General features: G+C 36.0%; 37 protein-coding genes, 4 long non-coding RNA genes and 1 pseudogene across 61 annotated transcripts; 23 read left to right on the top strand and 19 right to left on the bottom strand.

The window, feature by feature from the left end:
* The first annotated feature begins 1924 nt into the window (after positions 1-1924).
* Positions 1925-4469, top strand: LOC106400080 (probable lipid desaturase ADS3.2, chloroplastic). The gene is made up of 5 exons (XM_013840491.3): positions 1925-3020; positions 3116-3256; positions 3599-3739; positions 4039-4145; positions 4240-4469. The coding sequence occupies exons 1-5, from the start codon at positions 2682-2684 to the stop codon at positions 4433-4435; spliced, it is 924 nt and encodes a 307-aa protein (XP_013695945.1). The 5' UTR covers positions 1925-2681; the 3' UTR covers positions 4436-4469.
* A 213-nt stretch (positions 4470-4682) lies between these two features.
* BNAC05G37440D lies at positions 4683-5361 on the bottom strand. The gene has a single exon (XM_013839467.3). The coding sequence runs from the start codon at positions 5263-5265 to the stop codon at positions 4720-4722; it is 546 nt and encodes a 181-aa protein (XP_013694921.2). The 5' UTR covers positions 5266-5361; the 3' UTR covers positions 4683-4719.
* Positions 5362-5761: 400 nt separating this feature from the next.
* On the top strand, positions 5762-10176 carry LOC106400093 (delta-9 acyl-lipid desaturase 1-like). Of its 5 annotated transcripts, XM_048756992.1 has the most exons (9): positions 6150-6443; positions 6585-6712; positions 6815-6964; positions 7111-7187; positions 7305-8990; positions 9094-9234; positions 9321-9461; positions 9545-9651; positions 9751-10176. In XM_048756992.1, the coding sequence occupies exons 5-9, from the start codon at positions 8478-8480 to the stop codon at positions 9947-9949; spliced, it is 1101 nt and encodes a 366-aa protein (XP_048612949.1). In that variant the 5' UTR covers positions 6150-6443; positions 6585-6712; positions 6815-6964; positions 7111-7187; positions 7305-8477; the 3' UTR covers positions 9950-10176. The 5 variants fall into 5 exon arrangements, with proteins under 5 accessions (XP_048612947.1, XP_048612946.1, XP_013695957.1 ...); XM_048756990.1 differs by lacking the exon at positions 7111-7187 and having other exon boundaries at positions 5762-6443; XM_048756989.1 differs by having other exon boundaries at positions 5762-6443; positions 6815-7187.
* Positions 10177-10498: 322 nt separating this feature from the next.
* Positions 10499-13672, bottom strand: LOC106402029. 2 transcript variants are annotated; one of them, XM_022703396.2, is made up of 6 exons: positions 13489-13672; positions 13258-13332; positions 12023-12988; positions 11080-11909; positions 10931-10987; positions 10499-10850 (listed from the first exon to the last, which is right to left on the bottom strand). In XM_022703396.2, exons 3-6 carry the CDS (start codon positions 12951-12953, stop codon positions 10608-10610), a joined length of 2061 nt encoding a protein of 686 aa, XP_022559117.1. In that variant the 5' UTR covers positions 12954-12988; positions 13258-13332; positions 13489-13672; the 3' UTR covers positions 10499-10607. The 2 variants fall into 2 exon arrangements, with proteins under 2 accessions (XP_022559117.1, XP_013698115.1); XM_013842661.3 differs by having other exon boundaries at positions 13237-13332; positions 13489-13671.
* A 6539-nt stretch (positions 13673-20211) lies between these two features.
* Positions 20212-22197, bottom strand: LOC106401853 (nuclear transcription factor Y subunit B-3). 2 transcript variants are annotated; one of them, XM_013842459.3, is made up of 3 exons: positions 21337-22197; positions 20723-20781; positions 20212-20587 (listed from the first exon to the last, which is right to left on the bottom strand). In XM_013842459.3, the coding sequence occupies exon 1, from the start codon at positions 21920-21922 to the stop codon at positions 21425-21427; it is 498 nt and encodes a 165-aa protein (XP_013697913.1). In that variant the 5' UTR covers positions 21923-22197; the 3' UTR covers positions 20212-20587; positions 20723-20781; positions 21337-21424. The 2 variants fall into 2 exon arrangements, with proteins under 2 accessions (XP_013697913.1, XP_013697911.1); XM_013842457.3 differs by having other exon boundaries at positions 20212-20777.
* A 2097-nt stretch (positions 22198-24294) lies between these two features.
* Positions 24295-26385, top strand: LOC106400004. Of its 2 annotated transcripts, XR_001280218.3 has the most exons (6): positions 24295-25195; positions 25285-25347; positions 25437-25473; positions 25577-25712; positions 25852-25977; positions 26097-26385. It is a non-coding gene; the product is annotated as an uncharacterized LOC106400004 (long non-coding RNA). The 2 variants fall into 2 exon arrangements; XR_001280217.3 differs by having other exon boundaries at positions 24299-25347.
* A 6551-nt stretch (positions 26386-32936) lies between these two features.
* LOC106399793 (TSA1-like protein) lies at positions 32937-37798 on the bottom strand. 9 transcript variants are annotated; one of them, XM_013840245.3, is made up of 27 exons: positions 37642-37798; positions 37475-37526; positions 37249-37388; positions 37090-37159; positions 36892-36969; positions 36766-36813; positions 36600-36665; positions 36451-36498; positions 36289-36354; positions 36151-36198; positions 36015-36077; positions 35884-35931; positions 35732-35800; positions 35593-35640; positions 35454-35516; positions 35327-35374; positions 35170-35235; positions 35049-35096; positions 34877-34945; positions 34752-34799; positions 34600-34644; positions 34465-34515; positions 34326-34361; positions 34194-34238; positions 34079-34108; positions 33890-33993; positions 32937-33813 (listed from the first exon to the last, which is right to left on the bottom strand). In XM_013840245.3, the coding sequence occupies exons 1-27, from the start codon at positions 37714-37716 to the stop codon at positions 33112-33114; spliced, it is 2274 nt and encodes a 757-aa protein (XP_013695699.1). In that variant the 5' UTR covers positions 37717-37798; the 3' UTR covers positions 32937-33111. The 9 variants fall into 9 exon arrangements, with proteins under 9 accessions (XP_013695699.1, XP_022558718.1, XP_022558717.1 ...); XM_022702997.2 differs by having other exon boundaries at positions 34194-34235; XM_022702996.2 differs by having other exon boundaries at positions 34326-34358.
* A 17172-nt stretch (positions 37799-54970) lies between these two features.
* On the top strand, positions 54971-60036 carry LOC106400814 (probable sulfate transporter 3.4). Its single transcript, XM_013841209.3, has 13 exons — positions 54971-55447; positions 55874-55922; positions 56008-56215; positions 56616-56787; positions 56898-56963; positions 57598-57711; positions 57785-57901; positions 57991-58117; positions 58210-58496; positions 58570-58760; positions 59352-59437; positions 59522-59598; positions 59681-60036. The coding sequence occupies exons 1-13, from the start codon at positions 55121-55123 to the stop codon at positions 59828-59830; spliced, it is 1971 nt and encodes a 656-aa protein (XP_013696663.1). The 5' UTR covers positions 54971-55120; the 3' UTR covers positions 59831-60036.
* Positions 59963-62931, bottom strand: LOC106400813 (MAR-binding filament-like protein 1). The gene is made up of 4 exons (XM_013841208.3): positions 62444-62931; positions 62318-62367; positions 62070-62213; positions 59963-61866 (listed from the first exon to the last, which is right to left on the bottom strand). The coding sequence occupies exons 1-4, from the start codon at positions 62709-62711 to the stop codon at positions 60166-60168; spliced, it is 2163 nt and encodes a 720-aa protein (XP_013696662.1). The 5' UTR covers positions 62712-62931; the 3' UTR covers positions 59963-60165.
* Positions 62932-63097: 166 nt separating this feature from the next.
* LOC106397740 lies at positions 63098-68688 on the top strand (annotated as a pseudogene).
* Positions 68689-71456: 2768 nt separating this feature from the next.
* On the top strand, positions 71457-75426 carry LOC106401292 (kinesin-like protein KIN-13B). 2 transcript variants are annotated; one of them, XM_022703383.2, is made up of 12 exons: positions 71457-71782; positions 71944-72147; positions 72301-72480; positions 72620-72721; positions 72817-72894; positions 72997-73078; positions 73366-73525; positions 73615-73917; positions 74022-74240; positions 74333-74678; positions 74761-74826; positions 74904-75426. In XM_022703383.2, exons 1-12 carry the CDS (start codon positions 71639-71641, stop codon positions 75081-75083), a joined length of 2064 nt encoding a protein of 687 aa, XP_022559104.1. In that variant the 5' UTR covers positions 71457-71638; the 3' UTR covers positions 75084-75426. The 2 variants fall into 2 exon arrangements, with proteins under 2 accessions (XP_022559104.1, XP_013697233.1); XM_013841779.3 differs by having other exon boundaries at positions 71458-71782; positions 72304-72480.
* A 6743-nt stretch (positions 75427-82169) lies between these two features.
* Positions 82170-83098, bottom strand: BNAC05G37300D. The gene has a single exon (XM_013840384.3). It carries the CDS (start codon positions 82776-82778, stop codon positions 82320-82322), a length of 459 nt encoding a protein of 152 aa, XP_013695838.1. The 5' UTR covers positions 82779-83098; the 3' UTR covers positions 82170-82319.
* Positions 83099-84041: 943 nt separating this feature from the next.
* LOC106397266 (60S ribosomal protein L37-2-like) lies at positions 84042-85192 on the top strand. Its single transcript, XM_013837848.3, has 4 exons — positions 84042-84182; positions 84287-84422; positions 84783-84884; positions 84968-85192. Exons 1-4 carry the CDS (start codon positions 84180-84182, stop codon positions 85015-85017), a joined length of 291 nt encoding a protein of 96 aa, XP_013693302.1. The 5' UTR covers positions 84042-84179; the 3' UTR covers positions 85018-85192.
* Positions 85193-88612: 3420 nt separating this feature from the next.
* LOC106399806 lies at positions 88613-90140 on the bottom strand. 2 transcript variants are annotated; one of them, XM_013840259.3, is made up of 3 exons: positions 89506-90140; positions 89205-89390; positions 88613-89015 (listed from the first exon to the last, which is right to left on the bottom strand). In XM_013840259.3, the coding sequence occupies exons 1-3, from the start codon at positions 89926-89928 to the stop codon at positions 88737-88739; spliced, it is 888 nt and encodes a 295-aa protein (XP_013695713.1). In that variant the 5' UTR covers positions 89929-90140; the 3' UTR covers positions 88613-88736. The 2 variants fall into 2 exon arrangements, with proteins under 2 accessions (XP_013695713.1, XP_022558710.1); XM_022702989.2 differs by having other exon boundaries at positions 88613-88994.
* A 1350-nt stretch (positions 90141-91490) lies between these two features.
* LOC106401522 (dynein light chain 1, cytoplasmic) lies at positions 91491-92705 on the top strand. Its single transcript, XM_013842057.3, has 3 exons — positions 91491-91979; positions 92080-92223; positions 92323-92705. Exons 2-3 carry the CDS (start codon positions 92086-92088, stop codon positions 92464-92466), a joined length of 282 nt encoding a protein of 93 aa, XP_013697511.1. The 5' UTR covers positions 91491-91979; positions 92080-92085; the 3' UTR covers positions 92467-92705.
* A 480-nt stretch (positions 92706-93185) lies between these two features.
* On the top strand, positions 93186-95463 carry LOC106401520 (rop guanine nucleotide exchange factor 13-like). The gene is made up of 6 exons (XM_022703713.2): positions 93186-93444; positions 93571-93842; positions 93926-94000; positions 94074-94346; positions 94650-94979; positions 95068-95463. Exons 1-6 carry the CDS (start codon positions 93186-93188, stop codon positions 95461-95463), a joined length of 1605 nt encoding a protein of 534 aa, XP_022559434.1.
* A 37-nt stretch (positions 95464-95500) lies between these two features.
* Positions 95501-96663, bottom strand: LOC106401521 (photosystem I reaction center subunit VI-1, chloroplastic). The gene is made up of 3 exons (XM_013842056.3): positions 96418-96663; positions 95882-96008; positions 95501-95795 (listed from the first exon to the last, which is right to left on the bottom strand). Exons 1-3 carry the CDS (start codon positions 96546-96548, stop codon positions 95616-95618), a joined length of 438 nt encoding a protein of 145 aa, XP_013697510.1. The 5' UTR covers positions 96549-96663; the 3' UTR covers positions 95501-95615.
* A 2743-nt stretch (positions 96664-99406) lies between these two features.
* LOC106398976 (glutathione S-transferase T3-like) lies at positions 99407-100276 on the bottom strand. Its single transcript, XM_013839465.1, has 2 exons — positions 99949-100276; positions 99407-99834 (listed from the first exon to the last, which is right to left on the bottom strand). Exons 1-2 carry the CDS (start codon positions 100274-100276, stop codon positions 99407-99409), a joined length of 756 nt encoding a protein of 251 aa, XP_013694919.1.
* Positions 100277-102158: 1882 nt separating this feature from the next.
* Positions 102159-105513, bottom strand: LOC111206343. Its single transcript, XR_002658554.2, has 3 exons — positions 103028-105513; positions 102816-102942; positions 102159-102693 (listed from the first exon to the last, which is right to left on the bottom strand). It is a non-coding gene; the product is annotated as an uncharacterized LOC111206343 (long non-coding RNA).
* A 3677-nt stretch (positions 105514-109190) lies between these two features.
* LOC106397932 (probable isoaspartyl peptidase/L-asparaginase 2) lies at positions 109191-110685 on the top strand. Its single transcript, XM_013838562.3, has 4 exons — positions 109191-109449; positions 109519-109752; positions 109842-109928; positions 110041-110685. Exons 1-4 carry the CDS (start codon positions 109288-109290, stop codon positions 110530-110532), a joined length of 975 nt encoding a protein of 324 aa, XP_013694016.1. The 5' UTR covers positions 109191-109287; the 3' UTR covers positions 110533-110685.
* A 1475-nt stretch (positions 110686-112160) lies between these two features.
* LOC106397262 (malonate--CoA ligase) lies at positions 112161-116270 on the top strand. Its single transcript, XM_048756986.1, has 15 exons — positions 112161-112452; positions 112683-112852; positions 112939-113121; positions 113481-113652; positions 113734-113819; positions 113956-114078; positions 114168-114275; positions 114594-114692; positions 114825-114917; positions 115044-115121; positions 115197-115383; positions 115478-115551; positions 115662-115841; positions 115922-115975; positions 116053-116270. Exons 1-15 carry the CDS (start codon positions 112296-112298, stop codon positions 116095-116097), a joined length of 1809 nt encoding a protein of 602 aa, XP_048612943.1. The 5' UTR covers positions 112161-112295; the 3' UTR covers positions 116098-116270.
* A 295-nt stretch (positions 116271-116565) lies between these two features.
* Positions 116566-120745, bottom strand: LOC106401752 (protein NRT1/ PTR FAMILY 1.1). The gene is made up of 4 exons (XM_013842330.2): positions 120486-120745; positions 120162-120379; positions 118027-118589; positions 116566-117686 (listed from the first exon to the last, which is right to left on the bottom strand). Exons 1-4 carry the CDS (start codon positions 120583-120585, stop codon positions 116786-116788), a joined length of 1782 nt encoding a protein of 593 aa, XP_013697784.1. The 5' UTR covers positions 120586-120745; the 3' UTR covers positions 116566-116785.
* A 7291-nt stretch (positions 120746-128036) lies between these two features.
* Positions 128037-129707, bottom strand: LOC106401313 (probable inactive nicotinamidase At3g16190). The gene is made up of 5 exons (XM_013841809.3): positions 129480-129707; positions 129286-129399; positions 128730-128967; positions 128536-128652; positions 128037-128310 (listed from the first exon to the last, which is right to left on the bottom strand). The coding sequence occupies exons 1-5, from the start codon at positions 129540-129542 to the stop codon at positions 128237-128239; spliced, it is 606 nt and encodes a 201-aa protein (XP_013697263.1). The 5' UTR covers positions 129543-129707; the 3' UTR covers positions 128037-128236.
* Positions 129626-132095, bottom strand: LOC106401312. Its single transcript, XM_048756987.1, has 4 exons — positions 131670-132095; positions 130548-130992; positions 130340-130455; positions 129626-130250 (listed from the first exon to the last, which is right to left on the bottom strand). Exons 1-4 carry the CDS (start codon positions 132076-132078, stop codon positions 129829-129831), a joined length of 1392 nt encoding a protein of 463 aa, XP_048612944.1. The 5' UTR covers positions 132079-132095; the 3' UTR covers positions 129626-129828.
* An 11273-nt stretch (positions 132096-143368) lies between these two features.
* Positions 143369-145587, bottom strand: LOC106399889 (putative F-box protein At3g16210). The gene has a single exon (XM_013840329.3). The coding sequence runs from the start codon at positions 144464-144466 to the stop codon at positions 143375-143377; it is 1092 nt and encodes a 363-aa protein (XP_013695783.1). The 5' UTR covers positions 144467-145587; the 3' UTR covers positions 143369-143374.
* Positions 145588-160272: 14685 nt separating this feature from the next.
* Positions 160273-162005, top strand: LOC106401010 (aquaporin TIP2-1). The gene is made up of 3 exons (XM_013841429.3): positions 160273-160576; positions 160667-160917; positions 161500-162005. The coding sequence occupies exons 1-3, from the start codon at positions 160450-160452 to the stop codon at positions 161866-161868; spliced, it is 747 nt and encodes a 248-aa protein (XP_013696883.1). The 5' UTR covers positions 160273-160449; the 3' UTR covers positions 161869-162005.
* On the bottom strand, positions 161989-172538 carry LOC106401011 (photosynthetic NDH subunit of subcomplex B 3, chloroplastic). Of its 2 annotated transcripts, XM_048758782.1 has the most exons (7): positions 172114-172352; positions 171809-171919; positions 171662-171718; positions 169867-169932; positions 162462-162524; positions 162315-162377; positions 161989-162224 (listed from the first exon to the last, which is right to left on the bottom strand). In XM_048758782.1, the coding sequence occupies exons 1-7, from the start codon at positions 172342-172344 to the stop codon at positions 162132-162134; spliced, it is 684 nt and encodes a 227-aa protein (XP_048614739.1). In that variant the 5' UTR covers positions 172345-172352; the 3' UTR covers positions 161989-162131. The 2 variants fall into 2 exon arrangements, with proteins under 2 accessions (XP_048614739.1, XP_013696884.1); XM_013841430.3 differs by lacking the exon at positions 169867-169932 and having other exon boundaries at positions 172114-172538.
* A 4592-nt stretch (positions 172539-177130) lies between these two features.
* Positions 177131-181590, top strand: LOC106401888 (tRNAse Z TRZ4, mitochondrial-like). The gene is made up of 10 exons (XM_013842497.3): positions 177131-177569; positions 177663-177752; positions 177829-177873; positions 177939-177993; positions 178079-178122; positions 178199-178836; positions 178927-179071; positions 179537-179587; positions 179692-180687; positions 181092-181590. Exons 1-10 carry the CDS (start codon positions 177210-177212, stop codon positions 181446-181448), a joined length of 2781 nt encoding a protein of 926 aa, XP_013697951.1. The 5' UTR covers positions 177131-177209; the 3' UTR covers positions 181449-181590.
* Positions 181591-182869: 1279 nt separating this feature from the next.
* LOC106391229 (protein MODIFIED TRANSPORT TO THE VACUOLE 1) lies at positions 182870-186581 on the top strand. The gene is made up of 6 exons (XM_013831837.3): positions 182870-183074; positions 183173-183477; positions 184028-184768; positions 184866-185021; positions 185107-186042; positions 186153-186581. Exons 2-6 carry the CDS (start codon positions 183271-183273, stop codon positions 186192-186194), a joined length of 2082 nt encoding a protein of 693 aa, XP_013687291.1. The 5' UTR covers positions 182870-183074; positions 183173-183270; the 3' UTR covers positions 186195-186581.
* A 1920-nt stretch (positions 186582-188501) lies between these two features.
* On the top strand, positions 188502-189519 carry LOC106394643 (ethylene-responsive transcription factor ERF036). Its single transcript, XM_013835213.3, has one exon. The coding sequence runs from the start codon at positions 188558-188560 to the stop codon at positions 189296-189298; it is 741 nt and encodes a 246-aa protein (XP_013690667.1). The 5' UTR covers positions 188502-188557; the 3' UTR covers positions 189299-189519.
* Positions 189520-191233: 1714 nt separating this feature from the next.
* LOC106401326 (probable inactive ATP-dependent zinc metalloprotease FTSHI 2, chloroplastic) lies at positions 191234-195268 on the bottom strand. The gene is made up of 11 exons (XM_013841824.3): positions 193839-195268; positions 193384-193556; positions 193146-193247; positions 192890-193054; positions 192657-192797; positions 192285-192443; positions 192126-192211; positions 191955-192033; positions 191744-191866; positions 191616-191672; positions 191234-191531 (listed from the first exon to the last, which is right to left on the bottom strand). The coding sequence occupies exons 1-11, from the start codon at positions 195142-195144 to the stop codon at positions 191319-191321; spliced, it is 2604 nt and encodes an 867-aa protein (XP_013697278.1). The 5' UTR covers positions 195145-195268; the 3' UTR covers positions 191234-191318.
* A 135-nt stretch (positions 195269-195403) lies between these two features.
* On the top strand, positions 195404-201772 carry LOC125587978. Its single transcript, XR_007324369.1, has 2 exons — positions 195404-197218; positions 197304-201772. It is a non-coding gene; the product is annotated as an uncharacterized LOC125587978 (long non-coding RNA).
* An 8107-nt stretch (positions 201773-209879) lies between these two features.
* Positions 209880-210848, bottom strand: LOC106400132 (CASP-like protein 3A1). Its single transcript, XM_013840540.3, has 2 exons — positions 210486-210848; positions 209880-210387 (listed from the first exon to the last, which is right to left on the bottom strand). Exons 1-2 carry the CDS (start codon positions 210761-210763, stop codon positions 210036-210038), a joined length of 630 nt encoding a protein of 209 aa, XP_013695994.1. The 5' UTR covers positions 210764-210848; the 3' UTR covers positions 209880-210035.
* A 137-nt stretch (positions 210849-210985) lies between these two features.
* On the bottom strand, positions 210986-213467 carry LOC106452137 (nuclear pore complex protein NUP35). Its single transcript, XM_013894162.3, has 4 exons — positions 213292-213467; positions 212393-213008; positions 211584-211695; positions 210986-211484 (listed from the first exon to the last, which is right to left on the bottom strand). Exons 2-4 carry the CDS (start codon positions 212968-212970, stop codon positions 211170-211172), a joined length of 1005 nt encoding a protein of 334 aa, XP_013749616.1. The 5' UTR covers positions 212971-213008; positions 213292-213467; the 3' UTR covers positions 210986-211169.
* A 1538-nt stretch (positions 213468-215005) lies between these two features.
* On the top strand, positions 215006-219738 carry LOC106345344 (cell division cycle protein 27 homolog A-like). The gene is made up of 16 exons (XM_013784555.3): positions 215006-215456; positions 215652-215724; positions 215821-215930; positions 216032-216078; positions 216296-216393; positions 216489-216790; positions 216950-217069; positions 217235-217412; positions 217483-217661; positions 217778-217843; positions 217998-218117; positions 218301-218377; positions 218573-218692; positions 218780-218999; positions 219079-219360; positions 219461-219738. Exons 1-16 carry the CDS (start codon positions 215352-215354, stop codon positions 219515-219517), a joined length of 2154 nt encoding a protein of 717 aa, XP_013640009.1. The 5' UTR covers positions 215006-215351; the 3' UTR covers positions 219518-219738.
* Positions 219739-219946: 208 nt separating this feature from the next.
* LOC106394765 lies at positions 219947-221126 on the top strand. The gene has a single exon (XM_013835321.3). It carries the CDS (start codon positions 220299-220301, stop codon positions 220920-220922), a length of 624 nt encoding a protein of 207 aa, XP_013690775.1. The 5' UTR covers positions 219947-220298; the 3' UTR covers positions 220923-221126.
* Positions 221127-228803: 7677 nt separating this feature from the next.
* Positions 228804-229606, top strand: LOC111211783 (putative defensin-like protein 233). The gene is made up of 2 exons (XM_022713057.2): positions 228804-228959; positions 229136-229606. The coding sequence occupies exons 1-2, from the start codon at positions 228893-228895 to the stop codon at positions 229342-229344; spliced, it is 276 nt and encodes a 91-aa protein (XP_022568778.1). The 5' UTR covers positions 228804-228892; the 3' UTR covers positions 229345-229606.
* Positions 229607-229639: 33 nt separating this feature from the next.
* Positions 229640-232267, bottom strand: LOC111211782. Its single transcript, XM_022713056.2, has 4 exons — positions 230830-232267; positions 230223-230496; positions 230060-230150; positions 229640-229975 (listed from the first exon to the last, which is right to left on the bottom strand). Exons 1-4 carry the CDS (start codon positions 230977-230979, stop codon positions 229810-229812), a joined length of 681 nt encoding a protein of 226 aa, XP_022568777.1. The 5' UTR covers positions 230980-232267; the 3' UTR covers positions 229640-229809.
* A 15076-nt stretch (positions 232268-247343) lies between these two features.
* LOC125587321 lies at positions 247344-247811 on the top strand. Its single transcript, XM_048757572.1, has one exon. The coding sequence runs from the start codon at positions 247344-247346 to the stop codon at positions 247809-247811; it is 468 nt and encodes a 155-aa protein (XP_048613529.1).
* Positions 247812-254143: 6332 nt separating this feature from the next.
* LOC106452136 (ABC transporter G family member 29) lies at positions 254144-263229 on the top strand. Its single transcript, XM_013894160.3, has 19 exons — positions 254144-254805; positions 255275-255484; positions 255570-255654; positions 255724-255883; positions 255990-256120; positions 256677-256767; positions 256856-257157; positions 258636-259234; positions 259690-259850; positions 259950-260059; positions 260141-260294; positions 260479-260645; positions 260745-261077; positions 261327-261701; positions 261774-261907; positions 261979-262206; positions 262278-262449; positions 262528-262782; positions 262871-263229. The coding sequence occupies exons 1-19, from the start codon at positions 254504-254506 to the stop codon at positions 263141-263143; spliced, it is 4242 nt and encodes a 1413-aa protein (XP_013749614.1). The 5' UTR covers positions 254144-254503; the 3' UTR covers positions 263144-263229.
* A 688-nt stretch (positions 263230-263917) lies between these two features.
* LOC106452135 (transcription factor MYBS3-like) lies at positions 263918-266155 on the top strand. Its single transcript, XM_013894159.3, has 3 exons — positions 263918-264522; positions 265148-265359; positions 265436-266155. The coding sequence occupies exons 1-3, from the start codon at positions 264153-264155 to the stop codon at positions 265958-265960; spliced, it is 1107 nt and encodes a 368-aa protein (XP_013749613.1). The 5' UTR covers positions 263918-264152; the 3' UTR covers positions 265961-266155.
* Positions 266156-273019: 6864 nt separating this feature from the next.
* Positions 273020-275387, top strand: LOC106345340. 3 transcript variants are annotated; one of them, XR_007323988.1, is made up of 9 exons: positions 273020-273312; positions 273432-273541; positions 273636-273746; positions 273837-273968; positions 274105-274210; positions 274341-274437; positions 274518-274620; positions 274707-274843; positions 274924-275387. It is a non-coding gene; the product is annotated as an uncharacterized LOC106345340 (long non-coding RNA). The 3 variants fall into 3 exon arrangements; XR_007323987.1 differs by having other exon boundaries at positions 273020-273541; positions 273843-273968; XR_007323986.1 differs by having other exon boundaries at positions 273020-273541.
* Positions 275388-278150: the final 2763 nt, after the last annotated feature.

Here is a 278150-nt window from a genome sequence, read left to right as displayed (position 1 = left end):
TGTCTGACCTATTCAAGATGACTCACGCCACATCCGACGGAGTTTTTGTGGATCCTGCATCTGAGAAACTCTTCCGAACAGTGGCTGGTCGGATTGAAGAACGGGAGACGCAACTAACCCAGGAGTCTCCCGATGGATTACCAGTCACATTGTCCACCCAAGAGGTCGACAGAATCTTCGAAGAGGTAACTTAAAATTTTAGTTTACATTATTTTAAATATTTTAACATAATTAACTATATTAATATATGTTTTGATTTTATAGGTGGCTCCTAAAAAGAAGGGACGGATAGTCGGTATAGGCTCTGTTAACGAAGTTGCAAGGGCAACTTCGTCATACACTTCGAGACGGGATGAAGAGACTGCTCAGATGAAGGCTCAAATGGATAGCCAGAAGGCTCAAATGGATAGCCAGCAGGTTCGTTTAGACTCTCTTGAGGATTTGCTAGACGTGATGGCCGTGGGAAACCCGGTTATGCAGAGAATGTTGAGTGAGAGACGAGCCGCTCTTGGAATGCCACCACGAGATCCCCAAGAGTCCGATCCAACCCGTCAACAGCCGAGCAACCCCACCAACTACTTCGACAATATGTAGTTTTTTTTTCTGTTTGTATTATGAATTTAAATATTATTGTATGACTTTTTAAAAATATGTTTTCCAATTTCATATTTTGTTTTAAAATTTAAATTATTTTAAATTCTGAATATTAAATATAAATTAAAATCTATTATATACTAATTAATAATAATATAATAAGAAACGATGTAAACTCCTCGTAAACATTACATGGAGTTTACATCGAATGTTTACGAGTGATTAACATCGAAATATTTACGAGGATTTTACATCGAAATGTTTACGAGTGATTTACAACGAAAGTATTTACGTGTGCTTTACATCGAAACAATTACGTGGGCTTTACGACGAAGTCTTACGTGGCATTTACGACGAATACTTTCCCTGCGCTTTACGAGGAATATATTTCGTCGTAAATGTAACGAGTCGTTTACGACGAAACCTCCGTTACGACGGACGTTTAACAACGAAACGTCTTTCGACGTTAATTCGTCGTAACATCCCGTTTACGACGAATTTACAACGAATACTGCCCTAGTAAAAAATATGTTTTCTTGTAGTGGAAATCTCAACAACTTAACAAATGTAAATCTTATAAAATAGACTGATATCGTGTAACATAAGAATGTACATAAAAATCTCAAATAAACTAATTCATAAATTTATATAATTCTAATAGTACATAAAATCATTTACTTCTTTAATATAATATGACTATGTATCATACTCCTAATAATGTACAGCAAAACCAAAATACTATTTTATATCAAACATTATTTATAATTAAAAATTCGGGATTTAAGAGCGCAGATCAAAATCTAGTTCATAATTTCTTTTAAAACTAATTAAGGCTGATTGATCCAGCTATGTAGAATTAGATGAGATCACTATTTACAAACATACTATTTTCAAACACTATCATCTAAACAAAGTTGACCAGTTTTTTAACATGCACAAGTTTAGCGGTCAAATATATAGAATCCAAATCTAAAATAAAATAATTTAAGAAATTTCAAAACAAATATAAAAACTAAAACCTGAAACTTCAAATATTTAGATATACTTCCAAACTTAATTCTTATAGTTAAAAGAAAAGTTAGATGTATTAAAATTTTAAACTGCATCACTAATTTATTAAGTATCCAGTTAATATATTTTTGACAGAACCTAAAAATGTTTTGAGACTGACACTGTATCTAAGCAACAGTCTTTGTTGAATCGACTAACTACGATGTGGAGGTAACTAAATGAGTGAGTCACAAGTATCATTCTCATCATTGAATTCACGCTATGTTGTTCATAGGTAAGGGTCTTGCATGCACTTCAATATATCCATTACGTGTAGTTCTCTAACCCATTTAAACGGCTAGATGGTTAATTGTTTATCATGGTCACTGGCTTCTATTATGTTAAGTGTAAATCAGACCTAATTCGAGAGTTTAGAATGCATAGGTACCTTAATGTGCAAAAGAAAATATTTACCAAAAAGTTAAAACTGATACGTAAAATCTAGACCCACGCAGGTAGTCATAGTCTCATACCGCAATTGGACCGCCCAAAGTACCAGCGCTCTCTCCTCCATTATATGCCGAGTCCCGAGTACCTCTTACGATCGTGTCGATCTTATAGTTGGTTCGTACTGTTTTGATTATTTGAGCGGCAAGGAACACGTGGCAGTGATCAATTGTACCTTTTTGTTCGTTGAATGTATATACTCATATAACTCATCAACCGACAACCATTACTACGTGAGTGAGACGTGCCATCAGCACAACCGTTCTTTTTTTTTTTTACTGCAAATAATTAACTGGAGATGAATGATATATCATATATGTTCAAACTAATGTGGCATTTACTGGTAAAATTTAAGTCACTTCCAGAGTATATATAGACTATAGTAGCACATGAGTATGCATGTACATGCATCAAATTTGACAACCAAAACCCATGGCGTATCTATCTACAACTCTGAAAGCGGTTTCTCCCTTTTCACCATTTGTAAAAAAACATAACCCCAATAGTAATAATAATAATGCCCTGCTCGCTTAGCACACACCCAACTCTTCTACATCCAAACGAGGAGATCAGTGATTCACAAGGAACAGATGTTCGTGGCTGTTCACGGTGTACCAGTTCCGGTTGAGAGTTCCTGGAGACTTCCCTTGTCGGATGTTGTGGTGGTGAGAAAGAAGAGTGCATTTTTGGAAAGGAGTTGGAATTCTAGGGACGTGAGAAAGCTAGTCAGAGTCGTTGGGGTTCATTTGCTAAGCCTCTTGGCTCCATTTCACTTCAACTGGTCAGCCTTTAAGCTTTGCCTTTGGCTCAGTGTGATCATTGGAATCTGCATCACCTTGTCTTATCATAGGAATCTTTCTCACCGAAGTTTCAATCTACCGAAATGGCTTGAGTATCTATTTGCTTATGGCGGCGTTCTGGCTTTTCAGGTTTCACTTTTATATATTATAAAGATGAATAGATGATTATTTGATATTAACACTATAACTTATTTGTAGTCGTCACTTGTAAATTGTGTGTGCAGGGAGCCCCAATAGAGTGGGTGAGCAACCATCGGTACCATCATAAACATTGTGATACACAACGTGACCCACACAGCCCTACACAAGGGTTTTGGTTTAGCCACATAACGTGGATATTTGATACTGGTTCTATCTTCAATCTGGTACTTTAAAAAATCATACTACCTCCGTTCCCGAAAGTAATATGTTTTAGATTTTTTTTTTGTTCTACAAAGATAGATTTTCGATATTGTTAAGGTACTTTTTATACTTTTGAGGAACATTAATTGAGAATATTTGAATTGATTAAATTTTATTGGTCAGAAGTTATTGGAAAGTGTATAAAAAAATAAAAAATAAATTAAATTATAAACATTTATTAAATTTTTAATAAGCGTGCATACTATAGAAAATCTTACTTTCAGGAACAAAGAGAGTATTTGTTAAATAGGAATGGCCTTATATGGGGGAGACAAACCTAACCCGGACTAAATCATTGGATGCAGTGTGGTGGATATGAGAATGCAAATGACCTTGTGAGAGAGCCCTTTTACAGGTTTCTTCACCGAACCTTCGTTTTGCATTTAATGGCATATGCGCTTCTGCTCTATTTATGTGGAGGCGTGCCCTTCCTCGTTTGGGGAATTGTAAGGACAATTACTCCTCTTCTAAGCCCTTTCTCAAAATAAAAAAATTACTCCTCTTCTTAATTTCACTTATAATACTATATTACTATTATCGTTATATATTTTTATAGTGATATAATAATTTAAGCAAATTGACATATAGAATACCTAAGAGTCTGAGACGGTCTAACAGGATGGGACAAGAACTTAGTTTGCGGGCCACAATATATTTTCAAATCAAAACACATTATTATCTTTTAAAATTCTACTAACAAAAAAAGAGGAAGAAATTAAAATTATGAGAGAATTGGCAATGGCAGGGTGTGGCAACTGTGGCTCGACTCCACGCGACTTTTCTGGTGAACTCAGTTTGCCATATATGGGGAACACGAGCTTGGAACACACCTGACTTCTCCAAAAACAATTGGTACTAATGTCTATACATAAACATATGTGGGAATATTTTCACAAAATAATACTAATCAAATGAATATTAATAAACTGTCGATAAATTAAATCAGGTGGGTAGCGATTTTAACACTTGGCGATGGTTGGCATAACAATCATCATGCGTTCCAGTTCTCGGCTAGGCATGGACTCGAGTGGTGGCAGCTCGACGTTAATTGGTGTCTCATTAGGTTTCTTGAGGCTATTGGTTTGGCCACTAACGTAAAGTTACCTACTGAAGCTCAAAAGAAGAGAATGGCTTTGATCTGATCCTTAATATATAGTTAATTCCCTGCATAAATTATCTTCTAGAAGTTGAATAATTCTCTCAAACTCTGCTCCTCCTACATCTCCTACTGCGAATAAACCTATAGTTCTTCTCAATAAATCGAGCTTTGGTGGGTCTCTATAAACACTATTAACAGAACAAAAAGAAACAGTTTCTCCAACGCATAAATGTAGCATGGTATGGACAAACTTCTTATGATAATGAATTTTGAACTTCTATAATTAGAATGAATACAAAAGGAAAGAAAAAAAATATGATGAAAAATTCATATTCTGTTTGGCCAAGGTGTCCACGGCAATTCTAGATACTCAACTGGTTTGAGCTTTGGAAACACGGTTTTGAAATCCCATTCAAGGCCTCTAAACAAGATCCCTTTCGGTGTCGCTTCATGAGCACATGAAGATTTAGGACACATCTCGGCGTCGAGATAAGTGTTTTCTATCACGAGTGTGGCGGTTCCTAAAGCGGACCGGAAACGGCAGATGTGAATCGCCGGTATCTTGCTTTCGCCTTTAATGAGAATGATTGGAAATGAAAACTGAGTTCCTGGTTTTGTAGATCGATGCCAACCATAATCTTTGCGTCTGGACTGGCACCGATAGACGACTTCCGGGCGGAGCAGCCCGGTCATTGCATTACGTATTGTTATGTTCATGTTTACGTAGTCTGGTTCCTTGAGAGCCACGGTGTTGGAAGATACCATGATGGCTTGCAGAACAAGACACCACCGAGCTAGGGCTTTGATGATGTTTTTGTTATCATCCATCTTCTTGTTTTTGTGTTCTTGATTTTTCGTTAGTCCCTTTCTCATAAATAAAATACCATGATTTACCTGAAACCGAAGCTGTTGAACTTTTGTTCTTATTGTTTTTTTTTTGGAAAGAAACAAACAAACAAACGTTTTTTTTCCTGTCACATACAAACAAATGGTTACATATGCTAAAAATGAAGATTTAGTTTTGGATCATCAATCATAACAAGACTGCCAATGGTCTCATGTTAGCTTTTATTTGTCGGTTCGATATTGTTTGGGGCTACTTTTAAGCAATCTCAGCTCTTGAGCGTCAACTCGGGTTTAAACCATCTTTGATAAGAAAGAGTCTAACCGAATGGGGCTGATAAAATGATGAGAGTTTATGGATTGGAAGAATATATTAGTCATTCTCATTATTTAAATCTTTGGGCGGCCAACAAACAGAGAAAAAACTACCAAATTCAATCATCTTATCGGAATGTCTGTATTGGAACTGACCTACTACGTACGAGGGCGGATGTTAGACCACCTCCATCGGGAGGCTTTAACAAAGGTCTCTTAAAAAAAAAACTAAAATAAATAAATAAAAAAATACATAAGAGGATAGAACAGCTGCTAAACAAAGCACTTTAAGAAATGGTAAGCACCCCATACGTGTCTATTTCGTATTGGGTAATGCTTTTTAAGCGAAAAGGAAAAAAAAAATTGGTCTCTCTTCGTTGATGTTTCCAAAAGTTCTTTTGAATCGTCGTCTGTGGAGACAGAGAGAATAGACAATTGGATCAAAGTGAAAAGAAAAAGATGAGTTCTGATTTTTATCCGAAGGGGGTTTGCAAGACAAATCGAATCGTCTTTTGGAGAGAGAGAGAAGAGACGATTGGATTCAAACTGAAAAGAAAAAGATGAGTTCTGATTATAGTCGCCAAAGCTGTGGCGAGCAAGTACGGTTGGCGGAGACCAACGCAAACTCACACATGATGTTCTGGTTAACCGCGTCGGCGCTCGAGCTCCCGAGGTTCCCGACGCTGATCGTGCCGCGTAGGACGAGGATGGTGACGAATCCGCAGAGGATCGTGATCTTGATGAGGCGAGAGCAGAGAGCAGAGATTAACTGAGGCATCGTTTGCGTTTCAATCGTGAACTGAAATTGGGATTTGGTTTTGGATGCAGAGAGCAGAGAGCAATCTTTGGTTTTAAAAGAAATGGTATCATTGCTTCTTGATGGAAAAATAATGGTATAATCTCTCCTCTCATGCTAACTCTTTGAACTTTATAAGATCATAGCATGAGTATTTGATACATTGTTTGTTTATCAGTTTCTGCGTTTGGTTTTAAAAGAGATGTCTATTTGATTGTTTCTTATTGTTTCTTATCAGTATCCGAAGGTGCGCGAGCAAGTACGGTCGGCGGAGACCGTTTATAGTCGCCGGAGGTGCGGCGATCGCGGTGTCTGTTTTGTTGATTGGACCGTGCGCCAGGACTTTGTGGCTCTTTCTTCTCCAAAGTAAAATCCGATTCTTTATTTTCTCTGTGTAACATTTAAATGTTTATTATGACATTACAAGCTGAGGATTAAATTGTATATTCTGTTCTTTCTCTCATGTAGTATACTCCCGCCATTGATATATGGAGCATAGGATGTATATTTGCAGAAATGCTCACGGGGAAGCCGCTGTTTCTTGGGAAGAATGTGGTGCACCAATTGGATATTATGACTGATTTGCTTGGTACTCCTTCACCCGAAGCTATCTCAAGGGTTAGTTGCTATTAATCAGTTCTAAAGTTCATCGTTTTTTATTTGTTTCCTACAATGTCTAAGCGTGGTGGAGTTTCTTTCAACTCTTACGAATTATGTGTTAAATATTTATAAGATATGAATATTTGTTTACTTGTGTTCTCCAGCCATGGTTTTATGGCTGGTAGTCTAGGCCTAGTTCCTGTCAGATTCATATAAATTGGTAGGAGACCTCAGGTCACAGGTATGTCAGTATGTGATCCGCCACATATGAGAATAAAAGTGTTATCACATTGTAGAAGGAGACTTTGTAGCTCTTTTGTGTGGTACGTATACTTTATTAAGTTTTTGGGTTTTGTAGGAACTCCATGGACAGAGGAAGAACATCATCAAAGCATCTCTCTTTCATTTCAATTGGCAAGTGATTAGTATACTTTTCTTTTAATGCTTGTTAGAAATTGTTTAGGTTGGGACTTAAATGGAATTTAGTGTCATCTAGTTGTTCGTTGAGTAGAAGTGCTTTGTCAGGTTAGATGTTAATGCTTCTGCTTATGCTTGATAACCTGTAATGAAAAGAACACTTCCACCTCAACACCAAGTTAATGCTTCTGTTTATGCTACCTATTGATGTATTGTTGGTCACTTCATAAGTTAAAAATATGTATGGTGTAATGAAAATCACATTGTGCTTACTCTCTTCTCTTCTTTTTCTTTTTGTTTCTCTTCACCAATTTCACTAAGATTTCATATTATGTTATATTTGTTTAAATTTTATAAAAACTAATCATTCAACTTAGAAAAAATAAAAATTAAGAACCTCAAAGAGGTTCTCCCATTAGACCATGCTAAATTAAATTACATTACTAGAGGTTCTAAACTTCACAAATTACACAATTAATTATTAAACTAATCATTTATAATGAAACTTCTTAAGCGATAATGTGTTTGAAGAAAAGTCACTAGTTTTAGTCAAAAAAAAAAGAAAGAAAAGTGACTAGTTTATCTTCCATCAGTTGATTCCTAGTTTTTCCACGCATTAACTGTTGAGTATTACTGGTCAACAGTCAAGGTCTTCCGCTTTATCATTCTACATTCTTCTACTTCCAACGTGAAGCGCTTTGATGTCCCCTTCCAACATTTGTCCATGTCGTATTGTTCCACGGGCTAAATGTCACCTCTCAATTTGTTAATATCAACTCTTTGGACGACCGGCATTGAGAAGAAGCTACTAATTTTCCAACACTATCATCTTATCAAATAGTTTGTGTTGACATTGACTTACTACGAGTGGGTAGGTAAATACTAACTTCTTTTTTTTTGAACAATTTTTTTTTTTTTGAACAAATGTAAATATTAACTTAGAACGAAAATTTTGATCTCGAGAATATTAAGTGTTTGAAGAAAAGTCACTAGTATCTTTCATCATTTTAATATCTTGTTTCTCACGCAATGTTGAATACTACTATTCCACCTCAAAAAGCCTATTTAACGGATACGACCGGTTGATTACTCAGTACTCACATGCACTAACACAATGGTTTCTCTATCGACTTCACTCAAATCACTATCTCCCTTTTCTTCAGCGATACTTTCCAAAAGATCACCATCAAAACACAACCCTAACAATCTCATCTTCTCTTCTTATAACAAACCTAACTCAAAACTCCATTTTACCAAGAGATTAGTTGTTGCTTGCAAGAAACCAACCTTCACTGCCGAGGATGCACTGAGAGAGACAACCCTAACGGAGGAAAGCCACCGGAAAGTACCATTTTCAGAGGTTGTGAGAAAGAAGCGAGTATTTTGGGAAAGGAGATGGGATTATTGGGATGTGAGTAGAGCAATAGGGATACTTGGTGTTCATCTTCTCAGCCTATATGCACCTTTTCACTTCAACTGGTCGGCTTTTCGTGTAGCGGTTGGTCTCAGTGTCATTGCTGGAACCGGGATCACGTTGTCTTATCACCGGAATCTATCACACCGGAGTTTTGTTCTGCCTAAATGGCTAGAATATCTCTTTGCTTGGTGTGGCACACTTGCTTTTCAGGTTTGAAAAAATAAAACAATAAATTAAACTCACTACACGAATATGTTATGTGAGCATAGCTTAATGTTACATTGGTTATATATATACATATATATATGTACAGGGAGATCCAATAGAGTGGGTGAGCAATCATCGTTACCATCACCAATACAGTGATACAGATCGTGATCCTCATACTCCTCTCCATGGTTTTTGGTTTAGTTATTTCCTATGGATCTTTGACACTGGTTCTATTCTCCAAAATGTAATTAATCAGTAATCCACATGTTCTAATTCTATCATCAGTTGAAATAATAAGTAGGTCTAAATCATGAGTTGTAATATAAACAGTGTGGAGGGGAACAAAACGCAGCCGATTTAGTGGGACAACCTTTTTATAGGTTTCTACAAAGAACATGGATTTTGAACAACCTTGCACTTTCCCTTCTCCTTTACATCTTCGGTGGCTTTCCTTTCCTCGTATGGGGAGTGGTAACTTTGTTGATTTTCTCCTCTTTTTAATCTTATATAAATAATAGTTACTCCTAAATCTCAATAGAAATTATCTGTGACAGGGAGTTAGAACTGTATTTGTGCTACATTCCACATTTCTGATGACCGCAGCTTCGCATACATGGGGAACGCAGCCATGGAAAACTGGAGATCTCTCCAAGAACACTTGGTAAGAAGTAATTCATAAACACGACTATAGTCTAGATATTATGTTTTTTTTTTAATACTTTTGAGCTGTTAATAATGAATGTCGCGAAAATAATTGGAGGTGGCTGGCGATAGTAACACTAGGGGAGAGCTGGCACAATAACCATCATGCATTTGAGTTCTCGGCTAGGCATGGACTTGAGTGGTGGCAGATTGACATTACTTGGTACTTTATTCGTCTTCTCCAAGCTCTTGGACTGGCCACAAATGTTAAGTTAGTTACCGAAGCTCACAAGCAGAGATTCACTTGTGATGGATGAATATTATATTTGCATGGTCAAGTCTTCTCGTATAAGTTAAGGGAAGAGGTGTGTTTGAAGGAATACGATACCATGTACTATATCTATATGGGGTGCGTTTGAGGAAATACAATACCATGTATGTACTGTACTATACTTATAGTTATATGAGAAGTTGAGCATGCACTGTTTTATATTTATCAATATGTTATATAATATACAAGTTGAGCATGCAACTTTAACTATCATTAGGTCTTCGCATTGATCACTTTTGATTAACCTTTCCACTTCATTGTCTTTGACTTCGTATAGTTTTCTAACCTATTCAAACGAGTACGATCGGTTGATTGCTCCCGCGCTACTTCAACTCACGACATTCTTTTCTGACTATTTTACTCAAACCAATCACCCTTTTCTCTTCACCTCCGTACACTTGTTCAAGAGCGACGATCAAAGCACAGTAACATAGAGATTTGTTATTTGTTATTTAAAAGATTTAAGGTTTCGTTCTTATCTTCCCTTCCGTAAGATACAAAATCATGTGTGTCAATGGTAACAAACAAAAGAATATACAGAAACTTACATAACTAAAGAATATCAGCGAATTTGATAAGAATTGGGTTTTGTTTATCCTGGATCATGAACAACTAAAGCAAAATAAACGAGGGCAAGTACACACTTAGGGTCTCATGCATTTGACTAGAACATCTACAAATCTCTTGTACATGTGTTGCTTCATGTACATCTTCTCAACCTTCTTACGTCCTTCGCTTCCTAGCTGTAGCCTTGTAGATGGGTTTCTAAGCAGAAACAAGAGATTCTGAGCTAACACTTTGTTACCTAGCCTCCCCACAGGGTGTAGCAGCCCTGTCACATTGTGCTCCACTATCTCCTTTGTTCCTCCTGCGTCTGTTCCAAGCACCTGGTCCCATGAAAAAGAAAAAAACAATGATTAGGATGAACAACATTTCATTTTCGTCTATCAAAATCATTTGTTCTCACCGGAAGACCATAAGCCATTGCTTCGATAGTCACTCTCCCAAATGTTTCACCAATTCCCTGTTTCACAGATTGAACAAAAGCAAAAACGAGACTTGAACAACGCTCTGTTTTATGTAAAGCCATAAAAGGATCAAGATAAGAAACGTTACCTGGGAGTTTGTTACGTAGACATCTGCTGCAGAGTATAGTGAGGCAACACGAGTGGTCGCTAAAGTCCACACAACCGAGTTCGATAAGTTTCCGTTCTTTGACAAGAAGTTCAACATTTCCTTAACGTATGCAACTTTGTTGCTCTTGGACCCAACTGATCCAAGAAGAAGCTTAAGGTCTTGTTTCTGTGTTACGTTGGCAGAGAACAGCAGCTTCCTTTTACCGGTGGCAGACAGAACAGACGGATTATCAACAACACGAGACTTGATTTTCATCTTTCTTGCTGAACCTCTTAACCGATGTCTGACTGAAAGACTAATCTTTTCTTTCTTGATGCCATTGAGGTTCTTGATTTTGGACTGAGTACCTTTAGCAACTTGTTCTGGTTCATTTGCTCTTTCTAGTGCCAAGGCGGCAGATTCAAGGAGAAGAAGTTGTCCTTTCGTCGGATTAATGCTGCTAAGAGACATCACAAGCATATCTTTATCTGTCAAACCAAATTCCTTTCTGACTGATTCACGTAGTGCTTGTCTTTTCGCCTTCATCATCTCTGTGGTCAGTGTTGGAGTATTCAGCGAACTGGAAATCCCGGCTACGAAAGCCAACTCATCATTAACAGAGAGCGAAACGATAACTGGCTGAGACCTAAGCTTTATGTGCTCCTCTTCGCACCATGTTAACCACTGTTTGCTCTGTACTTCAGATAGAAAAATAAGCAGCTTCACCCGGTCAAGTACAGGCTTTGCCCGATCAAAGTACTCTCTCCGGTTCTCCATTACCCACCAAGCTATTTGACTTCCACCAGCTGGAAAGTGATCCATGTATTGATCTGCGAGAAAAGAAGATTCAAGAAAACATGTATTGAATGAGCTAGTACACATTTATAAACATGAAAAATTAAAATAAGTTCGTGTAAGTAGTGATGTCAAAGAATCAGCATACCAATCCATGTAGCACAAACAGCTGATCCTGCAACGACAAGATCTGCTTTCATGGCGGTTTTGAAGCTGAGTTCTCCTTTATCTTCAACCACTTTGATCCTTCTCCTTATGAGCTCTTGCAACAAACCACCCCTTCTGCTCAGAACCACCGCATAGACCGTTGCGCCACAGCTCATAAGCTCGGAAGCCAGCTCCATCATCGAGATTGGAGCACCGGTCATTGAAAGCTCATGGAAAAGCAGGACGAATCTCCTCGACCAAACAAGGCGTTTAAAGTCTGACTTCCTGTCACACGTCCCTGATCGCTTCTGCGGACTCCACTCAAGAATCTTATCCTCTAGTGACCCAAAAGGACCAAAAAGCTTACCGTAGGTAACATTCGTCTTTGGAAGCTCTGGATCTTGCTCATCCAAGTCCTCCACAACTTTTCTCACCTTCTGAGTCTTACTACGTGAGCTACGACCAGCCTTTCTCCTCCTCCTCCTCCTGGCACTCAAGCTTCGCCTAGGTGTGCCATCCTCTTTCTTGGCCAGAGACACATGCATCCTCTTATTAACATCCACATGTACTACATTAGTACCATCCACTACCAAATGAGTAGTCTTATCAGCAACCGAATCCACTCGTTTATTCTGCTCCACATGCAAAACATCTTCCCTAAGTTTGCCCCCAAAGCGCAAGAACTCAACTTTGTTATCATCAACATGCGCCCATCTAGACTGAACATAGAATCCAAGATAGGTCCAAAGAGTAATCAAAAGCAGCCAATAGAGCAGCCGGTTACTTCTGAACCACTGAAGAGCTCCGCCATTAGCTTTGACCTCTCTACGTGGAGTCCTGCCAGAATGTACTCTCCTGAATGTAGGTGAACCCCTTGGAGGTGACGACTTGAAGCTGCCTAGTCGCAGTGGTGATAGCCGAAGATCCTCCATAGTTTCTTGATTACAACAATAGCATCATGAATATCCTAACACGGCAAGAATTAGAAATCAATCATCAGCATGCTATCAAATAAGTATAATTCAGATATTTATATGTAGTTTCGCTTGTTGTGATCGAAGTTCGTCAAAGTGCTTTTGTTTCCTAAATCTGGAGAAACTAACTAACTGCTACGTTCTCGAATTCGAATTTGATCAATGAGATCGCGTTTATTCGTTCGTTCGAGAGAAATCAATTCCAGTTTCAAGATCGAGATCTTAGCAGCGAGTAACTTACTATCGGCGAAGCTAAGCGAACCTTCGATGATCCGAATGATGGAGCTGCTTGCTCTGAAGTAGAGAGAAACTAAGATTGAGGCGAATCTTGAGAAATCTACGATCGAAAAAGTAAAACGTAAAGTCAATGTTCAATCAACGAAGCTAGACGAAAGTCATACGGTGCAAAGAGAGGAGAAACAACGCAAAAGCTTGAAGAAGAAGCAGAGACGAAGACGAAGGAGAAAGATAATACAATGCAGAGAGTATTCACCTGCGAGTCTAAAGCTTGGGCCGTTCCGATTCCAAGAGCTGAACAGAATCGCCGGGAGAGAGAGAGAGAGAGAGAGGTCGGAGTTAAACTGAGTCAGAGCTGCGCAAGTGGCTAATTTTTTCCGTTTCTTTTTTTTTTTGAGCAACAATTTTTTTCCGTTTCTTATTAATTGATTTTCCCCAGTTGTTTGTTGTTGGTTCTTCTCAATTAATCATTGTTAGCTGACGTCGTCAAGTCAATAATTAATCAATGGTTCACACGTGCTAGCAACTCGTGTGGATTGCAAATGCTCTGTTTCATTATTTCCTGGGGTACTGTACTGTATGAACTTCAAAGAAAAATTGTAGAATTAAAGGACTAAACTGAAAAAAAAGAATTAACTTTTGAGGTAAATCATGAAAAGGAATCGATCTATTATAAATCAATAGTTGGATGTCCATAACCGGTCCGATCCATTACCGGCCCATACAATTAGAGAGAGACGGCTACAATTTGACTATTTCCTAATTCGTTTATGTTTATAATTTGTAATTTTTTTTATTATTGTATTTCCATTTATCTCTCTTGTAACTCCTATATAAATGGAACACTTATTCATTAATAATATACAAAAACTTACAAATATAAATCCTTAAGTTTACAACACGTTATCAGCACGATAGCCTCTAACACCCTGAGCCTAAAACCAAATCGCTAAAACCCTAAAATCCTAAATGAAAAGAAATCTGCCTCGGAACTTCGAAGATGCCGTTCTCCCAAACCGCGAGGACCCAGAAAACGATACAGATATCAAATCGAAGCCCTGGCCGAGACGAATCAGTCAGTGCAAACCGCTTGTCGATCTGACCACCGATGCGCCGATTTGCTTTGGAACCCTAATCTGAACCCGACAATACCGACGAACCCTAATCTGTTCGCGACTCCGTTCCAGCTCGTGTCCACCTAATCAGCTCCAGCCCCAAGGTGTTCCTGATCCTAGATGAACTCAGCTCCATCCTACATCAAGGACAGCTCGCGATCCGACAGCAATAGCTCCCGTTCGCATCAGAGCCGCTCGCGATCCGATAGAAGCAGCTCGCGTCCCAGCCAGCTCGAGGTTCATTCTTGGTGGTCCGGTTTCTACAAACAACTAAACTAAAGGTATTTCGAATTCTAAGAACATAATGAATCGAATTTGGTTGATTGTAAAGAATGAAACCCTAAAATATAATCTCTAAGATGAAAGCCATAGGATAATAGATCAATCCCTAAGCGAGTAAATTGAAGCTCTATAAGTTCGATCCCCAAACCCTAAAAATCGAGATTGATCCATTGATCAATTAAAATCAGAACCTTAAAAGTTTTGAATCTCAAATCAAATCCCTTTGATCTAAGATCAAATTTTCGAAATCCCTAAACCCTAATTCGAAAACTACGGATTAATTAAAACTGATTGATTGATTGATTGAGATTGAATTTGATCATCCTGAAATTGAAATTGCTTGTTAGTAAAATCGAAACACTAAAACCCTAATTCCGAAAATCGATTTTGATTGTTTGAAATTGAACATTGATTGATCACCTAGAACTGTTGTTAGGATTGTTCAAACTCGAATCTGATTGTTTGGCTTGTTTAAACTAAAACCCTAATGACCTAGTTTAGATTATTTTAAAATCGAAATCTGAAACTACATATTAGGTTAAACTGTTCTAGACTTGATCATACTCGTGGCCGTGTGGCCTTGTTGCATTCATACCATAACTTAATCACATTGATTGATTGCAATTACACTTAGAACTTATTCTAGGAATGGTGTTGAATTGAATCAAATATCCGTGTGGCTTGATCTTTGCTTGGCCGATAGGTTTGCTTGTTTTGATTACATCATGAACTGATAGAAACAAACCGTGTTAGGATTGCAATTACACGACAAACTAAATGCATAAAAACGAACTAGTTTGCATCCATGGCCGTGCGGCTTGCTCATTGGCCGTGAGGCATAGATCTTGGCTGTGAAGGGTTGTTTGATTGTTTGAACATAAAACCCTAATCGTTTAAACATTAAAAACTATTCCTAAAAGATCTAAAAATATTAATCTATAACTTCAGATGTCGAAAATCAACAACCTTGATTTCACTGCCCTAAATATATCTGGAGACAATTACCTTCAGTGGGCGCTCGATGCTAAGATCATCCTGAAATCCAAGGGACTCGGTGAGTGTATCACCGAGAACAATAATGCCAATGAAAAGGATCGTTACAGAGCCATCTTGATCATTCGTCATCATCTAGCTGAGAGTCTCAAGGATCAATACCTAACCATTGAGAATCCACTAGATCTTTGGAATGAATTGAAATCGAGATATGATCACCAGAGAACGGTGATCTTACCAAAAGCTCGGTTTGATTGGATGAATCTGAGGATCCAAGACTATAAGTCTGTGGACGAATATAACTCTGCACTGTTTAAGATTGTTTCTAAAATGAAACTGTGTGGTGAAAGTATTACAAAACAGGATATGCTTGAGAAAACCTTTTCCACTTTCCATGCAAGCAATGTGCTGTTACAACAACAGTACCGAGAGAAAGGTTTCAAAACCTATGCTAATCTTATTTCTTGTCTCTTGATCGCTGAGCAGAACAATGAATTACTAATGAGAAACAGTCAGATGAGACCACTTGGATCAGCTCCACTACCTGATGCACACGCTACAGAGGACAGTAAAGAGTCCAACCACGTCCAAGGAAACGGCCAGCATGGCCGTGGTCGAGACAAATCGAACGGGCGTGGCCGCGGTCAAAGATCCTTTGGCCGCGGACGAGGAAATGGTAGAGACCATGGACGGGACCGTGGCTCATTTGGACGAGGCCATGGTCGTGGCCGTGGATCTTCTTTCAAACCCCAACACTCGACTAAATCAGAGAAATATGTGTGCCATAGATGTGAAATGAGCAATCATTGGGCTAAGACTTGTAGGACTCCCAAGCATCTAGTTGACCTCTATCAAGAGAGCTTGAAAGGGAAGAATCCTGAAGCCCATATGACTTACCAAGATGATGAAAACGACTTCAATCATAAGAAGGACGATCTTATGGATTATGAAACTTCAGATTGTCTAAAAAAAAAAACTGAAGATTGATTTCGACATTTGTAATCTAAATTCTATGTTCTTTGTTTTGATGTTTTTCATTTCTATGTTTTTCATTTCTATGAACTTGTTTTATTAAAACTTAATAAAAGGAATGAATGATTTTTGAAAACGCCAATATGATTTGCGGGTATGGTACACATTAAGGGCTATGGCCAGATATGTATAAGGCCAAGCATTTAGATGCTTTATATTCACCCAGAAAAACCCATTGAGATTATATAGAGATATAAGAATGAATGGTTTCCATATTGAAACAATGGGCGAAGGAAACAAAGAGTTCCTTCAGATATATGTATAAAATCTCTCAAGACCATAATGAGTCCTAAAAAAAAAAAACTATACATGCATTCTCTATTGATCTAGACTATGCCAAGATCAGTATGATAGAGGCAATAGTCATGGTAACCAGAATGGTTTACCCACGAAATTATACACTTTATGGTATGACTGGATTGGTCATCCTGGTCCAAAACATGATGCGAAATTGATATTGGAAAGGGCACAAAGAGTTATCCCATAGAATCTCACGTGTGTAGCATGAACACAAGAGAAACTCATTATGCCATGATGTCCCAAAGCACTTAAAGCTTATAGTATGTCCATGAGGGGCAGTGAGGACAAATCCACACATGTCCATACTATATATAGCTTGGCTGAATCCTTTTATAAATCTGTATTGGCCATTACCCATAGGTCTAAACTCTCAGTCCAAGGCTTGGGGACACACGAATTTACATGCATCTTAACTAATAAGCATCAGACCATTAAGTGAACATAAATATTCCCATCTCAAATTTATTACGGGTCATGAGCCAGACATATAACATCTTGAGATATTTGGATAAGCCACCACAAATATATGTGCCTTCTAAGATGGATCCTTAGAAGAGAATGAGGATGAGGATATATGTTGGATATGAATCTCCCACAAATAATGAAGTATCTTGAGCCAAATATGGGTGATCTATTTAGTGGCCAAGAACACGGATTGCAAAGTTTAATGGATCTGACTATCCAACATTAGGGGGAGAAAATAATAAGCTGGTAAGAGAAACATAATGACATCGACCATCATTGTCTTGGCAAGATCCTCGGACTAAAGAATGTGAAATATACGTCCAACGATTATACATTTACAAAGGTAGCTAATCAAATGCCAGACACATTTGCTGACCCGAAAAAAATGACTAAGTCATATATAAACCAGCTTGTCAAGCACCAACTAAATTGATGTCCAAGAGAGACACAATCAAGTTGCTACAGAGTCTATACAAGATAGACCAATAAGTTCCAAAAGATAAGAATCCTCGGAAACAAAAGAGAAAGGTGCATAGAATGATAAAACAAATCCAAGGTCAAGAAAACCATCCCAGACATAGAGATAAGGCCGGCCGGCTCTAAGGTACAGGTACCAAACAATGTAGCTTGGGACGCCAAGCTGCAAATTATTAAAGGTCCTGATAATAATGAATCTCAATCGATTATATCATGTCTGGAACATAATGGAACACAATAAGGAATGTCGACATAAGATGATACAAGGTAGCACTTGAATTTATGAATATAAGCGAGGATCATGAACCCACGTCAATATAAGAGTGCACACTCGTATAACAGATTGAATGGAAACGTGGGGTTAAATTATTTAAAGAAGAAATGCGTATTTGGCCATATGATTAAAACGCCATATGATGTTAAAATCAGTGGATATAAATGGGTCTCGTGAGGAATATAAATCGTGAGATATAAAGCTAATGTTGCACAAGGATTCTCACAAAGACTAGTAATAGATTATGAGGAGATATACTCCCATATGGTGGTTGCAACTACTTTTAAGATTTCTCATAAGTCTGGCTATATAAGAGAGAAAATTAGACTTGCAGCAAACTGATTGATGTAGTGACTGCATATTTATATGGTCCACTGGATAATGAAAGTAATAGAGGGTATTGAGCTGAATGTACAACAAGTTCTCGAGAACAATATTGATAATCATCGAAATATATGATCTGAATATCCTAGGAACCTCTGGATACAATTTCCCAAACGGTTGAATACCTTAAGAAAGAATTCGAGATGAAAGATCTCGGGAAAACAAAATTCTGTTTGGGATTACAACTTGAGTACATAAATGATGGGATCCTTGTGCATCAGATGACATACACTGAAAAGGTACTCAAGAGATTCAATATGGCCGATTGCCATTCTCTGACCAGTCTCATGGTCTTGAGGTCTCTCGGCCTGGACACTGACCCATTCCATCCCAAGATGGATGATGAAGATGACCTAGGTCCCGAAATACCATATCTCAGTGCCATAGGAGCTTTAATGTACTTGGCAACTCACACACGGCCTGATGTCGTGAACCTACTATCTAGGTTTAGCTCATGTCCGACCCAGAGGCATTGGAATGGGATCAAACATGTTCTTCGTTACCTGCAAGGAACGAAAGACTTGGGTCTATATTATACTAACCATAACAAAGATGGTTTAGTTGGCTTTGCTGATGCTGGTTATTTATCAGATCTACATCAAGCTCGATCACAGACAGGATATGTCTTTACACATGGAGGTACGGTCATATCATGGCGTTCCATGAAACAAACCATCGCGGCCACTTCATCTAATCACTCGGAAATCTTGGCCATACATGAGGCCAGCCACGAGTGTGTTTGGTTGAGGTCGATGACCCAACACGTCCGAGCTGATTGCGGGATGGCCGAGTGCAAAAAGCCAACTGTGATGTATGAGGACAATGCTGCGTGCATTGCTCAGCTCAAGGACGGTTACATAAAAGGTGATAGGACGAAACACATATTGCCTAAGTTCTTCTTTACTCACGAGCTTCAGAAAGCCGGTGAGGTCCATGTCGTCCAAGTACGATCCAGTGACAATTCAGCTGACCTATTCACCAAGGCACTTCCTACCTGCACGTTCAGGAAGTTCACGCATCAGATTGGGATGTGTAGGGTGAAGGACCTCCACTGAGGTTCACATCAGGGGGAGTAGTACGTGTTGTACTTTTTTTTCTTCATCATGGTTTTGTCCCACTGGGTTTTCCTGATAAGGTTTTAATGAGGTTGTATGGTTATGGCATCCAAGGGGAGTGTTATAAATCAATTGGTGGATGTCCATAACCGGTACGGTCCATAACCGGTCCATACACTTAGAGAGAGAGACGGCCCAACCCTAGAGAGAGAGGCGGCCGCGAGACTTTGAGAGCAGAGAGAGGCGGCTACAACTTGCCTATTTCCTAATTCGTTTATGTTTATGATTTGTAATCTTTCCTATTATTGTTTTTCCATATATCTCTCTTGTAACTTCTATATAAAGGAAACACTTATTCATTAATAATATACATTAATAATATACAGAAACTTATAGTTCTAAATCCTTAAGTTTACAACACGATCTAAGTATTAAAAATAATATTTTCTCACTCAAATTTTAGTTAGTTAATTACTTAAAACCACGGCCCTTAAACCACATAATCTGCTGAATTTTAATGATAAATGTAGCCGACACCAAAAAAAATACATATACTGAAGTGGTTAACTTTTTGGCCGTCGTTTCATTGAATTATCAGAAAATGGTGAACTAATAATCTCTATATAATAATGTGATTTGTTTAATAAACTTAAGTTAAAAGAAAAAAGGGAGGAAAAAACTGAAAATTTGATTTTGACCCCTCAACTTTTATTTCTTTCCAATTGTGACCCCTACCATTATTATTGGCATCTACTGCTGCTAGCCACATCATACTCCTTGTAAGCCTGAGAAGAAGTCGTACCAGATCGTCTCCGACTACTTCAAATTCAAAAGTTTCTTGACGTAAGAGATTCTGATACATGTTAGCAAAAAAAAAAAAAAAAAATTCTGATACACAACGCATCTCCTCGTTGAGCCAGAGTCTTAGCGAACGCAAACTCAGCGTCCAGGCCTCTCTGCTTCTCCATTACAGATTCTCTGAGAAAGTTGGCACGGAGAGTGAGATGACACTAATCTTTGAGTGACTCTTTTTGTATTTGGCTAGCAAGGAGATACGACCAATATAATCTAAGCTGGGAACCTAGCAACGGGTACAGTGTGCTATAATCTCACCGAAATTATAATAGTTTATGAGTACACGGGCTCTTAAATGGCGTATAACACCCATCTATCTGCAAGAAACATAAACAAAAAGAAGACAATTCGAAATTAGCTCTCTTGCCAAGTTTCTTTGGTTATAACATTCACAAGTATTGAGCTTCAAAGCGAACCAGCAGGCTTTTGAAGACCTACACCAGCTATACAAGAAAGAACATAGATAGAAACATGGAGATTTAATCTTACTTTTAATAGACCAAAAATATATAACTACCCTCCTTTGCAGCAGCAGTGATAAAACATGACACAGAAACGACATAAACAGAGAGACGGAAAAAGAGAGTTCTTACAGTACTTTGTAGCAGCCTTTTGCACTTGTAGAATAGACCAAAATGTTACACTACACTCCTTGTTTCAACACGAATTATTAAGGCTTTGAGAGTAACAAAAGGATCAGGTTTCTACAAAGGCCTCTTTTCATGCAACACATTAATTTATATACAAAATGATATAGAATCCTCATCTAAGCACAAACACTTGTTGGACCATGAATGGCTCTGATCAAAAACATAAGAAGAAATAGCAAGCAGAAATAGATTAAAAAAAAAAAAAGAAGATAAGACATTTACATTGCATATAGTATTCTCCTGTGAGATCCATTTCGAGTTAACCAAGTCAGAGCTGCCGCAAGGAGAGAGCAGAGACGTTTCTCATTCTCTAATTTATCCCACTTCCACCGTACACGTGTCCTTGATGATGATGCCCCATCGTCACAATCCCACCGTACATCCCTCCTCCTCCGGATCCCCCGGAGCTTCCATTTCCTCCGCCGCCGCCACCTTCCTTATCCCCCTGTCTCCCCGTCGTCATCCTCTCCCCTTCCAACTCCCTGTACTTCTGCAGGTAGACCTTCAACGGCTCCACGTAATCCTCGAACCCTAGCGTCGTCATCGCCCAGAGAAGATCGTCGCCGTTGATCGTCTTCCTCTTCTCTCTCTGACACTTGTCGGACGCCTCGCCGGTGACGAAGCTGATGAACTCCGATACGCACTCCTGCACGGTCTCCTTCGCGTCCTTGGAGATCTTCGCGTTTCCCGGCAATGCTTTCTTCATGATCCGGCTCACGTTCGCGATCGGCAGAAACCTATCCTGCTCACGCGACGACGCGCCGCCTCCGTCCTTGTGGCCGCCTGAATCGTTGTCGGAATCCGCCATCTCAGATCTAACGGAAATCGGAGGTCGCCGCTAGAGAGAGAGGAAGAGAGAGTGTATTGGGTCCGTTGGATCGAGAGGATAATAATCGGATCGTGGTGACACGTGAGTAGTTATTGGTCGTTCCTCTGTCGATAAGATTTGTTACACGTGGCTTTGATCATATCCGTTAGATCGAAAGAGAGACTTGAGCCCTTGGCTTCGATCCTTACCTTATCTTCTCCGCAACATTAATTCCAGTGAGTGGCATTTGATTTCAATAAACAAGAAAATGGTGGACTAACTCTTCTTCGATGAATTTTTTTTTTTTTTTTTTGATGAAATTTTAAATTTATTCATCCAGTGGGCATCTTTTACAAAAGAATCATGAAGCTTCTATGACTACTCTAATTCTATGTGTGACTGAAAAAAGAAATAAAGAATGGCCATCTACATCATTTGAATGAACCATCTTTGAAACAGACCTGCATACTTATGATCTGCTCGATACTTGAGAGACGAAATGCGGTTCCTCATTGCCTTATCTATCACAGCACACATGGCCTCAGCTGTCCTCCAGCTTGTGTGGTGACGCCTTGCATTACGTTCTCGCCATATGTGATAGACGGTCGTCTGGAAGAGCATTTTGAGAAGGATAGTATCCATACCAACTCGCAATGTCTGCAGATGATCCAACGTCAGCTGCCAATCTGGATCTATATGAGAGCCAAGGAGTCTATTTGCCAAGTTGTGTCATACTGTGAAAGAGTACGGACACGCGAAGAACAAATGAATTTCTATAGAGTCAGTCACTTTTAAGAGTTGATTGATCTAAAAAATGAAAATTTATATAAAAACTTATGAAATTTGATCATAACTTTTTTATATTGGAATAGATTTTCATGTATTTGTATTACTTTTTTTCTATCGTTATTTTTGTAAAATAAATATATAATTTATTTATTTTAAATCATGTAGCATGATTTTTTTATTTTTTATTTCAAATTAAAAAATAATAATAATAGTGACACATACATAATTAGCCAATTTTCTTAAATAGTTTCTTTTTGTTACAAAAAAATCTCAGAGAGGAAAAAAATCAAAATAGGTTTCATTAAAAAGGCAAAAGACGATTTATAGATATATAAATAATAAATAATAAAAATAAAAATAAAAATAAAGTTTTTTTGATTTCGAATTATATGTATAAATTCGAATTTTTTATAATTTTTTTAAAAAAAATTGAACTTTTTTCAAATTTTTTTGTCAGTTTAGAATTATATGTTTTCAAATTCGAACTTTTTTAACAAAATGAGTTTTAGAAAATGTATTTTTGAAATTCAAAAATGCTTTTTGAAACTATTTTTAAAATTTTAATATTTCTAAATATAATTATATATTCAAAAATGATAAAACAATATAAATATAATTATATATTAAAATGTAAAAGTATATAAAATTGTAATGAATTATAGTTTTTGACATATAATTTGGATTTAAAATGTAAAAGATATTTGGCAAGAATAACTATTTTGTTTCTAGTTTTTTTATCACATGAATTTTGAAAATCACATGAATACATATGATATTTTGAAAGTTGAATCTTATGAGTAAAAATGAACAAAATTCATCTTCCAATAACACTAGATTTAGTTAGAATTAGAGAATTAATAATAACTAATTTTTTTAAATAACTAGGATTTTGAATGGATTTTGAAAATTCTTAAACCAATAACAATGGATTCTATTAAGACTTTTGAAATCTAAGAACTAATAATAATAATGAAATCTCAAAGTTTCCAAAATTCATGAGAATTCACTAACCAATAACCCCTTCCCCCCTTACATGTTTCCCTTGAATTTTTAGAATCGTTACATTATTTTATTTTCGTACATTGTCACAATATACAAAATTCACTACAACTTTTTCTAAATTTAACAAATCTCTCCACTTTGAAAATCAACACTCTATAGAAATCTATGTCTCACTAACACCCCCTTAGCGTAAGAGACCATTTAATACAGATGCTACATCAGACCATTTAATCCAGATACTACATCAGGAAAATCAACAACACTAAGTTCATTTTTACACTCTAGAAAGCAATAAACTTTGTTCTTTTATAGGAACATGAACTGAACGAGAACAAGGGAGAAGGAGAAACCAATTGTGATGCAACTCACACCTCCAGTCAGAATTGGACCAAGCGCAGCAGGAGGTCCCAGAGGTGGAGTCCATCCAAACCTAAGAAAAAAGAGATTTATTGTCAAAAAGTGAATAAATTTAAAAACAGAAAAACTGATATAAAACTGATTTGTAAACATACGAAGGAGAAGGATCCATGCAAACAGCTACAAAAAAAAAGACAGAGGAAATCATAAGCTTTTACTATATGAAATTTTTTGGTTTTTCTTGAGAGAGAGAGGAATTACTTGGAGGAGAGGTCGAACTTGCACTTATATAGAAAATCGATATAATGATTTCATATCTATCTATAATAATAAAACATACTTGTCTCTCTCCTCCTGCGTCCACGTCAGCAGGAAAGGAGGGGGGCAATTGAGGACACGTGTCTTCCTTTTAGAACATTTACTCTCGATTTGTTTCAAGTTTAGACATCTTTTTCACTTTCAGTTTGGGCTCATTTAGTTGTTTTGGCCCAAATTATAATTAATTTAGAGAAACCCTACCTTTCCTCCTTTCGCCAGAGAAAAAAAAAGCAACTTTGGCGACTCCCTTTCATCTTCTCAGATGACGTTACACCTTCGAAAATGACAATTAATCAACTACTCCCACTATGTACTCTTCAATCCTAATTCGACCTTCGTTACATATAAAAATGAGGATGAAGCGTATGAGCGATAAAGCGAAATCCTTTTGCTTTTCGAATTCTAGAATTCGAGTCCATTATCACTAAAACACCTCTCCACATTGTGACTTCTCAAGTTCACTTATCAGAGCTAAAGGTTGGCCGCTGCAGAGAAACTGTTCAGATTAGACTAATTCGATTTGGGAGGCCCTCAATGTGAAAAAGGAGCTGATGGTGATCGACATGCTGCTTATTAATGCGAAGGTTAGCCGTAACCTCATTTCAATTTTTAATTTGCGATTTAAAGTTTTCTAACTTTTCCTGTACGTGGTTCATTACGATCTGTTGATTTGAGTGCTTTTGATGTTGCAAGAAGCAAACCAAAATTACGGTTTGGTGACGCTCCTGTCACGATTAGATTTCAGAGTAGTTCCCATTACGTTCTCAGTAACTTACCGAAGTGTGTGCCCAAACCGGAAGTTATAGCGTAATCATCTTCCTACAGCAAAAAAAAAACGTGTACTTCAGGTCAATGCTTTGGTAATCTAATTATGAATTTCCAAACTTTCTGTGAAGTGGTTGAGGATGATAATAGTAGTGCACAATCCACGGAGTTCCTTCTTGCTAGGCAGAGTAAATGTAAGCTTTGACAATGAGTGTAATCAACTTTACTTAACGTTTCATGTTTTTTTTCTGAGTATTCTTGGATTTGATTTTGTTTGCTTTAGGAAAGATCATTGTGCAAGCAGAAATAGGAGAAGAAAGGTTGTTTGCTTTTTAAGTTGGAACTTTAAAGTTGACTTTAAACTTATTCTTTTTGCTAACTCTTTCAAACAATGATGATCTGTGTTTTCCTTTTGCATTACAGTTGCTGCTTCTCAAGTTGTTTGGATGGCTGGTGTGGTGAATTCAACGAGGTCAAATAGGTTCGCCAATGGATTAAATATCACTCATGTTGCTGCTCTTTTTTATTCTTCTACAGCTTTTGCGATCAAGAACCATGGGTGAGTACTACAGCAGTAACATGTTATGTGATCTCGAACTCAATATACTAAGATGATGTTATGCATGGCGATATAAAACCCTTGAAATACCTTTGGTCAATGCTTCCACGTTCCAACTAACACCATTGTAATTTTGCAGGCAGGGATGTCTATATATGCTTAAGTGTGTTCGATGGCATAGCCTACAAATTTCATATAAAATTTCAAGCCTTTGGCTCAAAACCTAAGGTTTTGTTTTGGTATAAATCCAGAAAAAATGTTAGAGGTGATATACTACGTGTCTTTTTAATCTCCTGCATCTGGAACATAATAGCGATGTTTTAGTTATTCAAATGCGTCAATTAACTCATCTCCGTGTTAACCTTAAGCTAACTTTCTGTTCAGGTCAGTTATTCCTCAACGCCACTTCGAGCACTCATTTATTATTTGACTCGGAAACTTCAGGTCAAAAGGTTGTTGACTGCTTAGTGGGTAAGGTTGAAGATGAAGCCTGGAGCTTGAGAATACAGAGGTCGAGCCGCTCGCTGCACCATACTTATACAAATTGAAGCTGAGGGATATCTTTTCCTTGGATTTTCTTGATGATTCTAGAGATTTAACTTCTTTGAGCCGTGTAACTGAACCACCTTCTAATAGGAAGTATGTTGCTCTCTAGGATGGAATTTTCGTCGTTGCTGATAATCTCAAAGTATTAACCGCGTTTAAACCAGAAAACTTTACGTCGTATGCTTATGATGCTCTTCTTCTTCCGGGGCTGAGCAAATCAGATAAATCTAAGCATGACAATCTATCTTGTAGTGTAGTTTATTCTCATAATTTTCTATAATATATAAAGATATATTGAAATCCCCTATATATTAATAGAGAAGCATTTGAAAAATTAGAACCTTAATTTTGTATTAATTAAAAAAAACCCCAAATCCTAGGTGACATTCTAAATGCCTTCTAAATTTCATTTGAAAGAATTCTAGAGCATCTAATATAAAGTATAATTTAATCTAATGGTGTCACATTATTCCATAATTATATAACGCTAGAGAACATTATATTAACCTAAAATATAGGAAATGTGTATTCTTTCCTTAAATAAAAGCTATGAATTACCTAATATGATTTACATATATATGGCAATTAATGATTATGAATAATTAAGATTTGATAACAATTTTTTCATCCTTCTTCATTTTTGTTTAAATTTATATTATTAAAAAAAATTAAACAATCACATTAACTATATAATAAAAAAATTAGATTTTTTCTTATATGTTATATTTTGAATTTTTTAAAATGACTTTAAAATTACAAAAATGAGGAAACCTTATATGTTATATAATTTTTTTAAAACGACTTTAAAATACAAAAATGAGGACATCGTATATGGTATATTTTTCTTATACATTAGAATTTTCTTATATGTTATATTTTGAATTTTTTAAAACGACTTTAAATTACAAAAATGTAAGTTTTCCTTAAGTATACGACTAAAAACACTAAAATGACATGTATCAATTCGATGGTTGATTTGAAAGCATTCAAAACCATATGGAAGATAAAAGTCAAAATAATTTAACTGTGGAAACAATATTGTTCACTTTTTTCAAGAATGTGTTCGATGGAAAAAATAAGGTTTTTATGTCATAATTTGTTTAATGTCCACTAGAGAACATTATATTAACCTAAAATGTAAGAAGTGTGTATTCTTTCCTTAAATAAAATCTACAAAATTACCTAATATGATTTACATATATATGACAATTAATGATTATGAATAATAAAGATTTGATAACAATTTTTGCATCCTTCTTCATTTTTGTTTAATTTTATATTATTAAAAAAATAAACAATCACATTAACCATATAATAAAAAATTAGATTTTTTCTTATATGTTATATTTTGAATTTTTTAAAATGACTTTAAATTACAAAAATGAAGAAACCTTATATGTTATATTTTTTTAAAAACGACTTTAAAATACAAAAATGAGAACACCTTATATGTTATTTTTTTCTTATATGTTATATTTTGAATTTTTTAAAACGACTTTAAATTATAAAAATGTAAGTTTTTCTTAAGTATACGACTAAAAACATTAAAATGACATGTAACAGTTTGATGGTTGATTTGAAAGCTTTCAAAACCATATGTAAGATAAAAGTCAAAATAATTTAACTGTGAAAACAATACTGTTCACTTTTTCAAAAATGTGTTCGAGGGAAAAAATAAGGTTTTTATGTCATAATTTGTTTAATGTACACTAGAAAACTTTATATTAACCTAAAATATAAGAAGTGTGTATTCTTTCCCTAAATAAAAGCTACGAAATTACCTAATATGATTTACATATATATGACAATTAATGATTATAAATAATAAAGATTTGATAACAATTTTTGCATCCTTCTTCATTTTGTTTAATTTTATATTATTAAAAAAAATAAACAATCACATTAACCATATAATAAAAAAATTAGATTTTTTCTTATATGTTATATTTTGAATTTTTTAAAATGACTTTAAATTACAAAAAATGAGGAAACTTTCTATGTTATATTTTTTTTAAAACGACTTTAAAATACAAAAATGAGGACACCTTATATGTTAGATTTTTCTTATATGTTAGATTTTTTCTTATATGTTATATTTTGAATTTTTTAAAACGACTTTAAATCACAAAAATGTAAGTTTTCCTTAAGTATACGACTAAAAACATTAAAATGACATATATCAATTCGATGGTTGATTTGAAAGCTTTCAAAACCATATGGAAGATAAAAGTCAAAATAATTCAACTGTGAAAACAATACTGTTCAGTTTTTTCAAGAATGTGTTCGTTGGAAAAAATAAGGTTTTTATGTCATAATTTGTTTAATGTCCAATCCGATCAACCCATGATGTATTAATTATAGTTTTGTTCCATTATTTTTAATAAAAAATAATCTGATCCATCGGAAAGAAATTATATAATAACAACAAAAAATATTTTATATATATAAATAAAATGATCAAATATATAAAAGAAACTATCGATAATATATACAAATAAATTCACTCTGCGCAAGGCGCAGGTCTTATCCTAGTCTTTTGTTATTTTGCAATACTAAATTGATCTCCACAAACGGTTGTTCGCATTCTTTATAGGAGCCACCTCTATGTTTTGACATGTAGTTTCTGTGAAGGAAATTTTCTAAACACATTCTTACAACACCAATGGCAACAGATCAAACAAGTTCGTGTGCTTAAAACTGTCGGCTGAATACTGTGCCCACATTTAAAATACTACTCAAATCACACCTATACAACCAACTAACGAAAACCAGTTACATTCTGGGCACATGTGGTAAAAGACCCATGAAAAATAAAATATATATTCCTTCACACCAACGTACGAAATACTGTATTTATTTCAATTATAAAATACTAAAACAGTTATAATTTTATTTAGTTTTACCTAGTATAATATTACATTAATTAAGTTATGAAAATCAATCAAATGAGTTTATTATATTTTTCAAAATCAATTATTTTATTCCAAACAAAACTTAATATATTGTTTCTTTTGACTGAAGGCATAAACTTAATATATTTATTATAGAAGTAAACAATCGGTTTATAAATATATTTTTTAATATATATCTTTATCATTATTAAATAATAATAAATTAAAATAACCTCACGATTTTAAAACAAGAATTATTTTTACATTTTAATTAGCCAAACTCGAAAATATATAAAGTGATGTATAGACTGAATGAGACAAGTGAAAATGGAAGTAGATGAAACAAAAGAGAAAAAATAAAAGAAAAAATAGAAAATTCAGATTTAAGTTGCATTTTTTTGTATTTTATTGTGGTCCTGTTCGTTTACCGTTGTCTCATACGGATCAAAATTAGAAAGAAAGAGAGAGATACACAAAAATCGCATGTTGTTTGGACTAAATATCTAATCCTGAATTAATTTCTCTGTGTAACTTTCTGCCACAAATGGCATAATCATAGAAAGAGAGAGGGAGGGAGGGAGGGAGGGAGAGAGAGAGAGAGAGAGAGAGAGAGAGAGAGAGAGAGAGAGAGAGAGAGAGAGAGAGAGAGAGAGAGAGAGAGAGAGAGAGAGAGAGAGAGAGAGAAACATTTAGTCCCAACGAAGCGGAAGATCAAGTTGGTGAGCCGAGTGATGGGAAACCTTCCCGCACGGTTCCCTTATCATCCAATTGAAAGCATGGAATACATGTTAACATACCATGACATTCACAACACTCACAACAACAAAAGCATGGAATACATGTTAACCAACATACCATGACATTCACCACCCCAATTCAACATACCTTATTGAAGAAACCACCCAAAACGTGATGAATGAAGTAAGAGACGACATCAATATCTTAGCTAATCAAAGTTACTCTAACTATGAAAAACTATAACCAAAACGCAACATCAAGACTAGACGTTGATCTTATCATCACCGATCTAGAGGGTACTAATAGGCCTCCAACTACGGAAGATGAAAACGATATATGCATTGTATGCTACGAAAATTACAACGATGGAAACAATCTTTGCTCTCTTACTTGCGGACATAATTTCCATTTTCCTTTCATTGATCAGTGGCTTCGTACAAAAATAAGTTGTCCGGTATGTAGAGAATGTAATCTATGATGCCAGCTTAATAAATAAATAAATAAAAAGGTTTACTGGGTGCTAATCTCCAATATCATGTCACTTTCCTCCTCATTTCGATATTTTCTTTTTAATATTTTTCTTTTTTCTTTCACACCATTTATATATTTCCTTTTCTCACCATTACAAATGTCTATATTTATTAAACCACACTGTTTCCAAATCAGAAACTCATTTACATACCGCAAATATAAAATCACCAATGCAATAAAATATATCCATAATCGTGTATTGAAAAGTACCAAATCGCAAGTTAAGCTCCCGAAAAATGACATTGTTTCCTTATGAAAACGGACCGATGCTACAAAATTGTAGATTTATGTTGATCTTTACTTTGTACCTCTATGCTTTGTTTGCTGCTCCTTTTTATTTTTTTTTAAAAACCCTCCCTTTTAATATATTATATTTATTAACCCTACTCTTTCTGTTCTCATGCAATCTCCTCTAATCCCACTTCCTTATACAACAATAACTTTCAACCCAAGCTCCAACAAATTCAATCTTAATGATAGGTAAAAGGTTGACACCGAAATTCTATTTAAAATTTTTATCGTATACATATAAACTCTACTATTCATGTTCCCATGCATTCTCCTCTAATCCCGCATCCTTTTACAAGAATAGCTTGCAGCCCAAGCTCCGGCAAATCCACAGCACTCACTTCCACACAAACGCCTATGAGTGGTATTGTTAAAGTTATATTTAAATAAAATCAAATTAAATCACGAAAGAACACAGCTTGAATATGTGTTGGTTGAGAAATATATCTCTAAGAAGTATGTGTCGATTAGAGGTGTCCTTGATTCAGTATATTAAAGCCTTCACTTGATATATGTAAAGATACAAACTCATTTTATTATCCAAATTATATTTAATTTGGTGCAACTGTCACCTATTTATTATATTATCCAAATTATATTTAATTCTTACTTCATTCAAATATGAGATACAACTTACGATAGCCTGGACAATTACAAAACAGACAAATATATTACTATCACTAACCAATACCAAATAGATCAACAAATCCTTAACAACTTATTAGACAATAAAACATACGAATCCGGCGCTACGCGCCGGAATACCCCTAGTTCATATAAAAACATAGCTGTATCTATAATACTAACTAATCTCTTATAATGTCCATATATGCTTTATAAATAATTAGGCTTTGAAGATTGGAAGGATTATATTTAACGAAACATACTAGAATTTCGATTTAAAAAATGTTTTTCATTTAAGCCAATTAATATAGTGAATAAGGTACTGTTATGATTGAAAAGAATAATGTTATGATGATTGAATAGAGTTTTAAGATGAATTATTGTTTATTGATTGTATATTTTGTATTACTATTTAGAAAAAGAAATAAATATTTGACAAAAAATATGTAAAAATTTAGGAAAATATTAGCAAAAAATTAATAAAAAGAACGAAATGATAATGAAAAAAATAAGAAGAGGCGAAGAAGATGCATAATATATGTTGGTGAAGTTAATGTGATAATTACTTATATAATTTTACAAGCATTTGTTATTACTAAATATTCATAAGTTATTACATCAAATTTATAGAAATTTTATGACTGATTTTCAAGCTATTTAAAGTTGAAAATTATATATTTTAATGTTTCAAACTATATAATATTGTATACATAATATATTTTCATACAATATTTATATCCGCGAATTCGCGGGCAACCATCTAGTATAGATAACACAGTAATATGAAAATGGTTACACTCATCACTTATGAATACACAAAAAGCATTGGTTTCCGATCTTAATTTGTAGATTTGTTTTATTAAGTTAAGTTTTTTTTAAACAATATTAAGTTAAGTTTAGGAGACAAGTTTTGGCAAACAATAAAAAAGAGAATAGGCGTAATAAGGCTCTAAGTATTCATTATCTTAAGGTATTTCCATTGATTAAGGCCCATGAAAGCCTAGTTACTAGTAACTGATCATATTAGTGTGATTACTAGTAATAAATTTCAGTTACAAGATAAAGAATCTGAATTTGTGATTATGGCCACCGAACTCTTCTTTCTTAACAATTGTGGCCTATACAATTGTTATGGGTATTTCGGTTTTAGTTTGGGTTTTTTTCGGTTTTGTTTTGATTTTAGAGATTATAGGATATTTTCGGATATTTATTAAATTCAGTGTGGTTATTTCAATTTTCGATACAGTTTGGGTAATGTTAGGACTCGGGTGATACATGATAAAAGTTTGGAATTTGGTTTCGGTTTTTCGAATAATTTTAGTTAATTTGGGTTACTTTTTCCTGGTAATTCCAGTTTGTAGAAGAATTTTTTTTGGATAATTTAGGTATTTTAGGTAAAACATCGGGTAGTTCGAATAATTCAAAATATTTTTAATAAAAAGCATTCAAATAATTTGGTTTATAAATTGTAATTTTAAAATATCTAATTATTTTAAAAATAAATATAATTAATATTGCTAGCTATATAATTTATATTTTAAAATTTTGGATATTCTTTCCGTTCCATATTGATTTTTTGGTTCTAAAAATCTAGGATACCTTCGGATATTTATGAAAATGGTTTTTTTTTTGAATCTATACGGTTCAGTTCTTTGGACTAATACATGATTTGTGTTCAACCTCTTTCTCCTGATATAACCAACAAACAAAGTCTGTAACAAAACAACACCAATAAAAGAACCACAACTATGCTTTAAGCAAGCAAGAATCTCATTAGTTCATCAGTTAAGTGAACTAAGAAACTCAACCCAAATATGTTCTGCTCTCTTAGTCGTCTCAAGAGCGAACTCCTCAGCAGCTTGCTCGTCCTTTGCCTTACGCACAGCCGCATGATACTCTTCATAAGCCTGAGAAGCCTCCTTAAGAAGTCGCCCAAGATTAGTCTCCGTCGACTTAAATTTCAGATCAACGCTCACTTTCTCCGCTTCAAGCTTAACCAACAGTTTCTTGATGGCGAAGATTTTGATGGACAGCGCGTCTCCTTCCTGAGCAAGACTCTTAGCGAGCGCGAACTCCGCGTCCACGGCTCTCTGCTTCTCCACGGCGGTTTCTTTGAGAAGTTTGGCGCGGGTTCGAGCGAGGTGGACTCTCTGAGAAGCCTCGAGTCCTTCTTTGATGACGGTTTTGTATTTGGCTAGTAAAGAGATGTAACCAATGGAAGCTGAGCTGAGTACCTCGTAACGTGTACCGGCTTCTATAATCTCGTCGAAGTTCGGGTGGTGCACTAGGTCACGTGCGGTTAGACCGCGTAGCTTCTTTAGGGTTTGCTTTAAGCTCTCTAGGGTTTCTGATGTAGCGGATGATTCGCTTGTTGTGGAAGTAACTGATGAGCCAAGGACTGTGCTTACCTTTGAGGTTGTTTCTTTTCTATGGGTGTGGACAAGATTGGTCAGTGATGTGGTGAGGCTAGAGGTCTCTGAGTCCTACCAAAATCAAAAGATGTAACAAAGTCAAGAAACTGATTTTAGATGTTTTGAAAGTAAAATCTAGTTAACAAACCTGGGATTTTGATTTTTCAGCGAGTATCTCTGCTAGGTTAATGGAAGAATCTGTGTCTGCCTTAAGACCCTCTTTGTCTTTGTTGAAACAACCACAGACACCATCTGCAAGAAACACATACAGAGAGAAAAGACAGTTAAGAGTAGCTCTGTTGTGAGTTTCTTTGGTTTAGAAAGCTTCAAAGCTAACCTGCAGGCTTTAGAAGACTGTCAAACCCACCTGTTGAATAAAGAACATTATAAATATTGAGACATAATTTCATTTTAGAGAAATATGTTTGTGAGAATCTGAAGGTGTTACTTACCAGTTTTCTGCACTATACTTATGGTTGGTGGATTCTTTGCAGCTGCTGTGACAATAAATGTAAGTGCAGTGTCAGAAACAAAAAAAAAATCAAAGATATAGACATGACATAAACAGAGAAAGAGTTTCTTACAGTCTTTTTCAGCAGCCTTTGCACTTGCCGCAGCTGCTGCACATTAGAAGTGAACAAGAAGACCAAACCAAACTCTTAGATTATATAGAGTAATCTCCTTGTTTCATTATGGACTATTGTATTTGATTCTCGAGACTACCTTCAAATTCCCGTTCTATTTCTTCCAACATACTGTTTCTCTGAGTTTCAGCTGTTAACAAAAAGGGACAACAAGTTTTACGTTTGATCTCAGAAGGCTTTGAGAGGAACAATGGTAGCAGATCATTATTATTACCTTGTTCTTCATGATTCTTGATCTCGGCAAGGCCTCTTGTGGCAGCTGAAACATTGAATAGGAAATAAGATATGTAAGCACACTCTTTTTGTAATTTATGTGGATTCATCAACTTAACAAGACTTATTGCGCCAAAAACGGTTCAAAGGTACCTTCAAACTCGCGTTCAATAGCATCAAGCATACTCTTTCTCCTTGCAGCTGTAACAAAAGTTTAAAAACATTCAGGATACATTAGAAACAAAAATATAAAAAGATACAAGGGGAATGATTTTTACAGTGTTCATCATCATCAGTGCCTTGGGTTGAATCACTAGCCTTTAGCTCTTCAAGACCTTTTGTAGCAGCTGCAAGTAAGAACATTAAAAGAAAAAAAAAACTTATCTTCTTGATATATTTTAATGGGTTTACATTTTCAGGCTAAGAAGTTCAATGTTATTTGAAAGTAACCTTCAAACTCGCGTTCGATAGCTTCAAGCATGCTATTTCTCCTTGCATCTATAACAAAACATTAAACCATTATTCATAATACAAACTGATCAGAAACAAAGAAGTTAAGAAAAGTTATTACTATGTGCACTGTCATCTCCTTCAATGAAATCATCAAGGTTTAGTTTCTTAAGACTACTTGTAGCAGCTGCATAGTAGTTTTGATCAAAACAGAGGAAAATGATTCAATATTTGCTATTGTAACCACAAGATCTCATTAACTAATATGTTGAAAGTACCTTCGAATTCACGCTCAATCTCATCCAACATACTTTGCCTCATTGCAGCTGATAACAAAGACAAAAAAGACATGTCTGAGACTAACACTACAACGAAGGTAAAGGAACCTACAAAAGGTTATCTTACATTCGTCTCCCTCATCTTTGTTATCAGCAAGATCATCAATCTGCTTAAAACTTTCTGTAACGGCTGCAAGAGAAGGAAACAAAACTCTCAGAACTTCTTGAACCAAGAAAAGAGTTAAAGATCCTCTCTGCATATATACCTTCGAACTCACGCTCAATTGCATCTAGCATACTTTGTCTCCTGGTAGCTGTAAACAAGACATAACATTATATCGATCTAACAAAACTGAATGAGTGAGAAAAATTATCAAAGTAGAGATAGAGATAATAGTTTCATACCTTGTTCTTTGTCATCATCTTCGACAGTGTAAGCATTAATCTTAAGCCGTTTAAGACCACTTGTAGCAGCTGCAAGAAGAAGAAGATGTAACAAAAGCTTTGATCTAATTTTGAACCAATTAGAACAGACATTGAGTATAATGTTAAGATACCTTCAAAGTCACGTTCGATCTCATCTAGCATACTTTGTCTCCTTGCAGCTATAATAAGACAATGAAATATTATGAGTTCTTTAGTTGATATTAAAGGTAACATGAAAGTAGAGGGAAAACAAAAATGTTACAGCGAGATTCATCATCTGTGCTTGAGGTTGAATGCCTTAGTTCTTCAAGACCTTTTGTAGCTTCTACAAGCAGAGTAAAAAGCAGGCCTAAGATGGTATTGTAAAAGATACCTAACTAAAAACAGTATACTTTTACCTTCAAACTCTCTTTCAATCTCTTCCAACATCTTCTGTCTCCTTGCAGCTATAACAACACACACAAAATCTGAGTCAAGAATACTGTAAACAAGAACAAGACATCAAAAAATGTAACAATGGGATATTGTTTTGTTACCGTGTTCTGCGTCGTTGACTCCGTTTAGATCATCAGCCTTTAGTTGTTCAAGACCTTTTGTAGCAGCTTCAAGAAGGAAGACACAAACAAAATGTTAGCTAACATTTTTAGAGTATCATGTACTTAAGCTAAGTAGATCTTATATTGAGTGTGTCAAGATACCTTCAAAATCGCGTTCAATCTCTTCTAGCATGCTCTTTCTCATTGCAGCTGCAACACAAGAACATAACACAGAGTTTGGACTTAGAATATCTGAGGAAGAAGCAAATGTGATGGCAAAAAGTACTAGAGGAAGAGTGTATGGTTTTTACATTGTTCATCGTCTTCTCCTTGAGTGGAATCATCAATCTTGAATTGTTCAAATCCAGCTGCAGCAGCTGCAAGTAATTATGAGACAATGAAGGAATAGTAAGAATCTACCAACAACAGTGGCTTCAAGAACTATATGTGGAGCTTGGCATAAACATGGAAAGGTACCTTCAAATTCGCGTTCAATCTCTTCCAACATTTTCTTCCTCTGAGCAGCTGAAACAACAAAGGCATCTTAAGAAACACACTTTTAGCAAGAGGGTTATAGATGAGAAAGCTTAGTATTTTCTTAACCTAGTTCTTGATCATCCTTAGATTCATCATTTTTGTTGATACCATCAGATCCAGCTTGTTTAAGTTCATTGATTTGTGCTGTGATCAAGTAACATCAAAGAAAACCAACTGTTCATGTCAACATTTTGATTCAAGCTTCTTCCAGAAACATAATCATCTTTTAAAAAGAAAACAGATCAAAACAGAGTCTTGACTTGCCTTGGAACTCAAGTTCGATATGATCCAACATACTCGAAGGTTTATTGACTTCATCAGTAACAGCTCCTAACTATACATCCAGAGATTAACTAAGAGTTCATTACTTTGCAAGAATCAGCAGCAGAGTCCAAGGAAGATAAATAATAAACAGTAATTGACCTGAGACGAGGTATCAGCAGAATCTTTAGTAGTTTCCACAGATTCTTTTGATAGAGACAGAGATATTGTGTTGTTATCAGTCACTGTACTGTTTTTCTGACCACTGATCTGGTCTCCTCCTTCGTTGCCTTGGAGAGAAGCTGCAACCAAAATTCATTTGTTTGTTCTTTTTAAGATTTTGTGTTCATAACAGATTAAATTAGCTTAAATAATATATTAATATTACCTTGATATTCACGCTCAATCAGATCTAAATTCAAACCTGTAGTTCCTTCATCCTAAAATCCAAAAGCAAAAATCAATACGTTTATTAAACCAATTGATATCATCATATATTTGGTTTGATAAAGTTAGTATATGGTTAAAGAAAAGGTGTTTATGAGAGTTACGTACCTGGCAAGAAACTTTATAAAAGCTTGAGAGGATGAGACACAGAGACAAACACAGAGCTAAGAACTTGGTTCCCATGGCGTAGAATGTTATCACAAGATGCCAAATGACAGTGTCTCTGAAGCTTGAGGAAACACATAAGAGGACTTCAATTAAAACACTCAGAACTCAACGTGGTTTTTTTGTTTAATAATAGAAATTCACGTGGCTTTCTTTTTATATATTTTCTACGTTCCTGCTACAAAAATATGATTAGGCTAACATATTTTTTTCTTCAAATATAAATAGAGTATCCACGCTAGCTAATTAGAATAATATGTACTAAGACCATTTCTGATAGAACACTATTTTTTTTAAATACTTTATACTAAAATATAATAACTCTATAATATAGTTGAATTTAATCTAATATTTTATTTTATAATATTTTATAATATAGTGAAATATAGCGGAATGTTGTTTTTTTTTCTCTATATTATCTATATTAGAAGAAAAAATAGTGTTCCGTTAAAATGCCCTAACGTTTCGTCGGCTGAACAAACTGCAATAACATGAAAATAAATCATTAGCGTCTAATCTTGTCTACGTTTTTTTTTTTGTTCAAATCTTGTCTACGTTTATCTTTTAAAAAAAAGCTTGTCCACTTATTGCGAACCTTCTTTGCTGATCCAAATCAATAATGTGATGGACATAACTACCAACTCGTATCTTTCAGATATATTATCCCTGCCAATGAGTGTCATTGGCGGAGAAATCTGTATTGGAATAAGATAATATTAGCGTGGAACATGAGACATCTAAAAACATATTATGGAGTATATGATCGTGTACATGAGTGACAACATATGTGTCGTTTTCAACTCATTTATCGATTATTTATATATTTCATAACGAGAACATTAAATTCAAAATCAGACTTTCAGATCTCAAGGACGTCGACTATAATTTATATTGTACTTTTTACCAATCCACATTTGTTAGTTCTCTTTTTTTGGGTCAAATCCACATTTGTTAGTTCATATGAAACTACTTAACAAATCTGCAAGTCCAATAAGCACTCTCTCTCCATCTACCATATTAATTTAACCCTACAAAGCCAATAATTAACAATTTTCTTTTCTTACTTCAACACACGTTTTCGTTAAATAAATCAAACACTTCTCTTTTGGGATCTAGTCGTTTAGTTTAAGTATGAAAAAAAAGTTTAGATGTATAATGTATGGTGAAAACTGATAAAGGCAGCCGGTGCTTAAATAATTTTAGCTTTCACTTCATTTTTTCGTTTTATATTAACTTTTTTTATCAACTCGTCATTAATTAGTATTCTTTTCCACGAATAGGACTCGGTTGTAGAATAAATAAATCACAACAACATGTCTTAAAAGTATTATAAATTAATAAGCCAAGTTACAAAAAAAAAGTGTTATAAATTAATATAGGGTATGAAAAAATTAGTATAACAGCTTGACGGTGAGAATCAAATAAGAGATTAAGAGGAGCATCAATCACATTACTTCCCCGGAAAATGCGCCACCGAGCTTGCCTCCCATGTATCGCCAATGTCTTCATTTCGTTACTCTAGCATTTATTATGTTACTTCTAACAATAGTTCCCGAAAACGTGCTAACGTAGAGTGATAAAACAAATTAAACTGATTCTTAACTGTTGTAGTCACGTAAGCATCAGTTTTAAATTTTGAATATCCTATACAAGTAGTGATGTTGACTGAGAAATGGTCTTCTTCTAAACTATATGTTTCAACACTACACTTGTAAGACTCCTGTGAATGCGGTTTTGCTACTTGATTGCTCGTGGAATGAGCTCAAGTCTCTACTATCTCCATTCTTATATCTGTCTTCCTTTCCATCAGTTTTCTTTCTTTCTCAGTCTGATCACCAACCCAGTGCCTGCTTACACCATGGGGCAGGGGGCGTGGGTCCCGGGGCCCAAATGTTTTTTTCATAAATAATGCTAAAAGGGTGCTAATTTGTTTTAAAAAAAATTAGATATAAGGGCCCAAAATTTTTAAATTTACTTATAAATATATGCAAAAAATATATTAAAATTATTTTGTCTAAAGGCCCATAGATTCATTGAGCCGGCCCTGTAACCACCTGAAACTTTGACAACACAGCAAGCCCCCGTATCAGTGTTGTTGTTGTTCTTGTCGTAACCTTTAGCTTTTTCAGTATCTTGCTCAGCAGCATCTTTGATTTCAGATGTTTAGATCATGATTAACCCGGGATTCTTAGAATGAGGTTCTTAGCGGAAGTTAAGAAACGATTTCTTAAATTTTAACTAAAAAAGCTAAGAACCGGTTCTTAAAGTCTTTATTTAAGAACCGGTTCTTAGTTCTTTTAGTTAAAAGTTAAGAAACAGTTTCTTAACTTCCGATAAGAACTCCTTCCTAATAACCCCGGTTTAATCATGCTCTTACGTTTCATATTTACTTCTGTTTCCAGCTTGCAAAGTAGGCCAATACAAACAAAAACCTATTTGTTAGCCCAAAGCTACAGACTATTAATCGAACACTTTAGGCCCGATCTTTAAGAAGCCTGCTAAAAAAGCTTTCACTTTATTAATGATAAATTAACAGTTATATGTATCGGTGCCATATGATACATATAAAATCGCTTATTCTAAAGTGTTCATGAAGATGTCTACCACGTTTTCATTTTTTTTTTTGAAACGTAACTTTTATTATTTCTTCAAACATAAAAAATAAATGTAAATAGATTTCTAAAATAAATAAAAACAGTGAATTAAGAGAAAAAATCGAATACATCGAAACAAGGTTCACAACAATGCCAAAAATTTGAGATTTGGTTATTTTGAAGTATGATGTTAAACACCCAATTCACACCTCAAAATATTGTCAAAACGGAATTCGTTAATACTAATAGGCATCGAATAGGCCGTTCCACAAAATAACAAATCAGTTATGAAAATAGATAGACTCCTTCACAGTAGATCGGAATGAAAAATGCTCTTCATAGAGGAGGCATTTGGTGATACGATTCGCTATTCAGAAGAGATGAATGGTGATGATGGTAGTATGAGACCATCGTGTTTTCATATACTGCAAAAAGAACACTAAATTTGCTGATAAATCACTAATTATAACTAAGTTACAAAATAATAACGATGTAAAATATGACCAATATATATACATGAAATATCCCTTACTAACTAGGATATACCGGAATCAATCGATATTCAACAAAAATATTGAAAACTAATATTGCACCAAAAAAATATACCGGAATCAATCAATATTCAACAAAAATACAAGTTAGATTGGACATATTGAAAACTAATATATAAAAATACAAATGAACTTTAACTTTGTGCAAATTTAGTAATTAAATAAGTACCACTCATTCACTCTTACAAGTTAAACAAAAGAAACCGATAGAAATAGGCGCTTTCTGCCGGTTATATCGTTTTCGTGTTTATACCATCATTACTCTATCGATTCCTTAACCTTTTCATACTCTTTGTAGCTATCTTTTTTTTATGATAATTTATTATTGAAATGGAATTATAATGGGCATATTACCCTAATTTAATCATAGATAATCAAGTCTAAGACCAAACGAAGTGAGACAAAGATGTCATTAGAAGCTTTAAGAAAACGAAAAGGCGTGTTCTAACTTCTAAGTGAGAATAAACCTTCGTGATCCCTACCAAGTTCTTTTAGACAATGTAGAAGGACATACAAATTGACGGAAAAGATGACAGAATGTCATTAGAAGCTTTAAAATATTTTGAAACTGGTTGTTGGAAATGAGAATAAACCTTCATGATTCCTACCAAGATTTAGAAACAACAAGTTCACTTGGTTTAAGATAACCCATCATATATATTTCTGTAATTAACCTAATACTTGACCAAAAAAAAAATTAACCTAATACATGAACTTGCAAATATATCATCGGAAGTTAGCATATCTATCAAACAGATATCAATTGACAATGGTTATATCTGGCATTTCAGAAGAAATATTTGTATATATTATATATTGTAATATGGTCATTCTATTGGAAATTGTTTTGAACTGGCATCCCATAAAATGTTTTTGGTAATATATTATTATAGACCTAATGCTAGAACTAGTGGTTAAAAATTTGGCAAACAAATAGCGCAAATTTTGAATTTATGTTGAATCTTAGAAATACCTATCAACAGGATTAACCCATTTGAATTATCTGAAATTGTAATTTATAAAATTACTTGTGTCGAAGAATATATCATGATTAGACTTGATGAATACATACTTGCATTACTTGTTGCACATCAATTTTTTCTTTTCACTTCTACTTGTTGTATACATAAACTCGACGTGTCACACATCAACTGCCAAAAGAGATTAGTTGTTTAGATGCTTGTTGTCCCATTCTAGCTCGTCATATTAATGCAGATTTGCTAAACAAAACCCATCGAGATTATATTTTTTTATTAGAAAAGTCTGACAATAATGATGTCTAATGTATGTTTTCTTTTAGTGGGACATTACATTGGCCGTCGAAAGGGGAGAAAGTAAACCAGGTCAAAACTAGTGAACTAAAAAAATTAAGTCAAAGTTAAGATCGAAATGATTAAGGGAAGAAAGGTCGAAAGGGAATGAAACTGGTATATTCCAAAGAATGTACCTTTCCACTTACAAATTTTTGAAAATAAAAATGATAATAACCAATCAAAACTAAAAACTTGGACATTCCATATTTTTACAAAAGAGCTATCTACCGTTGGATATATCAACGGACTATTGAAGTTCAAGTTATCTTCGCATTTGTTCATGATCTTGCTTTTCAGTTTAAAGTCTACCAAAAGTGGGATGTGCAAAGGGTGGACGCCAACTAGCTGACGAATCTAATGCGTTCGGTGTGGTTGGAGTAGTTGTGTAGACTGTGTAGTACAGTCGCAGCAAATGTATCTCGTCACCTTTTAATATTTGTTGTCAGCTGTTGATCTATAAAGAACGTGGTTATAAAATAATGTAAAATATGTGTGGCATGCGGGTTATCTCATTTTCTGTCGTGGAATGCTTGTCATATACTAGTAGTTATTCAGAATCTTCATTCAATATATGTATATATGTTATTGTTTCATAGATTCTAGTTTTTTGTTATAGTGGGAAGATTCCGTACCGTATATAACCAAATAGTTTGGTTAGTCACTGAAGTTAATAATCAAATAGTGTTATCATTTAATACGTCTATTATAAGTACATAACTGAAATCATGGTAGAGAAACTCACATTATCATATCCACAGAGTAACATTATCACGTATAAAGATACACTTTTGTATAGGTTTCCGTATTTAACGTATAGTATATAAACACCTTTGTACATATTTGTACGGTTAATGAGAAATTATCAGAGTTTGTTACACTATCTTTCCTCTATGTTTCTCTATCATTCAAGATCAGCTCCGTAGCTGTGATATGGTATCAGAGATCAACATCACTTGATTCTTCATGAGCATCTCTCGTTCTCAGATCGTTCGCCATCTCTTCTTTTCCCTGCTTCAATTTCTCGTTCAATCGATCGAAACCATCTTGTTCGTCGTTTTCGCCTTTTTCCGTTTTTGATTTCGATCGTTTGCGATGTCGACTCATTCTGCCGCTCCTCGTTCCCACTCTTCTCTGGATCTGTATAAGAATCCATTCTATCTTCATCACAACGATCACGCTGGACTCGTTCTTGCTTCCGATCGGCTCACCAGTGGTGCTGATTTTCACTCCTGGAAGCGCTCGGTTCGTCTCGCTCTCAACGTTCGCAATAAGCTGGGATTCATCAATGGTACAATCTCAAAACCTCTTGAATCTGATCCTACTTATGGATCTTGGTCTCGTTGCAATGATATGGTCGCGACTTGGTTGCTTAACTCGGTTAGCAAAACGATTAGTGCTAGCTTGCTTTACATGTCTACTGCGGCTGACATCTGAAATAGTTTGATGAATCGTTTCAAACATGATGATCTTGCTAGAATCTTTGAAATTGAGCAGAGTCTATGCTTGGTGAATCAAGGTGCTCGTGATGTCAGTACCTATTACACTGAGTTGGTTACTCTCTGGGAAACTTATGTGAATTTTGTGGAGCTTCCCGTTTGCACTTGTGGAAAGTGTGAGTGTGATGCTGCTAAGAATTGGAAGACTATGATGGATCGTAGTCGTGTTATGAAGTTTCTGATGGGGCTTAATGAGGCGTATGAAGCTACTAAGCGTTAGGTTCTGATGCTCAAACCTCTTCCCTCTATTGAAGAAGTGTTTAGCATGGTGTGTCAAGATGAGCGTCAACGTGTTCTGAAGCCGGTCACTAACGCATTTCAAGCTTCAGGATCATCTCAAGCTCCTGTGAATGACCACTTTGCTGCCTATGGTAACTACAAGCCTCGTCCTCACCCAGTTTGCACTCATTGTGGCATGGTGGGACATGTTGTTAACAAATGTTTCAAACTACATGGCTACCCTCCTGGCTATGAAGGATATAAGGGTAATCAATTAGGCTCCAAAGGTTCCTATGTTCCTAAACCCAACAATATTGCTCAACGCTCTACAGGTCAACAATCGAAGACCTCTCCTCACAATTACAACAAGGAGAATGCTATTGCTCATGTTGCTAATGACGCTCTTGTGAGTCCAAATATGCATATGGGATCTCACACAACGTATTCTGCTCTTCCTCGTTCGAGTCTTGATCTCAGTTCGTTCTCTGTTGAGCAAGTTCATAGCCTGACCTCTTAGTTACATGTCCATGCCAATGTCCAATAGGCTTCGACTTCTCATTCCTCTCCTTCCATCACTGAACACGGTGTAATGGCTTGCAATGCGACTGCAGGTACCATCTCATTTCCATCATCAAACCTTCGTTTCACCAACCAAAATCTCACTTGCAAAGACCATTGTCTTTCATCTCTTTCAACTTTGATTCCTTCTGATGCTTGGATAGTAGATAGCGGTGCCACAAGTCATGTGTGCTCTAGTTTGTCTTTGTTTACTAAGTTTAAAGCAGTTGAAAACTTGACAGTTACCTTACCCAATGGTACCACAGTTCCTATAATGCATATAGGCATTGTGAAACTTACACCTAAGATGTCTTTGCATCACGTTTTACATATTTCCTCATTCAAATTTAGTTTGAGTAGTGTTAGTTCTATGCTTGCATCTAGTCTTTGTTCTGCTCATTTTTTTCCTGGCTATTGCATTATTCAAGACCATTCTCTGGGCTTGACGATTGGGAAGTGTAGCGTCTTTCACAACCTGTATGTTTTCACACAAGATGATATGTGTTCTTCTTCATCTATGTCTTTCCGTGGATCCGTGGTTGCTGATGGAGACCTTTGGCATCACCGTCTTGGACATCCGTCTTTAGCCAAGTTACAAAACATGTCTTCATCTATTTCTTTACCTAAAATTGGTTCTTCATCACATTGTCTTGTTTGTCCACTTGCTTAACAAAGACGTTTACCATATATTTCTAATAACAATCTTTGTTCCAATGCTTTTGATCTTGTTCATTTGGATGTTTGGGGTTCATTTTCTACTGAAACTATTGAAGGATTTTGTTATTTTCTCACTATAGTAGATGATGCAACTCGTGTTACTTGGATTTACTTATTAAAAACAAAGAGTTCTGTTCAAGTGGTGTTTCCTTCAATCATACAACTCGTTAAAACTCAGTATAATTCACATATCAAAGCCATACGATCTGATAACGCTCCTGAACTGAAATTTCCAGATATTGTTTCTAAAACTGGTATGCTTCACTATTTTTCTTATGTTGATACTCCTCAACAAAACTCTGTCGTGGAACGCAAGCATCAACATCTCTTGAACATTACTCAAGCTTTATTTTTCCAATCAAATGTTCATGTTTCTTTTTGGGGTGATTGAGTGCAAACCGCAATTCATCTGATTAATCGTTTACCTTCTCCCTTATTAAGCAATGTTTCCCCTTATGAAAAATTGTTAAAGAAACCTCGTGACTATAATTCGTTGTGTGTATTTGGCTGCTTATGCTATGTGTCCACATATCCAAAATTTGTAACTAAGTTCTCTCTTCGTGCTAAACCATCTGTCTTTCTTGGTTATCCATGGATATAAGGGATATAAGGTCTTAGATCTTGAAACAATTGTCATCTCTGTCACCAGAAACTTGATATTTCCTAAACTGTTTTCCCTTTCAAAGATCCTTCTATGTTTCCTGCTTCTAGTGATGATTTGTTTTCAAATACTATTCTTCCTTTACCCATCTCTGAGTTGTCTGTTGATGTTGATTCTTCCTTGCATTCTAGTTCCTCATTACCATCTTTAACATCTACTATACCTACATCTTCTTCCTCACTTCCACATACAACTGTCAATGTTTCAACTGGTTTAGATTTGGTAAACTTGGATAGGCCTAGGCATCAGACTAAAGTTCCTAGCTACTTATATGAGTATCATTGTTCTTTTATTCACCAAATACCACAACCTCTTCGTTCTTCAAATTTTTATCCTCTTTCTTCTGTTCTTTCTTACATTGGTTTCAGTGCTTCTTATCAAAATTTCACTCTATCCATTACCACTGAGATGGAACCAAGATCTTTTGCACAAGCCATTAATTCCGATGTTTGGAAACCTTCCATGAATGAGGAGTTTGTTGCTCATGAGGACAAAAGGTACTTGGTCTTTAACTTCTTTGCCTCCCGGGAAACATGCCATTGGTTGTAAATTAGTGTATAAATTGAAGTATAATGCGGATGGCACGCTTGATAGACGGAAATCTCGTATTGTAGGCAAGGGTTATACTCAGTAAGAGGGAATTGACTACATAAATACTTTCTCACCAGTTGCTAAAATGCCTTCGGTCAAACTTATGCTTGCTCTTGCTGCTCGTCAAGGCTGGATTCTATCTCAACTTGATGTCTCAAATGCTTTTCTTCATGGTGATCTTGATGAGGAGATCTATATGGCTCTTCCTCTTGGCTACACTCCCCCTCCTCGTATTGTCTTAACAGAGAATCCGGTGCTTTGTTTACATAAGTCCCTCTATGGTTTGAAACAGGGTTCACGACAATGGTATTACCGTTTATCTTCTGTTCTTCTTGCTGATGGTTTCACTCAGTCTGATTCTAATAATACTCTCTTTGTCAAGATGGTGGGACAATCTTTCATTGCTTTACTCGTTTATGTGGACGACATTGCGATCACGAGTACATAAAGAATTCACCATTAAAGACCTTGGTCCTTTCAAATATTTCCTTGGTCTTGAGATTGTTCGGAGCAAGACATGAATCTTTGTTTGTCAACGCAAGTATGCTATTGGAATTTTGGAAGACACGAGAGCTTGCAAACCTAGTGCTGTTCCAATGATCCCACAGTGACTTTGAGTTCTGAAACGGGAGTTCCTTATCCTTCAGCTACGCCTTACAGAGAGCTTATTGGTCGGTTACTTTATCTCACTATCACTCGTCGTGATATTACTTTCGCCGTCCACAAGCTGAGTCAGTTTCTTGCCAACCCAACTGATCTTCATCTCCAGGATGCGCATCGCATAGTCCGTTACTTGAAGTCCAATCCTGGTCAGGGCCTCTTTTACTCTGTCTCTACAGATCTTTGCCTCAACGCTTTTTCAGATGCTGACTGGTTTGTCCTGACTCTCGTCATTCTGTTTCGGATACTGCGTTTATTTGGATACCAGCTTGATCCACTGGAAGTCCAAGAAACAACGTGTGGTTAGTAGAAGTAGTGCTGAGGCTGAATATCGTTTGATGGCTGATACAACGTGTGAGCTGTTGTGGTTGGATCAGCTGCTTTGTGCCTTCCTTATCACGCCTACTGCTCCTGCTAAGCTCTATTACGACAGCAAATCCGCTCTTCACATTGCTTCTAATCCCATCTTCCATGAACGAACAAAACATGTAGAAAATGATTGTCATGTCGTTCGTGATCAGTTGAAGAGTGGTTTTCTGAAAACCTTTCATGTTGATACTCAGAATCAACACGCTGACATTTTCACACTAAACCTTTGGCTTCTGCTCTGTTTCACTATCTCTTGTCGAAGATGTCTATCTCAAGCCTCTATCTTTCTCCTACGTCTTTGAAGACCTCCAATGGTGTTTTTCTCCACTTTTAGATCCAGATTGAGGCTTGAGGGGGTGTATTACGTATAAAGATACACTTTTGTATAGGTTTCCGTATTTAACGTATAATATATAAACACTTTTGTAGATACTTTTACGATTAATGAGAAATTATCAGAATTTGTTACACTCTTTTTCCTCTCTGTTTCTCTCTCATTCAAGATCAGCTCCATAGTTGTGATAAACATCAATTCTAATTGTTCCAAAACTAATTATAATCTTTCTGCTCATTCCACGATGTTATTTATTATCTTGTGCATCCTTGTTTCACCATGCGCGGGCCAATAGTCCAAAGATGTATATATTTTTCTGTATTAATAATGAATATAATTTAATATGTATAACGTCTGTAAGATAATCGTGTATATATAGAAAGCATAATTTTAGGCATGCATGTTTATTTATGTATTATGGGGACTTTGTCTCCGTTGCCATCATTTTATAAGTCAACATCGGCCAACCGTATGATGAAAATTTTCATATGCTACGTAGTATACCGCATTTAGTCATATCTGAAAGCACTGTTTGGATAAATATATTCAAATCATCTCCTAAAATAAAATTCATCACCCATGATGCTATAAAACTTGTGCAGTTAAATTTGATTCAACATCGTTTTTTTTTTTTTTGAAAAATGTCAATTACGTAAAGAAAATAATTTAACGCTGGAGGCGATACTCTAAAAAATAGTGATATAGTAGTATGTGTTATATTCAATTTACTTTAGAAAAAAATAACTTATTTAATCGATAACCTATAGAGTAAGTGACTTGAGCTTTTACCAAAAAGAAACTTTCATTTCAACTACTCTTGCTTTTAGAATGTCTACATTGGAAAAATGGAGGTATTTGCAGAGTAATTTCCTACCCACTATCAATGAATTTTGAATTAATAAATGTAATTCAGTTAGTAGGTTAAGCAATATCAACAATTTTTGTAGTGCACGTAGTTTCGAGATAGGATCAACACCATAGATTTGCTCCAGGACAGGAAGCACACATAAACTGTATATGCATTGCCATTTGCCAACGCAGAGGGCAATTATGTTTTTTTCTCATAATTTGTTTTCTTTGAGAAGTACGCATTGTAACAGTTACTTGATATATTCGAAATCAGTGGCGGAACCAGCCGCATCTTTCACCGGGGTCAATTTGATTCCGACTATAAATTGTACTGGACAAATTGATCTAATTATATAGCACTTCACCAGATTTATTCAAGTAATTTTTATTTTTTTTGTAAACTCATGGAGGTCAAATGACCCCCCCCCCCCCCCTATAAAGCTAGCTCCGCCAGACGCCAGTGATTCGAATGTCTATTATTTTGATATATGAAGAAAAAAACAGTTACAAAAAAAAGATACTGATGATTTTCTTCATATGATATTTTTGAGCATGATGGAGAATAAATGTACCTGTTTCAACCTGAAAAAGATTAAAGCCACTAAACAATTAGGAAACGCAATGTGTTAAACTGTAACCAAATTGTGAATTTTATATTGTCTGCATATCTCCACAACCATGAGTCTAATCGAAGGTGAAGTAACAACTAACAACTGATTTAATCTTAATGGAGAATCAGAGTTCTCTACATTAGGACGTACAAATTGGAAGTTTCTCAACTAAATTTTTTTAGTATAAATAGTAACACTATAATTCAAAGAATAGGAGACAAAAGCTATGAGGATGGTTTGGGGTTCTGGTTCATCACAAGAAATATCAACACAACGTAGATATTAGGATAATCTTTTATTCTTTTACACTGCAAAATAAGTTGATTGATGTAAACAAAAAAGCTTTGAATCTAAGAAATTTAACATTCAATTCAAGGAAAAATAGTAATACTGTGACGAGAGTTCAAATTTTTGATATAGATGACTTTAGTAACTGTTTATTTTAACAGAGAATACGTAAAATTTAGCGAAATTTTTCTTGTTTGAAAGTTCTTCTAACAAAAAGAAATTACATAAAAATAAATAAATTCACCAAGCTATAAAAGAAAATAAAAATTAACAGTTGATTTTACAGTCAATCATAGGGCTGGACATTTTATGCGTTAAATTTGATTCGATTTTTTATTAGTTTCGATTCGATTCAAAAATTATGGATATCCATAAGTCTTCGAGCAAAACAAACACTAAAAATCAATATCCGTTAAAAACGAAGCAAAACACAATACAAAAAAATTTAGAGACAAATATCCGGTCCGCTTTGACTTTAATACATATTAGCTTTTGATCCGCGCGCTCGCGCGGCTATTTGTTCTTCCTAATCATTTTTAACTTCTGAAAATTCGATAGATTTAGTTGTTTCTACTTATAATGTTATGGATTCATATGTTTTTCACCTTGGTATGTATTTTTCAATGTGATTAGTTTTCATTTATAAACTATATGAGATTGTGTGTTTAATTTATTGTGCTTTTATTTAGTTTTTGGTCAATTAAACATTATAGTATTAGAGATTTAAATGTGCGTTTTATTAAATTATATTAAAAATATTTTATTACTTTTATATGCATATATGTATATCTATAATTGAATAATTATTTTTATTTATTAAATTACTTATAATATATAAAATTAGGAAAATTCTATATAATGTTTATAGAAAACAACAACTTTTCTTATAAAAATAATTTCTTAATAAAAATAATTAATCTTTAAAATTTATGAAAATAAAGTTCTATAATTTTTATGTTTGTTCTATATTATGTAAAAGATATTAAAAAAAACAAATTTGTATATTTTTTTTAGATTTACTTGTATTGAATAAAGTATGCGAGATATTCGTAAATATTCATAGATATTCTTAAATATTTGTAAAGTTTTGATATTTGAAACTGGATATTCATATTTTCCAAATAAAAATAAATCAAAAAATTAAATATTTGTGAAGTACGAAGTAAATAAAAAAATTACTCAAAAACAAATATGAGACGACACAATAACCAAAAGAAACACATGGGGAGAAAGAAATACGAATTTAACTCTTTGCCAATAATTTCCAAAAGAAGAAATAAATAATTAGAAAAAAGCAAGAAGAATCTAATTAACAAGAAAAATGGGATATAATGGCGCCTCTATTTCTCGCCGCGTGCGAGAGAAGTCGCGACCTCGTGCTCTCTTTTAGATATTCTTCTTGGCCTTCTTCTTTCTTCCACCTTGTCCCTTTGCATTATATATATGTAGTTTATTTTTGTTACTTAGGATTAAGATCGATCTTTTAGTAGTTTTTCGAGATTTAATTTTTCAAATATGACAAACCCTAAATTATTTATCTCTCACTAGTTGATCAGAGCTAAGACATATATATATATATATATATATATATCAATAGTGCAAATACATTTACTAGTTGATCATTTACTTTTTTTTTTTTTTTTTTTTGCTAAAATGTGAATATCAAATTAATGAAAAGTTTAGGTTTACAAACCTATAAATTGTGCTTCCTTGGCAAAAAGGAATAAAAACAAGGAGAACACATTGGAAGATTAGTGTGTTTGGTCACCTAATCCATAATGACATAAGTGAACTGAAAGTTTTCTTATGCCTTCGAGCTGAGATTGAGTTACGGACTTCTCTGTCTATGGTCTTGAAAGTGGCTTCAGTGTTGGTGAAGCCGTTGAGGTGAAGGGCAGAGTTGCGCTGTCTCCAAATGTTGTAGATCGTAACTTGCGTGACAAGAATCCTAAATGTTATAAAGCATTTACTATTCTTTATAAGAAAAGCTTGTATCCTAATGGGTTTTTTTCCCAGACGATTTCCAAATGTCACAGATTTGATTCTTTGCTATGAAACTGTAATTTGAGATATTGTATTTCAGCCTTAAGATATTCTTTTGATCAAATATTGATATCTTGTGGAATCTTTTGTTTTTATTTAGAAATTTGAGGAATGATTAGTTAGTTGTGGGATGGAGGTTTAAAGCAACATTTTGCGACACAAGAATATATGCATTTAGTCTTTTTTGTTTGTCGTCTATACTAATTTCTAAGTCTCATTTTGTTCACTACTAATTTAGTTGACATGCTTTTAAAATTGTAACGTGTCGAGTGACTCGTGCCTTTGTTAGATGTAGTGGATTCCCTATTTTAGCTTATCGTCAACTATAATATGATCCAAACAGTTAGCAAAATTAATTAGCACATGTTAGATATGTGACTAAAACCAAATAGTGAATCAGTATTAGTTACCGTCACCAGCCCATTTATTTTGCAAACGAGCGCACTATAAAGATGAAATAACTACACGACGAATATTGCACAATAATGGGATAGATAATACCCAGAGTTCCTGTGATGTTACGTATATTGCCTAAGTTCATATCGATGGATAATGATCAATATAGTTTAAAATTAACTGAATCGAATCTCGAGTAATAAATTACTCTTAACCAAAAAAGAAGTAAGAACTCTCATGATAGAGAACCGGGCCTCGTGGTCTGGTGGTATAGGAACCTCGGCTGAGGTGCTCGCCATCACGAGTTCGAGCCCCGGCCACAGCGGATTTAACATCCCTTCCGTTGGGGCGCTGGACCCCCTACGGAGAGGATAGTTGGAAATGTGGCTGTCCAGATACCAGAGTTATCAAAAAAAAAAAAAAACTCTCATGATAGAGCGAGAGAGATTGGAAGTGTAGATACTGATGATAATTAAAGTGTATATTTGCTTTAGCAAAATATAATAGAGAGAAAGAATCTTACAAATCGAGATGGAGCTCTCCCAGTGGCTCAATTTTTTGTATCTATGCCACTCACTATTTATTTATGGTGCTATATGTAAAGACTAAGACAAACAAATCATACCAGTCAAATTCTATTTAGAAGATACGTTTTCTTGGATTACAAATATCTATTATAATCTTCTATATATGCATATGGATGTCGGTTCTGAATTGGATTTGCTTTGATTTTCCCAATCCTTTCTGATAAAGTTATATTTCTGGACCTATATTTCTTACATGATTAACTTTAAACTACATTTGTTGTTGAAATAGCCCAGTGTATTAAGAAGACAAAACATGAACGGACGTTACCAACCAATGTTTAGTTAAGGCCTAATTCATTACTCATATTTATTAATCATATTTATATACGAAGAAATTTTGATCAATGTTGAGTAGAAAGCAGTATTGGTAAAAAGAACACCCGGCCATTACTTTATTGGCTCAACATTTTCAGACTGATATTTTTTTGTGAAACTCGATAAATTAAATTCTCAAAACATCAACCAAAAGTAAGAAAGACTACAAATTACTGAAAGGATGATTTTAATAACATTTTTTATACAAACGGTCCACGAAAGACATTAATAATTTTGTAATTTTTAAAATTAGGAAAAGTAAGAAATCAGTATAAAAATTTATATACAGGAAATCAACAATGGGGGACTGTAAACTATCTATGATTTTTCAAGTTCTAATCATGTGTTCTGCTGTCTATTTGCACCACCTTTAACCTTTTTGTTTCAACTACAAGTCAGAGTGTTAAACGAGGAAGCAGGTTTACCAATTAAGACCGTGTCATTAGGGGATAAATTAACTGTATCTATCGTTAATGCTTTGTTCAATGACTGCTTAGTAACATGATAGTTAGAAAGTCTCAGGTAGTGATCAATTCAACAATTGCTAACACCAAAAACATTTGACATTTTCATGTCAATACTAAGATCCCATATATATTCAACATTAGCAGGGATCTGAATGTATGCATGTATATTTAAAGATATAAGAGCCATTATGCTCTAGATAAAACTAGAAGATAAGAATGAACTAGGTGCGTTTAATTTTCTTATAGTATTGGAACACATATATACTTTCAATCGGTGCAAAAGTAATTTTAAATATCAACTTCGAATCTTTGTAACCAATATCTCTTCTTCTTCTTCTTTTTAAGAGCTCTATGATATTTAACGTTCGATATCATTAACTACGCAAGAAAAATATTTTTTTTCTTCTTAAAAGTTAAATTGAAGCCATTATAAGTGGAGGCTCCACCAGTCTTCCCAAATTCAACTGTCCTCGTCACCCCCCCCCCCCCCCCCCCCCCCCCCCAGAAAAATCAACGTTCAGATTTGATCCACGCAAACACTATTGTCCATAAATCTTTTGGAAAAAAAAAATTGATACTGAATTCTGTAAAGACAAATCGAGACATTTTTCTCTTTAAAACATTTCCTTTCCTCATACAATGTAGAACATATATTAACACACAAAAAAACAATAGAGGACATCAGGACAATATAAAAGAATGACCCTTTGATTTTTTGTATATTTTCTATTCCTTTTCTCATAAGAAATCTAATCTAGAATGCTGAAAACCACGAGTTGCTTAACAAAAAAAAAAGTTGACCAAAATACGCATACATTACTACCATAAATTACTAGTATGTGTTAGTATCAGACATGCATACATACACTTGCCAGAAAGTCCTTCCAAAAATTAACACCATACACATGTATATACATTAACTACCATAAATGCGCTTGAATTACTTTGACTTACACAAATACAAAATTGTTTGAATGATGAAAAATCAAGAAATATGATTGATTTGGAAATATGCAATATTCAAATATGCTACATACGGAATGTTTGTATATATTTTCAATAGTCCGGAGACTGAACAATATGTATATTTTTATTAGTCTTACTAGTATATATATTAACAATATGTATAATACACATCAAAATCTTATCTGTGATTTTTTTTTGCAAATGCTAAACTCTTTCTGAATCACAGAGTGGAAGATTTGTTTTTTTTTTCTGTCATCGATCTCTCTTGATAAACTCCAGGTCAGACGAAAACTATCCCGTGATATCAAGTTTCATTATGTAACTAATTTATTCCTAGTGATTCCACTTTGCTTCGATCTTCAATATGCCATGCATGACTGTACAGAAAATATGGTTTGCTTTGAGATCTGCTGAGATTTAAAGGTTGATTGTTTGTAGATTCTAGAGTAGTTTTTAGTTTTAATTTGTTTTTCCAAAATTTAGTTTCCACTCAAGCAAGATTTAAATAAAGTAAATTTCCTATTTTTTAACGAAATGATGCATTTACCCCTGAATCTCAAACATTGAGCAAAAACCGCTTTACAATCTTTTTTGGTGAGACAAAAATGTCATTACCCCACCCCCACCCCCACCCCCACCCCCACTTACTCAGCCAAGTGTCTATAAATACAGAGCATAATTATAACATCTTCCCTCACAAAAAATCCTTACAACAACGCAATCCCAAAACATTAATCACACCAAAACTGTTTTCTGCGTCTCTATAATTCAAGAACCCTTCGTATAAAAAATTCAGTCAAAAAAAATCCTTCATATAAAATCTATCATTATTAACCAATGGGTCATGGCACGAACAGAATAGAAGACATGTCATCTCCCAACAACGAAACCGCTGCAAACGCGAGAGAAACTGTCGTGGAGATACACAGCGTATGTCTACCGCCTAAGAAAACAACGTTTCAGAAACTGAAAAAGCGTTTTGGTGATGTTTTCTTCCCTGATGATCCTTTAGAGAGGTTTAGAAACCAGACATGGAGAAACAAAGTCATTCTTGGTCTACAAAGCTTGTTTCCTATATTCACATGGGGTTCTCAGTACGATCTCAAGCTTTTTAGGTCTGATGTTATCTCTGGACTCACCATTGCCAGTCTCGCTATCCCTCAGGTTTACAACTCGAACATCTTTTTTTCTATTAGGAATATGATTTGTTTGCTGGTTTTGATGTGAATATTTTATTTCCTTTTTTTTTCTACCAATTTATAAAGTTTGACTAAAGAAAAAAAATAAAGAATAGGATTTTTCTGTATGTTGATAAGATAATAAAAAGGCGTAAATTAAAAATATTTTGTCATATAATCGTTGACTACTTGACTAGTGTGGGGATGACTGGATGGACTCGGAGAGTAACGCAAAAGAAAAATAGTTTTTTGTTTGTTTGTAATGTTTTATTCAATGTTTTAATAAGTTTAAATAAACAGTCCTTCGATCTAGTTAATTTCATAATGGGTTCTCTTAGAATCTTCCAAATATTATTTTAATTTATTGTTTCTACAAAAAAAGTTGTGTTGATTTTTGAAATTTATATTGCAGGGAATCAGTTATGCCAAGCTAGCAAACTTACCACCCATTGTTGGTCTTTGTAAGTATCGATCATCTAATTACAGACTAATCAGTGTGATTAACTAAATCAAGTTTTAATTAATCATTCTTGTGGCTGCATGCAGATTCAAGCTTCGTGCCGCCACTTATATACTCAGTTCTTGGGAGTTCTAAGCATTTAGCAGTTGGTCCTGTCTCTATAGCATCACTTGTCATGGGCTCAATGCTAAGTGAAAGTGTTTCTCCAACACAAGACTCAATACTATATCTCAAACTGGCTTTCACATCAACTTTCTTTGCTGGCCTCTTCCAAGCCTCCCTTGGCCTTCTCAGGTACGAATCTTACCCCCAAACATTTCACATTCTTTTAACCGAAAACGCAAAACTAATCTTTGGAATATGTAACCGCCATGTGAAAGAATATGTAGTTTTAGCCTCTTGTTGGAGTTTAGTATTCTTAGTGTAGAATATATTCACAGTTTTGCTTGAGCCTCTTTTGCTGAATTATTACTGAAAACGAAAGGGGAATTTGTCATGATGCATATAGTTGTTAACATTTTATATGTAAAAAGACCAAGATTCTATATATTTTTGATTTGATAGTGACAAGTGACATGTACTAATGTCCTACTCCCCAAGATGCTTCCTTCTACGTAGTGGTTTCACACTGTTAATTTTTTCCTGGTCAGCAAATTTGATTAATATTTTATATTTCTTAATTTTTTTTTTTCAGGCTGGGATTTGTGATTGACTTTTTGTCAAAGGCAACATTGGTTGGTTTCACTGCTGGTGCTGCAGTGATTGTGTCACTTCAACAGCTTAAGGGTCTTCTTGGAATCGTTCACTTCACTGGCAAAATGCAATTTGTTCCTGTCATGTCCTCTGTTATCAACACTAGATCCGAAGTAAGTCAACCATTACTTTCCTCTCTCTAAATATTATTAACTACTAAAAGTAAAAACACCATCTAGAATTCAAGATCCTTATCTAATAAAGCTACTTACTACAATTACAGTGGTCATGGGAAACTATTGTGATGGGCCTTGGCTTCTTGATCATTCTCTTAACCACAAGACACATTGTAAGTACTTGAAAAGTTTTCACGCATTTTGCAATATGGAATATTTAATAATTACAGTAAAAGTTCTATAAATTAATATTCGATAAATTAATAAATACTAGAAATTAATAAAAAAAAATCTGGTTCCGAATTGGACCGGTTTAAAATATGACACAAATCTTTAAAATAATAAGATAATAATATTTTAAAAAATCTTATGTAAGTATATGGTTCCGTTGAAATCATAAATTAATAAAATTTGTATATATATGTTTATATAAGTACAAACAACCAATTTTACTATTTGCTTTATTTTACAATATAATTATCTCTGTATTTTCTTAACATTTCAATATATTTTGCTTATATTTAGTAAAATTATATTTAAACGACATTTAAATTTTATAAAACATATTTTATATACACTAAATAATACAATAAAATTAACGTGAAAGTAAAATTTCAAAAATTTAATTAGTGTATACGGTAAAATCAATTCTTTTGTTTATTTTATAAAAATATATTCCAAAATAAAAAATCAGAAAAGGAAACTTTTTGTAAATTAATAACTCTATAAATTAATAAAATATCATAGTTCCAACATTATTAATTTACAGAGTTTTTACTGTATTGTTGTTTTTATGTGATTATACAGAGCATGAGGAAGCCAAAACTTTTCTGGATATCAGCTGCATCACCATTGGCATCAGTTGTTATCTCAACTCTTATTGTATACGTCATCAGAGACAAAACTCATGCCATCTCTTTTGTAAGTACATTTTTAACCAGACTTGTTGAGATTGAGAAGACTAAGGCTCACAGAGATTCAATCTTTGATGCAGATTGGCCATCTGCCAAAGGGTTTGAATCCTCCTTCAGCAAACATGTTGTACTTTAGTGCTGCTCATCTTGCTCTTGCCATCAAGACTGGTATCATCACAGGGATTCTCTCCCTTACAGTAAGCTTTTCAAAAATCTTTGACCCCTTTGTAAATTGCAGAGTTAAGTGCTTGAGTGCTAAGCTTTTGGCCTTGATTGATTTTTTCAGGAAGGGATTGCTGTAGGGAGAACCTTTGCATCTCTAAAGAACTATCAAGTTAATGGGAACAAAGAAATGATGGCTATAGGTTTTATGAACATGGCTGGTTCTTGCACCTCTTGCTATGTTACAACAGGTTAAAAACCTAACTTGAAAACCAAGCTCATTCACCTTGTGGCTCAAGTAACAATGTTTGTTTACCACTCCTATTTTTTTTGTTTTCTTCAGGGTCTTTCTCAAGATCTGCAGTAAACGTCAATGCTGGAGCGAAAACAGCAGTTTCAAACATTGTGATGGCATCAGCAGTTCTTGTGACCCTTTTGTTTCTGATGCCACTCTTCTACTACACTCCTAATCTGATCCTAGCCGCCATCATTTTAACCGCTGTGATAGGCCTCATTGATTACCAAGCGGCTTACAAGCTCTGGAAAGTTGACAAATTCGATTTCTTCACTTGCATGTGTTCATTCTTTGGCGTTCTCTTTGTCTCTGTGCCTCTTGGCTTAGCAATAGCAGTGAGTACACACCTATTCTTCATGGTATTACTCAGGTTGTTTGTTATCTAAGTTTAATACCTTCTTGTTGCAGGTGGGAGTTTCAGTTATCAAGATCTTGTTGCATGTCACAAGACCAAACACTTTAGAGTTCGGAAACATCCCTGGGACTCAGATATATCAGAGTCTTAAAAGATACAGAGAAGCCTCTAGAATCCCTGGTTTCTTGATTCTTGCAGTTGAATCTCCAATATACTTTGCCAACTGCACTTACCTACAAGAAAGGTTAGTCAAAATAACTAAATACATTAGAAACTCTATAAATTAATACTTGATAAATCAATAAACACTATAAATTAATAAATCGATAAAATAATAATATATTTTAGATAATTCTATGTAAATATATGGTCCCGTTGAAATCATAAATTACTACTTTTGTATATATACATTTTATATAAGTACAAACAAACAATTGTATTATTTGCTTTATTTTACAGTATAAATATCTCTATATTTTTTTAACATTTCAATATATTTTGCTTATATTTAGTAAAATTATATTTAAACCACATTTAAATTTTATAAAACATATTTTATACACACCAAATAATACAGTAAAAATAACATGAAAGTAAAATCTTAAAAATTTAATTAGTGTATATACGGTAAAATCAATTATTTTGTTTATCTTATAAAAAATATATTCTAAACTAAAATAAAAAATCCAAAAATGAAATATTTTGTAAACTAATAACTCTATAAATTAATAAAATATCATAGTCCAAACATTAATTTACAGAGTTTTTACTGTAACTTATTCTTAGTTATGGTTTTGTGTTTTGTTCTTATGGAAATGAGTTTATGGTTCTGTAGGATCTTGAGATGGACCAGGGAAGAGGAAAATCGGATCAAGGAAAACAATGAGAGAAACTTAAAGTGCATTATTCTTGACATGACAGGTAAGTTCTGTTCTCATCTGGGGTAATGATCATAAGTTTTTGACTTACCTTCTTTAACTTATGCCTTTTTTGGAATTGTTTCAGCTGTGTCTTCCATAGACACCAGTGGGATTGAATCGGTGTTTGAACTTAGGAGGAGGCTGGAGAAGCAATCACTTCAGGTTAGATCTTTAACTCTAAACAAAGATCATACATATGAGAGTAAAACACTCTTAACATTATGCTTTCACTTGTTTAAAACAGCTTGTGCTGGTGAATCCTGTGGGGAGTGTTATGGAAAAGCTACACAAGTCCAAGATCATTGAGTCATTGGGGCTGAGTGGGCTTTATCTAACAGTTGGTGAAGCTGTTTCTGATCTCTCATCAACATGGAAAGCTCATGGCCAGCCATGAATTAAACTTCTAAAGGAGAATCTGTGAACTTGTCCTGGATAGTTGTTTCTGAAGACAAGGCCTGCCTCTTTAGAAACAATTTTTGGTGCTAGCTGTTACCTCCTTGAAGAGGTTTGGGTTTTAATTATACAATAAAATGTAATTTTCATCTTTAAAACATTTGTATGAAATCATAATTTAGACAATGAATACTCTGATACAAAGCATTGATCTTCTCACTCTATATCTCGAATCACCATTAATAAATCAATGATGAAACTCTGGAGCCACTTGCCTCTTGTCAAAATTTACACAAAAGATATAATACAAGCTCTGGTCATTATAACCTTGTCTCTTCAAGAACTGGTACTGCTCTTTCTCCTCCTGACAGCTTTCTTCACAGTAACCTTATCATCACTCTTCTCTTCATCATCTGTACTATTCACAGCTTTTACAGAACTCTGTTGGCTCCTCATACGCAGTATCTCTCCCTTTGCAGAGCCCAAGTCCTCCTCGAGCTTCTTCACTTTCTTTTCTAGCGCTTCCCTCTCTTTCCCTAGACTTATCACGAGGTTATGTGCGTCTTCCACGTTTTCCTTAGCTTCTTTTGATGCCTTCTTCGCCGCTTCTAGTGATCTTTGAAGCACTTCTTTCTCGTCCTCCAAACTCGAGACATGGCTATTCACCTTCTCAAGCTCCTTTGACAGTGTCGATGTGTTTCTGTTCATCTCATCTAAGGACTTGACTGCTTCTTCGAGTTCTGCTTCAAGGGACTTCCTCGCCTCCTTCTCCATCAACATCTGCTTCTCCATTGCTTTCACCTCTTTGTCCAATGCCAAAACCTTCCTCTTCTCCTCTTCCAGTTCCTTCTTAGTGGTTTCGGCTTTCTTGTAAACCTCCACTAGTTCTTTCTGGAGGCTCTGGTTCTTGACAGAAGATTCTTCCACTTCACGGGCCAGTTCTTCAAGCTCTTCTCCAGCTTTCTTCAGATGATCTTTCTCCACTGCAAGTTTGCTAGCGAAACTCTCACTGTTTCGTCTTTCCTCAGCAAGATTCTCTTCATATCTTTCCTTAGCTTTCTCAAACTCTGCGTGAACAACAGCAACCTCTGATTCAAACTTTGAACACAAAGCTCTCGACTCATCCAGCAGCGTCTCCAGGTCAGAGACACGTTCTCTCGACGCCCGGAGTGCTTTCCTGGTTCCTTCAAGCTCATGTTTCAAGTTTTCTACACTAGTCATTTCTATATCCAGCATTCTCTTCGAGTCTTCGTACTTCTCAGTAAGGTCAGCAACTTCGTCTTTACTCTCATTTAGATCCTTAAGCGCATGATCCAGCTTTTCCTTTAGGTCCTGAATCTCCTTCTCTTTCCTGCTAATGAGTTCTGCATCAGCAGCTGCTCGCGTTTCAGAAGTCAATTTCAAAGCATTGTACTCTTTTGAGACATCATCAAGCTTTTGGATGTAACTCTCCTTCTCAGCCTCTAAAGTGCTTATCCTGGTGTTGAGCTCCTCAATGGTAGAGTTCTTTAACTCCAACTCAGTTTGACTTCTTGTGACTTCTTCCTTTAGCTGTTTGGTTTCTGATTTTGCTCCAGCAAGATCTCGGTTAGCTTGAGTGTAAGCAGAATTGAGTTTTTCCAGTTCTGCTTCCTTTGCAGCCAGTAATGTGCTAATGCGTTGAGTTTCTTCTTCCTTATCTTTCAACTCCAAACTAAGTGAGTTGATCCGATCTTGTAGCTCCTCAATCAAACCAAGCTTTTCTTTGAGCTTTGTATCAAGTGCCGTTTTGTCTTCACTAGCCTTTGATAGATTACTTTGCAGACCTTCGATTTGAACTCTAAGCTCCTCGCATAGTTTCTTTTCGCTGCTTATCTCCCGGCCTAATCCTGTCACCACGTCCTTTGCAGAATTCAACTGGCTGATTAATGAAAACTGATCCTCTTGTGCCTTTTTACGCTCCTTGTTCCGCTCTTCCTGCTCATGCTGCAGTCTTGCTTCAGAGTCTTTCTCCTTGGTAGTCAACGCTCTTTCTCTGTCTTTCAACTGGTTCTTTAGCTGTATTTCACGGTCATTGGTAGCTTAAGTAAGAAAAAGATTATAAACAAAAGGAGAAGCTCAAAACTAAATGAAAATTATTTGAAACTTCTCCATGGGACTAAACAATAGCTTATTATCTCTGATAGAACTGTTATGAGTAATCAAAAGGCCGACAAGAACACTTCACAACAATTGTTAAGAGTATTAGCAGAGGAGCTTACAGATTCGATGGCTTCTTCAGCAGCTTGTGCGTCTTGCCGAGCCAGGGCATAGAGTGCACCAAGAACACCAGCACTGAAGATTCCAAGACCATTTAAGAGAGAGAGAAACGGATTTGGGGATGTTCCTTCTTCACTTACTGCAACCTAATAAATCGAAACAGAAGGATCAAAGTTTGGTTTGTGGGTGGCAAAGGAGGTATCTTGATTGAATGGAAGGTCTAATAGAGTTAGTTGATAAAAACAAAAACCTCTGTTTGTTGATTAAGCTTCGATGATGTCTTTATCTCATTGCCTCCTCCTAAAAAGAATGATCACAAGAATGAATAACAACAAGCAAAAGGGTAAAACCCTAGACTTTGGGGCTGATAACTCACTTTCATCAGCCATAGCTGGTGATCGGAACTGCAAAAACGGAAGAACGGAGACACCCACAAGGACAAAATCTCTTCTTTTGACGGAAACATCGCCGTCGTTTGCATCTTGGCGGCGTAGAGAAGCCGATGGTGGTGGTCGGCGACGCTTGGAGATAGCGACATTGTTGGAGCGGAGAAGCAGGAACTGCGACGTAGAAGAAGAAGAAGAAGAATGGAGAGGAAGAGGAGGAGACGGAGCGAAGCAAGTAGCTCCGACGAGGAAGCCCATCTTCTCCGGCAAAGTATCTTTGAGAGATTGCAAATGTGTGGCTAATCGCAACTTCTAAAAATCACTGTCTACTCCAACACGTGAGGCTCACGTGCAATTTTCGAGTAGTTAAATAAGTTCGGTTGCTATGTGAAAATATTTACTAACCAGTGAGAAGTCGCCAGCTAGGACTTTACCGCCTTTGTTATCCTAAGAAAACACGTGAGCCTCACGTGACATTATTCTCTCTCTGACACCGGCAACGCTTTTTAGACGTCGGAGTTCTCGGGAAAGGTGAAATATTAATGGCAGTTCTTAGGATAAAGTTTTTATTAGGTTCTTAGTTGTTTTTAGTCAAAAGTTAACATACCGTTTATAAGAACTCCGCCTAAAAACACTCATTGATCATTATTCATGCTGTCACTTGTCTATAAAGATGGCGTGCTTATCGTCTCGATCCAATTTTACGAAGCGAGGCGACTCAACGCTACCTCATCTCTCTCGGACATTTAAACAAACATGTAGTCTGCACGTTATGTTATCTCACGCATTGATGGTTTTAGGAGAGATTGGATTTGAAATAAGTCCAATTTAGACTCTCATTTGGAGAAAATGGTTTCACTTTCACGGTTTCTTTCAATTCTGGAGATATACGTTGAAGGTGATGTCAAGATTTAGTTTTTTTTTTCCTTCAAGTGGGCTGGTAAAAGAAGAAACGTTCAACACGATTCATACACTGCCTTGAAGTAGCTACGCTTTGTGGCAGCTTACTCGGGTTACTTTGACTATTTTTTTCGGTGCAATTTTGCACGAAAGAGTCAACTCTAATGGGTCATTATCACTTCTCACCGTCACTTTATAATATAAGCTATTTTGTCATGTAACAACATCTGTAGTTAGAATATGTCAATGGACTACGACTTTGGAAACTGCCTCCCACCGGCGTGGACTTGGACTTCTGTGTTAAGACTTGACCTGAACCTATGAGAAGGTACTAACTACCTCCTCAGAACATCTTCTAAGTGCCTAATTCCTCAAGCTATGTTGTGGCCAATCACTCTTTTAACTTTATCTCTCTTGTTAGGACAATCATGTTGTGCAACCGACACGCTGCTGCAGGGACAGTACTTGAAACATGGGCAAGAGCTCGTTTCAGCTTTCAACATCTTCAAGCTCAAGTTTTTCAGCTTCGAGAACTCAAGCAACCTGTATCTTGGAATCTGGTACAACGATTTGTATCTCAATGGTAACAAGCAGTATGCTCATATCCAGGACAGAGCTGTCTGGATTGCTAACCGCAACAATCCAATCCCAGGACGTTCTGGAAGCCTCACTGTTGACTCACTCGGCAGATTGAAGATCTTAAGAGGAGCTTCAAAAAGCCTGCTTGAGATAACTTCCACGGAAACCACTGGAAACACGACCCTTAAGCTGTTGGATACAGGAAATCTTCAGCTTCAGGAGATGGACTCTGATGGATCGGTGAGGAGGGTTTTGTGGCAAAGTTTTGATTATCCGACGGATACCTTTCTCCCTGGAATGAAGCTTGGTTTCAATGTCAAGACTGGAAAGAGATGGGAGCTGACGTCATGGCTAGGTGATACTTTACCTGCTTCTGGATCTTTTGTCTTTGGAATGGATGCGAATATTACAAACCGGTTAATCATATTGTGGCGTGGAAACATGTATTGGGCAAGTGGGCTTTGGTTTAAGGATCGGTTCTCCTTGGAGGAATTTAACAGTGAGTTCGTCTTCTCTTATGTTTCAACCGAGAGTGAACACTATTTTATGTTTTCGGTTGATCGCCACTATGGGGATACAGTATTCCCCACGATAACGATAGACCAAAAGGGCATTTTGCATATAAACAGGCTTGATAGAGAGGTCACTCATGTCCGCTGCTCTCCTTTCACCATCGGTGACGAGGTTTATAATGAATGTTATGGGAAGGATCCGAGGATGTGTTTGAACGCAGGTTGCATAGTCCCGGATATGCCATCTGGGTTCAGGAACTGTTCGCCCTATGGGTATACCTATTTCCGGGAGACAGTATCAGCTTTTTCAGGCAATGGGTTTGTACTTGATGAGACTGGTGGAAGGCTCAGTTCAGCTGATTGCCGTGTTATGTGTCTGCAAAACTGTTCTTGTCTTGCATATGCTTCAACCAATGGGGATGGTACGGGTTGCGAGATCTGGAATATTGACCCTTCCAACAAAAGGTCGGCTTCTCACCGTCCCAGAACAATATATATTCTCGTAAAAGGTACTATACCAGTATACCTTCTTTGTTTTATTGAAGTGTACTGCAGAATTTATATTTTGGCACTAAGTTTTATACTCCCTCCGTTTCATATTGTAAGTAGTTTTAGGGAAATTTTTTTGTTTCAAAATATAAATAATTTTCGTATTTCTAAGTAACTTTTACATTTATTGAATACAGTGTGACCAATCAAATTAAATAGACTTATTTTTTATTGGTTAAATTATATCTAACCTATTTATTATAAAATACTTTTTAAAAACATAATAATTTTCTTAATCTTGGCGCTTTTAGCCAAAACTACTTATATTATGAAACGGAGGGAGTATAATACAGGATATGGGGTACATCTAAGGATGTTAACTACAGGGTTAGGGCTCAGCCCTCTTTTGTTTATTATAAGCCCAGCCCTATTTTAACCCAACCCTATTTTGACCCTATTATAATCAAGGGTTAGGGCTGGTACCAGGGTTAACTCATTTAATTGAAAAAAATATTTCATTTATTTTTGTTCTTAAATTTTAAAGATAAAACTAGAAAAATTAAGATATCATATGATTCTTTCCTCCAATTTGATGAGCATCAAAATCAAAAGTTTTCCTCCCAAAATCGCAAAATCGAGTTTTTGCTCCACAACTAAGAATAAAATTTTTCCGTCAAAAAAAAATTGTGTTTTTTTCCGCCAAAACCTAATTTGAGTTTTTCCACCAAAACCACAAAATCAAGTTTTCCCGCCAAAACCGCAAAAACGAGTTTTCCCGCAAAAACCGCAAAAACCGCAAAAACCGCAAAAACCGCAAAATCGAGTTTTCCTGTCAAAACCGGCAAATCAAGTTTTCCCGCCAAAAATGTAAAATCGCGTTTTCCCGCCAAAACAGCAAAATCAAGTTTTCCGCCGAAACCGGCAAATCGGGTTTTCCCGCAGAAACCGTAAAATCTAGTTTTTCCGCCAAAACCGCAAAATCGAGTTTTCCCGCCAAAACCGCAAAATCGAGTTTTCCCGCCAAAACCACAAAAACGAGTTTTTCCGCCGAAACCGGCAAATCGAGTTTTTCCGCCGAAACCGGCAAATCGAGTTTTTTCGCCGAAACCGGCAAATCGAGTTTTCCCGCCGAAAACTACAAAATCGTGTTTTCCCGCCGAAACAGCAAAAACGAGTTTTCCGCCGAAACCGACAAATCAGGTTTTCCCGCCAAAACTGCAAAATCGAGTTTTTTCCGCTGAAACCGCAAAATCGAGTTTTTCCGCCAAAACTAATACCGCAATATCGAGTTTTCCCTACAAAACCGGCAAATCGAGTTTTCCCGCCAAAACCGTGAAATTGAGTTTTATGGGTTTTCCAAAAAAACTTAATTTAATTTTACGTTTTCACAGGAAAATTCGATTTTGAGGTTTTGGCGAAAAACTCGATTTTGATTTTTTGGCGGGAAAACTCGATTTCGAAGTTTTGACGAAAAACTCGATTTTGTTGTTTTAGTTGAAAACTCGATTTTGCGGTTTCGACGGAAAATTTCGTTGTTCAGTTTTTGGCGAGAAAACTCTACTTTAAGTTTTTTTTGATGAAAAACATTATTAAATATTGTATAATAGTTGTGTGAATCAAAATAAAAGGGTTAGAATTTAAACCCTGTCCTATTAGGGCCAACCCTATTTAAACCCTGTTTAAAAAATGAGGGTTAGGGTTACAAATGGGTTTGCAGGGTTAGGGCTAACCGTGTCAAGTTGAGCCCATATTAACATCCCTAGGTACATCAACCGAACGAAAAGGCGGCGACTTGGCTAGTTGTTGTGGCATCACTGTTCCTAATGATACCTGTAACTTGGTTCATCATCTATCTTATTTTGAGGAAATTTAAAGTAAAAGGTAAAAGATTGTATCATACTCACGCGTACACTTTCTTAGCAACCGTCTTCTTTCTAACAACAAGTTCACCACTTTTGTTTCTGTGTTTGATCCAGTAAGTGTCATATTTCGTGGAATGTTCTACTTCTTATGGGGGGAAGTCATTCCGCAAAGTAAGGCCTCAGCTTATTTACTTCCGTATAAGCATGTTTGAAAACTGTCCTTGTCGAAATTGAGCATTGTGTGTGCGATTATTTAGTGATTGGTTGCATAAGGAGGAGGGTTCAAACACCGAGGGTTGGTTCAACAATAGATCAAGAAATGCTACTACGTGAACTGGGAATTGATAGGAGAGGCCGCCGGCACAGGAGAAGTGCAAGGAAGAGTAATCATAATGATCTTCAGATTTTTAGTTTTGAAACTGTAGCCTTGGCAACAGATTACTTCTCCGATGCAAACAAGCTCGGTGAAGGTGGTTTTGGTCCTGTATATAAGGTACGGCAGATTCTTCAGATTCTGATATGCATTTAAAGAGATGATTTTGATGTTTCCTTTACTTTCTTGAAGGGGAGGTTATTAGATGGGGAAGAAGTTGCTATCAAGAGACTATCAATAGCATTAGGGCAAGGATTAGTTGAGTTCAAGAACGAAGCTATGCTTATTGCCAAACTTCAACACACAAATCTTGTTCAGCTGATAGGATGCTGCATCGAGAAGGACGAGAAAATGTTGATTTACGAATACATGCCCAACAAGAGCCTTGACTACTTCCTCTTCGGTGAGCTTTTTTTTGTTTAAGAAGCTAAGATTCTGTAGAAACCTATCTGAAACTGTGTCTCCGACTCTGTTGTGCAGACCCATTGAGGAAAAACGTTCTTGATTGAACTCTGCGGTTCATGATCATGGAAGGGATAGTTCAAGGTCTTTTGTACCTTCACAAGTACTCAAGATTGAAAGTCATACACAGAGACATCAAAGCCAGCAACATATTACTAGACGAGGATATGAATCCCAAAATATCTGATTTTGGTATGGCTCGGATATTTGGAGCACAAGAATCCAGAGCCAACAACACCAAAAGAGTTGCTGGCACATTGTAAGTAAAGAAGTGACCAGAAACAAGGAGAAGATTGTCTGATCAGATTTTAATTGAGTTTACTTGTGTTGTATGTAGTGGCTATATGTCTCCAGAGTACTTCAGAGAAGGACTATTCTCGGCTAAATCAGATGTGTTCAGTTTCGGTGTTCTGATGCTCTAAATCATTTGTGGAAGGAAGAACAACAGTTTCCACCATGACTCAGAAGGGCCTCTGAATCTCATAGTTCATGTAAAATGCTAAACTTTTTCTTCTTGTTTTATAGTTAGCATCTTTGGACCTTTTTGAAACTCTGTTTTTTTTTCAGGCGTGGAATCTGTTTAAAGAGAACCGAATTAGAGAGGTGATAGATCAGTCTTTGGGAGATTCTGCACTTGACAGCCCTCAAGTGTTGAGATGCGTTCAAGTTGCTCTCTTGTGTGTACAGCAAAACGCAGAGGATAGACCAAGTATGTTAGATGTTGTGTCCATGATTTATGGAGAAGGCAATAATGCTCTTACTTCGCCTAAAGAGCCAGCTTTCTATGATGGTCCCCGGAGAAGCTCGCCGGAAATTGATATTGAGACACCGGAGCCAGAAAATGTATCGGCAAATAGGGTTACTATCACAGTGATGGACCCAAGGTGAGATGCTTGTGACTGGTGAGGTTAAGATAAAACTGAACTTCCATGATATAGTTTTACTTCTGTATGTGGGGTTAACATGTAACTTAGCCCTTATATTGTCATGTAAGGATGCAACACAAGTATACACATTGTCTTTTTATATTCAGACTCAAATTTACAGACCATTCAGTATATTGTGTGGGCCGGAATTCGCATTATTTAGTCTTTTTAATGGCCGGTGACAAACATCCAACACGCTCAACTTGGAATGCGACGCAATAGCATCACCTTGGAATTCAACACGCATCATTATCTGCTTGTGAGTTGAAAATAAACTGAACTTCCATGAAACAGTATATTTTACTGCTTTGACTCTCCCTGTTTCTTTGTTATCTTGGAATCAATGCAATAGCATAATCCTTGGTGCTTTTACATCGTTTTCTTGTTTTGTAATTTGCTAATGATATTCGTTAGCTCTCTCGCTATATATAACTTGGCTATTTTTATCGAGAAGAAGAAGCCATTTTTCATATATATATATATATATGACGGCAGAACATGAACCAAATCATCTAAAACTCGAAGGAACAGAGATATTTGTTGTGTTTTGGGGGATTAGGGAAAACTTTATATATCTTTTCTCTCCTCGAGTTTCAGGTCTAACCCTAACCGTAGAACTCAGCCATGTCTTCCAAGCAAGGTAATCATTGTCCTTCTTTCTCTCAACTCTGCTAATATCCTCTAAGACAGGTTATCCTCTAAGACAGGTTTTTGATATAGATTCTGCTTCAAATGTTTTGTTAAGATTTGTTTGCTTTCAAATTTGATCTCATGAGTTCATTCATCATCAACCTGCTGGTATATTGATCTTTTGTGCTAGCTATTAACGCAATGAATTCAAAAATTTGTTTCATTTGATTTGGCATGGTTCTTTGTAAAACCCCAACCTTTTCTATTGGATTTGTAATATGGATCTTTGGTTGATCTGTTTCTATGTTTGGTTGGTGTTTCAGGAGGGAAATTGAAACCCTTGAAGCAGCCCAAGTCTGGTAAGAAGGAATACGATGAGGTATGTATGATCTTCCTTACAACTTACCCTTTTTATCTTTAAATTTTTGGTTGGCTTATATGTATCTTGTGCATGAGTTTTGCCTGAAAATTTGAGCTATGATGATCATAAACATCAGCTCCAAGTATAATATTCCAATCTTTAGGACAATCGTTTTAACTGCTTTAACACAATGTGTCCGAATGCAGCACGATAAGGAGTTAATTCAGAAAAAGAAGGATGAAGAGAAGGTGAGATTTGTTTATTTTCTTTTTCTAATTTTATAGTTTTGATTGATTGAACAATCTTAAGATGGAATGATTGTCTTGTTCTGTTGTGTTGTGTTGATGGAAACAGGCGCTTAAAGAACTCAGGAGCAAGGCATCACAAAAGGGATCGTTCGGTGGTGCAGGTCTTAAGAAAAGTGGCAAGAAATAATAATTCTCTTCTAATCTCCTCCTCAAATGTAAAAAAAAATAGCTCAAATCTATTTCTTGTTGGGAAACTCATATTTGAAAAAAAAAATATTCTATATATACATATGCTTTGTTCTATAACAATTAACATCGTGTTGCAAAGTTAACAAACACACATAAAAGTTACTCTCCATGTTTTATTTTAATTGATGTTTTAAGATTTTTTTGTTTTAATTTAAATGGTGTTGTCAAATTTCTATGCAAAAATGGCGACCAAAAGGCGGTGCGGAATTCAGAACTTTTTCAAACACGCTTTAGTTACACCAATCACAAAACTTTTATTTGTATTTGCGTTTTTGATAAAAACCGCAACAAGAAAAGTGAAACATGTGCACAAACTTGGATGCCTCGCATAAAAACGCATGTACAGTAAAACCGTGAATACATGAAAACATGTGTGGTTTTGAGAAATAACGCGATTTATGTAACTCTTTTTTTAAAATAAAATTAAGACAACTTTTATTTTACCAATACAAACAAATGATATAAACTAGTTATATGTATTTTGGACCAAATTCTTTGGTGCACGTTTTATAAGACAACGTGTATAAGAATTAAGCTTTTGATCTTTTTTTTTTCTTTAGCTTTTGATCTTTTCAAAACATTTTTTTTGCATTTAAATTTTATTTACGTTTCCTTTTTTGATGTTTTAGTATAATACACAGAGATTAAGTTGCAAATTTAATAAAGTAGCATTAGATCAAATTATAGTAACAATACATATTTTAATCTTATGGTTATGGTTACTCGATATTTTTTTTGAATTGTACTTTATGTCTTTTCTTTTACCACTAAATAATTTTATTTCAAATTATTAACTAAACTTTACTTCATTAATTTATTAGGATTATATATTCAAATGAATAATTCAAATGAAAAATATTAAAAGCTACAAATAGAAAATTTTGGAGTATGGCATCTGAAAAAAACTTACAACACATTTTATTACGATTATATATTCAAATGAATAATTTTATAGTAAAAACATCTTAAATAAATATTTTTACATTATTTTTTCTATCAAAATCGCACTACCTTTTTGTTAAAACCGCACTTATCCTACAAACCGCACGAACCACAGTTGTACCGTACCGCACTGTAATTCCGTCCCGCTAATATTATCAAATCCGCGGTCACCATTAGAACATCTCCTCCTCAATTTAAAAATAGCTCAAATCTCCCTTCTTGTTGGGAACTCATATTTGAAAGGAAAAAAAATATGTATGCATATATGCTTTGGTCTATAACAATTAACATCATGTTGCAAAGTTAACACAAAGAAAGACAAAAGTTATATTTGAGAGAAACATACTAATTAGTAACAAGAACATTAATAATGTTAAGTAACCATATTTAATTGGTCCACAAATCTAATTTATTAATATATTATATGAGCCAAAACGACATTTAAGGGAGCGTTTCAAAGAGAGAGAAAGAAAGATACAGCGACCAATGCTTCTCTGCGCTTTAATTTGAACTTAACTTTGTGTGGAGAGAGAGAGAGAGAGAGAGATAGATAGATAGCGAGAAGGAGACGACGGAGAGCAATTAAAGTATCCGTTTGGAGCTCCGATTCGAGCTAATAAGAGAGAAGAACTGCGATTCGATTCACTCGGCGATGAACGGGAGACAGAGATCTGGCGCAGCAGCGGCGGTGCACCACCAGAGGCAGCTCTCCGATAACCTTCTCGACATGTCTTCCTCAAATGGCAACAGATGGCTCCAATCCTCTGGTCTCCCCAACTTCCAGCCACCCGCCAATGTAAATCCCACCATCTGATCCCTTTTCGTCTATTATATCGGGATTTGAAAAAAAAAATGCGATTTTTAAATTTTTTATAGAAAAGATCTATTCGTCCACGATCTGGTGTCTTTGGATTCAATTTTTAAATCTAATGGTGTGTGAGTGACTTACACACACAGGATTACGGATACTATGGTGGTGGACAAGCAGCAACTAGAGGGTATCATCAGAATGCTCCGAGAGGGAACGACTTCTTTGGTGAACCAACTACTCCTCAGTACAGTTCTCGTCCTTCGAGCCAAAGAAAGAACACTACTGATGAATCTGAGTTCAGTCCCGGCCTCTTAGATCTGCATTCTTTTGATACTGAGCTTCTCCCCGAGGTTGGTAAACCGGAAGGCTTCTGGTTAAATGCTTGCGCTGCACTTACGTGGCTATCTATAAGCTTTATTGCTTACTGATAGAGTGGACTCCTTGCACTGCTCTTTTAGTTCATCAGACTTTTTTTTTTTTTTTCTAACTTATTATCTCATCAGCAGATTCCGGTCTCTAGCCTATTAGATGGCCCCTCAATGTTCAATCCTAGTCGAAGCCAAAGCTTTGAGGACTTTGAGGCTTACAACAAGCAGCAGCCTAACCGTAGTAGTCGCGTGTTGGCTGATAACTTGGCTGCTGAGAAGGAAAGGATGAATGCTGTCGCAAAGATCAAAGTTGTTGTACGTTTTTCTTCCTTCACTTCTGCCACCATCACGAATCACTTGTTTTTAACCCCTGAATTGAGAAATTTTGATGACTTTTGCATTGCGAATACTAATGCCTTCCTCAACATGATGTTCCCTGATTGTTTGAGAACAGGTGCGTAAGAGACCACTTAACAAAAAGGAGTCGGCAAAAAACGAGGAAGACATTGTTGACACTCATTCCAATTGCTTAACAGTTCATGAAACCAAACTTAAGGTCAGTCTCCGATGGTTTGTGTTTGTGCAACCTCAGTTGTCTGAGTCATCACTCCAGCAATACACTAAGACTCATTTATAACTCAATTATTGCAGGTTGACTTAACAGCCTATGTTGAAAAGCATGAGTTTGTGTTTGATGCCGTGCTAGATGAGGAAGTATCAAATGATGAGGTGACTGCTATTTAAAAGTGCTTAGGATCAACGTTTACTTGCAAATAACCAGTTATACCGTTGTGGCGCTTATTTCTCAAGTTATTATGCCACTTTTTGTAGGTTTATCGTGAGACTGTGGAGCCTGTTGTCCCCTTAATTTTTCAGCGCATCAAAGCCACTTGCTTTGCATATGGGCAGACAGGTAAATACTCCCCATAGGAATCATAGTTCACGAGGTCACTTTCCGAAAAATATGACAAGCTAATAGCAAGACCTTAGATCCTAACGTCTAAAGTATTTGGCATATCTTTTAACGCATTATCAACCCGGGCATGAATATAGCCTCTTCAATTTTATGAATCCGGTAGGTGATAGTCAACATCCACAAATCAGAAACAAATAATACTCTGCTTTAACTATGCATTTTCTCATTTTCTAGGATTGTATATTCTCAATCTAAACCATTGTTGGTTTATGTTTGCCTCTCAGGAAGTGGTAAAACCTATACTATGAAGCCTTTGCCTCTTAAGGCTTCAAGGGATATCTTAAGGTTGATGCACCACACATACAGGAACCAAGGGTTTCAGTTGTTTGTCAGCTTCTTTGAAATCTATGGAGGAAAGCTTTATGATCTCCTCAGTGAGAGGAAGTAAGTTGAGAAGCATCTCATGTTGTTGCCTTTTCTTGACTGCAATGCCTATTTAGTAAGCTGAAAAACAAACCTTTTTACCGTCATAGGAAGCTGTGTATGAGAGAGGATGGTAAGCAGCAAGTGTGCATCGTTGGTTTGCAAGAATACAGAGTATCTGATACAGATGCGATTATGGAGCTTATCGAGAGAGGAAGTGCAACAAGAAGTACTGGAACCACTGGTGCAAACGAAGAATCCTCCCGTTCACATGCTATACTTCAGCTCGCTATCAAAAAATCAGCAGAGGGAAATCAGTCAAAGCCCCCTCGCCTTGTTGGGAAACTTTCTTTCATCGATCTTGCTGGAAGTGAACGTGGTGCAGACACAACTGACAATGACAAACAGACAAGGTAACATCTCTGTTCTGAGCCCTGATTACTCTTTAAATTGTTTAGTGTGAATATTGTTTCTGGCTATTTGCTTCGATATTTATTGGTATTATCATATAATACAGATTGGAAGGAGCAGAAATCAATAAGAGCTTACTGGCCTTGAAGGAGTGTATTAGAGCTCTGGATAATGATCAAGGCCACATCCCTTTTAGAGGCAGTAAGTTGACAGAAGTTCTCAGAGACTCCTTCATGGGAAATTCTCGCACTGTAATGATATCTTGCATATCTCCAAGCTCTGGATCATGTGAGCACACCCTTAACACCTTAAGATACGCGGACAGGTTCGTTTTACTCGCTCGCTGTTATATCTTTCTCTCTTTTTTTGTTCATGTGTGCATGACTAAACTTTTTCTGTAAATTATGAGAACTGTAGGGTTAAGAGTCTCTCGAAGGGAAACGGTTCTAAGAAAGATGTATCATCTTCAACCATGAACCTAAGGGAGTCAACAAAAATTCCTTTGTCTTCCGCACTCCCTACTCCATCTAACTATGATGATGACTTGAATGAGATGTGGACTGAAGAAAACGATGACTTTGATGCTTCGGATTACGAGCAAGAGAAACAAATGTGGAAGAAAAACGTGAAGCCAGAGCCATCCTATAACGTTATGGCACAGGAGAGAATCCCGAAACCAAGTATTCCGATGAAGTCAAGAGACATGCCAAGGCCCGATATGAAGAAGTCAAACTCCGATGACAATCTAAATGCACTTCTGCAGGTAACATTCAGCTAAACGCTTAGGTCATGCATGTTTGTCAGCCTTAACGCAAGAATCATTTATCATTCATTTTTTTTTACAGGAAGAAGAAGACCTTGTGAATGCTCACCGTAAACAAGTTGAGGATACCATGAACATCGTGAAAGAGGTATGAATTTTCTCAGTTTTACCAAACCTCTTGTTTCGATTCTACCTCTTAATCCCTTTCTGGAATCACATGTGCAGGAGATGAATCTGCTGGTTGAAGCTGACCAGCCAGGAAACCAGCTAGATGGTTACATTTCAAGACTGAACACGATTCTCTCTCAGAAGGCTGCAGGTATACTCCAATTGCAGAACCGTCTTGCTCATTTCCAAAAACGCCTTAGGGAGCACAATGTATTGGTATCTTCCACTGGGTACTGACCCCTCACTTTGAGTAAATACTGGTCCTTCTTTTATCGACCTCATCTCTGGGTATTGCACTTGTGCCACCCTACTGGCTTGGACTGGAGGTGAGAAGTTTATCCATTTACCGCCTTCTGAGAGCTTTGCAGGGAAGAGCTATGGATGATCACAGAGCTTTACTTCTGTTCTTGCTGCCGCTTTTTGCATTCTATCATATTATTGTACTGGATTTGTTGCAGAAGATGACATACTATGTAATAATATTTACTGTTGTGCTATTAACGAGCTTGCCTTGTACTATATAATACAACTAGTGGTTTTCCCGCGGGTTGTTGTTTATTAGATTGTTGGTTTGTGCATATTTATGGATTGTTATTAGGTCGTTGAGTTTGGTTATTGATTCAGTTTTGGTTCTTTTTTTATTTATTTATGGTCTCTCGGTTGTAAAGATATAGAATCCATTTGGATATCGATGAAATTTTGTTAGGAATTGGTTTAGTTATTTCAACTGCATATTTCATAGTTTGAGTTTTCGTTTGTGTTTTATTTGTAGTTAAATTTGGTGGAAGTGTATTTTTCTTTACGTATTTGTGGACTATTGCGTCCGAGGTTTTAATGTATTGGCATGTGGTTGTGTTTAATATCGCATTTTTCATAAAGTTTGTTAGCCATGGTTGGTAATTTGGCAATGATATTGATGTGATCAGCATTATCGCATTGATTTTTTAAGCTGTGTTCTTATATATATTTTCTGATGGGCTTGTGTTAAATGGTGGGTTGTTTGTTTTGGTTGACAATATAATTTTATTGTGTTTTTTGTAGGCACTGAATGGACTGTGAATTATAATAATTAGTAGTTTGGATTGAACTACACAAGACATAAATGGTTTAATATTTTTGGCAGTTTTTCTAATTGTATGGTTTGTGAAAGTTTTATTTTGGAACACTTGAAAGAGCCAACTCTGAGATTTTTTACTTATCTAGACAAATGTTTGTGATATATCTTATTGTCCACATAGATTATGTCTCCACATGATATAGATTATGTCTCCACATGATCTCTGCGTATCTTGGCTGTAGGAAGGGTACGTCGTGGCTTCTGTGGTGCTTTGACATGCATGGGTGACGTGTAGCTGCTGGTTGTATGTTTGGTTGTTTGTATACTTAGATTGACGTTTATTTTAGAGGTGAATGTGGTGTGTCAAGCGTGATATATATATATTTAAATTTTCGTATTTAGCTAGTGTTGGAGGAGTGGGATATTGGCATATGAGATGAAAAGAGTGCGGAGAACATGTAGGAGTTGGTCCGATTTTTTTTTTTTTTTTTTTTTTTTTTTTTGTCACTGGAGTTGGTCCGATTTGTATTGTCTTTTTGGAGGAGTGGAATTTTGGAATATGAGAGATGAAAAGAGTGAGGATGGACATGTAGGAGTTGATCCGATTTGTATTGTCTTTTATTTGAGCTATTGGAATTATGTTTTTTCTTCCTTTCTTTTTTTATCTTTTCATAAAGATATACTTAAGAAAGAAAAATAAAGAAAAAGACATGAATTTAGATAAAATTCATCTATTGTTGCCTCGAAACTAATGGTTCAGTTCTTTAAGAACATGCCAATCGTTAAAATTTCCCAAATTCATCTATTGTTGCTCAAAAAAAAAAAGCAAAGGGTTAGTTTTGGTATTTTGACAAAGAGAGAGAGGCGGAGAAACCTATTATTGGTTTATATATTTTGATTGATTTAGAAATCCATATAGTATTTATAAATCCAAGTAAAATATGCAAATCCGGAGTTTTTCCCTCGGATTTGAGTCTTTGTATTTTTAACTAAAAAATCTAAACAAATCCATTCAAATCCATTATAAAATCAAATATATTAGTAAATCCGTGCGATTGAATAACACTTGATTTGATATATAATTTATGAATCATTAAACCAATAACACATGATTTTAATACAGATTTGAAAATCATAAAACCAATAACACTAGATTTAGTTCGGATTTTCAAATCCATTAAAATACAACAACCAATAACCCCTACTAAATGTTTAGGGTTTGGGGAGTGGAAGTTTTGTTCCCTTTTTTGTTTTTAATTTAATTTTCCTTTCTATTATGTTATTTTATTTTATTAACCTTTTTAAAATTAAATTAAATTAAAAATGTTGATTAAGTTGATTAATCAAAGGGTTAGTTTTGATATTTTGAAAAACATTATACTATAAGAACAACTTTATGTTGGTTTTATACCATAGAGACAACCATGCTATTTTTTGTTCCGTTTTGATAATTTTCCCATAAAACATTTAGTAAAAATACAATTATTTGATTAATTAGATATTTAAAGAAACTTGGAGTTTTTTTTAATGAGTATCTATGATAGAAATACTAATATTTAATAAAAACAAATGTTTGATTAAATTAAATATTTAAGAAAATCAGAGTCAATAGCACAAGATATATTCTCACGGTATATAATCGATATTTCATAGGTAGTTGAGAAATTTTGTTATCCTCTCTCTTAAATTTTTTTCAGTTTTATTAAATTATTGAGATATCCTATAAATTTTTACCTTGGAGAATCTCTAACATTCTATCTTGGAGAGAAAAATGACAAGAATCAGAAAAAAAATCTATTTTTTTTTGCTTGGTAATGAGTTTTGACTTTGAATAAAAATTAGAGAAAATGTGGGTTTAAGTGTTTTTAGAAGGGTTCAAATCAAATAAGATATTAAAAAAGACTTTAAAATAAATAAATCTGACTGGATAAAAATAACTTATGAAGACTTAGGATTTTCTTAAGCCTTCAAACTTCAAGGCTTTTGAAACCATATTACCAATTACAAAAAATATCTTTATGTTTCAATTTCCGCCACTACGATCTTCTTCTTCTTCCACATTCACCAGTCTCGCTTAGACACCCTCTTCTATTGATTTCTCTTTGGCAATGAATGATTCCTGCTACTCTGTTTAGATCCAGTGATTAATATTTGCCCACCATCTCTTGAACATTGTGGTTTATCTCGGTTGTCCATGTATTTGGGAAGGTAAAGGGCAATGCAATACGTTTCATAACAGAACATAGAGACTCAAGGGAAAACTTCCGCACACTCTTTTGATGATCTCCTAATTGGTCTTCATTGAACTTGATACTCCTCGCTACCGGCACAACACTACAACAGCTCGGTGGGATGAGAGAATCTCTTGTCATACGTCTAAGCATAAGAGGCTACATGAAGCATCAGATTTTCCCTCGATCTATCCAAAGAAAGCCATTTCATTTCTCTTTACTTCATCTCCAGCTTATGATTCTCAGCTACTTGTCCACCATCTTTTCCGTGCTGGCCGCTTTGGTTTCACCTCTGAATCCATCCGCAAAGCCTTCGATTTTTGCAGAAGACAGTGTCTCAAGCACCATGTTTTTTACTCCCGCGGTGTCTTTCTCCGTGGGCATTTGAAGCTTGAATAGTTTACTGCGTTTCTTAAGTTTCTCAACCGTGTCCAAGGGTCGGTCTCTTTGTTCCTTCAAGGCTTCTATAATTGGTATCTGCAAGGTCAAGCCATGAACAAGCTCACTAACTCGGCCATTATAAATATATTCATATATAACATTTCAAATTTGAAATTATTATTATTTTTTATATAATTATACAATTTGTATTATTAAAACTTTCAAAAATTTCTACAATTTGGTAAAATTTTAAATATCTAATCTAAGAAAATAGTAAAATCTATAATATTTAATGAAATTTATTTTTAAATATAAGTTAGATTTAAAAAAATTCTTACTGCACATGGTGCAGGAAAACACCTAGTTCCCTATACTAGTCCAATTGAAAAGTTTGCAGAACGAGCTATATTTGCGAAGTAATTTTGCCACATGTCCTCTCTACAATCAATTTTACAAAACAAATATGACATGACTAATGAAATTGATGACATGGCTTCCGGAAAAATATGACATGGAGAATTTCATTTAATGTTGATTTATATTTTTGACAAACTTATTAAAATATGGTAATAATTCATATATTAAATTTAATATTGATATTTCTTTTTGGTAAACTTTTCTTAAATATGGTAATAGCTCATACTTCATCTACAAAATAAATATATTCATATATAACATTTCAAATTTGGAAATATTATTATTTTTGTATAATTATACAATTTGTATTACTAAAGCTTTCAAAAATTTCTACAATTTTGTAAAAATTTAAATATCTAATCTAAGAAAATAGTAAAACCTATAATATTTAATGAAATTTATTTTTAAATATAAGTTAGATTTAAAAAAATTCTTACTGCACATAGTGCAGGAAAACACCTAGTTCCCTATACTAGTCCAATTGAAAAGTTTGCAGAACGAGCTATATTTGCGAAGTGATTTTGCCACATGTCCTCTCTATAATCAATTTTACAAAACAAATATGACATGACTAATGAAATTGATGACATGGCTTCAGGAAAAATATGACATGAAGAATTTCATTTAATGTTGATTTATATTTTTGGCAAACTTATTAGAATATGGTAATAATTCATATATTACATTTAATATTGATATTTCTTTTTGGTAAACTTTTCTTAAATATGATAATAGCTCATACATCATCTATAAAATAAATACTAGATTTTGACCCGCGCTTTCAAAGCGCGGGTTTATTTTTGTTTTTTTTTTCAATTGACAAATATTTAGTAAATGTCACATTTTCATATATTTGTGTTTTATTTTATAAAAGACTTAAAAATTTTATTTTTATTTATCGTATTTCATTTTAAATGACTATTTATGTTAAAAAAAATTAAACTTTATTTTTTTAATGAATTAAGTTGGTATAACTCTGATAAATTAATTTTATTATGGGGTTAATATTTTAATTAAAAAATTATATACTTTTAATAAAGATTTATACTTTTCAATAAAAAAATTCAATTATTTTTATGAATGCTTAAATTATATTAAGAAAAGAAAAAAATAATAATTAAGAATAGATGAAAAAAAATTATTTGAACTTGGACTCAATGGTCCAAAGGAAAAAAAAAGGTGAGAATTGAATCTGATTTTTTAATAGGCCCAAATGGCCCAAGAGAGATTTGATTTGGGCTGGATCCAAAAATAATGACCCAATATAGATTTGTTATTAATATTACTTAATTGCCCTTAATGAAACATGCAATGTTAGTGAAGGAAACATGCCCCTAAGGTAATTATGACAATAGGATCCTGCTTTAATAGTATAGATATTCATATATAATGTTTCAAATTTGGAAATATTATTATTTTTGTATAATTATATAATTTGTATTACTAAAGCTTTCAAAAATTTCTACAATTTTGTAGAAATTTAAATATCTAATCTAAGAAAATATTAAAATCTATAATATTTAATGAAATTTATTTTTAAATATAAGTTAGATTTAAAAAACAATTTACCACCTAGTTCCCTATACTAGTCCAATTGAAAAGTTTGCAGAACGAGCTAAATTTGCGAAGTGATTTTGCCACATATCCTCTCTACAATCAATTTTACAAAAAAAATATGACATGGCTAATGAAATTGATGACATGGCTTCCGAAAAAATATGACATGGAGAATTTCATTTAATGTTGATTTATATTTTTGGCAAACTTATTAGAATATGGTAATAATTCATATATTACATTTAATATTGATATTTCTTTTTGGTAAACTTTTCTTAAATATGGTAATAACTCATACATCATCTATAAAATAAATATATTCATATATAACGTTTCAAATTTGGAAATATTATTATTTTTGTATAATTATACAATTTGTATTACTAAAGCTTTCAAAAATTTCTACAATTTTGTAAAAATTTAAATATCTAATCTAAGAAAATAGTAAAATCTATAATATTTAATGAAAATTATTTTTAAATATAAGTTAGATTTAAAAAAATTCTTACTGCACATGGTGCAGGAAAACACCTAGTTCCCTATACTAGTCCAATTGAAAAGTTTGCAGAACGAGCTATATTTGCGAAGTGATTTTGCCACATGTCCTCTCTACAATCAATTTTACAAAACAAATATGACATGGCTAATGTAATTGATGACATGACTTCCGGAAAAATATGACATGGAGAATTTCATTTAATGTTGGTTTATATTTTTGGCAAACTTATTAGAATATGGTAATAATTCATATATTACATTTAATATTAATATTTCTTTTTGGTAAACTTTTCTTAAAAATGGTAATAGCCCATACATCATCTATAAAATAAATATATTCATATATAATGTTTCAAATTTGGAAATATTATTATTTTTGTATAATTATATAATTTGTATTACTAAAGCTTTCAAAAATTTCTACAATTTTGTAGAAATTTAAATATCTAATCTAAGAAAATAGTAAAATCTATAATATTTAATGAAATTTATTTTTAAATATAAGTTAGATTTTAAAAAATTCTTACTGCACATGGTGCAGGAAAATACATAGTTCCTTATACTAGTCCAATTGAAAAGTTTGCAGAACGAGCTATATTTGCGAAGTAATTTTGTTACATGTCCTTCCTACAATCAATTTTACAAAGCAAATATGACATGACTAATGAAATTGATGACATGGCTTCCGGAAAAATATGACATGGATAATTTCATTTAATGTTGATTTATATGTTTGACAAACTTATTAGAATATGGTAATAATTCATATATTACATTTAATATTGATATTTCTTTTTAGTAAACTTTTCTTAAATATGGTAATAGCTCATACATCATCTATAAAATAAATATATTCATATATAACGTTTCAAATTTGGAAATGTTATTATTTTTGTATAATTATACAATTTGTATTACTAAAGCTTTCAAATTTTTTTACAATTTTGTAAAAATTTAAATATCTAATCTAAGAAAATAGTAAAATCTATAATATTCAATGAAATTTATTTTTAAATATAAGTTAGATTTAAAAAAAATTTACTGCACATGATGCAGAAAAACACCTAGTTCCCTATACTAGTCTAATTGAAAAGTTTGCAGAACGAGCTATGATAAGTTATAACTGAAGAGTATCGAAAACATCGAGCAGTATGTGCATGGTTTCACAAAACAGGTTCTAGATACTGCAAGAAGAGAGCTCCAAAGTTCACTGTCAAATGGTATATTGGTACACAAGCATGATTCAAACATACAAGAAGAAAGACTTGTAGTAAACCAAAACAAATCAAGAATTTGAAAAACACAAACTATAATAGCTCAAGAGTGTTGGGATCAGGCGTAGAGATCATTTAAGAACTTGTCAACGATGTTGAGATAAACAGGACTTCTAAGACGAGAATAGTAATGAAGTGCTTCTTCAACGTCAAGGGCTTGCTCTATATCTCCCGTCTCAATTACATACATCTCTTTGATCTTCTTCTCCATTGTATCGCAGTCTCTTGATAAACGAGAAGAGCAAGCTTCTGTTTTCTTCTCTTGGTGATCTTGTACATGCTCTTGAGTCTTTTGCTCCAGTTTTAATGGACCTCCTCCTCCAATGCTATTTTCGAGATCAGACTCCCAAATGTTGAGGAAACTTGCGTAGAAATCGTCGCCATCGAGAGAATTTGATCTACAAAATGTGCATGAGAAGTGTGTTTTTGGTTTAGAGAGCTTCTTACCTGCTCTAAGAATGATTGACTTGAGACTGTGTAGTGTTCTGTGGAAGAAACTGTTTGTTTTCTGAAACATCTCTCTACACTGTAACTGATATGTTCTTGTCGGGAGGGGAGATCAATGTTTTCTCACATATATTTGTAGTCACTAAAAGCGAATTATTTATGTAGTATATTAATGTGTTGATGGGTTACTTTAGTTTCATAGTATTTGCCAATGTATCTTTAGTGTTTATTACTCTGCATCAAAAAGGCTAAAGTGAAAATTTGTCTTTGTCGTGGAATGTCACCTTTCACTTTTTTCTTCTTCATGTTTGTCTTTTTTGATGATTTGAAGATCTTAAAATTAAGGTTAATAGTGATGGATGCACGATTTCAAATTGTGCATGTACTTTATTCATTGCATTATAGTAGGGTATTATACCTTTATTCTTGGTTAAATATCAAATAGTTGGTACGGTTTCAATAAAAAGGATGGAGAGAGAAATATTTCAAGTATGTTTGTATAGGAAGGTACTACGCACTATTGTTGTTTGACTAACTGTTGTCTAAAGCATGGTTATAACATTTCTTAAGATGCAAAGCTAAAGCGGTTCTTATTCCGTCTTTGGACCTACATACCAACGTTAATCCATGATTTTGGGGAAACTACTTTTAAACGTATTAATGACCAAACCTAAGTTTCGATGCAAGTAGAGGCTTATTTGGTACAGAGAAAAAAAATTAGGTCTGTTGAAACTGTAAAGGACAATGTTTTAACCTCAAGTTTGGAAACGCCATAAACTCTAAGATACATTCACAAAGGTTGTTCAAATGATATTGCAGCTACTTGATGTGTACCACTCTTGCCTTCACTTGCTTCGGTAGAGTTACCACCACACACCGAAGCATTTTCATTGTGTCTAGTTAGAACTAGCTGTTTAAGCTTGTTGGTTACTTGTTCAGCTAGCACAAATTCGGCAATATGCAACCAACTATAATCTAAAATGTAATGTACCATGGCTCACATGCAGCAAAGTGTATATAAATCATCATAGGTATTGAATGATGTTTGCTTGCAAGAGCACTAATAAATGTGGAAACCAACTTCATCTGTTGCATTTTGCTCTTCAGCAACCAGAAGAATCGTTAGTGCCGAATGACAGATCCTCAACCACATGATTTGACTTAGGACTGTGATCTAGAAGCAATGAAACCAAAGAAAAAAAATTGTGTTTGAAACTGACACCAATATTTCTCTAAAATACACTTTCCAAAAAGAGAATCTGAAAATGGGCAAAAGAAACTGGAATAAGGCCCGTTTCTATCAAAATAGAAACTGAGGCCCATTATAAACATAAAAAGCCCATGATATCGATTCCAACCCTAGAGTCAGAAGTCATATAAGTGGCCGCCTTATAAGCTTTACAGCTTCTTCCTCCCCCTGAAGCCGAGTAATCAATCATCCTAGGTTTTTGGTGGCAAGCAGCTCGCTACAATGGTGATCTCTCTCTCTTCCTCCACACGTTCTCTCTTGTATTTACTGTTCGAGAACCATTTTCTGATGTTGGTTGTGAATGTTTTTTTTTTTGTTGAGTATCGCAGACAAAGGGAACAGGGAGTTTCGGAAAGAGGAGGAACAAGAGTCACACGCTGTGTGTGAGATGTGGACGTCGTAGCTTCCACATCCAAAAGAGTCGCTGCTCTGCCTGCGCTTACCCCGCCGCTCGCAAGAGGACCTGTAAGTCTCTTCTTCTTCATTTTTTTTTTTTTAAATCTCACCATTTCATTTTCTTACCGATCAATCTTGTTTATTGATTCTGGATAATCCTTAAGAGAATGGTGTTGTTGTTGTCTATTGTTACGTTTTGGATTAATTTACTTATAGAACGAATGTTTTAATTTAACAAATCAACTGTATATTAGCTCGACTGATTTGTCGTGTAGTTGTAATATAATCTCATAGGATGCAACTTTACATATTGTTTGTAGTATCTAGGTCAATTTGATTTGTTGTTTAATTGTAACAATCGTTTTGAGTTTGGAGAAATGTATTGTGTCTTTTATCATATACTATTAATGAAGTTGTATCTCTTATTAGACAACTGGAGTGTGAAGGCAATCAGGAGGAAGACAACCGGAACCGGCAGGATGAGATATCTCAAAAATGTCCCCCGTCGCTTCAAGACCGGTTTCAGAGAAGGTATAACATTGATTAATGATTTTGTTAAAAGTCCAAAATGGGGTTACTAATGATGGCACACATTTTATTTATTTACTTTAAAGGTACTGAAGCCAAGCCAAGGAACAAGGGAGCAGCTGCTTCATCAACCTAAAAGAAACCCCACTTGGTGTTTAAGGCAGCAAGGGACTAAAATTTAGCACTTTTCTCTCGCTCTATCTAGTTTTGAGATTTGCTATTCCTGAATACTATTTATGTTTTTGTTTCAAGTTTTCGAACCTGGTTGATATATATCATCCCTTCATCTTGCAATTTTATAACTTTAAGTCTTTCTTTGCTATTTTTACACATTCATCCAAGTGTTCTACGCTTGTTGATTTATCTTGTCGTTGCCTGGAAACTTTGCAAACTAATTATTAAAACACTTTGTAACTCAGAATGTAGAACAAAAGCTAATAGGGACAAACCAGATGAAAACATTGCCGTACTTCGTGACATCTGGATTCAATGTTGATTCAGTTTTCTAATGCATTGCTACAAGTCCTCTCAAATGAACATGAAGAACCAAGTATAAAGTCCCAACACTAGCAAAACAACCTTCACATTGAGTTTATCTTAATCAAACACCTTCAACTTGGAGCAGCCGTTGTTCATTTCAATGCCTTTCTGGTACCTTACGTACACCATTGATATAGCCGGGGGTCGGCAACAAAGATCAACCGGTTGTGAATGCTAACCAACGTGTTAACGTGAGAGAGAGCTTTTTGCTTCTTTGGCATTGTGATGTGTATCAACTTGCATAATCAACCTTCTCTATGCGTATCATCCATTACCATCCATTACAAATGTTAAGAACGAATTGGTTTCCTTACCTTCTTAGTTGTTACATAAATTTTTTAAAAGATTATTTTATTTCTAATCTCTTCTGTTTGTGGTACACCTTCATTTGCAAGCTGTTAACATTTACTGTAAACTAAAGTTACACAACACTATGATTTCTGTTGTGTACTCTCCTCGCTATTTCTATTACATTTCTTTCATATAGTATCAAGAAACAACAACAAATCTGATCCCTAAGGCAGACTCCAGATCTACAACTCATCTTTAGCCTACTGAACCTTCGACTTTAACTCTTCATTGATAAAAACAGCCATCTCCTTTGCACTAGACTTAGCCGACAACTTTAACTGCACAACACAACAGTTTGAGACCAAACCTTCTTGAAGGAAAACAAAAAGAAATGTAAGAAACAAATCAGAAGTGAATCCTATCTAACCGGATTTCCCTTTACACCGGTTTTATAAAGCAAGATTGTTGGATAATCATCACCCTCCTGCATCAACCATCACATATATGCCATTGTAATCACATGAGATGGATCTACATCTCATTGAAAGTTTTGAGATTTGTTTTATTACCTTTAGCTTAGGATGCTCGTTTACTGAAGTGTCTATCATCAGACCTATGCCTGCGGGTTCGGGTAATTCAGTTTCCGGTTAGTTCGGTTTAACATATCTTACCCAATTAACCCGAAATAAAATGTTAGGTTCGAATTTTTTTTTTTTTTTTTTTTTTTAGGTTCGAATATTTGGTTAGTTCATTTTTTAAAAATCCTACCAAACTCTTTCTATTTTGGTTTAACTTTGTTGAAATTTTGGGTAACTTTGGTTAATTTCGGTTAAATTTGATAATTCAATTATTTAAGTTAGTTCGGTTTGAAATTTGGCTAGTTCGGTTAGTTTTCGTTCAAGTTTTTCGTATGATTTGGTATATAACTTTTTTCAAAAAACGAAAATAACTGACACCAAACCTTTTTTTTTAAACTACCGAATCAAACTGATCAGACCAGTGTGGTTTGACAAATAGAAGAAGCGTTGGGAAACCTTTGATCTCTAGCTGCGACGCGACTTTCGAAAACCTCTCGCAGTCGATCTTAGCCATCAAAACAGGACTACTCATCTCCTTCAAACCCGTTGCCGTCTTGATAATCTCGGCATTTATTGTCTTAATAAGAGTTATTGCAACGTAGAAGCCTATGATCAAGACGTCTCTATGCAATAACTCTATTGGCTTTGTCACACGAAACATGGCTTTGGTCGGGAATGACTGTCTGATCTGCTTCCCTGCGAGACATGCATCACACACGCTTTCTTCGTGTGTTACACACGACATTCCTACGACCATCTCCATCCTTACCATGTTGTTCATCACTCCATAGCATATATGTCCTAGTCGAGCATGCCACCTCCATGTAGCATCTTCGTCCCTGACATGCAAACACTCCGGGTAGCTTATCTCCATATGGGTCTTGTAAAGATGGTTTGGAGGTCTTTTCACACGAACTAGCAACCTTCTATGCGAATCTGTGAGCGTCAAGTAGACATCTTTCATGTTAACCTCACATCCGCTCTATGTTGCTTGCCCAAGACTCAATATATTGTGATTCAGATCGGGTATGTAGTATATGTCTTTGACTGCCTTTTTCTCTCCAGTCTTGCAGACAAAGGTAACCACACCCTTTCCTACAATGTCAACACACGATCCATCACCAAACTTCACTTCCCTTTGGTGTTGAGATTTAAACTCGAAAAGAACTCCTTGTTTCCCGTCATGTGACTGCTCGCTCCATTATCCAAATACCAGACACTTGCACTGCCTTTGTCGATATCAAGATTTTTCGGAATCACCTTATCTTCGTTCAAAAACACCACCTCGTGTACATAGCGTGCATCGTCCTCTTATGTCTCGTTTAGGTTGGTTTCTTGATTTTTCTTTGTCTTCTCGGGACAGACAGTTGCGTAGTGACCAGGCTTGTCACATCTCCAACATATCAGCTTTGAATGATTCTTCTTCGAGTTGTTATCTTCGGTGTGTGATGTACAGTTTTGGTTGTGGGACCTACCTCGACCTCTGCCTCTACCGTTCTGTCCTCTTCCTCTACCACGAGAATTCTCATAGCCCATCTGACTATGCTCTTTCATTGTTCGAAAACATAAGCTTCCCTTGGTCTTCTTTCTGAGTTTCTTCTCCTACACGCTCCTCGTACGCTTTAAGCCTTCCAACTATATCCTCGAAACTCGTCGAGTTAAGATCTAGGACTTGCTCAAGCGATGCTAAGATCTGGATGTACTCTTCAAGAACTTCTTGACCATCTTGGATTCTTCTATGTTATCTCCCAACGAGGTTGCTTTGGATGATAGACATGATATCTTCCCCGCGAAGTCATCGACCGTATCTGAATCATCCATCTTCAACCTATCAAACTTCGTCATCAACGTCTGAAGTCTTGCCTCCCTTGCATGATCAGCTCCAAGGTGTCGTGACTTGATGGTGTTCCAGATCTTTTTTTTATGCGGTTTGTTCTCCCATCTGGAGAATCAAAGTATCGGGAACAAATTGAAACAAAAGAGTTATCGCAACATCATTCTTCTTTTGATCATCTGAACCGGGTTCGATCGTGTCTCACACTTCAGGAACACGTAATAGAACCTTCATCTTAATCGACCAAACTGTGTAGTTTGTCGAAGTCAACATCGGACATTAGATGGATGTAGATCCAAAGTCCTTCGTTCGTGGAGCCCTAGTCACGTCCGCCATCTTGCTTACGCGATCTCTTGTTCACAAGCACTAGGATCTTAAGCTACAACTTAAGCTTAGATCGAGTCTCCAACCCGAGGCTCTTATATAACATTATCTTAACATATTAGAAGTGATGGCTTCAGGCTTCAGATCGTTAATACGAAAGTGGATAAAGATTTAATCTGTTTTTTTTTTACTTTTGACTTTTTAGTTTGACTACATTTAACATTTATTTATTCAAGACAAACCTCTTATTATTACACATCACTCGATTACAAATGAGCATGAGAATGATCATGAATAGCTGCAATCACTCTTATTGATCGGCATGCGCTTATTTATGGCAACATCGATGACAAATGAGCATGAGATTCTCTTTGTTTGCCTTATTGTAACCAATCTTCCGACCACATCTCCTCTTGTTTTGACTTCAAATCTCAGATTCACCGGAATCTTTCCGCCTCTCTCCGTGGCCTCTAGGCTTGCTCCGGCGCCGTATAATGGGATCCTTCTTCCTTCTATAACCACTGCTTCCGTATAAAACCTCTTTTTCTGTTGATAATGTTCCTTCAACTGCTAATGAGAAATTTTGTCATACCAAAGCCTTAAAAAATATAGTTACGGCATGAAGTTCATATATAAGCCGCCCTGCTGAATAGTACATGACCGATCCGTTGACCCAAGATTAATATTTTGGTCAAGTTTTACGTGTGTGATTGATTAAACACATAAAAATTCTTTAACTACAAACAAAATAATTACCTGACCGGTGGCGATAGGGAGTTGGTAATAGAAGAGACTGACTGGTGTGGAACTAACATGAATACCAAATGTTGGGGCAGGATTGTATATACCAATTCTTAATGTTCCATTCAAAGTCAGCAACTTGGTATGCATGCCATAGAAATCTGATCCTTGACCAACATAGAAGTTGCGTAGTTCGAATGTCTGCATCACATTCAACCATCACTAACCAAACATTTTCAAAAGAAACAAAAAAGTGGTCTATATCAATATATATATTAAAGGTTTTTAAAGAAATAAAAACAATTATTATTAGTACCTGAACAGAGATTTGAGCCTTGTAAGGTCTACTAGCTCCCCACGTGATTAAGCAACAGACGGCGAAGAGAATTATAAAAATGAAAACGGCAAGTAGGGCCTGAGACCTCCTTATAGACGTCACATCGTCCATTTCTTCATACGAACCTTCTTCAAGTATAGTCTCATATTCTTTCTCGTTAGATCGGCACTTTTTGACGTTTTTTCCGTCTGATGATGATGATCGGGATATCCCGGAGAATCTACTCTCTGATGAGTTACGAGAGTGGCGGCCCAAGGAGGATGAATCGTGTGTGGGAGAGTCCATCATTGTGCTAGGCTGTGTAACTGACGTGTAAGAGTCACGTGAAGGACTTTGCACGTAGTACATGGCGCGTTTTGAAGATCGTGTAGGCGAAGCCGCTAGACTTGTCATGTCGGACATCTTGGTTTACTTATATCTTGACCTAGTGGATCACCAGCAAGGTAACATGAGAGAGGAAACTCAAAACTTTCTCATCAATTAGTTCAAAAAAAAAAAGAGAAATATGGTATTTAAAAAAAGAGAGGAGAAATGTGGTGTTTTAAAGACATTTTGTTACGTGGAAATAAGACAGAACATGGAAGATAGTTTTGATTTTTTTTTTTTTTGACGAGGAAATCAACTAAGAGTGAGATGGTGACCAGTTTCTTGTGGCTGAGGTATTACCGCGGCTGAGTCCAGACGGATATCCGAACCTGTTTGGTTTAGGTTTGGGACTTGGGAGTGAATGTGCAACTGAGTGTTGGTGGATTGAGCTTACTTGTCGAGTTCTCGTTTGTTAGTTGTTCTACATCTGTGAGCTGTAAAGGTATCATGGAATAATTTATTAGTCTTAACTCTTAAGAGTTTATATCGTCCGTCCGTTTTGAACTTTTGATTAATATGGAAATAAGGTTGGTTAACTTTTAGGGAGGTGTCTTTATATAAAAATAGAAGTTAATTATCAGTGCCGCTGCCTACAAAACCTTACTTCATAAAGTCCGTCCTTAATTTTTGTATTGTTTGTAATGTGTTAATTATTATTTATGTGTGTATTTATGGAAAATGAGTTATAATGTTCACACCAAAAAATGAGTTATAATGTTGATGCATTCAGTCAGGATGCATTGATGGTGCTCATCTCCACTTCTCATGATGACATTCACTATCACTAGGCTGAAAGCAAAGACACAGTCGCTAAGTCATGATGATTGGATAAGTTTGGTGATTGGCGGATGACAAGTGTTTTCAGAATATGTAATGTGTTTTTCTAACTTTGTTATTGGCAAAAACAAAACAAAACAAGAAATGAGTATGGGATTTTTATATTTATAATATATTTGTTGCCAAGGGAGACCAAATATTTATAATATATTTGTTGCCAAGGGAGACCAAACCTGATTTTTGGTCAAACGTATTAGTTTTACCTTTATACTTGAAGTTCTAAAGATTCTTTTAATAAAAGTTCTGATGATTTTATATTATTGATTTTTGTAAGATTTGATATTTATGCATGTACAAAAAAGCGACATTCTTTACAAAAAAAAAACAAAGCGATACATTCATTGTATTCCGAACTTACTACGTTCAACGTGCAGAAAATTCATATCGTTGGAAGTCATTTCACCTACAGAAATAGTCAAATCCTATACAAATACTTCGTACGATTTTTTTTTGAAGAAACTATGGAAATTTTGATTCTTTTTTTTTTGAAAAAATGGCTGAAATTTTGATTTTTTGTAACATTAAAAACTTGAAGCAACTATTGACAAATAAAATTGATGGTACTTGACTACTTTTTTTGGTCAAATAAAATTGATGGTACTTGACTATACTTTGTTTTGGTCAAATAAAATTGATGGTACCTGAGTACCTGATTAAATACTAATCTTTCCTTCTTGAGCCGATACCATGAGCCCTAAAATCTAAGAGCATGATTAACACGGGGTTCTTATGATGGAATTCTTAGTAGAAATTAAGAAACTGTTTTTTAATAAAAAAAAAAAGGTTAAAAACCAAGTTTCTTTTTCTCTCGGCCCATTTAGCTGCAAACCGAAAATGAGAGAGATTATTCAGAAGCTAAAGGTCACAGCTTCAACAACATTCCAGATGGGAACAATTGAGATATGAGCCTATCCATCTCCTATCAATAGAGGTCTGAAAACGACGTGGACACACGTCAGAGAAATCTCTACTACAACTCTGATGACTCATCAAACCCTATTTTTCTTACTGCAAGCTCTTTGCATTTTCTTTTTATTCTTATCAGAACCGGTCCATTTATGATTCTCACGATTACTATCTCTTAGAGTAGTAACAAAAAGATTATCACAAAAGATATGTTAAAATAAGAGAGGGAAAAAGAAAAGACAAAAGATTACGTAAGCAGTAAGGTACTTAGGTAAGACAGTTACTTAAACACAGGAAGATAAAACGACAGAACATGTGAAGATTCTCAAAACCTGTCGGAAAAGGTGACGTACGATTCACTTGTTCTTAAATCTCCTTTACGAGTTATCATCAAAAGATTAGTTCTTGTGATATTAAAGGAATCCCTTTGACTAATTTGTTTAGCTAAAGATGCTGGAAGGGAAAGCAAAGGTGGAAGACACAGATATGCCACTGAAGATGCAAATGAAAGCATTGAACATTGCTTCTCAATCTCTCGATCTTTTTGATGTATCTGACTGTCAACCTATTGCTGCTCACATCAAGAAGGTTATAGATATATATCTTTTTTAGTTCTCTGAGGAAGGTTTTTGTAGAGTCTTGTTTCTTCTTTTCTGGCTAATTTTCTTTTGGTCAAAAAGCATGCAGGAGTTTGATGAGAGATATGGAAGTGGTTGGCAATGCGTGGTGGGATCAAACTTTGGGTGTTTCTTCACACATTCTAAAGGAACTTTCATCTATTTCCATTTGGGAACCCTCAACTTCCTCATCTTCAAAGGAGCCACTCTTTAGTTTCTTAATAATACCCATGTTTGTTTTTGTGTAGGAAGCTGTGTTTTTTTTGTTCTCTCTTTTCATGTTTGTAAAATAGATAATGTTTTTCCAATAAATTGTGAGATCATATGTATCTGTATAATATGAATTTTGTGATCAGTCAAGAAAAGTATAGAACATGTTAAAATAATTTAACATAGAGTATGAAAAATGAACTAAATTTAGAACTAGCTAAAATTATAATACTTATAAATACGACATGCAATGATGCAAAGCTATACTGTATACAGCATAACATTTTGGAAACCATATGCATAATCATTCTTGAAAAAGGGCATCAATGTCTGCGTTTGTGTTTAAAGTTTATAAATAGTAAACTAAAAATGTTTAAACACACATCATCTTAAAATATAACCTTCAATCCTAAATTTGTTTATATAATAACTGTAATGATAAATCAATCGGTTAGTTAGTTAGTTAGCAATCTAATGAGGCAAAGAGAGAAAAAAGAAGCCTATTCTGGATTTGCCATACTATTGAGTATTATTATTTACCACAAGTTTCATTAGTTTGTTCTCTTAATTCTCTACAACAACATCATCAAAGAGCTCTTCTGCTCTGTTCTTACATCTTTATTTATGTCTCTCCCGCCTAAAAACTCCTCTTTGTTTCAAGAGGAGAAAACAGAGGGATTCAAAAACAGAGAACCTCTCCTTAGATTGAAGAAAATTATGGAAATGGTGAAAGCGGTTGAGAGAGAAGACAAAGGAAGCTACAAATTCGGATTGTACGATTTCGAGAACATGAAGGAGAAAAACTCATCTTACCGGAACGTCAAGAGATGGAACTCTAGTTCTGCCTTGAGAAGTGAAGATCCAGACATTGATGATGACACTGTTTTCAAAACAACTGCAGTCTCGAGCTTCCTACCAATGTTACCTATTCGACCGCCTCAGACATGTGAAGCAACCGGTGAAGAATTACAGGAAGAGGCAGGCAAGAAAACATCTGTTTCAATGTTTCAAAATGACTTTTTAGGTTTCTTGGGTCACAAGCTAAGACAATGAGAGATTTCTTGCGACTTACGTTAACACTATGATCATATATCTATTTATGTTTCAGAAAGGGAACAGATGAAGGAAAGGTTTTCGAAACTGCTTCTAGGAGAAGACATGTCAGGAGGAGGCAAAGGTGTTTCATCAGCACTGGCATTATCAAACGCAGTCACAAATCTTTCAGCATCAGCGTTTGGAGAGCAACGGCGTTTAGAGCCAATGTCAGAGGATAGAAAAGAACGGTGGAGAAGAGAAATAGGATGGCTTCTCTCTGTTACTGATCATATAGTTGAATTCTCTCCAACACAACAAACAAACAAAGATGGTTCTTCCATTGAGGTTTCTGAAAACATGTTCCCTTCTCTTAGTTTCTTGACGTTCTAGTTTCTGTGTGTGTCTCAATTTGGATGTTCTTGCTGTAGGTAATGACTACAAGACAGAGAACAGATCTTGTCTCCAACATCCCTGCTCTTAAGAAACTTGATGTGATGCTCACAGTAAGTCAAATATATACTTAGAATCTGCTTCATTGCATCTGCATCAACAAGATCTAAGGTTGCTATTTTGTAGGATTGTCTTGATAAGTTCAAGGACCAGGATGAGTTCTATTACATCACAACCGATTCTCCTGAACATTTAAACAGTAACTCAACCAGGAACGCAGATAAATGGTGGCTACCAACAGTGAAAGTTCCACCTAATGGCTTATCCGAAACGTCGAAAAGGTTTCTACTGAGTCAGAAAGAATGTGTGAGCCAAGTGCTTAAATCAGCATTGGCCATAAACGCCGAAGTTTTGTCTCAAATGGAGATCCCTGAGAGCTACATAGACTCACTTCCTAAGGTATAAAAAACCTAAACACACTAAGAGCAACTTCATTGGTTGAGTTCTTAAGTTGAGTATCTAAATAATAATTATTATCATTTTATCAAATAATTAAAACTAAAATTAAAAAGAAAAAGAAAAAATAGCACCAACAAAAAATATACACAACAGTAAATGGGGCTCTCTGGAAAGTTCTCAATTAAAATATTTTTGATCAGTCTCTCACTTGTTTTTCTTTTTTTTTTTAATATTAAAATTTTGAAAACCCTTTTGATTTTATATACTTGTCAATGGCTTCATTTATTTGGTTTGTCTTTACAGAATGGGAAAGCTAGTCTTGGAGACATGATCTATAGAATGATAACGTTAGACATGTTTGATGTAGAGAAGTTCCTTCTTGAAATGGACTTATCATCTGAGCACAAGATTCTTGATCTTCAGGACAAAATTGAAGCTTCGGTTGTGATATGGAAGAGAAAGATAGTACAGAAAGACAACAACAAGTCCTCATCTCCATTTAGTACTAATCTGAGTATGGAGAAGAGACAACTGCTAGAAGAAAGAGCAGAAACCATTTTGCTTCTTATCAAACTAAGATTCCCAGGAATCTCTCAATCCACACTTGACATCAGCAAGATACAATTCAACAGAGTAATCAATCAAAACACATGTACTAAAATCACATTTTAGGAGTTAACTTGATTATGTTCTGTCTTAAACAAACTATTTTTTTTTGTAGGATATAGGATTAGCTATAATGGAGAGTTATTCAAGAGTTCTTGAAAGCTTGGCGCACACGGTACTGTCAAGAATAGAAGATGTCCTTGTGGCTGATCAGCTAACTCAGGACCCTGAAAGCTTGCTTTGTAAGAGATATATAGTGAAGGAGACAGAGAGTCCTAAGAAGGAGGAAGAAAGAAACTTTTGTCTTTTAAAGGAGAGACCGATAAAACAGAAGGCTACCATCTCACTGTCAGAGGTAATGCAATGGAATATGGAAGACAAGAACGATGCACCACTCAAAGATTCAGGCAAGAAAGTGTCAACCATGATCATGGCTAACAACAAGAAGAGTACCTCATATCTTGAATCTCTTGGAACCACAAGGAGTCCAAGAGAAGGTCAATACTCTTAAGAAGAATATTTATTTTGTAAAATTAGGGAAGGAGATGTAACAGAGAAACATAATATACATAAATCAAAAATCATTTGAAGAGATTGTAATATTGAGAAATGTTTATGGGATTTAAAGAGGGAAAGAAGGTAACAAATATTCATGAATCTAAATCAGAGCTTGCCGCGAGGACCGAGCTTAGGCTTCTCCTGAGGACCTCTCTTGATGGGAAGAACATCTCCGGTGGAGGAAGCGCTGACATAAGTAAGCAAAGATCCTCCTCCGAGGATCAAGAACTTGAGGAGCAGTCCTCTCTTTGTGAATGGTGCAGCGAATGTCTCAAAGAACTTGCTCTACAAGTTAGCAGAGAATAAAAGAATCTTTTCACAATATTGTTTTAAAGTATAAAAATATGTTTAGGGTTATGAGATTAATAAACCTGAAGAGGGTTGTAAGGAGAAGGAGCATCAGAGCCGTATAGATCCCATTGACCTGTTGTGTTTCCCAAATCTTCTAAGTCAAAGTAGACACTTTTGTCTCCATACTTAGCCACCACACCACCAGACCTAGCAAAGATGAAGAACAACCTCAGACTAGTTGATCACACAAGAGATGAAAATGCCAATCAAATTTATATATTATTTTTATTGACCAGAGTACTGTATTAGGACCGAAGTTCAACTAATAGCTAAAAAATAATCAGTCCCAGATTTTCAAATGAGACATAAAGCATGGTCTATGTCGTCTAGCCAAGGTCCAAGGATAATAACTAAGTTCTATCATTCTCTCTTAGTTCCATTTAGTCTGGCCAATCATGTATCGTTCTTTAGCATTTTCATCAGTATTTATTTATGTCATAGACACTTGGTCTTCATATATGAAGTTATAAACTATAAACGTAAATTGCAAATCTGTATTGTAGTTTTCAGTAGCATTTTAACCTAAGTTAGTAGATGAATAAAGAGGTCTGTTTACCGGATGGATTTGGGTTTGATGCTTAGGCGGGAAGGCTTGAAGGAGAGCTTGGCTCCGGCGAGTGAGCTTCCGCCAAGGCCTTTTACGGCCACGGATGGTTTCACGGCGGCGACGGTTGCAAGAGACGCCATGAGCTTTGATCACTATTTTCTGTTGTTGGGTGATTTGGAATTTGTTCGAAGAGATAGACTTTAGACTAAATGAGTGGGTTCTGATCTCCGTCTGACGTGGCAAACTGAGAACTCCTCTTGGAGATTTTCTTGTGCCAGTTAGGAAATGCCACGTGGAAACTATTAAGATAATGCTATCTTCTAGGATCCAAGAGCATCTTTAACCTATAAACCCCTATTTGGGTCTCTAAATAATTTTTAGTACTTTTAATTAGTTAAAATGAGGTTAAGAAACCTAACTAAGAAACTCGTACAATTAGCGCCTCCATTACAAGTCTCTTATTTAGGAGTTCTTAAAAAAAAAAATTATTTATTATTTTTTTTAAAAATATTTTATTTATTAAATTGCAACATTAGAAAAGAAAACATTTTAAACATAAATTTAAATATAAAACTTCAAAACAAAGATAAGTAAAAAAACGATAACAAATTGAAAGATACATCCGAGATCAGTTGTTGTCTTCATCACGTCCAAATTTAAGCCATACATGTTCAACCAAATCATCTTTGAGTTGTTGATGCATTTGCCTATCACGAATTCTAGTCCGAACACCCATCATATTGGTGACATTTATAGGGATATCTGTAGAATACGTGAGATCCACATGTGAAGTTCCGGTGTCTTCTCCTTGTTGGAACTCTGAAATATCATATTGAGTGTATCCATCTCGTTCGTCTTCTACTATCATATTATGGAGTATGATACATGCTCTAATAATCTTTCCAATTTTGACTTTATCCCAAAACAACGCTGGATTTTTAACAATAGCAAAGCGAGCTTGCAAGACTCCAAAAGCACGCTCGACATCTTTTCGGACAGCTTCTTAACGTTGAGCAAATAAAACTGCTTTCGGCCCTTGTGGTAGTGGAATAGATTGGATAAAAGTTGTCAATTTTGGGTAAATACCATCGGTGAGATAGTAAGCCATATGATACTCTCTTCCATTGACGGAGAAAGTGACATTTGGAGCTTGACCTTTTATTATGTCATCAAAAACATGTGAGCGATCAAGAACATTGATATCATTTAATGTACCTGGAGGTCCAAAAAATGCATGTCATATCCAGATATCGTATGAAGCAACGGCCTCTAACACGATTGTTGGTTTACCCGAACCACGAGAATATTGTCATTTCCACGCGGTGTGACAATTCTTCTACTCCCAATGCATACAATCGATGCTTCCTATCATCCCGGGAAATCCACGATGCTCTCCAACATCAAGTAGACGTTGAAGATCAGCCGGTGTTGGTCTTCTTAAGTACTCATCGCCGAACAAATATATTATTCCGTCCACAAAATTTTGCACACATAACTGAGTGGTTGTTTCACCGAGCCAGAGGTATTCGTCGACCGTATCAGCTGCAGAACCATACGCCAAGACACGAATTGATGCGGTACACTTTTGAAGGGGAGAGACACTATTCCTTCTGAGACCATCTTTCTTTTCCCTAAAATACTGAACTTCGTTGGAGAGTCGATCAACAATTTACATGAACAATGGCTTGTTCATTCTAAAACGTCGCCGGAAAAAATTATCAGGATACGTTGGAGTTTCACAGAAATAATCATTCCATAAACGAATATGCCCTTCTTCACGATTTCTTTCGATATAAGTTCGTTTTTTTCTTTTTTTTTCTTCGTTCTTCTTGATTACCATAAATGGTTAAATTCTCAAAGGCTTGATCAAAATGTTGATCAAAGAGCTCATCAAATGTATCATCAAAAGATTCATCCAAAGTGTTTTGAGAAGAAGAAGCCATATATGGTGACTAAAGAGTTTTATGAAGAGAGAAGATGAGTTTGTTTAAGAAATATGGAGACGCGAGAGTATTTTTTAAGAAATATGGAGACGTGAGAGTTTTTTTAAAGAAATATTTAGAGAGTTGAGAGTTTGTTTAAGAGAGACTTGAGAATTTGTTGTTGGTGTTTGGGAGAAAAGAGAGAAGAATGCGAGAAGATAATTTAGGTGTTGTGGAGAAAAGAGAGAAGAATGCGATAAGATGGTTTTGGTGTTGTGGAGAAAGAGAGAAGAAAGAGTTTGGTGTTGTTACAATTCGAAAAAGAAGCTGAGTTTGGAGTAGATATATAGACAGAAGTCATATATAGACAACATACAAGACAGTCAAAGTTCGTGATACAAGACAACATACAACTAGCATACAACTAGCATACAACTACAAGCCAAGACCCGTGACACTTACACAACTCCACAACAAGCCAAGTCCCGTGACACTACAAATTTTCCAGTACAAGCCAAGTCCCGTGACAGACTGATTACCACAAGACAAGACACTACAGAAGACATCACGACACAGCAGACGACACGACACATCAGAAGACACGACACAACACAAGAATGGCCCGTGATTGATCTTCAAACTCAATATGGTAGCGGGAACACTCATTACTACCAATGCCACGTATTGTATTCGTTTAAAATGGAACATGGTACGTGGCTTTGATGGTAATGAGTAGTCCCATTACCTTATTATTACAAGGCGACTGATGATCTCTCTCTGCACAAAACTCCAAGCTGATGCAGAACCTTCTTCGCCCGTGATTCTTTCACTCGTAATCTGAAACCGAGACATAACAAGAGAACATGAGAACATAACCCTTAAAATAAGGAAGATCTTCTTCATATATAATACAAACATGGCCGAGACATAACCAGTAACCAGATACAATTCAACAAGAACAAGAACACGACCATCCCAAACAACAAGACCAAGAACACACCATCTCAAACAAACAGAACAAGAAAATGACCATCTCAAACAACAGAACAAGAAAATGACCAAGAGTTAGACATAAACTAACTAGACATCAACTCATCTATGAGCTTCTTCTTCAGAGCTTCTTCATAATCAGCTAGCGGTACTTGTTTTGCAATAAGACTCTCAAGTAGCTTCATCTTGGAGAGCCTTTCCTTCATCACCAGATCCTCCTTCTTGATGCTCCACATAGACTGAAAGTCAGACAAGTCCTTGCCCTCAACCATCGTCTTCTTACCCCGGGCTTTTGCTGCCTTAACACCCGGGGGACGAATGGCTCCTTCCTCATCGACCCCAGTCGCAGCTTGAGGGCTTGCCGAATCAAAACCATCCTCACACTTCTTCTTTTTGGAGATTCCTTCATTTTTTACTGTCGAAAGCTCACACCACTTTTGGTCATTGCGGAGCTCCTTCCAAGCATGTTCAAGCGTAAACCTCTTGTTATGGTTGTTGAAGAAAATTTTGTGGGCTACTTTGAGAACATTATTCTCATTTTGCCCACTACTCTTCTCTCAGGTTGCAGCCTCGTAAGCACCACAAAATTTGCACACTAAATCATTTATCTTGTGCCAGCGCTGCTTACATTGAGATGCCTCTCTTTTTACACAGCCTGCTAGCTTGGGGCTTGCCGAGAAGTTCGATGCTACTCGTTTCCAGAAAGCAACAGAGCGTTGCTCATTCCCTACAACGGGATATTTACTCGTGTTTAGCCACGAGCTTATGAGAACGACATCATCTGTTGGTGTCCACGCCCTTCTTGGTGTACGCGTTGCAGGACTGTGTTGTTCGAAGTTAGAACCTTCAGAAGCTTGAGTGCCAAATGGCAGAATAGAAGAAGATTCTAAACCAATGGAAGATTCTTGTTGACTTTGAAGAAGATCAACAAAATTTTGATAAGGATTATAATCCATATCTCAATATTGATAAGAGAGATGGAAGATATGAGAAGAAAAGAGATGGAAGATATGAGAAGAAAGCTTGAAGGCGAGTTTCAACCGTTGGAAGAGAAGAACAGTTGTACTTAAAGAAGAGAGAAAGAAGGAACTTTTTATCAGGAAATATAAAAGAAGCATTGATCGCACCCACAACTAATTCGATTAGACTTATAGCTAATTCATTTATCAGACTTAAACATTCACAACCACAATTCATTAATCACACCTAACACAACATCGATTTCAAGCAAACCAATACTCACACCAACAAATGTAACAACCACACCATTATTACTCACAACCATAAGAGACAGAAGAGACAGCACCAATTCATCTAAATCAAGCGGACCGATAATCAACCAGAGCCATTTCAAGCTAACCATTACTCACAAACACAAGAGACAGAAGCAATTCATCTAAATCAAGCAGAGCCATAAGCTTACACTAACAATTCAACTCAAGTCTTTTCATTTCAGACCAGATGACAAAGGAAGACTAACCTGAATTGTAATTGGAGTCCTTTGTTCGCTGAACCGTCCTCGTCTCTCTTTCGACAGACCAAATGAAAACGTTTTTGATCCATCCATCTCGCAACACAAACACAGAAACAAAAAATTAATCAACACCCACACTTGATCGAACACAACAAACAAATCGATCTAGAGACAGTATCAAACACAGCAAACCCATCTATCTTTAGACAAAAGTAGAACAATCTAAGACATGCATGATTCACGAACATGAAACAGAAGGTTTACCTTTTGATTCGAGGAGACCCACCAACGGAGAGCTCCCTCGCCGTCGTAGAGAGCCACCGAGAGACAGAATCGAACCGAGGAGAGACACAGAGAGACAGAGGACCGTCGCCGTCGAGGAGACCCACAGAGAGGGAGAGAATCAACGTTTTCCTTCGCCGACGACAGCCACGGAGAGAGACGGAGCCGTTTTGTCGAGGAGCCGCCGAGACACACAATCGAACCGAGGGGAGACGGAGAGACAGAGGACCGTCGCCGGCGAGGAGCCCCACGGAGAGGAAGAGAATCACCGTTGTCCTTCGTCGACGACATGCATGGAGGGAGACAGAGCTGTTTCGTCGCGGAGCCACCGAGAGACAGAATCGCCGTTTTCATCGCACGGAGAGATGTTTCGCGAGAGAGAGAGAGAGAGAGAGAGAGAGAGAAGAGAGAAGAGGAAACGACGAAGAAGAGACACACCGCTCTTCTGCCCTCTCACACCCCTACACATGGCAGCATGTAAGAGACGACTCCAGACGACCCAAAATAAGAGACGCCTCTTGTGTGATTATGTATTTTTAATTTTTTTTAAATTCAAAATTATCAGAAGAAACCTATTAAGGGACAGGGATAAAGGTGCTCTAACTGAAAGTAGTTCATGGGTCAATGGGTCATGACTTCTTCTTTGGACACTGAGAGCGCCTTAACAGTTTATAGGTTTTTCTTTAGGTCCCTTGTTTTATGTTTATTTCGGAAAAGGCCCAACTACGTTTTCGGTTTCATGAAAAATGCACCCGGTCGCAAGTTTTCTGAACTGTCAGTTTATTTTGGTTTCTGATCTTGATCTTGAGAAAATATTATAAATCGAAACATAAATAGTTACGTTGCCTCAAAAAAAAAAAAGATAGATGACATTGTGTCAAAGTTGGCATCTGTGAATGGCAGGGTGATGGCAATTTTTTTTTTTGTTTTCTACAATTTATGATAATAGTTTGTGTTACAATCTATTTCTATCGAATGTACAAGGTGGAAAAGAGCTTTTCTTAATCGATATCACATATATATATATATATATATATATATATATATTTCTTTTTTTCTTAACAACTTAAAATCATTAATAATAATGTAAGGAAATTTTACAAATACATAAATGATGAAAACACAACAAATAACATATGCAAAATGATAGAAAAACAACAGAATCCATGAAATAGAGTGATAAGATGATTCTCCTTTGAGAAGTATTTGTTAATAGAGCATCAACTCTATTGATTTTCTTACGATCTTTAAATCTTTGTCGCATTAGAAACATTAATTTTTTTTGTTGTTTTTCACTGGTATTAATCCAATTTAAATCTATATATATTTTTCCGCTCAAAATCCAATATTGATTCAATCATAAGAAATAAAGATTAGAAAGACCAATTTTCAAAGATTGTATGAATATCGCCATCAAACAAAGAGACTAAATCTTCCCCTTGATGTTGTCGTCTCTTCCGTGATCGATGGTTTTAGCGTTATATTTTGATACCAAATATATTGTATCAAAATATAAGTTTTGAAAAATTCATTCTTGGACAACATCAAACTTCTTGCTTTAATCTCTAGATCCTCTTCTGCATCTCGAATCCATGGCGATTTTTTGGTGGATGTTTTCTGCATAACAAATCACTTGATTCGAAGTCAACACAATTTTTTTGGGTTGTCTTTTTATCGATTATGGCCATAGCATCCATGTTGGAAACTAAAACATCGTATTGAAAAGAAGAGAGACTAACCTTCAATCCGCTATAAATAAAACTTTTCTTCAGAAAAGAGAAGAATAGAGAGACACGTAATCATTGAAAATCTGATCAAATTTGATCATAACTATTGAGTGGGCAAAAGAAAGAAGACAATCGCCTTCTGCATCACCATCACATATGTACATTTCATCTGAAAACAACTCTAAAAACTATTTTTCAATTTAAATAGACCACGTATTATTAACCTCCACTTGATTTATGGTGGCCGAATAGTAAGAGACGTCCTTGTGTCTGAAGACTTTCGCGGTTCAAATACCCGGACTCATCAGCATCGATGTAAATGAAAATACAAATAAACAACTTTAAGTTATGTTTTTTTCTTTATAATCAATCAAGTATTGATGCACTTTACTATATCATTTTCATGCGGTATCTAGTAGATATTTCTGGTGATAAACAGTTGTTGTGATTTTTGTTCTTTATTTTCAGAATATTTTATTCATTTTATAGTTAATCACATAATAAAGACGACAGAGGTGGGATCTTCAAAACATGAATGAGAGGACAAGAGTTGATAAAAAAAAAAGAATGAGAGGACAAGATCCCACGAGAGTGGGGGATCCAATTGAATTGACCCCCGAGACATGGGAGAGGCAAACAAAAGAGGGAAGAGAAGAGACGTCTTCTAATTGGAGTTTTTCACGTGACGGAATCTATTGGAATCCACAACTCAAGTCACTGGGCTCTGTCCTTTCACACATGAAATATAAAATCACGGAGATTCCAAACCTGTGGAGAGAGAGAAGAAAATGTGACTAGCCACCAATAAATTAGACACAAATTCTGAGGTAAATAACCATTCCTTCATGCATATGATCCTGCTAATTGCCAGCAAGTGCGTGCAACATCTACTTTCCAACTCCATCTTCACATTTGACCCACACTTGCATGCCCTTTATTTTTTAGTGATGTTCAGTATTATATATTTCTTATGTTTCTTAAAGAGTATCCCTTTAGTATTATATAGATTAGCAAGTGTTGTGCACAGTGTGGATATCCGGAGGAATCAATAAATCATGTGTTCTTTGAATGTCCCCCGACACGTCAAGTGTGGGCACTATCCAAGATTCCATCGAATCCAAATCTTTTTCATATGGGCTCTCTTTTTGCTAACATGGACCATCTATTTTGGAGAATTAACCCAAAAATGGAAGATCATCAGTTTGCATGGATATTATGGTATATCTGGAAGGCCGAAATAATAAAGTTTTCGGTAATCTTGATATTGATCCGAGGGAAACACTTAATTTAGATGAATTGGAATCAAGACTTTGGGCTGAGGCACATGTTATCAATAATCCTAGGTTGGTACATGAAGTACATATAAGATCTAATTCAGGGACTACAAAAAGATGGTGTTTCACACACGGTTCTTGGAAAGATAAGGACTTATTTTCAGGGCAAGGTTGGTTCAACACACTACCGGAGTTTGACGGTTTGTTAGGGGCAAGGAATGTAAGGGTATGTCTCTCCCATCTTCATGTGGAGATGGAGTATTAATTTGGGCAATGGAATGTATGAAGAATTTAAGACAGTTTCGGGTGACGTTTGCAACGGATTGTTCTCAATTGGTGAAGATGGTTTCGGAACCAGAGGAATGACCAACATTTGAAAGCTACCTGGAAGACATTATGCTTTTGAGAAGAAGCTTCACCAACGCAGATATCGGTCATGTACCTAGGACGGAAAACATAAAGGCGGATCGCTTGGCACGCAGTGCTCGGAACCAACCGTCTTTCGTCGTACACATGGATGCCGAGTTACCGCATTGGTTTACAAAGTTTACATGAGTATGTGAATGTTTGCTGTCAAAAAAAAAATCCCTTTAGATTTTTTTTTGTTACATAAAAAATATCGTTTTAGATTTTCTATACAATTTTTACTTATTTTCTGCTGAATATTAATTGTAAAATACATTGATCTAATAAATAAATTTATTTACCTCAAATGGTCAATTAGATGTAATTAATAAAAACATAAATACATTTCAATAATTTTTCTTAAAATGTGTGAAAAGTGTCTAAGTGACACTTAAAATGAAACAGATGGAGTATTAATTAATACTCTCTCCGTTTCATATTAAGTGTCGTTTTAGAGAATTTTTTTCGTTCCAAAATAAGTGTCGTTGTCGATTTTCAATGCAAAATTTATTAATTTTATGCAAAATTTATTTTTCTATTGGTTGAAATATGGTTAGGTGTATAGGTAATAGTGTTTTTTTATAGGAAATGTACAAAATTAATTGTTTCCTTAATCCGTGTGCCGAAACCTAAAACGACACTTATAATAAAACAGAGGGAGTAGTATACAATGTCATTTTTTTTCTTTTACAATGAATATAAATTTCAACCATTTATAAAATCATAGTAAAATAAACATATAGTCATTTCTTTTTTCCTTACAAATTTGGTATCTTTGTGTGTTTATGTAGAGTATTGTTCCTATGGAAATGTATCTGATGCTTTTAAATGAATTTATAAAACATTATTTGTTTTTTTTTTTTTTTTGAAAAAGGGCAACCTCATTTATTTTTTAACAACAATAAATAAAACATTATTTGTTTGTTATGATCATGCAATTTTGAACATAATAAAAAAAAAACTTCTTGTGTATTTGGAGTATAAAATAATGAACATTTTGATGCATCTGTATAAATAAGTACGCTGGAAAAAGAAAGATTCGATACATCTCAGCGGAAAGATTATGATGAATGCATACGCTATACGAATACGATTGCGTTATAGTATTGTCATAACACTAATTTTTCTGATAAACCTGTCGAGTTGGACCTAAATAATCGACAAGATAGACTTTACACATAATCTTGAGCAACGAGGGTTTGACGTTGATTAACATAACATTGACGATAAACATACGGAAACACGGGTGAAGAAAGGCTGTTGTTCAAACAAATTGGGAAATTGCGTGTCAAGTTGGAGATTTAAAATTTTCTTTCACTACTTTTGTTTTTGCTAAAAACAATAGTAATTAAATAAACTAATTTATTTCACAACTTGTGTGAGAATCAGTTATTTCTCTGAAACAGATTTTAGTATTAAATAGCCCTGTTCTTTTAAGGAACGCAGCGTTAGCGGCCAACGTCAAAAATTATACGTTACTTTTTCCCTACGTATGTGGAGAGCAAGTCAACGACACCGGAAAATTAAACGCAACGGCCATAAAAACAGCTGTAACAACCAATTCAGTTGACGCTGTTTTTTTCAGCGATGATAAACACCGGCAATACCCATAAAAATAGCCGCTGCGTCAATTATTTCTTCTTCCGCGATGGATGAAGAAGGAAATCATTAACAAATTTAATCGCTGACGCCAACCGCAGCGGCTTCGAAAAGAACAGGGCTAATATCGATCCATGTTGGGCACGTAGGTATAGAATATATTAACATTTAGACCAAAATATACTTAGAATAATAAGACAAAATGAAAATAATACTAAAAATGGAACTGAAACATCTTCGTTTACAAAACAAATACTAAAAATGCATACAACGGAGGGTGGTCAGTACAACCGCTCCAGGATCTTCCAAAATTTAGCATTTAAAAAAAAGATGTTGTAATATATAATATCTAATCTATTAATTTAAGATCCTATTATTTCTAGTTATGCATAACTTAATTATTATTAAATATAAATCATAACCTAAAATTAAGAAACTAAATAACTAATATGTTTTTTAAATAATGAATTCAATTTATATTAACACTACTTTTACGTAAATAATCAATTATATTTTATTTATTAATAAAAAGAATTAAATAAGCCTAATAATTCATATATACAACTGGTGAAGATTGTGTCGACACCGGAGGACTGGCCAGCTTTCTCTACACACATGGAAGAATTCAGACGCAATAAGTGTTTCTTCCCTGATTTCCGGATCAAACATATTCCAAGAGCACAAAACACTTTGGCGGACAGACTTGCACGTGGTACGAGAAGTTCTCCTACAGCTATGCTTTATGTCGATTCCACACCACCGGCTTGGCTCTCCGAACCTGCGGGCATAGTTACTTAGTTTAGCAGTTGTTGTCAAAAAAAAATTATATATACAATTGTACTTTAATTCAAATGCAAGAAAACAATTCTTTAAAACCCTTCCTCACCAAATACATAATAATATAATTCTTATAGATATAATATTTAAATTAGATATATATATATATATATATATATATATATATATGATAAAATGAATAGTAATAATCATTAATATTTAATGATATTTTGGAACATATTATTATTGATATTTTTATGAGTATAGTTTCACGGGTTATTCGAACACTTATAAAATATTTATCAAATATAAAACTAATTAAAAAAGCATAAACATATTTTATTTATGCTTGAGCGTTCATGTCACCCGTTGCGATATGGGTTGGGAATTTGGGATTTCGGTTCTCATTTATATCACATCCTAGGTTTCATTCTGGTAAATTTGTAAGTACGATCGGGTTCGGATATAACACATAGGTTGTGCTTCTAATTTGTATCACATCTAAAATCCATAAAGTAACCATATATTGTTCTAATTCAAGTTATAAGGGTTCGGTTTGGATATATCCAAAGTTAAATCCAAAATTGAAAAGCAAAATATAAGAAATAAACGTATTTATATAATGTTGGATATTTAAGGTACTTATTGAAGATTTAAATATTTATTTTTAGATATAATTTCAAAATAAATATGGAATTGAATATTTAAAGTACATATTAATTTTCAAATAGTTATATATACGATTAAATTGGACTTTTGGATCAGTTTTTTGGATTTTCTTGGAGTTTTTTGGTTTTTCAGGTTGCCCATTTGGGTTCAGCTAATAACACTCGGGTTATGATATGTGGTATACCACCCTATAAGACCTTTTCTGGGATTTCTTATATTTCAAATAGGATATGGATCATTTTTCTTGTTTGAGCTCGGTAATGACTTTGGGTTACGGATTTTATGTCATACCTACTTTAAATGAAGATAAAATGTGATTATATAAAAAAAATTACCAAAACATTATTTGCGTTATAGCGCGGGTCAAAATCTTGTTAAATTTAAAATTAGATAGTGTTATGAAAACGTAATAATATAAGATACTTAACCCTCTCAAAGAACATTTTTTTAAATAAATTAGTTAATTTTCAGAAATAATTTGAATAATATTAAATAATATTTTTAAATATTAAAATTTAATAATTATATGATCTAACATTGATTTTTTTCCCAATAGCCATGGCTCTCTTCATGCATGTAATAAAAGTATCTGATGTGGAATCCAGCTTAGGAATTGCGAGTTCCGAGGAAAACTTTTGTTACTAAGGCCATGATTAACCCGGGTTCTTAGAGCATGTTTATCCCTAAAAAATTCATTTCGGTTTCTTAGGTTTTTTTTTGTCTAAAAAAAAAATTAAAAAGCAAATCAATCGCGGGCCGCCACGATTCAGTGGAGCCCGCGAATAGTGTAAGAAACTCACTAAAATCGGTTCTTAATTAGTAGTTTTTGTAACCGATCCTTAAGGGTTTTGTGGGGACCCACGCATTAAGAACCTCACTAAGGACCCCAGATAAACATGCTCTTAGGATGGAGTTTTTAACTTCGGCTAACAACCGCTTCTTAGCTTTTAACTAAAAAAAACTAAGAATTGTCTCTTAAATAAGATATATAAGCATGATTATTGAGAGGTTCTTAAAGTGAGGTTCTTAGCGGAATATAAGAACCCGTCTCTTAACTTTTAACTAAAAAGGTTAAGAACCAGCTCTTAAACTCTTATTTAAGAACTGGTTCTTAGCATTTTTAGTTAAAAGTTAAGAGACGGGTTCTTATATTCTGTTAAGAACCTCAACCTAAGAACCCCCCCAATAATCATGCTCTAAGAGGGCTCTTAATCTGAGGTTCTTAACTCATGATTTGACACTTCTTTTTTACATTTTCTGGCCAAAAACCGTTTCTTATATCTTTTATTTAAGATTAAACTGTTCTTGTTTTTTTTTTAACTATTCTTGTTTTCATTGTTCTTTATCAAGAAAAAAATCTTGTTTTCATAGTATTTACCCCATCTTTTTGGTGGTTAATTTTGTTTGGTTAAAACTTAAAAGTAAATGATTGACATAAATAAATGTTTAAAAAAAAAAATACTAAACATATTTCCTTTTTGAAAAATTAACAAACAAAATAAGAGATACGAAGAAAATTAAGAACCAGATGGACGCAATTAAAAAAAAAAGATTATTTAACAATTAAAAACGTAAACTGATAAATACAATGAGCAGATGCTGACGCCACTCTCTTAGATGTGGGTCATCCTTTCCTATATAAAGGATCCTAGCGACTCTCTCCTTCTCCCATCAAATTAAGTTTAATCTATTAAACTGTGTGATACATTTTCTGAAACACAAAGAGAAAGAGACTAAAAGAAAGAAAAGAGATAACAATAATGGGTAAATGGGCAATCGCCGTACACGGTGGCGCAGGAATCGACCCAAATCTTCCGGTAGAGAGACAAGAACAGGCGAAACAGCTTTTAACTCGCTGTCTTAACCTCGGCATAGCAGCTTTACGGTCCAACGTCTCCGCCATTGACGTCGTTGAGCTCGTCGTACGTATTTCTCTTGTCTCAATATTTTATTTTTACATTTATTTTGGTCTAAACGATTGACGCATGCAGATTAGAGAATTAGAGACGGATCCTCTGTTTAACTCAGGCCGTGGATCTGCTTTAACGGAACAAGGAACGGTGGAGATGGAAGCGAGCATTATGGACGGTACGAAGAGACGATGCGGCGCCGTTTCGGGGATAACCACCGTGAAGAACCCTATCTCTCTCGCTCGTCTCGTTATGGACAAATCTCCCCACTCTTACCTAGCCTTCTCAGGCGCGGAGGAGTTCGCTCGCAAACAGGTTTATTTATTTTACTATTTTACCCTGCAATTTTTATTCTTAAACGCTCGGTTAATTTTATCGCTTAACCGGAATCTGATTGGTTATAGGGAGTTGAGATTGTAGACAACGAGTACTTTATCACGGACGACAACGTGGGTATGCTCAAGCTGGCGAAAGAAGCCAACTCCATCTTGGTAATATACGTTTTGACTTAATCTCCACCGTTCATTTATTCACCGCACGTTTTTAATCGTGTGGTCTGTGTTTTTAATCGTGTGGTCTGTGTTTTCTTGTTTTTTTTTCCAGTTTGATTACCGTATCCCGCTAGGATGCGCCGGTGCAGCCGTAACCGACAGTCCTCTCCAGATGAACGGTCTTCCGATAAGCATTTACGCGCCGGAGACAGTAGGATGTGTTGTGGTGGACAGAGAAGGACGGTGTGCTGCGGGAACATCAACTGGTGGTCTGATGAACAAGATGATGGGAAGGATAGGAGACTCGCCACTGATAGGAGCAGGGACGTATGCGTCTGAGCTTTGTGGCGTGTCGTGTACAGGAGAAGGTGAAGCTATCATAAGGTCGACGCTAGCGCGTGACGTGTCGGCTGTTATGGAGTATAAAGGTGTTGGGCTTCAGGAAGCGGTTGATTTTGTTATTAAGCATCGACTGGACGAAGGGTTCGCTGGACTTATTGCTGTGTCGAATAAAGGAGAGGTGGTTTGTGGTTTTAACTGTAATGGGATGTTTAGAGGATGTGCAACTGAAGATGGGTTCATGGAAGTTGCTATGTGGGAGTGAGAGAGAGAGAGAGCTTTGTATTTTATTGGTTATTTATTTAAATGGCTTAATGTTCGATTAGTGTGATCTGATCATCATCTCTCTATCGATTTGGTTGCTTAACATAAATTTGGTATCTCCAGTCCATTATTGATGTGTGTTTATCGTTGTTTCTATTTGTTAGTTTCCTGTTTAAGATTTATTGAGCTGCAGTATTTGCTTCATGGGTAATAACGGTTCAGTTATATGCTTGTCACAAAACAGAACAAAACATTGAGGAGCATAATTCATACAGTCAGCAGTATCGTGGCTGTTAAAGCTGAGGCTGTGTGTGTTAGTAGAGATGGTTCCGAGGGAACTGGTATTGGAAATGTTCTGATCATGCTTCTCATAGTTCTCGAGAAGATTCATGTTGTCCAGTATCAGGTGCAGCATTAGACTACAACCAAACAAAGCTCATATCAATGCTGTTACTTACAAATATGAAAAGATGTGAAATATACCTCTTTGAATGTTAACATAGAGTAAGTAGATGTCCAGTGTTATTAGTGTCAAAATAAATAAAAAGACAATCTAAATCCCACATAGAATATTAGACATAATAAAGTCTAATATATATATTTGATCTAATCTCACTTACTATGATATCTTTTGGGAATAACTACCCAAGAACAAATCCGTGAGAATTTAGACTCAAAGCGTACAATATTATATTAAGCGAGAGATTTGGACATAATAAAGTCTAATATATTGACTACTAACATAGTAGCATATTTATACAATGATTAGAGTCCTAACCCTAAGGGGTTTATATGTATATCGATAATTACATTGTATTTAACTATGTTTTATCTCTATATTATAGTAATCAGCACAATCACAGTCGTTATATAACACTCCTCATGCGAATCAGTCACAGTACCCAATAACCCAAGCGACCTGTTGTCAAAAAAGTGAAAAACTACAGATCCAGTATTAATCTACCATTTTAAAAGTCTTACATTACTTTAAACTCAGTCAAATTATATCATAGCATATTGAAAACTAATTTTTTTTGTTGAATTTTCTATATCAAAGTTAGAGATGGTGGATAATAGTGATTGAAGACATCAATGTGGGTAAGATGTTAGCTAATTACCAGCACAAATTGGAGCTGAAATTTTCTGATAAATGAAAAGAAAAGTAGCAGAGTGCTTAAAGCATGATTAATCCGGAGTTCTTAGGATGAAGTTCTTATCGGAAGTTAAAAAACTGTTTCTTAACTTTTAACTGAAAAAGTTAAGAACCGGTTCTTAAATAATGACTTTAAAAACCGGTTCTTACCTTTTTTTTTTAGTTAAAAGTTAAGAAACAGTAAGAACTCCGGGTTAATCATGATATTAATCACTAATCAGTAAAGTAGTAGTAGTAATTACCAAATTCCCAACGAGATATAGCGACAGCGAAAACAAAATTCACTAACGTTTTTGTCACTTTCCACTTTGTTTTTTTTTCATCGCAGAAACATGCACGTGCCGAATTTCCACTTGTCGAAATCTTGGAGAAGCCAGACGCGTCACCAACGTTTTCAGTCGCGATTTTGATCAGATTCCAAGTTTCCAACAACGAAATAAAGGCTTTTTATTATTTTTTTTTCGCGATTGCAACCTAACATGAGCGGCTACGTTATTTGACACAACGAATACGAACAACAACAACAACAAAAAGCAAAAATCTTTGATCGAAAATTTTCAACGTTTATTTTTAACGAACAACAACAACACATATTACTGCAAACCTACAAAATGACAGCTACTTTAAAGAGTTTCAACTACTTCTCTTACATTATTAACTCTCGGCTCCAGAACTCCGCAATTCTGTCCTATCGTCGTCGTCTTCTTCCTCGATCACAGCCACCTACTTCGTGTCTGAATCCTGGGTTTCGATTCTTCCGATCTAACTGTAAGTTTCCTTTTCATATGATCTGGCTGTTCTTTTGTTTGTTTTAGATTCTCTTTCCCTTTTTTCCTCTTACACGCATGTTACCTGTTCGACGAAATGTCTTAAAGATCCGTGCTTTCCGGTATACAACGTTGATCACCCTTCGAAACTCAACAATTATGTTTATTTTGATCTGAAGATCTGTGCTTTTGGTATAACCTTTAATTATCTCTGTTAATCAATTGATGCAGGTACACATTCTGGTTCACTCATGGAAGTGTTTAAAGCGGTTTTGTCAGAAGGGTCTAATTCCTGTGATAGGTTAGCGATTAAATCCGATGAGAAGAGTTACTCTTATGGCCAGCTTACATCCTCTGCCTTGACAATATCTAAATTGTTCTGCCGCGAGGATACTTCAAATGTATGGTGTGCAAACTGTATCTAGCGTAGTTTCTTTTCTTGACAAAGGCTCTTTAACAGGTTTTCTGTTTTCTACATTTTCTATAGGGAGGTGAGACTAAGAAGTATGAAGGGTTTGGTAGTCTTAAAGGAGCTAGAGTTGGAATTGTGGCGAAACCTTCAGCTGAGTTTGTTGCTGGAGTCCTTGGGACTTGGTTTAGTGGTGGCGTTGCAGTTCCACTTGCACTCAGCTACCCTGAGGCTGAACTTTTATATGTCATGAGTAATTCGGTATATTGAAAATCTATTTGCCTTCCTTTTCTTCTTTTGCTTTTTAATTCTTTGTATATTTTCCTTGAGATTTTGACCTTTCCTGCTAGTTTGTAGTCCTTTCTGTTGGGGTCATTCTTGGGTATTCTTGATCTTAGATTGTGGGGCTGAGGGCCTTGATCGTTAATTTAAGCTATGTTGTTTTTTTTCCCTGAGGCTAAAAAGGTTATTCAGTAGAATAAGGTAGAAAATGTACCTAAAGGTCTATGTTTTCCTGGTTGGCTCTGTCTTATACCATATTCAAGATAAACAAAATGAGTTTGTTGTTATAGTTGTTCACGTTTTCTGGCGATTACAATCCTGTTTTCTTTGGTTTCTAGGACATATCTGTGTTATTGAGCACGGAGGACCATACTGAAACTATGAAAACTATAGCAGCAAAGAGTGACGCTCGCTTTCTTCTGATTCCCCCTCTTCTTAACTCAACTTCAGAAACTGTTACAAACAATCAGTTTCAAGATGACAGTTTTGGAGAAGACGGAAAGCTTCTAGGTAAGATTTTGAATATTACCTATACATTCATTCAACTATTAGTGTGTCTATTCCACATCACATCAGTGTTTATTTGAGCAGATGATCCAGCATTGATCGTCTACACTAGTGGTACAACTGGTAAACCAAAAGGAGTTGTCCACACTCACAAAAGCATAAACTCCCAGGTAATATATATTCAACCTCCACATGTAGCTCACGTCATGTTTAAATCCACTCAACCTTCATTAGCAATTGTAATCTCTTCTTAGCATTAGAAGTATTCCTCTGTCTCTCCAGTGGGTAACCTTGTAAATGGTGCAGGTTAGAATGCTAACTGAAGCTTGGGAGTACACATCTGCTGATCACTTTCTCCATTGCCTCCCACTACATCATGTTCATGGCCTTTTTAACGCTTTATTTGCTCCTCTGTACGCGCGATCTTCGGTAATTTATATATCCATATATGTTTCGCTTTAGCTATTTCAAATTAACTTCTCAAGGCTGGTTACTGATGTTTACATTCCTCCTCGAAGGTTGAGTTTTTCCCCAAATTTAGTGTTAGTGGAATCTGGCGCAGATGGCGTGAGTCATATCCGGTGAATGATGACAAAACCGATAACCCCATAACTGTATTTACTGGCGTAAGTCTTTTGTGTCTTTGCTTCCTTAAGCACTACCATTTCAACCTTTAGCATGTCCCTGCCTCTAGAAACTCATGTTGCGTGAGCCCTTTCTTGAATCTGATATAGGAAGTTTATTAAAGGTTTATACTGTTGGTTGAAGTTTTCAGAGCCAAATTTCTCAATAATATTATGTAACATAATGATAGTCTTGTGGCTGATTCGACCAGTTTCTTATTTTTTTGTCTGGCGCTCTAAGATATTTAGAGCAAACTCGTTTTATTTTGAGCTTGAGAGAGAGAGATTTAATTGGTAAAAGTGAAACGTTGTGATATACAGGTTCCAACCATGTATACTCGGTTGATACAAGGTTATGAAGCAATGGATCAAGAAACGAAAGAGTCAAGCGCCTTTGCTGCGCAGAAGCTTCGTTTAATGGTAAGCAACCAAATATCTGAGAAGCTCAAATCCACCTTTATTAGTATCATTTATATCCTTGGCTATTCTGTTTTCAAATTCTGGTGAATATAAGTGCTAACATGACTGCTGATTGAAAATAAATTTATTCAGATGTCTGGCTCCTCTGCTCTTCCTAGACCTGTCATGCATCAGTGGGAAAGTATCACAGGTCATCGTCTTTTGGAACGATATGGCATGACTGAGGTAAGTAGATTTCCCCGTCTCTTTCAGTTACCTTTATGTCATTGTTCCCCGGAATACACAGTACCTTTAAGAAACCTCTTCTTAATTGATCATCTGATTAATTTAATTTTTGTTCAATGTTCATAGTTTGTAATGGCAATTTCAAACCCTCTACGAGGTGCAAGGAAAGCAGGAACTGTAGGCGAACCGCTTCCCGGTGTGGAGGTCAGTAAGATCTTCCTCCGCTTGAGGTCAGTAAGCTGTGATACTGACAAAAAATAATGTCTGTAAACATTATAGGCTAAGATTGTACAAGATGTAAATGATGCTGATGGAGTGGGTGAGATTTGCGTAAAGAGCCCATCTTTGTTCAAGGAGTACTGGAATCTTCCAGAAGTAACTAAAGAATCATTCACGGAAGATGGATACTTCAAGACGGGAGATGCTGGTAGAGTGGATGAAGATGGATATTACGTGATTCTAGGACGTAAGCAGAAACCAATAACTACATCCAAACACACAATTTATTAGTGGCTTTGTGTTCCATCTCTTGACATGTTCTGTTCTCTGGTGACTGTTAGGTACTACCGCTGATATAATGAAAGTTGGAGGATACAAGTTGTCTGCCTTAGAAATCGAATCTACTCTACTCGAGGTAACACTAACATCAACTTGAGTTTACTTTTGGGTCACTGAAGATGTCACAAGCTCTTAACTAAGTAAATTGTAAACTGAAATATCTGGTTTCTGTGTTCTGCCTGCCAGCACCCTACGATTGCAGAATGTTGTGTGTTGGGGTTACCAGACAAAGACTATGGGGAAGCGGTTACAGCGATAATTGTAGCTGAGGCTGGAGCAAAGAGGAAAAGAGATGATGAGTCAAAACCTGTGATGACCTTAGAAGAACTTTGCGGTTGGGCTAAAGACAAGCTAGCTCCTTACAAGGTAATCTTGACCAGACGAAACACAAACAGTCTGTAAAATTATTCACCATCATGCTGATAATATCCTTTGTCTTTTTTCAGCTGCCAACACGTTTGCTAATATGGGAGAGCTTACCCCGCAACGCCATGGGAAAGGTAATAAAAGAGGCTTTTTACTGAAGGTGATTGTTTGGTGTAAAAATCGATTTTCATATTCTTCTAATGTGGTTTAGGTAAACAAGAAAGAGCTAAAGAAATCTCTGGATCATCAAGAGTAAAAGTGTCAGACAACCATGGATCTCTCTCTCTCTCTGTTTGCATCTTGTTCTTTGATTGTAATACACAGATGCATAAAATAATATTTTCTATATCATCTGGTTGACTTAACAAGGTCAAGAACCAAGACCAACTATATGGAAAGTTAATCTTAATAGTATTATTTCCTCTGTTACGCTCTGCTCATTATCATGAAGAAAAAATATTTTTAAAGTGAACAAATTGCAAGCAAAGGTAGAGGTAGAGGTAGAAGCAAAGAGTAGAGGGAACCATTGTAGGGCCAAAATCAGCTGTGATTGAGGTTAAAAGAGATTGATATGGAGAAATCATAGCCAAAAAGGTTGTAGATGGCTCCACTCAAAGTCAAAATCAAACACAATGGTTCTAGTCTTAGAAACCTTTGATTTTCTATTTTTTGACCAAATATAAGCTTTGTATTTCTAAAATTAAAAATCATTCATAACATAAAATTACCAGTATGAACATTTTGATTATCTTTAATCAAGATATCATATACACACACCAACAATGGCTTTTGTAAGAAGAAGAAACAATACTCAGCACCTCTACTTCCTACATCCAAAATCCATAAAAATATATAATAATAAATCTAATTACATACATAAAAATATATAAAAGATTATATAAACACACACCATAAATAATAAACAATGAAACTAAACGAATCTTTTAATTTATTTTAACAACTTCGTCTTCTTCCTCCTCTCTCACCCCATTAACCTTATCATTCCTCACCTGATCCACCGTCGGACCATAAGACCAGCTACACGCCACGTAATAAATAACATTAACGAAGCTCATGATCGCCAAAACCCAATAGTAGTAATCATAATGACCCTTGTTGATATTATCTTCAATCCAGCTCACTCCACCTTTCTTTGAGCTATTCTTAACCACATTGAGTATCACACTAGCCAAGATATTAGCCACTGCCATTCCTAGACCAAACAGCGCAGCTGCAATGCTCGACATGCTTTTAGGAAACTCGGTGTAGAAAAACTCTGTCTGTCCTATCCCGGTTAAGGCCTCTGCTAAACCGTGTAGGACATACTGCGGTACAAGCCACATGGCTGAGATGTTGACTGTAGCAGTTGCGTTGTTTGCGAGTCCTTGGCTTATCGCGGTTCTCCTTCTGTAATGCTCAACAGTTGCGGAAACAGCCATTGCTAGGAATGATATGAATAGTCCTAACCCCATTCGGATCTTGACGTTGATCCTAACCGGTCTACCTCGGATCTTGGAAGCTAATGGGAGGATGGCTCGGTCGTAGAGAACCACCCATGAGATTAGGGCTATGATTGTGAACATGCCAAAAGATCCAGCTGGGATTTTGAAGGTTGAATCGTTGCTCAAACGTCTATCCATTGAGTTAGCTTGAAGCAGCTGAAACGAGTTCTGGCTCACGTTTATAGACATCATTATCCCTGTGGACCATACGGGTATCACCTTGACCAAAGCCTTGAGTTCCTCAACTTGGTCAGTTGTGCATAACCTCCATGGGTTTAAGGCCAAACCATCCGAACCAATGTCTTCGTCGCGGTTTCTTATGACACAAGCTTTGTTCAAAAACCTAATCATTTGCAACAACTTGTCAAAACTCAAGAAACCAAATCCACTACACTATATATACTCCCTCGGTTTTATAAAACATAAATATTTTATAAAAAAAAATCTTTAAAAAATAAAAGTATACTTTTTCTATACAATTTTTATTAGTTGCTAATGGTAAATTTCAAAAAACAAAAATTGTATTTACTCAAATACTATTTGTTTAAAATTATAAAAAAAAATAGCTAAACACAAAAAAATGATAATGTGTAAAACACACACACACAAAACATCATTTAGAAAAATAAGTACATGTGAAGTATTTTTTTTTTTTTGTTTATGTGAAGTATATTTTATTTTACCTCAATTTGTCACTTGGAGCTTTGAGTTCAGAATCTTTCAAGTGGTGGTAGCAACCATAGGAGTCACTCTGACCTGGTAACATTAACTTCCTGTTCACGTAAGCTGCAACAGCCGCTTGAGCCAAACCAGTGAACAGACTCTTGGTCACATTACGTTTAACATAGAGAGGAGATGCGAATGCAAACACTATACTCGCGAGTAGCATGAGAATCGCGGGTATACCAAACCCTATCCTCCATCCTAGATGATCTTGAATGTAGACAATGACCGTGAAAGCGATCAAGACAGCAACAGATGAAGAAGCGTAGTACCAACCGAAGAAACTCTCAAGAACTCTCTCGTTCTTGGGATTCTCTTTGTTATCCAACTGATCAGCACCAAAGGCTAAAGAACATGGCCTAATACCACCTGATCCGATCGATATAAGTGCAAATGCGGAATACAGAAGTGCCAGTTGAGAAGATGTGGCTGCCGGGGAACTGCAGTTGGTTCCGGCAGATGCTATACACGGTGATGGCTTCACTTGTGGTAACATCGCCGTTAGCCATAGAAGCACCATCCCCTGTAACGTTTAATTTGACAACTCATTAGGAACATAAATTTAAGATACTTTATATAATCAAGTACAAAAATACATAAATAATTAGTGTAAGTGCGATTAGCATTATTAATATTTTGACCTATTTACTATTCTTAGCATGACAGCATTAATAGAAATGTTGTGCTTGAATCTTTCGTAAAATTTTGTAGATATATTTTACAGAACATATACTTCCAAGAACAAGAATCCGAATTTTAGGATCAGATCTATACGTCAGTTGTCATATTCAAACCAAAACATTTTGTTCTCAAGGGAAAATGATTGATCGAGATGAATGATTGCTATATAATATAGATATTTCAAAATCAAATTGATGTCACGATATAGTTATCGATAAGGTTTTTTCAAGTGGGTGAGGTAAAAGTATGATCATTAATAATAGGACAAGATAGTACAAAAACATGGGTCACCAGTCGGTACTAACTTTCTGCCCAACGCATTGTGTGGCATAAGTGGGTCCACGTCAGCTTATATAGATCATAAAGAATGAAATTAAATTCAGCAATTAGTTTATAAATTCATAGTCATAAATACAGCTTAGATGGATTATAAATAATGAAATTCATTTAAACAAATAGTTTATAAATTCATATTTAGAAATGTATTTTTCTTAATAGAGATTGAGTAGTGTGGTCACTCACAATCACTACTTGCCAGAGAAAGCCCACAAGGCCACAACAACAAGGTAAGTAACCAGATTTTTAAAGACTAAAATAATAGTATTTGGTAATAATGATACTTTATGATTATTTAAGACATGTTGTTATATAATCACATGGACAATTCAGAATACCTGGCTACTGTATTTAATTTTTTTACCGACTTTGATATATTTTATTATGGAAACAGATACTATAAAATAAATAAAGTGCTTTAGTTTTCATTAATTGGACAGCAGTTTCAGGGTTGCACATGCAACATGTGAAACTTTTGACTCTTAATGGAAAAGGCCTCTTCTACAAAGCTTAATCATAACTCTTAAAATAGAAATTTTACTGTAGGTGTTTGTTACTATAGGCTATATATAGTACATAACATAACCCTAAGAGTTTTATGCTTAAGCAAATAAACAGCTATTAATGTTTCGGGAAAATATGATGATATACATTTTTAGTCAAATATAATAAAATCTACTTGACAAAAATCACCCTACAGAGATTTTTAATAAATAAAAAACAACTTTAAGAACCTCGTACCATTTAATTCCAGGCCCTTAATTCTATGATTGATAGATTTTTATTGAATTTTCTTTGTAGTGAAAAAATAAATTTCACCCAAATCATTCTAAACCGGAAAATCTCGGGTTACGATTTCTAATTTTAGTCAAACCCAACCTTGAATTCCCTCCCCTCCGTATTTACAAGAAACCGTATAAAAATAAAAGACAAAACCATTATTCAAAAAGCTAAGTAGTTAGTAAATTATTAATGTCAACGAACTAACTGTCGGGATTAAACCGGAGGACTTTTTCAGAGCAAACCGGACAAAAACATGAACCGGTTATGCGAGATTAAAAGAAAAATGAAAGTTTACCAGGAAACTGGAGAGAGAGGCAATGGCGATGGTGAGAAAGCGACCCAAATACGAATCTGAGAGAAAAGCTCCAACGAGAGGCATGAAGTTAGTAGCAGCAACCCACATGAACAACACGGTTTGTCCTTTCACAACTCCTAAACCGTAATCACTCATCAGGTAAAGTATCATGTTCTGTAGTAATCCGTAGCTCGCCACTTTCTCAAACCCCTCGTTTGCTTAATCCATCAAGAACAACAAGAAGAGTCAGAATCCATCAAGAAAGCAGAGTAACTTAAAGATTTGCGTTGAAAAATTAGAGAGAAGTAATGGTTTTTAGTTTACCAATGATGAAGGGCATAGTGAGAAGTCCTCCCTTTGGTCTTCTGGTTCTGGGTGGAAGCATCATCTCCTTTGACTCTGTTTGATCCGGAGGGTTCTCCATTGTTACCTTTCAGTTGAATGAGAAAAGAGGAATAAGAAGAAGAAGAAGATCTTTGTCTTTGTGAGTTAATGCGATCTTATTTTTCAGTTCAGACAGCGAGGAATCTCTGTTTCTGCGACGAGTGCTGAGCAATAATAAATGGGCGCTATTTAAATATAGATTTCTCAAGGTTTAATTAAATAAAATAATCTACTCTTATCATTATCGGACCCACACATTAAAATGATATTATATCAATTTATCGTAATTTTTGTATATTAATAGAATGGAGTTTTTATTGTGGTTTCATACTTAGAAAATCCAATTAAACTGGAAACAGAACCAACAGAAAAAGCAGTAGGAAAAACGTCATTTTAATAGTCTAAGCTAAATTGTAGTTGAAACATAAATGCTAGGAAAATGTGCGTATTTTAAATGTATCATATTTTAAATGTATATGAAAGTTATATAAATGGTGGGTGCACATTTTCATATAGTTTTTTGCATAAGAAACAGTATAACTTACATGTTACTAACAATGTTCTATGTTACTTACGTCAAATAAAATAATAAACGGTTGAACATGAACCGGACTGCAGTTAATGGCCTATCACAATCAATATTAGTCTAGTAGTTTGTTCAGTCTTCAGGAAAATAATTCTTTGAAGTACTTGCGATGGCTAAAAGACTTTGACCATGCCGTATTCGCATTAATTTAAAACGATAGGGTATAATCGTGAAAATAGACCACAGTTCATTTCTCCGTACAAGTAATATATGTTTTAGAACAGTTGTTGTGATTTGTGAATGTAGCCTTTTTATCAGATGAACGATTACAATGTTCAAAACTTATCAAAATAGTTGATCGGAAGACTAGATAATCAGTTTGAATTGGAATGACTATTTTTCTTTTAGAGGAACGATTTAAATGTTCGTCTATATTTTAAGCTAGCTATTAGAGCATCTCCAATGTACACCTTTATAATTTTTTTTAAAATACATATCTCTATTATAGAAGTGAAAATGTTCCAATGTATGTATGTATATAGAATTCTTTTATTTGAAAAGAAAATATAGATGAAAATAGCATATCTCTATATTTTATTCTATAAATAGAGGAACTCTATTATATAAGCATACACCGGAGCATTTTCACCTCTATAATAGAGTTTCTCTATTTTAGAGGAAAATATAGAAATACAAATAGGGATGTGTTGGAGATGGTCTAAAGCCTAAGTTACAAGGCTTGATGCCTAGGTGGTTTGAGTCACGGTTCTTTAATGGTTGCGATTTTGATCTCATTTTAATACTATAAACAAATAGGATTGCACACATATTTTTTGCGATGATCAGTAAATTGGAATTTCATCAAAAAAAAATTATTAATAATTGAGAAACGAAGACATCCCATGAGGTTAACAACTTTTGTTTTGGTTGTCTCTCACTCTCTCTTCCTCTTTTCTTGACAAATTGTCACTTTGGCAAATTTTTCTTATTTTATTTTTCGAACAACTTTTGGTAATTTTATTTTATTCTTCAAAAGAAATGGAATCATGAAAGTAAGTGCAATCATATTTAAAGCATTTGCTGCACTTTTTCCATCTCGCTAATAAGTCAACATCTCCAAAGAGTCGCACCAAGAAAAATCATAATCTATTGAAAGCATAGTTTACTTAAATCTTCTTTTTTTTCTGAGATCTAAGTTTACTCAAATCTTTCAACAATCATATTTTTATAAAACTTGGATACTCCGAACAAAGTTTGGCACCGGAATGGAGGAAACAAAGTTCAACTTGTTTTCTAATAGCCACACCAATGCAACCAATCAATATAGTGTACTAACTAATAATTGTCGAACGAAAAAAACTGTTGGCACATACATACTAACAACTATTAATGTGACATTGCATCCGTCAAAATCAAAACAGAAACCGTAGTAATAGATCACTCTTCACAACCCTTAATAGCTTTTGGTCAATTGTTAGACGGATCACGAATAATTCGACTAAACACTAGCATTTAGAAATCTTAAAAGAAAATCTGGAATTAAACTAGACATTAATTTCCCTAAATATTTTCTTAAGGTATGCTTATACAGTTATAATATTGGGACTATTTTTTTTATAAAAGTGGACAAAACGCCATAATGATGAGAGTGACATTGTCATTTGCCTTGCACGTGGGTGTTGGATACTCTGCAATCTCCTTTTGACAAACTTATTAATCTACTGCATCATTATGTTATTTTATCATCATAACTAGTTATATTCTGATAGTTAAAGTTGCTAACCTCGATGACAAGGAAAAAAAGAAGTTACTTAAAGCTCTTCCTTCCTGTAAAACTAAAAAAAGTTTATTTTAACCGAGTTAAAGAAAGTTTAGCAAGCTTCTTTGGATGATAGGGACAAGAGACTTACCTATAAAATGAAAATCAAGAAACAAAAAACATTCATACATACCACTGTGGATTAAACTACTTACAGTACTAACATGTTTTCTTTTCACTATTCAGTCTTCAACGTTAATTAAAAAGGTCTTGTCAAAAATAGGGTCGAAAGGAATGGTCCATATGACATAATGCATAGAACTTGACGAATATAACGAGTGAAAACATTACAGAACATGTTTTATTTTATTTAATTCGTTATTTTCGATATATAAAAATGGTGTGAAAGAGTGAATGTCTATTGTGGACGAAGATAATTCTGGGACACATCCAAAAGAAGAAGACTGTAGAAAGTGAATATGTAGAGTCTGAAACATTATTATTATTCAAATATTGCTTGACTTACACGCCAACTTCTCAGTTTTTTCCTCCATTTCTTACTTCAAGAAGGAAAGGTCTATTGAGGTTTGTGTCAGGTTTCAGACTTGATTTTTCTCCTCAATTTCAAAAAGAGAAGACATATACATTATTTTGTCAGGCTCATTTTTCTTACCTACTCTATTTCTTATTCAATGTTCTCCTCTTCTTTACTCTGTTCAAAAAACCATTCTCCATTTACAAACACGCTATTTATCTTGTCTTTTTCTCCTTGTGTCTACTGAAGTTTAGTAGTTGGGTTGTTTATCAATTTGCTATTTGATTTTTCAAGTCTCTCTTTCATTTCATAAGTCAAATCAATCTATTACTCCCTCCGTTTCGTTATGTAAGTAGTTTTAGCAAAAAATGTTTGTTTCACAATATAAGTTGTTCTCGAAACCCAAAGCAATAAATATACAATATTCCACTTAAAAAACATAAAGGTCTTGTCGTTAGTTTTCAATTTTTTTAACACAACTTACAATGTCAGTCAACTAACATTTACTACTAGTTACCAAAAAATCTATTCCTAAATTTACTATAAATACTACCGTAAGTGTTATCTTACTCCATTGGTTTTTGTTTTTGATTTGCTTTCTTCGATCTAATTTTTCTTCATAAAAATATGGATCAAAATGAAGAAAAAAATCAAAAAGAAAACAAAACAGAAAATGTTAAAAAAATCAAGAAAACACAATCAAACCTCCGGATGTTCACTCGGCCATTTGACTTGAACAAGATGCATTATGATATTGGAGAGCTTCATCCCGACAAAGAAATTGAAGACACTATATTAACTATATTGAAGATTAATTGTCCTAAGTTTTTTTAATCTTGTTTTTATTCTTATTCTATGTGTGTTTAAATAGTTTTCCTTGTTTTGATCCTTTATGGTAATTGATTTTCTGAAATAATAAAAGTACGTGATATGCTAAGAAGACTACAAAAAATAATCATAACAATCAAAATATTACAAATAAACCATATGACAGCAGAAAAGAACATTACAACAATCCAAGTGTGTTCATCACATTTTGAACTAACATTGCATCACAACTGATTCGCTTAGGAAGTAGACCATCTTTTTCCAGCACAGATTTCTTCATATGCGGGATTTTGTACTTATTTAACCCTCCAATTTTCATGATCTCACACATACATGATTGAAGAGTAAAAAATATATGGTTTACCTGCTCTGCCGAGTATTTCTTGAAAGATTCTTCTACTGCACGAACAAGGTCTTCTATGGTTTTTGGGCATTCTTTATGTTGTAAGGATTGAATAGCACTGAAGAATCCAAGATCTAAAATATTTAGATCCGGTGAGTTTGCCGGTTGACACATCAAATGAATGTCAAAACTAGTTTTTGATGCTGCTTCTTGGAAATCTTTATCTCCACAGTCAACATGTGTTCTTGCGTTATCTTGTTGAATAAAGATAGTCTTTCCTCTATCTTCCTTTGGCCACTTTTCTTGAATATTCGGAAGAACATTTTCAATCAAGAATGCTTTTATATCCTCTCTCTTGACCGAAGTTGACGCTTTTAGTTCTAACGTCCCAGCATCTCTGTTCTTACTCTTTCTCTGAGCTGGCTGCAGAGTAACAAACGGGAAAATTCCAATTTTCCCATCAAATATCTCATTTCCTTCTTCATCAAATCTTGGACGAGCCATTGCCGCTAGAAACATCACCTTTCCAATGTAATTTTTACTTTGACACGAACGTTGTGGCTCTTCTTCAATTGGAAGTAGGTAATACTTCTCGGTCTTCTTCGTCATATAGAACCATTTCTCATCGATATGAATTATGTTGTACATATCAACAAACTTGGGTTCATGAGGTAGACTATTTTTATCCAACATAGAGAAGCAAAATTGTAACCTATTTGTTATATTGGCTTCCTTCAAATAAGGCTTGATGCTGTTGGTATGACGTCGAATAAGCCCTTCTTTCTTTCGTCTAAATAGTGTTGTAAAACTCACGCCCATAGTCATAGACATTGATCTCAAAGTTTTCCGTTTGCATAATGGAACAGCAGTAACTTGAGTTGGCTCGATTGTGATTCTTTTGCGACCACAATTCCCCGTTCTCCGATGAGATACATTAACTCTTCCAGTATTAGCTGTTGCTTTTGCTTGTCTCCAAATTCTTTGTACGGTTGCAATAGACACCGAGAACTGATGAGAAACTTCTTTTGTTATATTTTTTTCCAACTTTCCCGCAATGGTCTTCTCAAGTAAAGCACCGAAGACCTCGTGCCTTTCTTCATTTGACAAAAAATTCCTGGTTTTTGGTAAATTTGGTTGACTTTGAACAACATCATGTCCTGTTACAAAAATTAATTTAAGAAATAAATAAGGTTAAATGGATAGTAGAATTATGACTGACAACAAAACAACATATACATATTTTAAAACAAAGGAAATAAGATTACGCCAACAATCTTTGACCAGAGCATCACACAAGCCAATAAATGATTAAATATTGAAGAATATAATGGTTTAGTGGTGACCACCACATAAATCTCTTAACACTGTTATTTAAGAGAATATAATAAGTAAACACTAATGAGTAACACAAAAAAATACCTGGACTAATTGGTATATCTTCGTAGCCATTGTTAACGATTTCTTCTTCTTCTTCTGATGGAATTTCGTTTAAATCAAACAAGATATCGCTCTCATAATTTTGAACCGAAACATTTAAATCAAAATCAGACGCCATAGGAAAGAATAAGTGACCATTCTTGGTTCGAAGCTTAAATAAGCATATTACAAACTGTTCAAAAGTTTTACTTTGGCTCCATCATAAAATTTTGATTTTTTTAGTTTAAATTAGTTATACAAAAATTTGGCTCCAAAATGTTGTAAAAAAATTTCTAAAAACTCAAACGTGTGATTGTTAGTATTATTTTTTATTAATTTTATTACTAACAATAATCTCTCTCTAATTAAATGTTGCAGACAAAATGAATGTGTGCAATAAATAAAAAAACGTTTTTATTGTTGCTTTAGAAAAAGTTGAAGTTTCTTAATACTCGCGCTTTTAAGCAAAACTACTTACATAACGAAACAGAGGGAGTATAATAATTCTTCTGGCATTTATTTGCACTTTTATATCCTATCCTCGGAATACAAGATTTTAAAATCAAACGTTAAATCATCATTTAGAAACAAGAAAATATGTATTCCACTCATTCTATACACTGATTTATCAAAATTGTTATGGTGAATATACATTACCCCCGACACAAAAAGAAACTCATAAAAACCTGGTAGTTATTCGTCTCCTTTTAATAAGACATAATTATATGTCAATTTATTGATAAATGGAATTAAAATGTTTTGAGTTCCAATTTTATCAAAACCTTTTAAAAAACTGGAAATTGAAAGAGGTGATTGTTTTTAAACAAAAAAAGAGAGAGGTGATTGTCTCGTGAAGTACCCCATTGTTTTAAGGGCCGCACAAAAGAATGTCCCTCGTAATCATGAAATGAGCTGTGTTACATCACTCTCGTAACCCTCTTTACCTTATTTTTCTTTAATCACATACGTCCCTTCAAGTATTTGCTTTTCTACTCCATAGACCATATAATTCACTTTTTTTTCTTTTCTTTTATTCATACAACAATAAATCAGGCATCATTATTTCAGGTACATGCACTCTTCCGCTTAGCATCTCCAACCCCCTCTATAATTTCAGGTACATGTGAAGTGGAAAATTGAGTGATGAACAAACAAAAAAGTGATTACTCGGAGTAATAGGTTTTTTGTTTGTTCATCACTCTATTTTACACTCCATTTTGCAGTAAATTATGGAGTAAGGTTGGAGATGTTCTGATTATACGTAAATGTGTAAAAACAAGAAAAAGATGTCTGCTGATAATCAATGTTTGTTGAGTCTCTCTCAACTAACAACTAAATAACATGAAAAAGTTATATTCTTTTGATGGCTAGCTTTAGGTGTCTAAATATTATTGGTTTCAATGTTAAATTACAAGGAGTTGGTGAAAATGAGTAATGGAGTGTACTAAGATGAGTAAAGATCAAACTGGGGTATTATTAGATAAGTGGAAAAATCAGAATATAATGTGATTGATGAAGAATGACCCCACAACTAGAGGGAAATTACAAAGTGAAGATGCGAAAGCAATAAAGGGAAAAGAGAGGACAATGAGGTGAGGATAAGCCATTACCCTCCATTCCTCTCTTCTCTCCACGTTCCCTTTCTTATCTCCTTTAAATTATCAATCATGTTTCTTTCTTCTTCAAGCAACAATTATTGTTTTATAACAACTCTTATTGTTTCAAATTCAATGCATCGTCACTTTCTAGCAAACGATATGTTTTGATAAAAAAGTTTTTACAATTTTAATCCAATGATGACTTTCCACATTATAAAGGGTTTTCATTGGATTATCATCACTTTCTAGCAAACGATTTGCAGTTTTCACATATATTTTTTTGAAAACTACATCATCAATTTTAATCCAATGATGACTTTCCATATATCATAATATGTAGTTTTCAAAAAAAAAAAAAACCATAATATGTAAAACTAGTCATGGTTATAGCCAAGTGAAACATTAGTTCTTTTTTTTTTTAAAGTGAAACATTAGTTTACAACTCTTAGAATTTTCGAAAAAATTACATAATCATAAACACTCAAATTTATTGTAATAGATTATTATTATTAAAACATACATTAAATCGTTTACAGCTCCCAAACTCAAAGAGGCGGCGTTATAATAAGTGTAATATTTTTAACTTTATTTTCATTCAGACTTTCGATTACAAATATATAAAAAGACAAGAAAAAGAGGTGGAAGAAGATAGACGACGGGTTGATATGTTGTCATCCGAAAATCCATCATGCAAATTCTTCAGACCACTCGTGTAACGTAGGAGTCTTGACGCCGATGTTCCTCATGTCCAGAATATTCGCTGTTCCAAAACATGTTACGACAATGTTATCATAACTACTAGCTTTTTTCAAAGAAAATACAAAATATCATGATTGCAGATAAGTAAGGTCTTTGTTTGTTTTTGTCATTTGCTAGAAACATAGTGACAAGACAACCATCTTTCTAAATCTGTATGATTCTAGTTTCTAAAAGATAAATTTGTTAAAACCACAAAGATAAAACAACCAACAGTGAAGATCATTACCGGTATGAATCTCTGGTGTTGCAGCAGCCGTGGCATCTACAATAACAGTTACATCTGGATAATCCAGCTCCACTGCATCAAATACCGTTTGCCTGATACAATTTGGCGTTTGAACACCTGCAAAAACACACAAAGAGAGTAAAGAAGAAGCATTCATGATGGGACTCTAATTATACTCTAAAAACATTACTCACCAGCGATGACTAACTTGGTAACCCCTGAAGTTTGAAGGAACGAATGGAGATGTGTGCCAAAGAACGCGCTGAAACGGGTCTTCACTATCTTATAGTCTTCTTCTTCTCTGATGTTCAATCCATCCACCAGCTTTGAACCTAAGGTTCCTTTAACAACCGGTCCAACTTTCTCAGAACGGTAGTGATGACGCCTGAAAATCTCAACATCTCGTCCTTGAGGATCGTGTTCTCTAACAACCTATGAAAACAAAAACACCAAATCCACATGGTTCCCTTGTCATGAATCGTCAGTTTCTAGAAATTTGAGCATAAAACTTAACCTTCGACACTGAAAGCAAGAACCTTTTGTCCTACATTCAGACAAAACCAGCTAGCAGAAACTAAGAAGCTCTTTTTACCCATGCTTTGACCACTATTAGTGTCTACAGAAACGAATTTGAAATTCATATAGCACAATCCATCAATTGCCACTTTTTTTTAATCTCTCAGCAAACCTTCCCAAACAACAAAGGTAATGCTATCAAAAGAGCGAGCAAGAGATTAAAAAAATAAATACCCAAACCACGAGAACACCACGCTGCCTAGCGAGTTCGACCACTCTGATAACATTACGAACTATCGCTTTTCCGCCTTTCACTTGCGTCACAGAACCTTCTTCTATGAAATCATTCTGCTCACAAGGACAGAACAATTCAATACTTTGAGGAACACACATACACAGAATCTATACTGAGTACAGCACATAGATACCTGCATATCGATAACTAGTAGAGCCGTGTTCGTCCATCTCTCTGCCATGGTTCCCACAACCATAAAGACAGACGATGATAAGATTTTCCATGTCTTTATTCCGGTTTGCTCAACATTTTACCGGTTTACAGTAAACAGATTGGTACTGAAAGAACCGGACAGATTTTTCTTGCCTATTTTAAATTTAAACCAGGCTGAAGTACCATAACAACCGTGACCAAGAAACTTTTACACGAAAAGCACAGTGGGAATAGCAACAAACTTTAGTTCTAGTTGTAACTTTGTAAGAGAAGCTAAGGAATGTAAGAAAAAAAGGAGTCGCTCTTCTTTTGCAGGCATCAAACAATCTCTATGACCCGGGTTTGGATATCTGAAGGTAAACCATTTGAGTATATCCATTGAACACAGACTTATCCAGCCGACCTAATCCGATTCTTTGGAACAAACGGCGCCTCCCATCTGCTACCACCGGTGGAGTCGAACGAGCAGGGTCGTATCGCGATTGATGTGTCAATGAAGGTCCTGCAACCGGAGGTAGCTCCCAGTAGACATCAAGAATCGATTCAACGTATCGGCTGTTCTGAAAATGCTGATTATATGAGATTTGTGTGTTTGAGTGGTTAAAGTCATCTCTCATTTCTCCTCGCACTCCCCACCATGTTTCACCTGGTCCACAGAGTTCCTCTGTATCAACTGCTTTCTCCCAGAACTTCTTCCTGTTTGATCTGATCCTGGCTTCATCGCTGTCTTTGAAACAGCTGTGACCACCTCCTGGGGGTAGAAAAACAAACGAATCATATGAGAGAAAGGAAAAAGAACCAAACTTTTGTATCTAAATGTGTGAACTTTACAGAACCCACCTTTTATATATGACTGATCACATATCTGTCTCAGAGAATAGTGATCCCCGGTTCCTGTATCGTAGTTATCCTCGAATATGAGATGTTGGAAACCTGCCTTCAGTGCCTGCTTTATCCTACTCTTGGTAGTATATCAGATCAAACCAGTGAGTCCTTCGCTTATGCAATAAGGGTAAGAGAAGAAGAAATGAAGAAAGGGAGAAACTACCTTTTGAGTTCATTCTGATGATCATCGAAGAAGACAAGAACACGGTTGAGATCTTTTACTCCGTGTTTCTTCAACACATTCTTCCAATCCACACTTCCAAAATCAACAAAATCTTTGCCTGCAAAGTACGTGCAGTTTCCATCCACATAGGCAGGTCCCTTCTTCAAGTACTTCTCGGGGTGTCTTGGGGTCAGTGAGATAATCGGTGTATCTGGCATCGCTTGCCGCATAACCCAAGTGGAATGCCCCTTAAAAGCGCCGCTCTCGATCATCAGCTCTGGCTTTAGCCAACGCGCCATGAACCATAGCCCAAAGCTGTGATCAAAACCCATCCCATGCATATTGTTCTTTATAGGTCGTGTTTCGTATATGGGTACAAACTCTTCAAGAGCCTTGAGTAAATCCTTGGAGGTCCACTCAACTTCTTTTCCATGTTTCGATCTGCCTTTTGCCAAGGAAAAGATTTAAATACGTCCATACCATAACAAACTTCAATTAAACTGTACTAAGAGTTTAACAAGGAGATCGAGAAGAACAACATAGCTATCTCATCTCAGAACCCGTAAATTTAAACTGTACTAAGAGTCGTAATGGTTCTTCTCTACTAGATTCACTACACAATACAGGCTTGAGGCTTGACATAACACCCTCAAAGTCCTCTTCCACTAAAGCAACAAGGAGATGTAGAAGAACAAATAGTTAATGGATCTTCTCTACTAGTTTCACTAGACAAATCCATGACTCTGTAACTGATACAGGCTTGCAACAGAGAGATCAAGAACAACAACATAGATATATCTCACAATATTAAAACTCGTAACTAAATAGTAATAAATGGTTATTCTCAACAAGTTCCACTACACAGTCCCTGATTCTGTAATTGATTCAGTCCTGCCATCACAGCCACTACTACTCAGAGATTAAACAATCAATTGCTCTTAACCACTGCCACCAAATCGAATTTCACATTACTTAATATAATGATTCAAGTAGTACGCAAGATCACATGCTGACTATGTAAAATCAAATCTCGCCAATGCAAGATCCACACTCCTATACAGATAACAACCAATGCACAATGTGTCAAACGCAGATAAGAGAGAGAGATCTGGAGGTGCTTACACCAAGGAACACCTAGGGCTCCAAAGTCCGATTCGAGCCCGTCGAAACCGAAGAACCCGATCCGAGCGGCGGGATCGAAGCGGGAGACGCAGACGAAGCTGCTAGAGTGGAAAGCCAGGGAGGTGAGGAAGAGGAGGACGAGGAAGAGGAGAGCGATGATGAGGCAAGGCAGCCACTGGTGTCCGATCCGGGAGACGAAATTGGAGGCGAGGAGGTAGACGTGAGGGCGCTTGGTCTTGGATTCGTCGGTGCCGGATTCGCCGGAGTCGGGGAGATCGGCGTCGGAGTGAGGACGGCGAGAGGAGAGGGCGCGATCGAGCATGGTGGTGGGAGTTTTGGGGGACTGAGATGAGGAGTGCCACAGTGATTGGCCGTTGCTGCTGTTGTTCATCATCCCTACTCTTTCCATTTTTATATTTGTTCTAATCGTGAAGTTAATGTGTTAAAAGAAAGTGACGTCTCCGAGTAATTAACGATGAACCAAACCACAAGTATAGACCGAACCGGGTTTGAGTTATATTTTTTTTTTCTTGCAGTTGCATCTAACAGGGACCAAATATAGACCGAACCGGGTTTGAGTTATATTGTAATGACTCCAACTCTTATACTCCCCAAAGGCCACATTTGTTTTCTTTAAAAAAAGAGAAAAAAAGAGAGAGAGTGAGAGAGAGAAAGCTCACCAAAAGTCCTCGCCGGAGCCACCGCACGCCAGGACGTCGTCAAGCTCGTCATCACCATCAACCGCAGCTCGAGGTAACCGGAAACCGCCATGTTTTGAGTTATGTTTCGGTCGTTTTAGTAAATCGATCATAACTTTCTAACCGTAGTGAATCTCGTGCATCCAAGGCCATCATCGTGTTCCTCTCGTCAAGACGAAGCCGTAGACACCAACCGCGTCGCGATCGGAGCCCGGACGAAGCCGTACGCGCTTCCATAAGTTTTGCCTCTGCGCGCGCGTGAGTTCCACGCGCCGCCGCCGGACCACCGTCTTCCGCCGCAGCTCCGCCGTCGCCGCCGGCCAACTTACCGGTAAGCCGCCGCCGTAGCTCCGCCGTCGCCGCCGGTGACCGACACCGGTGACTCGCCGGCGACTCGCCAACTCGGCCGAGTCGACCCGGTGAGTCAACTCGGTGAGTCAACTCAGATTTGGAGTCCATTTGAGCAGCTGGAGTTCATATATACCACTTCTCTTCATTGCTAAGGTGAGGGCTACTCCGTTAAATCCCGAGCTAGTTTAGTACTACCGTTATGGAAAGTTTAGTTTCGAAACATGATCCGTCTCTGTGAATCGAGTGTGTTTGAGAGTCTTGCTTGTTTATTATTATTATTGATTGTTAAACCGGAAATAGGATAATAGAGAATTCAACGGTTGATTGAAATGATTGATGTTAAGAATTGTTATATATATGTATATATATACGAGTCCATGTTTTGGAGATTTGCGGGGTGCAGAGACGTTTGCACTGGCTGCCTATGTTTGAGGAGTTTTGCGGGGTGCAGAGACGTTTGCACTGGCTGCCATGTTTGTGGAGATTTGCGGGGGTACAGAGACTTTTGTACTTACGATGCCTTAGAGATTTGCGGGGTGCAGTGTGAACTACTGTGCTAGCGACGCCTGTAAAGTATATATATTTATATCCTTATGAGGAAATGTGATATGCTATTATCGCATTGGTTGTATCATGTCTAGTCCACTAGACATATGTGATTGTTCTGTGTGGTGTAATAGGCACCGTGATTGTCTCATGCTAGAGCTAGGCCTACATAGTTGTAGTGCTATGAACTGAGTCAGTGGTTTGCGGTTTAGCATCCCATACCTCACTGGACGATTCCCCTGTCGCTCACCCCTCCTTATTTCCCCCTTTCAAGTGAGACCGACGAGCAGGAGTGATTTTTCGGACCGGTGCTATTGGGCTTTTGGGCTTCTATCGTTTTATCGCTTTTATCGTTATCGGGCCTCTAGGCCTTTGGACTTTTATCGTTTATGGTATTTCGTATTTTGGATTCTCGGTTTATGTCGTACCTTATGTTTCGGATTTTATTTTATATTATGGAATTCATGCGTGGATGTGGACTTTCAAATATTTATATATGGATATTTCAGATATTTGTATTTATCGAAGTATTTTTACTATTTCGAAAGTGACGGGTGTCACATTTTGGTATCAGAGCGGGTTCCGTCCCGACTCCGACCCGGGATGGCGATTTTGGAGACCTTGGTTTATTTGGTTTTATTCTGTTTAAACGATTTTAGACGATTTCAAAATATATTCGGGGATTTGGGAATTTTGAAAAATGAAAATAAATAGCACTTTTCCGTTCGGTATCACTCCTTCTTAAATGTTGGTATCCAGAGATCGGCATAAGTTAACTTTTTCGCTTCTCTTTCAGATGGCGCCCATGAAGAGAGTTGTTCGTACTCAGACCGCCAGAGTTGCTAGAGAGCTTGAGGATGAGCATGTCCAGCCCGCAGTTCAGCAGCAGGCGGCTCCGCCTATTGATCAGGATGCTTTGAGACAGATGGTTCAGGATGCCGCTAGGCAGGCTGCACAGGAGGCAGTCCAGCAAGCTGCCCAGGAGGCTGCCCGAGTAGCTGCTCAGGAGATTGCCAGACAGATGGCTGCAGTGCAGCAGGGTCCGCAGATTCGCATGCAGCAGGCTCCACCAGTTCAGGTTCAGCATTATCATCAGGTTCCACATCAGCCGGCTCCAGTCCAACAGTACCCTCAGGTTCCTGTTCAGCCGGTTCCAGGAGTTTTTCAGGTTCCACCGCCGCCACCTGCTTTCCCAGTTCAGGTGCCCGAGGTTGATGAGACATTTATCAGGGTGTTGGGACAGATGAAGTATGTGAGTTTGGAGCATTTCACTGGAACGACGGAACCTACAGTTGCTCACGATTGGAAGCACAGTTTGGATAAGTGTTTGAAGACCATCTCGTGCCCACCAAGGCTCAAGCTAAACATCGCTGAGTTGTATTTGCGCGGAGATGCATCAATCTGGTGGGATGGAGTGAGATTGATGCACCGTGGCGAGCTGACATATGATGATTTTCTTTATGCGTTCAACAAGAAGTATTTTCCGAGGGAAACTTTGCATGAGAAGAAGAATGATTTCGAGCATTTGAGGCAGGGTGCAAAGTCTGTCAGGGAGTATGAGCGGGAGTTTAACAAACTCCGCAGATTTGTGGGTAACAACATAGATGAGGAGGATCTGATCAGGAGGTTCTTAGATGGGATGCGAGTAGAGCTTCGTGGTAGGTGCAGTGTGGTTACCTACACCAGTTTGGAGGATCTGGTAGAGAAGGCGGCTGTGCAGGAGAAATGTATGGGTGAGGAGCAGAAGTTCTCCAAAGCAGTTCAGCCTAAGGCAGGAGGGGCTTCGGGGTCGCAGAAGAGGCCTTAAGAGCAGACTGGAGCACCCCGTTGTGGGCGTTGTCGTCGCCACCATTTTGGGGAATGTTTCCAGTGCTATAATTGCGATCAGTTTGGGCATCTTGCGAAGAACTGTAGGAAGCCACCCCGAACTCAAGTTGCAACACCAGCAGCAGCAGTAGCACAAGCAGTGGCAGCGAGGAACTGTTACGGCTGCAACCAGCCGGGTCACATCTACAGAGATTGTCCGAGGAGAGGCAATGCAGTGCTTCCACCACAACCGAAGCGTCCAGCCATCGCTCCACGGGTCTTTGCAGTTGGAGATCCCCAGGGAGCTGAGCCGATAGCGGGTATGTGACTTTTTCATACTTGTTGTGTTTGAGTAATTTGGTTTGTGGATGCCATGTGTAGTTAGCAAAATCTTGTGTAGGATCGGTTTCGTTTGGAGGAAAGTCAGCTCACACCTTATTCGACACGGGAGCCTCTCATAGTTTTGTGAGTCCACGCTTAGCCCAGTCTTGGCCTTTTCGGGGTGTATTCGAACCGAAGGCTAAGAAGATTCAGACTGCCGGCACTGAGAGATTGGGAGCAGTCGGCGTCCATCGCAATGTACCAGTTATTCTTGGAGGAGTTGAGTTGCTCGGAGATTTGACGGAGCTGAAGATGAGCTGCTACGATGTTATACTTGGAATGGATTGGTTGTCGCGACATCGAGTTGTCTTGGATAGTCCGAAAGCAAGGGTTAATATCCCTAGAGCAAAAGGGAAGATCATTTACGAAGGCTTTCAGGCAAAGCGGGAAATTCCTATTGTCTCCATGTTGCGTGCAGAGGAATTATTGGAGGGTGGAGCAGAAGGATTTTTGGCGACCATTTCGATGGTTAAGGAGGATAATCAGCAGGAGCTGCATGACATTCCAGTGGTTTCCGAGTACGAAGACGTTTTTGAGGCTTTAAAAGGGCCACCACCAGCTAGAGCAGACGTTCTTGCGATCGAGGTGGAGCCAGGAGCAGCACCAGTTTCACGAGCCCCATACCGCCTTGCACCAGCTGAGATGGCAGAATTAAAGAAGCAGTTGGAAGAGTTGTCGGATAAGGGATTTATCAGGCCGAGTACTTCACCGTGGGGAGCACCAGTGTTGTTCGTGAAAAAGAAAGATGGGAGTTTCAGACTTTGTATCGACTATAGAGGTCTGAACAAAGTGACCATCAAGAATAAGTACCCGCTTCCGCGTATTGACGAGTTGTTAGACCAGTTGCAGGGAGCTTCTTGGTTCTCTAAGATTGATTTGGCATCGGGATACCACCAGATTGCGATAGCTGATGGAGATGTGCGGAAGACAGCTTTCCGTACACGCTATGGGCATTATGAGTTTGTGGTGATGCCATTTGGATTGACGAACGCACCGGCAGCGTTCATGAAGCTTATGAATGATGTGTTTCGGGAGCACTTGGATAAGTGTGTGATCGTTTTCATCGACGACATTTTGGTTTATTCTCGGAGTAGAGAAGAGCATGCTGAGCATTTGAGGATTGTGCTGGATAAGCTTCGGGAACACCAGTTGTTTGCCAAGCTGAGTAAGTGTAGCTTTTGGCAGAGGAAGATTGGATTTTTGGGCCATGTGATTTCAGAAGCAGGAGTTGCCGTAGATCAGGAGAAGATTACCGCCATTTCAGAGTGGCCGACGCCAAAGAATGCTACGGAGATCCGCAGTTTTCTCGGTTTGGCGGGGTACTACAGGAAGTACGTCAAGAGTTTTGCTAGCATTTCAAAGCCAATGACGAAGCTGACGGGCAGAGACGTCAAGTTTGATTGGTCAGACGATTGCTCGAGGAGTTTCACTAAGTTGAAGCGACAGCTGACCCATGCGCCCGTTTTGGTACTCCCGAGGCCAGGGATACCATATGAGGTTTACACTAATGCGTCAGACACTGGTTTAGGATGTGTATTGATGCAGGAAGGTCAGGTCATTGCATATGCATCACGTCAGTTGAGGCCTCACGAGGTCAACTATCCTACGCATGATTTGGAGTTAGCAGCAGTTGTATTTGCACTGAAGATCTGGAGATCATATTTATATGGGGAGAAGGTGAAGATCTTCACGGACCATAAGAGTTTGAAATATATCTTCACTCAGGCGGATTTGAATTTGAGGCAGCGTAGGTGGGTTGAGTTGTTAGCAGACTACAACCTGGATATTGCTTATCATCCGGGAAAAGCTAATCAGGTAGTAGATGCCTTGAGCAGGCGCAGGAGCGATGTTTCAGGAACCAAGGAAATTCAAGAGTTTACTAGGACACTTGCTAGTCTCAGATTGTGTGCCACTACCGTGGAAGGTGAGGCAGTTGGCCTCGAGGCTGTGGAGCAAGCAGATTTGTTATGGAAAGTGCGTAAGGCTCAGGATGCTGATAAGGCTTTGTGTAAGCAGATCGAGATTGAGAGTATTGGATATCATACAGCTTCGAGTGGGATGTTCATGTATCGGAACCGGGTTTGTGTGCCTAATGATGAGTTGTTAAAAAAGGAAATCTTGCAGCAGGCACACCACTCGCGTTTCTCTATTCATCCAGGGAACACCAAGATGTACAAGGATCTCAAGCGTTATTATCATTGGCCTGGCATGAAGAGGGATGTTGCTTCATTTATATCGCAGTGTCAGACGTGTCAGATGGTCAAGGCCGAGCATCAGGTACCTAGCGGGTTATTGCAGAACCTGCCATTGCCAGAGTGGAAATGGGACATGGTAACTATGGATTTTGTGACGGGGTTGCCAACCACCTTAGGAGGAAAGAATGCCATCTGGGTAATCGTGGATAGACTTACCAAGTCATCCCATTTTCTAACTATTAAGAAGACAGACAGAGCTGATCAGTTAGCACAGACTTACATCAACGAGATTGTGAGATTGCATGGAGTTCCTGTCAGCATTGTATCAGATCGAGATACAAAGTTTACGTCCGAATTTTGGAGAGCCTTCCAGAAGGCGCTTGGGACGAAAGTGCATATGAGTACGGCTTATCACCCGCAGACAGACGGTCAGTCAGAGAGGACGATTCAGACTTTGGAGGATATGCTTAGAGTTTGTGTTTTGGATTGGGAAGGGAGTTGGGCAAAGTACCTACCCCTAACGGAGTTTGCCTACAATAATAGTTATCACTCGAGCATTAAGATGGCGCCATATGAGGCCCTTTATGGTAGGCCTTGTCGCACACTGCTTTGTTGGACCGAAGTGGGGGAGCGACGTGAGATAGAACCTGCAATGGTTCAAGAGACAGTTGAGCAGGTTGAGATGCTTAAGATACGGCTTAGGGAAGCCCATGACCGTCAGAAGAGTTATGCAGATAAGCGGCGTAAAGATTTGGAGTTCCAGGTTGGCGACCTGGTATACCTGAAAATGAGGACATTTCAGGGAGGATCTAAGACTCGGAAGCTGAAGAAGCTTAAACCGAGATATATGGGACCATATCCCATTTTGGAGCGAATTGGAGCAGTTGCTTACCGATTGGATTTATCCGAAGAGTTATCAGATTTCCATGACGTGTTTCATGTTTCGGTTTTGAGGAAAGTCGTGAGAGAACCAGAGCTCATTTTTCAGCAGCCGCCCAGTGACCTTGGTAGGAATTTGCGTGCGCCGTGTCATCCAGTAGAGCTACTGGATCGCCAAGTGAGAGCAGATGATGGTATGATGACTATGTTGGTCAAAGTTCGATGGGAGAGAGATGGTATTCAGGAAGAGACTTGGGAGTCCGAGCCCCAGATGAGGATTGATTATCCGGAGCTTTTCCGGGACATTGGGCATGTCAGCTTATAAATTGAATTCGAGGACGAATTCCTTGTAAGTGGGGGAGAATTGTAATGACCCCAACCCTTATACTCCCCAAAGGCCACATTTGTTTTCTTTAAAAAGAGAGAAAGAAAGAGAGAGAGAGAGAGAGAGAGAGAGAGAGAGAGAGAGAGAGAGAGAGAGAGAGAGAGAGAGAGAGAGAGAGAGAGAGAGAGAGAGAGAGAGAGAGAGAGAGAAATCTCACCAAGAGTCCTCGCCGGAGCCACCGCACGCCAGGACGTCGTCAAGCTCGTCATCACCATCAACCGCAGCTCGAGGTAACCGGAAACCGCCATGTTTTGAGTTATGTTTCGGTCATTTTAGTAAATCGTGCATCCAAAGCCATCATCGTGTTCCTCTCGTCAAGACGAAGCCGTAGACACCAACCACGTCGCGATCGGAGCCCGGACGAAGCCGTACGCGCTTCCGGAAGTTTCGCCTCTACGCGCGCGTGAGTTCCACGCGCCGCCGCAGGACCACCGTCCTCCGTCGCAGCTCCGCCGTCGCCGCCGGCCAACTTACCGGTAAGCCGCCGCCGTAGCTCCGCCGTCGCCGCTGGTGACCGACACCGGTGACTCGCCGGCGACTCGCCAACTCGGCCGAGTCGACCCGGTGAGTCAACTCGGTTGACTCGGTTAACCGGTTGGTTAGCCGGTTTAAATTGATTTCAATTCGGTTAGGCTAAACCGGTCGGTTTAAATCAATTGGAAATCGGTTAGGATAAACCGGATTAAATTAATTAATAATTAATTAAATAATTGATTTTTGACCAGCGGGTTGACTTTTCCGTAAATATCCGTTTTAAACCGTTCGAAAGGCGTTCTGACTCGAAATTTCGATCTGATTTCAGATTTGGAGTCCATTTGAGCAGCTGGAGTTCATATATACCACTTCTCTTCATTGCTAAGGTGAGGGCTACTCCGTTAAATCCCGAGCTAGTTTAGTACTACCATTATGGAAAGTTTAGTTTCGAAACATGATCCGTCTCTGTGAATCGAGTGTGTTTGAGAGTCTTGCTTGTTTATTATTATTATTGATTGTTAAACCGGAAATAGGATAATAGAGGATTCAACGGTTGATTGAAATGATTGATGTTAAGAATTGTTATATATATGTATATATATACGAGTCCATGTTTTGGAGATTTGCGGGGTGCAGAGACGTTTGCACTGGCTGCCTATGTTTGAGGAGTTTTGCGGGGTGCAGAGACGTTTGCACTGGCTGCCATGTTTGTGGAGATTTGCGGGGGTACAGAGACGTTTGTACTTACGACGCCTTAGAGATTTGCGGGGTGCAGTGTGGACTACTGTGCTAGCGACGCCTGTAAAGTATATATATTTATATCCTTATGAGGAAATGTGATATGTTATTATCGCATTGGTTGTATCATGTCTAGTCCACTAGACATATGTGATTGTTCTGTGTGGTGTAATAGGCACCGTGATTGTCTCATGCTAGAGCTAGGCCTACATAGTTGTAGTGCTATGAACTGAGTCAGTGGTTTGCGGTTTAGCATCCCATACCTCACTGGGCGATTCCCCTGTCGCTCACCCCTCCTTATTTCCCCCTTTCAGGTGAGACCGACGAGCAGGAGTGATTTTTCGGACCGGTGCTATTGGGCTTTTGGGCTTCTATCGTTTTATCGCTTTTATCGTTATCGGGCCTCTAGGCCTTTGGACTTTTATCGTTTATGGTATTTCGTATTTTGGATTCTTGGTTTATGTCGTACCTTATGTTTCGGATTTTATTTTATATTATGGAATTTATGCGTGGATGTGGACTTTCAAATATTTATATATGGATATTTCAGATATTTGTATTTATCGAAGTATTTTTACTATTTCGAAAGTTACGGGTGTCACATATATATTTAGCCAGTGTGTACTCAAATGAAACCGGTTTGCATGCTTGGCTCTTTTAATTGGACCGGTCACCATTTGAAGCAACTTTGTATATACGTAGAAGTATAAGTTTCTCTAGTTGCCATGATGATACGATTTATCCGTGTAATGCAACACAAAGCTCATTGGTCAAATCTTTACTCACAAGATAATGATGCCTACCTACTTCGTTCAAAAATAGTTTTATTGTGTTGATTGGGTTTCACCACAAAAGCACTGGGCTTGGGCATTGTAACTCTTTTCGTCTTCATTTTGAAATAAAACAAAACATTGGGCTTGGCCTTTATAAGTATTTTCTTTATCTTGAATGCAATAGGTTTGTATAGGGTATTTTGAATTTTCGGGTATTTCAGTATAGACGTATAAAAACCGTTCAGGTATTTCTATACTACAGGTCGAGTTCGGGTATTTTAAGTCCGGTTTCGAATATTTTGGGTCGGGTTTGGATATTTAAATTTTGAAGAAAAAATAAATAAATTATTCATTATTAAAGTTTTTTTTGTATTTAAAATATACTTTTAAATTAATTAGTTTTCTAATTTTTAAAAGATTAAACTATTAATAGGTTTGGAGATAAAACTTTAAAAATAGAAAGACACTAATTTAATTGTTGTTTTAAAATTTTAGATGCAACTTTTGTTAATGCAAGAAACAAGAGCTTGCTATGTATTTTAACTGAGTATTAAATGATTTTGTCCATAATTATATATATATATATATATTTTTTTTATCTAATTTTGAGCAATGTGCATCATTAATATAAATATTTTGAATAAAATAAGAGAAGTAAACTAGAAATATAGGGTTAAGTATACTTATTTTTGATTATCTTCGGATATCCATTCGGGTTAGGATATTATCTGGTTAGGTTCGGATATCCAATCTCTTCGAATTCAATAACCGTTAGGATATTCTGCTACTTCGGTTCAGATCTTCGGATCGGATTCAAATACGGATTTGGGTATCGGATAAAATATCCAGCCCTAATAAATTGTATGAACATGAAGTCTCATTAATAGATATTCATATATATATATATCATTTTAAATAAATTATATACTATATAAAAATATGTTAATGTCAAAATTTGCAGTGAGAAATTATTAGGATCTTAATATTTTAATTTTTAAATTTGTATTGAAAAATCTCACATTAAATTTTTTGTGATTAACGGTTTAAATTTTTGTTACAGAAAGTATACAAAATTTTAAAAATCATATGAATAGGAAGTATCAATAATAAATATTTATATTAAAATATACTATGTATTTATGTCAATATCACTAAAGTTTAATTTATACCATCTAAAGTAAATAAAATTATTGGTTTGATTTATTTACCAAAAACGTGATTGTAAATTAACAAAAAAGTATTGCTTTTGATTTATGTGATTACTCTAATGTATATATTTTTATGCATACAAATTATTTTTTAAATAGGTGGTTTCTAATATCTTATTTGATCCTCACAATCTCAGAAACACACTTCTTCAAATTGAAGTGATTTTTAATATTGGAAGCACTATATATATATATTATTTCATTCAGATTAAGTAATTTAGTCTTGATTTTTATTCCTAAAAAACTTTTAATGAAATATCATGAAAAGATTCCAATCACCTCTTTTTGAGTTTGTTCGAAGAATGAGAGATTTGATTATTCGTCTAATATTTTTTTCTCCCTAATACCCTATCTAACTATTATAATTGTAAGAATGAGAGATTTTATCTATTTATTATAAATTTTCTGGTTTATCATTTAATAAATCAAAAAGTTCTTAGTTTATACATAGTTTACATATACTAAAATGGTAAATTATTATATATATTTTTTTATATATATACTATTAAGTAACTAAACCTCAAAAGCGTAGGCTAATAAAATAAGTAATTTGTTTTGTTATTATAGAATTAGATGATTTTTAGACCGAATTGGTGAATATATACTAGACATACATTTATATTTTGAGTCTGCACTTATATTCTATAACAGCTTGATATATTAGATTTGAACACTAACCTGTTAATAGAGTTTGTCGGTGATTTTCTTCAAAATTTTGAGTCTTATATATATGTATCTAAAGTGAAACTAATTTTTACACATGTCCATCTTTTTAAATTGACACTTATGTAATTCACCGAATTCATAGAAGAAGTTAAAGAAGAAACTAAATTCATATCAATGATACAGAGACGAGAACGAAAACACAATTTTATAGAGGTAGAAAATAAAATCACTTATGCAGAGTCAATAGTAAAAAAATCGAGAGCAGAAAACCTAATCCCCTTTCGTCATTATACAATATATGTTGGCTATTTGGTTTTGGTGATTTGTGTCAGCCGCAAAACTTAATTTTCTTTTGTGCATATCAAGTCTTAAAAATAATTAAAGTGAGCGTAATACGTTAACTCTTCAACAATGATGAGACATTTAAGAGATTAACATTTGTATTCGTCATTTTAAAATCGATAAAGATTGTAGTATTACAAAATATTAAAATAAATTTAGTGAACAATCATTATTATAAAAATTCACATGCGCGCAGGTTATCATTTAGTTTATTTTTGCGACAAAAATAATAAGTACAAATCTAAAGTTAAATTTTCTTTGTTTCAAATAAATATGTGATCAGTAATCACAGGAGACTCCACATATTCACTGAGAAACCTAAACCCGGCTAAAGAGTTACAGAACCGGACTTGTTGAAATGTATTGTCACCGGTTTTGTATAAGAACACCTTTATCTTCACACGTTTTTCAGCTTCCATCTCGACATTATCGCAGTCCCCACTGAATGTTACGACAATATCGTTCTTTTTCGTAAACGACACGAACTCTACTTGATAATCGCAGATATGGTCTTGTATAGAGATCAAATTCGACATTGAAAGGCTTGCAATCTTGTTCCATAACCCGGTTTTCTCCATAACCGAAGTCCAAATCTTCTGCTCGCATGATACATCCTCTGTAATGCAAAGTTTCTGACTTGTAACGCCTAACCAAGAACACGTGACACCTTGATTGTAAACCGGGAGAGATAATTTCCGGTATTCATGGGTCGAGAGATTAAAGCATAGGATGAACCGGTCAACATTAGACCGGTACGCAATCCAATAGAGGGACTGATCCAAGAATGCACCAATTCTCTCTCTGTAATACCAATCAGGATAAGGAATCCGTACGCTCTCTCTCCAACAACCGGTTCTGAACTCGAAAACATGCGCCGTGGAAGAACCAAGCTGGTCGATAAACGTTACGATTTTGTAATCGTTGGAAACCGGATCATAACCGAAACCAAGGATATTTGAATCTCGATATATACCGGGATTTGGTACGATCTTGAACCGCTTGGAAGATGGATTCCAAACCAATAAAGAGTGATTCTTTAAGGTCACGCATAACGTCCCATCACAATGAAGCACAGATGTGGATTCATCGATCATCGACTGATGATCCAAAGGGAAATCAAGCTTACGAGGTGTTTCTATAACCGGATGCTTGTCTTCCATGTCAAGCAAGTAGAAACCCTTGTCGTAGAACGACACAAACTTCACCGGAGAAATGTCACGGTGCCTTTCGGTAAAGCCACGGCTGTCGATAATGTTTCTCCATGTCTTGCAGACGCATCTGAATCGAGCAAGTTCCTTTATGGTTAGCCTCGCGAGAATTTCGACGGCTAGTTCTTCGGAGAGATATTCTGACATTTTTCTGTTTTTTTTTGTTTGTTGTTGCTGTTTGTTAAAGATTGTCCGATGATGTTATTTGCCTGTTGGTTCTTTATAAAAGTAAATGCACAGGAAAAATGTTTCGTGCGTTTGAAATGTAATAAGATATAAGGATAAAAATAAGATACACAATTCCGCTTACAATATTATAAAATGTGATTAGACTATTACTCCAAAAGGAAGATTTGGACACCTATTCCGCGTGTCTACGTAATCACTAACGTAACTTCATATGAAGTTAATTACTCTATCTGTTTCTTAAAGTTATATATTCTACATTTTTTACGCATCTTAATAAAACATATTAAATTTGCATAGTTTTTTGTGTTTATTTTTTTTCCATAATTTTAAACCAATAAAAATTTAACTAGTGCAATTAAGCTTTTTGAAATTTGCAATTAGTTAATAAAATATGTATTGAAAATATAAAATATAGATTTTTTTGAAACAAAATTTTTTTCTAGAATATGTAATTTTAAGGAACGGTGGAAGTATTTATTATAAAAAGCATTAAGATCAAAGGCTCGCGCAAGAGAAACGCATGCGTGTAATCATTGAAAGCTTAAAGTTACAACTGGTTTCTAACATTTAAAACGCAGTGTGGTTTCTCGAAAGTTACGACTTTATGAGTTTTCTGTTGGTTTATGAGAGAGGCTTTGGTGGCATTGACCAAGTCGATCTCGTGCAACTTCGTTTATATGTTTAAAAGAAAAAGAGATGACCGTCGAACGTGAAAAGTCTCAAACGCCGGCAAAATCGGGCAAGGGATAAGGGTAAAGTATTTCTTTCTTGATTGATACTCCTCTTCTCTGTGTGATCCTATGATAATCATCATTAGGACCATGATACTTGCCCACCATTAGAGCACATCCAATGAAAGATTTTAGACTAGAATCTTTAGCAAAATAATATTAAGATATTTGGTGGAGCTTACATTTTGTCAAGGATTGGATACTTAAAATCTTTAATTAAGGACTGATTATTAGTGAATCCTTACACTATTCGCGGGTTCCACAACACGTGGCGATCCGCGATTAGTTCCGTTTTAAATTTTTTTTTTTAAACGGACAAAAAAAATAATAATAAAAAATTCTAAAAAGTTTACCTATGATTCCGAACCACCGAGAACACCATTGAAGGTGCTCTTAGCGGCTGAGGTAGGAATAAATTCTTTGCTAGTCATAATAATTTTTTGATATATATATTACAGTATAAATCATGGGATAAAAAAATAGCGGGGTGCATTTCACTACAAAAAAACTATCCATACTCCGACAAAACTTTCTGAGTATTTCTGTTATCGGAAAAAATAGCAATGAAATATTGATAATATATCGATGATACACAAATTTTGTCGGTAACTGATCGGTAAATTCCGATATAGAGATTTTGTCGGGAGTTAAGGGCATGATTAACGCGGGGGCTTAGGGGAGTGCTAAGGAGTGGGCTCCACCGCAAGAGAGGAAGAAGCGATGTCAAAGATGCCTGATCAAGCGTCGAGTCTTGTACTGTTTCGCGGGCCTCACTGACACGTGACGGCTCGCGATTGGTTCGTTTTTTTTCTTTCTTTTTTACCCCAAATGGAGTGTTAGGGTTAATGGTGCTCTTAACGGAAGGCTGTTCTCGGAAGTTTCTCGGCAAATTATATATACCGATAACAATATTGTTTCATCGGTACAGCGTCATAATGTAGTTAAGAATTCATCGGAACCATTTATTATTTTAAAATTTATCAACTTTTATCATTTTTTATTAATTTTGCCAATTAATTAGTTACTAGTATGATTTTTTACAACCATTCATATTCTTTTATCGATCTTTTCCATTGTTTATCTTTACATCTCTGTCTTTTATCTTTACTTTTCTTCTCTTTTTTTTTTGTCACATAAATCTTTACTTCTCTTCTTCTACAATCTTCTCAGATTTTTTAAAAATCAATCTATTTTTTTCTTAACTTCTCTAATCTTCTCTCTAGTTCTTTTTCTTTACATCTTCTGCTTCTCTTCTGTTCCTACTATCTCTTTTACTTAGATTTGCATGTTTTATTTTCCAGATCTGCTTCATTTTTCTGTAAAAGATAACTGCTGTTTCGGATTCTGATACTACGCGTTCTTCAGCGGCCACCACCGTAGCCGTTTCTTTCATGCCACCACCGTCGCCGCTTCTTTCACGGCCACCACCATCGCCATTTCTTACATGCCACCACCGTTGCCGCTTCTTCCACGGCCACCACACTCGCCAGTCGCCGCTTCTACCACGGCCACCACACTCGCTAGTCGCCGCTTCTTCGACAGCCACTACAGCGTCGTTTCTTCTATCAACACCACCGTCGCTATTTTATAAACCACCGCCACTAATCAGTAGAATCTTTCACCGCCATTGTAAATTTAGCTTCCTTTTTAACAACATTGTAGATTTAGCTTTATTATAATTTTTTTTTTTGAGAAAACATAATTTTATGTTTATCTTAAATTTTTATGTAATTAATATTTGGGTAATATTCCATGTTTTATATTATTTCTATTTTATTTAAATTTTCCGTTATTTTGGCATTTATTTTTTTAAATTAAATTTTAAAAAATTGTCGGAACATAGTCTGTAACTACGGACAACTGGTAGCAATGAATTTTCCGAGAACGCGTTTTCTCGATAGTTTCCGACAAGGTGCCGACGTCCTGTTATTTTCGAGACCCAAACTCCTACTTATTGACATTTCTCGGAAAATTATCGGAGATGAGTTCTATTAGAGAGTTCAAGCCCAAGCCCATTAGCTCATTGTATCTAGGGTTATTGCTAGAGAGTTACCATATAAATATGTGTAATGAGATATCATTTATGCAACTTTGGCTGCTGTAAAAGATTAGCCCTTTCCCTTTTATTGTATGAATCAAACTATCTTTTATATCTCTTGAAGGCAACACAAGCTTCTTCCTTTCTTTAGATTCTTAGAGCATCTTCAATCCCTAGCTATTTTCACCTCTATATGCTATAATAAAGGTAAAAGTGCTCCATCCCATCTTTATTTCCACCTCTAAAATAGAGATTGCTATTTTTTCATCTATTTATAGAGGAAAAAATAGCATTCCTCTATTATAGAGTCATACTTTTTTATTTTCAAAATAGTCCTTTAACTTTTAAATTTTTATAGTTGTAACCAAAATAATTATATTTATAGAGAAATACAGCTTTTGTAGGAGTATAATAACATTTTTTATTTACATAATAGTCTTTTAACAAAACTTTAGTTTAAAAAAATTCATAAATTTATGAAAATATTTTAAAAGTTAAAAATAAATAGGGTTAGTTATCAACTTTTATAAACAAAATGTATCTTTTGTAAAATTAAAATAGAATCTTTCGAGAATATTTTTTTATAGAGACAAAAATAGAAAAATACATTGGAGAAAAACTGCTCTATTTTAGAGGTAAAAATAGGGGAATACAATAGAGATGGTCTTAGTGTTTCAATAAAGCTCTTTTGAGCTAATCCTAGTTTATGTTTCAATAAAGTACTTAAGACACAAATCTATCTTATTCACAAATGTCTTCATGGTATCAGAGCAACCAGGGAGTAAATCCTTGGCTCTATGGGTTTTATTCTCACCACCTTCCAGCATACTACCAACCTCAACCACAAAAGCTACAAACTTTTCGTATTTTCTAGATCCAAGCTAGCTTCATCTGAAGAAGAATTTGAGTCCTCTAGCCGATGCTGTTGTAAAAGAGTAGTCCTTTCCCTTTTATTGTATGAATCAAACTATCTTTTATATCCCTTGAAGGCAACACAAGCTTCTTCCTTTCTTTGCATTCTTAGTCTTTCAATAAAGCTCTTTTGAGCTAATCCTAGTTTATGTTTCAATAAAGTCCTTAAGACACAAATCTATCTTATTCACAAATGTCTTCAAGTTCTTCGGACGACCTTCTGACAAATTTGAGTGTCGGTATAAAGCTCTGTTTCTTGTAGTGTTTGGAAGAATGAACTCATTTTCACTATACATTCAAAATTACACAAAGGTCATATATGACCGTCCTAGTGCTTCAGTACCTCCGCCACTGCCCACCATCACATGTGGAAACAGCGAGGGGTTGTGGGAACCGAAATTCGCAGTGTCGATTTCCGTTTAAATAAGGAAAGTAGGAGAACCCTAATTTCCCAGAGGTCCCAGATATCTGCTAATACCACACGCCAAGCAATCAGAACACGAAATAAAAACGAGAAAAAAATAAGAAATCGAAAAGAGAGCAAAGTAGATCTTATTCTGAATTCGCATTTGAGCGTTACAACAAGGTCAGAGCCTGGGCTACGAGAGCTTTTGGTGAGATTCCTAGTTCTAAAACCCTAAAGCTGCTAAACCTAATTGAGTCGTAGCTCGAATAACAAAAACGAAAAATTGCCTAAATTGCTCTAAGTGCTAAATTTGATGTGTCTCGAATCCTCCTTTGCCTCTCACCTAGGACTCCTTATATACTTGCTCCTAGGTCGGTTTACGCCTTTCCCCTTATGCCCTTAAGCCGCCATAGCTCAAAAATGGAGATATTCCAATTTTCCCGATCTTCGTGATTATCTTCGGAAACTTCACATTTATCCGCGGAAACTTGACATTTATCTTGCCTTACGAACCAAGCATAAACCATCATAAGGTTTATGAGTTTTCGGTTAAGAAATCGTAAGTGGGCTTCGAGTTGCGTTTTAGGTCTCTTTGGGCCGTCTTTGACTCGAAACGTTTATTACGGTTTCTTCGATAAAAATAAACTTCCCGCGGTTTTTATCATAAAGTTTGACTGATGACTTCGAGTGATGCTCGGTCGCTACGTAGCGACCGAGCTTGGCTTGTGCGTGGTCCGATGGCCATACTTGAGCTTGTCCGTGGCCGATTTGGATACGTGTCTGTTGCCTCCGGACAATCGGTATAGAATATGATTTTACCGCAAGGCTCTTTGTGAAGATTCTTTTTACGAAGAATAACTTTCGTAAAAAATGTTTACGCTGATTTTTACGGAGATTTGGACATTAACTTCGTCGTAACCATTTTTGACCCCGACATGAGTATCAATCAATCGCAATGGGTTAAATGTTTACACATTTTATCATTTACATTAGCCATATACCTGAGCTGAAGAGAAAAGTTTTAGGTTTTTTCGGAATCCTATATTGGGTAACAATAATGATCATAGAAGCGTTTGAAATTTCAGTGTACGTTAGATGGTAAGGTCAAGCAAGAACCAAAACAAATTAATTAATTTGGAGTGTTTAAAATATCTAAAGTTTTTTTTTACAATACCCGGCTGCTAAGTGCTTGTTGTATCCTAGTTTCTCCAAGAGCTTGTGTTTACTCTTGTGCCTTGTTTTATTATTGGATTTGGAATTTAAAAACGTGAGCATTACATGTTATGCTATAAGCATAGTTGTTTTCAGTTTGCTAGAGGCTTCGAAAAACTTTAACTCTCTAATTCAGATGTTATCATCAATGCATATGTGATGTTGGATTTGCTGGCAAAGATGCAAAGTCACTCACGCTTCAAGGTAAATACTTTTTTTTTTGTCACAGAGGTAAATACATTTTATAACTCTCCTATTGTTACTTTTTTTTTTTTTTTTTAATTGTTACTCTTTTGCCTCTGAGTATTGGAGATAAAATATATCTAACAACGTTTCACCAAATTTACACATTTTGGATTCTAAATTTGTCCCAGAAATTTTAGGTTTTATAATAAAAACATACGATAAATGTAAATATTTTGGTATATAAAAAGTTGTTAGGTCTTTTAAATTATACGTTAGGGATGTACATTAGTCGCGACTATTTTAGAATATGTTATTTTCTTTATCATCAACTTTTATACTTTCTTTAGTTGAGAAAGATGATTTTTCTGATCTCTCAAAAACAATCGTATGTTATATTGTTTTGGTATGAATGTTAAGACAATCATATGTTTTGTTGAGAGGGGAATGGCATGTGTGTAAGCTCCAGAAAAGGAGCTTCGCTGCTTGAGGAACAGAGTGACGTCGTTTTACACATGTTGATGGATGTGTCACATGCCGCTGCGAGTTAGTTATGGAACAATGACATGTCAAATACTCATTGGTTCCAGGATATGACTTGGATATCAAGAAAACAAGATTTGGAAGATTTGGGCTTATCGGAATATTAGGAAATAGAATATTCGATAAGAGGTACTTAACTAGATTACCTTGGGTAGACCTAGGTTAAGTGTTAAGTTGTAAAAGCTTGAGCAAGAGAGTTGTTCTTGTCAAGAATCAAACGATCGAGTGACTTGTGAAGTGCAGCTCGATTGTGAGTTATTAAGATTAGAAATTGGTCTGTTTCTAGTCGTCTGTAACTGAGTGTAAATCGGATTAAACAGATTTTGGAAGATTGTAATATTCAAAAAAAATGTTCTTCAAAATCGTTTGCGTGTTCCTTTAACCGGTAGTCTATGAACTTTCAATGTGTTGATTGTTTTACGTCTATATATATACACCTTTCTTCAACTATTGTGGTTCTTACTACAAGAAATTCAAGACATCTTTGATTACAAAGTTCATTGCTGTCACCTTACCAAATACGCCAAGGAGTAGTTAGATGGGATCATTATTCTCCTAATTAACTATATCTGGATATTAAGCTTAGTTAGTTGAATGATAACCCATTTTAACTTATCCAAAACTATATTATACTATATATATAAACAAACAATGTTGGTTTGTGATTGGTTGTAGGCCGGTGGAATTATACGAATCTTAAGAGTTTAATAAGTTTAATTTTCGGTGTCTTGCCTCTCCATGCACAAGAATCTTTCCAATTTTAGATCTGTTGACTTGGTTTATAGCTCATTACTTAATCAACAGCTTTTAATAAAGCTTATCTTATTAACTTCGCGCGGAATATTGTTTTATTGTTGTTAAAAGTATGATTTTTTTGATAATGTAATTAGATGATCACTTTTATTTGTTAAGAACATTATTTGGTGTTTTTATTGTGTTATTTAGTAGTAATAGTGATATGTTAATATATTTTGTATTTGTTTTTTCAATAATGTATTTTTTCAGTATAGTAGTGAAGCGAGCATCTAATGTAAAAATATATTGAATTTCAATAACTTAAATTTGCATTTATGCATTTGTTGATTCTAATATTAACGGTTTCAGCATCAAAATTATTTTTTATTTTTTTCATATTTTTGAACATTATAACTTTCAAGATGTTTTTGTCTTTTTCCCATATTTTGAAATTGAGCCTTCAACATCTATGTATTTTGTTTACCTTTCTGGTATGCGGTGTTTCTCATCATCACCGAAAAAGACTCACCTCATGCTCTTGTTCTTTATCGCTTTCTTCACCTTGAGATTTCTGGTATTTGTTGTAAATCAGGTTTAGGAGTTCCCAATTGTGCGGTTGTTTCTAGCGTTGTTTTAGGCTGCTCCATTCAATATAGGATTCTCCTCTTCTTCCTTAGATTTTAGCTGATGTTATGAACTACATCTCTTTGGGTTGGGCCAGAGTTTAGTCGTCTTTAAAGTTGTTTTCTTCGTCGTTAGCTTACCATTGATACTCCCTTCTCGTCTTGGTTTTCAAGATATGGTTTTTGGTGATTTGACTTATATAGCTCGAGGACGGCTCCACGATGATTTCGTTTTGTCTACCCTTCCATTTATGTTCCCTCATCTCGTTGCAGCTTTCATCGTTGCTTGCGTCTCTGTGACTCTCTCTTTCGCCATGTTTGCCACTCCAGGTTTGGATAATGTTCTCCTCCGAGTATGCTCTGTAGATTTGGAAGATTGTTTCTGGTCTCAAGTCTGGGCTCATGTTTCTTGGGGTTGGCTTTCGTTCTCCCTCACTCATGTTGTTCTCTTCTTCCTTTGCTCCCCTTAGTATAAGTGTGCGGTATTAGTCTCTTGGAGCTTTGGTCCCTTCTATCCCGAGCTTTGTGGTTCTTCACCGGCATTGGCGTCTTGTTTGTGCTTGTTTAGTTTGTGAGGTGCTTCTTACCTCTTAGCTGGTGGTTGTGCTTATCGTTTGTTATGTATGTCTCTTCCTGCTTCGTGGTGATTTTGGCCTTCTGTTGATTATTCTTCCTCTAACCTGCTTTCTTGATTCTTTGCATTGGTCCTTGATCATGCTCAATTGTGTTTGAGAGATTGTTTTATCTCAAGATTATCTTTCTACATTTTATTGACTTTTGATTGTTCTGGCCAAGACACTCTATGATAAAGTGGGGTAAGTTAGTTTTCGATCTTGATCGCCTTTGAGTTCTGGACCTTTATTGAGTTAGTATTACTTTGACATTTTTTTCTCTGTGATTATGGAGGTTTTATGTTTAGATTATGTGTTATGCTTTAGTTTGGTTAATATTAAGATAAATATATAGTTGTAAATGAAATAATAGAAAATAATAAAATCGCGAAAGTTTATGTTATTTTTAGCTGTAAATAAATTAAATATTTAAAATACATTTATATTTTTTTACTTATTTCTTTATTTGTTTTGTAATTTTTTTGAACAATAAAATAGATTAAAATAGATTATCAAACTTCAAATGATGATGGTTAGTGTGAGAATGATTAGATAGTGTATAATTAGAAAATAGTGAACCAAATTGCAATAATCTAAAAGAAGAATGATCTAAAATGTAAAAAAACAAAAAAGTGGACACATGTCAACAAACCCCCATTCCACATGTCATAAGAAGAGAGGAAAATCTACTTTATATATATATATAGATATTATAATTAACCATTTTTAACGAAAATGTACCATAGTTCCAATATTGTTATAAACCATATGATGGATGTCCATAACCGGTCCGATCTATAACCGGCCCAATACCAAGAGAGAGAGAGACGACCCAACCCTAGAGAGAGAGAGACGGCCGCATGAAGAGGAGAGAGAGGCGGCTTAGGCTTTAGAGAAAAGGAAACCCTATTTTCTTTTCCTTGTATTTGTACACTTTCCATATTTATGTCTTTCCTTTTATCTCTTTGTAACTCTCATATATAGAGTAATAATACACACAACTTACAGATTCCTAAACCTTAAGTTCATAACACGTTATCAGCACGATAACCTCTAACACCCTGAGCCTAAAACCAAATCAACAAAACCGTAAAACCCTAAAACGAAAAGGAATCTGCCTCGAAACTTCAAAGAGGTCGTTTTTCCAAACCGTGAGGACCCAGAAAACGATCAAGATATCAAATCGAAGCCCTTGCCGAGAAAAATCATTCAGTGCAAACCGCTTGTTGATCTGACCACCGACGCGCCCTCACGCACAGATACAGTGCGCGCCGATTTGCTTTATAACCCTAATCCGAACCCGACGATACCGACGAACCCAAATCCGTTCGCGACTCTGTTCCAGCTCGTGTCCACTTGACCAGCTCCAGCCCTAAGGCATTCCTGATCCTAGACAAACTCAGCTCCATCCTGCATCAAGGACAGCTCGCGTTCCAGACTGCAAGCGCCCCGTTCGCATCAGAGCCGCTCGTGATCCCGACTGCAACAGCTCCCGTTCGACGATCAGCTGCTCGCGTCTCCAAACTCAATCCGTTCGCGTCCAGGCCAGCTCGTGTTCAGCTCACGTCCAGCTCGCGTTCCTGCCCAGCTCGAGGTTCATTCTTTTGGTGGTCCGGTTTCAACAATCGACTAAACTAATGGTAAATTCGAATTCTAAGAACATGAAAATCGAATTTGGATTGCTTGTAAAGAATGGAACCATAAAACCTAATCTCTAATGATAAAAGCCATAGGATAATAGATCAATCCCTAATGAGTAAATTGAAGCTCTATAAGTTCGATCCCCAAACCCTAAAATCGAGATTGATCCATTGATCAAATCAAGTAGCCGTGTGGCTTGTTCTTTTGTTTGGCCGAGAGGTTTGTTTATATTGATTGCATCATATAGAAACAATGTATGTTAGGATTGCAATTACATGACAAACTAAATGCATAAGATTGAACTGATTGCATTCATGGCCGTGCGGCATGCTTATTGGCCGAGAGGCATAGATTTTGGCCGAGAGGCATAGATTTTGGCCGTGAGGCATTGATTGATTGTTTAAACCTAAAACCCTATTCGTTTAAACCCTATTCCTAAAGACCTAAAGATATTAATCTATGATTTCAGATGTCGAAAATCAACAACCTGGATTTCGCTGCCCTAAATTTCTCTGGAGATAATTACCTTCAATGCTCGATGCTAAGATCATCCTGAAATCCAAGGGTCTCGGTGAATGTATCACCGAGAACAATAATGATAATGAGAAAGATCGTTACAGAGAAATCTTGATCATTCGTCATCATCAAGCTGAGAGTTTCAAGGATCAGTATCTAACCATTGAGAATCCACTAGATCTTTGGAACGAATTGAAATCGAGATATGATCACCATTCTCTGGTGATCTTACCAAAAGCTCGGTTTGATTGGACGAATCTCAGAATCCAAGACTATAAGTCTGTGGACGAGTATAACTCTGCACTGTTTAAGATTGTTTCTAAAATGAAACTGTGTGGTGAAAGTATTACGGAACATGATATGCTTGAGAAAACCTTTTCCACTTTCCATGCAAGCAATGTGCTGTTACAACAACAGTACCGTGAGAAAGGTTTTAAGACCCATGCTAATCTTATTTCTTGTCTCTTGCTCGCTGAGCAGAACAATGAATTATTGATGAGAAACAGTCAGATGAGACCTCTTGGATCAGCTCCACTACCTGAAGCACACACGACAGAGGATAATAAAGAGTCCAACCACGTCTAAGGAAACGGCCAGTATGGCCGTAGTCGAGACAAGTCGAACGGACGTGGACGCGGTCGAAGATTTTTTGGCCGCGGGCGAGGAAATGGTCGAGACCATGGCTCATTTGGACGAGGTCATGGTCGCGGCCATGGATCTTCATTTAAACCCCAACACTCGACCAAACCAGACGAATCCGTGTGCCATAGGTGTGGTATAAGCAATCATTGGGCTAAGACTTGTAGGACTCCCAAGCATCTTGTTGACCTCTATCAAGAGAGTCTGAAAGGGAAGAATTCTGAAGCCCATATGACTTACCAAGATGATGAAAATGACTTCAATCATGAGAAGGACGATCTTATGGATTATGAAACTTCAGATTGTCTAAAAGAGTGAAGATTGATTTCGACATTTGTAATCTAAATTTCTGTATTCTTTGTTTTGGTGTTTTTCATTTCTATGTTTTCATTTCTTCGAACTTGTTTTATTAAAACTTAATAAAATGAATGAATGATTTTATTAAAAAATGCCAATATGAGTTTATAAATTGCGGGTATGGTACACATTAAGGTCTATGGCCAGATATGTATAAGGGCAAGCATTTAGATGCTTTATATTCACCCAGAGAAACTCATTGAGATTATAAAATATAGAGATATAAGAAGCGTTTCCACAATGATACAATGGGCAAAAGGAAACAACAGTTCCTTCAGAGTTATGAAAATCGCCCAAGGCCATATTAAGTTCTAAAGACTATACATGCATTCCCTATTGATCTAGACTATGCCAAGATAAGTATGATAGAGGCAAAAGTCATGGTAACCAGGATGGTTTACCACAAAATTATACACTTTATGGCATGACCGGATTTACCATCCTGGTCCAAAACGTGATGCGAAATTGATATTGGAAAATGCACAAAGAGTTATCCCATAGAATCTCACGTGTGTAGCATGAACACAAGGGAAACTCATTAGGCCATGATGTCCCAAAGCACTTAAATATTATAGTATGTCCATGAGGGAGCAGTGAGGACAAATCCGCACATGTCCATACTATATATAGCTTGGCTGAATCCTTTTATAAATCTGTATTGGCCATTACCCATAGGTCCAAACTCTCAGTCCAAGGCTTGGGGACACACGAATTTACATGCACCTTAACTAATAAGCATCAGACCATTTAAGTGAGCATAGATATTCTCATCTCAAATTTATTACGGGTCATGAGCCAGACATATACCATCTTGAGATATTTGGATAAGCCACCACAAATATATGTGCCGTCTAAAATGGATCCTTAGAAGAGGATGAGGATGGGGATATATGTTGGATATTAATCTCCCACAAATAATGAAGTACCTTGAGCCAAATACGAGTGATCTATTTAGTGGCCAAGAACACGGATTGCAAGTTTAATGAATTCGTCTATCCAACATTAGGGGGAGAAAATAATAAGCTGGTAAGAGAAACAGAATGGCATCGACCATCATTGTCTTGGCAAGATCCTCGGACTAAAGAATGTGAAATAGACATCCAAAGATTATACATTTACAAAGCTAGCTAATCAAATGCCAGACACATTTGCTGACCCGAAAAATGACTAAGTCATGTATAAACCAGCTTGTAAAGCACCAACGAAATTTATGTCCAAGAGAGACATAGTCAAGATGCTACAGAGTCTATACAAGATAGACCAATAGGTTCCAAAAGATAAGAATCCTCGGAAACAAAAGAAAGGTGCAAAAGAATGATAATCAAAATCCAAATCCAAGGTTACTAAGGAAACAATCCTAGACATGGAGATAAGGCCGGCCGGCTCTAAGGTACAGGTACCAAACAATGTAGCTTGGGACGCCAAGCTGCAAAGTATTAAAGGTCCTGATAATATTGAATCTCAATCGATTATATCATGTCTGGAACATAATGGAACCAATAAGGAATGTCGACATAAGATGATTTATTTGCATACAAGGTAGCACTTGAATTTATGAATATAAGCGAGGATCATGAACCCACGTTAGTATAAGAGTGCGCACTCGTAGAACAAATTGGATTGAATGGAAACGTGGTGTTAAATAGTTTAAAGAAGAAATGTGTATTTGACCATATGATTAAAACGCCATATGATGTTAAAACCAGTGGATATAAATGGGTCTTGTGAGGAATAGAAATCGTGAGATATAAAGCTGATGTTGCACAAGGATTCTCACAAAGACCAGTAATCGATTATGAGGAGACATACTCCCATGTGATGGATGCAACTACTTTTAGATTTCTCATAAGTCTGGCTATATAAGAGAGAAAAAGTAGACTAGCAAATTGATGTAGTGGCTGCATATTTATATGATCTACTGGATAATGAAAGTACTAGAGGGTATTGAGCTGAAAGTACAGCAAGTTCTCGAGAACAATATTGATAATCATCAAAGCATATGATCTTAATATCCTAGGAACTTCTGGGTACAATTTCCTAAACAATTGAATATCTCAAGAAAGAGTTTGAGATGAAAGATCATGGAAAACAAAGTTTTGTTTGAGACTACAACTTGAGTACATTAACAATGAAATCCTTGTGCATCAAATAGTATATACAGAAAATGGTACTCAAGGGATTTAATGTGGACCAGTCTCACCCATTGTCTAGTACATGAGCGTGAGATCACTTGTTTTAGACACTGATCTGTTTGGTCCACAAGAAGGACATGGTCGTGAATATCCCTGACTTGGACACAGATCCTTTGGTCCCAAGAAGGACAAGAAATATGTCTTTGGTCCGGTAAAGTCCATTACCCAAGTACCATTGGCGTTTTGATGTAATAGATAAGCCATACTAGGCCGGACATGTGTTCTTGCCGAGAATCCCCTATATGTTTAGCTCATGTTCGACCATAAGACACTAAAGACATACACGTCCCTAACCTTAAGTACTATTGGCGCCTTGCCTTGATATTGAGACCATTAGTCATTGGTATCCATGAAGCTCAACCATCAGGTTGGGATACGTAGACTGAAAGATTTTCAGTGATCTTTAGAACAGGGAGAGTAATGCGTGTTGTACTCTTTTTCCTTAACCATGGTTTTGTCCCACTGGGTTTTCTTGGTAAGGTTTTAATGAGGTAACATCCAAATCGTATTACGAACTCTGTATGGTTATGACATCTAAGGAGGAGTGTTATAAACCATATGATGGATGTCCATAACCGGTCCGATCTATAACCGGCCCAATACCGAGAGAGAGAGAGAGACGGTCCAACCTTAGAGAGAGAGAGAGGCGGCCGCATGAAGAGGAGAGAGAGGCGGCTTAGGTTTTAGAGAAAAGAAAACCATATTTCCTTTTACTTGTATTTGTACACTTTCCATATTAATGTCTTTCCTTTTATCTCTTTGTAATTCTCATATATAAGTGCACCTTATGATTGAGTAATAATACACACGATTTACAGATTCCTAAACATGAAGTTCATAACAAATATATATATTTTTACATTTTGATACCGCAAAAAAGGTAGTACGTTGTAGATAGGTTTATTGAAGATCACGAGAAATTAAACCGAAGGCATTTAGTTGGTTAACACAAGATGACCAACAACCTTTTTTTTTTGTCACAAGATGACCAACAACTTAACAATTTGGTTTTCTTCTGAAAGTTGTATAAAAGCTTTCTCTAGAACAACCAGCTTTCACGCATAAATAATAATAACCTTCATCACAATCATCACATCACGGCCTAGCGTAAACATCAATCATCAATTTTATTTCTTCAACTAGGTTCTCAGAAACCCCAGTTGCTGTGATATATACCCTCACATATATTACATACTGACATTCCTATCGATCATAGTTAGCATGAAGGAAAAGCTGAGATCATATCTTTTTTTCAAACATTGTCTTTCTCCTAGTGGAAAAGAGACTTTTCAGTTTCTAGTAGTTTGGTGAAACGACAACATCTAGCTAGCTCTGGATTCAATAAGTGTGAAGAATGTACAAGATGGAGAATCAATGAATATGATTGAGAATGTTCATAGAATGGGTAAATAGTAGAGGGACCCAAGATAACATTGTGAAATGGAATATAATCATAAATGGGTCACATCTTCAAAATCTGATCAAATCAAAGGGAAAAAAGAGTAGCATGTCACATTCAACCACATCATGCTTTGGCTGATCTATCACCCATACACATTGATTACAGCTCACACTTGTCGTTCGTATCCATTTGTATTCTTGTCTCTCGACTCCAATCTCATCTTTATGTTTTATATCCTTTTTCGAATTTTGAAGCTCCTCTGTTTTTTGGGTCCACCACCACCACCTTAATTTCAATCACTTCAAACCGCCCACTACTTTAAACCGGCCATTTTTACTTTAATGAACAAATTCGATCCAAATTGTTGACTAATTTTGTGAGACATACGCCGCTCTATGTAAAACATTATCAAACAATTTTTTTTATGTAACACAAAACCGATATATAGCTCAGAATTCTTCGAAAAACGATAAAATATAAGTTTCATTTCCAAAAATAACATTAAAAAAACTCCCAAAATATACAAACTTTATATCTAATTAAGAAGAGTTTTAAACTTCAGGAAAAGTTAGTAACTCATTAGAAACCCATTGGTAATTTTTTAATAGACATCACAAACTAAAGTTGTCATATATTTCTAATTTGGATTTTGGTGGAATCTTGTAAATTAAATCATAAAATTGGTATTTTGAGAGTTTTCCTATATGTTATAACTAATGAACCAATCATCACTTGAAAATCACAATTTGATTGATTAACTTACTTTCATTATAACCTGAAAATTCATTTTTTTCGTACTAATGTTCCTTTGTGGTGTAGATATAGGAAAATTCGTAAAAACTAATAGTTCATGAATTATATCGTATGATTGCATTCTGATAAATGAACTAATATTTATGTGTGAATATGTATATTCATATTTGTTTTTCTAGAGTATTCCAGGTAGATTTTATTATTTTAGTCTTTTTAGGCAACTATAGAGTAAAATGGAAACACACATGAAATCATTTATTAATCTGTGTCCAACCCACCACAAAAATAAATTCATAAAAGATTAGTTTGAAAATATACATTATGCATGGATATATGTCGATACGCCTATATAAAAAGACAGTGGCATGCAAAAAGGCTTATCATCTTCTTCTTTAAGCAAAAAAAAAACTTCAAACACTTCCTCTTCTTCATTCTTCATCTAAAACAATGGCTGGAGTTGCCTTTGGTTCTTTTGATGATTCTTTCAGCTTGGCTTCTCTAAGGGCTTACCTGGCTGAGTTCATCTCCACTTTGCTCTTTGTTTTCGCTGGTGTTGGTTCCGCCATTGCCTACGGTTTGTAACTAAACATATCTAAATAATCTTTCATCATCTGTAACAATGGGTCCATTATACTTAATGAATGTGTCACATTTATGTATATAGCGAAGCTGACGTCAGATGCGGCTCTTGATACCCCGGGGCTTGTCGCCATTGCTGTATGCCATGGTTTCGCCCTCTTCGTGGCGGTTGCAATCGGAGCCAACATCTCCGGTGGCCATGTGAACCCAGCCGTCACTTTTGGCCTTGCTGTCGGTGGTCAAATCACACTAATCACCGGAGTTTTCTACTGGGTGGCTCAGCTCCTCGGCTCTACCGCCGCTTGCTTCCTTCTCAAATACGTCACCGGTGGTTTGGTATGTCCTCATCACAACGTCCTTACTACCTTTATTAGCATAATAAAATCACATTTGTTTTTGTTTCCACCAGTCAAAATTAACTGAAGAAAAAGTGCGCCAATTAAATCTCTACTAATGATTTTGATTTCTATCAAAATAAACGTTTTAGAAACAACGACGTATGTCATTGTAGCATTGACAAAAAAAAAAGTCATCGTAGCTTTGTTAGTCTACAAAACAGAACCATTTTTTTGTTTACAAAAATAATAATAACATATTCTAGGTTCTTGGAAGACAATCTCAATCTTATAAATTAGGTTACAACTTAATGACAATATATAGTTAACAAGGTCAACCAAAAAAACTTCATATTATAATTTAATACTTTTCGTTTGTCCATTGTATCTTTTATGTTAGCTATATACTAGACATGTGAGTTGTTTAAAGTTGAAGTTATATATTAATATTGTAAGTTTTTGTCTAATTCAAATGAACATTATTAGAGTTTTCTTAAGTTTCCTTCCATTTCTATACAATTATCATCGCTGTTTAATTAATAGAAACTAATAAAACAAACGATTAAACTATGGTAAAACGCAGGCAGTTCCAACCCACAGCGTTGCTGCTGGAGTAGGAGCGATAGAAGGAGTAGTGATGGAGATCATCATCACCTTCGCTTTGGTCTACACCGTCTACGCCACCGCCGCTGATCCCAAGAAAGGTTCTCTTGGAACCATCGCTCCTCTGGCCATTGGTCTAATCGTCGGTGCCAACATCCTCGCTGCTGGTCCATTCTCCGGTGGATCCATGAACCCAGCACGTTCCTTTGGACCCGCTGTTGCAGCAGGAGACTTCTCTGGTCACTGGGTCTACTGGGTTGGACCACTCATTGGTGGTGGACTCGCTGGAATTACCTACGGAAATGTCTTCATGACTTCCGAACATGTTCCCCTTGCTTCTGAGTTCTAAGCAAGAAATGTGAAGCTTCATATTTCTGTGTTTGGTTTCTTTGTCGTTTTATCTGGAGTTTGGTCCCGCTTCATTGTAATTTTTATCGGATGTGTATGAATGTCATTTAATGGAAGGCTATTTTGGTTGATAATGAATCAATTTATTGAACCAGTTTGTTGTACTATCTTACATGTAGTTGCGTGGCTAATTATCGATATAAGTAATCAAACCGATCGTTACATTTTTATGACTAGTATATAACAACAATACAATTAATCATTTCATGTAGAAGTTTCGGGATCATCATCAATAGGCAGATTCCTAGGGATGTTCCATTCATGAGCTTTCCACTCTGGCAATTGTTGTATGACGACCTATTCAATAGGTTATTTAATATAAACTCAGTCACATGTATTGAAAAAACTATACATTTCATTATATACGAGAGATCTATATTATAATACCAATCCAGTTGAATCTGGGTTGCCCACGTTGGTTTGACAAGCGAGTCTCCAATTTTTGGGTTTCTGTGACAAAATTACCTTTTATCTTAATATAAAGGAATGATGAAGATTATTAAATATTACTAGTAGTTTAGAATAAGATTATACCCTTTTGAGTTTCTCCTTTTCAATGTCAGTTCGTGGATTTAGAAGCTCCTTTCCATTTACAATCTGCAAAGAGTGATCAGGAAATAACTTATCTGAAAAAAACATCATTTAAATTTGTAATGACCCACCTCCACTATCCCCACTATCTCCACCATCTCCACCATCCCCACCACACCCACCATCTCCACCATCCCCAACTTCTTTAAAGAGAAAGAGAGAGAGATGGAGGGAGAGAGAGAGAGAGAAAGAGAGAGAGAAAGAGAGAGAAAGCTCACCTGAGCTCGTCGCCGGAGCAACCGTGTGCCGTGATCACGTTCAGCTTGCCACCACCGATAAACGCCCTAGGTAACCGCCGGAAACCGCATTCCTTAAGCTCATTTTCGTTTCCGTTTAGTAAATCACCCATAACTTCCTAACCATTGATCATCTCGTACATCCAAGGCCATCATCGTGTTCCTCTCGTCGAGACGAAGCCGTAGACACCAACCACGCCTAAAACGGAGCCCGGACGAAGCCGCACGCGCCTCCTGAAGATTCGCCTCGGCGCGCCCGTGAAACTCACGCGCCACCGCCGTCCGCCGGAGCCACCGCGAGTTCCGGTCACGCGCCGCCGTCTCCGACCAACGTTCGCCGGAGCCGCCGTGACCGACCACCGTCCGTCCGCCGCCGAGAAGCCGCCGCCGCGTCGCCGCCTCGCCGCCGCGCCGCCGCGTCGCCGCCTCGCCGCCGCGCCGCCGCGTCGCCGCGTCGCCGCCGCGCCGCCGCGTCGCCGCCTCGCCGCCGCGCCGCCGCGTCGCCGCCTCGCCGCCGCGTCGCCGCCTCGCCGCCGTCGCCGCCGTTGATTTTCCGGTAAGCCGCCGCCGTCGCCGCCGGCGACCGACACCGGTGACTCGCCGGTGACTCGCCAACTCGGCCGAGTCAACCCGGTGAGTCAACTCGGTGACTCGGTCAACCGGTGGTTTGACCGGTTTAAATCGATTTCGATTCGGTTTGATTAAACCGGTCGGTTAAAATCAATTGGAAATCGGTTAGGGAAAACCGGATTAATTAATTAATTAATTAATTAATTAATTAATTAAATAATTAATCTTTGACCAGCGGGTTGACTTTTCCGTAAATACCCGTTTTAAACCGTTCGAAAGGCGTTCTGACTCGAAATTTCGATCTGATTTCAGATTTGGAGTCCATTTGAGCAGCTGGAGTTCATAGATACCACCTCTTATTGTTGCTAAAGTGAGGGTCTATTCCCGAACTCCTCTTATTCGGCTTAGGACCTCGAATAAGTATAATTTATTTTTAATGTGTTCCGTCTGTGTGAAATCGAGTCTGTCATTGCTTGTTTAGTTTTAGGTTCTTTGCATAAACCGGAACTAGGGGGTTAGAGGATTCAACATTGATTGTTTCACTTAATGTAAATTCTTAGCTAGGATTGTTTTTGTTTGGAGACGGATACAGAGTCGGACTGCTGTATGCCGGATTGTATGGAGGTCACGGCCAACTTTAGTCGACCGGTTGAGCCGTAGACTGGAAGTGTCGATAAATCGTCTACGGGCGTGTGTTACCGAGCACTTTTTCGGTGTGTGTATGAACCGAGCACCTTTTCGGTAGTGTTTTGGCCTGTTAGTGGGCGGCGAGTGCGCACCTCGCTAGGACCATTGTTTGTTGCTTGAGTACTTTAGGTACTGTGTTTGACATGCATTAGAATTAAATTATATTTATTCGGAGTGCTATGTCCGGGTCCATGGACTTCGGGGTAGCATCCCATACCTCGCTGAGCGATTCCCCTGTCGCTCACCCCTCATTCTTTCCCCCTTTTAGGTGAGACCGATGAGCAGGAGTGATTATCGGACCGGTGCTATTGGGCTTTTGGGCTTCTATCGCTTTTACCGCTTTTATCTTTATCGGGCCTTTAGGCCTTTGGACTTTTATCGTCTATGTTATTCCTATTTCAGACTTTCGGTTTATATCGTATTTTATATTTCGGATGTTATCGATGTTGGGCTTTTAGGCCTTTTGTTACCGTATTGACTTTTATATTATATGAAGATTATTATTATTTGAGTTGTATTATTATTTTATTTCCGCTTTTATCAATTTATTATATTTTGAAAGTGGCGGGTGTCACAATTTGGTATCAGAGCGGGTTCCGTCCCGGCTCCGACCCGGGATGGCGATTTTTGGAGACCTGGTTTTATTCGGTTTTGACGGTTTTACACGATTTCAAAATATTTTCGGGGATTTGGGAATTTTGAAAATAAAAATAAATAGCACCTTTTCGTTCGATATCACTGCTCCTTAAAATGTTGGTATCCAAAGTTCAGCGTAAGTTAACTTTTCGCTTTCCTTTTAGATGCCGCCAAGGAGAAGAACCACCCGTGCCCAGACCGCCAGAGCCGTTAGAGACAATGTAGATGAGCATGAGCAGCCCGCAGTTCCACCACCCGCGGCTCCACCAGTTGATCAGGATGCATTGAGACAGATGGTTCAGGATGCCGCTAGACAGGCCGCTCAGGAAGCACTTCAGCAGATTGCCCAGGAGGCAGCCAGGCAGGCCGCTCAGGAGGCCGCCCGAGTAGCTGCTCAGGAGGTTGCTCGTCAGATGGCTGCCGTTCAGCAGGGACCGCAGATTCAGGTTCAGCAAGTTCCACTGGTTCATGTCCAACAAGATCAGCAGATTCCAGCTCAGCATGATCATCAGGATCCCGTTCAGCAGGTTCCCCTTCCACAGGTTCCTCTGCAGCAGGGTCCAGTTCAGCAGTTTGCTCATGGTGTTCAGGATCTACCGCCACCACCACCGCGACCTCATGTTTACCCGGTTTATAATGAGAGGTTCTACAGGCTGACATGTCAGATGAGAAACATGGAGATGGAGCATTTTAGCGGGACAGTGGATGCTGTAGCTGCACACGATTGGAAGTTAGCCTTGCAGCGGAAGCTGGAGATTATTGAGTGTCCACCAGAGTTGTCGCTCAGATTGACTATGCAGTACCTTCGTGGAGATGCTCTTATATGGTGGGAGGGAATACGATTGAGCCATTTTGGGCCAGAGAGACTTACTTTCGCTGATTTCATTCGAGAGTTCGATAGGAAATACTTTCCGAAGGAAGCGATGGATAGGAAGAAGTGCGAGTTCGAGCATGTAAGCCAGGGAGAGATGTCTATCAGGGAGTATGAGGTTGTGTTCAACCAACTTCGCAGATTTGCAGGAGTGGGCATTTCAGAAGAAGACTTGATTAGAAAGTTTTTGAGTGGGATGCGAGTGGAGATTCGTAACAGGTGTCGCGTAGTCACTTACCACCGGTTGGGAGATTTGGTGGAGAAAGCTGCCGAGCAGGAGGCAGGCTTGGCGGAGGAGAAGGAACTCGCCAAAGCAGTTCATGTTAAGTCTGGAAAAGCTCCAGAGTCTCAAAGGAGAGCAGGGGACCCGTCGGGATTACCGATATGTCCTCGTTGCCATCGCAGTCACAGTGGGCAGTGTATGAGGTGTCTTACTTGCGGTAGGATTGGACACATTGCGAAGTTTTGTCGAGCTAGGCCATTGGATACGCCACCAGTCAGACAGATTGCAGCACCAGCAGCACCAGCAGCGGCACATGTTTGCTTTGGCTGTGGTCAGCCAGGTCACTTCATCAGAGATTGCCCGAGGAAGGACAATGCGGCACTTCCACCACCACCGAAGCGTCTAGCCATCGCTCCACGTGTGTTTGCGGTTGGAGATCCTCAGGGAGCTGAGCCGATAGCAGGTATGAGTCTTTTCCATACTTGTTTGTGTTTGGGTATTTTGGCTCGTGGTTGTCATGTGTAGTTAGTAAAAATCTCGTGTAGGATCGGTTTTAGTTGGAGGAGAGTCAGCTTATACCTTATTCGACACGGGAGCCTCTCATAGTTTTGTGAGTCCGCGCTTAGTCCAGTCTTGGTCTTTTCGTGGAGTCTTTGAACCGAAGGCTAAGCAGATCCAGACTGCCGGCACGGAGAAGTTGGGTGCAGTTGGCATTCATCACGATGTACCAGTTCTACTTGGAGGAGTCGAGTTGCTCGGAGATTTGACGGAGATGGAGATGAGCTCCTACGATGTTATACTTGGGATGGATTGGCTGTCGCGACATCGAGTAGTCTTGGATTGTCCGAAGGCAAGAGTTAATATCCCTAGAGAAGAAGGAAAGATCATTTGCGAGGGAATTCAGACACACCGGGAAATTTCTATCGTCTCCATGTTGCGTGCAGAAGAGTTATTGGAAAGTGGAGCAGAGGGATTCTTGGCAACCATTTCGATGGTTAAGGAGGACGGTCAACAGAAGCTGCATGATATACCAGTGGTCGCCGAGTACGAGGATGTTTTTGAGCCTTTAAAAGGGCCACCACCAGCTAGAGCGGACGTTCTTACAATAGAAGTAGAGCCAGGAGCAGCACCAATTTCACGAGCTCCATACCGTCTCGCACCAACTGAGATGGCAGAGTTAAAGAAACAATTGGAGGAGCTATCTGATAAGGGGTTTATCAGGCCGAGTACGTCACCGTGGGGAGCACCAGTGTTGTTTGTGAAGAAGAAAGATGGGAGTTTCAGACTTTGTATAGATTACAGAGGTTTGAACAAAGTGACCATCAAGAATAAGTACCCGCTCCCGCGTATCGACGAGTTGTTGGACCAGTTGCAGGGAGCTTCATGGTTCTCTAAGATTGACTTGGCATCGGGATACCACCAGATTGCGATAGCTGAGGGAGATGTGCGGAAGACGGCATTCCGTACCCGTTATGGACATTACGAATTTGTGGTGATGCCATTTGGGTTGACGAACGCACCAGCCGCGTTCATGAAGCTTATGAATGATGTATTCCGTGAGCACTTAGATAAGTGTGTGATCGTTTTCATAGATGACATCTTGGTTTATTCTCGGAGTAGAGAGGAGCATGCTGAACATTTGCGAATTGTGTTGGGTAAGCTTCGGGAACATCAGTTATTTGCCAAGCTGAGTAAGTGTAGCTTTTGGCAGAAGAAGATTGGATTTTTGGGTCACGTGGTTTCAGAAGCAGGAGTTGCCGTAGATCAGGAGAAGATTAGCGCCATTTCAGAGTGGCCGACACCTAAGAATGCGACGGAGATCCGCAGTTTTCTCGGTTTGGCAGGATACTACAGAAAGTATGTCAAAAATTTTGCTAGCATTGCAAAGCCAATGACACGGCTAACAGGAAAAGACACCGAGTTTGATTGGACAGAGGAATGTTCGGGGAGTTTCACTGAGTTGAAGCGACAGCTGACCCATGCGCCAGTTTTGGTACTCCCGAGGCCAGGGGTACCATATGATGTTTACACTGATGCGTCAGGCACCGGATTGGGATGTGTACTGATGCAGGAAGGTCAGGTCATTGCCTATGCATCACGACAGTTGAGGCCTCACGAGACCAATTATCCTACTCATGATTTGGAGTTGGCAGCAGTTGTATTTGCATTAAAGATCTGGAGGTCATACTTGTATGGAGAGAAGGTGAAGATTTTCACGGACCACCAGAGTCTGAAGTACATATTTACGCAAACGGACTTGAATTTGAGGCAGCGTAGATGGATGGAGTTGTTAGCAGACTACAATTTGGAGATCACATATCACCCGGGAAAAGCCAATCATGTGGCGGATGCCTTGAGTAGGCGCAGAAGCGATATATCGGGAACCAAAGAGGTCCAGGAGCTTACTGGGACACTTGCTAGTCTAAGATTATGTGCAGTTACTGTAGAGGGAGAGTCAGTTGGCGCTGAGGCTGTAGAGCGGGCAGACTTACTATGGAGGATACGCAAAGCTCAGGATAGTGATGAAGCTTTGCGTAAGCAGATCGAGATGGAGAGTATTGGTTTTCATACAGCCACCAACGGGATGTTCATGTATCGAAACAGGATTTGTGTGCCCAATGATGAGTTGTTAAGAAAGGAGATATTACGGCAAGCACACCACTCGAGTTTCTCGATTCATCCAGGAAATACCAAGATGTATAGGGATCTGAAGCGATATTACCATTGGCCTGGTATGAAGAGAGATGTTGCTTCAACTGTATCGCAATGTCAGACGTGTCAGATGGTTAAAGCCGAGCATCAGGTTCCTAGCGGGTTATTACAAAACCTGCCATTACCTGAGTGGAAATGGGACATGGTAACTATGGATTTCGTGACGGGTTTGCCGACTACATCAGGAGGGAAGAATGCCATATGGGTAATCGTGGATAGACTTACGAAGTCAGCCCATTTTCTAGCAGTTAAGAAGACAGACAGAGCTGATCAGCTAGCACAGACTTACATCAGCGAGATTGTAAGATTGCATGGAGTTCCGGTCAGCATTGTATCGGATCGGGATACAAAGTTCACGTCTGAGTTTTGGAGAGCCTTCCAGAAGGCGCTTGGGACGAAAGTTCATATGAGTACGGCTTATCACCCGCAAACAGATGGTCAGTCAGAGAGGACTATTCAGACTTTGGAGGATATGCTCAGAGCTTGTGTTTTAGATTGGGAAGGTAGTTGGGTGAAGTATCTACCTCTAGCCGAGTTTGCCTACAACAACAGCTATCATTCGAGTATTGGGATGGCACCATATGAGGCTCTATATGGTAGGCCTTGTCGCACACCACTTTGTTGGACGGAAGTGGGAGAGCGACGTGAGATAGAACCAGCCATGGTTCAAGAGACAGTCGAACAGGTTGAGATGCTCAAGATGCGGCTTAAGGAAGCCCATGACCGTCAGAAGAGTTATGCAGATAAACGGCGAAGAGATTTGGAGTTTCAAGTTGGCGACCTAGTATACCTGAAAATGAGGACATTTCAGGGAGGATCTAAGACTCGGAAGCTAAAGAAGCTTAAACCGAGATATATGGGACCATATCCTATTTTGGAGCGGATTGGAGCAGTTGCTTACCGACTAGATTTATCAGGAGAGTTATCAGATTTCCATGACGTGTTTCATGTTTCCGTTTTGAGGAAAGTAGTGAGAGAGCCAGAGCTCATTTTGCAGCAACCACCTAGAAACCTTGGCAAAGGGTTACGTGGGTTGTGCCAACCAGTAGAGATATTGGATCGCCAAGTGAAAGCAGATCGTGGAATGATGACCATGTTGATCAAGGTTCGTTGGGAGGGAGACGGAATTCAGGAGGATACCTGGGAGTCCGAGCCCCAAATGAGGATTGATTATCCAGAGCTGTTTCGAGGTGTCATTGGAGAATTTGGTGACGTGAATTCGGGGTCGAATTCCTTGTTAGTGGGGGAGAATTGTAATGACCCACCTCCACTATCCCCACTATCTCCACCATCTCCACCATCCCCACCACACCCACCATCTCCACCATCCCCAACTTCTTTAAAGAGAAAGAGAGAGAGATGGAGGGAGAGAGAGAGAGAGAGAAGAGAGAGAGAAAGAGAGAGAAAGCTCACCTGAGCTCGTCGCCGGAGCAACCGTGTGCCGTGATCACGTTCAGCTTGCCACCACCGATAAACGCCCTAGGTAACCGCCGGAAACCGCATTCCTTAAGCTCATTTTCGTTTCCGTTTAGTAAATCACCCATAACTTCCTAACCATTGATCATCTCGTACATCCAAGGCCATCATCGTGTTCCTCTCGTCGAGACGAAGCCGTAGACACCAACCACGCCTCAAACGGAGCCCGGACGAAGCCGCACGCGCCTCCTGAAGATTCGCCTCGGCGCGCCCGTGAAACTCACGCGCCACCGCCGTCCGCCGGAGCCACCGCGAGTTCCGGTCACGCGCCGCCGTCTCCGACCAACGTTCGCCGGAGCCGCCGTGACCGACCACCGTCCGTCCGCCGCCGAGAAGCCGCCGCCGCGTCGCCGCCTCGCCGCCGTCGCCGCCGTTGATTTTCCGGTAAGCCGCCGTCGCCGCCGGCGACCGACACCGGTGATTCGCCGGTGACTCGCCAACTCGGCCGAGTCAACCGGTGGTTTGACCGGTTTAAATCGATTTCGATTCGGTTTGATTAAACCGGTCGGTTAAAATCAATTGGAAATCGGTTAGGGAAAACCGGATTAATTAATTAATTAATTAATTAATTAATTAAATAATTAATCTTTGACCAGCGGGTTGACTTTTCCGTAAATACCCGTTTTAAACCGTTCGAAAGGCGTTCTGACTCGAAATTTCGATCTGATTTCAGATTTGGAGTCCATTTGAGCAGCTGGAGTTCATAGATACCACCTCTTATTGTTGCTAAAGTGAGGGTCTATTCCCGAACTCCTCTTATTCGACTTAGGACCTCGAATAAGTATAATTTATTTTTAATGTGTTCCGTCTGTGTGAAATCGAGTCTGTCATTGCTTGTTTAGTTTTAGGTTCTTTGCATAAACCGGAACTAGGGGGTTAGAGGATTCAACATTGATTGTTTCACTTAATGTAAATTCTTAGCTAGGATTGTTTTTGTTTGGAGACGGATACAGAGTCGGACTGCTGTATGCCGGATTGTATGGAGGTCACGGCCAACTTTAGTCGACCGGTTGAGCCGTAGACTGGAAGTGTCGATAAATCGTCTACGGGCGTGTGTTACCGAGCACTTTTTCGGTGTGTGTATGAACCGAGCACCTTTTCGGTAGTGTTTTGGCCTGTTAGTGGGCGGCGAGTGCGCACCTCGCTAGGACCATTGTTTGTTGCTTGAGTACTTTAGGTACTGTGTTTGACATGCATTAGAATTAAATTATATTTATTCGGAGTGCTATGTCCGGGTCCATGGACTTCGGGGTAGCATCCCATACCTCGCTGAGCGATTCCCCTGTCGCTCACCCCTCATTCTTTCCCCCTTTTTAGGTGAGACCGATGAGCAGGAGTGATTATCGGACCGGTGCTATTGGGCTTTTGGGCTTCTATCGCTTTTACCGCTTTTATCTTTATCGGGCCTTTAGGCCTTTGGACTTTTATCGTCTATGTTATTCCTATTTCAGACTTTCGGTTTATATCGTATTTTATATTTCGGATGTTATCGATGTTGGGCTTTTTGGGCCTTTTGTTACCGTATTGACTTTTATATTATATGAAGATTATTATTATTTGAGTTGTATTATTATTTTATTTCCGCTTTTATCAATTTATTATATTTTGAAAGTGGCGGGTGTCACAAAATTGTTAATTAAGCTTACTAGAGAAATCAAAATCTTATAAGCTTTGTTGATTATTTATTAAGAAGTTACTATTACATAAGATATAGGTAGAGATATATGTATACCTCGACCATGCAAGTAGCGCAAGTTCCTACTCCTGCGCAGTTTGACAAGGGCTTACTCTGCCAAGTTAATTGACACATTAAAATGTTACTCCAAATTATTTTGATTAAACTGAGTTAGAAATGATCAAAGTGAGTTAGAAATCATACGTAAGGACCATAGAGTTCGATGTTAGTGTCCAACATTATGTCTCTAAGTTTCTGTCCACCGCACGCTCTTCTCCAATGCACATCCGGTGTCCCGTCCGGTAACAACACCGACTAACAAATATATCATCCACACTATAAGTAACTTTCTGTTAACTAAAAAACCGTTCAAAATTTGGCTTTAAATATTTTGTTTCAATATAAAAACATTAAAATCTACTAGTTTCTGTAATCAATTTACTTATCCTTGTGAACGATATATAACTAAGAAGAGTTTAATAACACGCTGAGTTAAGATCACTACTTACATGGACGAACGCAAAATCGACCGCAGGAGGTTCGTCATCAGGCTCAGCTGCGACTGGAGGCTGGCTCGCTGGTGCGGTGTTTATGGCTCGGATGGTTTTGGCTCTGGTGGCATTGTGTTTTGAGCGTAAAAAGGATGACTTCGCGTTAATAAGTTTGGTTTTGTGGCTAAAGATATGAGTTGGAGATAGAGAAGCTACTAAGCCTGAACCATTCAACTGTACACTTCCCATAGTCTTGCTCTCTTAACAAACAAAAAAGTCAAACGGAACCAAAAAGGGTTGGGTCTTTTAATTGGGATAATGTTTTATATCACTTCTTGAGGTTTCTGTGGAAGTGTGTGGTGCCTCCTCTATCTCTTATCCAAACGAGATTGCAAATGGTAAATGATAAAGAATAAATGTAAACGAGAAATGATAAATGGTTCAAAAAAACCTTTGAGATAGTTTTGGCTGGGGTGATAGGAATGTGATAAAAGAGGAATATTCTATAACGCATCCAACTACTCTCAGTTAATGAGTTTTCCACGTCCGTCTACTCGTATGTGGAGTGTGGACTTCATCCATGTAGTAGTGTTTAGAGATTCGAAAACTTGTTTATTTACCCTGTAATTACTTCATAATCTTTTTGTGTTGTTTGTATTTTTTTTAACTCGTACGGTAATGAATATACTTTTTTTTTTTGAACTTAATAATGAATATAATTTCTTTATAGATCCCTCATTCTTTATCTAATCCAACTCAAATATGTCTAATATATTACTATAAAGTTGGGTTTTATCTTTCTATAGAGGCAAATCATGCAATGTGACAACTCTTAATTAATCACTTAATGTTTTTATGTTGAATGAGCCAAGTTTTGTTATCTGAGAAATATTACATGTTTTAAAAGTCATAAGAATTAGGATAACAGGTCCATCTACAATTAGCCTTTTTTTGAGTATTTCTTCAGGTCTGTCGTCTCCAGTTTTCAAGCACCGATGCATTTTTGTAACTGTAGATTTAAAGCTAATCTTCCATAATCCGGCGATTAATAATTTGATGTTAATGATGACATTTAAACAACCAAATCCAACACTTTCTCATCCTTCTCCCCAACACCTTCTCGGCTTCTATATAAGTTCTTAACGATTTTTTGGATGAATAAGGATTATGGCAATATATAATAAGTGAGGGAAGGTGAAATTGGCTTCTCATGTTGTTGTTTTAACTGAAATTAAGAGAGCTGGCCCAATATTTTTTTTTTAAGTTAAAATTTTGATGCTTGACGACGGAGAAAGTTTTATTAAGTGATATTTTCATGAATTAAAATGTAACAAACGATTGGTACCTGTGATACAGTGCCAATAGCAGGAACTTGAGCATCTGGAAATGCATTTAGATTTCATTTTCCATGCATTACTGTAGATGAATATTAACTTTTGGTTCTTAATTTCCGCCAAATTGTTCTCCACCACCTTCTGCTTTATAAACCAATCGAGCTTTGATAGCAGCAGCAGCCATCTGTTGCAGGCTCAGGATTCGAATGCGCTTTGAAACAACATAAACAACATCACGCATAAGAATAGAGAATCCAATTTTAATATTTACATGATGATGGTACAAACATAAATATTACAAAATGTATCATTCACCAGAAGAGTTAGTTGGTTGATCAGAATTCTTTTTCAAGTACCTGTAAGTTACATCTTCACGCTGGATTGTAGAAAGTAGTTTTCGGGTCTTCGACGACAAAAACATGTGTCCTCTGTATTTTCTTTCGGTTTTCTTAAGTACTTCAGTAGATTCATCTATGAGTGTAACATATCTAATATGTCAGTTTGATATATTATTAATCTTTACTAATACTTCAACCAAAAGGTTTTTGTACTTCTCTCTACCATACACCTGTAACCCCAAAAGTCAAGAGAAGATATTTAAATCAATTTCACTTCTTTCGCTTATGGTTTAAAGAAGAAAAAAAGAGATAACACTTAGATGCTCATTAGCTTTTCTGACATGAACTGTCAGATACCATAAACGCCTAAGGACTTTCAATTATGCTTTAGCGTCGACGAAAAGCCAGATTGTTCTACAAACAACCGATAATATAGGTTGACTGAAACAAACAGCTAACTAAATTATAGTGTGGTTATTTAACAAAAATGTGAAGGAATAATATAAGTAAAATTCTTTCATAGCCTTTACCGACAATTTCAACAAAGCAATTCAAATAACATGTGTGGTTAAGCAGGATGGAGATATAACAAGCAGCATATATAATTCGTTCCACCATCGAGAAGAAGCTCTCTGTACTGATACAATCATTGTAAACATATTTGTATGAAAAAGATTGTAACACTTATTTTGAAAATACTAAATAGTTTTTTTTTCCAGTTAACATGGTTTATTGATCTTCAAATATGACAATATATATACTATATACTAAAATAGTGATGATCAGTAAGTATTTGATTTTTATGTGCATACCTAACTTAAAATATTTTTATTACAATGAATCGGCTATTACTTTTCACATCATATAAATAAACATCTTGGTAGAAATTATATAAAATAAAAAGGTAAAACAGACACATAAAAAAAGAAAAATAATATAAGTTAACACAATCGGCCACAATTGTGTGTGTGTTTAAAAAAAAATCTTATTAGAAAAATTAGAAAAACATTTACACAATTTCTTTTTAAAAAATTTGTTTAATTTTTTTTTTATAAAATCATTTTCATGATAAAATTTAATGGCCGAAAAAGTATATAATCTCTTAACTGGAATAATAAAGTAGATAATAAATTTTTATAAAAAATCAAATACAAAAATTTTATACTTCTTTAAATTTAAAAAATTCAAAAGTTTACTAAACTTTAAATAATATTTATATTATTCATTTATTTGCTCACCCACCCGTAGGGCAGGCTAAACCCTAGTTCTAAATAAGTTAGACAAATGACTGAATTAAATCTATTTTAATGACATGTATAATAAATTCAATTCTTTTTAACATTTACATATAATTATTACATACCAGAAATTGAGATGTTACATGTAACACAAATAGACCTTAGAGACAGTTTTGGCTGGGCTGATAGGAAGATGGTAAAATAGTAGAAGGGAAATATTCAAGACGTTAACAAATAAGGGAAATCGGGTTGTATGGCGTTAAAAAAAACATAATTCACTTTATTGCCAATTTTCCTGATATATCAATACACCGTTTGTCTTTCCTATAATATTGTCATTACTACCCTTTCATTCCATTGGTAAAACCTGCAAGAAAAAAATAATCTTAATTAATAATTAGTGACTGTAAAAAGAAAGAAACGTGGCATTGGTTATTCTCACATATCTATCAAAGTAAATTTTCATTGATAAAATACATAAAGGTTAATAAATTCATTTTCAGATTTGAGCGACAAAGATACCACTAACTACATTCTTGAAAAGTTGTGGATGAGAAGATCATATTCGAAGGCTTGGTAGGTGACATAAGATGTTGTATATAAATGAAATAGTTCAGATGTATGTCCGTATAGTATAGTAATTGTGAGATTGTTGATGAAATTTTCTATGTTGATGGTGAAGAATTGTGGCGAATAATAGAGTTTCAAAGACTCTTATGGTGAGAGACATGACTTGTGCAGTGGCGATCACCTCTATCTCTACAATCGAAACCAATGTATTTATTTATGCTTATAGAATAAAAATGTAAAACAATATATATTTTCATATTTTGTAATGTGATATATTTTGTTACTATACTATTTTATCATGTTCCATTCTATTTGACGGTTACTAAAAAGTGCTATATTTTGTTTATAAATATAGTTTGTAATTTTCTTAAGTTCTCACTATCACTACATGTTTTTGAATCTGTTAAAAACATACTATGATCTACATTCTATAATTTAATATTACATAATATTATGTATTTTTTAGATTTTGATACGTGGCTTTAGGGTTTATATTTGGGTTACGGTTTAGTGATTAGAGTTTAGGGTTTAGTATTTAAAAGGTGAGGTAGTATTGTTAGGGTCAGCATTAACTTCTTCCATGTAATTATATACATTTTATAATTTTACCAATATGTATTGTGTTATTTATTTTATTCCATTATATTTGAGTTTAGAGATTATATTTGGGTTTAGGGTTTAGAGTTTAATGTTTAGTCAATACAACTTGTCTGTGTGAGATCTTTTATGCATATTCTATTTGAAATATAATCGATTGACAAACTATTCTAATTGAGATAAAATTGTATGATCTGTAACGAATGCGCTACCGTTCTTCATTATCGTAATGTTTGAAATATAAAAAGTTCATTTCTATATAAAATATAGTGGATTACTCTGTTATAACCATGTTTCTAGAGGTTATCATTCGAGAAGCATTGAGTACTTACAAAGTATTTACAATACATATATTTTGGCCTGTAATACGTGAACTATGCTATTTATCTATATGGAATAGCAATTCAATAACATCAAATATCCATTATGTTTACATATGTTCTGTTACACAGACAAATATTATTCACTAATGTCGATGCATACTCTTTCATCGTATGTGTTAAATACATCTGATGTATGCCTTCAGTACAGTTCTGTGATTGTTAATAAGCCACAGAAAACAACTACGTCATTTACTTTAGACAATGCAACTGGAAACTTGTTGATGGAAAGGGTATAACCGGTTAGATTGAGTGCAAAAAATCTGACATTTAATTATGTCAAAATCATGGCTACTCAGTTAATTTGATACTATGTATGGCTATCTGGCTGATAAGCCCAACAAATAAACCATCACAGATCTTTTTTTCTTTTGAACAACTATCACTGTTGTTTGAAAGAAAAAAGAACAACTATCACTAACCCAAGATGTGAAAAAAGCGTACAGATATGGGCCGAAGATATCTGTAGTAGGACAAAGGGATCTCTCTCAATGGAGACCCTAATGGATTACTTAATGGGCCGTAAAATAATATATAAAGCCCATGGGCTAAAGTGACGTTTTCATTTTCTTGTAAGAACACATGAGAAAAAATATCATTCCGAAGGACTGTGAGGAAGAAGAGGAACTGAAGAAGGAGCTTCGATAGTTTACGAAGATGTTAACTTCAATGCCTCATCATAACCTAACCCTTCTCGGCTTCTCTCCTCTAAAGTCTTCTTCTTTCGCTCTCTTCCTCCGACCCTTTTCCCTCTACCCAATCCTCGCCTCTTCTCCTCGCCGTCCTCGCGCCGCTGGTTACCGTCGCAGTGACCCTTCTCCTCGCTTCCCTCCGCGACGCAAGTGGAGCAGCTTCGAGGAGGAGAGTAGGCAGAGGAAAGGTATGTCTTCTTCTTCAGATTCCTTCGAGTTTAACAAGAGAAGAGCTGAGGGAAAGGATAAGATCGATCAGCCTAAGAAGAGTCTCAAGAGGAACACTCGCACGCTTAACCCTACCAACACCATTGCCTATGTCCAGGTTTTTAATCTCTACTTTCAGTGATGTTGTGGGTTTTGTTCAAAGTTTGAAACTTGATCTCTCTCTCTCTCCTGGTTCTGTCTGAAATTTTAGATACTTGGAACGGGGATGGATACACAGGATACATCGCCTTCTGTGTTACTCTTCTTTGACAAACAAAGATTCATCTTTAATGCTGGAGAGGTTAGTGTTATGATCATAACTGTTATAGCTTTTGTTAGTAGATGTAGTCTTACTTGCAAACTAATTGAATTTGTAGGGCTTGCAACGTTTCTGTACAGAACATAAAATTAAGTTATCAAAGGTATGTTTTGTGTCTCTCTTATTTTTTTTGAAATGTGATTGATTTGTTAACCTTATTTTTTTCAGGTGGATCATATATTTTTGTCTCGTGTGTGCTCAGAGACAGCAGGTGGACTTCCAGGTTTGTCTTCTTGATCCTGGAACCAGCTTCATTGTGTTTGCTGCTGCTAGATCATTAGACATTGATTAAGTTTTAAATGCTTTAGGTCTTCTACTGACTCTAGCTGGTATTGGTGAAGATGGTTTATCCGTGAGTGTTCTTCTCATTTGATCTCTTTGCTTGCCATCAGACAGTTAAGACTTATAATGCTTCTTTTGTTAAAAAGGTGAACGTATGGGGTCCTTCGGATCTCAAGTACTTAGTTGACGCTATGAGGTCATTCATCCCTCGTGCCGCAATGGTTCACACACGAAGTTTTGGTCCATCTGACTCCACGCCTCAAATTGGCGGCTCAAGTAAAGCCAAAGAAGATCCATTCGTTCTTGTAAATGACGAAGTTGTGAAAATCTCCGCTATTCTCCTCGAACCAAGTCCTTCAGAGGAACCAGGAAACAAATCTGGTGAAACGTCGGTTGTGTATGTATGCGAGTTACCTGAAATCAACGGAAAATTTGATCCGGCCAAGGCCATGGCTCTTGGGCTCAGAGCCGGTCCTAAATACGGTAAACTCCAGTCTGGACAGTCGGTGAAGTCAGATTTCAAAGATATCACGGTTCATCCGAGTGATGTGATGGGACCTTCGGTTCCTGGTCCTGTTGTTTTGCTTGTGGACTGTCCAGCAGAGTCACACGCCGAGGAACTGCTATCTGCTCCATCGATGAAGAGTTATTATTCAGCCGATGGGGATAAGTTTGTTAATTGTATTATACATTTGAGTCCAGCTTCTGTGACGAATAGTGCGACTTACCAGAGCTGGATGAAGAGGTTTCATTCTGCTCAGCACATTCTCGCTGGACATGAAACGTGAGTCTTCCTCAGTTAATGTTTTTTTTTAATTATCAAAAGTTTTTGATTTTTTATTTGTCTGATAGTTTGTTTTGGTGTTTTGGCCAGGAAGAATATGGAGTTTCCCATCTTGAAAGCTAGTTCTAGAATCACAGCTAGACTTAACTATCTATGCCCACAGTTCTTTCCAGCTCCTGGATTTTGGTCTCCTCAACATGCAACTGACTTGACAAATCCAGATTCTTCTAGCAAGGTTGGCAAAGGCTGTCTTGATACTACATTATTTTTAGGGGTGGGCATTCCGGTACCGTTCAGATTTATTCGGGGTTTAAGGGCTAGAAATTTAAACCCCATTTGGGTATTTATAAATTTTGGTTTGGTTTGGGTTCGGTTCAATTCAGAACTTCAGATCTTTGATATTTGGTTCGGGGGGTGGATATCCATTTAAATTATGTAAACAAATTCAAAAATCTCAATATACCTTAAAATCCAAAACTAAAGATAATATACAACATATAAATTTGATTAGTGTATGATAAATATCCATATTTAACATGAAATTGGTTCAGTTTAGATATTTGGTTGGAGAACCAATAGAAATTTAGGCTATTTTTGGAGTTTTAGTATTTTTGAATATTTAGTTTTAGCTACTTTTCAAGTATTCTGGATAATTTCGGATATTTTTGAATCAAGCTGTGTTCTTTTCTTTGCTTGTCAGTGCTTTGGTTCAAGTCTTGGTGAAAACGTTTCGGCTGAAAATCTCCTCAAGGTATTGAAGTTTCTCATGCTTTGGGTTCCTTTCCTGTTGTTTCCGTGCACTGGTTTGTTTAGCTCTTAATCTATCTCTCTCTAACTTTGTTTTATGGTGCGCAGTTCACTCTGCGTCCACATGTTAACCTCGGGTTAGACAGATCTTGTATCCCTAGTCAGTTAACTTCCTCGCGTGTAATAGACGAGTTACTTTCAGAGATTCCTGAGATCAGCTCCAAGACCGAAGAAGTCAAGCGGTTATGGAACGGACCACACAACAACAAGATGATGATCGAAGAGCCGTGGCTGAACGAGAGCACTGTCCCAAGCTGTCTTGAAAACATCAGACGAGACGACATGGAGATAGTTCTTTTAGGCACCGGTTCATCCCAACCTTCAAGATACAGAAACGTCAGTGCGGTTTACATCGACCTGTTCTCTAGAGGTAGCATTCTCTTGGACTGTGGGGAAGGCACTTTAGGCCAGCTTAAACGAAGATACGGTTTAGAAGGAGCTGATGAAGCGGTCAGAAACTTGAAGTGTATATGGATCTCTCACATCCATGCTGATCACCACACGGGACTTGCGAGAATCCTTGCTCGTAGACGTGAGCTTTTGAAAGGAGGGGCTCATGAGCCGGTGATTGTGGTTGGACCGAGGCCGCTTAAGAACTTTCTCGATGCGTATCAAAGACTCGAGGATTTAGATATGGAGTTTCTTGATTGTAGGAACACCACCTCAACGTCTTGGGCTTCTCTAGAAACCACCAGCCCTGAGAAAACTACCAGCAACGGTAGTGCAGAAGGTTCTTTGTTTAGTAAAGGAAGTCCAATGCTGAGTATATACAAAAGACCGAGTAGCCCAGTAACGGACAATGCTTCAGCTTTACCGTACTTGAAGAAACTGAAAAGGGTTCTAGGAGAAATGGGTTTAGAGGATTTGATTAGTTTTCCTGTTGTGCATTGCCCTCAAGCCTTTGGGGTTGTTTTAAAAGCAGCAGAGAGAAAGAACATGGCCGGAGATAAGATTCCGGGTTGGAAAATGGTTTACTCAGGCGACACAAGGCCTTGTCCTCAGATGGTTGAAGCTTCAAAAGGAGCAACTGTTCTTATACATGAGGTTTGTGAAGCTTCCTACTTAACCAAAAATATTCTAAAACATGTGCGGGTTTGGGTAGTTCGGTTTTTAAAATTTTTACTGAACTAACCGAAGTTTTTGGTTTCAGTTAAAAATTTTGGTTAAATTCCGTAATTTCGGTTAGTTCGGTTCATTTGGTTCGAAATTTTGGTTAATTCGGTTCTAGATTTGGTTAACAATATTTTTTTTGAAAGATCGAGCTAGCTGATTACCGAACCGAAAACCAAAGTTTTTTTTATAAACCTGCTGAATTGTACCGAACTTGTAACCAAACTAACTGAATTAACCAAAAATTTTGGTTCGGTGAGTTCGGTTCGGTTCAAAACCGCAGGCCTACATGACTTCATTCACGTTCTAGTTAATTTTCATCTTCCTATTTGTTACAGGCCACGTTTGAGGATGCGTTGGTAGAAGAAGCTGTTGCTAAGAACCATAGCACGACTAAAGAAGCAATCGACGTTGGATCATCGGCAGGAGTGTACAGGATCATACTGACTCATTTTAGCCAGAGGTATCCGAAGATTCCGGTGATTGACGAGTCACATATGCACAACACATGCATTGGTTTCGATATGATGAGTATAAACATGGCGGATTTACATGTGCTTCCGAAGATTGTTCCTTACTTCAAAAACCTGTTCAGAAACGTGGTGGTTGATGATGAAGATGGTGAAGGAGAAGAAGAGAGTGATGATGGTTTGATGATGAGTGTCAACAAAGTCTCCAGCTTTTTCCGCAATTAGAATGTTCTGTTTTTAGTTAGTTTTTGGTGTTGCTCTCTTTTCTTTTTCTACATCTGTTATTTTTGACTGAATATATTGATTTTATTGAATTTTCTTGTACCAGAAATAAATAGAAATTATGTGAATGTGAAAAGCTTCATTATTTGAGTGGCTTGGCTGAGTTGTAGAAAAATGATTTATTAATAATATAAACAAAATGATTTATCAACCGTGAATATATTCATAAAACAGTCAAAAATGGTGTAGGTGTAGTGGTCTATTGAAACAGATTAGTAGAAGGTCGATTTGTATAAAAATGTAAATACAGTTTTCGAAAAAATTATAGATGTTGCAAGTAATAAATTTTTATAAATGCATATAGTATGTTTTTTAATCAACCCATTTTACATAATTTGTTTAAGCCAGATAAGGTTACACAATGACAACTAAGCAAAGCCTTTAGATATTAACTAGGTTAAGACTCGCGCCTTACGCAAGATCAACATTATATATAAAAATTATTTTATGTATTAAATATTTTTACATATTATGAAATAATAAATATATATTAAATAACTAAAAGTCAGTAACTATTAAATATATAATTAAATTGGTGCAAACATATAAATCAATTTTATTAATCTAAAAAATATTTTTTTTATATTTGATAGGATATGTTATTAAATTTAAATGATACTAACATAGATAATATATTTTAGTATATTTTTAATATTAATGTCTATTAAATGATGACTTATACTTATATAGTTTTTTTGACCATTTGTATCTTTTATAGAAAAGAATTTAAATTACTGATAACAAAATTTTCATTGTGTGATTAATAGTTTTAGTAATTTAGAATTTTTTAAAAAAAATAAGTTGTCAATGATCGTTCAAAAATTTTATCAAAAAAATTATTCAAAGTAAATTTTGAAACTAAAATATTGTATTTTATATGGTTTATAGTTTAATTTAAAACGATATATATATTAATCTTAATAATTAATTAAATTAGACTTTTTACTTATATAATTTTTGTAATCATTTGTATTTTGTCATAACAAAAATTTTAAACCATGGATCATAAAATTTGATTGTGAAACTTTTAACAGTTTTAGTAATTTATAGCTGTTTGTAAAAATTTAAAATATAACATATACATAAAAATTTAAATTTTTATTATATGGTTATTGTGGTTATTTAATTTATTAATAGTTTAAAATTAAACAAATGTGATAGAAGATACACTATTTTTTATCAAATCTTTATTATTCAAAATCATTAATTGTCATATATACTTTAGTCATATTAGGCAATTTCGTAAATTCTATTTAAGGAAATAATAAAGTACATTAGTGATGAATTTATTGTTAGTTTAATAAAAAAATTTATTATATAATTAGATGGACCAACATATTTCTCTAATGATTCTAAGAATTATTCTACCGATGACATGTAGTTACAGAAAAAAAAATTGCAATGCTTATCAAATAATATACAAGGGATTTTCGAAATTTGCAATAAATATTAAAAACATGTGTGAAGAAAAAAATAAAACAAAAATTGGGAAGAAGTAGTGAATCGCTACCTTTAATCTGCATCGACTCATTCCTTCCTTCCTTCCTTTGTCACCTCTACACACCGACGGTGAGTTTCTCCGATCTCTGCTTATTTCGATCTGATTCCGATTTGCGTAATATCCAAAAGTGGATACTTTTACATCTGCGTTTAAATTGGTTTTGCAGGCAGGGCGAAATCGAGCTTCCCGATCGCGATCTCTGGATCTGATCTGGTAGTGTGAGGATCGAGTCTTCGATTGATTGATTGATTGAGGAATTCGATCATGGACACGAGCAGGAGAGCGGTGGAATCGTATTGGAGGTCGCGGATGATCGATGCGGTGACGTCTGACGAAGACAAGGTGGCTCCTGTTTACAAATTGGAAGAGCTCTGCGACCTCCTTCGTTCTTCTCACGTCTCCATCGTCAAGGAGTTTTCCGACTTCATTCTGAAACGTCTTGATAACAAGAGCCCCATCGTTAAGCAGAAGGTAATGTTGTTTGTTGCCTTTGGGAGATCGTTTGTAGGTGTTGCATTAGTTTTCTGGCTTTGAGATTAGGATTATATTGCCTAGAGTTGATAGGGAAGCGTAGGATTGTTATTGCTGATTCTTGTGATTGTAATTGTATCCCTTTTTCTCTGTTTTGATTGTCTAAGCCGATGGTTGACTGATTAAAATGTTGTTCCTTTGTGATATCATCTGCCTCCATGTGGAGATTGAGTTAGTTTGCTGGTTGATGTCTCTTTTGGAGAGTAATATCTTAGTTATTTATCCGTTTGATTATAGCATATAGGTGATTGTTATGCTTTGTGAGATCCTTTGTCTCCATGAAGATTTTGATTGAGAATGTTGCTTATGGGGATTGATTTAGGTTACTGGTTAATGTCTCTTTAGAGATTAGGATTTAGTTCTTTATTTGTTTGGTTATAGCCTAGAGTTGATAGGGAATATGATTGATAGCTTTCCAGTCTAGTTCTGGTTTAAATCTCTCTGTGAACTGTTTATGTTGATTCTGGTTGTTGTAATTGCGTGTACACAGGCTCTTAGGCTGATAAAGTATGCTGTGGGGAAGTCTGGCTCAGAGTTCAGAAGAGAGATGCAACGGAACTCTGTGGCGGTTCGCAATCTATTTCATTACAAGGGGTATCCAGATCCTTTAAAAGGGGATGCGCTTAATAAGGCTGTACGAGATACTGCTCAGGAGACAATCTCTGCTATATTCTCGGAAGAGAATGGTAGTAAGCCAGCTGCTCCTGAAAGCATCAACAGACGCATAGAAGGATTCGGGAATACTAACTATCAGGTACCTGTTAATGATAATAAGTCGTTCCTGAGTGAGGTGGTTGGTATTGGAAGTGCATCGATAAAGCAAGGAATCAGTAGTTTTGCCCAAGGTCATTTGTCTAATAAGAATGAGAGCGGAAGCAGCAGCTACAGAGGTCCGAATCTCCACAGATCTTTAACTTTGGAAAATGAGAACTCGGGTAGATATGATCCGGTTAAGCTGGGGAGTGATGGTAAATATGGGGCGTCTAAGAACACCAGTGGTGGATCTTGGGGGCACGTTTCTGGAGAGGCCGCAAGTGAAAGTTCGGGTTCAGTTCGTCTTGAGAGCAAAACCCGTGAGGAAAAGCTACTGGAAACCGTTGTTACATCTGGTGGTGTACGCCTGCAGCCAACTCGGGATGCACTTCATGTATTCATTTTAGAGGCTGCGAAAATGGACACTGTTGCTTTAAGCATTGCTCTTGACGGGAAGCTCCAGTCTCCAATGTGGCAGGTATGTTTATGATATGAAACTGTTTGATGCGAATGTACCCTTCTATTGGTTCTATCACGTTTGTACATTTTAAGACCTTTCGAATTTCGTTTGGCAGGTTCGAATGAAAGCTTTATGTGTCCTTGAGGCCATTTTGAGGAAGAAGGAAGATGGTAACTTTTCAATTGTACACACTTATTTTAGTGAAAACACAGATGTCATACAAAGATGCGCAGATTCTCCTCAGTCTTCTCTTCGGGAGAAGGCTAACAAGGTAAGATTGTCCTTGTTGCAAACATTCACAAAGCTCTCATTTTTGGTATTATGATGGTTTAACTCAAAATATTGGCTTTGTGTAGGTTCTGAGCCTTCTAAATGGTGGTCAGTCAAAGGGTTTTATGAGCAGCACAGAGACTGTGAAGCAAGAGACTGCTGTTGATTTACCTGACTTGATCGACACAGGTGATTCTGACTATACAACAGAAGATACCTTGAACATGCCAAATGCTATTAATACTGGCAGTACAGTGACGACAGCAGCTCCATTGATGGATGACGATTGGTTTGGGGATAGCACTGACACTGGATTGATTAGCAGTGAGAAGAAAAATGATGATGACCCTTTTGCAGATGTATCATTTCATCCTAATGAAGAAAAAGAAAGTGCAGATGACCTCTTCTCTGGAATGACTGTTGGGGAAAAGCCAACTGCTGGTGGTAATCAAGTGCCTGAGTTATTTGATATGTTTGGTTCAACTGCAACACTTGAAGCAGAGCCCAAAGATTCTAAAAGCATAAGTGATCTAATGGGAAGCTTCTCCATTGACGAAACCAAGTCAAGTCAGAAAGGCTCGTCATCAAGCACCCTTCCAGAGAATTTATTTGCAATGCCGAGCACCACCAGCCACCAAGCACCGGAAAATCCTGTTGGAGGCATTCTTGGCTCACAAGGTTCTGGGTTTATTCAAAACCCAATGGTTCCTGGGGGTGTCATGCCCTTTAATTTCCCTCATGGGATGATGATGAATCCAGCTTTTGCGTCTCAACCTTTGAATTACGCTGCCATGGCAAGCTTGCTAGCTCAGCAGCAGCAGTACCTTGGTAATATATCCAACTTCCAGCAGTTTGGCAACATGAACGCTCAGGGCAGTGGAAATGTTCTCCCTATGGGTACTAGCGGAGGAAGTCAGTCAGCATTCCCTGATATATTCCAGCCAAGTTTTGCTAATCAAGCTCCAACCTCAACAATGAATGGTCCGAAAAAAGAAGATACCAGAGCATTTGACTTCATCTCCGTAAGTTTTGCAATCAATCTCACCCAATATAGAGCTGTAAAATCTTCTTTTACAGCAACCTTGTCTGATTTACATATACAGTAACAACATATATGTTCATGTGGGTGCAGGATCATCTTTCATCTGCCCGCGACACGAAGAGAATATCTTGATGCTTTGCTAATATCCGGTGTTACATGTTATTTAATGAGATATGAACACGGAGAGGAGGAGGCTAAAACGTTTATCTATGAGAGCTGTAAAAGCCTTCAGGAGAAAGTGGAGATGACGGACGAGGTTTTACTTTCTGGTAGATTTGAATCATATGGTAAGCTTTTTGCTTTCTTTTTCTTCTTTGTTTGTCTTCGTTGTCTTATGTTTGGAGTCATTGTTTCTGTGGTATGAACATGTAGTTTTAGAGTTTCTTTTGTTTTCACCTGTTGGATTTTAAATGTGTTTCGCCCTTCTCGTTTGCTATATATATCTGAAGAGACTGTCTGTGTATCGAAATAAGACAAAAAATGAAATAAAATTAAGGAAACAAAAGTCCTTTCCATTAACATTCTCCGTTACTTCTTGGAGCACAGTCGGTAATGAATGTAATGAAGCATATGTTTTTTTGGTTCAAGTCAGGTTCTTACTCAGCCTAGTCTCAGTTGAGATTCCTGACTCCTGTCGATGGCCAACTTAATCATTACAATATCTCCTAACTGTATAGTTTTTAACACGTTTAGGTCTTTCTTTTGGGGAAAGTAGGCTTGGTCTATTTTGAGTCAGCTTTGCTTGTTATGCCTCGTTTGTTTCATTTAGTTTTGACGTTACATAGTTTATGAAAGGGCTTAGAATAGGACCACAATGTTACATTTGTAGATATCTTTAACTGATGTTTTTGATAAGAGTGCCAACTTTTATGATATTTTCTTTTCTACCAACGGTAAAGATAGAAAAGAATGAAAAAGTGGTTGAAAGTTACTTTTTTTTTATATTTTTCAAATGGGTAACGGAAATGATGAATTGACGTCTTCAAAAGTTTAAATGTAATTAATATTGGTGTGTTCTTTTTGTGTATATATGAAAATGAATAATAAAAATTATCTCAACGGGAAGATTGATAGCGACACACGTGAGTAACTTTAGATTCTAGTCTCTCTGAAAGAGGAAACGATAGCATTTTAGATGATCATTACAAAGTCGGAAACGTTCTCCTGTGAATCTTTTTCTCTTGTTTCTTTAACCTTTTAACCTTATGTTCCTAAATAGTTTGGTTACTGAGTGATTAAATCTCTAAATAGATTATGTAACTACTAATGTTTGCAATTTTTCTGGTTTCTTTTTAAACAAGAAAAAGCTTCGTGGTAAGTTAAATATGGGTAGGCTAAGTGTCACTTAAAATGGAGCGCCTAGTTCCCATTAGTCAAATTTGGTATTTTATTTTCTTCGATTGTTTGTCACATCTCCACCAAAATTAATGGAGTAAAACCTTAGAAACAAGAACTAGATAAGCAATACTAGTCCACTTGCTGACAAAAAAGAAAAAGAATTGTCTAAATAAACAAGAACAGTTCGAGATATAAGACCCACTAATCAGTCACCATTGATTCAGTTATGTATTATTGAAACCGGTGTTCAACGCGCTAGGCGTTCAACGTGCTAGATTACTGTATAGCGCCTAACTGTATAAGCGGACGTCTAAACGGGTATATACAGATATATATTTTTACACGAAATATAAGTATAAAATTAATATATATACATTATTTTGAAAAAACTGAACATAAATATATTTTAAATCCACTTTTATGTATAAGTATATAGTTTAACATATATAAATAGTTTTAAATTATAAAAACTAAAGCCATTTTAAATATATAAAGATGATAAATTTAAAATAATTTTGCAACAATTATACTAATATCTACAATCATATAAATATATAAAATAAGTAAAAGTAATATAAATAATAACATTAATAAAATATAATAATAATAATACTAATAGTTTATTTTTTTGAATATTAATGTTTAAAATCCGCCTAGGCATCCGCGTAGACCGCATAATGTCCGTCTAAACGCTATTATTCGCCCGAATTATATAAATCCGCATAAAACACTGTATAACAAAAAAACAGTACGGTTGGCTATCGTATAGCGCCTAAACGCCGTCTAGGCGGACGCCACTAATACTGATTGAAACACAACTTAATTGTGTATAATTGTTTTTTTTTCCTTTATAACAAAAAGAAAACTAATTACGCATGATTTTATTTTTGAAAATAACAAGAAAAATCTTTCTTTCTACAACATGAAATTATTATATTAATTATTTTGCTTTTTTATATAAGGTTACAATATTATTAGTTATTCTCAGATCCAAATACCAGAAAACGTGTTAATTCTTTTTCTAATAATTAACAAAAAGCGAGAAGAAGAAGAAAAAAAGAATTGAACATCATCATGTGCAGTCTATAAATACATCTCTCACATCCACAAACACACAAAACAAAATAGTCTCTCTTCTCTCAAACGATTACAAAAAAATGACGTCATCCAACCGTTCTTCATCACCAACATCATCGTCTTCGGACCAATCTGATGTAACTACAACAACAAGCACCCACTTGTCCGAAACTTCACCGAGAAACAACAAAAGAAAGAGAAGCAAGGATTCTTCTTCTTCTTCTTCTTCCTCTTCTTCAAAGCTTAAGCATCCTGTTTACAGAGGTGTACGGATGAGAAGCTGGGGCAAATGGGTCTCCGAGATCCGACAGCCTCGCAAAAAGACTCGAATCTGGCTCGGTACATTCGCCACCGCAGACATGGCGGCGCGTGCTCACGACGTCGCTGCTCTCGCCATCAAAGGCTCCTCCGCCGTCATCAACTTCCCGGAGCTTGCCTCTATCCTCCCTCGTCCGGCGTCATCCTCGCCGCATGATATCCAAGCAGCAGCTGCGGAAGCCGCCGCCATGGTGGTCGACGGTAAATTGTCGGAGTCAGAGTCGGCTGCGACAGAGATGAAGGAAGCACCGCCGTCGCCGGAATCTTCTTGCGCGGCGACGGAGTCTAAGAAGGAGGAGAGGTTGGAGGAGATTGTGGAGCTGCCTAACATTGAAGAGGGGAGTTATGACATGAGCGTGAAGTCACGCTCCGACCTGGATTATTCTGAGCCGTTGGATTGTTGGGTGTATCCTCCTCCGGCCATAGATCTCTATGAAGAGTTCTTGGAGTTCGATTTCTTGGAGTTATGGAGCTTTCCTCACACGGAACTGATTAATCCCTAATTAGGTTAATTACTAGTAAGTTGCATTCATGTATTGATAAATACATTTGTGTTGTTTTTATTTGTACGGGATACGTAGTATAGGAACTGTAGTGGTAGTATATGTTGTGTAACATACGGTACCAAGGCTACTATGCAGCTATTGTAAAATGAAATTATATTTATATTTGTACTTATCAGACTGTTATTGTAACTTGGTAAATGAAAGCTATCGTTACGCAATGTTCTTACTTCTTGTGTTTGTGAATTAACAAAGCAAACATTTTTTATCAAACGAAAAAAAAAACAAAGCATTCATGTTCTCGTGTTTATGAATTAACAAAGCCAAACATGTTCTTGTGTAGTTTTTAAAAGAGTCAATGGCTGTTTTTTATTTCTTTCAATACTCAAGTCTTCTCCAATGCTCACATGGCAAACTTAAGAATTCAATTTCTAAGATAATATATTCATAAGCTTACAATATTATCTCCAATTTGAAAGATTGTAGATTATTATCAACCATGTCATTTGTTGATAAGATTCTCGATGCTAAACATTTATATTCACAGTTAGGTGATTCTAAGATTTTAGGTTGGAATATTTATGTTTCTAATATCTTTAAAACGAGAATGTATCTCAGAACACGCTAAAACATTCTAATGAGGTGCACCGTCCACTCTTTTTCACTAATAATATATTTTGACCTTTTATAAAACTTATTATCATTCGATTTCTTCAAAGATCAAATAATTATAAACCAATATATACCCAATATTATTTCGATGCCTTGTGTCGACCAACAAACCTAAATAATCCATCTTATTATTCATATCACAAGTCTATTATTTTCTTTGTTACAGTGACTGACTGACTGTAGCCGCTGCTATGTTCTAGAACTGGTTCTAATAAATATAATGACATGCTCATCGTCTATAGTAAATAATATATACTTCAAACATAAAACACGCACTTGGATATTCCATGAACAGGTGGTATTACATGATGAAAAAAAAAGAACAGGTGGTATTACATTTTAAAGTCCATATTCACATCTCTTTATTTGAAGTTGTTAGCGTGTTATCAATCTTCTTAAACACGAGTGTTTTTATATATAGTATTCTAACGTGTTTATTTTAGCCTAAACAAATAATTTTAATTGATAATAATCAGAAGAAGGTGGTGGCGTGGGAAGTGGGGGAAACGATGAACAGATAGGGGGAGAGTCAAATAATGCCGTTGTGGACTTCTGTTTGTTTTTGTCAATTTCTTTCACGAGTTCATATAAATTTTACCGTTGTATAAATAGTTTTGGACACTTGATACGAGACAAGAACCTAAGAGAAGGAAGCGTATGGAACTATTTTACACAGATTATAAAAAAGTTAAAAATTATGTTTAGTTGTCTAGTGCTTAATTACTATTGAAATCTAGTGTAACAAATGATTGATATACCAATATGTGAACTATACTATTAAACAACTAGGCATGTAAAATCTTCAAATAATAAAATAAAAATTTGGTAGGGTATCCTATTTTATTTTAGTATAAAAGAATCGGGTGGTACAATAATAGAGATTAAGTCATGAAGGTGGCTAATTAACCAATAAGGAGGTTTAAGTAAATAATTTGGTAATGTGTAAATATCATATAGTTGTCGAATCTTGTAAGTCAAATGTTATCTACCCTATAATATAATCTAGTTGTTTTATGTAAAGCGACCAACCTAGGACTCTTGGTTTGGTTACTAATCAATTTGCAATTTCACCTAAACAAATACCCAAAAATCAAATACATAGGAAAATGTGTCACTTTTCAGTGTCTTTTAAGTTTTAACCAATCCTTTTTTTATTTTATATTGAAATTTATAACCCCATGCTTTACATAACTGGTTCGTGTCAGAAAGATCCATGATTATTTTTTTTTCAAAATTATTTAAAACTGAAATTTCCTTCAAAACTGAAAAAAATAACTTTTTTTTATTGAAGCTCGTTCATATGTCACTACGGTTACAGCAAGGTCTACGTTTGCCACAAATCATCTTATCAACTGTTTCTTGCACTAGTCATGTCCAGTTTCATCACGTTCTCTTGGAGCTGGAGCCGTTTGATTTTCCTGAGTTCAAGAATGCTTGGTGGCATTGGTTTAATGGAGCCATAGAGCTCAACAAGAGTGAAGAACTCTTGTTTCGAAAGACTTTTCTTTTGAACCAGTTTCTCTACCACTTCGTCCATGAGCGTCCGGTTCTTTTGGAGAATCTGGTGTATACACATTTGTAAATCATACTTAAACAAAACCAATATAAAAGGATACAAAGTACTCAATTTAAGATTGGTCTCTACCTCTTTAGCACGGTCGTAACACATGTTCATTATCCGCAACGCCTCCACGTCAATATCCTGCAAATCAAATCCAAGTAATGAGATGATGATAATATTCGTTTCAAGACAATTTCAAGATATGGACTTACGTTAATTCGATCAGCCATCCAGAAGTTATTCAAGCCATGATGCTTCTCAGAGAGACCACCAAGAACAAGTGATCTAGCAGCTGACCTTGCGTTATCCGATGTTTCAGCCCATATGGTACTTAACTGGAACAAAATCAGTAGCAAAGATTATTTAAAAAGAAAAAATCATAAGGTCACATCTACATGTTAAAAGAGATCATATTGGTCTTACCTGATCCTCACCGTACCATACTTCATCTGCAGCACGAGGTGCTAGCTGAACAGTTATGTGATCCAAGAGAGATTGTCGGCTGCATATAGTATAAACCACCAAGGACAAAAGATCGTAAAGACCCCATGTTTAATCAAGAAAACCGAATATGTTTTTAACAAAGATACAGACCTAAGCATGCCTTCTTTGAATTTGATGTGATCCATCTTCACACGGACATAACCCAATTCTCTACCAGCTCTAGGGTTGATTGTCAGCTGATCAAAGTCATTGAAATGTCAGTCAAAGAAAAGGGAGCTTGAAGGAAGAAGAAGATTTTAAGAAACCTACAAATTCGATATTCTTGAGATCAGGGAAGTTCACTGCGACAACAGCCATAGCAGCTTCGTTTATAGCAACTTGTCTCCACGTCTCAGAGCTCCTATCTTTTCTATCTAACATTCCTCTTTCTTCTATTTGTGCAGCTTGAAGCAAATCATCTGTTGTTAACTGCATTACAGAGAATATATATGATCTGTTAGTCTTTTACTTGCTGATATCGAACTTCTTGACTTGTTAATTTATTATAAGCCTAAGCCAGCCCAATTCACACACACCACATACCAGAAACCAGATGCTACGTGATACTATCATCTGAACTCAAAACCATCCACAGGCAGATTCATATTCAAGTAATATGGACTTAAAATAGAGAGCCTATACCTCAGTTCTTCCATCACGCATCATATTGATAGCCGCGATCTCAACGATATTAGCAAGCTCTGCTCCAACCATGCCATCTGTCATGCTAGCAACTGCCATATAGTCCAAATCTTCAGCCATCGGCTTCTTACGAGCATGAACCTTAACAAACAAACCAAACGAAAGATATAGCTTTTTGACCGAAGAACAAACCTTCACTGTACGGAATAACTATACGGACACAAAGCCATTACCTGTAGAATCTCCATCCGTCCGATAAGACCAGGCTTAGGAATGAAGATTTTGCGGTCGAACCTTCCAGGCCTCACAAGCGCAGGATCTAGAATGTCCGGTCTATTCGTGGAAGCGATGGTAATCACCTCTCCTCTTCCTTCAAAACCATCTAAAGACACAAGGAGCTGACACAAACAAAAAAAACGATTAAACATTTTTCATCCATAAAAAAAAACCGAAGAAGACAACAATAACACAATCTATAATGTCAGGAACCTGATTAAGAGTGGCATCCCTTTCTTGTCCTCCAGATCCCTTTATCAAACCACGCTCTCTTCCAACAGCATCCAACTCATCAATGAAAACCACAGATGGAGCCTGCAGTGACACCACCTTAAAATTTAGCATCCAGTAATAGTAAACAGTAACAGGCTGAATCCTAACTACACAGTACACACCAAGAGGTATTGCTTCAATGATATAATAGATGCATCTGAAAGTGAGAAAGACTTACATTGTCTCTAGCTTCCTGATACAAAGCTCGTACACGAGACGCACCAACACCAACGTATATCTCAACAAACTGAGAAGCAGATATAGAGAAGAAGTTCACTCCAGCTTCCCCAGCTACAGCTTTAGCCAGTAATGTCTTTCCCACCCCAGGTGGCCCACATAATAGAATACCACCTGCAAACAGTTTCAAAGGTTATACTCCCTCCATAAAATTTTCGTTTCAAAATAAATATGGTTTTTTTTTAATTTCAATGCAAAATTTATGAACAGTATTCTCCGGTTTGTTTTTTTTATTGGTTGAGATATGGTGAGGTGTATTTTTATTTTAGAAATACGAAGAATTAAATGTTTTCTTAATCTATGTGTATAAAAACCTAAAACTACAACTAACATGAAAGGGAAGGAGTATAAATACTTGGTGATATAAGTAAAGAAGAAGTTGTCACAACATCAAACCTGGGATCTTGACACCTCTCCTCCGATACATCTCACCATGAGTGAAAAACTTAACAATCTCCTCCAACTCAAGACGAATCTTCCCAAGCCCCGCAACGTCCGTGAACTTCACATCAACACCCCTCTCAAGATACTCAGGCATCCTCCTATTCGAAGACGCTCTCCTCACGCGCGCCCCTGACTTCATGAACTGCTTCGCCATCTGCAGGTAAGGATTCTTCTCGCCACTCTCCTCCTCCTCATCATCCAACTCAATCCCTTCCATCTCCCTCTCCAACTCCCTCATCTTCTTCCTCTCCTCCGCCTCCGCCTTCTCGATCTTCAACCTATCGTCGTAATCCTTCTTCTGCTTCCTGTAGTTGAGCACAACCACGCGGTAGAAGATGTAGAAGAAGACCAGTCCGAGAGCAGTCGCGACGTTCGAATCCTCGGCCAGTCTGGCCCACATAAGGCCCATGTCGCGGTAGTTCCTCCTCGCCTCGAGTAAAGACTCTTCGTACTTCTTCTTCCTAACCGCCTTCCTCTTCTTCCTCTCTTGCATCTTCTTCTGCGCCTTGATCGCCTTCTCCATCGCCTCGCTCTCCTCGTTCATCCTCTCCATCTCCTCCTTCCTCTGCCTCTTGAAATCCTCTCTCATCCGTTTCAGCTCCGCGGCCCGTTTAGACTCCTTCTTGGGCTTGGCCAGCGTCAGCATGTAAGACGGGACTCTCCATAGGAACCCTAAGTAAGGAGATGGGACAGGTGGCTTCTTAACGGGAGGAGAGTAAGCGTTTACACAAACTGAATCGAGCTTTAACTCGTCCCATTGTTCCCAAAACCGTTTGTTACCGTCTATTGACGGCAGCACGGTCCTCAGCACGTGGGAGTCTTCTAAGACGACTAGCACGGGCTCTGCTTTTAGGCGCAGGGTTAAGGATGGAGGCTTGATGACGTGTTTGAGCTTGCCTTGGGACTTTAGGGTTAAAAGGTCTGTGTAGGGGATGCGTTTGGAGACTACGGGGAGGTCTTTGGACCAGGATTTGAGCTGTTCGGGTGTTAAGGCTTCTTGAGGCTTCTTCTTCTGGCTTCTCTTCTTCGTTGCGGCGGCGAGGGAGGGTTGGGGTAGTGAGGCGGAGATTAGAGTGAGTGTGATTGGTATTGCGAGGAGATTGATTTTGGATTTTTCTTCGTCTTGAGGATCGTTTGTGTTTTGGCATGAGATTGAGGTGTGGTGTTTTCTGGGGGATCTCGGGGTTTTTGGGTGGTTTGAGGGAGAGAGGAATCGAGAGTGTGGAGATGATGAATGTAGAGGGAAACGGTAAGCCATGGTGTTATTTGATTAATGTGGAGGTGAGCTTCGAAAGACGAAGTGGATTGCGATAAACGAAGCGTGATGAGATAGATTGAGCAACATTAAATCTCAGAAAAGAGCTTCATATCTCATTCCTCAGGAGAGGATAGAAGAAGCAGACAAACACATAACAGTTGTGATATCAGTGGGCTTCTTGAAAGCCCAATAACAGAAAGTCAGGCCCATTTAATTCTTAACACCAGAACTTGGAACATCAATATCGAGAGTTGTTGTCTCGCACTCTTTCCCTTATATTTAGTGTAGTACTTATCCTATGGACTTGAGAAAGAACTTTTCTGTAAATAGAGTAAAAGAAGGAAAAATTGAAAACTTTCTCCTAGCAACAACTGGACTTATCTAGCTGCAATACTATGTCATGAGAGAAGCAATGCGGAAAGAAGTCTGTTTTGTCTTTTACATGTCTTAATTACTGGTTTATTAACTTAAAGAATTTGTTTGTGAGGTAATAATATTTTGTTTATCTTGTATGCAGGCTTTAATATTTCTTGCTATGGTTTATGTTCCAAGAGTTTCTATATATATTGGGTTACCAAAACAAAATGCAACTTCTTACTTTATGAGCATCTCACCATAGTGGATGCTTGGGAAAACTTTAGTTCATCCAACATTAACATATGCGATTGAAATTGCACCTATTCAATCAGTGATTGTACTCATTTTCGGACTCTACGTAGTGATTGCTAAAACGTACTGTGAGGAAAGGTATGTTAGTATTGGTAGTAGTGGTTAATATCAGAAGAATTGCGATGAGTGATGTGTAATCACGTGTTGATAAGTTATCGTCAGTAATTCTTAAATGATATGTGTGAGGAGAAATATGTTATTGTTGGTAGTATTAAGAAGCTACTTTAATGGTTAATATTAGAAGAATTGTAATGATTGATGTGTAATCACGTGTTGCTAAGTTATCGTCAGCTAATTGTAATTATTAAATGATATGTGTGAGGAGAAGTATATTATTGTTGGTAGTATAATAAGCTACTTTAGTGGTTAATATTAGAAGAATTGTGATGATTGATGTGTAATCATTTGTTGCTAAGTTATCGTCAACTAATTGTAATTATTAAATGATATGTGTGAGGAGAAGTATATTAGAGGCGTGCATTGAACTAGGTGTTTTAGGAGATTATGAGATTTGGTTAAAATCCTCTGTTATTCAACTAATGATTTAAAAAAAAAAATTCAAATCAGCTGTTATTAGATATGAAATTTCTGCAGAGTTATTAAATGTCACTTAAAATCTCCTGTTATTCAACTAATCATTTGTAAAAATTATATCAAATCCACTGTTATTCAATGTTAAACAACAATTTGAAAAGAAAATTTGTAAAAGGGATTTGAGGAGAGTTTACACCAGTTTTTAGTTGAAAACAATTTCTATAGAATAACATCTCTAGAGGTGTTATTTGAAGATAGTTGAGAAAAAAATAACATTCGTGGAAAATAATATTCTTTTGCTCCTCTGCTTGAGAGCTCTTGTAAGCGGCAGAAGCCTGAGACACCCTTTCTGGTTTTGACTTCGTCACCTTCATAAGTATACATGGCGGACGAATCTCAGTACTCTCCCGGCTCTTGCTGATACATGCTTCTCTAGCCCCCAAGCCTCTATGAAATTTGAATCAGTGATTTCGTCCCTTGCATCCCGAACTTCAATTCGATCAAGTAAGCCACCGTCGCGAACGGGACCGGAGAAAGTGAGGGTGGGTTCTTGGCTCTAGTGAGGGTGAGAAATTTTCACCACTGTCTTGCAGTAGAAATGTTGATTGATCCGAGCTGCCACGCCTTGGTCGCTGTTTGAAAATTGGCTGTCTTGATGAGTTGAATTAGTGATAAAGTGATGAACTTTATGATTGTCAGATTTCATTTACATTTGAAGGTTCATTAAGCGTGGGGACTACTGTCTTGCTAAAGGGACAAGTTCTGGATTTCATACACACATCATTGTATGATGCACAAGATGGCTACTTCTCACAACATTCAAGATTTGTTGGGGTTTTGGAGAGAAGCATTGGGTTCAACCAGCATGAAGGTAAACTGGTTGCCTAGTTTCTCTTTTCATCAAGGGAGGAAGGTTTACATGAAGCTTTGTTTACTAGTTGTCTCTTTGTATCCAGGGAGGAAGGCTTACATGTAGTTGACTACTTTTCTTTTTATCGGAGCTTTGTTGACTAATTTTCTCTTTGTATGGAAGGATGGCTTACATGAAGTTGCTGGATAAAGTTTATAAGCAGAATGACATTTTTTGGTTTTTCTCCAGTGGAACTCTTCAAAGTCAAATTCGTGGATAGATTCTTTGGTCATATATTCTAATATACATTAATGGTCCATCTGTTGGTATACATTAGTGGTCACAAGTTTATGCATATAGCTTATAAGTGATTAGGTAAGTATAGAAACTCCTAAGCAATGTATGTAAGCAGAGATAACTATTATCTTCAAATCACCTAAATAACTTAAATTTAGAAAAGATATTTTATCAAACCACCTGGCGATTGTTATTTGTATTTTTTAAATTCTAACTAAAATCACCCAAACAACCTCAAAACTCATTAAATCCCACCAAAATTAAAATACTCTAAAATCTCCTAAAACCTTTAATTCAATACACCCCCTTACTGTTGGTAGTATAATAAGCTACTTTAGTGGTTAATAAGAAGTATTGCGATGACTGATGTGTAATCACGTGTTGCTAAATTATAGTCAGTTAGTTGTAATTATTAAATGATATGTGTGAGGAAAAATATGTTATTGTTGGTAGTATAATAAGCTACTCCAGTGGTTAATATCAGAAGAATTGCAATGACTGATGTGAAATCATGTGTGTTGGACCATGATTTTGTACCAAATCACTTCTACTATAGTTATATGTTATTATATAAATTATTGTGGGACAATAATTCATCACCAAATCTCGTGTTGATATTAAACGTCAAAGACGAAGTCAAAAGTTAGTTACCGATCTCTCGGACTCACATGGACGTAAGAAGAGGTCAAAGACTGAATTTTAGGAAGCACGTGCAACAACTTGAAACCCTTATAAAAAGACAAAGCAATTGATTTATACGGCCATCTTCCAAAAGAGCTTCAGGGGGCTCACAACGACAAATAAAACACCATCCATTACCATTATTATTAAGGAGGAGACGTGTGCACTTAGTGAATCCAGGCTCCATGCGTTAACATAGATCAATAAGACGAAGGGTTTACTATACATCATCATACACGTTTCTCTATCACTCCAATACGTCTCCACGTTTGTTGAAGAACAAGACTTATCCTTCGTACGATAAACGATCTAACGAGATCGTAATCGACCGTCTCGAGTTCAACTTGTTCCCCATTCGTGAATGGGGTCTCGTTCTAAAGGAGGTAAACGACATCTCGCCCGAGATGGTAAGAGATAAAACCGACGTCTTCTGAGAACTGACGAACTCGATGTCTCTCCTGAGAACCGACGAACTCGATGTATCGATCGGGACCGACAAACCCGACGTCTTGCTCAAGACCGATGACACCAACATCCCTTTCGAGATGATGATAATCGAACTACGTTTAGACTTGATCCCACGACGGGTACGTAGGCAGCTCGTTCTCGAGTTCAGTCACGATCTTCTCTTTCCCGATATCTTTATGATATTCGACCTACGAATATAGTCCATTTTCGCCGACTCATACCTGATTATATCGTTGTGTTCTAAGGATATCGTTGCCCACATCATTTTTCTTCTCCAGATTGAACTCCCGATCACTATTAAATACTTAGTGTAGATTTTAGGTTCTACAATGTTTTTCTAAGTCATCGTCAGCTAATTGTAATTATTAAATGATATGTGTGTCTTTTGAAATTCCAATTAATTATAATCTATATTTATTGCGAAAGTAATGACACACAAGATACACATGACTAAAATTGTCATTAAAAAATATGAGAGGATAATCCAAATGGATGAAAATTCTTTTTCGAGAAAGAAAAAAAGTTAAATTAATGTTTATGTAACATAAAAATTAAAATTAATGAAAATTATTTTAACAAAAAAGAAGGGCAATTCTTTCAAATGGTTTTTTTAAGTTTTGTCACAAAAATAGCGATAAACAATGACCAAAATAGCTTCTTTTTATTTTAAAATTTTTAATTTTTTTTTTAAATTTGAAACTTTATCTCCAAAACCTCACCCCTTATCTCTAAACCCCAAGTCTAACTTAGTTAACCTTAAAGTAAAAATACATTTTCACCATTTAATAAACTTATTTTGGTCATTTTTTTCATTGATTGCTATTTTGTTACAAAAACTAAAAAAAAACTATCATAGGGAATTTGTTAAAAAAGAATCCAAAGAAAACAAAAAACAAAACGAAAATTTTCTCCAACCATAATGTTTATTTCCCCAATTGTTTTTGTTTGTTAACTCTCCGAAAATACTTAAATATCATGACACTATAATAGCATTTAGCGCTCAAATATTCATCTCACCCTCTTCTCACATACTCTGTTTCATCCTCTCGCCTCAAGAATCTGTAAAGCTTTTTTTAGTCATTCCATTGGAAGGTAAGAGGTCTCGTTTTCATTGCTTCCTCTTAAAGTACTCTTCTTTAAGATCGAAGTCGGCTCCTTTACTTCTCTCGCTTTCTTTTGTGTAGGATCGCTCTCTCGTGCGGACCTTTCTCGAAATGGAAGGTAACAACAAGAAAGCGAACACAAGTTCCATAGACGTGATCAGCACGTTACCAGATAATGTTCGCAGCAGAATTTTGGCTTTCTTGACGACAAAAGCGGCTGCTTTAGCTCTGTTTCTCTCAAAGAGATGGTAGAATCGTCACTATTGGGACGGGTCTGTTTCAAGTCAGACGTGTTGGACTTTAGTTAATTAAATGAAGGAACATTTTAGACAAAACGTGTCGGTTATGAGTTAATGAGTCAACATATACATGCGCCCGGTTGAGTTAACGTATGTTTTGATTAAAAGCACCACTTGAATTATTATATAAAATAATCAAGTGCAATATGAGAAAAGAAGAGAAAGAGGAAAGAAGAGAGAAGATTATTGAGTATCAATTGGATTTAATATTTTTCTTTCCCATAACAAGTTTCTGAAGGAAAACTCAAAATAAAGTTTGTTATGGTCTTGGTACGGATGTGTCGTACGGAGATTGGTAGTTGTATCCTCAAGATAGATACCTACGAAACTACACACTAGGGCAAAATTATGTCTTAAGAAATTGCTTAGACAAACCTCTATCAAACCACAATCAGTTATGTTGTGAGAAGAAGAAACATAATTATCTTATAACAGTTTATAAGAATTTATAAATCAAGTAAGATTTATAAAAGTTTATAAACTCAAACTTATTGAGTACGTGTGATTGATTTGCATCTGTACTTTGGATTAACAAGACGCTCCAGAGGCTTGTGTACAGACGCGATGATGATGCTTCTGGTTCGAAGCCTTGTGTTATGTTTGATACTCCGGGTCTTGTTTACTTGGAGTACTCTAATGTAGTTGCTGATAAGTATGAGAATCTGCGTTTGGACAGCTTGGTTGACGTTAGGCTTGATCTTCAGTTGACCGGTGATCAAATTTTGCGCAAGAATGCTACAGACGGTGTTGGTTTTGTTCCTGGTGATTTTAGGGTAAACCACGATTGTATCATATTAGTTTTTTCCCAAAGATTTACCCAAATGCAAGGTCCCAAGTCATGAAAGAAAGTGCTTGACCTTCCCAAGTTTACTGTTTTAAAGTTCAATTTTTTTTTTTTATTGTTTTAGTTCTCTACATGTATTTAATCTGAATTTGGCACATACCCGAGCTAGGCACAAATTTGATGGGGAATAATATAGAACTAGGTGACTGGCCCGCACCCTGTGCCGGCATAAAAATATTCAAAATGTGGAATAAATAGTATACAGTTGTTGAAGTTACAGATTTTATATTATCACTAAGTAGAATTGTATTGTATATACGTTGTAAGTGTGTATTTTAGGTGACGAATATATTTATGTTTATATTTTTCGTTTTAAAATAGTGACATATTTAAAGAAAATATAATATAAGTCGAAATATAATCTATAAGTAATATAAATTAAGAAGTACAATTCTCAATAAAGAAAACAAACCTGCAAAAAATTATTAAATTTTGTAAGCAGTTGTACGAAATAAAATAATTTCATAGATATATAATTTTATAAATTTTAGCTAGCATATATTTTCAAGATGCTATATATTATTTCTCATGGATCTATGTTATTATAAATAGAGCTTCATATGCATACATATTCTGTATATTAAGTTTTGCCAAAAAGATTGGATTGCCAACTCTATATATCTTCCATTGTATTTAAAAATAATGACATATTTAAAGAAAATATAATAAAAGTCAGAATATAATCCATAAGTAATATAAATTAAGAAGTACCATTTTCGATAAAGAAATCAAAATCCATTAGAAACCTGCAAACAATTATTAAATTTTGTAAGCAGTTGTACGAAATAAATAATTTCATAGATTTATAAATTTCTAAATTTTATTGAATAGAAAATAATATTAAATTTACATACCATCATCGAAATAGTGTGAAAACTGGATTGTAGTCAACTAAAATGGAGAGTTTAGTTTATATACCAGAGTACTATCAATGATCTCTCTTATGGTTCTCTTCTCATTAAGAACAAAAAACTTGGCACGAACAGATGTAGCAGTACCAACAGACCATTGGGTACTATCGTTGTTTGCAAGAGCAAGTGAATCATTAGGGAGACTGCAAAATCAAGATAAATCAAGCTTATAAAAACATTGTATTATGTTGCCAAGGTAATGTATATAAATTCAAAATTAGCTAACAAAAGAGTACTAACTGGAAGAGTACCTTGTTTTGAACTGGTCAACCAAATCCATGTTGGGTTGAGTAAAATTTGGATTGAATTCCACCCACTTGATATAGAGTAAGCACCTACAATATATAGATTATATTAACATGTTGTACATATAATTATTTTAGAAAGATAGATGTATTATATACATTTCCACTCTTTAATAGAAGAGAACTAACACAAATAATCATTGTGGGCATGTTACTCATACTATAATTGTATACTTGTTTAGCATAACGGCCCTACAGAGTACACATCATCTTCACATTACTGTATAATATAAACTTAAGTTAATAAATCTAATATACATATTTAGGTAGCAAATAAGAAAAAGGTAAAGTATTTAAGCTTACTTTTGGTCACGTAACTCAATCAAGAGCCTCATGTTATCTTTTCCTTTTATCATTTTGTTTTCAAGAGAACCGAAGTTAACTATTTGACCAATAACATCTACATTCCAAAATAAAAATAATTAAATTAACACAAATAATACAAAACCAAAAGAATATCTAAACATTACAAATTCAATTAAGTAGGTATAATATTAAAGTTATTTAATAAACAGATTAATAGCCTTAAAATCATATATAAATTATTAGTGCATGAACAATTCCCAGTTGAAAATTACTTACCAACCAAATGGCTGTTATCAGCTTTACCACCAGAAATTTCAGTGTAATCAGCCAAATACTTCTCGGGAACTTCACTTGGAAAATCATTTGGTTTTGCAACAAAAGTCGCGTGGAAGAACCCAATTTTGTACGGATGAGAGCTTGTCCGATAATCACCAATAGCATCGTACACTTTGAATAACTGGACAACCTTCAAATTTTTTGATGAGCTGTTCACAAACTGAAGCATGAAATTTTGTCCCTGATCGAATATATGAAAGTTATGAGTTAGACAAATAAATTATAAGAGTTGGCGGAAAGCAGAATAAGTAGTTATGAAACACTATAAAAAAATATTGTTCATTGTAAAGTAAATATAATATATGACGATTCTGAGTTTTGAAAAATGTAGTAATAAAAACAAATACCATTTCGATGGTGTTGCCGGATTGTTTGTTATAATTTCTCCACAAGCAAAGAATCCGTACTTCAATACGCCATGTATCTTTAGACGGGTTTTTAAAAATTGTTAGGAAAAGAGGATAGTTGTATTGTAAGACGTTAGACGTTTGAGGTCTCAGTTATATATATAGTCTACCTTCCACGTTAGACATTTATTAGAGAATATTTTACATAATAAATGACGTTTTCGAAATGATTTTTATCAAGAAAGAAATTAAAATTATATTGCCATAAGGTGAAATGCAATAAACACAATACCAACTTCCGCAAGTAATCCATATTCAAAAAGGGTAAATTATTAAAAGCGAGCTAACAAATTAGAATGCATTAACTATTATCAACTTGCGCAAGTAATAGGGGAATTCAAAAAATGGTAAAGTTATAAATAAACGGGCAAAAAATTATAAACATTAAGGTTACTTAGGTAAGCTATTAAAAACAATAAGGTAAATTACATTTAAACAATGCAATAAATATTAGCAACTTGCGCAAGTAATAGAAAATTAAGGTAAGTTATTATAGACATTACAATTAATTAAAACATCAATGTAAATTACATTTTAAAGATCCATGTCTACAATATAATTAACTTTATAAATTTATTTATAATTTAATAAACTAGACCCTGATCCGCGCGCCAGCGCGGGTATGAATTTTCAATTTTTAATTATTTATTTTATTAAATGATGTATTTGTAATATTCGTTCATATTATATTCATTAAGTAAATATTTTTTTTTGCATCTTAAACTATCTATTTTTTTACGAATGTGTGATATCATATAAAAATATAAAAAAATGAGTATAGAGTTAATTAGATAATCTTAAAAACAGAAATTTTTCTTTCGTGTGCGATATCATATAAATAATGATCCGCCCAGTTAACAAAAATCATGATTATTTTATGTGTAATTTTTTTTTTTGACCATTTCCTTAAAACTATATTAAATTTTACATATTTTAATTAAAATATTTTTAATATCTTTACCTTTTTATTTGAAATGCAACTCAATATTTTTTTAACAATTATAACAAAATATTTAAAAAATATTTTTAGAATTTGTTTGAAAAATATGAAAATTACATTTTAAATTAAAATTATCCTAAAATATGATAAATTTTGATGTAAACGAAAACTCAAATTATGTCAAAAATAATGATATTCAATGATAATAACAATTTTAATTGATTATTTTTTAAAAAATACATCTACAAAAATATTGTTTGAAAGAAAATTCATTTATCTTTCAAATATAAAATGAAAATATTATAATTAAATAATAAAAAATATAAATAAAACCCATAAATTTAGCAAATGACAACTGAGTTATATTATGCTAAAATTTTCTTTCTAAAAATTTATCAAATGACAAATAAGTTATGAGCAAATAATACCATATAATTTTTAAAAACATAGCCATTCTTAAATATTTTTTGAATAAATAATTATTTTTAAATTTAATCAACTGAAAATAATATCCATACAATTGTGCGAGTCAAATTCTAGTTTTATTGATGCATGTTATATATTAGTGCTGCATGTTTTAGGTAACATTTTAATGATGCACGTTTTAAAAAATCTCCATTATTAAAATTATTGCACATAAGGATAACTCATGAGTTTTTTTTGGTTGATTAAATGACTTTATGTCCAAATTTATTTAAGGATATTTCATTAAGGTAACTGAAAAAGACAAACAATAAAATAGGAAGTTTAAATTCATTTAAGCATATTTCATTAATGTAACTGAAAAGACAAGTAATAAATTAGGCAGTTTTATTCGTTTTAGGATATTTCATAAATGCAACTGAAAAAGACAAGCAAAAAAACATTTTTTGAATAAATAGTTAATGAAGTAAGAACATTTTCAAATGAGTACTTCTCTTTTAATAATATAGATGATTTATAAAGCATGCATGGAATTTATTAGACATTAATAGTTATTATGATACTTTATATACAAATATAAGACTTTCTATACGAATATAAAATCATTATAACAATTCAAATAAACATTTTTGTTTCTTATTTTATGTAATTTATAAATATATAAAAAATTTGATCACATTATTACTCTTTCATAGTCTCAACAATTAGTTACCATAAATAATTATTTCTAAAATTATGTAGATTATTTTAGAAAGTGGTAGTTGAATTATCCTTTCCTTTTAGATATAATTATAATAAATAAAATTAAAAATCATCGGCCAATCAAATTGAAACAATTTGAAGAGTTCATTTATGATCGACACATAATAAAAAATCACTTATGTGACTTCTCAATCAATATATAGTAGGTTTATATTTTATAAATAATTTATAACATTTTATAAATTATTTTAAAATTCTGATAAATTTATTCTTTAAACAACGATAAATAATTTAAAAATAATATTAATAAACATGTTTGGATTTTGTAATATTTAAAATAGTTATTATATAATTATATTCGAATACAGTTCATCAAGTAGAGTATAAAACTATTATAATTATCTTATATAAATTTTCGTTCATTATATTTTATAGTTTATAAATATTAAAAGTAATAAATAAAATATTATTAATCTTTCTATAATTTCGAGAATTAGTTTTCATAAATTATTATTTGTAATATTCTTTAGATTATATGGCAAGTGATGTTAAATGATTTTAGACTTACCTTAAATTTTTAGATCTAAATTAAATAAATAAAAACTAAGAACAATCGACCAATCAAGTTATAACAATTTCTTAAAACTTCATGAGCGACACGTCACCAAAAATCACTAAAGTGACTTCTCATTTAATATATAGGGGGATCATTAAAATTTAAATTTTTTGAATAACAAAAGATTAAATGGTAAATTATTATTCCCTCCGTTTCAAAATAGATAATGTTTTATGGAGTTTTTGATGTTTCAAAATAGATGATGTTTTCATATATTTTTTTTGCCAAAGATTTTTTTCATTCATATCTCAAAATAGAGTAATAGAGAAACATAGTCTGAAGAACACATACATAGCACTTGCAACAGCCAAACATAATGTCGCGCACTGATAAAGGTTAAATGACAGAGGACTGAAGAGAGTGGCAAGGTTTGTAAGGAGACAACCTGCGATCTCGTTCAAATCCATCTCTGAATGCAGGGCAGAGAAGAGGACAATAGAGTCTGAAATTACTTGAAGCTTTGAAAATCCAGCAGATGATGCTGAAGGAAGGACCACCTGCAACGTCAAAGCTTCGGCTGCAAGGGTTGAGACCACATATAGTACCCTTGAAGAGCTTTGAGAGTCATGGGCTTCATCCATTCCATGGATACACCATCCAAAACCTCCATTTTTAGAAGCATCAGTCCCTGAAACCATAGAAACCAAAGCCAACAAGACAAAGGTTCTAATACCAACCCCATACTGAGGTACTAATGGAGGAGAACACAGTGTAACATCCTCACACTACAAGAAAACACGCAACATTGTGACGGACATTCCGACGGACAATATTTTCGTCGGTTTTCTTTGACGACATTCCGACGAGATACCGACGAAACATATAATTTCATGTTCGTCGGTATTTCGTCGGAAATTTCCGACGAAATACCGACGAAAGTAAGGTCGTCGGAAATATCCGACAAAATTCCGACAGAATATTATAATTTTGGGGTTTGGATAGGGATTTGAAGTTCGTCGGAATTCCATCGAAATATTCCGACGGAAGTCCGACGGGTTTTTGACTTTCGTCGGAATGTCGTCGGAATTTTCCAACGGATTTCCGACGAAACAGATTTTAGATTTACAAAGTTATTATAAATGTATAATTTGATACTTAAAATTTCCAAATAACACATATATAAATTTATATTATGAAATTAGTTCACACTGTTAAACTTTTTCATATAAAAAAATTATTTACGTATACATATCAACGTATTCGTAACATCCTCCAATAACACTTATATACTTATACAAACATATTACGGTAATATAAGACTAGATTTTGATTTTGTATAATATCGAGTGAAACAAGTAATTATTTTAGTTAAACCTCTTATAAATCATTTACATACTATCAAATATTTCTATGTGATCATTAGACTGTTGTTTTGAAACCCCAAATTCTTATTTCTCTAAATTCCGTCGGAAATCCGTCGAAAATTCCGACCAAATTCCGACGGAAAATACTGACGAAACAGGTTTCGTCGGAATTTCGTCGGAATTTTTCACTTTACCCGGGAAGAAAATTCGCGAAATTTATTTGATTAACCGCTTAAAATAGAACCGACCGAATTCCGACGGAAACTGTCCGTCGGTTTATTTTTAATACATAAGCCCGACCCTTCTTCTTCTTCCTCATTTTTTCTCGTCTCCTCTGCAATCTTCACGGTCTTACTCCTCTCTCTCTCACAAATCTGCGACTCCGACCCCAAATCCTCCAAATCTCTTCCCCAATCATGTAAGTCATCTAAACCCCTCTTTAGATTACATTTTTTTAGGTTGGAATGTTAGATTTGTGTATTTTAGGTTTTGAATCTAAAGATTTAGGATAGAATTGATAGTTTTAGGAGTTATATCTTGTTAGATTTGATTTTAGGTTGTTGTTTTGTATGTAGATTGAAACTTTTAGATGTTAAGATTTTAGAAATTATATGTTAAATATTTTTATAAGAACATTTTTTGTGTATTTATAATTATTGAAAAGTTTTATTTAATATATATATATATATAATGTTTTCAAGTTTTTATTATCTTTTATTGTTTCAAAACGTTTTTATAATTTTATATAACGTTTTAAGCTTTTTATAAAACATTTTAAGTTTCTATAATTTTTTGGTTAAGTTTGTTATAATTGATAAAACATTTTCTGGTTTCTAAAATTTACCAAAACCTTTTTCAACTTTTTAAAAACCTTTTCAATCTATAAAATGTTTTTGTGTTTTTTTTAGATTTAATTAAAATGTTTTTCAGTTATTAGAAAAATGTTCCAATTACAAAAAGTTTTTAAAAAATTTTAAAAACGTTTTCTCTTTGTTTTAAAATATTTTCAATTTATAAACCGTTTTATGTTTTTAAAAGTTTATAAAAAAAATTATTACAAAGGATTTTAAAAACAACTATACTACAAAAACGTTTTTCTAATTTTAAATATATAGATATATAAAGAATTAAAAATATTTATTATAAATGATTTAAAAAATAATAATTATCTTAAAAACACATTTTTCTAATTTTTAAATTTTATATATATTTAATGAATTAAAAATATTTAAATAAAATCTGTTTTATTTTTTTTTAATAATTTATAAAGTCCGTCGAAATTTCGTCGGAAGTCTCTCCGTAGGAATTTCGTCGGAATTATGTCCATCGGAGTTTCGTCGGAATTTTGTGAGAAATATGTCCGTCGGATTTCTTCGGAAATTCGTCAAAATTTTCGACGAAATTCCGACGAATTTTTTATTTCCGACGAGTTTTAACTGACGACTATTTTCGTCGGAAATTTGTCGGAAATGGCTTATTCCGACGGATTTCCGACGAAATCGTCCGTAGGAAACTAGCTGTTTTCTTGTAGTGTCATATAGAGGTAAAGACATATCCCTTGCAACATCCTCATATAGAGGTAAAGACAGATCGCTTGCAACATCCTCAAACTGAGGTAAAAGAAGATTCAAAGGGAGGGCAAGATCCTCATTCAGAAGTAAGGGACTCATCTCGAGACAACTAACTCCTAAAACGAGGCAAGGTTCATCTAGGTAAGACTTGTTCCACAAAGAAACATAGACAATACCTTTCGAAAGCTTGACTAAGAGAGAGGAGGTTTCTGCAAAAATAAACGGTGACTCGAGCTGAAAAAAGGAACTGTGCTGAAATCTGCACCAAGCAGTAGAATCACACACTCCAAATGACACTAAAACAGTCCCGGTTAAAACAATGGTCGATGCAAAGAACCTCAGAGGAGAAGCTGCAACAACAGGAACCGGAGAGCTGCAACGAGGGAGGAAGACGACGGGATTGACGAAGGATTCGATGGTTTAAAGGGGAACGAGGGGAAAGGGAACGTCTGGAGGTTCTAGAGGGACGATGAGGAAGCGAGCTTTAAACGGACGAGACTTACACAGCGACCATGGCAGCGGATCTGGAGGAGGTCTAAACCGTGACGAAAAGGAAGTCACCATCACGACCATGGAGAGGACAGAGCTGCTTCAGAGGGAAGGGGAAAAAGCGACGGCGTTGGAGCGGAGGAGATTCATCTGAGCGGCACACTTTGGGAATCGGGCCAGAGAGGATTTATCTAGGGCGACTGATTTCAGAGGGTGGGATTAGGATGTGGATTTAAGGTGATGTTTTCATATTTCAATGTACATTTTAGCTTTATTAAAAACTGTGTAACCAATCATATTTTATAGTCTGTTTTGTGATTAGTTGGATAATTTTTAATTTATATTTTAATGATACTTTTTGGATAAAAAACAAGTTGTTTAATAGTTGTGTCCAACCTAAAACTTCATGTATTTTGAAACAGTGAAAGTATCTTATAAAAAATTATGCGGGTACATTAGGGTATTCATTCGAATTCATGAGAATATCCTGATTCATATGTCAGAGATCCACATCTAAATGGAATCTAAAAGGTCATTCTAGACTTCTAGTAGACAACATTTCAGTATGAATTTTTATGTATATTTATAAGTTTTGGGTGATTTGGCTTGATTTTCGAATAACTTAATAGTTTCTTTTTGAAACAAATTTTGTTTTATTTGTGACTCGGTCAACAAAATTCAAAAACTTTGGAATTGGAAGATTCGCTGACATCGATGGAAACAAACAAATTTCAAAAGGAAAAACATAACAACACATGATTATTGTATGATGATTAAACATAAGAGATGTGGGAAACAGAAAGAACAGGAATGTTAATCAGTAATAATTCTCTAGATCAGTTGCGGGAGAGATGGAGAACGTCGAGAATAGAAGAAGCGGCGAGGAGGAGGAACGCGAGCAAGGCGAAGACGACGGAGATTGCTAGATGGTCACAGAAGAAACCTAGAGATTTGCAGAAATTGGGAAGAGGCATGTGCCTGATTCCTGTTCTGTTCATATTCGTCACTCCCAAAGCCGCTGATCCTCCACTCACCATCGCGTATCCCAATATCTGATCCGCAGCGAAGCAAAACCATGCTTGTGTTCTTGTCGGAATCACCGGAGATTTTCTCATTAGTCTGGTCCCGCTCAAAATCAGTTGAAGCAATGAGTAAATAACCGTTGCTGATGAAACCGCCACTAGATAACTGTAATATTAAATTATTAACGAACACTCGTGATTGTTACAGTCAGTTCTATAATGTAATGTTATATGTGTGATTATGAAAGTGGGGCTTTGGCTTACATGAGGGAATCTGAGAGAGACCAGACGGCGTGGAGCTGAAACTCGAAACCGTAGAGAGTTGTCATGCTAGTCTCACGGGCTGTCACCATTAACGACACAGCCACCGCAGATACAGCCATGCACATGGCTCGTAACACAAACATTGCCACGTCATTGCGTCTGCCGCCATGACGTTTATCCTCGCCGTATGTGGTGGCTGTGGTGATCACATCGCGGATATCAAGCTTCGTTACTTCCACAGTTTGAGAGTTTTGTTTCTGTTCTGTTGCTTTCGCCATTGCGTCTTTGTAGAGTCAAAACTACTAGTTAAGTCCATGGGGGTATATAAATAGTACACATGCTGGATACGTGGCTAGTTTGTATTGGAAGCTTAAAGCACTGCCCGTGACTCCGTGAGGCTTCTCAGATTCCATGTAATCAGTGTCTTTCAAGTATACCCAGTGGTGGTCGCTCTGCACGAGGCATGAGTCTTGACCACTGTCTACTCGAATACAAACAAGAATCTAAGTAATGATTTTTTAAAATCAGATTTATACGAGTTATAGCTGTCGTCAATACAAAGACACAATTTGAATTTTCGATCACGCTCTGAATTTACCTAAGAACTCATTGCTCACAAAAACATGAAATATATGTGGATGGGAAGTTATCACGAGTGAAATGCCAATTTCGAAGGAGCGGGCCTTAAACACCGAACATCAAGTCAACGAACTTTGAAACCATCGACTTTGATGGAACGGCCATGGCCCCGCCAGTTGGTTGAGGGGAGAAAGCGCTTCCGTTTTGCAAGTAGTTCGGATGAGAAGAGGCCCCTCTAGCTGTGTTGAACTCAGAGTCTCTGGTGGATGATGGTGGAGGTAAAGGCATGAATCCTTGGTTGTTCAGTCTTTCGTTTAACGCTTGCCTCTGTATCGGGTCTACTGGCTTTACTCCTACTATTACCACTCCGTTGATCATCATCCCGGTTTTGCTCAGGGCCTTCTGTGCGTCAGACCGGTTCTGCATCAAACACACACACCATTGTTTCATTTTTTAGTTTGATTCATTCAGAAGGTTTATCGTGATGAATAAAAAAGGCCAGAAGAGATGAAGAGTAACCTGGTAGAGAATGTGCATCCAGTTGGCATTCCTTGGACCAGGAACATGTTTCACGATCATACCACACTTTTCAAACTCTCTTAGTACCAAATTTGTATCACTTGGAGAAAACCTGAAAGCAGATAGTTATTATGATCAGTTCTTAAGATCGAAAAAGTTGGAGACAGACACAAAATAACGAACTTTATAACACTACCACAACACAGAGTTGTCATCCATGTAAAGAGTCAGAATTCACAATGCCCAAAAGTAAAATCACAATCAAAGGCTGAGCCATATCTGAGCAATGAATAGCATAAACTATGTACCTGCATAAACTATGTACCTGGTGCACCTAGAGTTACATAGACACTTAAATGTTGACAAACAAAGGGCGTAAACAACAACAGTTAAATGAGCAGTTCTCTAAGATCGAAAACATGGTCACATGGGAGACAAGGACACAATAAGGTACTTGATAACACTACCAATACACCACTTATCAACCATGCAGTTCTTAAGATCGGAAAAGTGGGAGACAAACACAAAACAAGCCCTTAATAACACTACCCCTGTACCATTATTCATGTAAAGAGTCAGAATTCACAATGCTCAAAAGTAAAATCACAATCAAAGGCTGAGCCATATCTGATTACTGATTAGCATAAACTACATACCTAGAGTCACATAGACAGATGAGGGTTCACAAATAAAGAGCGTAAACAGCAACAGTTACTATGAGTAGTTCTCTAAGACCGAAGACATGGGAGACAGACAGAAATAAAAGAGCATTTACACCAGCAAAGCAATGAAAGCTTGAATGAACTTACCCATAGACAGTGACCCACTCTTCCTCCTGAACATTCCCTGTGGGTATAACCTGCCTCTGAACCTCAGGCCTAGCAACTTCCCTCGGTGGCGGAAGAGTAACCAAAGCACCTGGCTGAACCACCCCTTCAACAGGAGACCCCTTCCCTTTATCCTCCTGCTCGGCACTACTCCCACCTCCCTTGGACTGCGACCACCAACTCGGACTCCCGGAAACCTGCTGACTCTGCTGCTGCCCACTCAGCAGCGAAAAAGACGGACTCGCTTCCAACTTCCCTTTACCGGGAGTCACAAAGTTCTTCCCGGAGCTCTGGAAAGGCGTCCGCGTCTCGGATTTGACATCCGGAGACGCGGAGTAGTCTGCAATGCCAGACTCGGGAGAGAAATCAGAACGGTCATCAAGAGTATACATTGGCGGAGGTGGAAGATCGGAGCCTCCGAGATTCTCACGCCATAGTGCAGATACAGCAGCTGCTTGGCCAGGGGTTGAGAACTTTCCGCGGCGCGCTGAGACGGGAGAAGCTAAATCTTGAAAGAGGAGAGATTGCCTCCCTGTTTTAGGAGTCCTGTGAGCACTCATGATGACTAGAAGAACAGAGTCTTCTTATCTATCTCTCCCTGCAAAGGAAACAAATTGGAAGATCATCAACAGCAACTAGGAGACTCTAATCCCCGCCGTTAGATCAAAAACTTCAAAGTTCAAGTGTTCGTTACAAACTAAAGCTAACCTTACTCGCAGAGTAGATGAATCTAGAAATGAAAAAAACACTGAATATAAAGCTTACTACAAGAGCAGAAATCGAAGAAGTTCAGTAGTGAGATTCACGCTAATCATCGAAAACTATAAGTAAACAAGAACAATCATACTATTGGAGAGATCGACAGAGAGAGAATTAGATACCTCAAGATGCAGACGGCGGTGTTCGAGTTTTCCGATCTGGGAATCCCGGAAAATCTCAGCTCGAGCTTAGAAGGAGCGGAGGGAAGGGAATAAAACCCTAGAAGAATAGAACCAACAATCTAATAAAAAACGCAAAATGGATATTAAAAAAATTCAAGAGATTTGTCAAATGACGAAGATAACCTCTCGTTTAAACAACAGGGAACATGCGCCGAATCTTATGGGCTAAACATGGGCCTAGTTGAGAGTAGTCGGCCCCTAAGCTTCTTTTTTGTAACGAACTATGATTCATTAGAGAAATATATCGGTTCATAATTATATAATAAGCTATTTATTAAACTAACAATAAATCCATCATTAATGTATTTTATTATTTTCTTAAATAAAATTTACGGAATTGCCTAATGTGGCTAAAGTATATATGACAATTAATGATTTTGAATAATAAAGATTTGATAAAAAATAGTGTATCTTCTATCCTATTTGTTTAATTTTAAACTATTAAATAAATTAAACAACCACAATAACCATATAATAAAAATTTAGATTTTTCTGTATATGTTATATTTTGAATTTTTAAAAACGCATGTAAATTACTAAAAGTGTTAAAAGTCTCACATTCAAATTTTGTGATTCATGGTTTAAAATTTTTGTCATGTCAAAATACAAATGATTACAAAATTATATAAGTAAAAAAACTTAATTTAATTAATTATTAAAATTAATATATATATATATATATATATATATATATAAATATATATCATTTTAAATTAAACTATAAATCATATAAAATACATAAATATTTTAGTTTCAAAATTTACTTTGAACAATTTTTTTGATAAAAGTTTTGAACGAACATTGACAACTTGTTTTTTTTTAAATTATAAGTTACTAAAACTATTAATCCCATAATGAAAATTTTGTTATCAGTAATTTAAATTTTTTTCTATAAAAGATACAAATGATCAAAAAAACTATATGAGTAGAAATCATCATTTAATAGACATTAATATTAAAAATATACTAAAATATACTATGTATATTAGTATCATTTAAATTTAATTACATATTCTATCAAATATAAGAAAATATGTTTTGGATTAATAAAATTGATTTATATGTTCACATTAATTTAATTATATATTTAATAGTTTTTTTTTTTGTAAAAAGGCTTTCAAATTAAAATACTAAAGAAATACATTGTATGGTTGAAACAACCATAAGTTTGAAAGAGTATGATGAGACATGTCTCATATTCAACCAAACATTAGCTTACAATGGAGAAGACTTGTGATTCATAAGCTTAATGAAACAAGAGAATGATGAAACTATTAGGAAGATGGAAGGTAGCTTCCGCGGCCTCGACGATCCCTTTTACTCACTCCTCGTACCGTTTTCCATTCAATATCTTGAAACTTTTGGAGTGGTTTTATTGGTCTTCCACCTCGAAACATGTTGAGATTTGCCGTAGCATCACTCATATACCCTCTTTCATCATCTTGCTCATTACAAGCAATTTGAATAACATAAAGGCTGCCATGTTCATGAGAGCATGGAGGGACCAATGACTTGTCCGTTGAAGCCATTGGATAATATTTATTATTTCATAATATGTAAATATATTTAATACATATAATATTTTTTATATATAATATTCATTCCGCGGAACGCGCAGGTCTTAACCTAGTTAAAATTGTATAACACTAGTAGGTAATAATAAACTAAGAGAAATCCTCAATCCTCAATCCATCATTAATCATCATGACGTAACCATAAAATGGTAGTAGTAAGCTAATTATTCTGGTTCCTATTGAGGCTTATCTTTGGTTTTGTGCAAAACCCAGATATTGACTTGACATAAGAACGACAGCGTTTTATACGATTGCTACACAACGAGACTTGGCACGCTCTCCGCGTGAGAAGGTGGCTTTTGAAATTTCCTTAGCGGCGCGCGATTTGCTGCTACGCGACAATCTCACATCCATCTTTTGTTTTTTTTTGCCCTCCCAACGCCACTGCGCCCTCCCTCTCTTCTCGTTCAGTTTCGTCGTCAGAATATGGAGACTTTACTGGCGAATTGTGTGGAGAAAAACCTTACCCAATTCATGTTCTCCAATGCGATCTTCCTCTGCGAACGTCTCCTCGCCCAATTCCCCTCTGAGGTTTCGATTCTCTTCTTTCTCGATTTCCAATTTCAGTTTCTCGTGTGATTGATGATATGAATTTTTTTTTTTTACTAGAGATCATTTTCTGTCGCTCTTATTATCTGATCCGATCTTCTAGCTTTGTTTACAAATATCACATCGATTGGTTCTTACTTTGTCCCTGTGAATGTGATGGTGATCAACCTGATGCAGGTGAACCTGCAATTGTTAGCTAGGTGTTACTTAAGTAACAGTCAACCTTATAGTGCTTATTACATCCTCAAAGGTACACTTACTACATTCTCCCCCCCCCCCCACACTGTGTAACATCTCTTTTGAAATACTAATTTTTTATTTATTTATTTCACATTGTGATATTAAGGTTCAAAAACGCCTCAGTCTCGGTATCTGTTTGCATTCTCATGCTTTAAGTTGGATCTTCTTGGAGAGGCTGAATCAGCATTGTTGTCAACTGAGGAATCTGTTGAACAAGTACTTTATTACTTCCCTTACTGGAAGTTCTTCCATATCCATGAGCATTTTACATTGCAAGGCTATTATAAGTTGCTAACTACTATACTCTTAACATTCAGGTTCCTGGTGGTGCAGCTGGGCATTATCTTCTTGGTCTTATCTATAGGTGACTCCTCAAGACTATTTTACTTTGCAATTTTATATATGAGATATTGTTGACTCTCTCATGCTTAGATGTTTAGTACTTCACTATCTTTGTATACTGATGCTGTAACAAGCTTATTCATTTGCCGCGTCTCTTACTACCAAATGTAACAACTTTTCTATGTTTTTTATGTGTATTACCTTCTGATGTGTGTTACTCTCTGTTACATGCTACCCAGATATGCTGGGAGGAAGAATAGTTCGATACAACAGTTTAGGATGGCATTGTCTTGTGATCCATTGTGTTGGGAAGCATATGCAGAACTTTGTAGTTTAGGTAAGCGAAGGCTCTGTATGAGTTTTGTTAGCTTATTTTTTTGGTAATTCGAATCTGGGACAGTACATTTATTTATTCTGCCATTACCTTATCAGGTGCTGCTGAAGATGCCTCAATGGTTTTTGGCAATGTCGCTGCCCAGCGTCTTCAGAAAACTAACGTCTCACAGAGAATAAACTTCTCAGAAGGAGAAACCAGGGACCATCTTATAGATTCCGATAAGGTCTCAAAAGATACCAGTGTATGGCAAACAGAACATGTTTCAGGAGAGAACCAACAAGATCTGAAAGTCAAGCAGCTTGGAGCAGAGATTCCGCCAGATAGTGACAATCAATGTAACGTTAGTTCTCATACAAATGGATGGGACCTGAAAACACCTTCTCCAGTGCTTACACAGGTGATATCTATAAATCAAGCTAGATTAAAAACGCATTAGTTAATGAATGTTACTAGCTCAAAATTCTCAGTTTTCTGATTGTAAGTACTATATTTCCTTGATGAGGTAATGAGAAGTTTGTTACCTGATTTCTTATCTCTAAGTATCCATATCGTTCAGGTATTGGATGCTCCACCGCCAATGCTCTATAAGAATATGCGTCGTCCAGAAGTGGAAGGATTGATGTCTGTACATGGAGAGTCTCGAAGAAAGTTTATGAGTGAAGAAGAGTCATCAGAGGTTCTCTATCTGCAATAAGCTTTTAGTGCTTTCTTCCATGTTTTCTCTGCATGAGATATCTCCTCAACGCATATGCGTACAATGATAATCTAGATGTGCATGCATTTTGATATAGCAATGATACTTGATTTATTGGTTTTAATCTCCACATCATTTATCTTGAAGGCTCCAGAAGAATCTGGGCGTCGCCGGAGTGCTAGAATAGCAGCAAGGAGAAAGATTCCTCTGTTTCACTCATATGGAAAAGATTCCCATGTGTTACATCATTCACCTTCCGAGTCAAACGGTGTACCTTCCCTTTCCTCGATGATTGGAAAATGCAGAATCCAAAGCAGCAAGGAAGGTGATATCTGGTTAAGACTTTGAACATATGTGTATTCGGGTTCCTGATACCCTTACTGTAAATGATGCAGCAACGACGTCAGGCCAGTCTATAGGCGACACTGGAAGCTCTGTTGATGATGAGCAAAATTCAAACCCCCGTGGATCTTCCCCCGATCCTTTCAGTCTCATGTCTGGAGTTTCAGAAGTGCTAAACCTTCTGAAAATTCTTGGAGATGGCCACAGGCATTTACTTATGTTCAACTGTCAGGTACTCTATCACGAAAATGTACCTACGTGGTTTATATTCTTCAACTTGAATTCTCTGCCTAAGGGTTAAACTATTGATGCCAATGCCAAAGCTGAAAACACTGGCTACTACTGCAGGAAGCTTTGTTGGTATATCAAAAGCTATCTGAGAAACAATACAATACACACTGGGTTCTCATGCAGGTATATAAAAATGACTGGATATGTCTGTGTGTTATATTTGGAAATTTAAGTCAGCTTGGAAGTGAACATATTAGTTCATTAACGCCTGTTTTTCTAATTTCATTTTGTTGGTTTTATTCACACACTAAAAGACATGAGATACGTTTTGACATAGGTTGGAAAAGCATATGTTGAGCTACAAGATTACTTCCATGCTGACTCTGTCTTTACTCTCGCTCATCAAAAGTCTCCCTATGCTTTGGAAGGAATGGATACGTACTCCACTGTTCTTTATGTGAGCTGTTTTTATCAGTATCTTCAAGTTTTCTGCTAATCATTATAGACATTATCCCATGATGTTGACTCTCAACATTGTCTTGTTGCGATACCACCATTCAGAGCTTGATTTTAGACCAACCTGCAAGAACTTCTAAGTTGATGTTTTACTCTTAGTGGTTTCGTGTCTTTGTTTCTGAAGCATCTGAAAGAAGAGATGAGGCTGGGCTATCTGGCTCAGGAGCTAATTTCAGTTGACCGCATATCTCCAGAATCATGGTATCTTTCTTAGAATCTTCATAACCTCTTCAAGCTTAGTTTTGAGAAACCTACATGATCAACCACATCGTCTGAGCACAGGCTTTGACCACCAACCGTAAATAGACACCAGCTTGTTTCAAAACCTGAAACTTCAGAGTTTTTTCTTTTGGCTTTATTCCTCTGTATTGACTGTTTTAGCAATGCGAATCGCAGGTGTGCTTCAGGGAACTACTACAGTTTGTGCAAAGATCACGAAGCTGCGCTTAAGATGTTTCGGAGAGCTATCCAACTGAATGATAGATTCACCTATGCACATACTCTTTGTGGTCACGAGTAACAATTCTTTTGATGCCTTTCTTTGTTCTCACTCTTGCTATTTTAACTAAACATGTACAGTAACACCATACGGTTGCTTCACAGGCTTGCTGCATTAGAAGACTTTGAGGAGGCAGAGAGATGCTACCGGAAGGCACTGAGTATAGACACAAGACACTACAATGCATGGTATGGTCTTGGAATGACCTACCTTCATCAGGAGAAATTCGAGTTTGCGCAGCATCAATTTCAACTAGCTCTCCAAATAAATCCAAGATCTTCAGTCATCATGTGTTACTTTGGAATTGCGTTGCATGAGTCAAAGGTTAACATGACTAACTGATACTATATACTACTCTTTATGACATAGATAATATATTAAGGACGAAGTAATGTTTTTGCAGAGGAACGATGAGGCGTTGAAGATGATAGAGAAGGCTATAGTTGCTGATGCTAGGAATCCACTCTCGAAGTACTTTAAGGCTAACATATTGGCCGACCTCGGTGATTATCACAGAGCCCTGGAAGTTTTGGAAGAGCTCAGAGATTCTGCTCCTCATGAGAGCAGTGTCCATGCGTTGCTTGGCAAAATCTACAAAGAAGTCAAGCTATACGACAAGGCCGTGTTAAATTTCGGCACTGCGTTGGATTTAAACCCATCTCCATCTGATACTGTCAAGATCAAGGTTATATACCGCTTACCATTTTTACTCTACAAGTATCAATCATGGTCACATTTTGGATCAAATTAATGTTACAATAGAAGTTTCTTCATTGGGAGTACAGGCTTTCATGGAGAGGTTGGCAGTACCAAACGAGTTGGAGACCGAGGAGGATCTCTAGAATCACTATGCAGGTATAAAATACATATACACACCCAATTATGTTTCTCGTATAACCCTAAGTCTTCTTTATTCGATTAGTCTTGTGATAGGAATATTCCTAAAACTTTGCTAATTTCACTTACTGATTAAGAAATAAGGGGTAATTGCAGAGATTTGCATAAAGTTGGGTTGTTGAACTAAACTTGTCTTTCTTCTTTGCCTAAACTTTGTGGTACTCTTTACACCAATTGTAACTATCTGGTGAAGGATTTAAACCTTTAAGACGAACTAGAAAGTAATTTAAAAGAGTTAAAAAAACAAAAGGTTTAGCCACAGTGGCAATATAATATATAATGTAGTTTTTATTCAACTCCTACAAGAAAGTAAAATGTTTTTAAAAAGATGCTGTTCTAAAGCGATATACTAGAAGACCATGTCATTATACAACCCAACTTGTTTAACTTTGTATGTATGTTAATTTATTTTATATAGCACAATCACGACCGAATATCCATATGTAGATGGCTTTTATTCATAGTGCAATCTAAAGTACAACAAAAGTTGATAAAAAAAATCCAAATTTTCTTCTTCTTTTCCATTATTTGGCTTTTTAAAACCTAAAGCTATTTAACAACAACATAATTAAAAAAAATGTGTTATGTTATGTTCCACGTTGATGTACTTTGCAGAAAAGTCTGTGTCTTTCCCTCTTTATAAACTGCACACACATTGATCCTTAGTCCATAAGCAAAAAAATCAAAGCGAAAAATAATATTCACATTCTCTCTCTAACTCTAGAGATGGAGAAGAGCGTACCAATAAGCAAGAAGCTATGGAACCTCGTACGTTTTGTCATGTACATGTTACACAAAGGCATCTCAAAGCAAAAGCTCCTGGCTGACTTTAACGCCACTCTCAAACGCGGCAAGAATCTCATGTTCAACAACCGCCGCCGCGTCCCAGCCACCGCCTCCACCGTCTCGTCCCAGCCGCAGAAAGAATACGAGTTTAGCTGCAGCGACACTCCAAACTACTCGTTCCCCTTTAGCATGGCCGCTTTCAAGAAAAAGAGTCACCACATTGGTCTCTTCGCCTGTGGTCAAGCGCCACCGACTCTCGACGACGATACCTCCGCCTCCTTAGCCGTGCTGGAGCTTCTCAACGGCGTCGGAGTTCAAGAAGGCGGTAGTAAGACGCCGGCTTTGTCGGTCGAGGCTTTGACGGCGTTGTCTCCTTATAACTTGCCCCGGTTTGGACGGAGTTCTCCGTCAGTGAGACCTTTACGTGTGACGGACTCACCGTTCCCGTTAACGGAAGATGGTGACGTGGCTAACGGACATGTGGACAAAGCAGCCGAGGAGTTTATAATGAAGTTTTACAAGAACTTGAATCAGCAAAAAAAGATTGAGTTCTCACCTAATTAATAAATCTTCTTTATCAAAAAAATAAGAAAAAAAAAATCTTCTTTTTCATTTCTCTTCTGAAATATTTTCTCTCTATTCGGCTAAATTGGTTCTGAAGTTGTAATAATATTTTTGGTGCGAGGATTGGGAATTATTTTCTCATTTCTTGATGAAATTAGATTTACCATTATGAATAAAAAAGTTATTAGGTGACCATTCTCTACATTAGTATGGAAAGTGTAATGGACAGTTAAGATACTATCTTTAAATAACTGTAAAATAAGGGACAAATGAGTTAAAACACATTTGTAACAAAAAACAATGCGGCTTTAAAACGCTTTTCTTTTGTTGGTTATCTTTGTTTTCTTTATCCACACGAAGACGTATCTTTGCAATCTTAGATTCTTGATGCCGGTCATTTCGTATGGTTTGAGTATCAAAGTACCATGTATAGTGTATTATTTCATTGACTGTGATTCCAGTATTTTTTTCTCTTTTATTCGATACCACGGTCTTGTCATTTTTTTCATGCATGCTACAACCTTTAATTTACTAGGCTAATTAAAAAAGTGTTTAATCAATATCTTTAGTGGAAGTTCGTGTGTCCCTCTTCGGAACTACGCTAGGCACTAGTCGGACAGTAACCTCGGACCTAGCAAGTTACCAAAAAATAGGAGAATACTCGGAGATTACGCGGAGCTTAGTTTTAAATACAATTTAATATATTTATAATATATTTAGCTAATTTTAAACATTATGATACAAGTTCTTAGATATAATTATATATTTTTTATATATAATTGTAAACAGTCTCTTTTTGATTCGAAAATGGTGGGTTTGGTACGAAAAAATCCCTAAATGTAGTATGTATGTGTTTGTTTTGGGTTTGATAGCTAATTATAATTATTTAGTAATGAATAATTACACAAAATCTATCAATAATGAGTAAAAAATAATCAATCGTGTTTTAACTTACACGGACGAAAAAAAAACTTAGGCGGTCAACGCGGGATTAGGCGGAAATTAGGCGGTCAACGCAGAAATTAGGCGGTCAACGCAGAAATTAGGCGGTCAACGCAGATCAACGTCTGGCTACACCGATTTAGGCATAATCGCCGTGGTCAACCTCTGAACAGCGCCTAGGCGGCCGCATTTTCGAACAGGGGTTTTAATTAAAGCTTTGAAATTTTCCTAAATCCAAAAAGTAGGAATTCAAGTCAATATTTGAACTTTCTACGATGTGAATGTTGAGATTATACCTATGCACTAGCATAAGACATGCGCTTTGCGCTTGATGAGTTTATTTGTATATATTATCGATAATTTTTTTTTATATTTGATCATATTATTTATACACATACAATATTTTTTGTTGTTATTATATAATTCTTTCCGATGGACCAGATCAATTTTTATTAAAAATTGTGGAACTAAACTATAATTAATATATCATGGGTTGATCGGATTAAACATTAAACAAATTATGACACAAAAGCCTTATTTTTTCCACCGAACACATTCTTGAAAAATGTGAACAATATTGTTTTTACAGTTGAATTATTTTGACATTTATCTTCCATATGTTTTTGAAAGATTTCAGATCAACCATCGAATTGATAATATCATTCTAATGATTTTAGTCGTATGCTTAAGGAAGACTTACATTTTTGTAATTTAAAGTCGTTTTAAAAAAATTCAAAATACAACATATAAGAAAAAATCTAACATATAAGAAAAATATAACATATAAGGTTTCCTCATTTCTATAATTTAAAGTCGTTTTAAAAAAAATTAAATATAACATATAAGATTTCCTCATTTTTGTAATTTAAATTCATTTTAAAAAATTCAAAATATAAATATAATAAAAAATTATATGGTTAATGTGATTGTTTAATTTTTTTAATAATATAAAATCAAACAAAAATGAAGAAGGATGCAAAAATTGTTATCAAATCTTTATTATTCATAGTTATTAATTGTCATATATATGTTAATCATATTATGTAATTTTGTATCTTTTATTTAAGGAAATAATGCATGCTTCTTATATTTTGGATTAATATATTAAGGGACATTTGCTAAAACCAACACAAATATTCAAGTCAAACCTAAAAGTATACCTCACTTTCAGTCAAATGCAAAATCAACCTAAAAGGGTAATGAAAGTATTATTTAACCCTTATGACCAAACAAAAAAACAGAAATGTATTTTACGTTTCTATCATTCGGAAGTCTACACGTAATAAAAAATTCTACATATATATAGACATCCTACGAAGTCTACCTTATAGACTTATTTTGTAGTCTACACTCTAATTTGATCTAATAATTTATTTTTGAAAATGTATAAAAATAATTATAGTGATATTTTTAACTAATCATCAATATAATGGATAATATAAAGTAAATAAATTAAAATTTCATATAATCGAACAATTTTGAAGAATATATACTAATTTGGTTGTCATGTATTAGACAATATTCATAGTTTAGAAACAAAAGGTTCTAACATGTTATGTCTTTTAGTGGTTGATTTTATGGGGTTAGATTTTAGATTTTGTTTTTTTTTTATTAACTTAAATCTGCATATTAATGTTTAGTAGTTTATATTTTGTATAATTGAGACTTTTTGATATCAAGCAAAACATTTTGGGTTTGAGATTTGTGGTTTAGGGTTTCGTAGACCTACAATAAAGTCTATTTATCTGAAGACATCTTTTTCAGTCTATATTTTTCTTTTTTTTTACAAAAATCATTATATTTAAACTAAGTTAAGTTCCTTAAGAATAAAAATATGAAATCATATACTATAACTATTAAAAATAAAGAAATAAATTTAATAAATCATATATTAAAATTATTAAAATAAGAAAGAATAAACAACAATAATAAAATTATTATAGTAGACTTTCAAAAAGGTCTAATATGTTACAATAAAATCTACTCCAAAATTTTTATTTTAGTAGACTTCAACAGTGTCGTAAATTTTAACCTAGTTACATTTTTGTCTCATATATAAACAAAATTTATACAGTCTCTCTCTAAAGTGGCTGCACAAGTTTTTAAAACTTTCTCCTTTCTCTCTAAAATTCTCTCAATTGTTTCTAAAACTCTCTCATTTCTCTTCTTTCTCTCTAAATTTTTTTCAAGTCTTTCTCACAATATTATCTTGTCATTTTAGATATTATGATTCATGGTTTTCATCTTCTCCTTTAAAAAATGTAAGTTTTTAGATCTATAGATTTTATATGTGTATTTTTATGTTATTTATTTCTCATAATATTATCTTTTTTTTGGTAGGTATTATCACTCATGGATTTCATCTTCTCTTGTAAAAATGTAAGTTTTAGATTAATAGATTTTAAATATGTATTTATATGTTTATATTCAAATAAATTTATAGATCAAACTCTGTGCATTAATTTGCTACTAGTTTATCTTATAAATTTTATTTTGTAAAGTATTTTCAGATTTAAAATTATTTTCACATTTCAAAATGTATAAATTTTTCCAGTTCTGAAAATTATCAGATAGTGTAGACTTCTAAAGAAGTTTACTAAAGCTAGTAGACTTCATATGAAGTTTACTATCTACTAAACCACAAAATTTAAGCAGACTTCCAATGAAGTCTACAAAAATATAATTTTAATTTTTTTCTATGTTTTTTTAATAATTTTATCTTATCTTGCAGGTATTTTCTTCCATAGTTGTTCTCTTCTCCTCCCAAAAATGTAAGGTTTACATCTATAGATTTTAAATATGTGTTATGGTATTTATATTTAAATAAAGTTACATATTAAAATTCTATGTCTTTAATTTATTACTATTTTGTCTATTTAATTATATTTTTAAAAGTTTTTTAGATTTAAACTTATTTCATATTTTTAATGTATATATTTTTCAGATCTAATTTTTTTTTGATAGAGTAGACTTGACTTCAAATGAAGTCTACTTAAAAGTTAGGGTTGGTAGACTTCTAGCCTTGACTTTTAAGCATATTTCATTAGAAGTTTACTCAAATATGATTTTAATTTTTATCTTATTTTTCATAATTTTATCTAATTTTCCAGGTATTCTCTTCCAAAGTTTTCAAATCATCTTCCCAAAAATGTAAGCTTTACATATATTTATTATAAGATATTTTGTGACTAAATTTATAGATTCATACTTTGTCTTTTTCCTTTGTTATAAGGATGACAAAAAAGCTATTTTTGAAATATTTTCCAGAACAAAGTATTTTTAAATTTTCTAAATGTACACTTGTAAATATGAAAACTTTCCATTAGTGTAGACTCCAATAAATTCTACTAAACAATAACTTTACGTAAACTTAATAGAAAGTCTACTAAAATATGATTTAATTTTTTATCTTATGTTTTTCCCATAATTCTATCTTATTTTGCAGGTATTTTTTTCCCAGACTTTATTTGAGGCATCAAGATTATAAAAAATCAAACATACTCAAGAATACTTTTATATATTGTTCTGTGATAATTTTCATAATAAAATATTAATTTTTAAATAATTGTGTAATGCATAATCTATAAACATTGTATTCATTTTTAGTTGTGTTTCACTTGTATGATATTATTAAATTTTTTGTTAGATATCAATTTTTTTACAAGATCTAACCAACCAAACAAGTAAAACCACCATAAGGTAAAATAATAACTAACACACACGTGAAAAGAAGAAAATCTATACAAAATTTTCCCAAAAAGTTTCAAGAGTAAAACAAATAAAAAAAAATTGCAATAAGTTTCAAGTGTATAATTATAACACATTAACTTTTGAAATTCATCCAAGATCATTAAAATTTTACTAATATACACTGTAAAATAATTAAATCTTGAAAAAAATATGATGAATAATACACAAATGCTCTTTTAATAGAATTTACGACGTAGACTTCAACTGCAGTCTACATTTGTAGATTTACAAAGACGTCTACACTTATTATCTAACATATAGTCAACCCAAAACTTTATAGTGTACTTGGCGTTGGCTTGATACACAAAGGCGTACAAAGTGTGTCTTAGATAACTCGATCAAGTTCCGTACTTGTCGATCATCCGTGACTAGCATAAGAGGAGTATTTGCCTATTCGGAGTTATTTGTTGTAAATTGACATCTGGTAAGGAATATGTTAGCACCATCTTCTCTATTTTCTTGTCCAGATCATAATCTTCTTGTGCCATTTTAAGAAGTTCACCATGTGTACAACCATCATGCACAAGGAACATTCTTCATCCTTTCCGATTATTGACCATAAACTCCCACAAAGAGTCTTTCACCACCCATTCTCCGTATACAACAGGTAAAAGAGCTATTTCCGGAAAAAAAAAATACAGTTTACATAATTAGCGGAGAAATATTTTATGTTTCATAAAACTGTGGGAACCGAAATTCGCACTGTCGATTTCCGTTTAAATTAGGAAACTAGGAAAACCCTAATTTCCTAGAGGTCTCGGAGATCTGTTAATACAACACGCTAAGCAATCAGAACACGAGATATCAACGACAAAGTACAAAAATCGTAAAAAGAGAGCAAAATAGATCTTATTCCGAATCCGTGTTTGAGCGTTACAACAAGGTATAAGCCTGGGCTCGAGAGCTGTCGGCGAGATTCCTAGTTCTAGTAACCCTAAGACGGCTAAACCTAATTGAGTGGCAGTTCGAAATAACAAAAATGGAAATATGCCTATATCGCTCTAAGTGCTAAGTTTGCTCCGAAAAAAGTCCCTCCCCATGCCTCTCGCCTAGGACTCCTTATATACTGGCTCCTAGGTCGGTTTACGCTTTTCCTCTTCTGCCCTTAAGCCGTCATAGCATAAAAATAGAGATATTCCATTTTTTCCGATCTTCGTAATTATCTTCAAAATTTCGTATTTATCCGCGGAAACTTGACATTTATCTTTCCTTGCGAACCAAGCGTAAACCGTCATGCGGCTTACGGGCTGTTGGTTAAGAAATCGTAAGTTGGGCCTCGAGTCATGTCTTAGGTCCCTTTGGGGCGTCTTCTGATTCGAAGCGTTTATTACGGCTTCTTTCGATAAAGAACGAACTTTCCGCGGTTTTTACCGTAAAGTTTGATCGATGACTTAGAATGGTGGAAAACATGAAATGGGTTCGCTACGGTCTTTGGGAGATAGCATCGAAGGGTAGACGAGAATGCATGGACTAATGTCGTATCGACGTTTCGGAAGAGCTCATTTTATGTATGTATGTGTGAAAATATTAACTTTGATATCCATGCATCCATATATATATATATATATTTTATTTTTTTTGTAACTCAACATCCATGTATATGTTTTGATGGGAAATATTGGAGATTTTGAATAGCATTTATTAATAGTTATTTAATAGGTTCACCAACCAATAAGAATTAATTATTTCATATTCGGTATCTTTTTAAAAAAGAAACAAAATATTGTCAATTTATATAATGATTTTAAATTAAAAGTAAAAGTAAAAATAAATAAAAAATAGTACTAGTTGCAAAAAAAGAAAAAAAAATTAAAATGATTTTTAACGCCGTCAGCAAAACAATAAATCATAAACTCCTAGGTAAACCATAAACCTTTGGGTAAACTATAAACCGTTGGGTAAGCCATAAACTCCTGGATAAATTCTAAACCCTAAATCAAAAACACTAAACACTAAATCTTAAAAATACTAAATTTAAGGGTTTAAGGGTTAGGATTAAGGGTTTAGTGTTTTTAAGATTTAATGTTTATTGTTTTTTATTTAGAGTTTAGGATTTATCCAAGGTTTATGGTTTACCCAAGGGTTTAGGGTTTATCCAAGGGTTTTAGCGTTTAATGTTTTGCTGATGGCGTTAAAATTATTTTTTTAATTTCTTTTTGCAACTAATACAATTTTTTTTTAAATCATGATAGAAATTGACAATATGTTGTTTTTTTTTTAAAGATATTGGATATGAAATAACTAATTCATATTAGTTGGTGAACTTATAAATTTATCTGAACCCAAGAATAACTCATTTATTAAATCATGAGTCACATTTGTAAGAATTATGACGATATTAAAACCATATAATCGTGCTCTAAATATTGGAGAATTTTGGATAGTACATTGGCATCCAATTTTTTTTTGATATCTTCATTATTGTGTCACTGGCCCATTTGTCCCAGTTTTTTGTGGATATAATTAAATTTTATATCTAATTATGAAATTGAAAATTTTACATCTAAACGTTTTCAAATTTCTTTCGACGTCCATTCAAACTTGAAACTGTTCTTTCTTTAGTTTCCTTTGCACATCACCATATATCGTTATTGATGAATCACTATTCAAAGGAAAATTATGGTGACGTGCAAATGAAATTAATCACACTAATCAAAAATTGTATCGTTGTTGATGGATCAAAAGTTGAAATAATAGAATCACTAAATCATTGTTTTGCATTACAAAAACCGTTTTGGTTAGAGATCATGAATTATGATTTTGCATCAAAATCGAGATTTAGATAGAATTACTGGAAGTGTTTCAAAAAAGATAGAATTAGTGGAATCGAAAGATTTGATATAACATATAAAAAATCAGAAATTTTACACAGAATAATGGATTAGCTAACTAATAGTTTTTTTTTTGCGTAATAAAACAATTTTGTTTTGATATACAGCCAACGTTTCAAAAAAAAAAAGCTTCATTTTCTAATTGCATTATAATAATTTTATTTTTAAACCTTCATTCAAATAGAAAATGAAAAATAAAACTAAAAGAAAATCCGAAATAAAAATTCAAATATACTAAAAATAATGATTCTAAATTTGAATGTACCTATTCCGCCGATCATGTTGACTGGTCTTATCCTTGTGTTTCTTTCTCTCAAACTTAATCAAGAAAATTATATATATATACTTTGGGTTTAGTATATATAGTACAAGTGTTAATTGACAACAACAAAGTTTTAATACATTCCTCCATTTACATAGAGACAAGCTTTATCAAATTTTGAAATCATGAGGTGTACTACTTTGTTTATGGTTTCTTGTGTTTTCATATTTTACATTCTGAGTCATGGTAAAGGTAACATAATATTCTTTTTATTTATTATTGATTACTAACAGTAAAAATGTTGTTTGAAAGAAAAAGGAAACAAACGCAAGAGAAAGTCTAGAACATGGCTTGATTGTCAATAGTTGTACTGCTATATATTTTTTTGTATAACCTAACAAAATATTTTGGTTGGTAAAAATAAATAGATGGAGACGCTAGAGACACTGACTGTTGGGATTATATCACATTCCCTGAGGGAAAATGCGGCTTCCACGGAAATAAGAAATGCTTCGAAGACATGCGTTCAAAGAACAAAACAATACGCTATCGTCAGTGCAAATGTACCATCACAGGATTTTGGGGGCACCAACATGGATGCTATTGTCGAAGGGCTGATCCCTCTAATTGCTTATAGAAATGTGTAGACATTTCGGCCAATCAAACCCAAAATCTATTCACTGATGATAACTCAGAAAGAAATTGCGTAGGAGAGTTTTTGCTGTTTACAAATAAATAAACAATGGTGGTAATATGATCGATGATACCTTTTATAGTTATGTTACGTTGTGTCATAGTAAATCTAAAAAGATTAATTATGGCGGAGTGTTCTTATCTCGTTTATTAGTTTGTTTGTTTGTCTGTGTTCAACATTTTCAAATAAGAAATAGTTGAGGTGTTTATATATTCTTTTCGGGACCCTCGTCTGCATATATATAACTTAATATCTTATAAATCTCTATAGTGGTCCAGTGGTTACTGAAAAGGGCCATTCACTTGGCTCTTGATATATGATTATTACACAGAGAGTAAAAACACATTTAATGTTTTTTTTTTCTTCTTTTTGATGTAAGAGCGTGAAAGATGCTGTTAAGAAGGCTGCTCAAATTACTATTGTTGCAAGATATTTTTTTCCTCTTTTTGATATAGGTGGAAATGATATATATATATATACGAGGACAATCCGTGGCTCCCGCCCGTATCCATCCAACTTGGTGTGGAACGCAACAGCTAAGGAATCAAAAAGACTTACACAAACATTTACATCACTGCAATTAATATGAAGAACATTGTTAGACATTGTAGATAGTGTAAACGATAATAACAAACAAATACAATAACACACAGAATACCTCTCCATACGAAGAGTAAGCATCACGCGTTGTGCTCCGGGTAAACGGTCCGTGATGGTGCTCCTAATTGCACGAACCTCCCCAATAACATCTGAGGTATTATAGTACGATCACGTTACCGTGCGAAATGATTTAAAAAGTCTTATATCAAGGAAAGAAATACCTGGGAGCTGTCTGGAGGTGTTTGCTAACTCAAGAATCTGTTCATGTGTTCGGAAGCGGAAATGTTCTGTAGGAATGATTCTAGCAGTGGCAGCAAGCTTCTCAAAATCAGTTCCTTCATTGAAACGGATGGAGACAGGGCCATCACTCAATTTGAATTTCGGTTTGCTGCGTGTAACGTCAAACCCGCTGAGAGTGTAAACCGATCCTTCAGCAAGACGTTCCCTGAACTTACGTTGGTGAACAGCAGAAACACACCCTTGAACCAGGGTATCCTGTTGATATCAAAGGAGAGAAACATCAGTGCATCAAATAAGCCTAACTGTCAAGAGAGCTAATCGGGTAAAATTTAAAAGCAACTGGTGAATTTAAAATTATAACGGAAGTGAATTATGTTTCTTGCCTCAAGAAACAATTGAAATTAAAATTTTGTCTGAATCAATCAAATTTTTCTAAAATGGAACTTAATAAATGTTTCTGGCCTCAAAAAACAATGAAAATTAAAATTAATATTTTGTCTAAATCAATTAAATTTTTTTCCAAACAGAACAACGCGCTAGCAAAAAAATTTGGATCTTGAACACATAAAATCGGGGGAGAATACTTACAGCCTCATCGATGAGCAGCATCTCAATACTAATCAGCTCCCCTCCTTTGTTGATATCTCTGGCCTCCCAGAACCTCAGCAAGCGGACCTCAGCAGTATTAGAGCATCGACCGGCTCTCAAATTCGCAAGCAGAGTGTATGAATTCGCCATCTGAAAACGTTGCTTCTAGGAGATCGTGTGTTTGAGCAAATCGTTTCAGTTGCGAGGTGAAGGGAAAGTGAGCGCCGATATTTATAGATGGAGTCCGAGACGGTTTGAGGGTGAACGAAGAGATAGATCGAAATCATTATGAAGGAAGAGTGGAGCTTTGAATGGAAGATTAAATGTAAGAGTTATGATTCTGGGACGTTTTGGCTTCACGGTTTCAATGGTTTCTCTTGAAGGGTGGAGGCACGGGAGAAGAAGAATGACGCAGGGGCAAATAACCCTTAAAATGTTATGGGCCTATCTTAATATACTTAAGCCCAAACATCCATATATTCGGCCTCTCCGGGACGCGCGAGCAACAAAGGAGCGTATAGACAACACGACGCGCGCGAGAATGGGGAGGGAGCGTGGGCCACACCGACCTACTCTGGAGCTGACAGGTGTCGAAAAACGCTCCTTCCTTCTTGATGAGGTGGAGGGCTGTGCACATCACACAAGTCAACTTTATATATTAAGATATATAGAGTAATTGGTAAGAATGCACCCAAAAGCCCATATAACTTGCTATATATCCTTGTTTCTTTTTAATATTTTTATGACTATAATATCCTTATCTCTATCTCTCTCTCTTTTCCCTTTTATGTGTTCTAATCTCTTTATCTCTCGTATAGATTCTTCAAATCATCTTCTAATTCAATACAAATCTTTATATTTTTATTCTGATTCTTTTGACATCCATAATGCTAATCTTATTATCTCACCCCAATTCCAATGTTTCTAATTTTGACTCATAATCAACTTTTAGATAATATATACGTTAGTAGGTATTTTATTATTTAACTGCTATTATTTAGATTTTAATGGATTCTTAATCAATACATGAAGTGTTAGCTGTTACAAATAGTTTTGGGGCTATTTGATAGATAACTAATTAATTGTTAATAGTTTCATTAACTGATATATGATTTGTTAGTCGATACATTTGTTTGATACATAGATTGTTAGATGATACTGAAATTATTAGCTGATATGTTAGTTGATATGTAGATTGTTACCTGCTATGTAAATATTTAGCTGATAAATCTAGAGTTACTTGTTTTCGATAAAGCATGAGGATATTTTCGTCTGCACAGTGTCAAAAAGTTACTCATTTTTGGGTTATCCATAATTATGGGCATTCAGCTAATTTGAACCTTAATTGGATATATTCCACACATTCACTCATATATTTTGGGTTATCCATAATTATGGACATTCAGCTAATTTAGACCTTAATTGGGTATATTCCACACATTCACTCATATATATATAACCGTGCATGCAACAAGAGAAAAAGCTAACTAGTGGTGGTAGTCCATTGGTGCTTGAAGGAATAAACTCAATACGGCGAACCCTGGTTCGAATCTGGCTGGCCACACGGATATGAGCTATTGCTTTCGGGTTTTGAATGCCCAGGAGAGGATCTATCCGTGGACTGTACTTCCATCCGGAGATTAGTTCTATGTCTTTAATAGATCCGAGTTTAACCCATTTTCAGTCAAAAACAAGAGAAAAAGCTTCTATCAAACAATGACTATTGTTGTTGCATGCAAGCTGTTTGGCTCTTTCCTTAATGCAAAAGAAAGGAAAAAGAAACGTTTTTTTTTTTTTTTTCATTTCAACCTTTTTCTTTAACTTTCCTTTTCAACTTTTATGTTTAATATTTGAACACCGAGATATGAAACTCTCCTCGTTGGGTTTCACTATTTGAACTCATAAAATAACAAACTCTGCCAGTATCAACAAATAAATAGGAGCCAAGTTAGAACTTACTTTTCATTAAGTGAAAGTGTCTATTTCAATGCAATATATTTAGAATTGTTTTAAAAAAAAACTGAAAAGCAAGTTTGTGCATGTTCCTTTCTTATTTATGTGGCTTAATTAAGCATGTTATTTGACACAATTATATGTCTAAAAAAATACAAGTCTAAGTTACACAGCACTTACTGTTTAGCTAATCCAACCATTATTTTGTATGTTTCAGGAAATGTCTTAAAATTTGCTAAACCACAGAGTGCTAATATGATGATATTTTGGATAAACTATTTTTTTGAGGTTCTATAAAGTAAAATATAATTGCCGTCATTTTAAATAATTTAAAGTTGAGGTTATGTCATATACTTCAACGGTTCAACTGGTTTAACAAAAAGTTGAATGTTTGATGGCTGTGCCAGATTTTAGAAATTTCTTGCTAATTAGTATGTCTTGCAAACCCTTATACCAGAAGTTCTCATGTCAAAAAAGAAAATGATTTGCTTCACCTGACTCCTCCTTCTGTCCCTTGGTTTAAATCAGTCGGGTTTAATCCGAACATGCTTTTCTAACTTGGGTAACGGTTCAGAACATGTTACCAGCAAGGAAAAGACTTCGGAGTTAGGGTTTAAATATCTCCTCAAAAAAAAAAAAAAAAAACATCTCCTCAAAATGTTTGCTTTGTGATGCGTTGGATGAATCAAGAAGAGACCATCTCTTACCCCTCCTACTTACTTCGAAAGTTCAAAGCGGCGGTGATTTGGGTTCATTCTGCTTCATCATATAGTAAGCTTCAGACCATTTGTAAATTGATCTTTCAGGCTGTGCTGCATGCTTTGTGGAAGGAGAGAAATTTGAGATTGCATAGTTCGAGTAGATTCGCGCGATTTTAAAAGCAAAGCTTTTTGGTATGGATAGAGACCTTTTGATGAAACCCGGGCTCGTTTCGTCCTCTCCTTCCAACCGGAGTGGGGAAACGTTTCTTCATCTTTGGTTTCGTCACTTTCACCTCTAAAAGGATTCTCATCATCCCTCTTTTCTGCTTCACATGTGGTTCTCTCTTTTCATCTCTGATCAACTTGTACTCTGTCTTTATTCATTTTGTCAATCTTGTATTTTGAAACAATGTCTCTTTCAGAGAAGGAGATGAATAAAAGTAAGCATTAAAAAATAAAACATTTCTCAAAAAGGAAAATGTCTTGTAAAAAAATTATTTCTCAAAACCAAAAAAAAAAAAAAGACTAACGTTGCTTAATTTAAACTTATGCAATTATTTTTTTAGGGCTCTTCTCGAAGAACATTTATAGACTAAATTAAGCTTGTGAAGTGTCTGCCCTTTTAGGTTTGATTTAGTAGAACTGTAGAAGATATGTGAAGTGAAACAAAACATGATTGATAGACAATTAAAGCAAAACATGATTGATAGACGTTTGGTTTTATAGTTCTTGTTGCATACGGCCTGTGAGGCTCAACTAAGCTTTATCTTTTGTTCTTGGAGTTTGGGCCTCACAATCTGGCCTACCTCTAGCATCGAGTGAGAACTTTGAAGAGTTCTTTGAAGCACATCCAGCACCGTGCGAAAGCTACGAGGGGCCTGAGACAAAATTATTTATTTTATATCACAATATTAATACGCTTTTAATGTGAACGACAAAATAAATTGTTTTCTTATCTTAAGATTTTGGAAATTTTTACCCTCAGAGACACATTTTGTCTTATTAATATCACTCAAAGACACATTGTGATACAACACACTTTCTCACACTTTCTCTATGCTATGGTTACTAATATAACCCTCAACAAGAGACAATCTATTTAATCACCCAACTAAACCAATCTAGTTAACCAAAACAAAACCAATTCCTTATCTTTTACTTTTCACCAACCTTCTGTTTACCTTATCTTTTCACATTTTTACGGTTCTTGTAAATCAATCTCAATCTCCAAGAACTCTAATCCTTTTCACCCGATGAACCCGATGAACCCGGTGACTCCGATGAACCGTAATCTTGGCTTTGTTACTTTCTGATTATCTTCACCGAAATCGCTTACTGATTATCTTCTCCGAACCCGGTGACTCCGATTACCCCTAATCCGGTGACTCCGATGAACCCTAATCTTGGCTCGCTTTTCGTTTCTCGTCCCAGAAGTTCTTGAGCTTTGCGGTCCAAATCAAACATGTATTCGATTCTGCCGCTTTGCTTCGGTTTCAATCTCCAGCAGGGAAGGTTAGTTTTTGATTTCACAAACAATTACATAAGTCCAATTTTTCTTATCTGCCTAAAACAAAATCGCAGTTTTTTTTTTATGATTTTGCAGAGAACGGAAAAGACCACCGCCTTCCCGAGAGCGGGAAGCTTTTCGCAACAGATAGGAGACTGGTAGAAGATGAGTTTCAATGTATTTGGAGACGTCTTGTGGTCTTGTGGATGGGAATTTGGTGGATGAGAGATTGGTGAAGGGGAGTTGCATTGATTGGAGACTGGTAGAAGATGAGTTTTGATGTGTATGAAGATGGATGGACAAAAGTTTCGTGGACAGGAGAGCGGTGGATATGATAGTCGTAGACATGAGATACGTGGCCACAACCTCTCTAACCACAACCCAACTTCATGGCCACAACACCCATGTAGCCACAACCTCTCTAACCACAACCCAACTTCATGGTTTCAACCACAACACCCATGTAGCCACACCCTCTCTAACCACAACCCAATCTACATGCTATTTTGAATACACCACCACAACCACAAACAAGACATCCATAACCAAACTAACCATGACTTCTGAAGCGACGGAACTCGAAACGAAGCTCCCTTCGCTGGTTCTATCTCTTATATATCTCCTCACCTTATCTCTCACCTTCGTTGAAAAACGAAACCCACATCAAGTTACGTTTAAGGAACAACATTTATCACGAACCATTAGATCTTCTTTTAAAAAAATGATCCGACGGTCAGGAAAGAAACCCTAAAACCCATACAACTACTTTTACTTTTGCACTTTTTTCATTTATTCCAACTGAGGAAATAGCTGGTTTGGTTTCTTAAAGGGATCATCCTCTTCTCAGTTAGGCTGGTTAACACTAGAAGGACTTTTGTGTCCACCAAAAAGACAGCTGTCCCAACAATGTGTCTCATATTCACAAAGTGCCTCTGAACGTTAACAAAAGACATAATGTGTCTCTCAGTGTAAACGTCTCTAGATTTTGACATTCTTTTAAGATAAAATAATCTTATGAAAATTAATGGCAAAAGTTATATCTATATTATTAAAAGAGAAGTACCCATTTGAAAATGTTTTTACTTCATTAATTAAACTCCTTTTTTTTGCTTGTCTTTTTCAGTTGCATTTATGAAATATCCTAAAACGAATAAAACTGCCTAATTTATTACTTGTCTTTTCAGTTACATTAACGAAATATGCTTAAATGAATTTAAACTTCCTATTTTATTGTTTGTCTTTTTCAGTTAACTTAATGAAATATCCTTAAATAAATTTGGACATAATGTCATTTAATCAACCAAAAAAACTCATGAGTTATCCTTACGTGCATAATTTTAATAATGGAGATTTTAAAAAACGTGCATCATTAAAATGTTACCTAAAACATGCATCACTAATATATAACATGCATCAATAAAACTAGAATTTGACTCACACAATTGTACGAATATTATTTTCAGTTGATTAAATTTAAAAATAATTATTTATTCAAAAAATATTTAAGAATGGCTATGTTTTTGAAAATTATATGGTATTATTTGCTCATAACTCATTTGTCATTTGATAAATTGTTAGAAATACAATTTTAGCACAATATAACTCAGTTGCCATTTGCTAAATTTATGGTTTTTATTTATATTTTTTATTATTTAATTATAATATTTTCATTTTATATTTGAAAGATAAATGAATTTTCTTTCAAACAATATTTTTGTAAATGTATTTTAAAAAAATCTATATTATTAAAAGAGAAGTACCCATTTGAAAATGTTCTTACTTCATTAATTAAACTCCTTTTTTTTGCTTGTCTTTTTCAGTTGCATTTATGAAATATCATAAAACGAATAAAATTACCTAATTTATTACTTGTCTTTTCAGTTACATTAATGAAATATGCTTAAATGAATTTAAACTTCCTATTTTATTGTTTGTCTTTTTCAGTTACCTTAATGAAATATCCTTAAATAAATTTGGACATAATGTCATTTAATCAACCAAAAAAACTCATGAGTTATCTTTATGTGCATAATTTTAATAATGGAGATTTTTAAAAACGTGCATCATTAAAATGTTACCTAAAACATGCAGCACTAATATATAACATGCATCAATAAAACTAGAATTTGACTCACACAATTGTACGGATATTATTTTCAGTTAATTAAATTTAAAAATAATTATTTATTCAAAAAATATTTAAGAATGGTTATGTTCTTAAAAAATTATATGGTATTATTTGCTCATAACTCATTTGTCATTTGATAAATTGTTAGAAAGAAAATTTTAGCATAATATAACTCAGTTGTCATTTGCTAAATTTTAGCATAATATGAATTTTCTTTCAAACAATATTTTTGTAAATGTATTTTTTAAAAAATAATCAATTAAAGTTGTTATTATCATTGAATATCATTATTTTTGACATAATTTGAGTTTTCGTTTACATCAAAACTTATCATATTTTAGGATAATTTTAATTTAAAATGTAATTTTCATATATTTCAAACAAATTCTAAAAATATTTTTTAAATATTTTGTTATAATTGTTAAAAAAAAATATTGAGTTGCATTTCAAATAAAAAAGTAGAGATATTAAAAATATTATAATTAAAATATGTAAAATTTAATATAGTTTTAAGGAAATGGTCAAAATAAAAAAAATTACACATAAAATAATCATAATTTTTGTTAACTGGGCGGATCATTATTTCTATGATATCGCACACGAAAGAAAAAAATCTGTTTTTAAAATTATCTAATTAACTCTATACTCATTTTTTTTTAATATTTTTATATGATATCACACATTCGTTAAAAAAATAGATAGTTTAAGATGTAAAAAAAAATATTTACTTAATGAATATAATATGAAAAAATATTACAAATAAATCATTTAATAAAATAAATAATTAAAAACTAAAAATTTATACCCGCGCTGGCGCCCGGGTCAGGGTCTAGTTTTGATTACAATTGTAAATTTTATAGATATACTCAAATTCTATATAGAAAAATTGTTTTTGTAAATGGTTTTGCTATATTGATTCTTAACAGAGACAATAAGTTTTATACAGAGAAGAGGAATACCGTAGAAGAGAAGCATTTACACAGACTTCCATAACTGGAAAGAGAGAATATTGTAGCAATAATGAAGGCGTATATGTCGTATCATTAACACACCTCCTTAAGATGAAATAGTGCCAGCAACTCCAATTTTGTTTCTTAACTCAAGATATCTGAAGCGTGGTAGGGTTTTAGTTAAGGCATCGGCGAGCTGATCTTTTGTGTTGATGTTTGCAATTCTGAGCATCCCATGTTTGTACTTGTCCTTTAATGAAATGGTAGTCAAGAGAAACATGTTTCATCCGCGAGTAAAAGACCGGGTTGGCACAAAAAAATGTGGCACCAAGGTTATCACAGTAGGTGACTGGTGGAGCCCGAAGGGTGATGCGGAGCTCACTTAGAAGGTTGCATATCCATCGGATTTCAGCAGACGTGTTAGCTACTGACCTTCACTTGCCGAAATAGACGATGTGTGCATTTGTGGAGACGTAGTCGTCGGAGTCTCATGTCCAGTCACCATCTGAGAAAGTGTGCAGAGACATAATATTGTTGCCGGAGAAGTATATACCGTGAGAAGGTGTGGCAACAAGATATCAGAGGACTCTTTTAGCATCGTTTCCATGGTATGGTTGATGCAACGCGAGATTGTCAGGATCACTCGTCATATGATGAGTAGCACCGCTGTCCACAAGCAAGGCATTGGTCAGATGAGAGGATCCTATAGCAAGGTTTGTGCGAGGCTGCCACGGAGGTAGGTGTTGTTGCTGCTGCTAGACGATCCTTGGTGGCCAAGCTAAGGACACCTTTTCACACTATGGCCTTGTGTACCGCAAATGTGACATCGTCCCTGGTAACCGCTTTGAACTCCTTTTCGATATATGTTGTTGGTGTTGTTTTGATTCCTGGAGTTATGTTGATTGTGGTTCCACTGCTGCAGTTGCTGCGGTGTGCGTTAATACTGGTTCTGTCGGGTCTGCGTCTGAGCGGAAGAAACATTGGCAGTAACCGGAACTGGTGCAGTTTCAGTCGAAGCAGTGAGCAGCTTAGCTACTTTGTTGAGAAGCTTTTCATGGGCCTCAATGACTATAGGTGTGATTTCACGGCCCTTGAGTTGATCTGCAATTGGTTTGTAGTCTTCAGGAAAGCCTCCTAGAATGTAATCTATTTGGTCTTCGTGGTCAATCGATTTACCAAGCAAGGCGAGTTGATTGAATCTTGTTATAAACTCTTTGATGTACTCATCGATAGTCTTAGTGCCTTTTGTCCAGCCTTTGATTTGGAGTTTGAGTTCTTGGATATGGCCCCTGGTTGGTTTGTCATACGTCGACGCAAGGGTTGTCCATATGTCTACAACAGTCTTTGCAGTAGAAACATCGGCTGGATGGTGGGGTTAATGGCACCAATGAGACCAATATATATAAGCCGGTTCTGACGCTTCCGGATGGTGTACGCTGGATTGGGTGTCGTTACTCCATCGGTAGTGATAGTAGGAGATGGTGGCGGCAATGAACCATCAAGATGACCCGAAAAGTCATAGCCATCAAGCAAAGCTTGGATCTGAATACTACATTAGGTAATTGTTTGGAGAGAGATTAGTAACTTTAGACATCTTATCATTAAGGAGAGTTTGAGGAGTAACATTGATGATTTCAGCAGAAGTAGTATACATGATAGAAGAAAGAGGTAGAGAAGAGAAGAACTGATACCATGTAAATTATATTGCTATATTGATCCTTAACAGAGGCAATATGTCATGTCCCCGTTCCTGGAACTTGACATGAGACATAGTCGTTTCAACAGAAACGAGACTGCTTTGGTTCAGATCATGGGAATTGATCGTGAACTAGTTGTGATGAAGTGAATGATCAAAATGGATCATGAGAAGACTAAGTCTAGGTCTGGAAATAGACCAAGGGACTTAGTAAGATTGAATAATATGAAGAGAGCAAGCTGGACGAGTGATGAGACAGCTGGACGATGCGAGAATGAAGCTCGGTCAGCTGGGCGAAGCTCGGACAAGCTCAGTGTAGCTCACATCAAGTTTGGCCAGCTCAGGTAGCTGGACTACTAGCTCACTCAGCTGGGTTAGCTGGGAGTCAGCTTAACTCAGCTGGATGGAGTGTTGGAAGCTCGGACCAGTGTGACAGTTCTGGGCAGTTACCGGGCCGGTTGGTTAGTCAATGATGGGTATGGGTTGGTGGGCTCTTGGGATTGAGCCAGGAGCATGGGCAATCCGTGTGGGCTTGCTTTGGACATGTCCAGGAGTGGTTTGACAGTTCCAGGACGTCTGGTAACTGCCAGAGGCGAAAGGGTGTGATCTGGACCATTGATTAAATCAATGGCCAGGATTGAAACCGAAGGGATGCAATGGTTAAAAAGTAACCACCCCTTCTCCTATATAAGGCAGGCAAGTACGTGCCTTTGCAGGCACGCCAGGGCTTCCTCCTACACCCTGAAACACAAAGAAAAGACAGAGAGTTGGTCGGATTCCCAATCCAAGACCCATGGTTGTGTGAAGGCTATAAAGAGGCAGTTTTGGGAGAGATCAATAGGGGAAGTTATGAACGACTTTCTGGTGGCTTTGATCCTTGATGTTATCACCTAAAGCATCCTCCAGGGCCTGAGAACACACGCAAATGGTGAGGAAAGAAGGTAGATGACCGGAACTCATTCCCAAAGGCCAAAACAGCCTTAAGGGCAGATGTGTGTAGAAAGGCAGTTTCATGGGCACTGAAGGGGGAAGTGATGGACGACCCTGTGATGATGTTTGATCATGGATGATCACATCCTGGGCTTCCTCTGTGTCTTGGGAACACACGCAGATAACCAGGAGAGAAGGGAGAAGGCCAAACTCCACTCTTACAGGCCAAGACAACCTTGAAGGCGGATGCAGTGTAGAAACTGGTTTCATGGAAGTTCCATGGATGGGAAGTTGGTGCGACCCTTGAATAGATCTTATCAATAATGGAGGTATGTGATAGGAAAATGATGGAGGCGTGCCCTGGAGGAGCATGGCCGTCCATGATAAGGGAAGGCACATGATATAATCAGATCATGTATAAGGTAACCGGTTTTATGATTACTTTTTGAATTACAATTCTGTTGACTGTGGAATTGATCATGGCCAAGTATGACACGTTCTTGAGGAATATATATATTATGAATGATTATGGTGTATTTTGTTGGATCAGACTTGATGACATTAAACCATGGCTTTGGCCGGTTCAGGAATGGTGCACATGGCCTTGGCCGGGCTGTTCTTGATTAAGAACTATATGGTCTGGTTTGATTCTTTGGAATCTGATTATGAGAATCTCTTAGTTGTGATTTATCATGAATTATCATGATTTTTATTGAGTTTTATCGAATTGATTTAGAAATGGTCAGTTTGACCGGTTTGGCTGTTCGTGGCCGAGATTTCTAGGATCGAGGCCGGTTCTGCAAATTCTGATTATTGCATTCTCTTAGTTTGGAATTATCATGAATTTACATGAATTTTATTTAGTTTTTGGATCACATTTGAAATCGGCCAGATTTGGGTTTAATGAGAAAATGATCGATTAGTTATGGAACCAGCCATGCAATGATAGATCCTTGTGTTAGGTTGCCGGATCATATGCTTGTGTATTGTGAAATGTTTGTCACTTATGATTATTGATCATAAGGAATGTTAGTTATCAACCTTGGGTTGGTAAGCTATGTGCAAAGCATAGGCTATGAGCCATAAGGAAGATTCTAGCTTGTACTTGGTGGCGTGGACCATAAGTACTGAGCTTGGTGTTATTATTCAAGGAAGGCCGTGTGTGATCTGATCATGGGTAAGGATGGACGACCTGATCCATAGATGATGGATCAAGGTGTCTGATCTGATTGATCAAAAGATTCACCGGTTGTAAGAGCAGGACTGATCGGCTTCGTTGGGGCATGGTTCCATGGCCGGTTAGGTATGTGTGAAGACTCATCAGTTCTGGGTCATGTGGGGTGGTTGGTTGATTGACTTAGGATCTGATGGGCATTGTTACTCCATGAGCTGGACTTGGTATCATAAGTTGATAAGGCAAAAAGGATGTGGGACAGTGCATGAGCCGGTAAGGGCCAGATGCATGTCCTTAGCTGTTTGAAGACTTCTCAAGGGTTACTTATGTCTGTGGGGATGGTTGGCTGAATGACTAAGTACCCAAGGAAAGATTTTATGCAGGTGTAAAGGAGCTGGACGCAGTATATGGCAGCTGGCCATAGCTCGGTCCTAGCTCAGTACGAGTGTGACAGCTCGATCAGCTGGTTTATGAGTTCATTCAGCTAGAGTAGCTGGGCCGATGAGCTAACAAGCTCCGTGGATGTGGCAAAGGTATGATCTAGCAATGTTGCATAGATCTAGATATAATGGTTAGGGGAATGGAACCTCTGATTGTATGACTTGGTCTAGGTTCAGGATCGACCTTGGAGCTAGCTGGCAGTTGTGTTTACTGACCAGTAGCCGAGGTGATTCGACCAGACAAGTATTATATTGGTTATAGACCAATGGTTAAGTAGATACTATTCCACTGTGCATAAGTTGAAAGGATCTAGCTAGGGAATGACTAAGGTAGTCTTGAGCTAGGATCTGAGTTAGCCCTCGCCAATGGGCGATATTTTAAATAAAGGGCAAAATTTTTAGAGGTTCGGTCCGGGTATGGACTGAGCGACGTAAGGCATCGACCGCGGCCTAGTCGACCGGGATCGGGTCTTACACAATACATGAGCTTTATACAAAGAAGAGGAATACCTGAAAGTTAAGCATTTACAAAGATTTCCATAGCTAGAAGGAAATAGTATTGTAGCAATAATGAAGACGTATCTGTCGTATCCTTAACATTTTTCAACATTTAAAATAAAAAGAAAAAAAATAATGTTCACAACAATTAAACAGAAATGATCATATTTTAAATAGTATGGTTTTCAGTGATTATATTATCATTTGAGTTGTATGATTAGTTATGGATATGGATGTCATAAAATGTACTAATGTGAGCAGGTCCTTAGGTCAATGCCTCAAAAATGATAAAGTGAGCATGGCTATGAACACATCTACTATCAGTCATATCATATGTATATCATTAGTCAATAAATCATTGCTCATTATGTACTCCATACATTTTTCCAAATGTTAGTTCGTTGGTGGTTTGTAAGGCATTAATATTAGTTTAGTTTTTAGTAATAAACCCCTACGTACCCAACTAAAACCAGATTGTAATATAACCCTTCAACTAAAATCTTAATGAGAGAAACCCTAAACTTTAATTCCATTAATGTATGTTATTCTCCGTCTGCAATATGGTAATGGAAGATGACATATGTTAAAAGTTTGTAAGTTGAAAATTTATAGTGTTGAAAACTTAATTAAGTAGTTTTTTCCGCTTCAAAAAAAAATTAAAGAATTTTATCACTAAAAATTATTAAATATTAAGAATATTTAGTATCGGTTATGCATTGTTTAAAACTTTTACCATATTTATAAGTTTTAAAAACTTTTTTTGTTCACGAAATTTTCATTGAAAAGGCTAAGGCCCAATAAACCTGAGTCCATTACAAAGAATTTGCTAACTGGTCAGTTTTCCGATTCAGATCACGAGGAATGTGCGGGAATGAGATTTCTACAAAGGCAGAGGAGATGTGGAGGATATTGCTGACTTCCTATGATCTCTTTTGCCTGTTGCTGTTGATTAATAGCTTTGATGAGCGTTTAATTGTCGGAGCAAACCATGAACGCTGTGATGTCAAGAGCTCCTGCCTGATAAAGGCTTGAGCGTATCAGGCGGACGGACGGCGAGGGCTTCTCTGATTATAGGGGAGCTGACGAAGTCTTGAATCCAAGAACCCTGAAGTGATTCTGTACATGGGAGGCCAGTGAATGTCCATGCAAGTCCTGCTGTTTGGTGTTCCTTGTTCCATTCCGTGTCCGTTTTACAGAGAACCTGTCATGAGATTGTTGATGTTGGTAGTCGTCGGTTCCCATCATGCGGTAAGGGATGTGGTTGTTGTTTGATTTGGTTTTGTGCTTGGATCCATTCTCGAGCTAACATCAGTCATTTGTTTGCAGTTTCTTCAGCTGTCGAGTCTTTTGCCTTAAAAACTAGGAGGTTGCGAGCTTTCCAAATCATCCAACAGATCCATGGGAGAATCTGGGTTGTGACTCTAGTTGGAGGTAGACATGTAGTCTTTTGGAATCTCTTTATGACGTCTTTGAAGTCCGTCTCACCAACAACTATGTGAACTGTTTCTAATCGAGGTATGTTATCCCAGACTTTCTTTGCAAAAGGGAAGAGAAAGAAAGTGTGGATTGCCGTTTCAGGTTGCTTGCATCTTGGGCAATTTGCATCTATACTCACTCCTCTCCGTTGCAGGTTTATTCCAAGGGGTAAAGCATTTTGAGCCACATACCAAAGGAAAGTTTTCATTTTAGGTGAGAACAAACCTGACCAAATTTTTTTTGATCCAGTTGAATTCTTCTTGTGGAGTATTTACTGATCTGTCGTTGTCCATTGCAACATAGTAGTAACCAGAACGTGTGGAGTATTTGCTTGATTGGAGCGGTTGCCAGATTAAAGAGTCTTCAGATCCTCCTCTACTTGGTTGTAGACGCTGAATCTCTGTAAGCATTTGCGGTAATATTTCCTCGATTATGTTCCTGTTCCATTTCAGATCATTAGTGAGTAGGTCCGCAACCTTTAGATCTAGATAGGCTTCAGGAATTGGACCATATGGCATAGTCATCTTATCTAATGAGATCCAATTATCTTGCCACACTTTAGTAGTTAGTCCATTTCCAATAGCCTTTCCGAGATTTGGTTTAAGTAGATCTCTCCATGTAGAATGATTCTCCATCCGTGGGAACATACTGATGGTACTGTTGCGTTCATAAAACTCCTATTGTGACAATACTTGCCCTTTAGTATCCTTGCGAGTAGGCAGTCTGGGCAATGATGATCCTCCATGCTATTTTGGCTAGCAGTGTTTGATTAAATAATTGTATATCCCTGAATCCTAAGCCCCCTCTTGCTTTAGGTTTTGTTAGTTTTGCCCATGATATCCAGCACATTTTACGTTTTTCATCAGAGCCATCCCACCAATATCTTGTTAGGATTGATTGAATCCTTTTGCAAAGACTAACTGGTAATTGGAAACACAACATTGTGTATGTATGAATGACCATTAAGACAGACTTCAGCATTGTTAGTTTGCCCGCTTTAGAAATACATTTTGTGGCCCAGCTTGCTGCACGTTGTCTGATTCTGTCCACTACAGAGGTAAACAAATCATTTTTCCTCTTTTCAAAATGTTCTGGCAGGCCTAGATATTTGCCTTCTCCTCCTTCTTGTGAAATTCCTAGCACTGCTTTGACATTTTCTTTAGTCTCTCTAGGTGTCTTAGATGAGAAGGAGATCAGTGACTTGGTCTTGTTTATCTCTTAGCCTGATGCTTTCCTATATTCTTTCAGGATATGTATCAACTTGTTGCAGGAAGAGTAGTCCGTATAATAGAAGAACATTGTGCCATCTGCAAACAGCAGATGATTGAGTCTTGGACATCCTCTTACCACTTTGATCCCCTGAAGTGTTCCCTATAAGTTTTTAAAACTAATTTGTAAATCATTATGCACTACTTTATTAGTTTTATAAACGATTTAGTCCATTCAGAAACTAGTTGAGACCTGCCATTACCCACACGCACCCGAAGTAACTGAGATGCAAGAGATATAAAAAGGAACCTTTATAGTGACAAAAAAAAAGGGAGAAAGGAAAAAGATGTTATGAACAATGTGGATTGCTAGGAACCAAATGGCCAGGACCGTGGCCCATAGAGAGAGAGAGAGTCGGCGGCCCAAGAGGAGAGAGAGTCGGCCGCCTCTAGCATTAGGAGAATTTCCATTTATCCTTTCATGTTTATCTTTAAGATGTTTTCCTTTTCTCTTTAGGATAATGATTTGTATACTTTCCTTTTATCTGATTCTTGTAACCCCTTTATAAGGGAACACTTTGATTCAGAGATAAGAAGAAAAAAATAGAACACGATTTCATCTCTTGTTCACAACATGTTATCAGCACGATAGCCTCTGAACCCTGAGACCAAAATCGAATCCTAGAAACCTAAAAATCTAAGCCGGCGATCCAAAACCAAAACCTAAACCTTAACCTTGTCCCTTGTTCATCAAGAACCCAGGAGACCCATCTCAGCTTCTCAGATCACGTTCCAGACCGAGAAGAACCACAAATCAGCTCGCGATCGAACCCGAACCCCGCGACTGACCCAAGACGATCCGATCCCCGATCAACTCGCAGCCGAGACGCCTCCAGCCCGCGATCGACTCCATCCGAGACCCGATAGGAGGCAGCAGACGTCCGATCATCTCAGCTCGAAGTCTCTCCCATTCTCTGGTGGTCCGGTTCATAATCCCCTACAAAACTAAGGTATAAACACAATCTGAGAACCTAGAACAGTAAGAACCCTAATTCCATCATTATGGAAACAATGTCTTGATGAAACCCTAAAAGAAACCATGAGATTAAAATCGACAAGCCTTAGAACTAGAAACATGAATTGATTCCAATTAGAACCTGGTTATATGTTGATTGATTGAATCTGAAATTGACAAACCCTAATCAAGGAATCGAACACCCTAAACCCTAAAAGAACCTAGTGTCCGATTTCATAATTAATCTTGCTTGTTTTGATTTCCGATTTGATTTGAGGTTTAGGATTGTTTAGATTGCTTGAATCAATCTGTCTGAACATACAAATACTTAAGGCCTTGAAACCTTAAACATAAGTTGATAGAACTTTAAAGATTGAAACCCTAGGGATCATAAGAATGTTTTAAATCGTTTCTGCATAAATCCGAACATGATATTGCATTCACAATTGTTTAGAACAAGATCGGCCAGCATATAGAATCACATGAACTTAGGTTGTTTTGCATTAGAAAACTGACAGGGCCGTGTGGCTCTTGATTGATAGCACCATGGTCGATTAGTATTGTCTGAAAACCATAAATGCATAAGACGTGTTGTGGCCGAGCTTGCTTATATCCTGCGGCCACGTGATCCCATTATGAATCTGAAATCTTGTATGATAATGTGGATCAGATGTCGAAAATAGCAAACAGAGACTATGCAGCCCTTAATCTCTCCGGAGACAATTACTTGCAGTGGGCGCTAGACACAAGGATTAGTCTAAAATCCAAGGGACTCGGTGATACTATCATCGAGGACAGCAATGAGAATGAAAAGAATAGATACAGGGCCATATGTTATATGCGCCATCATCTCATTGAAGGTCTTAAGGATCAGTACATGACGATTGAGAATCCATTGGATCTTTGGAATGCTTTAAGGCACAGATACGATCACCAAAAGATGGTGTTGCTTCCAAAGGCAAGGCACGATTGGATGCATCTCAGATTCATGGACTTTAAGTCCGTGGACGAGTACAACTCGGCCTTGTTCAAAATCGTCTCAATATTAAAACTGTGTGGTGAAGAAGTGTCTGATGTGATGATGCTTGAAAAGACCTCTACGACTTTCAATCAGTCGAATTCTGTGTTGCAGCAGCAATATAGAACAAAAGGTTTTGCCACATACACTGAGCTGATCTCCTGTCTACTCTTGGCCGAGGCAAACAATGAGCTTCTCATGAAGAACAGTGGAGCTAGACCGGCCGGGACAGCACCATTACCCGAAGCCCATGATGTTGAAAAGAAAGATCCCAAAGAAACCTACTAAGCCCAAGACAACAGGAAACCATACGGTCATGGCCGTGGTGGGTACAGGGGGCGTAGGCGTGACAACCATAACGGTCGAGATAACTACTCAACCGGCCGAAGAGGAAACCACAATAACCGTGGTCGTGGTTCCAATTACGGTCGGGGCCGAGGGAGTTATGGCCGTGGACGAGGTGGCATATCCAAACCATCTCACACGTCCAAGTCTTTATGTCACAGATGCGGGATGGACAATCATTGGGCCAAGAACTGCAGAACTCCAAAGCACTTGTGCGAACTCTATCAAGAGAGTATCAAGAACAAGAACCCGGAGGCAAACATGATCCAAGAGAACGGTCATGACGACAAAGGATATGGGTATGATGCTGATGATGAATCCGACAGGGACAACAAAGATGACCAAATGGATTTTGAGACATCTGACTGTCTAAAGGACTAGTTTTCGAATCACATTGTCTTATTGCTTTATGTCTTTGATTTGGTGTTTTTTTTATTTTATGAAATGACATTTATAATAAAAGTTTTACAAAGTCTCTAAAGTCTAGTAAATTTTACTTATAGAAATGAATGATGAGATGAGTATACTTGTGGTGGATAGTGGCACAAGTCATACGATCCTTAGAGACAAAAGGTATTTCATGAATCTCACATTACAAAGTGCAAAGGTACAAACCATTGCGGGTGAGGCCAGCCTGATTGAAGGTCACGGCCAGGCCTATGTGATGATGCCCAAGGGCACTCACCTAGAGATCAAAACCGCCTTGTATTCCCCAAGCTCTAGAAGAAGCTTATTGAGTTTCAAGGACATAAGGTTGAACGGTTTCCACCTTGAAACATGGGAAGAAGGAAACAAAGAATTCCTTAACATAACTTTGATCACCAAAGGCAATAAAAAGATCCTAGAGACCATGCCCGCAATGTCTACTGGTCTTTACTATGCACGGATCAGTATGGTCGAGGCAAATGCCTCCGAGCTATTCACTTTATGGCATAACCGGCTTGGCCATCCCGGAATAGGAATGATGCGAAAACTGATGATGAATTCATTAGGGCACACGTTTAAAGGAGTAATCCCACGAAATCTCACATGTGTAGCATGTGCACAAGGGAAACTCATAACTAGGCCATCACCAGCCAAGGTTAATAAAGAAACCTTAAACTTTCTGGAAAGGATCCAAGGGGACATATGTGGACCAATACACCCACCGTGTGGGACGTTTAGATACTTCATGGTCCTCATTGATGCATCGACCAGATGGTCGCATGTATGTCTGTTGTCCACTCGGAACCTAGCCTTTGCACGGCTGCTTGCTCAGATGATAAGGCTGAGAGCACATTTTCCAGACTTTCCACTTAAGACTATACGTCTAGACAATGCTGGTGAGTTCACGTCCCAGGCGTTTAATGAATACTGTATGTCCATGGGGGTAAAAGTAGAACACTCCGTGGCACATGTCCATACACAGAACGGCTTGGCCGAATCTTTCATTAAACGTATCCAGCTGATAGCCCGTCCATTGCTTATGAAGTCTAAACTTCCGGTATCAGCAAGGGGACATGCAGTTTTACATGCAACGGAACTGATTCGCATCAGGCCATCTAGTGAGCATAGATATTCACCATCCCAATTACTTACGGATCATGAGCCAGACGTGTCCCACATCAAAACATTTGGATGTGCCGTCTACGTTCCAATTGCTCCACCACAGAGAACTAAGATGGGACCGCAGAGGAGGATGGGAATATACGTAGGATATGAATCCCGAAGTATTATAAAGTATCTTGAGCCAACAACCGGTGATTTGTTTAAGGCCAGATACGAAGACTCCCAGTTTGATGAGTCCACATATCCGTCCTTAGGGGGAGATAACAGCCGGTTGATAACAACAGAATTAGAATGGTTTAGACCATCGACATCTTGGCAAGATCCTCGGACTAAAGATTGTGATTTAGAAGTCCAAAAGATAATACATCTTCAAGAGCTAGCTAATAGACTGCCAGATACATTTGCTGACCCAAATAGAGTGACAATATCACATATCCCGGCCTGTAATGCACCTGTAAGATTAGACGTCCAAGAAGGACAATGTCAAGTGGCTACAGAGTCTAAGCAACGTCTAAAACGTGGCAGACCAATTGGTTCCAAAGACAAACAGCCTCGGAAATCCAAGAAAGGTGCTGGATCCGAGAGCATCAAGGAAACCGTCCAGGACATAGATGGACCGGTCGAGCCGACCATGACGGTTGAGCCGAGTGTACCGGCCACACCCGATGATCCGGTCGCTCCTCAAAGTGAGGTCCGGGACGCTGGACTTCACGGGGCACCAGAGCCGGACAATCAAGAGATCTCTATAGACCATGTGATGTCTGGAAAACAATGGAACAGAAAAGATATCAACGTTGATGATTTATTTGCATACAAGGTAGCACTTGAGATCATGGATAAAGATGAGGATCTAGAACCCACGTCCATACAAGAATGCATGCTAAGATCAGATTGGATCAAATGGAAACAAGCTATAAACGTGGAGTTAGAATCATTGAGAAAGAGAGGCGTTTTTGGCCCTATAATCTTGACACCTAGAGATGTCAAACCAGTGGGATACAAATGGGTCTTTGTAAGGAAGAGAAATGAGAAAGGAGAAGTAGTGAGATACAAAGCACGGCTTGTAGCACAAGGATTCTCACAAAGACCAGGAATAGACTATGAGGAAACTTATTCCCCTGTGGTGGATGCGACTACATTGAGATATCTAATCAGTCTGGCCGTAAGAGAAAACATTGATTTGCGCCTAATGGATGTAGTTACAGCATACCTATACGGACCACCGGACAACGAAATACATATGCGAGTTCCAGAGGGCATTGAGCTCAAAGATAAGAAAGGTTCTCGAGAACAACATTGCATTAAGCTGAACAAAGCTTTATATGGTTTAAAACAGTCAGGTCGAATGTGGTATAACCGGCTATCCGAGTACCTAACCAAAGAGGGATATAAGAACGATCCAATAAGTCCATGTATATTCATAAAGAAATTCGACAGCAAGGGCTATGTTATAATATCTGTTTATGTGGACGACCTGAACATAATAGGAACCTCTGGAGAGATTTCCCAAACCGTCGAATGTCTAAAGAAAGAATTCAAAATGAAAGACTTAGGAAAAACTAAGTTCTGTTTGGGATTACAGTTTGAGTATAAAGCAAATGGCATCCTTGTGCATCAAGAAACTTATACAGAAAAGATACTCAAGCAATTCAATATGGACCAGGCACACCCCTTACCGTGTCCTATGGTCGTAAGGTCCTTAGACCTTGAAAAGGATCCATTCGGACCTAAGAAACCGGACGAGGAAGCACTCGGACCGGATGTGCCTTATTTAAGTGCCATTGGGGCCTTAATGTATTTAGCTAGTCATACTAGACCGGACATAAGCTTTGCCGTGAGCTTACTATCCAGATTTGGATCATGTCCGACCTTAAGGCATTGGAACGGAGTGAAACATCTGTTCAGATATCTGCAAGGAACAAAAGATCTTGGTTTGTTCTACACCAACCGGCCAGGAGAGAACTTGGTCGGATATGCAGATGCTGGGTACTTATCTGACCCACACCAGGCTAGATCTCAGACAGGATATGTGTTTACACATAGTGGAGCCGCAATATGTTGGCGTTCAACAAAGCAATCCTTAGTTGCTACATCATCTAATCACGCCGAGATCATAGCAATGTATGAAGCAAGCCGTGAGCTTGTCTGGTTGAGGAACATGACCGGCCATGTCTTAAGAGAGAGTGGTCTGGCCGTGGGACAAAAGAAGGAGGAGCCAATAATCATCTACGAGGACAATGCAGCGTGCATTGCTCAGCTCAAGGAAGGATACATCAAGGGAGACAGGACCAAGCACATCCTGCCCAAGTTCTTTTTCACCCACGACTTGCAGAAGGCAAAGGAGGTTCAAGTAGTCCAAGTCCGATCCAGCGACAACTCAGCCGACCTTTTCACCAAGTCTCTGCCAACCTCAACATTCAGGAAGCTGGTTCATCAGATAGGGATGCGCCACCTGAAGGATCTGCAGTGATGCCTTCATCAGGGGGAGTGTCATGCGTTGTACTCTTTTTCCTGTTTACGGTTTCCATTTTTTCCCACCTTGGGTTTTTGGTTTTCCTAGAGAGGTTTTAACGAGGCAACATCGTGCATGATACGAGCCCATATGGTTCTAGCATCCAAGGGGGAGTGTTATGAACAATGTGGATTGCTAGGAACCAAATGGCCAGGACCGTGGCCCATAGAGAGAGAGAGAGTCGGCGGCCCAAGAGGAGAGAGAGTCGGTCGCCTCTAGCATTAGGAGAATTTCCATTTATCCTTTCGTGTTTATCTTTAAGATGTTTTCCTTTTCTCTTTAGGATAATGATTTGTATACTTTCCTTTTATCTGATTCTTGTAACCCCTTTATAAGGGAACACTTTGATTCAGAGATAAGAAGAAAAAAATAGAACACGATTTCATCTCTTGTTCACAACAAAAGAAACCTTTTTCACACAAAGAAAACTAATTCATTTCGTACTTACTACAATACACTTTTCCAAATTTTAGTTCGTTGCTGGTTCGCAAGGTATTGGATTTTCTTTTTGTAAGGTATTAGATTTAGTTTAACTTAAAACTAAATTTATTTTGACGTTGTTTATCACCCCATCTCATGTGACAATTATATTTTCTCTACTTAAAACGAAAAAGAAGATAATTCATACATCGTTTTCACCTAACAACAAAACGTAATCATAATTATATCAATATAACGTTGTTGTGTAAGAGTCTAGTTTTAAATTTTAACGATCGTATGACGGATTTGTGACATAATGAATTCAAGCATCTACGCTACGTGCTGAGTAAAGTAATAAAAAACGAAGAAAAAAGTAGTTTGTGTTGGTGTTGGGTCCGTGAACGGTCGAAGACATACAGATTAATTTCAATCTCTTTTGACATTTGAGCCTTGGAAGTTTGGTTTACTTTGCTCAACGCCACACACGTTGCAAAGATTGGAGTTGGTGAGTGCAAATCCCATCATACCAACTCTAGTGAAATTATATCATCAATTACTCTTGTAATTGATTCTGTGATCAATCCCAACACACTTTTTTCGTGTTGTAATTCAAAGTTCTATACATTTCCTCTCTTGAACTTCATCTCCGAAAATATTTAGTTATCCGTCGGGGGTTTACTATACACATTTTTTTATGCTTTTGATTTTTTAAAATATAATTATTTTATGTTTTAATGAAATTTTCAGATAAATAAAGATTCTAAAATCTTATATTGTCACTGAAAATAATAATAAAAAGATTCTGAAAATTATATTTTCTGAACTTCCTTTTACTGAGATTTTGAAAAGTTATAATTTTATCAATATTAATGAATAATACCTTCTGTGAGTTAAATTTCTCTATGAAATGTTAACAAAATTTCCCCTTCTAAAAAGTTAAATAAGAATTTGAACCAAAGAATATTATTATTATCTTTCTAACAGGAAACAATTAAAAATTGTAAATTTTCTATACATAAAAACTGTGAGATCTATTGAATGTGAAAAAGACGTAATGAGCAAAGCCACCATGATCCTTGTTATTCACTTACACCATCTCCGATACCATCTCCAATGGTTTACTCTATTTTTTCCTCTAAAATAGAATAAGAGTTGGATGTTGCTCCAATGATACTCTATCTTAGAGTGAAAAATAGAGTGATGAACAAAAAATAAAAAAATTATTCTATATATAGAGTAAAATTATAGAGTAGAAAATAGAATATCATTAAAGCATTTTTACTCTAAACTCTATTTTAGAGGAAAAAATAAAGTAGGGTTGGAGATGCTCAATGTGTCTATCCCAAACAATCTATAAGCAGATTCATTGTAATTTTAAGATGTTTTGATTTATTTTCTTAATTAAAAATTCCAAATCTCATGCTTTTTGGATGTTATCCAAATATTTTGTCAACATTTTTCCTTTCCACATAAATGGAACTTGTGTAGTATATGATGGAACTTATGTAGTGCATAGAGCATAGTGAATACGTAACAGGGATATAGTTTAAAGTTTCTATTGAAGTATATTGGACCAAAATATGCATATTCTCTAGATGACATCGTTTGCTCTGTTAATTCACGTGTCGATATTCTAGGGCTTAAAGAGACGTGTTAATAATTTTGATCAATTATCTCATCTTTTCTGATTATTAAGCGTGTATGGTCAATTATAGGTTTTTGGTCTTATTTAATTAGTTTTGGATTTTATCAATAAACTAAAGTGATATATTCTTCAATATATCTGTATACTTAAACCAACCTATGAACAAGCAAAGAAACAAAGCGCAAGAACACAAAAAGATCTAAATAATCTAAGAATATGATTCCTGTTTTACTTTTCTTTACTTATTTTTTCTGTATTTAATATACAGACTATCGTATAGGTAAAACAAATATATTGTATAGTTAGAAGAAAATTTCATAGTATATATTTCCTAATTTAATTTTCTTTTATAAAAGAGACAAAGATCTCTTTACTTGCTCTCTCTCTCACCCACTTCAAACCCGCTGAGATTCCCACGCTTTCTTTTTGTTTCCCGAAACACTTTCTTCGACTACCAAATCAAAATCGTTTAAATAATCCCTCTTCATTTTCGCTACATTCTCCAAGAAAATGGAGACGTTGTCGAGAAGCCTGAGCAAGAGCTTAGGAGAGTTTTTAACAAGCAGTAGTAATCATTTCTCAAGGAGAAGCGGTTCTATCGATGATCATGATGAGGAAGCTCTTAAATGGGCTGCTCTTGAGAAACTTTCAACCTTCACTCGTCTTCGTACCACTATCATCCAACCTCATGATCTCGTTGACGTCACAAAACTCGGCGTTGATGATCGTCAGAAGTTCATTGATTCTATCTTTAAAGTCACCGAGGAAGACAACGAGAAGTTCTTGAAAAAGTTGAGGAAACGAATCGATAGGTATTTATTTTAGTCTTTGGCACGACGTTTTAGAGATGCAACCGATCCATTACCAAAGTGTTACGAATCTGATTTTTTTTTTTTTAAATACTATGTAAACTTGGTCTTTCATTTTCTTGAAACATTCGGTTTAACATATGTGTTTTGATGTAAAGATTACCGGGTCTGGGATTTAAGAAGCTAAAAATTTTCAAAGTTAAATTTAATAATTATTTTGGAATCTTAAAGGCACACGTCCTATGAATTATAGCTCTTTAAAATTTGGAGGTAAGACGAAGTTACACCAGACTGTGCCAAGAACCAGTCATGGATGTAAATATTTAAATCATGTTTTCCTGTTTTTACGTTTGAACATGTATGGTGACAAAGTAACATCAGCGTCATCAACCACTAGATTTCAAGTCCTAGTTGCATTTTTTTTCTTGTAAATGTAAAATTTCTAAACATTTAATAATGACTATTATGACAGGGTGGGGATAAAGCTACCGACCGTGGAAGTGAGATTCGAGAAATTGACAATAGAGGCGGATTGTCACATCGGAAAAAGAGCTCTTCCGACGTTACCTAACGTTGCATTAAACATTGCTGGGAGAGGCCTTAGTTTATTTGGTTTTAACTTTGCTAAAACCACTAAACTCACTATCCTTAGAGACGCTTCTGGTATCATTAAACCTTCAAGGTAAATTATGTAAACTTCAATCTATGTTTTCTATCTTTTTAGTGTTGATTATCTGTATATAATGTATGGTTTTGGTGGGTTATAGAATGACACTTTTATTAGGTCCACCATCATCAGGGAAAACAACTCTTTTGTTGGCGTTAGCTGGAAAATTGGACCCAAGCTTAAAGGTTAGATAGCAATGATTAATAAATTACATATTAGAGGAAGTCAATGATAGTAATTAATGAAATGGACAGGTGACAGGAAGAGTAACATACAATGGATATGGATTAGGAGAGATTATACCACAGAAAACATCAGCTTACATAAGCCAAAACGATGTTCATATTGGAGTCATGACTGTCCAAGAGACTCTTGATTTTTCTGCTAGGTGCCAAGGCATCGGCACTAGATACGGTAACTAATTATCACATTTTCTAGTAATTTATAATCGAAGTTACTCAGATTGGAGATCAAATTAAGAAAACTCATGAGTTTCTTTTTTTAATTGTGATTCTACTAGATTTGTTAAGTGAGTTGGTGAGGAGAGAGAAGGACGCAGGGATCTTACCCGAACCGGAAGTGGATCTCTTCATGAAGTCCATCGCAGCTGAGAATGTCAAGAGCAGTCTAATCACAGATTACACTCTCAAAGTAATGGCCTCACTTTTAACCTATAGTAGACCATGGTATATATATTTAATGTATGTACATCACATGATTATAGGTGTGCAAGGTTACAATGTGATCACTTAGAGTTTTAGTTTTAATTTAAATAAATAAAATCCTTTAACAAAAAGAAGAAAAAAAACTAGGAAATTTGGGTTTAAGACTTTATGTAAATGTCTTTCCCTAACTGATATAGTATTTTGTCAAATATGGCACTGAACTCTTTTGTCAATATTTGTATTTTGTATGATTAACTAACAAGTAGAGAGATATTAATTACGTTAGGAAAAATAGAAACAAAATCATTTAACAAGAACTAATTATCACATGTAAATACCAACTCACGCAATTAGTGGACCTTATAGATCTACCTACTCCCTTCTACTTTCTACCTAAAAGTTAAGATTCTATGCAGTTTTCACCAAACAAACCCAATAGCTCCAAAATTAGGCAACTTACTTGACTTTGTTTTTTGTAACTGGCAATTTACTTACTTGATTTTACTTGGCAATTTTGGGAAATTATTATTATTATTCTTCAGATATTAGGGCTTGACATATGCAAAGATACGGTGGTCGGGGACGAAATGATCAGAGGAATTTCGGGTGGTCAAAAGAAAAGAGTCACAACAGGTCTAGTTTCCCCCATTTTTTACTTACTTATACTTCCATGATAACTCCATGATTAATACAACCTTTTTATTCCCTCAAAAAAAAACAGGAGAAATGATAGTGGGACCAACAAAGACATTGTTTATGGACGAGATATCTACAGGTCTAGACAGTTCAACAACGTACCAAATAGTGAAATGCCTTAAAGAAATGGTTCGGTTCACGGATGCAACGGTTTTAATGTCCTTGTTACAACCAGCACCTGAAACGTTCGAGCTCTTCGACGATATTATTCTATTATCGGAAGGCCAGATCGTGTACCAAGGTCCACGTGATCATATTCTTTCCTTCTTTGAGACTTGCGGTTTCAAGTGTCCAGAGCGCAAAGGCACCGCCGATTTCTTGCAAGAGGTCTATATCTAATCCTTTTAATCCGCTCTTACATAGTTTACTAGATTAGATTAAGATCCGCGTCTTGCGCGGGATAAACATTATATATAAAAATTATTTTATGTATTATATGTTCTTACATATTATGACATAATATATATATATATATTAAATAATTAAAAGTCAGTAACTATTACATATATAATTAAATTGATGCGAACGTATAAATCAATTTTATTAATCCAAACAATTTTTTAAAAAATTGAATAGGATATGTAATTAAATTTAAATGATATTAACATACATAGTATATTTTTAATATTTTAAATGATGCTTTCTACTCATATGTTTTTTTTATCATGTGTATATTTAATAGCAAAAACTTTAAATTACTGATAACACAATTTTCATTATGCGATTAATAATTTTAGTAATTTATAATTTAAAAAAATTTATCAATGTTAGTTCAAAACTTTTATCAAAAAAAATTATTCAAAGTAAATTTTGAAATTAAAATATTTATTTATTCAATATGGTTTATAGTTTAATTTAGAATGATATATATACATATATATTTTAAATCTTAATGATTAATTAAATTAAAATTTTATTTATATGATTTTGTAATCATTTGTATTTTGTCATAACAAAAATTTTAAACCATGGATCGCAAAATTTGAACGTGAGACTTTTAACAGTTTTAGTAATTTATAGTCGTTTTTTAAAATTCAAAATATAACATATAAAGAAAAATCTAAATTTTTATAATATGGTTATTGTGATTCTTTTAAATTATTTTAATAGTTTAAAATTAAACAAATTTGATAGAAGATACATTATTTTTTTATCAGATCTTTATTATTCAAAATCATTAATTGTCATATATACTTTAGCCACATTAGGCAATTCCGTAATCTTTATTTAAGGAAATAATAAATGATATTAATAATGAATTTATGATTACTTTAATAAAAAGCTTATTATATAATTAGATGGACCAACATATTTCTCCATTAATTCTAAGAATCATCTTAGTGATGACACGTGGCTACAAAAATAAGTTGTAATGTTTCACAAATAATATATAGGGGATATTAGCCATGCGGATTTGAACCGCACCGTATTATCTGAAATAACTGAGCCGATTTAACTGAATTAACCAAAATAAATGAATATAATTGAAAGTATTTTTTTTTAATTAAACCTAAATCTAACTTAAATCCAAAATTAGGTTATTTATGGATTTTTTAAAAACCAAAATATATTGAAAACTAAACCAAACCTAATTTTTTGGTTTACATTTGTGGAATTGTGACTGAACCGAACTAACCGAAACCAAAATACCCAACCAGAATAAACCAAAACCGCATGGCTAGTTTATTTATTTATCTTTTATGTCACAGCAACGGCTAGTTTATATCTTTCAACATTTAACCAAAAGAATTGACACTTAATATTGTAGAAGAAAATTGATCTGACCAACTTGCCTTGTTAAACAGGTAACTTCAAGGAAAGACCAAGAACAGTATTGGGCAGACACGACAAAACCATACAGATACATTCCTGTCTCTGGGTTTTCCAAACAATTCAGAACCTTCCATGTCGGAGCCAAACTTGAAAACGACCTGTCCGTCCCTTACGACAGATTCAGATCACATCCAGCTTCTCTCGTATTCAACAAACAATCTGTTCCCAAATCTCAACTCTTTAAGATCTGTTGGGACAGAGAACTGCTTCTCATTAAACGCAACGCTTTCTTCTACGTTTTCAAGACCGTTCAGATCATTATAATGGCCTTGATTGCTTCCACCGTGTACTTGAGAACAGGGATGGGCACAAAGGACGAGAATGACGGAGCCGTCTACATCGGTGCATTGATGTTCTCCATGATCGCTAACATGTTCAATGGGTTCGCGGAGCTTTCTCTGATGATTCAAAGACTTCCCGTGTTCTACAAGCAACGAGACCTTTTGTTTCACCCTTCTTGGACCTTCACTCTTCCGACGTTTCTCTTGAGCATTCCTATCTCCATCTTCGAATCCGTTGTTTGGGTCAGCATTACGTATTACTTGATCGGATTTTCTCCAGAACCCAGCAGGTGACTTATGATTCTTGAACCATAAATTTTTAATTTGTTACATATATTGTGACGGACCAAATGCCCTTCCTAGACAAATGTCCTACTAGAATCAGATGTCCGTCGTCATCATCAGATGTCTAACTCCCTCATTTAGTAAAATGTTGTTCGATTTGAGCCTAAACTTGCATAGGGAAAAGTTACTCCCCAAAAACATCATACTAAGTAGAGTTGGACTCTACTTATATATTAGACTTCTTTTGGGTCTAATATCGGATATGAGATTTGGGTTGTCTATTTATTTTAAGGCATATTTCTCCAGAGATGTTTTCAAATCTGGTGATCTGAGATGCAAAACATCAATAGAGACTTAAGTTAGAGTTCAATAATCAATGCTATTAACATGTCCAGTGGATCCAAACTTCTTAATTATAAAAAAGTAATTCCTTGAACTTTTGTGTGTGTGCTTGTGGCAGGTTCTTCAAGCATTTACTGGTGATATTTCTTACACAGCAAATGGCTGGTAGTATTTTTCGATTCATTGCGACAACTTGTAGATCAATGATACTTGCTAATACGGGAGGATCTCTAGTTGTTCTCCTCCTCTTCTTACTTGGAGGGTTCATTGTTCCTAGAGGTTATACATCAAAAGACACTATGAAACTGATGATTTCAAGAAACATACATGTTTTAAAGATAAACTAAACTAGTTGGTCTTGATGATATATGTCAACAGGTGAGATTCCTACATGGTGGCAATGGGCTTATTGGGTTTCACCAATGACTTACACTTACGATGCGTTAACTGTCAATGAAATGCTTGCTCCTAGATGGATGGATCAACAGGTAACTCCAATAGGTTCAAGCTTGTAATTATAATTGAATGATTATTTAACAGAACTTGCTATGCTTTAAATTTCCTTGCAGTCTTCTGATAATTCCACGAGGTTGGGGTTGGCTGTTCTTGAGATTTTTGATGTGTTCACGGATCCAAGCTGGTACTGGATCGGTGTAGGAGCCGTTCTCGGGTTTACAATTCTCTTTAACATCCTAGCTACTCTCGCTCTTGCATATCTAAACCGTAAGGGTCATCTATATACATTGTTTGTTTTTATCATATATTTTCTCAAAATATAAACGATATAAAACTATAGTCATACCAAATTTGTTTTGTGTGGAAAAAAGTTTTAATTTGGAAACACATGAACGTCAACATTTCTTTTGGTTTCTTCTTAAGTTAACATCATGTTTTCTTGATATGTCAGCACTTGAGAAACCTCAAGCCATCGTTTCTAAAGAGGGTGCAGAGGAAAACATAGTCACAAATGGGTCAGAGGGTAAAAACACTTACGTGAAAAGAGGAATGGTTCTACCATTTACTCCTTACACAATGTCCTTCGACAAGGTCAACTACTACGTGGACATGCCTAAGGTAACACCAAATCCAAATCCTTATTACATCAAATGTGTTGAACGTTGAAATTGCAACAATAATGTTAAATATGTTAAATGACTATAACACAACAAATAGGAAATGAGAGAACAAGAAGTTGCAACGGATAAGCTTCAGCTGCTAAGGGAAGTGACAGGGGTGTTTAGACCAGGGGTGTTAACAGCTCTGATGGGAGTAAGTGGAGCTGGTAAAACCACTTTAATGGATGTTTTGGCTGGTAGAAAGACCGGTGGATACATCGAAGGCGACATCAGAATCTCCGGTTTTCCCAAAAGACAAGAAACTTTTGCCAGAGTCTCTGGTTATTGTGAACAAAACGATATCCATTCGCCGCAAGTCACTGTCAGAGAGTCTCTCATCTACTCTGCCTTCCTTCGTCTACCAAAAGAAGTCACCAAAGATGAGAAAATGGTAATGCTTCTTCTCACTACTTCAAACCATATGAGCAGGACCGGTCGTGATATTTTGAAGGCTATAAACAATTTAGTAAAGATTTTAATTTATTTTATTTTTAAATAGTTTTAGGAGCCTATGTTTATACAAACTATCTCTTAAAATTTGGGGTGGGTGGGGGGCATAAGCCAATGTTTCGCTTGCCTATGCTTAAAACCAGCTCTGCATATGAGATCACTAGTCTAAATCATACACTGACTTTTGTAGAGATTTGTGGACCAAGTGATGGAGTTAGTAGAGCTAAAGAGTCTAAAAGATGGGATAGTGGGGCTTCCAGGGATCTCAGGGCTATCAACAGAACAGAGGAAGAGGCTTACTATAGCAGTTGAGTTAGTCGCGAACCCATCCATAATCTTCATGGATGAGCCTACTTCAGGGCTTGACGCTAGGGCTGCAGCCATTGTGATGAGGACAGTGAGGAACACAGTTGACACAGGAAGAACTGTTGTCTGCACAATCCACCAGCCTAGCATTGACATCTTTGAAGCGTTTGATGAACTTCTGCTTATGAAGAGAGGAGGACAAGTTATTTACGCTGGTCCGTTAGGCCAAAACTCCCACAAGATTATTGAATATTTTCAGGTTAGATTCTAAATTTCGTTATTGAATCTTAGATTGAAAAAGGAACTTCCTGACCACTTTAAGAAACTACAGGCCATTCCTGGAGTTCAGAAAATTAAAGAAAAGTATAATCCGGCGACATGGATGCTAGAAGTGAGCTCAGTGGCTGCAGAAGCTAAGCTTGATATAGATTTTGCTGAGCATTACATAACATCATCCTTATATCAGTAAGACTCAAAAAAACCATAATCATTCACAAGAGTTTACGCTACTTATTAGAACTGATATATTGGTGTAGACGAAACAAGAAGCTTGTAAAGGAATTAAGCACACCGCCACAAGGAGCAAAAGATCTCTATTTCTCAACGCAGTTCTCAGAATCATTTTTAGGACAATTCAAGTCTTGTCTGTGGAAACAGTGGATAACTTATTGGAGAACTCCAGACTACAATCTTGCCAGATTTTTCTTTACATTTTTTGCAGCTCTCATGGTCGGATCAATCTTCTGGAAAGTTGGCACAACAAGGTTTGTCCTGAAAGCCAGTAAATGAGTTTGTACTTACATAAACCCTAATATACAACTTCTTGTATGAACAGGGACAGTGCTAATGATCTGACAAAGGTTATTGGAGCAATGTATGCTGCTGTTTTGTTCGTGGGAATAAACAATGCCACATCTGTCCAGCCACTCGTAGCAGTGGAAAGAACTGTCTTCTATAGAGAAAGAGCTGCTGAAATGTACTCGGCTTTACCCTATGCCCTAGCACAGGTGAGATTTCACTTTCTTGATCAACAAGAAAGTGTTAGGGTTAGTAATTAATTAAATTTTTGTTTTCATTGGATTCAGGTGGTGTGTGAAATACCGTTTGTGCTGATCCAGACTACGTATTATACGTTGATTACATACGCAATGATGTGTTTTGAATGGACCGTGGTGAAGTTCTTTTGGTTCTTCTTCGTCTCATTCTTTTCCTTCCTCTACTTCACATACTACGGGATGATGGCTGTCGCCATCACCCCGAACCAGCAAGTCGCTGCTATTTTCGCCGGAGCGTTCTATGGTCTTTTCAACCTCTTTTCTGGTTTTCTCATCCCTAGACCGGTTAGTTTTGGTTTCGTACCGCGCAAGAAACTTAACCTAAGGGTTTTTAAAGCTTTTGATTTTTTAAGTTGGTTTTACTTTTCCGCAGAGGATTCCGAAATGGTGGATATGGTACTACTGGATCTGTCCAGTAGCATGGACTGTGTATGGATTGATTGTTTCACAGTACGGTGACCAAGAGGATACGATCAAAGTCCCGGGTATGATGGAAGATCCGACGATAAAATGGTACATTGAGAATCATTACGGGTACGACCCGAATTTCATGGGCTCTATTGCTGCTGTGTTAGTGGGCTTCACGGTGTTTTTCGCTTTTATGTTTGCCTTCGGCATCAAAATGTTAAACTTCCAGCAGAGATAGAGTGTCTGGAAGTCGAATGTTTTTACTTTATTTTGTGGACTATTGATTTTTTATAGAAGAATTATCACAGAGAACAGTTATTTGAAGTGTAGATTATTTTTCGGAGTATTTTAGTAGAATAGAATTCTAAACTTTTTTTTTTGTCAACAATTCTAAACTAAATTCAGTGGTGTAATTCGTTTTATGATTTAAAACTCTTGTTAAAATATGTGTTATTTATTCTTAAAATTTTGTTAGTAAATTGGATTTTATGATAGATTTAAGTAAATTAAAAATTATTAAAAATACAAAGAATTAAATCTGAAGAAAAGTCTCCAATTTTTAATTACCAAATTTGTATGCCAGATTTAAATTACAGTAAATTAATTAAAATACACAAACAAATAACATATTCTAAAGCTAGTTCAAATCACATTTTACGCCTACTAAAAACTAAATGTGTCTATATGCGTTCAATCTTTGTGATAATATCTTAGCCCCTTTACATCTAGACCACTTGATCCACCATCTCATATTAAAAACGTGTTTGTTATCATATGTGGATAGATCGCTTCACAAGTGGATCAAAAGAAAAATGTATTTGCTTATTTCGTTTTCACTACAGATTTAGATTAAAAAATATTATCATCAACATTTAAATCATTTAACATGATTATCTTGGTTATCAGAACTGTATTTGTCGGTAGCATAGTTTATATTTTTAAAAATTATCCTAAACAAGAAGATGAGTGTATGTATAAGATTAGTTTGTTGTCATAAACGAATATCAGGGTAAGAAGATAAGATATAAATAAATAAAAAGCTTTATATAAATAGTAAACTAAAACACGGATTAAAACGTAAGATCCCCCATAATCCTCTCGGTCTTTCTTCTTTCCATAATAAAAATCAAAAACAAAATTACACATCTCTCTATCGAACTTGTTGTATATACGCAAAAACCTATGTACGGAGGAGCTTTTATTACAGATTAAAGTGTTTTGGCTTTTTGTGTTGTGTGTTTGTGCGGATGACTCGTCGGTGTTCGCATTGTAGCTACAATGGGCATAACTCCCGCACGTGCCCGACTCGTGGGGGTGGTGGCGGCACGTGCGGTGGAAACGGAGGAGGATCTGCTTCTTCCTCCTCCTCTGCTGCCGTGAAGCTGTTCGGCGTGAGGTTAACGGATGGGTCGATTATCAAGAAGAGTGCGAGTATGGGTAACCTCTCTGCATTGGCCGTGCACCACCGTTTGTCTCCTTTGGCGACGGGTAATCATAACGACTCGCCGTTGTCGGATCATGGGAGGTACTCTAGTCAAGAGAACGGAGGGTATTTGTCGGATGATCCAGGTCATGGTTCTGGGTCTATCCACCACCGTCGTGTGGAGAGGAAGAGAGGTAAAAGGGATTGTCTTTTTTATTTTTTTCTTTTGATTTGGGTTTCACGTTTGAACTGGTGTTTGTCTGATTGCTAATTGATAGATAAAGTTTTGTGCTTCGGAATTGATATTGTTATAAAGTTTTGAACTTTGGGATTGAAAGAGTTATAAAGTTTCGAACTTTGGGTTTGAAATTGTTATAAAGTTTTGAACTTTGGAATGGAAATTGAAATTGTTGTGAACTTTTGAACTTTTAAATTAAAAATTGTTGTAAAGTCTTGAACTTTAGAATTAAAATTGTTATGAAGTTTTCAACTCTGGGATTGAAATTGTTCTGAAGTTGTACCGTTGTTGCCTGTTTCAATCCGTTGTTGAAACTGATCCCGGTTATTGCAGAAATTGGTTGGGTCTTACCGGTTATTGAAATTGTTGGGGGAAAAGCCAGATAAAGCTTAATGCATGACAAGAGTTTTTACAGTGTTTTATTCATCCTAAGATGGGTGCATAGTTGTTTTGACATTATCTTATTTGTGGATCATAGTGTTGAAGTTAATAAGTCTATGGTTATATATGTATTTTTGAAGATGAAATGTGGTAGCGTTATTAGATGTAATGTAATTGACATATTACATTGGGTTTTTCAGGCGTTCCTTGGACGGAGGAGGAGCACAGGCTATTCTTAGTGGGTCTTCAGAAGCTAGGAAAAGGAGATTGGCGTGGTATTTCAAGAAATTATGTAACTTCAAGAACTCCAACACAAGTGGCTAGTCATGCTCAAAAGTATTTCATCCGCCATACTTGTTCCACCCGCAGGAAAAGACGTTCTAGCCTCTTCGACATGGTTACCGATGAAATGGTAAGCATCTTATTGATTTTTATGTTATTATATGGAAACTTATATTGAATATCTTCTCTGTCTTGCCTTCTTTTAGGTAACCGATCCATCGCCAACGCAGGAAGACCAAACCTTAATCAAGGAGCCTGAAAACAAAACCTACCTTCCTTCACTTGAGCTCAAACTCAACAATGCTACAGAATCTGAAGTGGTGCCACCAGTGGAGCAACCTGAGGAAGTCATAGAGCCACCAAACGCTATTTCACCAATGCTAGTCCCAGGCAGCTTCTTTCCTCCTTGCTTTCCAGTCACTTACACGATTTGGCTCCCTGCGACTTCCTCTTCACTTCAAGGAACAGATCACACCTTAGAAGTCTCAGCTTCTTCTCAGCAGCATCAGGTCCTAAAACCAAAACCTGGTTTTGCTAAAGAACGGGCCAACATGGACGAGCTGGTCGGTCTGTCTCAGCTTAGCATAGGAATGGAGACAAGTCATGAAACCGAGACTCCCATGTCTCTGAAACTAATAGGAGAGCCGTCAAGGCCATCTGCGTTTCACTCGAATGGCTCAGTTAGTGGCTCGGGTTTGAGCAAAGGCAGCAGCGCGATTCAGGCGACCTGAAAAAAAAATATACTTGTTGGTGATTCAAGAAACGAAGATGTGGAAGGTCCTGGCCGGATTAAACCAGAGGATGTTCTTGGTTTTAGGAGGAAACAAACCAAGACAAGCGCTTAGAGACCAACAGTACTTTACAAAGAAAGAACATATCAAACTGTAACAATAGATTTACCAAAGAGTTAAACACGTTACCCAGCATTACGTCATACTTACATAAGATAAGTACACAACAATATTACCCCCTCATTTTATTGTCTTGACTTATTTTTATTACTTTTTCCAAAATGTATAATGTTTTAAAGGATTTTTGGTGTTTTAAAACAGGGATGTTTTCATATTTAAAATTGTTTTACTAGTTTTTTTGATAATTAATTGAATCTAACAATACTAAAAGACCAATATACCGAGTAGGGAGTGTGTCCACGTAGGATCAATAATTCAAACCAATCAAGAACATGTAATTGGACACGTCAGACAAGCCTCACGGTCGAGAAATATACCGTGTGGGCTTCATCCGATAAGCTTTCCATTTGGGCTTTATCTGATTTTTATTTGCCCGATTAGACACAGATCACAAAAAAAAAACCGTCTAAGGATAACGATTCTTCCCACCTCTACCACTTCGTCTTCTCCGATCGAAGAGAAAAGAAGCCGAGAATTAATCGAGCCACTTCTACACAATCAATACTTTCGTTTCAATCAATCAATTAGATCTCGATCCGCGCAACCGCGCGGGTTTCTCGTTTCCATTTATTTTTACATAAACATTTTGATTTCAATTCTAAATTGGTATATATTATAATATATATGTGTCAATCAATTTTTAAAACATAATAAGTATATAATATATTTTTTCATTGAATAGATTTTTTTTTTTTGTCAGCAACAAAACAGATTCATATAGACTCTGCGAACCATCCCGGTAACTCTGCATCCATATGAACAACAAACGACGGTTGTTTCCTTGCACTGCGTGCTAGACTATCCGCCTTTGAGTTCTGTGTCTGTGGTATATGAGCTGTTGAAACTTCTCTTCAAGAACTTTATGTCTTCCAAATAGCTTGCAAAGGCTGTCCACTCTTCTGGTTCCGAAACCATCTTCACCAATTGAGCACAATCCGTTGCAAAAGTAACACAAGACTGTCGAAGATTCCTCATGCATTTCATTGCCCATATGAGAGCCTCTATCTCTGTGTGTAGTGGCGACTGACTCGCTCTCGTATTCCTTGCTCCCATTAGTCCATCGTAACCTTCCAGGGTACTGTACCATCCTTGCCCTGAATATTTATCCTCTGTTTTCCAAGATCCGTCCGTAAAACACCATCGACCTGGTATACTCAGTATTGCCAAAGGTACTGGTACTTGGGTGCGGTCCGTACTCTGAGTCTGAGAGTTTTGTGCTTCCGCCCAAAGTAGCGATTCCGTTTCTGCCAATTTGAGAGTATCTCTGGGATTCATATCCAAATTGCTAAAAACTTTATTGTTTCTACCTTTCCATATATACCAAAGAATCCAAGCAAAGTAATGATCCTCCATTTCGGGGGACACTCTCCAAAATAAATGATCCATATTGGTAAACAAAGATTGAATGGGGAAAATATCAGGATTCGTTGGAATCCGTGAAAGTGCCCAGACCTGAACCGCCGGTGGACATTAAAAAAAAACGTGATTAGTGGACTCCTCGGGGGCTCCACATCTGTCACATACAGTACCTCCTTGCATTCCTCTTGACCTCAAATTTTTCTTAACCGCTATACACCCAGTTAAAATTTGCCACAAGAAATGTTTCATCTTGGGTGGGCAGCGTACTTTCCAACAGAACGCCTTCAATGGTGTTATCGAAGGACCAAACTGGGGTGGCATACTTTCTATGTCCGGATATACTCGTTCCACTTCATATCCAGATTTAACCGTGTATTTTCCATTGTTTGTAAAATGCCATCCATTTCGGTCTTCTAGGTAAAATCTGATTATAGGAATACTTTCAATAATTTTCACATCTTGTGGATCCACCAGAGTCCGAATAACTTGTAGATTCCATGACCGTGATGTTCCATCGATAAGAGCATCCACTGTTAGTTCCGGGTAAAGATTGTGTTGATTTTTATTTGCTGGTCTCAAGCGAGTGGATGGAAGCCAAATGTCATATATTGTTTCAAACTTTCACATGTATTTGTATCTTCTTCTATATATATATTTTCAGATTATTATTTCATTATTAAAATCGTAACTATATATATATATATATATATTAATAAAATATTGTTTTATTGTCATATTAAAAAAATATTGTAATATTTCAAAATTTTAGAAAGTTTTTAAAAAATTAAACTTTTCGCTTCATAGATTTATATTATCGACTAAATAATTAAGCATTTAGTTTTTGTTTAATTTTTAAAATAAACTATATAGTTCATTTGTTTTCATTGGGTTAAGGTAGTAAAGATTAATCATTGTTGTATAATATGATTTTTGTTATTTAAAAAAGTTTATAAATTTAAAAATTAACAGCGGTAAATATTTAAATAATTAACATATGAAGTTATAGTATTACAACATTAAATTATATCTATTTAATTTATACTATCTATAAATTCAATGGATCATCTATTATTGATAGCTCAATAAAAATTTCTGGTAGGCCTAAAATTTAAATGATAAGATTAGAGATTAAATGTAACATGACTTTCTAGGAATATATCCATTAGGTAAATTTTTTAAAAAAATCATGCATGAATCAAGGTTGTGAGTTTTGTTTTAATATATAAGATACGTTCTTAATTATTTCGTTTCACCTCCCGCTTTTATACAAACCAAAACCCTAGAACCACTCAAAGCTCAATCCATGGCGATGAAACAACAATTACTGGTATGAAATTTTCTTTTGCTTAGTAAGAAAGAACCACTTAACCTAACTAATTTTATTAACCAATAAATCTTCAACGCCTCCCTCAACCAGACGCTTCTCTCCAATTCTCACCTGCTCCGAACAGGTACTGTTACAGTAATATTTGTTCAGTCTCAGAATGGCCAGTCTTGTGTAGATTGGTTTCACCATAGTGTATGGCTTTTGATTAAATTATATCATGTTCTGCTCTGTTTCTATGTGGTGAAGTTATGATTTTCATTCGATTTTGCTCTGTTTTTATAATATGAAAGGCTTGAGTTTTCTCTGTTTTGGTCATTCGTTACTCATATTTTGGTCATTCATTACTCATCTGTGAATCTTGGTTTCACCAGAGTGTAAGGATTTTGATGAGATCTTATCATGTTCTGCTCTGTTTTTAGTGGTGGAAATTATGATATTTCATTCCATTGGTCTGTTTGTTAGAATCTAAAAAACTCGAGCTTTCTTGGTTTTGGTCCATTCACGTACAAATCTCCTTTTTTACCTTTTTATGGCTTTTGCTTCTTGAATCAGAAAGTGAAAAACATAGATTTGAGAGATCTTTGATAAGTCTTCATCGAGAATTATATATTCTGTACAAAAGGTGAGAATTCTGGATCATTTATCAGTCTCTGACTCATACACATTGTCACATTGATAATCTTTCAATCATAAGAAAGTTAAAATGGTCACCTAGAGATAGTGCTACCCATGAATGTCAAAGCGTATTGCAATCTGTATTCAGGCTTTTCTTTTTAACTTGGAAGACCAAGTTGCGTCTTGGCCAATATAAAGATAATGTAACTAAATGACCAAACGGTCAATCATCTGTTGTCTAACAGAAAATAGAGACTTATTTAGTTAGGTTTTGTTTTAAGCAAAAACTTTAGGAGTTTCATGGAGTTATTGTTCATAAAACTGTATTCTATGAAATATTTGAAAGAAATGTGTTATTCTCATCTAATATCAAATTGGGTGATCCGATAATCTAAAATTATTCTCCATATAAGTTAGGTTTGGCCTGGGCATTTTAACCCGGACCCGAAAACCCGAACTGGAACCGACCAAAAAATACATGACCCGGAACCGAACCGAAAATTTACAAGTACTTTTTGGGTCTAAATTTCTTTTACCTGAAAGAACCGGAACCAAAAGGAACCGACCCGAATAGACCCGGACCCGAAAAAACCCGACCCGAATAGATCCAACCCGATAAGAACCGATTTGTACCCGACTTTAAAACATGTATATCTAAAACTATGATTTTTTTCTATTTTATATATATTATTTTATGATTTAGTTGAAATATCTTTTGTTAACAATATTTGTTATTATTTTGTAACATTTTTTAAGTAGTATGAAGCTTTAAAATGTAAAATTTAGAGTTTAAAAATGTTTTACTTTAATTATTAATAGTTTCATTTAAGTTATTTTGTAAAATTTTAGATATATATGACAAATATCAACTAAATTTGATCGCGTTGGATATGCCATGTCCTTTTCAGATCCAAAATACTCGAATCCGACCCGGACCCGATATGGACCCGAAAAATTACGGGTATTTTATGGGTATTTTAATTATAGACCCGAACCGACCCGGACCCAAAAAGAACCAACCCAAACCCGACTCAAAAATTTCTAAGTACCTATTGGGTCTAAATATTTAGGACCCAAAACCCGGACCCGAAAGCAACCGGCCCGAGCCTGACCCGAAGACCTGAACGCCCAGGCCTAATATAAGTAATGTGTTTTCTCTTATTTTTTCAGCAAAAGGAGCTGTCAATGTCCAAAATTGGTTCAAATATGTCATATGTGGCATATTTTCAATCATAAAAAAATTAACCAGTATCTTGGAACATCGTTTTTTTGTATGGACATCAAGGTACGTGATACTTTTATTACTTTATCAATACAATAAAAATACCACAACAAATGATTATATTATATATTATGTAAATAGGGGGACACATATGAAGGAAAGCTTGATAATACACTTCCAGAAGAAACAACTCAGATCCTGCAAGAAAACGAGATATATCAACTTCAATATTTTTCCCTCCTGGAAAACACTCAACGATACAAGCTCACTACTCAGCAATACATTATTCAAATCACAAAATCGACTACGGTTATACAAATAGAGGAAAAAATCCCGATGATGCCTCTTACCACATTCCATCCCCTCTGATACAAACAGTTGATCGACATAGCCACTGGTACCAACTACTTACCAGGTAAACAACCACTTATTTTGATCATTTCTTAAAAAAGTAAAATTTGACATTCAAGACAAACATTATCCCAGATGTGGTTGGACAAATAAGAATGTTTCAAGGTAACGATCTCAAAAATCCGAGGGCAACAACGGAGGTCAGAATTGGTCTACTGAAAGTAATAATTATTTAACCTAAAACATGCATCACTAATATATAACATGCATCAATAAAATTAACCTAATATATAACATGCATCACTAATATATATTAGTGATGCATGTTTTTTGATTAAATAATTATTATTTAATCAAAAAATAATTATTTAATCAAAAAATATTTAAGAATGACTATGTTTTTAAAAATTATATGGTATTATTTGCTCATAACTCATTTGTCATTTGATAAATTGTTAGAAAGAAAATTTTATCATAATATAACTCAGTTGTCATTTGCTAAATTTATGGTTTTTATTTATATTTTTATTATTTATTTATAATATTTTCATTTTATATTTGAAAGATAAATGAATCTTCTTTCAAACAATATTTTTGTAAATGTATTTTTTTTAAAATAATCAATTAAAATTGTTATTATCATTGAATATCATTATTTTTGACATAATTTGAGTTTTCGTTTGCATCAAAACTTATCATATTTTAGGATAATTTTAATTTAAAATGTAATTTTCATATTTTTCAAACAAATTCTAAAAATATTTTTTAAATATTTTGTTATAATTGTTAAAAAAATATTGAGTTGCATTTCAAATAAAAAGGTAAAGATATTAAAAATATTCTAATTAAAATATGTAAAATTTAATATAGTTTTAAGAAAATGGTCAAAATAAAAAAATTACACTTAAAATAATCATGATTTTTGTTAACTGGGCGGATCATTATTTATATGATATCGCACACGAAAAATAAAAATTCTGTTTTTAAAATTATCTAATTAATTATATACTCATTTTTTTATATTTTTTATATGATATCACACATTCGTAAAAAAATAGATAGTTTAAGATGCAAAAAAATATTTACTTAATGAATATAATATGAACGAATATTACAAATACATCATTTAATAAAATAAATAATTAAAAACTGAAAATTCATATCTGCGCCAGCGCGGATCAGGGTCTAGTAAAGATTTAAATTAACAACCATATACGATATGTTAAATAATATAAACTAACTACAAATTATCGTAGATTATCATCTAAAACATCTAAAATTAAAATATTTAAAAGCATTTTCCGCGCGTAGCGCGGACAAAGACTCTAGTTATTTTAATATTTCTTCAGTATACTGAATGAATGATGTTTTAGATTCTGGTATTGAATTTGAAAGATTGATGTTTTATAGTATAGTTAATGCACTTGTCTTTAAAGCTAAAACACTAAGGGGATGATTGGTAAGGCTGTAGTTTTATATTTTTTGCTGTAGAATTTAATCTGTTGATTTATTTGTTGTAGCTTTTTAAAGCAGTATTTTTTTTGCTTTGAGAGTAAAGCTCTCTACAGCCATATTTTGATTTTGCAGAGACTTTTTTGCTGTGAGTTTTTTAAGGAAAGAAAAGCTCGATTGGTTGACATATATAGCTCTAGACTAAATTTTGGCTGTCCAGAACATCTACAGCCACAACCAATCATTCTCTAGATAAAATGTAAAAATATGAATGGTGAAATTTTATAGGTAAACCCAAATAATGATAAACATGACAATTTATTTATTGTTTTTAATATGTGTGAAATAGTAAAAAAAATCAAATATTTGTATCTTGAGAAAAAATAATATATGTCTTACGGTACTAAAAAGTTCTAAATACTCAAAGCTGAGCCTGTCCACATCTTCTATAAAAATCGACCAATCAGAAAGCTCTCATTCGCCACGTCATACGAGAGACATAATTTTATTGGGTCAATTCTACTGGGCTAAAACCATTATAGCAGCAGCTCACTCCACTTCCACCCTTGGTCGTCAGTCGAGCAACGAGACTCCTCCATCACCCTCATCATTCCCATCATGAAATTCATCGGTCTTTGCAACTCGCCATTACGGTGTAATAGTGTCGCTCCAATCTAAATCATTAGATTCTGTTCTTGACTACTTTACTAATGAGATATGGTATCGTTCTACACCCCTTTGTTTCTCCATCTATATATATCCCTTCGTAAATCTTCCGTCCAATCGTGATCAAAAACCTCCGTCGAAGAATATAAAACTATGGCCATTAATCTGATCAACCCTCCGGTAAGTTTTCTGTCGAGCGGTGCAGGTTAGAGATTTCTTCTTTTTAGCTCCTGAACTGTGAATGATGTAAACTGTAAATTGCTAATTCAGCTTAATCTTGGCCACTGCTTGTGTGTTAGCGAGAATACAGAGGCCACTGAGGAAGATTTGCAGGATGCTGATATTCCCAATTAACAAGCTATTGCGAGACGCTGCAGCAACCAAGAGAATTTTTGTAACTGAGTTCAAAGTAATTGTTTCTTTTTCTAAGTTAAAGTTGCAACATTACAAACTTATGAATGACTGATACAGAGAATTGATTCGGGTTTGTGATCATCACTCAGGTTTAACTAAAAAACATCCAAGTGCCATGTTTCGTGTACCCAACAATCTTGAATAATCGGAACAATGCTCTTTTGGCAGAGTATTTCAACTTATGCGACAGGCTTGATTCCGTAAGTAATTTAATTTGCTTGCTGTCACTAATTTGTACAACAATATGATTTTCTGTTATATACCACTGTGAAACCCTTAGAAATCCATAGAAATAGTGAGCAGGAAACGAGCATAAGTCGCGTGCACAACAATAGGCTGTTGTGATTCAGAATTACCCTGATCTTGCTCAGTTGGATTTTGGTTCCGTTTCTAGGATTCAGCAAGCTGAAGGTGACATACAGGTTCGAGAAAACTTATAACATATGTGCAATCATGTGAACCTTCGTTTGCTGAATCAAACAATATGAAAAGAAGTTGTGTCCTTTGTAAAAATAAATATGAATGATTGATTACAGTATACTTTTTTTTTATGAGCAGAAACTTGGATAGGATTATTGTAAGTTGTACTTGAGAGGGTCAACATGTGAAGCTTTCTCGACACATGAACAAGAAGAGCAAGCGAAATGTCGGATGCAAAATCAAGGTACACAAACAAACATTCGAATATCTTTTAAAACATATAAGAAAGAAGTAATCATTTTAGCTTAAAGTAACTCAAGATTGTTTCGTTTGGTGCTGCACTCTAAAGCCATTGCTTTGTCTCCTTATGTTAGCGAGCTTCTTGCTCCTTGCTTTTGTTGGTGGGCCTGCTGATAGATGCATATATGTTTTCCCAGAACAATGACTTCTTCCATAAATACTTGCAGTCAGGTAAATTTCTTTTCAGTTTTCCCATGATTTCACGTGTAAAAACCAAATGTTATTACTGTCTTTGTTCTTTCATATGACAGGTATGCAATCTAGCTTGGTCTAAGAACATAAACAAGCTGGTAAGCACGCACTGGATGGTCCCAAAACCAAATAACATACTGGAAATACCTAACCATCTCCAAAGTAATAAACTCTCTGACCTTTGGCTCTGTATATTACTCGGCATCATTAAGTATATGTGGTTACTGAACCTGCCTCTCTTTTTTCAGTTCAAATTGTAACTCTGACAGGTTACACATACCGATTTATGTTCCTTGCGGTATCACATGAAGGAAAAACGAATGCAAACGGAGCAGGAGATGAAACCTTCAGGTTCTGGAATGTCTTCCCGTCCATGAAAGCTCAGGTAAAACGAATGAACTTATTTTCATTAACGAAATGAAATTTTGAGAGGAAATAACCTGATCTTTTCGTCTCTATACGCAGAAAAAGGCACTGAGATCGGTTGAGAATATCAATCCTGGCTTATTTGGGATATATATATACCAGTATGATTAATGTTATTTAAAACAACAGGCGCTGGTTCAGCGGACTCGACAGGGCAGCATTGGCGTTTCCATTTTCTCCTTTAAGACATTCCCACCGTCAATCAGTGAATTAGGATCCCATTCTGGGTCAGAAGTTCTGTCTCAAGGGTTTTGAACATGTGAATTAATTGGAACCTCTCAATCATACTTTGATTATAATAGAGAATCTGGAGCTCCTTGACGGGATTTGCGGGCAGCCCCTTTAACTGGAGGCAGAATAATATATCAGTTTCCTCGGGGAATATATACAATAATGTTGTATGTAGTAGTAACATTAGACTGTTGCTTATAAATTACATCTAGCTCAGGGAAAAAAATAGTTAAAGTTATAATAATGTAACAATAAATATTATTGTATGGTAAGTGATCGTATTTCACCATGTACCCTAATTAAGAGGAGCATATGTTGAAGGCTTTGCAACAGCAGCAACTGGAAGACTAACAGGAGTGGGTGAACGGGCACCGTTGTGTGGTGAGTAAGCGTGGTCAGTGAATAACGGTTTGTTGTATGGGTTTAGGGTTTTACATAGCAGATGTTGCTAATTTTAGCTGCTACCAAAAGCATAAAACTTTCGCTGATATGATAGACTAATATGACCCATAACTGGCTTCAACTATCACATATGTTAAGTTAACAAAACAGACATGTTGTATATCGATTTCAATGACAGTTTTCTATTTGTTGTACATTAAAAACAAGAAAGAGAAAATTCAATATCGTAGTTATTCAAATATCATGTATGTATGTAAATCACTAGAAAATGGTGTAACTGACAATTTAGAACACAGAAAGTACACAAACAATTTGATATAAACATTTTTAGGAAACACAAAGTAACAATCAAATTATAGTATATGTGACGCACCGCCCAAAATTTTAAGAAACACAAAGTAACAATCCCGAGTGTATAGACGAAAGTCCACTGTACGCACATGCTTTTTTTTAAAAAAAAAAATTAGATCATAACTGATGTTAAATTAATTATGTATTCATCTCATGTTGTGGTTCACCATCATATTTAGACATAGGCACATTTATCTGAAACAGAAAAACCAAAACAAAAAACCGAATCATATAATTTTTAGAACTGAAAAACTAAAATCGAATCAAAACTGATAACTCAATAAATACTCAAATTTCTATAATATAGTTTATATGTTTATAAATATTAACTATATTAGATTTAAAATAAAAAATATATTTACGATAATACTATGTATAAACCAAATTATCCAATTATTTTTATCCAAAATATTTTAAGTTATCCGAGTTTTTATTCAAAACCTGAAACTTTTTAATTCAAACCTGAAAAATCTGATATTTAATCTGAATTTTTTTTTAACTTTTAACCTGAATGAAACGAATAACCGAAACCAAACCGTAATCGGATTTGATCCAAAATTATTTCAGATATTAGGCGATTCTAACTCTGTTATCCAAACTGAATCAAAAACTGAAATAACTGAACCAAAATCAAAGCTAATTTCCTAAATACCAAATATTTCCTAAATACCAAATGGATCTTATTTTCTAGAACCAAAAAAAATCGGAAACCAAAATAAACCAAACCGAACAGTTACACGAAATACACGTGCCTATATAATTTTGGAGAATAATTTTTTGAATATTAATGATAATTCATATTTATGAAACATGGTTAAAATATATAGGTATTACATAAATTAAATAAAAAATATTTGTCAAAAACCCGGGAGTAGCCCGGGAAAATCCCTAGTATATATAATGATACTTTTTTAAAAAGAATGTTTTATTTCTTATACTTGTAGCCAAAACATCATACAGGTAACAGAAGATGTACTGTTCAGAGTTACATGTTTACAAATTAAATATTTATGGGTACCGTTCAACCATTTCTACTGTTTAATGTTCATTAATTGGATATAAGCAAAGAAAAAAGGATAGAGTATTTGTTCTTTGGTGTGAAGCTGCTTTCAGCAATGCCCAAATCAAATAAAAAATGAGGGAGAGAGAGAGAGAGAGAGAGAGAGAGAGAGAGAGAGAGAGAGAGAGAGAGAGAGAGAGAGAGAGAGAGAGAGAGAGAGGAGAGAGAGAGAGAGCGAGAGAGAGGGCGGGAGAGAGAGAGAGCGAGAGAGAGAGAGAGCGATAGAGAGGGAGAGAGAGATCTCTCGAGAGCTCTGCTCGAGAAGAGAATCTACTAGATCTCTCGAGAGAGAGAGAGATAGCTCTCGATCTCGCTATCTCTCTCTCTCTCTCTCTCTCTCTCTCCGCTCTCTCTCTCTCTCTCTCTCTCTCTTCTCTCTCTCTCTCTCTCTCTCTCTCTCTCTCTCGCTCTCTCTCTCTCTCTCTCTCCTCTCTCTCTCTCTCTCTCTCTCTCTCTCTCTCTCTCTCTCTCTCTATCTCTCTCTCTCTCTCTCTCTCTCTCTCTCTCTCTCTCTCTCTCTCTCTCTCTCTCTCTCTCTCTCTCTCTCTCTCTCTCTCTCTCTCCTCTCTCTCTCTCTCCTCTCTCTCTCTCGAGAGAGAGAGAGAGAGAATCAATGTTGCGTTAGGAATAATTTCAAAAAAAAAATGAAAAGGAACCCTGAAGTCGATTTTTACAAATGATTGTAATTCTGCCCCCATAATTAAGTTCCCTAAAATATTCCAAAGAAGCTATTCTGTAATGTTAAAGTTGTGCAATGTGTCAATATTTCTCCAAATCTATATTCAATTCACACCAATCCTGATTTCTTTTAATATTATGTTCCAATAATATGCTTCAATCTACCGCCTCTTTTGCTTCTGGAACTGGAACGACCGGTACAGAATTGAAATCCCCACTGTTTATTGTTGGTTTTATGTTCAGAATGGATGCGACATATATCAATGGCAGCAGAGTCGGTCCTACACATTTTGAGACCACAAGCAAATAATAAATAAAAGGCTGAAAAATAAAACATTCCTTAAGGAGAGTTTGAACCCAGCCTCGTTGCAATGCTTTGTGACAGCGTTACCACTAGACCAGAGGCACATTTACAAGAATATGTGGCCGATAAATTAGATAATAATATGGCGGCCGAAAGCACATGCTTCCTACGCTTGTGTCAAAGGCCGGCACTGAATGGCAGTTGTGTCCATCTCTGAGGCGGTCAAACGTTTTTTTGTGT

This window comes from Brassica napus, chromosome C5, assembly GCF_020379485.1.
Source record: "Brassica napus cultivar Da-Ae chromosome C5, Da-Ae, whole genome shotgun sequence".
Lineage (NCBI taxonomy): Eukaryota > Viridiplantae > Streptophyta > Magnoliopsida > Brassicales > Brassicaceae > Brassica > Brassica napus.
Note: the sequence above shows the minus strand (reverse complement) of the source record. Positions and strands in the feature narration are given on the sequence as shown.

What these genes read in the sequence shown, in the direction of transcription:
- LOC106452136 (XM_013894160.3), top strand. Translation starts at nt 254,504, where the DNA reads ATGGAGACGTTGTCGAGAAGCCTGAGCAAGAGCTTAGGAGAGTTTTTA. An exon ending in GGTATCATTAAACCTTCAAG is followed by an intron (nt 255,485 to 255,569) that starts GTAAATTATGTA and finishes GGTGGGTTATAG; the next exon opens with AATGACACTTTTATTAGGTC. An exon ending in CCGCCGATTTCTTGCAAGAG is followed by an intron (nt 257,158 to 258,635) that starts GTCTATATCTAA and finishes CTTGTTAAACAG; the next exon opens with GTAACTTCAAGGAAAGACCA.
- LOC106401312 (XM_048756987.1), bottom strand. Translation starts at nt 132,078, where the DNA reads ATGGAAAGAGTAGGGATGATGAACAACAGCAGCAACGGCCAATCACTG. An exon ending in AGCCCTAGGTGTTCCTTGGT is followed by an intron (nt 130,993 to 131,669) that starts GTAAGCACCTCC and finishes CCTTGGCAAAAG; the next exon opens with GCAGATCGAAACATGGAAAA. An exon ending in CATCAGAATGAACTCAAAAG is followed by an intron (nt 130,456 to 130,547) that starts GTAGTTTCTCCC and finishes TACCAAGAGTAG; the next exon opens with GATAAAGCAGGCACTGAAGG.
- LOC106401010 (XM_013841429.3), top strand. Translation starts at nt 160,450, where the DNA reads ATGGCTGGAGTTGCCTTTGGTTCTTTTGATGATTCTTTCAGCTTGGCT. An exon ending in TGGTTCCGCCATTGCCTACG is followed by an intron (nt 160,577 to 160,666) that starts GTTTGTAACTAA and finishes TTATGTATATAG; the next exon opens with CGAAGCTGACGTCAGATGCG. An exon ending in AATACGTCACCGGTGGTTTG is followed by an intron (nt 160,918 to 161,499) that starts GTATGTCCTCAT and finishes GGTAAAACGCAG; the next exon opens with GCAGTTCCAACCCACAGCGT.
- LOC106401752 (XM_013842330.2), bottom strand. Translation starts at nt 120,585, where the DNA reads ATGGAGAACCCTCCGGATCAAACAGAGTCAAAGGAGATGATGCTTCCA. An exon ending in CACTATGCCCTTCATCATTG is followed by an intron (nt 120,380 to 120,485) that starts GTAAACTAAAAA and finishes TGATGGATTAAG; the next exon opens with CAAACGAGGGGTTTGAGAAA. An exon ending in CCTCTCTCTCCAGTTTCCTG is followed by an intron (nt 118,590 to 120,161) that starts GTAAACTTTCAT and finishes TAAACGTTACAG; the next exon opens with GGGATGGTGCTTCTATGGCT.
- LOC106401520 (XM_022703713.2), top strand. Translation starts at nt 93,186, where the DNA reads ATGGTGAAAGCGGTTGAGAGAGAAGACAAAGGAAGCTACAAATTCGGA. An exon ending in AAGATGGTTCTTCCATTGAG is followed by an intron (nt 93,843 to 93,925) that starts GTTTCTGAAAAC and finishes TTCTTGCTGTAG; the next exon opens with GTAATGACTACAAGACAGAG. An exon ending in ACATAGACTCACTTCCTAAG is followed by an intron (nt 94,347 to 94,649) that starts GTATAAAAAACC and finishes TTGTCTTTACAG; the next exon opens with AATGGGAAAGCTAGTCTTGG.
- LOC106400080 (XM_013840491.3), top strand. Translation starts at nt 2,682, where the DNA reads ATGTTCGTGGCTGTTCACGGTGTACCAGTTCCGGTTGAGAGTTCCTGG. An exon ending in GCGGCGTTCTGGCTTTTCAG is followed by an intron (nt 3,021 to 3,115) that starts GTTTCACTTTTA and finishes TTGTGTGTGCAG; the next exon opens with GGAGCCCCAATAGAGTGGGT. An exon ending in GACTTCTCCAAAAACAATTG is followed by an intron (nt 4,146 to 4,239) that starts GTACTAATGTCT and finishes AAATTAAATCAG; the next exon opens with GTGGGTAGCGATTTTAACAC.
- LOC106401313 (XM_013841809.3), bottom strand. Translation starts at nt 129,542, where the DNA reads ATGGTTGTGGGAACCATGGCAGAGAGATGGACGAACACGGCTCTACTA. An exon ending in TACTAGTTATCGATATGCAG is followed by an intron (nt 129,400 to 129,479) that starts GTATCTATGTGC and finishes CCTTGTGAGCAG; the next exon opens with AATGATTTCATAGAAGAAGG. An exon ending in GTGGTGTTCTCGTGGTTTGG is followed by an intron (nt 128,968 to 129,285) that starts GTATTTATTTTT and finishes TTGTTTTCATAG; the next exon opens with GTTGTTAGAGAACACGATCC.
- LOC106401326 (XM_013841824.3), bottom strand. Translation starts at nt 195,144, where the DNA reads ATGGCTTACCGTTTCCCTCTACATTCATCATCTCCACACTCTCGATTC. An exon ending in TGCGTGATGGAAGAACTGAG is followed by an intron (nt 192,444 to 192,656) that starts GTATAGGCTCTC and finishes TCTGTAATGCAG; the next exon opens with TTAACAACAGATGATTTGCT. An exon ending in GTTACGACCGTGCTAAAGAG is followed by an intron (nt 191,532 to 191,615) that starts GTAGAGACCAAT and finishes TGTATACACCAG; the next exon opens with ATTCTCCAAAAGAACCGGAC.
- LOC106345344 (XM_013784555.3), top strand. Translation starts at nt 215,352, where the DNA reads ATGGAGACTTTACTGGCGAATTGTGTGGAGAAAAACCTTACCCAATTC. An exon ending in AATCCAAAGCAGCAAGGAAG is followed by an intron (nt 217,413 to 217,482) that starts GTGATATCTGGT and finishes TAAATGATGCAG; the next exon opens with CAACGACGTCAGGCCAGTCT. An exon ending in TTGCGTTGCATGAGTCAAAG is followed by an intron (nt 219,000 to 219,078) that starts GTTAACATGACT and finishes ATGTTTTTGCAG; the next exon opens with AGGAACGATGAGGCGTTGAA.
- BNAC05G37300D (XM_013840384.3), bottom strand. Translation starts at nt 82,778, where the DNA reads ATGTTTCAGAAAACAAACAGTTTCTTCCACAGAACACTACACAGTCTC.
- LOC106400132 (XM_013840540.3), bottom strand. Translation starts at nt 210,763, where the DNA reads ATGGCGAAAGCAACAGAACAGAAACAAAACTCTCAAACTGTGGAAGTA. An exon ending in TCTCTCTCAGATTCCCTCAT is followed by an intron (nt 210,388 to 210,485) that starts GTAAGCCAAAGC and finishes TTAATATTACAG; the next exon opens with TTATCTAGTGGCGGTTTCAT.
- LOC106399806 (XM_013840259.3), bottom strand. Translation starts at nt 89,928, where the DNA reads ATGTCCGACATGACAAGTCTAGCGGCTTCGCCTACACGATCTTCAAAA. An exon ending in AGGCTCAAATCTCTGTTCAG is followed by an intron (nt 89,391 to 89,505) that starts GTACTAATAATA and finishes AATGTGATGCAG; the next exon opens with ACATTCGAACTACGCAACTT. An exon ending in TCCCTATCGCCACCGGTCAG is followed by an intron (nt 89,016 to 89,204) that starts GTAATTATTTTG and finishes TCTCATTAGCAG; the next exon opens with TTGAAGGAACATTATCAACA.
- LOC106401521 (XM_013842056.3), bottom strand. Translation starts at nt 96,548, where the DNA reads ATGGCGTCTCTTGCAACCGTCGCCGCCGTGAAACCATCCGTGGCCGTA. An exon ending in ATCAAACCCAAATCCATCCG is followed by an intron (nt 96,009 to 96,417) that starts GTAAACAGACCT and finishes CATCTTTGCTAG; the next exon opens with GTCTGGTGGTGTGGTGGCTA. An exon ending in CTCCTTACAACCCTCTTCAG is followed by an intron (nt 95,796 to 95,881) that starts GTTTATTAATCT and finishes GCTAACTTGTAG; the next exon opens with AGCAAGTTCTTTGAGACATT.
- LOC106397266 (XM_013837848.3), top strand. An exon ending in CGCCGCTCGCAAGAGGACCT is followed by an intron (nt 84,423 to 84,782) that starts GTAAGTCTCTTC and finishes ATCTCTTATTAG; the next exon opens with ACAACTGGAGTGTGAAGGCA. An exon ending in CAAGACCGGTTTCAGAGAAG is followed by an intron (nt 84,885 to 84,967) that starts GTATAACATTGA and finishes TTTACTTTAAAG; the next exon opens with GTACTGAAGCCAAGCCAAGG.
- LOC106397262 (XM_048756986.1), top strand. Translation starts at nt 112,296, where the DNA reads ATGACAGCTACTTTAAAGAGTTTCAACTACTTCTCTTACATTATTAAC. An exon ending in AACGATATGGCATGACTGAG is followed by an intron (nt 114,918 to 115,043) that starts GTAAGTAGATTT and finishes CAATGTTCATAG; the next exon opens with TTTGTAATGGCAATTTCAAA. An exon ending in TCGAATCTACTCTACTCGAG is followed by an intron (nt 115,552 to 115,661) that starts GTAACACTAACA and finishes TCTGCCTGCCAG; the next exon opens with CACCCTACGATTGCAGAATG.
- LOC111211783 (XM_022713057.2), top strand. Translation starts at nt 228,893, where the DNA reads ATGAGGTGTACTACTTTGTTTATGGTTTCTTGTGTTTTCATATTTTAC. An exon ending in CATTCTGAGTCATGGTAAAG is followed by an intron (nt 228,960 to 229,135) that starts GTAACATAATAT and finishes AAAAATAAATAG; the next exon opens with ATGGAGACGCTAGAGACACT.
- LOC125587321 (XM_048757572.1), top strand. Translation starts at nt 247,344, where the DNA reads ATGCGCCATCATCTCATTGAAGGTCTTAAGGATCAGTACATGACGATT.
- LOC106394643 (XM_013835213.3), top strand. Translation starts at nt 188,558, where the DNA reads ATGACGTCATCCAACCGTTCTTCATCACCAACATCATCGTCTTCGGAC.
- LOC106400814 (XM_013841209.3), top strand. Translation starts at nt 55,121, where the DNA reads ATGGGTCATGGCACGAACAGAATAGAAGACATGTCATCTCCCAACAAC. An exon ending in CCAGTCTCGCTATCCCTCAG is followed by an intron (nt 55,448 to 55,873) that starts GTTTACAACTCG and finishes TTTATATTGCAG; the next exon opens with GGAATCAGTTATGCCAAGCT. An exon ending in CTCTTGCTATGTTACAACAG is followed by an intron (nt 58,118 to 58,209) that starts GTTAAAAACCTA and finishes TGTTTTCTTCAG; the next exon opens with GGTCTTTCTCAAGATCTGCA.
- LOC106401011 (XM_048758782.1), bottom strand. Translation starts at nt 172,344, where the DNA reads ATGGGAAGTGTACAGTTGAATGGTTCAGGCTTAGTAGCTTCTCTATCT. An exon ending in AAAAGGAGAAACTCAAAAGG is followed by an intron (nt 162,378 to 162,461) that starts GTATAATCTTAT and finishes ATTTTGTCACAG; the next exon opens with AAACCCAAAAATTGGAGACT. An exon ending in ACCCAGATTCAACTGGATTG is followed by an intron (nt 162,225 to 162,314) that starts GTATTATAATAT and finishes CCTATTGAATAG; the next exon opens with GTCGTCATACAACAATTGCC.
- BNAC05G37440D (XM_013839467.3), bottom strand. Translation starts at nt 5,265, where the DNA reads ATGAGAAAGGGACTAACGAAAAATCAAGAACACAAAAACAAGAAGATG.
- LOC106401853 (XM_013842459.3), bottom strand. Translation starts at nt 21,922, where the DNA reads ATGGCGGATTCCGACAACGATTCAGGCGGCCACAAGGACGGAGGCGGC.
- LOC106400093 (XM_048756990.1), top strand. Translation starts at nt 8,478, where the DNA reads ATGGTTTCTCTATCGACTTCACTCAAATCACTATCTCCCTTTTCTTCA. An exon ending in CTGGTTCTATTCTCCAAAAT is followed by an intron (nt 9,235 to 9,320) that starts GTAATTAATCAG and finishes TAATATAAACAG; the next exon opens with TGTGGAGGGGAACAAAACGC. An exon ending in CTTTCCTCGTATGGGGAGTG is followed by an intron (nt 9,462 to 9,544) that starts GTAACTTTGTTG and finishes TATCTGTGACAG; the next exon opens with GGAGTTAGAACTGTATTTGT.
- LOC106391229 (XM_013831837.3), top strand. Translation starts at nt 183,271, where the DNA reads ATGGACACGAGCAGGAGAGCGGTGGAATCGTATTGGAGGTCGCGGATG. An exon ending in GCCCCATCGTTAAGCAGAAG is followed by an intron (nt 183,478 to 184,027) that starts GTAATGTTGTTT and finishes GCGTGTACACAG; the next exon opens with GCTCTTAGGCTGATAAAGTA. An exon ending in TCCAGTCTCCAATGTGGCAG is followed by an intron (nt 184,769 to 184,865) that starts GTATGTTTATGA and finishes TTCGTTTGGCAG; the next exon opens with GTTCGAATGAAAGCTTTATG.
- LOC106399793 (XM_013840245.3), bottom strand. Translation starts at nt 37,716, where the DNA reads ATGGGAACCAAGTTCTTAGCTCTGTGTTTGTCTCTGTGTCTCATCCTC. An exon ending in TATCGAACTTGAGTTCCAAG is followed by an intron (nt 36,970 to 37,089) that starts GCAAGTCAAGAC and finishes ACTTGATCACAG; the next exon opens with CACAAATCAATGAACTTAAA. An exon ending in AATAGAACGGGAATTTGAAG is followed by an intron (nt 34,362 to 34,464) that starts GTAGTCTCGAGA and finishes TCTAATGTGCAG; the next exon opens with CAGCTGCGGCAAGTGCAAAG.
- LOC106401292 (XM_022703383.2), top strand. Translation starts at nt 71,639, where the DNA reads ATGAACGGGAGACAGAGATCTGGCGCAGCAGCGGCGGTGCACCACCAG. An exon ending in ACTTCCAGCCACCCGCCAAT is followed by an intron (nt 71,783 to 71,943) that starts GTAAATCCCACC and finishes TTACACACACAG; the next exon opens with GATTACGGATACTATGGTGG. An exon ending in CCATGAACATCGTGAAAGAG is followed by an intron (nt 74,827 to 74,903) that starts GTATGAATTTTC and finishes TCACATGTGCAG; the next exon opens with GAGATGAATCTGCTGGTTGA.
- LOC111211782 (XM_022713056.2), bottom strand. Translation starts at nt 230,979, where the DNA reads ATGGCGAATTCATACACTCTGCTTGCGAATTTGAGAGCCGGTCGATGC. An exon ending in TGCTGCTCATCGATGAGGCT is followed by an intron (nt 230,497 to 230,829) that starts GTAAGTATTCTC and finishes TGATATCAACAG; the next exon opens with GATACCCTGGTTCAAGGGTG. An exon ending in CACCTCCAGACAGCTCCCAG is followed by an intron (nt 230,151 to 230,222) that starts GTATTTCTTTCC and finishes ATAATACCTCAG; the next exon opens with ATGTTATTGGGGAGGTTCGT.
- LOC106452137 (XM_013894162.3), bottom strand. Translation starts at nt 212,970, where the DNA reads ATGAGTGCTCACAGGACTCCTAAAACAGGGAGGCAATCTCTCCTCTTT. An exon ending in GAGTGGGTCACTGTCTATGG is followed by an intron (nt 211,696 to 212,392) that starts GTAAGTTCATTC and finishes ATCTGCTTTCAG; the next exon opens with GTTTTCTCCAAGTGATACAA. An exon ending in GGATGCACATTCTCTACCAG is followed by an intron (nt 211,485 to 211,583) that starts GTTACTCTTCAT and finishes TGTTTGATGCAG; the next exon opens with AACCGGTCTGACGCACAGAA.
- LOC106398976 (XM_013839465.1), bottom strand. Translation starts at nt 100,276, where the DNA reads ATGGATTATAATCCTTATCAAAATTTTGTTGATCTTCTTCAAAGTCAA. An exon ending in AAAAAGAGAGGCATCTCAAT is followed by an intron (nt 99,835 to 99,948) that starts GTAAGCAGCGCT and finishes TTCTCAAAGTAG; the next exon opens with CCCACAAAATTTTCTTCAAC.
- LOC106401522 (XM_013842057.3), top strand. Translation starts at nt 92,086, where the DNA reads ATGCTGGAAGGGAAAGCAAAGGTGGAAGACACAGATATGCCACTGAAG. An exon ending in TTGCTGCTCACATCAAGAAG is followed by an intron (nt 92,224 to 92,322) that starts GTTATAGATATA and finishes AAAAGCATGCAG; the next exon opens with GAGTTTGATGAGAGATATGG.
- LOC106402029 (XM_022703396.2), bottom strand. Translation starts at nt 12,953, where the DNA reads ATGGAGGATCTTCGGCTATCACCACTGCGACTAGGCAGCTTCAAGTCG. An exon ending in TGTTTGTGCTACATGGATTG is followed by an intron (nt 11,910 to 12,022) that starts GTATGCTGATTC and finishes CTTTTCTCGCAG; the next exon opens with ATCAATACATGGATCACTTT. An exon ending in TCTACGTAACAAACTCCCAG is followed by an intron (nt 10,988 to 11,079) that starts GTAACGTTTCTT and finishes TCTGTGAAACAG; the next exon opens with GGAATTGGTGAAACATTTGG.
- LOC106401888 (XM_013842497.3), top strand. Translation starts at nt 177,210, where the DNA reads ATGTTAACTTCAATGCCTCATCATAACCTAACCCTTCTCGGCTTCTCT. An exon ending in ATAAAATTAAGTTATCAAAG is followed by an intron (nt 177,874 to 177,938) that starts GTATGTTTTGTG and finishes TATTTTTTTCAG; the next exon opens with GTGGATCATATATTTTTGTC. An exon ending in CAACTGTTCTTATACATGAG is followed by an intron (nt 180,688 to 181,091) that starts GTTTGTGAAGCT and finishes TATTTGTTACAG; the next exon opens with GCCACGTTTGAGGATGCGTT.
- LOC106394765 (XM_013835321.3), top strand. Translation starts at nt 220,299, where the DNA reads ATGGAGAAGAGCGTACCAATAAGCAAGAAGCTATGGAACCTCGTACGT.
- LOC106452135 (XM_013894159.3), top strand. Translation starts at nt 264,153, where the DNA reads ATGACTCGTCGGTGTTCGCATTGTAGCTACAATGGGCATAACTCCCGC. An exon ending in TCGTGTGGAGAGGAAGAGAG is followed by an intron (nt 264,523 to 265,147) that starts GTAAAAGGGATT and finishes TGGGTTTTTCAG; the next exon opens with GCGTTCCTTGGACGGAGGAG. An exon ending in ACATGGTTACCGATGAAATG is followed by an intron (nt 265,360 to 265,435) that starts GTAAGCATCTTA and finishes GCCTTCTTTTAG; the next exon opens with GTAACCGATCCATCGCCAAC.
- LOC106397932 (XM_013838562.3), top strand. Translation starts at nt 109,288, where the DNA reads ATGGGTAAATGGGCAATCGCCGTACACGGTGGCGCAGGAATCGACCCA. An exon ending in TTGACGTCGTTGAGCTCGTC is followed by an intron (nt 109,450 to 109,518) that starts GTACGTATTTCT and finishes TGACGCATGCAG; the next exon opens with ATTAGAGAATTAGAGACGGA. An exon ending in AAGAAGCCAACTCCATCTTG is followed by an intron (nt 109,929 to 110,040) that starts GTAATATACGTT and finishes TTTTTTTTCCAG; the next exon opens with TTTGATTACCGTATCCCGCT.
- LOC106400813 (XM_013841208.3), bottom strand. Translation starts at nt 62,711, where the DNA reads ATGGGCTTCCTCGTCGGAGCTACTTGCTTCGCTCCGTCTCCTCCTCTT. An exon ending in AGCTTAATCAACAAACAGAG is followed by an intron (nt 62,214 to 62,317) that starts GTTTTTGTTTTT and finishes TCGATTTATTAG; the next exon opens with GTTGCAGTAAGTGAAGAAGG. An exon ending in CTGAAGAAGCCATCGAATCT is followed by an intron (nt 61,867 to 62,069) that starts GTAAGCTCCTCT and finishes CGTGAAATACAG; the next exon opens with CTAAAGAACCAGTTGAAAGA.
- LOC106399889 (XM_013840329.3), bottom strand. Translation starts at nt 144,466, where the DNA reads ATGTCAGAATATCTCTCCGAAGAACTAGCCGTCGAAATTCTCGCGAGG.